This window comes from Apodemus sylvaticus, chromosome 1 (genome assembly GCF_947179515.1).
Source record: "Apodemus sylvaticus chromosome 1, mApoSyl1.1, whole genome shotgun sequence".
NCBI lineage: Eukaryota > Metazoa > Chordata > Mammalia > Rodentia > Muridae > Apodemus > Apodemus sylvaticus.
Window position 1 is genome coordinate 64,269,432 of NC_067472.1, and position 282,973 is coordinate 64,552,404.

Sequence of the window (282,973 nt, forward strand, 5' to 3'; positions counted from 1 at the left end):
CGGTGGTGGCGCATGCCTTTAATCCCAGTATTTGGGAGGCAGAAGCAGGCAGATTTCTGAGTTCGAGGCCAGCCTGGTCTACAAAGTGAGTTCCAGGACAGCCAGGGCTACACAGAGAAACCCTGTCTCGAAAAACCAACAAAACAAAACAAGATAAAACAAAACAAACAAACAAAAACAAACAAACAAAAAAAAACCAAAAAAAAACCCTAAAAATCTTCTTCTCCATTTAAAATAATTGGGGTTGAAAATATTGATTTGCTCTTGGTGACATAATAATAGAGTTTTTTGCTAAGCCTGTCAGAAGTTGAATTACTTGTGAAACTGAGTAATAATCAAAACCAGAACTTGCTTAAAAAGTTGTGTTATTATCTAAGCTTTGTCTGTTACATAAACATTAAAACTAAGATTTATTACGTCCTCCTTATGACTACGAAAACCATTTTTCTGAGCATTCGACCAACAAAACATATAGGCCAAAGCCAATGAGGATATAGGAACAAAATGGACCATCAAAGGTCAACCAGGACCAAGGGGGACAATGGGACCCCTGTAAAGGGGCCCTGCTACTCTGGTAAGTCACCTGTGGTCTCATTCAGAAAGGCCATGGGGCTCCAGGGGTTTCACTTTCCCATGTACCTGCTTTGAAGTCATTGGAGGGGGAAAGGTCTTCTTTGTATTGGAGGAAACTCACACAGTCAGCAAGACCCTGACCCACGATCACAGATGGCACATTGGGAGATGGGGAATGAAGGCTGAAAAGGGATTCTCTTAAGTCCCTAGCATAACTCCACAGAGTCTCAATGGACTATAATATGAGGTTGATTTTTGGCCCCCCTTTTTGACTTTCTTTTTTTAGATTTTTTTTTTTGAGACAGGGTCTCTTTATGTCAGTGGTTCTCATCTTGTGGATTGTGACCTCTGACCTCTTGGGGGTCAAATGAACCCTTCACCTAAGGTCATCTTCATATCAGATATTTACATTACGATTCACAAATAGGAAAATTATTGTTATGAAATAGCAATAAAAATAACTTTATGGTTGGGTATTACCACAACATGAGAAACTATATAAAGAGTTGTAGCATTTGAGAATCACTATTTTATGTAGACCTGGCTGTCCTGGCATTCGATATGTAGAGCAGGCTGGCTTCAAACTCATAGACATTTGTCTTCCTCTGCCTCCTCAGGTGGCACACAGAGGCAGAGGCAGAGGCAGAGGCAGGCAGATTTCTGAGTTCGAGGCCAGCCAGGTCTACAGAGTGAGTTTCAGGACAGCCAGGGCTACACAAAGAAACCCTGTCTTGAAAAACCAAAAACCAAAAAAAAAAAAAAAAAAGTATGTGCCACCATACCTAGCCCCTACTTGACTTTTAAAGCCTTAGATTGGGAGTAATAAAAATCAAAAAAAATGATAATATTGTATAAAAATTTATCAGTTATTGTCCAGATGTCTTATCATGACCTGGTTTAGATAGGAACCTCATTCAGATGAACTCTCTAGCCAATCTGAAAAACTTGCAGGTGTTCTTAAGTGTCCCAACAACTGTTAAACTGGAGGGAATTACTAAATGTAGTCACCTATTGGGACAAGATCCAACTTTCCAACAAGCATTCAAAGTAAAAGACAAGAGAACCCTCAGAAACAGCAAACCAATGAAAGACTTAACATATCTTTTCCCAAAGGCCACCAAGCACTAGGGAATCCAACAGCTATGAGTGCTGAGTGTGCAGTCGTGAGGCCACAGTTGGTAACCCAGCACCCATTTAACAAGTTGGGCACTCCTACAAATGCCTGTAACCTCATTACTATGTGGAGGGGGTTGAGGCAGGAGGATTGCTGTGGCTTTCTGGTTTCCAACCTAGCTGAGACACAAGCTCTACAATCGCAAGAGGCATTTCTTCAGAGGAACAGGCAGAATGATGGAGGAGGATGCCCACTGCTGTCTTCTGGTGTCTATACACACATCCATCGACACATGAGTACACATACTCACACAGATGTACACAAATGAAAAGAATGAAAACAAGTCTTTAAAAAATCAACATCAAGAGCCAACTTCAAATAAATAAATCTATAAACTCAAGACTTTAGGCACTTGTGCCTTTCCAGGTACATCCTCTGAGTGTCATAACAACCCTTTAAGATGCTGCATTTCAGGGCTCAGTGGGTAGGAAGACTCGCTGCACAATTGTAGAGAAATGAGTTCAGATCCCCAACACTCATATAAAAAGCTAGGTATGGGAGAGGCCAGAGAGATGGCTTAGAAGGCAAAAAAGTTCAACTTCCTGGAACCCATGTATACTAATTACTTTTAATTTTTTTTGGTTTTTGTTTTTATTTGGTTTTGTTTTGTTTTTTGAGACAGGGTTTCTCTGTGTAGCCCTGGCTATCCTGGAACTCACTCTGTAGACCAGGCTGGCTTCGAACTCAGAAATCCGCCTGCCTCTGCCTCCCAGAGTGCTGGGATTACAGGCGTGCGCCACCACTGCCCAGCTACTAATTACTTTTAATTGTTCACTTGACATAATATAGATTCATATGGAATGCGAGTTATTTAATTTTTAGATATATTTTATTTTGTATATCTGAGTGTCTACCTGCAAGAAGGTATTAATACCTATGTCTGTTTCCCACAGAGGCCAGAACAAAGTGATGGATCTCTTAGAACTGGAGTTATAGATGGTTGTGAGCCACCCTGGGGATGCTGGGAATGGAGCCCTATTCCTCTGCAAAACAGCAACTTCTCTTAAGCACTAAGTCATCTCTCCAGATCCTAGGGGAAAAAAAAGGAATTTTAATGAGGAATTATCTAAATTAAGTTGGTGTATGTCGAATGTCTTGACTGTTAACTGATGTAGAAAAACCCAACCTACTGTGTGCAACACTCTAAGCTGGGTCATATACGAGCAAGGAAAGCTAGCAAACAATCAAGGAAGCAGCCTGGGCACCCTTGTTTCTCTTTGTTCTTGACTGTGGATGTGGAATGATTATTTGTTTAAGTTCTTGCTTTGCTTTCTGCTCAATGAGGACTGTAACTTGGAATTTAAGCCAAATAAACCCTTGCTACCCTAACTTGCTTTGGATCAGGGGATTTAATCACAGCAAAAAAGATAAAACTAGAACACCATATAAAAGCCAGATGCAGCAGCACATATCTGAAATCTCAGTCCTCCTACAGAAAGATAGGAGTAGAGATAGGAGAATGACCTGGAAGGTCATGGAACCGGCTATCCTGAGGCACACAGCACACACAGCAGCAAACAATAAGAAACTGTCTCAAGCAAAGTGGAAAGTGAAGACTGACACCAGAGGTTGACCTCTGACCTCACTAGGAGGTCATGGTGCATGCTTATCCTCATATACAACCCCCATCACACACATACACACACACACACACACACACACAAACATACAAATATACACACATACACACATACAAACACATATAAATATACACACATATACACACATACATACACACACATACACTACACATGCACACACATTCACACACACACACACACACACACACACACACATAAAGGAAATATTTCTTTTAAGTCAGACATGGTGTGGTTGTCTGAATGACAAATGACCTCCACAGCATGGTTACCAGTTGGTGGCACTGTTTGGATAGGATTAGGAGGTGTGGCCTTGATGGAATTTGTCACTTGGGGCAGGATTTAGGTTTCAAAAGCCACGAGCCACTCACAAACAGTTCCCTCTGTTTCCTGTGAGCTGTTTTAAAGGTGAACTCTGACCACAAGCCCTAAATAAACCCTTCCTTCCATAATGCCTTGGTCACTGCGTTTCATCACAGCAATAGAAAAGCAACCAAAGAACCGGGCCATGCACACCTGCAGTCTCAGCATTGGGGGAAGGTGCAGAAACAGGAGGATTATTGGGGCTTGCTGGCTAGCCAGACTCGCTGGAAAATGGCAGACTGCAAGTTTAGTAAGAGGTCCTGTCCTGGCTGGTTTCATGTGTCAACTTGACACAGGCTGGAGTTATCACAGAGAAAAGAGCTTCAGTTGAGGAAATGCCTCCATTAGATCCAGTTGTAAGGCATTTGCTCAATTAGTGATCTAGAGGGGAGGGCCCCTTGTGGGTGGTGCCATCCCTGGGCTGGTAGTTTTGGGTTCTATAAGAAAACAAGCTGAAGCTGGGAGGTGGTGGCGCACGCCTGTAATCCCAGCACTCTGGGAGGCAGAGGCAGGCGGATTTCTTGAGTTCGAGGCCAGCCTGGTCTACAGAGTGAATTCCAGGACAGCCAGGGCTACACAGAGAAACTCTGTCTCGGGGGAAAAAAAACCAAATCCAAAAAAAATAAAATAAAAAAATGCTGAGCAAGGCAGGGGAAGTAAGCCAGTAAGTAACATCCCTCCATGGCCTCTGCATCAGCTTCTGCTTCCTGACCTGCTTGAGTTCCAGTCCTGATTTCCTTTGGTGATCAACAGCACTGTGGAAGTAAAAGCTGAATAAACCCTTTCCTCCCCATGTTGCTTCTTGGTCATGATGTTTTGTGCAGGAATAGAAACCCTGACTAAGACAGACCCTATCTCACATATGTAAGGGAGAGAGTGACAGGGGCACCCAACATTCTCTCTTGTCCTCTATACACATGTATTTGTGTGCACATATCTGTACATGTACCAATATACATAACATATACACACTAATATTTGCAAACTAATTTTTGGCTCTGAGTACATAAATGCAATCTGTCCAACATCTCCATCCATTATTGCTAAAGCTCTCCTTCACAGTGGACTCAGTCGTACTCATCCTGAGGCTTAGCCTACCTTTACTCAGTTTCAGTCCCATGCTTCAAGTCCTCCAGCTGAGTGCCCATTAATCCATTATAAAAACCACTGTGTTCTAGTGGCCACCTTCACTGGACCGATAGAGGTATTTCCTGCAAAAACAGGAAGGACATCAGAGGTAACCACCATTTTTTTTTCTAGAATACACCATTCCTCTCTTTGGGCTTTCCTGTTTCTTATAGTCTGAGAGTGCCTGACTTTCATTTCTACTATCTCTTAGTGAATGGGTGAACTTCTCAAAATTGAGCTATATCTCCATGCTACTTAAAATCCTCAGTCTTCTCCCAAGCTAAGGAGGACTAACATACTGTTAGAAAGAAAATCTAACATTTCCAAAGGTGCCTAGGGCCATCTTAGGTCCAGCTACAAATGAACAGAAAACATTCAATCCTTTCTAAGGCTTGCTAGTTTAGTTATTCTTGCCCCATGACCCAATATATCCAAACCCTACTAAGCTAGCCCATTCTTACCATCTAGGAGTTTAGAGAATGCAAACTACTAGCAGCCGAGCTTCCCTGCAAAGTCATGCAGCTGATATGTCTTAATTAACAGGCTAGGGGTGGAAGAAACAGTGTGGTAATTTGAATATGCTTGGCCCATAGGCTCATAAAGGAGAGGCACAGCTACAGTGTACTTACATATAATAAATAAATAAATCTTTTTTTTTTTAAAAAAGGAGGTGTGGCCTTGTTGGAGGAGGTGTGATCTTGTTAGAAGAAGTGTGTCACTGTGGAGGCAGGCTTTGAGGTCTCACAGATGCTCAAGCCACACCTAGTGTCACAGTCTCCTTCTGCTGCCTGTGGATCCAGATGTAGAACTCTCAGCTCCTCCTCCAGCACCATGTCTGCCTGCATGCTGCCATGTTTCCCACCGTGATGATAATGGACTGAACCTCTGAACCTGTAAGCCAGCCCCAATGAAATGTTTGCCTTTGTAAGTGTTTCCTTGGCCGTGGTGTCCCTTCACAAATAAAAGCCTAATTAAGATAGATGTCTCAGGTATTTGTTTGCTTTTTAAGATTGTTTTATTCATTACATGTGAGTACACTGTAGCTGTCTTCAGACACTCCAGAAGAGGGAGTCAGATCTCATTACAGATGGTTGTGAGCCCACCATGCGGTTGCTGGGATTTGAACTCAGTACCTTTGGAAGATCAGTCAATGCTTGTAACCACTGAGTCATCTCTGAGCCATCTCTCCAGCCCCTACTTTGCATCTTTTTTTTATTCGATATATTTTTATTTACATTTCAAATGATTTCCCCTTTTCTAGCCCCCCACTCCCCGAAAGTCCCGTAAGCCCCCTTCTCTCCCCGTCCTCCCACCCACCCCTTCCCACGTCCCCGTTCTGGTTTTGCCGAATACTGCTTCACTGAGTCTTTCCAGACCTACTTTGCATCTTTAAGACAGATTCTCTCAGCCTGGTTTGGCGGTACACTCATTTAATCCCAGTACTCAGGAGGCAGAGGCAGGCAGATCTCTGTGAATTTTAGGCCAGTCTGATCTACAAATTGAGTTTCAGGACAGCCAAGGCTTCACATAGAGAAACTATGTCTCAAACAAACAAACAAGACAGGATCTCTCTATAGTCCTTACTGTTCCAGAACACACTATGTAGATCAGGATGACCTTGAACTCGCAGAGCTCGGCCTGCCTCTGCCTCCACCATGCCCAGCTTCAGTACTATTATGAAGCGAGGGCCATTGCTTCTCACAATAACTTCTAAGAGATCTTGAAGCTCATACAAGAGGCTCGACAGCATTCCACTTCCCCTACAGGAAATGTGGGCGGTGCTACTGTGCTCATTGTTAGGTGTAGCAGCCTGCAGCCACAGCAAACTGGGTCCCTGGAAGAGAAGCTGGGGATAGATGGGGAGGGCGAGGGGGGGAAGAACGGAGGCCAGGACAACCCAATTGCTAATCGAGGCCCCAAGTTTAATGGAGGTCTGACAATTTAAGAGTTTGGGCGAGTCCCTCCCCCCCAGACTCCCTTGTGTGTTCCGGGAAGTGGTCTGGCTGTTCATTGGGCATTGGCTCTACTCAGGCAGCTGGGCGGGTCACCTGCTTAATTCAGGAATTCATAGACCTGGAGGAACAATGAACTTCACCTTCACTCTGAGCACTCCACCCTAGGTGGAGCAGGATCCTGACTAGCACAAGAATCCCCACTCAACAAAGGCTGGGAGAGGAAGTTCACCTTCATCAAAGTTCCTACTATGTGGCATGACACCCCTATATGGATCTATACAGTTAGGTCCCTTGTGTTCCTTTGTCTTAAGATTCCCCAGAAAAAATGCTTCCCTTACCTGTGCAGGGTTGAAGACCCTCACAATTTCACCCTGAGATAATTATTTTTCTTAATGATCAAGATTCCTTATAAATTACTTTGTAATATTGTCTTAGTTAGAGTTTCTATTGCTACAGTCAAACACCATGCCCAAAAGCAAGTTGGTGAGGAAAGGGTTTATTTTACTTGTAGCATGTGGTCTACCATCCAGGAGTCAGGACAGGAACTCAAGGCAGGAGCTGATGCAGAGGCCATGGAGGAGTGCTGCTTACTGGCTTGCTCCCCATGGCTTGCTCAGCCTGGTATCTTATACCACCATCTAGGCCCACCTTCTCAGGGATGACAGAACCAAATGAGCTAAGCCCTCCCATATTAATCATCAACCAAGAAAAGGCCTCACAGACTTGCCTACCAGCTAATCATTTTTAAAATTTATTTTTTCCTTTTTCGCAGATAACCCTAGCTAGTTTCAAACTGATGTTAAAAACTAGTCAGCACAGAGAGATAGAGAAAAAGTCTTTCTTAAACCAGAGTAAACATCAAAACCCTGGAGTACCTTAACCAAAATAGAGTACGGACCTGATTAGAACAATTCCTAGGTAGCTTCTGTAAGAAGATTTAAACTCTTTTAGCGGCTATAAACTCTTTTTTGTTACTTTAATTATGCTCTGTCTTTGTCCCCTGCTTAATCAACATTCTGTGATTGGTTTCTTTTCTTTTCTTTTCTTTTCTTTTCTTTTCTTTTCCTTTCCTTTCCTTTCTTTCTTTCTTTCTTTCTTTCTTTCTTTTTTTCTTTCTTTCTTTTTGTTTTTTTTTGGGGGGGGGTTGTTTGTTTGTTAGTTTGTTGTTGTTTTTTCGAGACAGAGTTTCTCTGTGTAGCCCTGGCTGTCCTGGAACTCACACTGTAGATCAGGCTGGCCTTGAACTCAGAAATCCACCTGCCTCTGCCTCCCAAGTGCTGGGATTAAAGGCATGTGCCACCACCGCCCGGCGATTGGTTTCTTTCATAAGCAGAGCCTCTCCAGATATTGGGAGGAGTCAGGGAACAGTAGCTTTTTTGGGGATACTTGGGCTGATTGAAAGTCCTACCTAGTCTAAGGCCTGTTAGGTTTCCTGGATGTGGGTCAGTGGGGTTAGAAGGTAAGCTGCCTGTTCAATCCATTAATCTTTTTTCATTACCACGAAAACTGCCAGGATATTCCTGGTTTTATTTTAAAATGGGTCTTGCATATGTAATAGTCAAAGTTAGCGTATATAATAGACTATGTTGGAGTCAAGACGATGAATATTAAGGCCAGCATCCTAGGGGCATCTTTTCCTCAGTTCCTTTCTCTCTAGATTGCTGCAAGGTCACTTGGAAAGTCCAGGCTGACTCTGTGTAAAGTTTAAGTCACTCCTGCCCCCAGCTGGAGAACTCCGAACAATGAAACAACGAATTCGCTTTGACCTTGGTGAGTCTCACTATAGCATACCCCGAAAGCTTGTCCTGATCAAACTGCTACCATCTGGGGGCCATGCAGCCCGCTGGGAGGCTGGGAACGTGCAGAATCTTCTAGGTGCGGCTCAGCAGGTAAAGCTTAGTGCTTTTTACACAAGAGTGTCGAGGAGAAGCCTCAGGGTTGGCATCTGGCAGAGGGAGCAGAATTAAAAGTTCGGTAAAGCTTATAGTTCTGAAGTTTGTTGAGAGCCTGGCACGTAGCAGACTTTTAGTAGAACTGTCATATCTAGGCTCCGAAGTAGTCTTTTGTCTGCGATTGTTATCTGAGATTATTATGAGGTTTTTCCTTTGAAGGATTCTCAGAGCCTTTGCATAACTTGTATCCAGACATGCCAGGCAAACCAGGAAGTCTCATATGGCCAAGAACTGCTTTAGGTAATTGTTCTTTCAAGACAACCCCTAGATCAGATGAGAAATTTTAGTGTGCAGGAACTGACTTGCTAAAGGTGTCTTTTGTGTAACAATAAAGAGGCTCTGCAAAAAGGGTCTAAATTTCAGTCCCTGAGAGGCTGATCCCCCTGCCACTGGAAGCCTAAATTCATCCTGCACTTCCCTTTCTTTGACCAATCTTCTCTTGTAATCCAGAACACCAACTCTGGTACTTGTTGATTCTGTTTTCTGAGTGTTAGTATTCTGTCTAAGCTCCACCCCACAATTACCTGGCAACAGCCAGGTATGCCCCTCCCCATAGACCTGGCCCACTATAAAAGGGGCTGTTTGCCTCTCTCTCTCTCTCTCTCTCTCTCTCTCTCTCTCTCTCTCTCTCTCTCTCTCTCTCTCTCCCTCCCTCCCTCCCTCTCTCTCTCTCTCTCCCTCTCTCTCCCTCCCTCCCTCTCTCCCCCTCCCTCCCTCCCTCCCTCCCTCCCTTCCTCCCTCTCTCTCTCTCTCTCCCTCCCTCCCTCTCTCTCTCCCTCTCTCCCTCCCCCCCCCCCCTCTCTCTCTCTCTCTCTCTCTCTCCTCTCTGCCCCTCTTGGGCTCTCCTCCCCTCCCCCTCTCTCCACATGGTCATGGCCAGCCTCTACTTCTCTACTCTCTCTCTCTCTCTCTCTCTCTCTCTCTCTCCCCGCCTTTCTCTGCCTCCACTACCTCATTAACTACCATCCTCTGCCCTGAATAAACTCTATTCTATAACATGTGTGTGTTTGTCTGCTCTCTCAGGGGGAAAGAGTGCCTGGGCATGGGCCCGCCTAGGCACCCCCTTGCCCCCACACTGCCATGTACCGTTCTCTAAATCTCTCTCTCTTTTTATGAACCTATCACTGAGTCCGAGCAGTGGAAGGCCTGAGACCTTAAAGTGCAAAATGTCACCAGAGGCTCTTGGTCTGTTTTTGTCCAATAGCTGGAGAGGCTTGTCTTATAAAATGCACATCGGGGCTGGAGAGATGGCTGAGTGGTTAAGAGCATTGAATGCTCTTCCGAAGAGTTCAAATCCCAGCAACCACATGGTGGCTCACAACCATCTGTAATGGGGTCTGATGCCCTCTTCTGGTGTGTCTGAAGACAGCTACAGTGTACTTATAACAATAAATACATCTTTAAAAAAATGTACAACCAGGATGGCTTGGCCTTTCTGACTCTCAGTGTCAGATTATCATACTTGTCCATGGTTTCAGCTCAAAAGAGATCAGGTTCTCAGAAGCCTTTCATATTCATGGGCGTTTTATCCCTCCTAGATGATTACTTCACTGTTAGAGGCACCAACTCTAATAAAAAGGTTATCATATAGTGTACCTAGTTACATAGTTACCAGCAGGTCTTTCTCCTGCTCTTTCCTGTAAGTGTCCTGATACAACCTGCAAAGCTCTCATCTAGCCCTGCCATGGAACCTGTCCTGGGTATAACAGAGTTCTGAGGGTAAACCTCATTAGTTCATGGATGGTGCTAAACTCAGATGTGAGACTTTTCCTAATGGTTAGAATGATATGGATACTTTTCTAGGTCAGGTCAAATGCCACAGTGAGTCTTTTGAATTCTTTTTTTTTTTTTTCCAAGACAGGGTATAGTCTTGCTGGAACTCACTCTGTAGACCAGGCTGGCATTGAACTCAGAAATCTGCCTGCCTCGGCCTCCCAAATGCTCAGATTATAGGCATGTGCCACCACTGCCCACCGTCTTTTGAATTTTTTAATGAAGGAGGAAGAGAGCCTAGATAAATTAGCCTATTTGGATTGCCTTTGGGAAAGACCAGTGTCTTAGTTACTGTTCTGTTGCTGTGAAAAGACACCATAATCAAGGCAACTCTCATAAAACATTTAATCGGAGGCTTGCTTACAGTTTAGAGGGTTAGCCTATGGTCATCATGGCGGAAGCAGGCAGACATGGAGACATGGTACTGGACCAGTAGCTGGAGAGCTTTATATTGTGATCCACACATAGTAGACACACACACAGCATAGACATACACACACACACACACACACACACACACACACACACACACGCGTGTGTGTGTGTGTGTGTGTGTGTGTGTGTGTGTGAAGCCATTAGAGACCCTCACCTTGACTGACAGGGCAAAGGCCCTGAGAAAAGCAAACAAGAGCCTCTCCCATGGGCATTGGTTTAGCCATTGTTTCGAGATAACTGCAGTATGGTCCTGCCTGCATCAATACCGGCCGACTCCGGGTATCTTCATCAGATAACATCCTCATCTCCTGCCGTAAATGCCAGGAATACCTCTGCCCCTCTTTGTCCTTGCCTTGGGGTACGCCCCTCCTGAAAGCCTTAAAACCTGTGTACCCCAGAACATTAAACGAGGCTTTGACATAACCCAGACTGACTAGTCTTTCTTGGTGCTTGGCCTCCTTCTCTCTCTCCCCCTCTTTGACCCTCAGGTAGCACCCCTTCGGAACCCTGGAATAACTGACCCGCGGACGGGTTACAGTGGCGCCCGAACCAGGGACCCAAAGTACGGTCAACTACCGGACGACGGAGGAGAAATCCCGGGAAAAGGAATGAAGGACCCCACAGACCGCATAGCTCGTGTGTTGTCCGATTGTCATTGGGGAAAAAAAGAGGCTAAAGAGGCTTGATTCATAGGAGAAATCAAGCAATCATTCAGGGAGAGAGGAGTAAGAGTTAAGAAAAAAGATTTAATTAAGTTCTTTTGTTTTGTCATGAAAAATGCCCTTGGTTAATTTTAAGTAGACCTGATATTCACCCGCTAACTTGAGATAAGGTTGGTAAAGAAATTAATAAGATTTTGAAAATAGGTACAGGTGAACCAATGTCTGATACATTCGTTAGTTACTGGGGGCTCATTCAGAGTGCGAACAAGGACCCTGCTGAATATTGCCTCCGCCCTTTGTCTTGGGCAGCTTCTGTGACCTCGCTTTCCCCTAAAAAGAATTCCCCAAAACCTTCCTTGGTCGTTATAGACAGGTCTGAGTCCCCGCAATTCGCTCCTGTAACTTCTCTTTATCCTCAGCTCCTGAGGGACCCATCCCTTGCTGATATGCCATTAAGTTTAGAGAACCCCTGGGGAGAAAGCCAACTTGGAGGAGAAAAGCTGCAGAAAGCAAGTAGCCCTCTTAAAGGAGCTACGAGGGACAAATGGTCACTCTAACTTCAAGATTTATTTCAAAGTCAAATGCCTAGAAAAAGCCAGAGCCAAAACAAGCCCCTCCACAGGGCCTGCCACCCTATACCCGGCGATAGGCATGCAGCGCGGCTCCTCTCAGCCAGGTTCCTCAGACCTTTACTGGGTCCAGGCAATCACCAGAGACCGTCCTATACTTAGCCTTAAAATAAATGGTAAAAGCTTTGAGGGCATCTTAGACTCAGGTGCTGATTCTACTGTGATCTCGCAATGTGCTTGGCCCCCTGCTTGGCCTTTGCAAGCCTCTCTGACCCATCTGCAGGGGATTGGACAATCAAAAAATACTCTCCAGAGCTCACAGTTGCTGACTTGGGAGGACAGTGAGGGAAATACTGGCTCTACTCTTCATGGTCCCTGGTCTGCCTGTTAACCTCTGGGGAAGAGACATTCTCTCTCAAATGAAAGTCCTTATGTTTGGTCCCAATGAGGTTATTGCTCAACAAATGCTCTCCCAGGGCTATCTCCCTCTCTCTCCCAGGGACTAGGCAAAAATGGACAGGGGAGACCCATGCAGGTAGAAGTCAGAGACTGCTGCTGAGGTGGCCGGAGAAAAACTGCTCATGGGCAGCATGTAAGACCTGGACTCTCCTCCCACCCCTCTCCACAGGTGTGTGTGTTCGACTAGGCATCCTCCTTCCCCCTTGTTAAATTTTAAACAAGAGAAAAAGCAGGTTGCAGAAAAGCAGTTTTTCCATGTATAGGACACGGTATCAAAAAAAAAAAAATAATGGTTAGAAGCTATTTCAAAACTCTCCTAGAAAGGAGAAGAAAATGGGAGACGTCCTGTTTTCTCTCTGAAACCTTCTGGAGATCTCCTTAGTTCAGGTTAAGATATTTGGATCTTTTGGGGACATCAAGTTCCCTTGCTGTCTATTGTATGTCTTTGGTGCACCAAAACTTGTCTATATGTGTGTCAATTCATGTTGTCTATTGTTTTGTTTGGCTGAATGATTGGTTGTTTTTATGTTTTATGTAAAAAAAAAAAATGGTAAAAAGGCGTTATCTTGCTGGCAGTCCTGCCAATTGTGGTTTACACAGAGGAGGCTAATTTGAGGTGCCTCACATTCTAAGGTAGGAGTCAAAGACAGCTGGGAAAAAAAAAGCTGCTTCTTAAAGGGCCAGGTGCCGGACAAGTGGAAATGGTTAATTCTCCAAAAAAATTTCTATCATGATGCTGATTGGGTTCAAAGTGCTTTATTCCTCTGAAGTTACAGCTAGAAAAAAATATATATTTGGTTTAAATTTATGAGATTTGTATGATCGCTTCATTTTTATTTCTAATTAGTCTTAAAGGTATAAATGTTTTACATATCTTGACGATATAGTTATAAATTAATTGGTTATGATTTAAAAGGTATAATGTTATTAAAAAAAGGTTAGTTTAAAACTGGTGATTCAGTGTTGGGACCATCTTAACTAGCTACACATGGCATGATGCAACCCAGGAAATACAGGCCTCTAAGATGCTTTTAAATTGACATGGTATTTTGTGTAAATCTTGGCCTGGAGATTAGATTTATAAGAAATACGATTTAAAATAATGTCTCTTCAATAAGTTACAAAGTCATACATTCAAACACAAGATGATGGACAAACTTTACAATATAAAATGTGTTTACCATTAATTTTAAAGAGAAAAGATTATTTAAAACTGGGTTTTGCTTTCAACAAATTGTAGTTATGCTTTGATATTACAGGTTCCTTTTGTTATTTGACCTCCATACAGTAGGGTCTGATTACAGGCTACTCCTTGCAGGACCGGTGGGTGTAGGTCTGGCCTTAGAGATAACAAACTCAGATCACGAGATTTACATTTGAGTTAATACAAAGCTCAGAGCTGCCTCAAAGCTGCAGAGGCTTGAGAGATGCAGCTTTGTCTTGCAGGCCTCACTTAGAGAGTTTCTGGCCAAAAGAACATTTTTAACAGATCCATACAGATGTGGTTCAAAATGAAGTTCAAACTTAGATCTAAAATTTTGGCCTGCCTACTACATACAAAACTATTATAGATTTAAGATTTTCATTAGAAGGTTATTCCTCAAGAAATGGCTTGCTCTTAACATTGGGCTTTTAAAATTTTTAAGAAAATGATTTTCAAAAGGTGTTAAGGTAAATTTTTTGGCTAAGACACTGCTCTAAGTTTGTCATTTAAGCCTCTGATATTCTCAAGATAGATGCAAAACAAATACTGAGAGACACAGCTTGGAGAAAGCTACCATAAGTATTTGTCAACAGTTTATAATATATGTTCACTTCCATTCCTTAACAAAGAGAACATTAATATAAAATCTCTCCAAATAAGGTTTTGACATCCTCCAATAAATATTTGATATAATAATAAAATGTTACAAAATAAAATCATAAAAATATTTTTAAAAGCATGACTGTTTTAAGAGCATGATAAAATGTTTGTTCCTTATTTTAAACAACAATCAAATTGATTATTATTAATTGTTAATCTATTACATGACAAGCCTTTTTGACAAAATTAATAATTGTTATCTAAAAGATAAATTGTTAAAAAATTTGCCTCTATACATGTTTTTATATTGTTATAGATTTATACATACATCCTATAAAAATGCATCTACTATGGGAGTAAAGCTCATATAATTAGATCACATGTTTATTCTTTTGAGTGTCCCCTTGCTTCAGCACAGATAATTGAATTGGGTGCTGTAGCTGTTCTTTTAAAATGTTAAAAATCAAACTTTTGATTTTTATATTAATAATATACATATATAGCTCATGGCTTGCAATTGCTTAAAGTTGTTTCTTTTTAATGATACTAATTCTTAACTTTTACAATTATTTATACAAATACAATTCAAAAAATTAATCAAAAATATACATACGACTATTGACAGCTTTTCAAGCTTTCTAGTTATAACTGCTTTAACATAAGAAACAAATGATAAAATTAGTCATTACATATGTTATTTTTTAATACTAAATGTTCCAAATCAGATTAAGACAAATATTATAACTGATTATTATAATCAGTCATTTGAGATGTCTTATTAACAATTTGATATTAGTCATATTACTGAGATTCCTTATAATTCGCAAAGACAAGATATAAAACAGGCCCATAAAACTTTACAACAATATTTTTATAATAAAAGAGGGGAGAATCACATCTCTATATACCATAAAATTTTTAAATTTTAATGCTAGGGATCTCTCTGAGTGTAGAGAAGAGGCCATGTTTGTGTTTTTTCTACAGGATGCCGAAGGAACATGCTAGCTGCCAGAGTATGCTGAGACAAAGAACGATGCTGATTATAATCATGGCCATAGCCCTCAACACCTTTGGATGCTTCTTACTAATGCTGACACCACAGACAACTACGACAACTACGGACTCAACATCACTCTTTGCATGGCAATTTTATTTAGCTAAAGATTAAACAAATTATAAACAGATCAAGGGGAGATATTGGCTACTGCTGATTGCCCCCTTCAGGGTGTCAAAAGGCCATATATTTAAATTTTACAGATTTCAAGTGTAGACCAGATAGAATGTGGCCTGCCATTTACTTTCTTTAAGACATCCACAGTCGTTGCCTCCCTTGTTACCTTTCAACAGAATCAACAACAATACTATTTACTTAGTGCTGCCATTGATAAGGACCTGGCTGAACTCAGAGATGGTTTAGTTAATTTAAAAGACTCTGTCACCTCCTTATCAGAAGTAGTATTCAGAACTGGAGAGGTCTTGATTTACTCTTCCTGAAGGAGGGAGGACTCTGTAGCCTTAAGGGAAGAATGCTGTGTTTATGTAGACAAGGCAGGACTGGTAGATGACAGCCTGAGGAGAGTAAAAGAAAGTTTAGAGAAACGCAAAAGAGAACAACAGGAGTCTTGGTATAAAAATTGGTTCTCCACGTCCCTGTGGCTTTCCACCCTACTACCTTCTACCCTAGGACCCTTCATGGGGTTATTGTTGTTAATCTCCTTTGGTCCCTGGGCTTTTCAACGATTAACCTGCTTTGTTAAATCACAAATAGACTCCACCCTACCCAAGAATTATATCTCGGTACAGTATCATCGTTTGGACGCAGCAGAAGTGGTAGGACCCGGTAGACAAGAAGGCTCAGCAGAAACAACTGCTCGATTTCCATAAGCTCTGCCTGGCTCCCACCTACTCATCCCTGGGCTTATCTGAAGGTGAAGGTCAGTCACCTAGAGGTGAACAGGGGCTCTGAAGTTAGACTTAACAATCTCCTCCTTGGTTCTTTCTGCCCTCTAGGATGAAATTTGGGTGTTGGGGGTGGGGATGTGAGATTACTGAATGGGTTAAAGTGTCAACTGATTTGTGTGTCCTTCACCATGAGGGAAATTCCCTAGTTTCTGATGGTCGCTCAGTTCCCTCACTGCTTCTGCCAGGAAAGACATGGCATTTCCTGTGTTGCCGTTCTCCCCACTGTGTTGCTGTTCTCCTACAGGCTTCGTGTTAGCAATGGCTGTTTCGCAACTGGCAGGAAAACATCTGCCTTCCCTAAGTTCTCAGGCTGCAGCCAAGTGACTGGAATTTTCCTTCTTTAGCCAGCCAGGAGCATCCAGGCCTGGGCTGCAAGACTCCTCCCTCCCCAACTGACAGCCAACGAAACATTGGATTGCAGATCTCCCAACCCCCACCTGCAACAGATTAGTGTGTGTGTGTGTGTGTGTGTGTGTGTGTGTGTGTGTGTGCATGGGTTTCTTTAGAGGAGGCCCTCACAGTGAGGCTGAGTTTAGGGATGTACAAAGGGGTGTGAGAGCAGGAGCCTGGGGAGGCTGTAGATCTGGGGAAGTCCCAGTCTGCCTACCCTAAGCAGGAGGTGGAGACCTTGAGACAAGTTTTAGCCCTGAGACAAGTCTTGACCCCTGGAAGTTTATACAGAGGTACCTTAACAGTCAACTAGCCCTGAAGTAATTTGATCCTCAAGGCTTAAGTACCGCCCACTTCAGTATTCAGCCAATTCCCCACTGTAAGGCCCTCTGGAGACTAATCCACCAACAGGAAAAGGAAACAGCTAGAGAAAGGGCGGGCTTACAGAACCTGGGTAGCAGCAGCCATCCTCCAGACGGTGTGTTTGTTTCAGAGTCAATACCATGAGCCACAATTCTCAAGCCTTCTTGTCCACCAATGCCGGACTTCCTCCAAGCTATGAGACAATCAAAGAGGAGTACGGGGTGACTGAGCTGGGGGAACCCAACAACTCAGCTGTTGTGAGGACCACAGTGATCAACATGCCCAGAGAGGTCTCCGTGCCGGACCATGTGGTCTGGTCCCTGTTCAATACCCTCTTCTTCAACGCCTGCTGCCTGGGCTTCATTGCTTATGCCTACTCTGTGAAGGTGAGTGTGCTAGAGGGGGCGTGATGGTGTAAGAAGGTGTGTGTGAGCCTGAAGCTCCATCTACCCAGATGGCACCGAGGTGTGAGTGTGGGGTCCTTTGTATAAGAGAGTAAGAGTGTGTGCACCCTTCCTGTGGGTGTGTGTGTTTGTGTTTGTATTCTCGTGCGCGCGCATTTGCGCGCCCAGCTGTCTGTCTCTGGTGTTGGAGACTTTCTGATAGTCACAGGATGAAGCTGCCGGGGGACTCTGGGGTCAGACTCTCCCCACCCCATTTCTGAAATGTCCCTTTATCCTTTAGACCGGGGCCCTAATCTGTGTGGAAAGTGGCATATGCAGCCAATGCAGGGGCTTACTGTATAGTTCGAGTTTGTGTGTGTGTGTGTGTGTGTGTGTGTGTGTGTGAGAGAGGGAGAGAGGGGGGGAGGGTTTCCAGAGAGAGAGAGAGAGAGAGAGAGAGAGAGAGAGAAGGGGAGGGTTTCCAGAGACAGAGAGAGAGAGAGAGAGAGAGAGAGAGAGAGAGAGAGAGAGAAGAGAGAGAGGGTTTCCAGGCCTGAGGGTATGGCAGTGGGCAGGGAAGGGAAATGGGGCCAGAGCACCTGGCTCTCACAGCACCAGCTCCAGGGCCCCTTACCATCTGATCTCCTTCAGTCCAGGGACAGGAAGATGGTGGGCGATGTGATTGGAGCCCAGGCCTACGCCTCCACTGCCAAGTGCCTGAACATCAGCTCCCTGATCTTCAGCGTCCTCATGGTCATTATCTGCATCATTATCTTCTCCACCACCTCCGTGGTAGTCTTTCAATCGTTTTCACAAAGAATGCCACATTCTGGATTCTAGCTGCCCTGCGTACTGCGGTCCACATCTGCACCCCCCACCCCTAGGCTGAGGCCTTGACCCTTTACCCTAAGCGTATGCAACTGTTACCTTCGCACATCTGTCCACAGTGGATTGAATAAAGTACACATGGCGGCAACTCTGACTGTGTCTCACTGTTCTCTGGCTCTGCACCAAGAGCTCATCCTGCATCCTTTTTGTCTGAGGCGAGCGAGAGTCCTTGTCAGGCTTCTGGTCTCCTGATACAGGCAGCAGCCAACCTGTGGGTTTTTGGCTGAGTATTGTCTACCACTGACGCCATGCTCCCAGGGTGCCCAGGAAGGGTGCAGAACTTTGAGCAAAGGAGGCTTTGGTCTAGGAGTGAAGGACACCCAGAGTCCTTTACTTTGAGGAAAAAGAGATCCCTAGCCAAGATAAGATGTGTCCTCATTTTGTGGTGGCCTCTTGGATAGGACTTCGGCTCCTGGGCTGGCCTGTACACAGAAGTTAGGTGCTGTGAAGTTTGCTGCCTCGCTGTTTCCTTCTCCCCACCCCCACAGCTCTCAGACTTCTGTAGGGACCTGGAGTGGGTGGGGATTCCAGAATGCCTCTGTCAGTCTCCTAGCAGTAAGGGGGACCAAATGACAGTGAGTTCTGCTGGGCTCACAGCTTGAAGGTTCCACCCCACCTGAAGGTGAGGCTGTCTGCCTTGGCATACTACTAACATGCAGTGGCACCCCAGGAGTTCCTTCTAAAGGGTACTTCTTTTCTGCTTACCCAAGCCTGGCACCAAAAAATCAGACTGGGCTTCCAATATCTGCAGGACCTGGGTCCTGTGCAATACTTCCTTGCTTCCATAACCACCACGATGATTTAAATGCATCCAAAATTCCAGGAGCAGCACCGCAAGCCCTAGCGGAGAGGTGCGAGTGAGAAGACCCTGTGCGGCGGTTTTCTTTTTTTTAAGAATGGTTTTTAACAGGAAGTAAGAGCAGCTGCCGCTGCTGTCATGGAATGGGTCAGCTCCCTGCTGTGACATGCCAGTCTGGGGAATTCCTTTAATCTTTTAGAAATCTCAACGTGACTTTGACATAAGAGAATTTCCCAAGACAGTAGGTAGAAGTTGGAGGTTATTCAAAATAGTGCCCGTGGTAAAATATAAAGCACACGCAGGAGTAGGAGTGTGGGCTTCTGAAGGGTCACTGCGAAGTGTTTTAGGGGTGACTGTCTGCAGGATTTGGGGGAGCTTTTGGAATGTCATTGCTAACAGGGTTCTAAGAAACTATCCTCTCCTCTCTCCGCCTTCCATAACTGAGGCTGTCCAGTGGCTCTGCAGGGGCTCTGGATGGGGACCACACTGATGGAGGAAGTCAGGAGCTGCTCGGGCTTTACAGGGAGTCTCTGGTGAAATCTCTGGAAAACGGCAGGTTTATAGTTCGGAAAGGAGAGGGCCTTCAGAAAATGTTAATTATGATGGAATTCTTGACTCCAAGTTGGGGAAAGTTTCCGGGATGATGAATGCTTTTCCTTCCCGTGGATAGATGGCAAAAGGGGACCAGGGACGTTGGGCGGTAGATCAGCAGGAAGACTTAGGACAGGTTGTGAGTTCAGACTGAGGGTTCCTGTCCACAGGAAGGAACTAAACAGAACATGACCTCAAGACCGTCCTGAATCCGCATGAACCTCATCTGCTTAGTTCATAGACATTAGGGAAAACGAACTATACCCAATGCCCTGGGTACCCAAAGGGCTAGGAACTTTCTTGGGCCCAGAGCAGTTCCTCCACCATGAGGAAGAGAAACTACTCAGGTTCAGGGATTTGGTTCTGAGATTTCGGGGTCTGTCCTATCTATCACTAGGAGGTCACAAGTCTGATATTTGGCTTCTGCAGTGGACCTAGAGCTGAGGACATTGCCCTGCCAACCTACTACTGGATGTCTATACACCCAGCCCCATAGGACAGTGGGCAATGCTCAGTGGACAGAAAGCATTGTGGAAGGTGATCTTCGAAGTCATATCAAAGGCCAGCAAATGGGCATGGACCTGGATGTCATTGACTGCTTCTGAAGGTGCCAGGGCCCATCGACTCTCAGGGCCAGCCCTGTTCTCATTTCCCAAGAGGCAGACAAGGTGCTCTAGAGCCTAGAAATTTATGCAGTGTATTCTTAAAGTAGGCTTCAGTGCTCTAGGAACTCTCACTGTGGTTCCTTTTGCCCCAAAGCAGGAGGCCAGAAAATGGGTCCTTCTCCCCTCAGTCAAGGAGGGTGAGGATGGGTCCTGACCCCCCTTAGATAGCAGGGGTGAGGGGGGGCCCTGGACCAGGGGCGGGGGCAACAGTAGAAGTATCATACCACACTTAGAGCCAGATGTATTTTATGACGTCCCACTGGACAGATGTGTAAGTGTAATATCTGTGATGTAGTAAGGGTCTAGGTGTCAGGGTGTGGTGCAGCTATGCAGCATGTATTGCTGGTGATTGAAGACTGGGGCACTCTCAGAGATGCATGGCTGAGACCTCAGGGTTTCTAGGTTCTTGACACTGTCAGGAACCAGAGGAACACTGGGAAAAAGTTTTACTTTGGGTAGAGAGATGTACTCAGAGGCTGGGAGCATGCTTCTGGATAGTTTCACCACTGGGTTTTGGAGAATTCATTCTCTCCCCTACCCCTTCTCTTTTAAGGCGGCGGTCTGGTCTAGAACTCTGTAGGCCAGGCTGGCCAGGAACTCACAGATCCACCTGCTCTGCCTCTGGGTGCTGGGATTAAAGGTGTGCACCACTGTTCCTGGCCTATGGCTAAACTTTTATTGGGGAATGAATTGATTAGTCACCAGTTAAGGTGGGGTCAAAAGAGGGAAATCCCTGGGATGTCAGGGTTTTTTCCTCCAATACAGTCCCCTCCCTCTTTTGTCCCCATGCATAGTGGGAGCGAGAGATTTTATAATTCTGATGATATCAAGATATTGTTATAGTGAAGCAAGGGACAGGTGGAGCTCATTGCTCAGTTTGGGATGGTGTCATATGTCCCAGGGGACTCCGGGTTGAGTTCATGTCAGCTCCGCCACTGCAGCTTGCTTCTTGTGTTCCTTGTACCTTCTCTAGCTCACTCATGAGGAAGACAGGGCAGGACAGAAGGCAGACCTGTCTTCTGGAACGAGGGCTGTGAGGGCTGGGCAGATGGCTCAGCAGTTGGGAGCACATCCTGCTCTTACGGAGGACCCAGGTTGATCCTAGCATCCACATCAGGGGGCTCACCTGTAACTGCAGCTCTAGAAAGTCAACACTACTGGCCTCTGTGGACACTCTCGCTCACATGTGCATACATACCCCCTCTCAGATATATAATTAGAAATAATAAAAGTATTTTTAAAAAGAGGTCTCTGAGATTAATAGAAACAGTACCTACACGGATGGTGAAGTCCAAGACGCTGAGGTACAGGCACTTGGCAGGGCGGGCATAGGCCTGGGCTCCAAACATTACCCATCATTCTCCCGTGCCCAGACTGAAGGAGACTAAATGACAAGGGACCTTGGAGAAAGTCATCTGGGAGCCAGATGCTCCCTGTCATTTCCCTGCCCACTGCAGCCTCTTTACATCAGGTCAGAGACCCTCTCTCCATTTCCACAGACTCATCCTGAGGGCCCTGCGCCGCTTGCGTGTTGAGTGATCCGAGCAGCTGAGAGCAATGGTGGTGTGAAGGAGGATTTAGTTCTAACTAAGGATTTGAGCTGGGAAGACTGTGAGGCCCCCTTTACTGAGGGGGCTCTTGGAGTGTGAGCCTGGAGTCAGACTTCCTGCTAGACATGCATTGAGTTCTTGGCACACACAAGTTATCTGAACCCTCAAGGAAACTATTCCACTCACGTTTTTTAGGATTGGGAAGAGCAGGACTAACAGCTAAGGAGATTGAAAAGGATCTACCTGCCCAGGAGCTGGCGAGAATGCCTACCCCAGGGAGTGGGGAGGAACCTGTACAGTGTGCAGTGGGAAGGGGCAGTCTCCTTTATTATTCCTTTCTGCTGGCTGTCCTCTTTGCCTTCCTCTCTAGCAGGTACGCATTTGCTGTCCATTTGTGGTGTCAGCAGGCGCCAGGATCAAAGCCTGAATTCTGAGCTCTGGAGAGCTCTGGAATACCCAGCTCTGGCCTTGAGGAGAGAGCTCTGGCTGTTCCCTGAAACTGACACAGCCCGATGTTTACTCAGCCCTAGGGTCCGCCATGGAACTGTTTGCAGCCAGCGTCCTTGGGGTAGCCTTTTGTGAAGTCAAGACAGCAGGGGGGACTCTGGTGGGTGGTCTACAGCCACTGCCCATGTGGCGCAGTGGCCTTTGATGGGGTCTTTTGGGAGGGGTGGGGGATGCTGGGGTACAAGGGCGGGCCACTCTATTTGGCAGGCTGAGGCTGTAATTTGTGATATATATAGCGGGTGGAGCTGGTCAGCCAGGGAGGGTAGTGCGGGGCTATAAGCAGGCCTGGTGCTTAGAGAACACAAGTCCCAGCTAGGAAGACACGGCGCTGGAACCCATGGACACTTCATATCCCCGTGAGGACCCCCGGGCCCCATCATCCCGGAAGGCTGATGCTGCAGCCCACACGGCCCTCTCCATGGGAACACCGGGCCCTACACCACGAGACCATATGCTCTGGTCTGTTTTCAGTACGCTGTACCTGAATCTGTGCTGCCTTGGATTCCTGGCGCTGGTCCACTCTGTCAAGGTTGGCTTCAAGGCTTGTGGGAAGGGAGAATGAGTGTGGGGTGGGAGGTGATGTGGATGGGGGTGGGGGCGGTGATCAAAAGAAAAGTATATGAGGGTGTCTGTTGGCATAGACACAGTACCTCACCAAGTTTGGGGACCATTAAGGGGTGTATGCACTGTTCACAGAAAGGGAAGGCCTGGCTATATAGTCTCCCTCAAAAGGCCAAGTCCTTAAAGGTTGCCCATAGAGGAATTCCCACTGTAGCTCCTGAGTAGCACCGAGTTGTTGGTTTCCTGTAGGATTCCTCTCCCACAGGAGGCTCTCAGAGGGTACTGCTGACCCAGAATGGCCACTGAATCTCTATCTGCAGCCTTTATTTAGGCTGAGACTATCTGGTTCAGGATCCTGCCAAGAGCCAAACCGTGCCATGTTGGAGACTGTGGAGGAACTGAGCCCAGCCCAGGGGAATGGCTCCTCAAGCCAGAGCCCTCCGTCAAGATTTAGAGTTCAGCCTGTGCCCTACAGTTGCTCTGGGTGGGCCCCTAGACACCATGAACATGTTAACATCTTGGTTCTGGTGTTGCCCTGCAGGCCCGAGACCAGAAGATAGCTGGGGACCTGGAGGCTGCAAGGCAGTATGGCTCCAAGGCCAAGTGCTACAACATCCTGGCTGCAATGTGGACGCTGGTGCCCCCACTGTTGCTCCTGGGACTGGTGGTGACTGGTGCCTTGCACCTGTCCCGGCTAGCCAAAGACTCTGCGGCTTTCTTCAGCACCAAGTTTGATGATGAGGACTATAACTGAGAGTTCTGAGCCTGTCCTGAACCAAGGACAACCATGCCAGGTCAGCTGTGCCCAACACCAGCTCCTGGAGATATAGCCTGCTATAGCATCTCGATCCCTGCCCAACCTTGACCTTAGCGGTCACCCTCTTGTCCACGATGTGTATTTGATGCTGACCCACTCAGATCCCTCAGAGTTAACCTCTAACTTAGAGGGTCCTCAGTGCCTGGCTTTGCCCCCTTTCCCCACTTACCAGGCTGAGCCTCCATTCACGATTAAAAGCGGCAGATTCCAGAAATGTGTGGGCTCCTCCTTTCCTGGTGGTAGTTGTGTGTAGGGAGCCCCAGCACCAAATTATCTGGCTAATCCACAGTCATCTTATTCTGTTAGCTCCGCTGCCCGACTACTACTGCTTTTGCCTAGCGGCCTGTGGCTTCTGGGGTGGAGGAGCCTAAGTATTTTAGGATGAAGTTCTGGAACTCAGGCCTTTGATTCCTGCTGCCCTGTGGTTTGATGGGCTGTGTCCCAGAACATGTGAGGGCGTACCCTGACTGCTCAAATGCCACAGTGGTGTTCTTCCTTCCTGGGTCAGTAAGGACTGTGGGGAAGGTAGACGGGGTCCATTTCCTATGCGGGACTGGATCCTGGACTCAGAGGACAGCAACGCCATCCACACAGACACCGACAGGCTGCTTCCCTCATTTCCTCTCACTCACACATGGTCGGAGGCAGACGGGCAGTGACACTGAGTGAATGTTCTCCCATCACTTCTCCTCTCTGTGTGCCACATGCCCCTGGCTTCCAGGGAGGTCTCTGCCTAGCTGCCCGACATGGAGACTCTAGGCAGTTCTGCATCCTGTTCCATGTCTGCAGCCAACAGCTGACCTTGAGGAGCTCCAAGCTCCTGACAGTTCCAAGCCAACCCTAGGAGATAAGGCCTTTTGCTGAGCTCTGTGTGTTTGGGGCTGGGGAGGAAGCAAGCGCGGGTCACTAGTCCTGTTATGAACCAGACAGTGTGCTGACCATGAGCCCCTGGTCTAGTTCCTGAGAAGCTCAACTCCTGCTGACTACAGGGACTTGTGTGTTCCTGAGTAGATGTCCCTAAACATGGGCTATTTTGCCAGCCAACATATATAATGAGGGACTGCCTGGTTTGTGCCCCAGCACTAAGAACAGAGAGTGTGTGGTCAAATCAGTGAGGCGGAAGCAGCAGCTTCCCCTACCTCAGGCTGCTAGGTTAGATCAGATCAGCTGTGCCTGCCTACAAGCTCCATCACCCTCCACAGCTCCAGAAGCTCACCATACTACACGCACAGAAGGGAGAACACACACCCAGGTACTGGGCTACTTCCACCCAGCAACCTGCCAATGCTCATGTCCAGGCCTGTCTTTGAGGCAACAGATGAGCATCCACTTCTGCCAGGGTAGCTCCTGGCCCACCACAAAGAAGGTGGAGGGCGACACACAGGCCCCATGCTGCCCCTAAGCTTTGAAATCACATCAGCAGTCAGCCCCCCAGTGCAAAGGGACAGGAATCCACCACACACTCTGATTTCAGCCTTGGCCAGCACTGACTTTAATTAGCCACGTTTTACCAGGACCACGGGCCTACGCAATAGATGTTGTTCTGGAGAAACGCTACGAACAAAGTGAAGACTGCGCAGCTTCTCAGCACTGGTGGCCTGGAGCCCTGTCCATTGGACTCCACTTCCTCTGGTCGCCAGTCTGATTCATCTACCCTGTCCCGTGATAACACTGCCTTCCTTCTCACAGGCTGCAGGGTGAAGGACAGTTCTCACCCTAGCCCAGTACGCTAGATACCATCTGACGTCAAAAGGAATCAAAGACTAGGAAGTTCAAAGCCACAAACCCTTGAGCACTTGGCTAGTCCTACCTGGTGTCAACTGTCTGCCACGGGAAGCTCTTGTTTAGTGTGGCTAGGCCCCTGACTCCATGACTCACTTCTCGGCAGAGCTGCTGGCCACTTCCCACCCAGCCTGGTGACCAGAGTACTCCAGAGACCAGAAGTGTGAACAGGAAGTTAAGGCCTAGAGAGACAGGGAGATGGGGAGCTAAGGGGTAGGGTGCTGGGGTCAGCCTAAAGCAAAGGATATATGAGGCGCTAGATAGCCCAGGACTGGAGAGGGTGAGGAGAGGAAGGAGGGAGGGGGAGGGGCAGAAGGAACACCCTGTAACCTTACTGGTTCAGGGCAGAATCCAGACTGAGAGATGGTGGGGTTGGGGGTGCAGAGGAGGGCAAAAGACTGTCCCAGAGGTACTGAAAGGGACTTCTTCTTCTTCTTCTTCTTCTTCTTCTTCTTCTTCTTCTTCTTCTTCTTCTTCTTCTTCTTCTTCTTCTTCTTCTTCTTCTTCTTCTCCTCCTCCTCCTCCTCCTCCTCCTCCTCCTCCTCCTCCTCCTCCTCCCTCCTCCTCCTCCTCCTCCTCTTCTTCTTCTCACTCTGTAGACCAAGCTTGCCCCAAACTCAGAAATCCACCTGCCTCTGCTTCCCAAGTGCTGGGATTAAAGGCATGCGCCACCATCGCCCGGCTCTGAAAGGGACTTCTAATGTCAAAACTCCCATCAAGAAACACTGAAGAATTTCTGGGCAGCTATGGGGATGACCTTTGTATTCGGCCAGCCGAGTGGGGAAAGGAGACCTTCTGTCCTGCAAGAGAGAGGGTTAATCCTTAAGGGCATGGACCAAGACACCTGGGTCACATGCCCAAAGGCTTTTCCCTACCTGGTGTCAGGGGAAGCCGGGTCATTGATGGCCACAGCTCAGCTTCTAGCAGGGGTGCCCAGGGCTCTGCATGGGCTGTGGCCTCAAGTGTCACTGAGTCCTTGGAAAAGGTGAAGTTGAGCTTGTTCCCCAGGAAGGAGATCCCAGAGACAGATACTCTGGAGACCAGGTCTGGACACAGGGGGTCAAAGGTCACACCTGCCGCAGTGATCCTGCAGGGAGAGCCGTGTGAAGAGGGTTGGGACAAGTGGGAATCCACAGCTGGTTGCTGCACTCACCTGAATCCTGTGCACCCGAAGAGTGCCGCCTGCAGGAAGCCCCCCATGCCTGTCAAGAAGTTCACTGCACCAGACCCATCTGCATTCTCTGTCCACACCTGCAGGCAGCAAGCGTGGCTGTCACCTGAGGATATTATCCTAGGGTGAAGCAGGACCCTTACCCCGCTGAGACTTCCACAGTGGGAGAAGATGGAAGCAGTGGGTGGTGGTAGGAGCTAGGCTGACCTTGAAGGGCTCAGTGACATTGGCAAAACTCCTGCTCAGGTGGACCTGAGCCCTCGAGGGGTCCTTCAGTTCCATCCAGCCCACAGCGAACATGCTCTGAGGTCAGAATTTAAACAGGAAGCAGTTAGATCCACCATGTGGGAAAGCATGTGAGGACCGTGGGGCAAGATTACCCCCCAGGCTGCTCACCCAGGTCATAGCAGGGCCCTGGGGGGATGTCACGGCCTCATAAGTCTCCAAGTTTTTCCTTCGGATGTCAGGTCTCAGGGGAAAGGGGACTGGATATCCCAGGAGCACAACATCGGCCTGTTTCACTTCTTCTCCTGATTTGGGGGAAGGGGTAGCAGGCTAGGAATTGGTTATTGGTCAAAGAGATGAGAGTGTGCCAGGGTGAGTGTGGGATTTTGACCAAGCAGAGGGCCACTCACCACGCTCATAGCCATCAAACTCAGGGTGGAAGTTCTGCTCAGAATCAAATGGTATCTTGATGTTATCAGCCACCTCCAGCCACTGTTTGGGGACAGGCAAACCCAAGTCCTTGGCCAAAGCAGCAGCGAAGTGCAGGCTGGAGAGAGGACAAGCCACAATTACCTGACTTCTGCCTGGGCCCTGTCTGCCGTGCTTCGGCCAAGGGTAGGTGAAGGCGCCAGTATTATGTCTGACCTGTTCTGGACCAGGACATTGGTGTACACCGAGTTGTTGACTCCTGAGTGATACTCATCAGGGGGCATGACTCCTGGTCACACAGGGCCACATGAGAGTTAGTGTAGGGGCTCAGGACACGTCCTTCCATGATAAGCCCAGGGTGAGCTGGCCACCACGCCCCCTGGTCCGCCCTCACCTTTCAGGTGGTACATCTTGTCCTGGGAGCTCCATTCTACGCGGCTGCACCAAAACTCAGCCACGGAACTGACCACATCCCAGCCGCCAGCCTCTTGGAAGAGCTGCAGGTCCTGGAGCGTGAGAACAGGACATAAGACCCGGCACAGAAGAGGGCCAGGCGCCTGGCTTCCCAAGTCCCTCTTCACACAGCTTCCTAGGGTCCTGGGGTGGGGTGGGGCCTCAGGAAGTCTGTGGTACCTCACCTGGGTGTAATAGTAGTACAGCTGAAAGGCCAAGGCCACAGCCCCGTTGATGTGGATCTCCTGGGTCCCATAAATATCCTCAGGGCAGACCTCTAGGCCAGTGCTTGCACTCTCCCAAGCAAACTTGGCTCCCTGTGAGGAAAGAAGACAGGATGGTCAGGTCTTGATCTGGGGAGGGGGCGGGGCAGTCCAGCCCTACCACAGGGGCAATCCTTCGTGGAGGAAAGGAAAGAGGAGGTATGGGGCTCTCGTGGCCACTGAATGGCACTGGGGAGACCTTGGGGCAGGGGCTTGTGGAGTGGTACCCAGTTCCCATTCATTACCTGGTAGCCCAGGTGCTGGGCATTCTTCAGGGCTCCTCCCAGTGTACGGACTCGGTAGTCTAGGATGGCCCTGGCAGCTTCCGGGTGGAACATCAAAATATTTGGGAACATCCAGAGGTCCTGAGAGACGAACCGTTTGGGGGTAAACAGGAGTAGCCCTGGCTGTCCTCGAACTCAGAAATCTGCCTGCCTCTCCCTCCTAAGTGCTGGGACTAAAGGCGTGCGCCACCACAGCCCTGCCCTCGTCTACTTTTATGTACTGCCCACATTCTAGCCTGCTCAGGCTTCCGACCAACACACAGCCAAGCAGGCAGCTGGGGGCTTCCTCTGTCCCTCCCCGAGTCTCTCCCTGAGTCCCTCATTTCATGCTCACCCACACACACCTGGGGCCTCCCCAGCTTGCCCACTCTTTCCAGCCTAGACAGCCCAGAGTTCTGGTCCTCAGTCCAGGCAGTATCAGGAGAGGCTCATGGGCACTAGTTTGCAGCAGGCCTCTAGGGAGAGTTCTCTAGCTGCCTGACCTCAGCTTTCTTTGGCTTCATCTGTCGAATGGGCCACCGCAGACTTTACAGTGTGCCAGATGTGGGAGTGGCCTTGGCCTTCCCTCTCACAACTCCCTCACACAGTGGCCACTGTTCTCCATATGCTACAGCCTACAGCAAGGCCTTCTCCAGCCCTTGCTCGCCTGCACCCGCTGCTCCTGGCAGTCACAGACCTTCCCAGCCTGTATCTCTCCTTGCATCTCCTCTACAGTCTCTATGGCTCTCTAGTCCTTTAGTAAGCTCCAGGCTTGCACCCGGCTCACTCTGAGGCTCTGGTGGTCTTAGCCGGCTGTGAGGCTCCTTCTCTGCCTTCTAATGTTGCACACCCTCGGCCTTTGTGCCTTCTGTTGCTCTAACCTGGACCACTCTTTTCTACCACATTCCCCCACACCGTCCTTCTGAGAGACCATCTCTTCCAGGAAGCCCTCCTATCTAGAGCTCCCATGTTTGGTCTTGATCTCAGGTAGTGCAAAGGCGATGCCCGAAATCTTTGCATGCTGCTCCCCCTGTGTAACCAGTGCAGGATAGGATGTACCTGATCCCAGAAGATATGGCCCCAGTAGCATTCCTCTCGACTCCCATTGGAGAGGCCTCCGGGGCTAAGCCCATGGCTGATGGATCCTTGAGTGCCAGGCTGGGGAAGCTCACTGAACAGGTAGTAGAGAGAGCCACGAAGGGCCTGGCGCAGGGCCAGGGGCCCAGCCACATCCAGGCCACAACCTTTCCAGAGCCGGCCCCAGGAGTCTGCATGGATTGTATACAGAAGGCCCCTGGTCTGCAGCTGTTGGGCCTCAGCAAAGCAGTCCCGGACTTCAGCCTGACTGGAACCCACAACAGTCAGAAACTCCCAGGTCCTGTGCTTCTCCTCTTCCCCAAGGGTCAAGGCTGGCGGAGCCGGCATCCATAGCATATGCACTTCCTGCTGTGGCTCTCCAGGCTGCTCAGGGGTGAGTGTGTGGCCGTGCAGGTACCTGCAAGGGGGATAGCTCAGTCTTAAGAAAGGTCTCCCCCTTAAAAGCTGGGTGGTGGTGGTACATGCCTGTAATCCTAGCACTCTGGGAGGCAGAGGCAGGTAGATTTCTGAGTTTGAGGCCAGCCTGGTCTACAGAGTAAGTTCCAGGACAGCCAGGGCTATACAGAGAAACCCTGTCTCAAAAAAAACCCTAAAAAAACAAAAAAAACAAACAAACAAAGAAAGAAAGAAAGAAAGAAAGAAAGAAAAGAAAGAAAGAAAGAAAGAAAGAAAGAAGGAAAGAAAGGTCTCCCCCACTACACCCACTGCATAGATTTACCCAGTGTATTCCTTACCGGAGTCCCTGGAAGTCAGGCCCCACGCGCAGGTCCAGGTCTGGGCTTTCTGGGGAGAAGTCTGTCTGTAGCAGCACTGTGATGGGTTCATTCCCTGTGGTCAAGCGTTCAATGGACACGCTGAAGGCTAGTACATGGGCTAACACACGGTGAGCATAGATGCATTGGGAAGCCCGGAAGCTGGGGCCTTCCAGGGTGCGGAGGAAGGAACCTGGGAAGGGTTGAGGGAAAGTCAGACTGTCAATACCACAGAGCACCACAACCTTCCTGGGCTGGGAGCGGGGTCCTTCAGACCTCAGGCTGCCTCTCTGCAGCCCACTGGGTGTAGTGGGCCCACCCAGATGAAGAGAAAGCCAGTCCGACCACAGGGCCTCATCTTGGGAGGCGGCTTCTTCATGCCTTTTTTTTTCTTTCTTAAATTAAAGGCCATTTGTTTACTTATTTTTGAGATGTGTCTTAGTGCGTACTGGAGGCTGAGCTGAATTCTCCGTCTTCCGGCCCCAGCCTTCCCAGTACCAGAGCCAAGGTTACAGGCCTGAGCCATATACTGGCGTCTGTGGTCCCTTTTCCTTGCTTCATGGGCAAGTGAGGAGTCCCTCTCACCCAGAGCAATAGCTTGGCACGGATTGGTGGCAGCTAACCTGTGTTGGTGTCCAGGGTAAAGGTCTCTGTCAGCCGCTCTGTTCCTGCAGGGGCTTCCAGCTGGACATTGAGGGGGCTGGGCAGAACTGCCCGGTGAGTGTCGCCCCCAGCTCCATTGTACACACCGTTATGTGGATGGTGTCACGATATACACGTGTACCTAGGTATGAGTTCGTTACAGTGGCCCAGAGCCTGGGGTCACTGGGCAGGCAGTGAGCACTGAATATGGTCGGGTCATCTTCAGAGCTGGCCATGGACCGCTGTCTCCGTCGGGGTGGCCTGGAGAAGACGGTTAGCAGTGACTAGCTGAACTTCCCTCTGCAGGCTGACAGAAAACCCTTAAACTTGGCCAGTCCCCACAGACCAGACGGTGAGGGGAGTGAGGGGTTAGCTGGGTAGCTAGCTACCCTAAGGGTTGTGCCAAGAACATTCTTAAATCAAGAAGACTGCCAGGAACTCAACTGTAAACGTAAACAAGTTCCCTCAGCACCGGCGGCGGACTTCCCTCTTGGGAGGTCCTGTGCCATCTCAGAGAGTCCTGCGCTGGCCCTAAATCCTCAGGGAGGTTGAGGCTGGACGGTGGAGGGAGAGGAGCCCGGAGAGTTGGAGAGGGACAGCAAGGAGAGGTGTTGGGATTGGGGAGGAGGAACCAGATTGGGTGGATGACGGGGTGGGTGGGTGGTGGCCAGGGACCTTAACTGGGAAGGAGCAGGACTTGCTCGGAAAATGAAAGAGGAAGCCTGTGTGTGGGGCGGGGTGGGGGGTGGGGGTGGGGGTGGGGTGGGGGGGAGCGAGTGGCGGGTGGCGGAGAGGAGGGTCCTGGGTTACCAGGATGAGAGACTAGGGAATAAAGAGGCGAACAAGAGTTTCAGAGTACTTGGTGAAAGAGGGTGAGGACGGGTTGGGGAAGAGGTTTTCAGGCTGTTATTGTAACTCACCGCTGCCCTCTCCAGACAGTGCGGGGCGGGTGTAAGTAGGCTCCGTGGGTGAGAGCTGCCCCTGGCGGGAGGAAGAAGCAGCAGCGGGTCCTGCCGCGTGGCAGGTGGGCGGGGCTGAGTCTAGGCGGAACCTGAGAATTGTCAAGGTCCCTGGGGAAGAAGCCATGCTACAGGAATAGGGGTAGTTGAGATGTATGCAAGAGTGGGATAGACCTGAGGTCACATTCTACAGTTACGTTTAGTGACTAGAAAGGACACTGGCCATGTAAGGACCAGAACACGTGTAAGAAAAGCTACCTCATACAAACACGAGAGAAGTGGGTGCTATGAAAAGGCCCTACAGTCGATTACTTTTTAGACTTAAAGGTCTCCTAGCTCATGGGGACCTTTCCTATTTAGGGAAATGATTTAATTTTTATGTTTTAACTCATTTTTGAGTGGTTGGCCTGGAACTTGCTATGCAAACCAAGCTGGCCTCAAACTCACAGAGATCCAACCTATTTCTGCCTCCTCAGTGTTAGGGTTAAAGATGTGCATAGTACACCGAACAGTATTTACTTATTTTGATTTAATTAAAATATGATTAAATCATTTCCTCCCGCTCCCCCATGTATGCCCCGCCCACATTCACAGGACCTCTTTTTTTGTTGTTGTTTTGTTTTGTTTTTTGAGACAGGGTTTCTCTGTGTAGGCCTGGCTGTCCTGGAACTCACTCTGTAGACCAGGCTGGCCTCGAACTCAGAAGTCCACCTGCCTCTGCCTCCCAAGTGCTGGGATTAAAGGCATGCGCCACCACTGCCCTGGTGGACCTTTTTTTGAAGAGGGTTTGTTTTTTGTTTTTTTATGTGTTTTTATATGTTTTTTATGTGTTTAATGCATACAAGTGCTCTATCTCCATGTTAGAAGAGAGCATCAGAACTGATTGTAGATGGTTGTGAGCCACCATGTGGTTGCTGGGAATAGAAGAACAGTGACCTCTTAACTGTTGAGCCAACTCTCTAGCCCCTGGCCTCTTCTTCAGCCATTGTTGTTACATATCCATATAAATGAATAAATAGATAAACACAGCCTGAGAGTCTGTTCCGTGTTGCATTTGAGTATATGTTTGTGGGGCTGACCACTTGGTATTGGAACACCAATAGGACCTGTAAAAACCAAAACAGGTGCCGCATTGATGTCAAAGAGCCACGTTGTTACACAGTGTTATTAAGTCTCCCACAAGAATACGTTTCTGTTTCTTAAGCCCAATGCATCCGGCAAACCATGATGATTTTCAACCTGTGCTGAAATTGTGACTCCACCATGTGTGTCCACCCCTTGCCGAGCTAAACTCCTGAACCTGCGATATGATTGTCCTTTTGCCTCACGAAATGTCTTCCTAGATACCTCTGACTCTCTTTCCAAATGATGTTTTCTTGCACTTATTTTTCCTGCCTCCTTTCTAACAGCCAATTATCCCGACATCTGTTTTCTATCAGCCCTAACCTTTCCCCATAAAAGGAACCTCAACAGCCAGCCAGCGAGGGGCTGCTCTCTGAAATCCCTGCTCTGGGAGAGCCAGCCAGCTGGCCAGTTGTAAATAGGGCTTGCTTTAATCAGACACTCAGGAATTGTTTGTTTCCACCCCTCCCCCAGGTCTAAAAAGAGGCTCATCCCGGGGATTCTCCCTCCTTCTGCAGTAGTTAATTGATCATAGCTCTTCATCTAGGGGAGGGGCCCCACGAGATTTCCCTAGCGACATTTAGATGTAAACTGTGTTAGCTTCCACTGGGCTCCTCCCTGGGACCTAGCAGAGGCCAGCGCTGCCCAGAGATGAGAGACTGTTCCTGCTCTCTCTCTTTCTCTCCCTCTCTCTTTCTCTCCCTCTCTCTCTCCCTCCCTCTCTCTCCCTCTCTTTCTCCCTCTCTCTCCCTCTCTTTCTCTCCCTCTCTCTCTCTCTTTCTCTCCCTCTCTCTCTTCCTCTCTCTCTCCCTCTCTCTCTTTCTCTCCCTCTCTCTCCCTTTCTCTTTCCCTCCCTCTCTCTCCCTCTCTCTTTCTCTCTCTTTCCCTCTCTCTCTCCCTCTCTCTTTCTCTCCCTCTCTCTTTCCCTCTCTTTCCCTCTCTCTTTCTCTCCCTCTCTCTCCCTTTCTCTTTCTCTCCCTCTCTCTCTCCCTCTCTCTTTCTCTCCCTCTCTCTCCCTCCCCCCTCTCTCCCTCCCTCCCTCTCTCCCTCCCCAGCCTCTGTTCCCATGTGTTCCTTGGCATTCTCTCTCCACCTCTGTCCGGCTCTGCCTGCACCCCTCCCCCATGGCTCGGCCTGGTCTGTCTGTCTGCCTCTACCCCTGCTTCAGGCCCTCACCCCTCTCCCTTTCCCCAGTAAACCTCCTCTATACTGGATCTGTTGCATGGCATAATCACGCAGGGGCATACCTTGGCGCGGGCCTACTATGTACCACCTCCTGGCATTATACTTCATCACAAACTGTGGTTGAAATTGTGCAGTTCTTCAGGCAGCTGTATTGTTGGGCTTTCCTGGGTGTAGCTTCCCCAGCACAGCAAGAATGCATAACTTCACAGCAGATGCCTTGGGTCATCCTCTCACAAGCCCCTCCCTGTCCCCGTCCCTTAATGTATCCTGAGCCTTAAAAGCAGGCCTTATGCTATAAATATAGGGATTGGGGCTGGGCACCCAGCAGTTATCTTCTGCATTTTGACTAGTTGTGGCTTTCTGCAATGTCTTCCTCCTGTCAGATGCCAAGAATTTCCTTTTCCCAAAGTCTGGCCCTTAGACAAAAAAGCCAATATTCTCTCAGGGACTTGAGAAGATAGTTCTTGCTTGCTCGCAGGACTCCTTACTTGGATAAAAAGGACCTAGGACTCTTCCATTAACATATACTTGGGGTCCCTATTAGCATATTAAGGTCTATGCTAGCTTCTAGGGTCCCTCAGTTCCTACTCACCAAGTGCTTGTTATACACTTCAAAGCCCCCTGGTGACTTCAAAGTCACCTCAGCTCACATGCTCCCTTCTAGAGCATATCCACACCACCCTAGAGATATATGCCTCCCTCCACCCCTTTCTCTCTGCTTTCCTAAGAGGTAGCCTTGGTGGTGTGGATAAACTTTCTCCTTTCAACCGAGGCGCCACACTTAGTCGCTTTGCTGTGTCCTCACATTTGATGAGGGATGAGGTCTGTTCTGACGTGGGTCTGTGCTACTTGTGGTGGTTATGGGTCCTGGTAGGAATATAGAGAGCCTTATTGGGAGCCTGACATCGGCCAAGGAGCTTGACATTGGCCAAGGACAAGGAAATGGGCTGCTTGGCAGGAATCTGACATTAGGGTGGGTCAAAGAGGCAGCCTTCAGTCAGGATTATGACTTTAGGTTAGGACAAAGAAGTAGACTCAGACATCTTGATCATCCTTTAGAAACAGTGATTACTGAAGTGATCACCGGGGCTTTGTGTTTATTGTCTTGCTTGATTCCTCATTGTACTATACTCCCATAACACCAGCATGTAATTAAAATGGTATAAAAGTGGATTAGAAAGAAATTAAGCCTGCCTTGCGTCTCAGAACTGACTGGGGTCATGCTGCAATGTTGTCCAGCCTTGCATCTCAGAACTGACTGGGGTCATGCTGCAATGTTGTCCAGTTGTCTTTCTTTTCCATCCTCACTCCTGCGCTGGAGACCCTGTTGACTGATTGAGCTGCCTTGGTCGTAGGAAGAGATTTCTATTTTTTTCCTAAGATTTTACTTTATGGGTATGAATGTTTTGACTGCATGCACGTCTGTTCCCTATGTGTGTTCAGTGTCCCTGGGGGTCAGAAGAGGGCACTGGATCCTCTGGGACTGGAGAAACAGATGCTTGTTAACCACTGAAGATGCTGGGAATCAAGCCCAAGCCAGAGCTTCTGGAAGAGCAGCAAGTGTCCTGGCCTCCTAGGTCAGTCACGGCTCCTGCTGGATCTTATTTTTATTGTGTGTATGTACCACAGTGCTTCAGTAGAGGTCAGAGTGACACAGGGGAAATCAGGGTTCCTTTGGGAGGTTTATTTTAACATTTTTTTTAAGTTTATTTCTATTATACTTTATGTGTCTGAGTGTTTTGCCTGCATGTGCGTCTGTGCACCACTTTCACACCTGGAGCCTGCAGAGGCCAGAAGAGGGCATGGAATCCTCTGGAAACAGGCTTGTGAGGCATCAGGTGGCTTCTGGGAACTGAACCTAGTGCCTCTGCCAGAGTACCATGGACCTTTAACCCTGAGCCAACTCTTCAGCCTTTGTGTTTCTTGGTCTCAGTAATAAAAGAATCTAGGATAGGCAGAAATGGAAGCTCAAAGATGACTTTACTAGAATTTAAAAGAAAACTCCAGGTCAGGCCAGCTGCAAACCTCAGCAACTCTGCAAAGGAGAAGGCTGGGAGAGAGAAGGGGGAAAGCCATGCTGACAAGCAGCTGTGAGGCAGGGGAGGGGCTAGGAAGGTCCAAAATGCTGCGTGTAGTTTGAAGCCCAAAGTAATAAGGAAAACATGCTTAGAAAAGAGAAGAAGCCGGGCAGTGGTGGCTCAGCCTTTAATCCCGGCACTTGGGAGGCAGAGGCAGGCGACTCTTTAAGTTTAAGACTACCCTAATCTACAGAGTGAATTCTAGGACAGCCAGGACTACACAGAGACACCCTGTCTCAAACAAAACAAAAAACAAAAATAGAGATAGAAGAAAAAGAAAAGTCACTAAGTTTTTCTCAATAATTTAGAAGACTGGCCTGACATGGCTCTAAGCTATGGCACTGGGGACAGGGATTCTGTGGAGGAAAAGTATAGTATCCCATTACATGACTTATTTGTCCAGTCTCTTAGCTTAAGATGAACCTGCTGTTCCCAGGCCTGGCAGAAGAATGACACACCCAACCAGAATGCTTGTCTCCACCACAGCTGTAGATTCTGTTCTCTTGACCAGGAGGTTATTATTCTAACAAGAGGACAACGTTCATGAGTCAGTTCTCTCCTTCCACTATGTGTATCCCAGGCATCACACTCTGAGCACCAGTCTTGGTGGCAAGCTTCTTTACCCACTGAGCCATTTTGCTGGTCCCATGTTTATTAAAAATCTGTATACTAACTTGTTGAGGTTTTGTCTTTTACCGTCTATTATAATGCTAAGTGTGGTCCCCCAAAACCTGGAATTTGCACGTAGCCCCTGGGGACCCTGTCCCCAAGTTAATTCTGACTGGTGAATAAAGATGCTAACAGCCCATAGGTGGGTTTGAGGTTTTCTCAGGCTTAGAGAGAGTAGATCATAAGGAGGGGAGAAGAGAGAAAAGAAGGAAGCGGCCATGGAAGAAGAAGGCACAGGAGGGAGAACCTGAGCTGCCATGGGCTAAAGGCCAAGAGACCATAGCCATGTGGAGCTAAGAGCTGCCCAAATGGAACTATGAAACATAGTAAGTGATAATTCGGGGTTATCCCTAGGAAGGCAGATTACAACAGCATGAAGGTAGGCGGCTGCCTAGCTATTGTGTTGCCTAAGGAATATTTAAAAAATATAAAGGCTGTGTGTGTGTTTCATCTGGGAATATAAATGGTCAACAGTGGGTAGAAACCCCTCGTTCAATTTTTTAATATTTTTACTACAGTTATTTATTTGTTGGCACTGGGTTTGGCTGCTTTATTGGGTTCTCATATCCACCACCCTTTCAACCTCTGTTCTGCACTAATCCTTCCAACCCCCAACACCAGGAAGGAGAAAGAGTTACAGGGGAAAGGGGCCTTGACCGCTTTAGATTTCTCCCTGCTGACTAGGAGTCAAGTTCCTTAGGGCATGCCCAGTCAGCTCTGCAGGGGTATCTCCAACTTCTTTTCTTCTCTTTGATCAAGATCACTTGCTAAACAGCAACAACAGGAACCAGCTTCTGCAGCCTCCTCAGAGCCCCTGGCTCAGGCATTTATACCCTCTCAAAAGTTCCCAGAATCTCAAACATAAACTCTCTGCAGCTGGGAAAAAAATCATGCTCCTCTTAATGCATGAAACAAATCATAGTCACCTGCTTACTGTGACGCCTCCTATTGTCCCATGCCTGGGTTTAAAACAGCACCATAGTCACATAACATAACTGGGGCTTTTGTTTGTTTGTTTGTTTTGTTTTTGTTTGTTTGTTTTTTTTCCGAGACAGGGTTTCTCTGTATAGCCATGGCTGTCCTAGAACTCACTCTGTAGACCAGACTGGCCTCGAACTCAGAAATCCGCCTGCCTCTGCCTCCCAGAGTGCTGGGATTATAGGCATGCGCCACCACCACCCGGTAATAACTGGGTTTTTAAAGAAACCAAAATTCTTACTACATTTATTTAGTGTGTGTTGGGGTGGGGTATGCACTTATGTGCTTTCACTTAGCCCAAAGACAACCTGTGGGAGTTGGCCAAATCCTTGCACCATGTGGGTTCCAGGGATCTAACTCAGCCGCATCAAGTGCTTCCCACCAAGTGGTCTCACTGGCCTTCCTTTTAAATAAACTCTCTTCTTCCTGCCCCTCTGGGTATGCTCACTCTTTTTTTTTTTTAATGTTTCTTTTTCTATATTCTTTGTTTATATTCCATATGATTTTCCCTTTCCCAGTTCCCTCCTCCCTATAAGTCCCATAAGCCCTCCTCCCTCCGTTCCCCAATCAACCCCCTCCCACTTCTCTGTCCTGGTATTCCCCTACAATGCTGCATCAAGCCGGTCCAGGACCAGGGCCCTCTCCTTCCTTCTTCTTGGGAATGATTTGATGTGAGTGTGCTCACTTTTGCTGAGTCATCCACCTTGCACCTTCCCCATTCGAATCTCCATTGCTTTCTGGTGCTTGCTGATCTCCACTACTGAACCTGCCAGCTTTCATAGACCCTAAAAAATGATTACTCTCTTTTCTCCATCTCCCTTTTCCTGTAAGATTTATGGCTTGCCCACTGTGATAGCTAATCTTGGTTGTCAACTTGATTAATCTGGAATCAACTAAAACCCAAGCAGTTGGGTATGACTGTGAAGGGTTCTCTTGACTGAATCCTTTGATGTGGGAGACCCATCCTGAATCTGGGATATTTGATGAAGAAGGCCCACCTTAAATCTGAACCATACCTTCTGGTGGCAGCCTACATAAAAGGCCCTGGCAATTAGTTGGTATTAGATCCTCCTTCTTTGAGAGCCCAACAGTGGATGAAAGCCAGCTGAGACATGCAGCCTCAAGGACTGAACAATTACCAGATTCTTGGCCTCTCCACTAGGAGAGAGCCATTGTTGAACTAGCTGGACCACGGTCATGATACATAATACATGGTAAATACCTATATGATACAGGGTTACACAGCACATGGTAAATACCCATATGATACAGGCACCTGTATTATTCTTAAATATCATATATATGTACATACTATATATTTATGTATCACATATTTACTGGATTATATTTATGTATCATCTGTATACTTATTGTCTGTCTCTTTCCTAGGTCCAGAACATCAGCTCCAGGAAGGAAGGTGTGGTGGTTTTAATGAGGAATGTATGCCTCATAGACTTGGGTATTTGAACACTTGGATCCAAGTCGGTGTGACTGTTTGGGAACGTGTAGATAGGTGACTGCTCCAATACATAAATAAATAAAGAAAGAAATACACAATAATTATAATTAATGCATATAATATATTCTATCTAGCATATATAATGGATATATATTCATTCTAATATTCATTCTATAAGTTCTGTTCCTCTGAAGAACCCTAATATACTTTGCCCTGTTGATTTTCTCTCAAATTACTAGCCAAATTGTACTCTAGCTCCTTTCAGAGTCTATTTTTTTAAAGATGTATTTATTATTATATGTAAGTAAACTGTAGCTGTCTTCAGATACACCAGAAGAAGGCATCCATTCTCATTACAGATGGCTGTGAGCCATGGTGTGGTTGTTGGGATTTGAACTCAGGACCTCCAGAAGAGCAATCAGTGCTCTTAACGGCTGAGCCATCATCTCTCCAGTCCCAGCCCTGCTTGCTCAGGTCCCGCTCTTTGTAGCTGTCTTCAGACACTCCAGAAGAGGGTATCAGATCTTATTATGGGTGGTTGTGAGCCACCATGTGGTTGCTGGGATTTGAACTCAGGACCTTTGGAATAGCAGTCAGTGCTCTTAACTGCTGAGCCATCTCTCCAACCCCAGAGTCTATTTTTAAGGAGACTAAAAACCCAGGGACAGGAACTCCAAATTCTCAGTTAACACTAGCTATGGCTATGTATGATTTTATATCTTTTGAAATTACATTGCTCAAAGGATACAGCCAGCCTGAAAAAGTAAGTTAAAGATTAAGTTAAGAGTTAAACAAAATGGTCTGAGCTGGTTTATTCATTCTCTCAAAGAATTTCCTTTTGTAAATGAGTTTCTAAGTTGGTTTATGAGGTGCATTGTTAAGATTTATGAATGAGAGATGAATGCTGACACCATTAAATTCTAAGTCACCGACAGGAGCCTGGCATAACGTCCCAGGCCAGGCCTTTACTCCCAGCACGAGGGAGGCAGAAGTAGCTAGATCTATGTAAGTTTCAGGCCAGCCTGGTCTACAGAGCGAGTTCCAGGACAACCAGAGCCACACAGTGAGTGTCTTCAAAACCAAACAAAGCAAGGGGTCACAAACGGGCTGGTGACACAGCACGTGGAAATCCATGGGTACTGCACAAACCACACCATGACACTTGGTAATCACAGTGGTGAAGAGGAAGATCAGAAGTTCAAGGTCATCTTCTACAAAGTGAATCAGAAGTCAACCTGGGTTACATGATACTCTGCCTTAAAAACAAAAAGCAAAGCCAGGTAGGGGTGGCTTACCCTTTTTATCTCAGCACTTGGGAGGCAGAAGCAGGTGAATCTCTGTGACTGGAGGTGGGCTCTGAGAGTTTGAAGGCTTGCCCATTTCCAGTTCATTCTTTGCTCTGAGCCCACGATCCAAGATGTGAACCCTCAGCTTCTGCTCCAGATGCCCTGTTGCCTTACGTCTCAGCCATGCTGGCCCCTTAGCCCTCTGCACTGTAAGCTAAAGTAGACTCTGTATTCTGTGAGTTACTTCTGGTCACAGTATTTTATCACAGTAATGAGAAAGTAACTAAAGCAGCAGGTTTGGGGGGATGAAGAGATGAATTTATGAAGGGATTGTGGAGGGACCTCCCCCTGGGAAGGAAAGGGGCTCAGTGCAGAGTGCTCTGAGCCCAGCACTGCTGGGCAGAGAAGACTCAGTTCTGGGGCATCCATAGCTCTCCCCGGCTCTGAAGGCCAAGCCTTTCTTGCAGACTTTCTGTAGTCAGGCCAGCAAGCCAAGCCTGTTTCTTCAGTGGTGACTGTGGGTTAAACCTTGGCCTGTATTTGTGTTTATAGGGAAGATCACGTTAACACCTACTTTGATACCTGGACAAGTGTTGCAGAGATCAACGAAAGGTAATCCAAACGAACATTTATTATGTTGGGAGCAGTCTGCTCTGTTGTGCCAGCTCCCACCATCAGTGGAAGCTGTCACTCTTCTGGCTGCTTTCCTGTGTCTGTCAGGCAGCAAGCGGATCCCTCTGGGATAAAGCTTTAAGGTTTCATAGATGGCATCCTTCCAAAAGCCAACACCCAACATTCCACACTGGAATGGTGACCCACCTGTGTTCTGCGTACAGAGGGCAGAACTCTGGGAACCTATATCCACCCATATGACAGCTGGGGGCCAGATCACAGATGAGGGACATCATTCAACAACATGCTCAGTTACTGAATGCTTCTATTACTGTTGGGATTATTGTCAAGGGACAGAAAGGAAGGCATTGCTGGTTGTGGGGCTGAGGGAAGACTAACCTCAGAGTGTCCAGGGCAGGGCATGTGCCAGGCCTACCCAGGAGCTACAAGGACCTATAACTACCTGGGTTTTTTGCTTGCCCTTCTGTGGCCTCTTGGCTTGAGAGACTTGCCTGGAGGGAGAAACTGGCATATTCTTGTTTTTTAATGGGGAGGACATATTCAGAAGGACTTTGGCTATAGCATCTTCCTTCCTGTTCGGGACTCCGGGGCCTCAGAAGACCTGGCTTCACCCTTCAGAGGCTGAGGATGTGTCCCTTACTTCGAATGTATGATGGCCAGATCTGGCTTTAATTTCTTCACAGCTTGAAGTTCCCTCAGTGAGTTCTCACTCAGTTCCACAGAGGTCAGACTGCAGCCACATGAATAAGACAGAAGGGACAAGGGTCAACAGGAACAAAGGTCAACAGGGGCAAAGGTCAATCAGCTGGGGGAAAAACCTGGGGCTTGAAGTGAGTTGAGAGTGGAGTGGTTGGAGCTGCCTGCTTAGGATTTAACAAGTATGACAAGGCAGTCAGTTGGAATCTATTAAAAGTGGAGGCTCTGCAGGGTGGTGGTGGTGCACACCTTTAATCCCAGCACTTAGGAGGCAGAGGCAGGTGGATTTCTGAGTTCATCAAGGCTAGCCTGGTCTACAAAGTGTGTTCCAGGACAGCCAGGGCTACACAGAGAAACCCTGTTTTGAAAAAATGGGGGGTGGGGGGGAGGAAGAGGCTCTTTGAGGGAATATAGGAGAGGGCTCTGCTCAGACGGTCTCTAGAGCTTAGGGCTATTTGTTTGGGACCCAGAGCTTCGAATAGGCCTGTAGAAGGTAAGTCTTTATAGGCTGGGCACCCAGATTTGTGTGTGAGTTCGATCATGTTTGAGGTCTCAGAGAGGACTTCTAAGTACCTACTTCTACCTGGGGGTCACAGGCTGTGTCCTCAGTACCAGGCCTCCCCTTACCTGAGGGTCTTTAGGCAGCATCTAGGGTGCTTCAGGGCTGAACACAGAGGTTCCACCATGGGGCCAGGCAGCTGACAGCCACTGAGGTCTAGAGTGGTCAGGACTGGGCTCTGCTGGAGCACAATGGCCAGGTAATGGATCACCTCTTGGAGGCCAGGCAGCTGCATCCTGTGGGGAGAGCCAACCTCAGGGGTTGCTGGAGGTATGGTTCCCTACCCCACTCCCTTCATAACCAGGCCTCACCTGAGTGTCTGCACCTGGCACTTGGGCCAAGCCAGGCCTTCGCTCAGTAACCGCAGGCCTGTCACAGTGAGCCGGCTCTGGAGGAGGCCCAGCTCCCTCAGGGCAGGAGCTACCTTCAGGGCCTCAGAAAGGTCTCGACAAACTGCATCAGGGAGTTTGCAGTGTGACAAGCTGTGGTCAAGAGACATGTAAATTGGTCTGTAAGACTGGCCTCTTCTCTACCTCCAGCTGAACAAACTACCTTCTCTCGTAGCCCGATGTTCAGTCAAGAAATCTACAGTTCTTTATAATTTGGTTTAGATGGGCTGTCATTCCCAGTGGCTGAGCAGTCATCCCCAGTGGCTGATCAGTCATTCCTAGTGGCTGAGCAGTCATCCCCATGGCTAATCAGTCATCACCAATAGCTGATCAGTCATCCCCCATAGCTGAGCAGTCATCCCCAGTGGCTGAACAGTTCTGCTGTCTCTGATTTATTTATTTATTTTTTCCTATTACAAACCATGATGTGAGCCCCTCTGTGTACTTGGTTTTCTGGTAGAACTCCTGGGCCAAATGTGACTGTCCTTTTGGCTACGTTTGTTTTATTTTCAGGTTTCTGGACACTGAGCCCACAAAGCCAGTTTTCCTCCTCATCCTCTATTGATGTCTGCCTGACTGTCTGCCTCACCACGGCCTGCCTCTATCGGTTCCTATAACGTTCCCTACTCTCTGCTCACTGGTGAAAGCTAGCAGTAACAGAAAATCTAGCATATCCTAAGAGTTCTACCCGCGAAGCCTCAGTAAACCTTATACCAATCCTCTGAGCTAGGAGATCTTACAGGGAAGAAAGCAGCGCATGGGCAGACTGATTTGCTGAAAGGCAGAGAGGCAGGATGCACCAGCTTCTGGCTCCCTGGACACTTTCCTGCAGAGGCATGGCCAGGCAATGTCCACCAGCACTTGGGAGCTTCAGAAAAACACTGTTGCTTTCCCAAAGGCTGTGCTTCACTCTGACTCCCAGGAGGTCGAGCACCAGCCCTTCCCTGGCAGCCCCTAAGAGCGGTGGAGCCCAGGTAGGCCTATGTCCTTAGCCTTCCCTAGAAGGCAAATTCTGTCTCTCTCTGTCCAGGCCACCCAGGTTTAAATCCCCTGCACTGCTGGAACATGGTGACTCACATCAGAATACTCAGACGACACTGCGGGGAAGTCATTGTCTCACAGAGTGGGCGCAGCAAGGAGACTGGGGGTTGTTTCGTGGAGCTTTGAGAACTGTAGGGAGAGAAAGGACAAGGTTGATGTCCCTAGTGCTCCTTCCAGGCCTTTCTAGAAAGGCCTCAGTCCTTCCTACCTAAGGTCCCGAGGGTCCAGAACTATTATTTATCCCACATCCCTCGCATCCCCTCTCCCAACAAATTTGAACAAAACACAAGCTTGGGCTGTGGGTCCCTAGGACCAGGCCGTGCCGTTATTCTGGCATATACTCTCAACAGCTCCTGAGCCTTGGGACAAGTACTGAGTAGAGCTGAGTTCGTAGAAAGCAAATGCCCTTGTCAGCTAGGAACCTAGGATCAGGTGGGGGATGGGCAGGGAGAGGATATGGACTAGTGTGCTCAGGGAGGGTACCTGGGGGCCAGTCGTTGGACCCAAGTGGTGGAGCCAGAGTAGGCTTTGAAGACAGACAGCAAATAGTGTTGGGATGGAGGGAACAGCAGGTACAAGGCTCAGCACACAGAGGACATGGCATATTCCAGGATGTATGACAAAGTGTACCAGAGAGGGGCTAGGCTACTTAGTGGACCTATGTTGGCTGAGCTCGGAGGGTTGCCTTGATCTGGATGATTAAAAGTGGTCATGGTGAGGTCGCTTGATGAGGAGTAGAGACAGCTGCCTTGCAAGGGACGGACAAAGCAATCCTGAGGTCCGCTCTGCCCTTTGGGTTATCAGGTGTGGACTGCTTCCCAGCATGGGCACAGGTGTGTGAGCACAAACAGCACTGGTGAGGACAACCATACCCTCAAGACTCACCCCTTCAGCCGCTTCACCAGGCTCTTCTTCTTCTTCTTCTTCTCCTTTGCCTCCACCAGCCCACAGCTCACCAGTCTCAGAGCCTGACCATCTGGGCAGCACTGCACGCAGTAGTTCAGAACCTCAAGGTCCATGCGGGTCAACCTAACTCGCTCCAGTACCATCTCTGGAAGGCTGCTGAGAGCCTGGCGAACAAAATCACGTTCCTGGGTCTCATACAGGCAGTACAACAGCTCCAGTCCGAAATTGAGGTCCTCCTCTTCCTCCTCCTCCTCCTCTGCTTCCTCAGTGTCCTCCAGCTCAGCATCCCTTTTTGCCCCTACTGGTGTCCCCTTGGGTTGGCTCTGTCCTTGTACCCACTTCAGGGTATCCTTTTTCACATGCTCTGGCACCACACAGCCAAAATGCTCTCCAATGTCACGAATCCTCTCTGTACTCAGCAGGCCAAAGAGGAATCGAGTGGTCAGTGCAAGATGCCCACGCAGCTCCGCATCAGAGCTCAGGAGCTTCTGCACACCTCCTGCGGGGGTCCCCGGAGTTCGCTCAGCTTCTAGAAGGTACGACAATGCAGCCAAGAACTCCTGGAAGCTCTGGTCAATGAACTGGTAGGTGACCTGAGTTTCTAGCACCCCTGGCAGCTCCTTCTTGCTGAGAAATATTGTCTGAACTTGGGAACCCTGAAGCTTCAATCTCTCCAGTTCCTTTTCTGAGAACTGTGCTTGATGGTTCAAGATACCCTCCCGGGCCAGGCGGCACAGCATGCGCAGCTCTCCCTGAACGCGGGGTCCATCGGTGCCTGCAGACTTCAGCATGCTGGTGATGAAGAGCAGGTACACAGAAGTAGTGGTCTTGGAGGTCCGAGACAGATCCTGGCCCCGCTCCAGCTGCTGCTGCAGCACTGTGCACACGATCCAGCACACGAAGGGCACAAAGCACAGTGCAAATAGTGTCTCGTTCTCTTTCACGAAGCGGTAAGCTCGCTCTGCCTTCCTCTCATCCCGGAAGAACTTGAAGAAATACTTTTTCTTGTCTTTGTCTGAGAAGCCGCGCACTTCGGCGCACTGTGGCGAGTACAGTCTGCCCTGCAGCCTCCCGGGGACGGCATTGCGCGTAGTCACCAGCAAGCGAGACGATGGTAACAGCTCCTTTCTCAGCAGCCCGCTCAGCACTCTCAAGCCACTCGTAGCCTCGAAAGGGTCTCTGCAGGGAGTGGCCTCTGAGGCTGCTAAAGTAGGCAGCTCGTCCGCACCGTCCAGGATGAACAGCAGGCGATGGGGTTGCGCCAGAATCGGCCGCACCGGTGCAGTGCGGTCCGGGCACTGGTCCAGTATCAGGTCCGCCAAGCTGCACGGACCCGGCCGCTCCATCAGCTCGCCGCACGGCATGAAGAAGGCAAAGTCCACCTGGCTGTGGTATAGCTTGCCTCCTGCCCAGTCGTAGAGGATTTTCTTGGCGGCCATGGTTTTGCCGATGCCTGCCGGGCCCTGCAGCACCACGGTCAGCGGCCGCGAGCCCTCGTCCTCATTTCCCCGGAAGAGTCGATTAAAAGTGTGCGTGTCCGAGCGCCGAGCGCGCTCCGGCTCCGGCTCCCCCGACGGCCCCAGCAGCTCGTCCTCCACAGCGCCGCTCCCCGGCGCGATGAGGAGCTTGGTGAAGCGCTTGTTGATCTTCACCGAGCGAGCATTCCTCTCCTTCACCTTAGCATGCTGTCGTAGCACGTACTCGCGGTACTTCTTCTTGTACTCTGTAAAGCATAAGATCGTAGACAGGGATGGGCTTGCCGCCACTCTGAAACCAACGCTCTGCCTGTCTAAATCTGGGCCCCCTTTCCTCTAGTGTGCCATACTTTCCTCCTCCAGCCATCTCACACCCAAGGATCCCCAAGCAGCGCCCAGGAAACTTGGGCTCTATGAGAAGCCCAATAGGACCTTTCACTTGTGTGCCCCATCAAACTCACCCGACACGGAGAGAAGAGCGGAGGTGGAGCCGAGCCCTGGAAGGCAAACCCGACATGAGGCTCTCTGAGCATGAGGGATGGGGCAAGGCATTTCAATGGGAGCTTCTGGAACTACCGCCCCCCTTCCCGCACTCCCGCAACTTTCCCCCCACCCCCCTCCCCACCCCGTGCATGAAACTTTAGGCTGGTTTCCGGGAAGGGGAGGGGAGTGGCACAGTCTCAAGCGGTGGTAGAGTGGACAAAATTGATCTTCCCAAGGAGAGCAGGGTGGATCAAGGCCAAGTCCCGGATTCGACCCCATCCTACTCGGCCCAGCTTACTCTGCCGCTGCTGCTCCTTGAGTCGCAACGCCACATCTCGAATATCTGACCTCTTCAGGGTCTTTCGGGTCACTTCTACGGCTGGTTCTGGCGCATAGAACTCGATCAGCTTGTCGACGAGGTCCACAGCGTCTGAGCGCTCTAGCCGCCCCCACGGGATGCTGCGGCCTTCCAGGGGCGCATCCCGTAGCTTGTGGCGGAAGCGCTTCAACTGCTCCTGGCTCAGATCCTGCAGTGCAGCCAGAAGCAACTCCCTTGCCACGGCCTCCGAGCTGGGGAAGGACAGGGTTATCACTGATGCGACCTGAATAGGACCTGTCCCCTAATCTCCAAAGCACCCCACTCATCGCACATCCTCCACACGGAGCCTCAGGACAATACATTGTAGAGACCCACCGGGGTGTTCCAAGGCTTCACCTCAAATTACTAACTGTGGTGAAGCGGATGACTCCATGGCTAGTCTTCCTGCCAGTTAGGGTCCCTACTCTCCCTGGTCATATCCTCTGATAGGGCTCTAGCAAGGCTCGACTCAGACAGGCCAGACCCGGGAGGGTTCCTGAATTCTCCGCTGCAACCTCATACACAGCACACTTTGGTGAGTCCTTTCTGGTCCACCTCCATCAGGGGCTGAGTCTGAAACCCTTGTGGGGAGCAGACTCATAGATGTCCTGGTTTGCAGGGTGGGCATAGAAGACGGGCTTGGAATCTAGCATAAGGCAGGCTCTAGAGGTGAGCCCACTTAACTTGGAAGTTCTCTCTGGAAACCACACTCACCTGGAGCAGGAGGCTCCAGCGGCGTCCATGGAGTCTTAGCTCAGGATCTAACTCTTAGATGCAGAGGCTGGGAGCAGAGGTGATCCTTCCTGGGCTAACCTGGTCTCATCCTGGGAGTGGGGAGGGGGTGCCTCTCCGTCTTGTTCATTCTAGCTTCGCTGGACTCTTTCTGACAGTCAAGAGGCTCCCACACTTAAGCACGGTTTGTAACATCATATATGTGCTGGACTAGTGACCTTTGGTTTTCTTCTATTTTATTCTATCAGTACCCCTCCTCCTGGGTGTGGCGTCCTGTGCAGCTGTGAGGTGATTCAGATTAAGTGGCTGGCTCGCAACCAGGTCTTCAGAAATGGCCCTAAGGTGCCTTAAATTTTGCAGTCAGGGTGTGAAAGCCAAGAGGGCAGGTGCGTGTGGGCAAGGATAAGGGTGGACAGAGAAGGGGAACCAGGCCCTCAGCTCTGCAGCCAATTAATCTTCCCACACCCAGCTAAAGGGCAGAGATTGAATGGTTCTGACCCTAGGACCTGCAAGTGACTACAGAAATATGGAGTTCCACTGTGTGGGTGGCACGGACGTGTGTACAGGCACGTGTGTATACCTCCACATGGCTAAGTTAACGTTGTATTTAAGTGACTGTTTGTAGTAGACTAAATAAAGCCCATGAAGATACAGGCACGACTGTGTTGCTCTGCAATGCATTTATTTATTTATTTATTTATTTATTTATTTATTTATTTATTTATTTATTTGAATTCTTGAAAACAAGTCTGCTTTGTCTCCGTGTCATCATTATTGAGGGTAGAAAATGCGAAGCCAGGTCAGTGAGACGGCTTATAGGGTAAAGGTGCTTGCCCGACAACTCGGGTTCCATCTCTGGAACCCACATAAAGGTGGAAGGAGAACCAGCTCCACAGAATTGTCCTCTGACCTCCACACCCAGACTATGGAATGCACGCCACCACCCTCCCTCCACCAACAAATGTCTCCAGGTGATGGAGGGAGGCAGGAGAGATGGAGAACACTTAGGGTCATCTGTCTCTCCTGCAGAGACTAGACTCTGGTTTCCAGAACCCACATTAAGCAGCTATCAACCATCTGTGACTTCAGCTTTAGATTATTCAGCTCCCTCTGCAGGTACTCACATACAAGTGTGTGTGTGTGTGTGTGTGTAACACACACGTCTAAATAAAAAGGAAGAAGGGAAGAAATAGCAAGCCAAGCTGGTCTCGAATATACTACTCAACAGCTATGTGACCTTGTACAGTTTGTTTAGCTTCTATGCCTCTATTTCTTGTTCTGTGAAGTGAAACACTCACAGGGGGTTGGAGAAATGGCTCAGCAGTTAAAACACCGACTGTTCTTCTAGGAGACCCAGGTTCAGTTCCTAGTACCAGCATGGCAGTGCAAAACTATCTGTGAGTCCCGTTCCAGAAGATCTGACACCCTCTTCTGAGCTCTGTAGGCACCAGGAATGCACTTGGTGCACAGACAGACATGATGGCAAAATACACACACAAATAAACTTAAAAAAAGAAGACACAGTGCTAGCTTCGGCAGCACATATACTAAAACTGGATTGATACATGGCCCCTGTGAGAGGATGACACACAAATTTGTAAAACGTTCTATAGTTTTAAGGAGAAGGAAGACCAAAGTCTGGATACTTTGGACCTTCTTAGAAGGGGGATCAAAATACCCATGGCTCACAGTCAACCAATGGACTGAGCACAGGGTCCCCAATGGAGCAGCTAGAGAGAGGACCCAAGGAGCTGAAGAGGTTTACAGCCCCGCAGGAGGAACAATCATATGTTCTAATTAGTATCCCCAGAGCTCCCAGGGACTAAACCACCAACCAGAGAGTGAGTACACATGGAGAGACCTGTGGCTCCAGCTACATATATAGCAGAGGATGGCCTTTTCAGACATCAAGGAGAGGAGAGGTCATTGGTCCTGTGAATGCTCAATGCCCCAGAGTAGGGGAATGCCAGGGCAGGAAAGTGTGTGTGTGGGTGTTAGTAAGCAGGGGAAGGGGAGATGGGATAGGGGGTTTTTGGAGGGGTAACGAGGAAATGGGATAACATTTGAAATGTAAGTAAAACAAATATCTAATAAAAAATTAAAAAATATACATATGCTTCCAGGCTGGAGAGATGGTTCAGTGGTTAAGAACACCGACTACTCTTTCAGAGGTCCTGAGTTCAATTCCCAACAACCACATGGTGGCTCACAATCATCTGTAACAATGCCCTCTTCTGGTGTGTCTGAAGAGATCAATGATGGACTCATATACATAAAATAAATAAATAAATAAATACATCTAAAGCTATTAAAAAAAAAAGAAGAGACACTTATGGCATTCCTATTACATGGTTTGAAGTATAAGGTCTGGGGAGATGGCTCAGCCTATAAAGCAGTTTCATTGTAAGTCTAACATAAGCTTTAGACCAGAGTTTGAATCCCCAGAACTTACTTTGTTTTTTTAAAGGCATGACAACCCACAAGATATGAGGTGTAATAGTGACAGCTGCTGGGTGGCTCTCCCACACTGTTCCCTTAGAAGCTGTGTTCTCTGCTCTACCGAGAATGCTGGGTTTCTAAACCTGACTCAGGTCTGATTCTATTTCACCCTCACCAGCCCTTAGCACAGTCTTTCAAATGTTCTTTCCTGTTGTCACAGAGACTGAGACTACAGTGTCTGAGACTGAAGACCAGCACCGCTTTAGCTCTTGGGCATCTGTCACAGAATGTCTGGGACCTGAGATCCCAAGGTTGTGGCTCGACGCCTCATCTGCTTTAGAGGAACCCTCTGAATTTTGTGTGCCCCATGCATGCTTTTTTTGTTTTGTTTTGTTTTTTGTTTTTGTTTGTTTGTTTGTTTTTTCGAGTCAGGGTTTCTCTGTGTAGCCCTGGCTGTCCTGGAACTCAGTCTGTAGTCCAGGCTGGCCTTGAACTCAGAAATCCGCCTGCCTCTGCCTCCTAAATGCTGGGATTACAGGCGTGTGCCACCACGCCCGGCCCCATGCATGTTCAGGATTGCTGATAATAGCTGTGGAAAGACTGTAGTTCAGTTCCAGGGGGCACAACCAACCTTCTCCTGATCTCTGTGGGCACCAGGCACAGACATACATATATGACTATACACATAAAATAATAACGATTTTAAAAAAGAAACTAGAAAAGCAAAGGCAAAATTAAGTTCAAAGTAATTAGGGAAAAAAGAAAATAAAAATCAGAAGAGAAATCAATGAAAGTGACAGTAAGAAAGTAATAAAAATCAAGCTGGATCTTTGGGAAGAATATCATAAAATCCTAGCCAAACAGAGGAAGAAGAAGGAGGTAAGGTATAAGTAACTAGTATTAGAACTGGAGAGCGTTAATCACAACTGATTCCATGAATTAGAGACTACCCAGGAAGCACTCTGAGCAACCCCTGTCTATAAATTAATCAAAATGTGCCGGTCTTCTCCTTCTTCTTGTTTTGAGACAGGGTTCACTATGAGCCCCGGTCAGCCTGGAACTTGCTATGTAGGCCAGGATGGTGTTAAACACAAGAGATCTGCCTGTCTCTGCCTCCCAAGGGCCAGAATTAAAGGCATGTACCAGTTTTTGAAGAATAAAACCTTCCAAACCCATACAAGTGGTGGTTTGAATAAGGTGTCCTCCACAGGTTTTAGCTTGGCTGCTTAGCCCCATTCAGCAGCCATGTTTAGGCAGGGCACCTGAGGGAGGAAGCGTGTTGCTGGGAGTGGGCTTTAAGAACTGCTTTGAGTCGGTTCTCTCTGCTTGGTACTTGCTGTTTAAAATGTGAGCTTAGTTTCCAGTTTCCGCTGCCATATCTGCTACCTGCTGTCCCCAACATTGTGGCTTCATTATGGATTCTCTGGAATCATAAGCCCCTAAGAAACCCTTTCTTCTGTAAGTTGCCTTGGTCTTGGTATTTTAGCACAGCAATGGAAAAGTTACTAATATAGCTTTTATCCATTGTTAAACAAAATTGGTCAATACCTTGTAACATTCCAAACATAAGCATGGGCTCCTATTATTTCTCATGAATTCTGTGAAACATTTGAAGAAGTGAATAAGAATCTTCTAAATTCTCTGTGTGTGGAGGTGTGTGCCTTTAGTCCCAGCACTCAGAAGGCAGAGGCAGGTACATCTCTGTGACTTTGAGGGCAACTTGGTCTACAGAGCAAGTTTCAAGACAGCTAGAGCTGTTACACAGAGAAATCCTATCTCCAAAAACCAAACCAAACCAAACCAAAAACCTAGACCATCACCACCACCACCAACAAAAGAATTCTCTACGTATTAGAGAGGAAACATTTCCTAAAGCACCCAACGAAGCCACTAATGCCTTAATATGCAAACCTAACAGAGCTCTCAAAGACAAGCAAACTGTAGATCACTATTTTGTGGGAACACAGACACAGGTGCAGGTCTTCCGTTAAGTACTAGTAAGTCTGACCCACCTTGTGTAAATAAAGTATATATTACAATCAAGTGGGATTTTCCCCCCTAGCAACAAAGTTTGGTTTAACATTCAGATATCCATTAAGTCCATTGCATCACATGGTGGTATCAACAGAGGCAGGGAAGAATCTGAAGCTGATGTGTAATCTCAGTTTTCAGAAAGCAGAAGGATAAAAATGGAAAGTTTGAGGCTAGCCTTGGCTACATAGTGAAACTCTGTCCAAAACAAAGTGAAAACTTAAGAACTGTTCTTGATTTAAAAACAATTTTTTTCAGTACAGTAAGAATGAAATGGAACTTCCTCAACTTGGTAAAGAATATCTGCGAGACACCTACAGTTAACATCATGATTAATGTCGACAAACTGGAATATTCCCCTGTAAAACTAAAAATAAGGCAAGATTTGTCTTGTAGCTTCATACCACATAGTAAAACCATGTCTTGAAAAAGGAGAGGAAAAGGAAGAAGGGACAGAATAGGAGGTGGAGGAGGAGGAAGAGGAGAAGAAGAAGGACAGATTTGTAGACAGTAAGACATGGTGGGGAGGAGGGGGGCTGTGAGGAAATCCATGTTCTCGCACATTACTGGTTGTTGTGGAAAATGGCACAGCCATCTTAGAAAACAATTTCTAAAACATTTCTTAAAATGTCAAAATGTTGTTGGTGTGGTGGTGCGTGCCTTTAATCTTAGCACTTAGGAGGTAGTTCGAGGTAAGGGTATCTCTATGGGTTCAAAGTCAGACTGACCTAGAGAGTCCCAGGCCAGCCAGGGCTCCGCACGGAGGTGCTCAGCTCTCAGAAAGCACGAAAGCAAACAAGCCCACACTGAGTCACTCACAGAAAGCAGTATGTTTATAGTTTGTAAGTTACATATTTGGAAAGATGTTTTAAACACTGAACCAGCTTTATATTGTGTTAACAAAAGAGATTTAGTCAAAAAGCCTCAGACCCATTTTGTCACCCGGACTCCTCAGCTTCTCCTTCCCTTCCCTCTGTGTTCTTCCCCTCAGCTGAGGTAGCCTTGGTGGAGAGGGCAGGGCTGGCTTCCGCTGAGGCTCCAGCGCCAGAGCTGCTCCACCTGCTCTCCTGGTGCACGCGAGGCTCCCATATTGACCCTGGCCAGGGCTTTTGTGAACAAGCCAAGCCAAAGTGGCTGAACCTTGGCCCCAGCTGTTACGGTTTCATTGTGAGTCCTCCTCTGAGTTCTGATGAGGGAACCCAGGGCCTTGTGTATGCTATCTCAGTGTGCTACTGCAGACTGTATTTTGACCTCTTTTGTTTTTAAAAAATTACTTATTTGAGTAATTTAAAATTTAAATTACTTTAAATTTTAAAGTAGGCTTTAAGGAGGGCACTGTGGCTCATTGTTGCACTGCAAGAAGACGGTGGAGTAGATGCAAGCAAGCATGCTTGGAAAAGGAGGCCGGGGTGAGGCCCTCTGGCTGTGGTGCTGGTGTCTGGATGCAGGGAGGGCCTCACCTCAGGGTGGTCTTAGCTTCCTTGAAAGGATGAAGCACCTTGGCAGCAGCTGAGGAAAACTCTCAAGATGTTCTAAAAAGACTGCTTCTGGTCTGCAGTTACACGAGGGTCTCCACGGATGAAATCCAGTGATCACAGAAGGCCTGGGAAGACTCTGTCACCATGCAGCTGACATACAGATCTACAGCTGGACTGTCAGCTCAGCTCAGGTGACAACTTGGTCACCTGACATTAAGCCAAACAATTGGGCCTGAGCAGCATAAGGTCAGGTACTATCTGTATCCATCTGGGGCAGCTCCCTTTTCTGGGGACCAAGCCTCAAGCCAGTAGGGAAGAAGAGAGGAGAGGGGCATGGCCACCCTTCCCTGCAGGGCACAACCAAGATTCACACAGGTTGCTCCTGCTTGTGTAGGCCAGAATCACTCCTGGCCTACCAGACACATGCCAGCCTAAATGTCACGAGTCTAGTTCCACCACTAACCTGTCTCTCAAAATGTCACAGTTCTGACTCCTCCCAGCCTCTCGGCTCTTGAGTATGCTCGATGACTCCATGGCTCTCCTCTGGGGCGTGGTGCAGGAGATGTGCTCCCCAGCTCAGGTGGGCAGTGCCAGGTCCAGTTCCAGAGGCAGCCAAGATAATGGAGGATGCTCCAGGGAGACCCACGTATTCTGAATAGTCTCATGGAAAAGGATACGGCCTCCTCTAGAACCCATGGTCCAGCTTTCAGCCGCAGGGCACCATGGGACCTGCATCCGAGCATCTTTCAAGGCCAGAGAATGTCCCCCAAGAAAACCCTTGTCCTCAGAGTTCACTTTCATGTCTCCTCAGATGACTGTCCCCTTTGTCCTCTCTCCCACTCCCCAAGGGCTGCCAAGTAGCCTCAATGGGAGGAACTAAAGTCTTCAGACAACCTTGGTCTGAGCTATACCTCTGTGGTAAAGCACTTGCCTAGCACATGCCTGGATTTGATCCCGTGAAACCTAGCATGGCTAAATAAGTAAATTAGTAAAAATGGAATAAAGTTAAGGACAATGTTAGAAAGAAGGAATCTGTGCTTCAACCCTGACGAACCCTGAGGTAGGTACACTGCGGACACAAACCAGACTGTAGAGTCTACAGGGACAAGTACTGTAGAGTTATTCTACAAGTTTCCTGGAATCTTCAGAGCTATAGAAACAGAAAGTGAGACTGGGTGCCGGGGGCTGGGTGGTGGAGGGAGGTTAAGTATTTAACGAGGGCAGAGTTCAGCTTTTGAGATGGTGAGTTCTTCAGTGGCCACAGGGCACTGTGAGCGCGCTTCATGACACTGAGCTGTGCGCTTAGATGTGGGCAAGAGGGAAAAAGAGTGTTTTAATTTTATTTATATTTGTTTGTGTGGGTGTTTGTGTGTCCCTGTGAGTGTTATGTGGGCACACATCCCACAGTGTGTATGTGGAGGTCAGAGGATGACTTGCAGGAGTCAGTGTTCTCTGTGAACTGTGTGAACTCTGGGATTGGGGTCAGGGAATCAGGCCACAGCAGCCTTTACTCATGGAGACATCTTGCTGGCTCAGAAACTTTCTATGTTTTGCTAGTTTTTTTAAAAAAAAATATGTAAGAGGGGCGTGAAGAGATGGCTCAGGGGTTAAGAAAGGGCAATGGCTGCTCTTGCAGAGGACCCAGGTTCAGTGCCCAGAACCCATATGGTGGCTTGCAACTGCCTATAACTCCAGCTGATGCCCTTCCCCCCCTCCCATCCTCCAGGCATGGGTACGCACACATACCATACACCGATAGGATTCCTTTGCTTTGTTGGTAATTGTCCCTGACTCCCCGTTTCTGCTGCCCCATCTCCATTCAGTGACTCCGCTTTTGTGTCACACGGTTTATTATTTTATTTTTATCCCCCCACACACATTCTTCTCTTCCTTAAGATTGCTTTTCTCCCTCTCATGATCCCCTTTCTAGTATTTTGGCCTCTGCTCTAGATTCCCTCATCACACACACACACACACACACACACACACACACACACACACAAGCATACAAACACATGCTGCATACACACATGTACCACACAGACATGCACACATGCACACACACAGACATGCACACATGCACACACACAGACATGCACACATGCACACACACAGACATGCACACACACATTAGAATCAGGATCCACAGAAGAGAAAACATGTAGTATTTGCTTTTTAAATCTGGGATACTTCATATAATAATAATTTCCAGTTATACCCATTTTCCTGTAAGAGATATGATTTTATTTTTCTTTAAGACTGGGAGAACTCCTGCTATGTTATTTATTATAATCAAATGTAGCTCCTTGGTAGATTGCATGCTTTCCATGCCCAACACCCTGGATCCTGTCCCAAGCACCACCAATGAATAAAGAATACAAAAAGAAGCTGGGCAGTGGTGGTGCACGCCTTTAATCCCAGCACTTGGGAGGCAGAGGCAGACAGATTTCTGAGTTCAAGGCCAGCCTGGTCTACAGAGTGAGTTCCAGGACAGCCAGGGCTACACAGAGAAACCCTGTCTCAAAGAAACAAAAAAAAAAAAAAAAAAAAGAAAGAAAGAAAGAAAGAAAAGAAAAGAAAAAAAAAGACAAAAAAGGAAGAATACAAAAGGAGTCATTACACACACAGTCTGGTTAATTATTAGCTTGAGTGTTCTCCCCAGGGCCCCTGTTACATGTCTAACTGAAGGCTGAAACCAAGATGTAATTGTGCTGTCCCACTGGGAGAACAGGGCCATAAAGTCAACGGTTATCACCCTCAGAGGGCAGGAACAAGTCCATGCCTACCTTTGACTTACTGTAGGCTGGCAAGGACCATGAACCCTCCTCAAGGCTGAATTAATAATCACCATTGCCAGCAAAGCACCTGCCTCAATTGGCAGTTCCTGTGGGTGGGGGTCATGGGGAGGTGTTTGTTTTTAAGGGAGCCAAACTTGAAACTTCTGAGAACAGACATCCCATGTTTGCCTTAGTAGGCGAAAAGAAGAGAGCTTCGTTTAAAGTGCCCTTGTATGACTTAGGACAAAGGGTGAGAATAAGTAGCCTGGTAGCACCTGGGTAGAATGCCCTCAGGGTGCACGGAGCCTTTCCCTAGAGTGAGGAAACCAACCCCCTACTCCCCACCCCATGTTGTATAGCAGGACTGAGGATCTCCAAGCTGCTAAAATCCTGGGGACTCTTCCTATTATACTGGGAAACCACCCCAAGGATCAAACTTCAGCCTCCCCTTCCTCACGGAGCTCAGGGCTTCCACCCCTTGGGGTCTTGTGGGCATAGTGGTTCCCATCTCATCCCAGGATGGCACTGACAGCAGGATGAAGGGTGACAGGCATCCAGCCTTGCATACTTGTCCTTTGAGTGTCCCCACCTTAGAGCTCTGACTCTTGCCAGGCAGTGGTGGTGCACGCCTTTAATTCCAGCACTTGGGAGGCAGAGGCAGGCGGATTTCTGAGTTCGAGGCCAGCCTGGTCTACAGAGTGAGTTCCAGGACAGCCAGGGCTACACAGAGAAACCCTGTCTTGAAAAAAACCAAAACCAAAACCAAAACCAAAAAAAAAAAAAGTTCTGCCTCCTGTGTCTTCCCATGCTTACCAAGGATGGGAAGCATCCTGTTCCTTTCTCTCTGCTCGTACATGCCTCATCCGTAGATGCCCCACACCCACGCCCCCTTCCAGTACTGCTGAGCAGGCGGCTGGAGATGACTTGGAGTTCCGATGCTCACTGGCTGATCTGTGACTTGTGAAGTTCTGATCTGCCTGGGCAGGAGTCATGACATTTCCTGTCTTCGGTTGTGAATTTGAAAGAAGGAACCCTGAAGCAGCTGAGACCTGTCCCTGAGTGAAAGTGTCCTTCACCCCACACCATATAAATCAATAGACCAATGCCCTATAATCGATATTTACAACCACAAAATCCTTAGTAAAGAACACAGGAAAATCGTGTCTGGATTTGACAGTAAATTCTCAGATCCAGTATTAAAAACATCAGTACATGGCTCATAAGAACCCCAGTAGATAAAAGAGGTAGTTACACAACCTGAGCTGGATCCCCCTAAGACACATAAACTTGTTTTTCTCAGTCTCCCACATGTGAGTATGGCATGAGAATGCACATTCATGTACACATAAATAATGATAATAATCAAATACATTTAAAAGTATGTTATTGGGACTGAAGGTATTGCTTGATAGTAAAGGGTGTTTGTGCTGATAAGAATTTTATAAATGTTTTTACAATATTTTAGATGTAATTAATGCCCACTGAACTATATATCTCCTCAGTGGGAGAATGCAATAAAGGAACGAGAGGTCAAGGTCACCCTCAGGTACATACCCAGTTCGAGGCTAAATCTGACTTCGGGAGACCCCGTCTCAAGATAAATAAAGAAATAGTGATAGTTAGAATGAGAATGTCCCCCATAGGCTCAACTGTTCGAATGCTTGGCCCCCAGTTGGTAGAACTGTTTGGAAATGATTAGGAGGTGTGGTCTCACTGGAGGAGGTGTGTCACAGACAGTGTGCTCTGGGGTTCCACAAGTCCACATCATTTCCAGTCAGTGCTCTTTCTTCTCTCCTCTCCCTGTCTGTTCCTCCCCTGGCCCCACCTTGTCTCTAGCCTGTAGATCAGATGTAAGGTCTTAGCTACTGCCCCAGAGCCATTCCTGCCTGCCTGATGCCACACTCCCTGCCAAGATGGTCATGGGATCTAATCCTCTGAACTCCAAGCAAGCCCTCCGCTAAATGCTTTCTTTTATAAGCTGCCTTGGTCATGGTGTTTTAACAGCAACAGAAAAGTAAGACATAGTATTTCATCAGAATAAAAACCATTGTGCATAAAAGGATACTGGAAAGACAAGAAGGTATGGAGAAAAAGAAAGCTTTGAATTTATGCACCTGCCGTGAGCTTGATATCCAGATGACACAAATAATGTCTCCCAATCAGTATCCCCTTCATCCACACACACACAACCCAATTTAAAGATGAATGAAAGGGGATCAGAGAGATGGCTTGGGAGTTAATAGCACTTGTTCCTCTTGGAGAGGACCCACGGCTGTTCCCCACACCCACATGGTGGCTTACAACCATCTGTAACTTCGGTTCTAGAGGAGTTGATGCCCTCTTTGGCCTCCAAGGGCACCAGGCACTCAGCGAGGTATGCTTGCGCACATCTGGACAAAGCTCTTATACACTGCCTTTGTTAGGGTTTCTATTCCTAGGATAAAACACTGTGACCAAAAGCAACTTGGAGAAAGGAATTTATTTCATCTTACAACTCTCAGGTCATATTCTGTAACTGGGGAAATCAGCACAGGAGCTCAAAGCAGTGACCTGGAAGTGGGTCCTAAAGCAGAAGCCAGACAGGGATGCTTCTTACTGGCCTGCTTCCCACAGCCTGCTTACCTGCTGTTACAGCTGAGGACTATCTGTCTAGGGTTGGCATGATCCACAAAGGGCTGAGCCTTTCATCAATCAACAATCAAAAACGGTCCCATAGATTTGCCCACAGGCCAATCTAGATGGGGAACATTTTCTCAATTGAGGTTCCCTCATCACAAATGACTCTAGTGGTGTCAAGTTGACAAAACACTAGCCGGCACATACACATAAAACAAACAATAAAAATAAACAAAAATTCTGAACAGTGTGCTCTTTAAAATATCATCATCATCATTATATGTTTTGATTGTTTTGCCTGCATGTAAATCTGTGTACCATGTATGTTCCTGGTTCCGGAAAAATCCAGGAGAGGGCTTTTGAACCTCTGGAACTGGAGTTATAGACATTTTTGAGCTGTGAAGTGGGTGCTGGAAATCAAAGCCAGGTCCTTTGGAGGAGTAGCCAGTACTCTTAACTGCTGAGCCATCTCTTTTGGCCCTAATAAAGTATTTTTAAATGGGGAGCAACAAACTGGAATGGATATATCTACTGGGGGAAGACTATCATTAAAAAAATAAAACACCAGGACATGGAGGTGTATGCCATTAATCCCATCACTTGGGGGGCAGGGGAAGGGGCAGGGGGCAGGGGGCAGGGGGCAGAGGGCAGGAAAAGTGGGCAGGGGGCAGAGGCAGAGAGGCAGAGGCAGAGGCAGAGGCAGAGGCAGATCCCTGTAAAGTTGAATCCAGACTGATCTATATAGTAAGTTTGAGAACATCCAAGGATACATAGAGAGACTTGGTCTCAAAATAATATAATATAATATAAAATAAAGCACAAATAGGAAAAAAAAAAGATGCCAAACTCACAGAAATCAGATGCAGCCTCTGAGGGTAAGTTTGTGATTGTTGAAAAGAAATGAAAATAAAAATTCATATCCTTGTAGTTTCTGAGTGAGAAACCATCACTCATTGGATCCAAACTGTCTATCACAAACGCACAGGTTGTCTAATATGGTCAGGACCAACAACATGGGCAAACCTTGAGCAGGTCAAGGGCGAAGGAGCAAGTGTGGAAATCCACCACTCCACATACGTGACACACACAATAGACACAGTCGGAGATAGAAAGCAGTGAGAGGTTGAGACCAGAGGATCACTTAGATTTAGAGGCTAGCCTGGACTAAAGAGTGCATCTGAGGCCAGCCTAGGATACATAGCAAGACCTCGTCTCAAGCAAACAAACACCAAACAACCAAACAGCGACAACAAAAATCCACAAACAACACAGCAACAACTAAAGCAAAACAACGAAAATCGGAAGTGAGAGAAAGCAGGAAGAACCTGGAGTTATTGCTTCACGGGTAAGGGGCTACTGTTTGGGTTATAAGAGTTTGATAAGCCGGGCGGTGGTGGCACATGCCTGTAATCCCAGCACTCTGGGAGGCAGAGGCAGGCGGATTTTTTAGTTCCGAGGCCAGCCTGGTCTACAGAGTAAGCTCCAGGACAGCCAGGGCTACACAGAGAAACCCTGTCTCAAAAAACAAACAAACAAACAAACAAACAAACAAAAAGTTTGATAAATAGTAGCAATGACTGCACAGTATTTGGGGTGCAGTTAACACCATTGAACTTAAACACCATTGAACACTTAAAATGGTAAAAGCAAGCTTTGTGCTTTCACCCTAACACTCCCCCCACAACCCCCCTCCCGCAAGAGCACTGGCGACCTCCACTGTTTGGAACAGAATCTCTGTTTCTGCACATCTAGTTTATCAAACCCTCTCAAACCGCTCTCCTGCAAGTTCCTCTGTCCACAGAGAGCCTTGTTTCCGTCACTGACACTGCAAGGACCTGCAGCTGTTGGTCACAGGATATGCCATCAGCGGAACTTTGCTGAGCGCTCTTAGCCCCTGCACCCGCACCCTTATCCTGCAGCATGCTGTGTGCCCTGTGGTTCCTGACACTTTGGCATACATACTCCAACCTCTGAACTGGGACTTCTCTGAGCCCTGCCCACACCCAGGTTTTGCTGGTGACCTCCAAGGTCAGACAACAGTTCGACAGCTCCACCTGCAGGCTGCAAAGGAGAATTCCTGGGTTGCAGGCAGATCTCATTTTATGATGCCAGTATTCCTAGATATTTGGGGCCAAAAGTTGGATTTCTCCTCCCTCCATAGCATTCTATTATTTCTGTTCCCAAAACAGTCAGTTCTTGACTCTTCCTTGGGTCATGTCTCAGCTAACACTTAGGAGAACAAGGTTGTAAATGTGGTTGTCCTGACACACACCTTTTCTCCTCAACCCTTTCCCTAAGCAAACCCCCCAGGTCCTGCGACTCTCACTTCTCCACTGTGCCTCCTGTTTTGTTTTTCTCACAGGCACAGTCCCTGAGAGGCAGTAGAAACACAGGCTGTGTTGCTACACAAGTGAGATTAGTGGTTCCAACAGTCTGGGGATGATGGATTTGTCCTGTGACATTTAATTTTGTTGTTGTTTGAGTTTATTTGGCCCTGTGGCTGGGAGCAGGGACAAGACTGGCTGGCCGGGTGGCGGGGGCAGGAAGCTGGCCGTTTACATCTTGAATCCCAAGCATGAAGCTGAGACTGGCATTTTAAATTAAAAGACATTTTTAAAAGATGGCTTTATGTGTTTGATTGTTCAGCCTGCATGTATATATGTGTACTGCATGTATGCAGGGTACCCATCAGAGGTTAGAAAAGGACGCGGAACTGGAGTTGCAGATGGTTGTGAGTCATCCTAAGGCTGTTGGGTAGACAACCTGGGTCCTCTGCCAAAGCAAAGAAGCGCGTTACCGGCTTAGCCGTCTCTGCAGCCCCAAATGCAGACATTTCGAATCTTATAAGCAGTGGCCGTATGTATCTGTTTTAAGTATTCATATGAAATAAGAAATTATCTTAATATGAAAAACTAACATAAGAAACCCATACCTTCGTTGGTCTGATTCTGTCCATGTCCAAGCGTGCCTCAGTCCTCCGTGTCCTCCGCATGTTTGTCTTAAAATCCACTTTTAAACTCCTGCAGATTGAAAAGTCTTTTGGAACTGTCTTAGAATTGCACCCACTAACGCCATGGTATCATCTGTGGGAACTGGCGTTGGGAAAATAAATCACATTTTTTTTAAAGTTCACGAATGCAACTATTTATGGCTTCATTAACTTTTCTCCAGAATACTTTGTGCGTTTGTCACATGTCTTAAAGCTGATAGTTCTGATGCTTCAGAAGCTGCCATCGTTTTGCTGATTTGGATATTAATCTTATCCAAAAATACCCTCAAGGACATACTTAGGACAATAACGTTTGGAAGAATGTCTGCCACACAAGATGAGTCATCCACCCCACCATCGAATGTTTCTTCTTGCATTGGGCACTGCTGGGCATTCAGGATGGGGCTCTGCTGTGTGCAGAGTGAGGTGCCAATGGGAATGGAGCCAACGGCAAGAAAACCCTGTCCTAACTGATGGCTTAATCTGCGTACCTAAAACTGTCTTAAAAAACAAAACAAAACAAGTCAGGTGGTGGAGGCACGTTCCTTTTGATTCCAGCACTTGGGAGGCAGAGGCAGGTGGATCTTTGTGAGTTCGAGGCCAGTCTGGTCTACAGAGCAAGTTCCAGGACAGCCAAAGCTACACAGAGAAACCCTATCTCAAATAAAACCAAAAGAACAAAAACACCAAACCAACCAACCAATCAACCAACCAACCCCCAACCTTTTCAAGAGCGCAGAGAGAGCTGGAGCTGAGACATCTGCTCGCTCAGCTTGATCTAGCAGTATCAGCTGGAGCCACATACAGCCTGTCCTTTCACTGAGTCTTGGACAGCCTTAGCAGTAAGGATGTCTGTCAATATCCCGCCAGGAAATGGGGCTCAGACTAGTGTGTCAATAGTGAGGGCTCTGCTGGGAAGTGGACCTCAGGCTTAGAAGGAACACAGTCTGGTAGACACTGTGAATCACTTGGTGGGCCCAAGGAGGGACCCAGGTCCTGGATTTGGCACTGGCCTGCAGAAACACAGATTTAGATAAGCACACTATGTCTAGTCACTGGGTTGGTGGCCACTTGCTGCATAGGAATTGCTGTGCCCTGATACCTCAGGTGTGCACGACTGTGGAAGATGGGATGCTCGGTGTTTGCAGCGCATGGTGCATCTGTGCTACAGCTGATGCCATTTTCCATGGCAAGCAGAAAAGGAAGACGGATAGGCTTCAGTGCAAAGTGAAAGGACAGAGAAGCTACCTTTATTACGGCTCACTCTCCCCAACTCTGTCACTTCAGTCAGGAGTCTGCAGAGCCACAGAACTAGTGGGAAGAGCAGGAGGAGGAAGAGGGGGGAGGAAGGAGAGGTAGGTTAATTTTAGGAACCATATTCCTTGATTATGGGGTTTGGGGAACCCGGAGCCTGATGGGGAAGCTGGCAGCTAGAGACCCAGGATGGCCCTAACTTTGCACCTCCATAGTTGTCTGGAGGTAGAATTCTCTCTTGCTCAAGGTTACCTCAGACTTTGTTTTACTCATGGCTTCAACTGATCATTAGGGTCATTCATGTTATGTAAGGTCGTTTGCTTCACCAAAGCTCACCAACTTGCCTGTTAATCTCACTCCTAAAACAGTCTTGCAGAGACATCTAGAATAATGCTTGACCAAATGACTTCAGAGTCCAGTCAAATGGACACATAAAGCTAACCATTACATTAACAAAACTGATGGGGTTTTGAAGCTCTGTGGCAGGTCCATAGGGCACATCCCTGTGAAGAGAGCTTGAGTCAGTTTGTCCTTTATGAAAGGAAACCATAGCATACACGTACAAGGGTTGGAAGTGCTGTGCTGAAAACCGCACTAACAGGCTAATGACAGGCTGGGAATACGGCTACCAGAGACAGAAGGCCCAGCGGCTTATTAGATACACTGTAGCAGAATAAGATTACCAGAGACAGACCAGCAGTTTATTAGATACACTGTAGCAAAATAAGATTACCAGAGACAGAAGGGCAGCTTATTAGATACACTGCGGCTTATTAGATACACTGCCGCAGAGCAAGCCAGGAAGCAGAGGAAAACCACGCAGAGGATAAGAGCTGCTTTAATTTCTTTTGTTGTTGTTTTTTTCTTTTTTTGAGACAGGAACTCACTCTGTAGACCAGGCTAGCCTAGAACTCAGAGATCCACCTGCTTCTGCTCTTGAGTCCTGGGATTAAATGCGTTTGTCACCCAACACCCAAATTTTAAATATTTTTTAATGTTTGATTTTATCTTTTAAATTTTATTTACTTACTTAGTTGGGGGGGGTGCATACACAAGTCTGAGAATAATTGTGGGAGTCTTTTTTCTCCATGTATCAAGTCACTTCTTAGTAGGGACTGAAATCATCATAGGCGGATCCATCTTGCTAACTGCTGTTTGATAGTTTTGGGCACAGGATCTGTCACATCCTAGGTTGGCCTCATGCTCTCTATGTAACTGAGGATGATCTTGAACCTGTGATCCTCCCAGTGCTGGGATAAGTTCCTATCACTACACCAGCTTTATATAGTGCTGGGGATGCAACTCAGGGGTTTCCACATGAAATCCCTCAACCAACAGATCCCGCATTCCTCCCTGGAAGGGTTCATCTTATTGTGGGCATCTCTGTATGTGCTCTCAGATGCTGTTTCAATGTCACAGTGCCTCCGTGTTTAGGCTGTATCAAGTAGGGCTCTTACCTGGATGACTGGAGGGTATCTTCATTTGCTGAGTGCGTGTTACTCTTCCGGTTGATTTGACAAACTCTGACAACAATAGCTTAGAAAGGAAGCTCTTATTTTGGCTCAGAGTTGGACGGTACAGTCTATCATGGTGGACAGGCATAGTGAGGAGAACAGGAGGCAGCTTGTTATGTTAATCCAGTCAGAAAGGACAGAGAGATGAAGGCTGACTCTTGGCCTCCTTCATTCAGCTGAGGGTCTAGTCCATAGAAAGGCTCAGTCCACATTCAGAACAGATACATCTTCCTCTTCACTTAAACCATTCTAGAAACATCCACACAGACAAACCCAGAAGGATGTTTCTGTGGTGGGTCCAAATCCAGTCAATAATTAAGATTAACCTTCACAACGAGGAATAACTTTTTACACTGTGGGTTGTGTAAATTGGAAAGTAGCTGAATGTGAATCCATGGGAATTACCATGTTTTAAATTAATTATGTACCATTTGTATACATCCACATGTGTGGGCACAATACTGTATGTCACTGTGCACACACCAAGGCCAGAAGAAGGTTTCAGACTGCTCTGAGGTGGAGTTATAGGCACTCATGAGATACCAGGCTTGTTACTTGGGTGCTGGGCTCTGAAGTCCAACCTCACTATTATGCCTCCTGTTCTCCTCACTATTGATTGAGTGGCAAGTGTTTCTAACCAGGGAGCCATCTGTCTAGCCCAACCATCACATCTCTATGTAAATGAAAATGGTGATGTTACACATGTAACAAGCCTCAGGCCTGTAAATCCAGTTGCCTCCAGGAGAGCCTGCTGCGCCCGCCCGAGGCTGATCTGCACAGCCTCTGCACAGAGCATAAGTGTCCCCTCCCCTCCAGCTGACTTTCTTCAGATCCTACATTCTGGAAATCTATTTACAGGATATAGATAGAAGCCCAGTATAAAGTGCACGGCAGGAGATGACAAGTGCTTCTAGGCACCCAACAGGTAAAGCATCCCTGTGGAGTCTCGAAGACTCTCCCCAGCAGCTAGCTCCTGTACTTCCAAATCTGGGCACAGGGTGGTGCCCCGCGTCCACGATTGTCCACTCAGATCTCCAGGGGTCCTGCAAGCAGAGGCGAGTTTCATTTTTACAGGAAGGGTGTTCAGACTAGAGGCCAGGCTGGTACCTCATGCCTAAGTTGTGTGTTTGAATGCTGACTAAAGACTTGAGCATAAGGACACCATGTCCACCATACACCCAGAGAGGCACTTGTGGGCAGGCCAAGCTAAGGCCGGCTGGCCTGTACTTAGACTTCTCCATGGCTCTGTCTTCTTGGCTGCTCCTTGGGGCCTTCCTCTCTAGTCTTTACTGCATTGCGCTGTTTTCTCCTTCTCCTGACAATATAGTTTCCTCTAAGTATCAGGCAGACCATGGAGGAGAGGCAACCACTTCTCTACTCTGAGTAGTAGGATAGAGACTGCCTCAGTGGAGGAAGGAAGCGTTGGGGTGTATCTGGAGAGTTCTGGAAGGTCAGAAAGTCTAGCGAGGGTATGGGAAGGGAGCAGAGGGCTCTCACTGGTGTGACTACCTGGGTTCTAGGGGAACCTGTGGGTTCTCCGTGCACTGTCTACCCACTCTTCACTGTGGCCTCATCCACCATGGCTGGGCTAAGAGAGGTCGGGAAGCCGGAAGCAGTGGAGGGTGGTGGGTCTCTCTACCCCAGGTCCCATTTGAAGTGCTTTTGCAGTGTTGCACATCATGACCTGGCCTTGCTGCTACTGTATTAGTAATGGGGAGCAGTGCTGGTCACACAGAAACACTTCACCCTGTCTTCACAACCTTTCTGTAAGCCTAAACCTTCTCTTAAAAAACAAAGTACCAGATGGTTCAGAAACGGGAGCGATTCAGCTGCCTTGACACTGCTCACAGAACGTGGAGCCATTCTTAGAGGGCGGCAGGATCCGGGTCTAGGGCAGTCTTGCAGTCTGGGAATGGTCTTGCTGACAGCCAGTCAGAAAATGGCCCAAGCTCAGAAAGGCAGAGACGGAGACCTCCGCCAGAAGCAGGCTTGGACGGGTTACAGACATGTCTTATTTATGAAAGAAGAAACATCAGTGGAAGATTGAGCCTCTGAACAAATTGCTCAGGTCCACAGCCTTATCCAAGACTGGACCCCAAGGCTATAATTAAAGGTTTAGGCGGAAGGGATTACACAGAGGAGAGGAAGAGGTCCCCCACAGCCTGAGGCTGGAATCTGGAGCCCAGTGCTGGGAGAAAGAATATTCAATTAACCTCCCCATCAGAGCCCTTCCTCTGACCTCCTTGGACTTGTCTCCTTGCTGGACTGGACTGGGACTGGACTGGGACTACTGGGTAGGTGGAGCTTAAGGAGTCTCATGTACACAGCCAACTCTTCGGAAGAATAAAAGTGAAGTTCCTAGTGAAACAGATTCACATTATCATCATTTCTAAACAAATAAGGGCATAGTGGTCTCCAGCAAGGGCTGTGACCTGGCTAACCTCAGGGGCGTAGACAATGGCTAAGGACGAGGCTGAATAGCTCATGACCACATTTCCCATCTTGGGCTCACACCAATATCATCTGAAAGCAACTACGGGGCACACTGGGCTTCTGATGATGGAACATTCTCCCCAAAGATAACCCAGCTTTTATTACCCAGTCTAGGCCAGGGCCTGGTGTATGAGGGGAACACCATGCATCCTTCCGTCTTACCAGCTGACCACCCATGTACCTACTCATCCATACACCCTGCCTGCCTGCCTGGATGAACATTCTGCTAAGCCAGAAACGGCTCTAGGTCCTAAAGACTCAGTGGAGAACATGGAGTTCCTACCGCTCACAAAACTTCTACTCTAGTCAAGGGAACACATGGTGGAGCAGGATACACTTCAGATGTCCTTTGTGACCTGAACAGATGTGAGAGAATAGAAGGGGGTGTCCAGTAAAAAGCACTAGTGTGCGGCGACAGTGCGATATGTACCCAGGTCCGGCTTCAGAGGCTGTCGGGGAGACAGTGCATGCAGCCTGTCGGAGAATGCAGCGCATAGACAGCAATGACGGCTGCTTTGCAAGAATTGTCTGAGACAATGTGTAGAGAGGCCAAAGGAGAAATGTTTGAGGTTAGAGTTTGGGAAGACAGGGAGCTAATCTCTGGGGTGTGGTGCTACTGGTGGGTTAGGGTGTAAATTCCAGAGCAAATAGAGGCTGCTGCTGGAGAAGGAACACTTCAGGGCCCTGAGGCGGGCAGAGCCATGAGTGGTTAGTCTGTCCCCATCACAGTCATTCTCAGATGACTGAGAAGCTGGCAATGCTAAAGCACAGTGGTCCAGGGCCAGGAGGTCTGGAAAGACCAGATGGAGACCCAAGGGCTTGGGGCTGACCGGAGCTCAGGAAGAGACTGAATGAGACGGAAGGAAAAGCGGCAACTGGGCAAGGCTGACCCAGGGTTAGACACCATCCTCTGCATTGGTAGGAGTCAGCTGGGTCAGAGGAGAGGAGCACATGGGAGGGAGAGTGGGGTCTGCAGGGTGACAGCCTTCCAGGGCCTGGGGAGGATGGTCGGTCGGCACTCTCTGTAGAGAGGACTGCGTGCTGAGCTCACCCAGCCTGGTGCCTTGACTGGGAACAAGGGTCTGGGGTCAGACAGAACTCCTGCCCACAGCTGGCACTCAGAAAGTGCCTGGTCTAGACTCTATTTTTGTTCCTTTGCTGCACAAGTGTGAGGCCATTCACCATGCAGAGATATGGCTCCCTGGAGAATCTCCTCAGCTATGCCCAGACCTATGAAGAACAGAACATGGCTACTGGTTCACTGTCTACCATTTGAGAATGGGAGCACTCATCCAGGAACCAGGTCGCAGGACTTCAATGCAGACTCTGTAGGTACTGTTTGCTTGATACCCCAAGATTTAAGGTTTATTTTATTTTTTCTTAAGGTTTATTTTTTGAAGTATGCCACATCTCTTGCATTCTAGAGTCTGACTTTCCTGGGCTTATCCCACTGAAGTCACTTTCTGCAAAGAAGTGAATCTTGTATGGAAGGTCCCACAGCATCTACCGAGGGGCTCACAGCAGGCTCACAGGGCAGACTGGCTCTCTCCCAGTTCCCAGCGGCCATCCTTTCTGCCAAGTCTTGTGACAGGAGACAGCTGCAGCCCTCTGACCCAGCTATAAAAAGCCCTAGCTGCCCAAGAGAGCAGAGGACGAGCAGCGGACATTCAGAGAGCCTCCGGGGCCAAGGAAGGAGTGCGACCCTGAGAATCATGCCAAGGCTCCCCCCGATCCTGCGGCTGCTCCAAGCGCCTGTCAAGTACACAGTGGTTCCTAAAGCCCATGTCTCTGCCAAGCCAGCCAAAACTCCCACTTCCGGCATGGTAAGTAACTTCTAAGGTAGCACTCCCTGGGCTTCAGGGCAACAGGGAAGATTAAAGTGATAAAGGAGGGGGGTGGATGTGGTGCTGGGTATCAGTGTTTTATGCAAGATGGTGTGAGTGCCAGGAGAGGGTTCTGGCACCACTGCCTGTGGGCCAGGCTCTCAAAGGGCTACAAATGGTGGCGTGGGGACTGTCCTCAGGCCTCACATACCTCTGGCCAAGGTTAACAGTGACAGAAGTAGGGGGCAGAGTTCAAGTAGGATACGGGACTCAGATCAGGATGTCTTTATTTCACTGTTATGGGGAAAGGTGGGCTGCTCTGAGGGGAACTAACATAGCAGCAAACCTGATGATATCTGACATATAAAGTGTCTGTCTTACATATGGAAAAGACCCAGGTCATCTGTTCACACACATAGAGCTACGGCTCAGCCCAGACTAAGATTCCTATTCTATGTCAAATTTGCTTAAACTCAGGAGTAAGGTCAACAGGAACGACTGGTTTCCAAACGAGGTACTGATTCAGCTTCAAGAAGACCTGGACTCAGGTCTCGTTTAGAAGGAATTGAGGGTGTAACTGCAGTTGATACCTCACAGTCTGCTTCCCTACCTAATGCTACTGAGAACACAGAGCTGATGGGGGTCACCACTGCACACGAGACAAACAAGGCAGGTGTCTGACCTCAGCCAGCTTGGCTTCTGAATGGGCCTTTCTCAGAAAGGCCCAGTGTTTGTAACAGTGGAAATCTTAGCTGTTCTGCGAGTCTGCACAGCACTGGACTGTAAGACTGGACAGAGGCGAGTGAGCCTCTGTGTCACTGGGAGCTGCTCCAGCTAGGCAGGATTTTGGGTTTTGAAGCCTAGGGCTGCTTCTCCCGATTTCTGAGGTCATTCTCTCTGCCAAGGGCTCCAGGCTGCCAAACTCTGCCACAGCAGAGCCTGCTTGCTCACAAGACCGCCTAGAGAGGCAGAAGACAAATGGGGGCCGCGGCTGGTCAGCAGAGAGGAAGAGCAAGGGCGGCCATCTCCAGCTGCTGGGGGCAGAAGCCCCACATGGCAGGATTCTAAGGACGGGGAAGTTACCCTGGCCTGTGGCCAGGCCCAAGCCTAGCGGCCAGTGGACTCATGTTTGCTCTTCTTTCCACAGGAGCAGGCTGTGGGGATCTCGGCCATATTTGCTGGCTTATTGGTTCCAGCAGGATGGGTCTTAGCCCACTTGGAGAGCTATAAAAAAAGCTCCACAGCATGAAGTGGCTCATCCCCGAGAAATGACATTAAACACTGCCACCCACCTCCTGTGTGTGCGGATTCTTGAGCTTGTCTCTCCTCTAATATCCGGTGCCTTAGTGATGCTAGGTGCTGAGTCTGAGAACGCTCTGAAGATGACTGCAAAAAGGAACCAATGCCTCCCTGTCTGACAATACAGAACTCACTTCACCTGTGGTAGGGGAGGGGTAAGGCAAGTCCCCACCAACCCCGAGTCCCAGCTTACACGCTCATTTTTTTCCCCAGGCACAGGATTGGCTAAGAAGCTAAGTCCAAGAACAGAAGCATCAACAGAATAAGCAAAGGCATTTATTAGAGAAGCACTCTCAGACCTCAGTGGAGAAGGGTGGAGACTACTGTCCATTCCCATTTGGGCCCTTCCTCCTCATCTAGGCCTGGAGCCCCCCTCCTACCCCTTGCAGGCTACAAAGACCCTACACAGGAGCCTTCTTCAAGTAGTCACACCCCCACCAGTGACAGATCTCTGCGTTTATAGCAAGAACAGTTCTCACTCCTAGCAGGGTCCCAGACTCCATCCCAAATGAATACAGATCTCTGCTGATGGTTTCAGGAGTCACAGAATTGCCTTGCAAGGTGAGGCAGAGTCTGCAGGATACAGGGGCACTAGGTGAGGATGTCCTGAGCCTGGTGTTCCACCAGCATCTCCATGCTCTTCACATCAGTGCACCAAAGCTCCAAACGGTCCTTCATCCCCTTGATCTAAAGGCAAATCAGGGTCACATGGGTATCAGCTGCAAGGGAGACTGGGGGCGGGGCTGAGTCTCTAGTTCTTTTTTGGGGAAATGCTAAGGGCAACAGAGCTGAAGATGGAGGTGTGTGATGGAATCACCATGCCAATTCTGATCACGAGGACATTCGAAAAACTCACATGAAAGAAAAAAAATGGAGGAAATCACAGGATTAAATGTCCAGGAAATATGATAGGGCATGGGATCAAGTCACAAAAGCAGGAACATGTCTGATAGGAGTACCAATTTTAGGATTAGGAGGCATCAGCAACACAGCCAGCACTGTTGTCACAGTAAGCCTATAAATGCAGGGTTCAGACCTCAGGCCTGCTTTCCTAGGCCTTCACAGCAGTAATCCCATCTGCAACACCTCGTGTGGAACAGTGTCCGCTTTCTAAATGGCTTCCATCCACATAAAACTAGGACAGCACTGGTAAACCCCACACCCACAAAGGGCAGGGGCTCAGCCCCCTTACCTGCTGCAAATCCAGCACTCGGGGCTGCACCCACGTCATGTGAACCCGCTTGTCCACCTCGTCTATGCTGCCTCTCACCAGCCCCACCGAGAGTGCCTTCATCACCAGCAACTCCACCTGTACAAGGGGCTTCATGAGACACACTGGGAGCACAGTGCTCGCTGAGGCCAGATCACTGCCAAGGGTGTGATAGCACTGCTGCTGTGACCCAAGTCTAAGAACTATACCTTGTTGACAGTGATTTTGGCACTTTTGGCAATTTCTTCAAAAGTGAGTTGTCTGTGGTTGGCAGGCCGCGTGAAAGTCATCTGAAAAACAAAACTATTTTTCTAAGCAAAAGTGGTCACAGAATTGTTTTTTTTTAAGAAAAAAAAATACTTTTTTGGGGGGGCGGTTAGAGCTGGAGATACGGCTCAGTGGTTAAGAGCACTGGCTGTTCTTCCAAAGGATCCAGGTTCAATTCCAGCAGCCACAAGGCAGCTCACATGTCTGTAACTCCAGTTCCAGATGATCTGACACTCTCATACAGACATACATGCCACACATGCATACAAAACATCCATGTACGTGAAATAAAAATAAGTCATTAAAAAAAGGTTCCAGTTTCTGGCTGTTCTGAACATAGCTGAGCAAGTGTCCTTGTGGTGTGGTGATGGGTGTGGTGTGGTGGGTGGGTGTGGAGAGTGGTGCGGTGTGGTGGGTGGGTGTGGAGAGTGGTGCGGTGTGGTGGGTGGGTGTGGAGAGTGGTGCGGTGTGGTGGGTGGGTGTGGAGAGTGGTGCGGTGTGATGGGTGGGTGTGGAGAGTGGTGCGGTGTGGTGGGTGGGTGTGGAGAGTGGTGCGGTGTGGTGGGTGGGTGTGGAGAGTGGTGCGGTGTGGTGGGTGGGTGTGGAGAGTGGTGCGGTGTGATGGGTGGGTGTGGAGAGTGGTGCGGTGTGGTGGGTGGGTGTGGAGAGTGGTGCGGTGTGGTGGGTGGGTGTGGAGAGTGGGGATGGGAACAGGAAGGCTCAGGTGTGGGGAGGGGGATGGAGTGAGAGAGTACTGGGAGAGACAACTGGAATCAGGGCATCTCTGGGATGAGCTAGAAACCCAAGGCAATGGAAACTTCCATTAATTGATGAGGTGACCCTAGGGACTCCTAGCACTGGGAGATATGGAGCCTGAACCCACCATGTCCTGTAACCAGACAAGACTTCCAGTGGAGGGACTAGGATACCAACTCAGCCACAAAATCTTTGACATATAATTTGCCCTGCCTACCAGATGTGCAGGGGCAAAGGTGGCAGAAATTATGGGAGCAGGATTCCTAATGATATTCTGCTATACTCATAGATTGGCATTTAGCCCAACTGTCAAGAGAGGCTGCACCCAGCAACTGATGGAACAGATGCAGAGACCCACAGTCAAACATTAGGTGGAGCTTGGGGACATCCCAAGGAAAAGGGTGAGGAAAACCCACAAATCACGCAACCTGATCCCATAGGGGCTGACAGAGACGCAACTGCCAACCAGGCAACCTGCACGGGAGGCCTTGGGCCTTCTGCATGGTGCAGTTGTGCAGCTGGGTCTTCCCGTGGAACTCCTAACAGTGAGAGCAGGAGCTGTCTCCGACTGCTGCCTGCCTTTGGGACCCCTTCCCCCCTTCTGTGTTACCCTGTCCAGCCGTAAAAGAGGAGGAAGTGCCTAGTCTTATCATAACCTGATATGCCATGGCTGGCTGACAGCCACTGAGGCCGGCCCTTTCTGAAGAAGTGGGGAGGAGTGGATGGGGATGGGGTGGGGATGGAAGGTAAGGTAAGGGCTGGGAGGGGCAACTGCAGTTGAGATAGAAAATAAACAAAATTAATTTTTTTTTTTTTGGTCAGAGGTTGCAGTTGTTCTGTAGGGACTTGGCTGCGCATGTCTTTAATCCCAGGACTGAGAAGGCAGAGACAGGCAGCTCTCTGTGAGCTGGAGACCAGCCTAATTCATAGCAAATTCCAGGCTACGATTAGGATGAAATAGTGAGAGGCTGTCTTGTTTAAAAAATACTCCAAAAATACAGATTGTCTTATTAGTACCATATTCAAATACTCCAATCTTCTTAAGCTAGTGTCCACCACACACAAGGTTTCAATGCTCAGAGAAGGTTAAAAGACAAAAGCAACTTTAAAGGGACTTTTGACAAGAACAAATACTCATTCTTTGATGGCAGTTGAGGCTCCCGAGCCCTTGTCCAGGGACCACTGTGGACAAAAGGAAGGAAACTGGAATTGCACATGGCAAATTTCCCACACGCTCATATTCTACAGGAGAACACACAAAAAAGGCCAGGGACAGAAAAGAAAGGGTGTGTCATGAGGTCAGTGGCAGGAAGAGACAGTCAGCGGCTTTAGGGTCAAATAGGCAAGGCCAATTACAAAGTGTCTCCTGGAGCCTGCCTAAGAGTCAAACCCACGGGCCAGCAAGATGGTTCAGTGGGTAAAGGCGCTTGCGGCCAAGCCTGGCAACCAGAATTTGGTCCTTAGAACCCATCTGGCAAAAGGAGATAACTGAGTCCCACGAGTTGTTCTCTGATTTCTACATGTGTGTACTCTTCACTCACAAAAGAATGTTAAAAAAAAAGTGTAAGATCCAAATTCAAACCTAATGAGCAGAGGAAAAAAAAAGCCGGGCAGTGGTGGCACACACCTTTAATCCCAGCACTTGTGAGGCAGAGGCAGGCAGATTTCTGAGTTCGCGGCCAGCCTGGACTACAGAGTGAGTTCCAGGACAGCCAGGATTACACAGAGAAACCCTGTCTCGAACAAAAACAAAACAATAAATAAATTAATAAATAAATAAATGGAGGAAACAGCTAAGACTGGGGCCCTGAGGCGCAGGAAAGAGCAGGCTAGCTAGCTCTAAGCACGCCCAGCACTACGGACAGGGATTCCTGAGAGCTTCTTACCTCCATCAGGCACAACAGCTGGATCTTCCTCAGAAGCTGGGCTTCGTTGGCTGCTAAGTCAGGCTGCAAAGTCAGAAAGACAGAAACATGGGTTCTGAAACTCTACTATGTGTCAAAGAAAAAGAAACCGGGAAAGCACAAGCACTATATTGTGGGGTAGCTGAGGCTCACACTGATAGCTCCAAGTGACACTAAACCCCTTTGTCTCAGAGAATTTAGAGAAGAAACTGACAATCTGTCTCTCAAGACAGCAGTGTAAGAAACAGGATTTACTGCTGTTCCAAACACCACCTACGGACACCTCATGACTCTTGGCGGAGGCACCAGCAGCCAAGAACAAGCCTGTGTCTGAGGCGGTCGGCTGAACCTGCTGAAGGCCTGATGGCCTGCGCTGAGTCTAAAGAGCCCGTGATTAATCTGCAACAATCTCACCATGGTGAGAATGAAAACTCATCTTTTTGCAAGTCTGCAAGCTTGTGTGATGTCACACCTGTGTTCCAGCACTGTGGGGCGAAGGCAAGAGGATCACATGAGTCTAGGAATTCAAGACAAACCAGAACACAGAGAGACCATGTTTCAGAATAAAAACAAAAACAGGTTAAATTCTGCTACGGAAAGTCCCAGTAGGGACATTTCTGCAGATATCCCAGCATCTTTTTTTTTCTTATAAATTGTTACAGCAAGCTAGTTTGTCTGTATTGTCTTCTTTCTTTTGTTTTAAAGTAGGGCCCTCAACTCCTAGTCTCTAGTGATCCTTTGACCTCAGCTGGGACTAGAGGCATGAATCCCAGTACCTGGCCCCACCTTCCTTTGAGGTGGCATACTTTGCTGACAGATCAATCCACAATGAGACTACAGTTAAGGCTTGCTGGAGCTGGTATTTTCTGTCTTCTCAAAGCCCCTTCCCTCTTCACTCATTCCCATCCCATTCTATTACACCCCCCCCCCACCACTCACAAATTACAAGTTTTTATTAAACAATAAGAAAACCCAAAGTTTCAGGAGACATAAGAACATAACCATATTTCCTACTGCACTTAAATTTTTGAAATATTTACTTCTAATAATTTCATTTTAAAGGAGATGCTACTGAGGTGGGGAGAAGGCTCAGAGACTAGAGTGTCATGCAAGCGAGAAGAGCAGACTTTAGATCCTTAAGAGTCAAGTAAACGCCATGTGGGCTGGGTGGCGTGGCCACTCACTTGTAACCTCAGCCCAAAAGGCAGAGGCAGGAGCTCCCCAGAACAAGACCAGGCACACAGGCAAGGTCGGGCTTAAGTGACAGAGCCTATCTCAATGAGTAAAGTGGAATGTGACAACAAAGATTCCTGGTATCAACTTTGTGTTTCACATGCATTTGGACAAACATGTGAACATGCACAAACACATACATGAACGCACACTATACATATATACATGAATAAGAAAAATGCAAAATAAAGAAACAAAATAAGGAAGGCTTACCTTACTGTTAAGCACCTTTGGCTAACTGCTACCTTAACTTAGTGTTAAGTACCTTTGGCTAACTGCTGCTACTTCTCTTGGCGGGCTTCCTGTTCTGCTCTCCCTGATGCGCTGTGGCCCTGGGGACCGCCTACTCATGTTGGCCACACTTTTCAGTTCAGCAAATGGGCTAAGTTTCCTTGTCCTCTGTCCTCCTGTGTCTTCACTCACTCACGGTTACACAGACGCTCTTCCTTTGGGAGGTCTATGATGCACCTCACCCAGCACAGACAGAGAAGCATGCGGTGCCTTTCATGAACAGCACTGCAGTGACCCAGACCTCTACTGTCCTGTTTCTGGGAGAGCAAGCCTGGCCTACCAAAGTCCAGTCTATGCCTAGACCCTCTTGGCTATCTGGGGTGTGTGTAGGGAAGAGGCTTAGTGAATCTGTGTTGTAAGAGTAGACACGGGAGGGGAGGTTGGGAGGGGGGCGGCCCAGGAGTGATATTATTAGATGTGGCCTTGCTGGAGAAGGTGTGGCACTGTGAGTGTGGGCTTTAAGACCCTCATCCTAGCTGCCTGGAAGCCAGTATTCTACTAGCAGCCTTCAGATGGAGATGTAGAACCCTCAGCTTTTCCTGCACCATGCCTGCCTGGATGCTGCCATGTTCCCACCTTGATGATAATAGACTGAACCTGTAAGCCAGCCCCAGTTAAATCCTGTCTCTATAAGACTTGCCTTGGTCATGGTGTCTGTTCACAGCTGTAACCCTAACTAAGATGCAGGGGTACATGAAACCTACCTGCTGGCCCCAAGCAGACTTCAGTGTCTGGAACCTGTCTACATCACCACTATTGAAAGCATACAGGGTGTCAATCAGCCACTGCCGGTCAGTGTTCCTCAGTGACTCCAGCACAGGGTGCATGAGCTGTGGGGACAAACAGTTAACTGGTACACAGTCGCACTTTCCTCCTCCCCACTGTCAAGGGCCAGGCCAACTTACAAGTTCTCCGAAGTTAAAAACTCCCTCTCCAAGAAGTCCAGCAAGCCCCAGTGTGAAGGCTCTCTCTTGTTGTTCTGACACTACAAAATGATACAGCCAGTCAGAGCCCAGTCTTGGCTGGCTTTATAAACCCCACACAATGAAGCACAGAAGCCATTCTTGGAGTGGTACTAGTACCAAACTTCTTGAGCTACCTCTACAAACGCACTGGAGTTCAGGTTACACCAGGAGCTGTGTGTATTGGAATTTTGTGGGAATCCACTTGTATAAAATTTTCTCCATAAAGACATGCGACCTCTTCACTGTTCAGTTTGTATTACTGCCCGGGACAACAGATTCTTTCCTCCCACCCCGGCCCCTGCCACTCAGCTCTCTCACGGTTCTAACAGTCTGCAGCTCTTCAGACTGGAATGAGTCTGCTTTCTCCTCTCTTGGCTGCAGCTGTTGCTTTTATATGTATTTCTGTTTGTTAACAGAGAGTAATCAAAGCTTTCCTGGCATTCTTAGGAGCTGCCAGTCTCTTTACCACCAACGGCACATTCAATAAAGTGGTCAACTTTTTCGTTCAAACACACTCTCCTTGTATTTTCACCCAAACTCTCAGGCTACTTTCCTTCATCCTCAGATTCTCAGAAGATTATAAGTTATTCCCACAGGTATGAACATTTTTTAGAGGAGAGGTCTCAGCTATGGGGCTTTTTACATGCCCTTCACCCTGTGGAGGGCTGGAGAGGCACATCACGGCAAGCTGGCTTAGCTACTAATGTGGGTCTACAGAGGAGTAAAGGGACGAGAAAGATGAGCTTGCATGGGATTTGACTTGGTGCTGGAGACAAGTATGAAACCTAAAATACACAAAACTTTCCACCATCCATCATTAGAAGTGATGAACACCTGACAGAGCTAAGATCTCCTCTCTTCAGCACTCCATAGCAGCTGTGCTCAGCCAGGGCCTCCCCGAGAGCTGACAACTGTGAGGGCCCTGGGTTACCTGGTAGATCCTTGATGTCCACACAGCCCAGAAAGCGTAGGGCATCTTTATAGTAGGACGCGTGGTTCCCGATTGTTTGATAGTATTTACTGGAGAGATCATAGAAACGACTGTGCACTGATGTCACGCCAGGGAGATTATTGAGCATCTCTTCAACGTCCTCGATGGTTTCCTACACGAGAAGTAAAATTGTCTCCCAACTTAAAACATCTTTAAAGTAATAAAAGATGGAAAAATCTGAGCTATCAGGGCAAGATTGATAACATTAGTTAAACTGACTATATTAAAATAGAAAACTTTGGTTAATCCAAAACACAGAAGAAAATGCAAAGACAAGCTATAGACTGGCAAAAGATGTAACTCAGTATCCTATAGGGGTAATGAGCAAGGAAATATGAAGGACACAGTAGAAAAAGATAGTAACAGGCAGTTAACGAAGTAGAGATGTGAGTGGAGTTGCTAGTAACCCACCACCAACTGAGAAATAAAAAATTAAACCACTACTACTTGGCCACCACCGGGTCATGAAAAATTAAATAGTGTGAAAATATCAAAGGCTGCCAAAAGGCTGCCAATGGGGCACTTCAGAGGTACTTGTGAAGTTTTGTAGAACAACTCACACTCGCACCTTTACACACACACACACACACACACACACACACACACACACACACACACACGAGGGGACTGCTCATGCACAAGGAGACCAGCCACTGAAATGCTAACACAAAGAGCACCTGGATACAATAAATGGCCTCAATCCTTTTGTAGGAGAACAGATACATATGCTGTAAAACAGTGTATACCACACAGGGGAAAAATGATTGGTCTACACATATCAACTCACAAATCTGGCTAGGGAAGACTAAGATATCCATCCTAGCTAATTTATCAATTTGAGAGGATCTAGAATCCCGTAGGAGACAACCTCTGGGAATGTCTGTGAAGGACTTTCTAGACTGAGGTAACTGAGGCAGGGAGACCTACCCTGGATGTGGGCGCTACCCCAAGAGCGGGTGCTGGAGTAGTAAAATGGAGCCAGTGCTGAGCGCCAGCATTTCTCTACTCTGCTTCCTGTCTGCAGACCCGTGGTAACCAACCACTTCTTGCTCCAGGTGCCACACCTTCCCTGCCACAGTGGACTGTATCCCTCACACTATAAGACAAAATAAACCATCCCCTAAGTCCCCTCTCAGGTCTGAGGTCACAGCAACAAGAACAGTAGCTAGTGCATGGGGGCTGAGATTGGATCTATGGAGACGAGCAGAGCCTGGGGACACATGGTCTGGTTATTGCCCATCACAGTCCTCCTCAGTGTCATAGCTAATACCTCCAAACAAAATGTAATCAGAATAGACGTGACCTTGGACTAGGAAGCAATAAGTAAGACCTTTTTAGGGCAATGAAAACAAACTGTCAACTACCAGTAATGGTATTTTTGTTAACATTATGGTTACCAAATTAAGCCAAAACAAAAGTACACGCAGTCTTTCAATAAACCAGGTGGACTGACAATATTATGTTGGTTTCCCTGCTACCACTGTTTATGTCTGTCTCCCAAACTGGACAACAATGCAAAGGGGCACAGAGGGGCTGGAGAGACAGCCTAGCCACTGAGAATATGTGTTGCTATTGCAAAGGACCTAGGCTCAGTTCCTGGTCCCACATGGCAGCTCATCTGGCTGTAATTCCAGTTCCTGAGGATGCGATGTTGTCTTCAGGCCTCCATTGGCACTGCATGCATGCGGTGCAGACAAACATGCAGGTACACACCGAAACACATAAATATAGACAGAAGAACAACAATTCAAGAAGAAGAAAGAGAACAGTAAAACACACTGCCTGGCATGATGAGAGCCCATAGCCTTTGCATACTGAGACCACATGGAGTCCTACCTGGACAGACAGCTGTGGTCACACAGGGAATGCTCTTTGTTTAAGAGTAAATGTCTTATCAGCAGTTTATCCTTAAATGGGAAAACAAAACAAGACCCCAAACCACCCAAACCAAGCAACCAACCAGGCAGAGGTGGGATACACAGACCAAGGCGGCAGTACGTAATCAATAGCAACATCTCAGTTAGAATACCAGAGTTCTTAGGCTTTTTTTTCTCCCTGTAACTTAAAATATCTTCAAGAAACAGTCAAAGAGGAAGAATGTCCGCACTACTCCTCACCTTCGTGGCCTGCAGATCCCCGATGTTTAATTTCAGAGCCCCGATTGCTGTCTTACACAAGATCACGGCTTCATCACTACTTTTTACCTGGAAAGATTAAGAAAACAAGGGAGGTTCTGCATTGGACGACCCCCACTTCCGGTCACCCTTCCTCAGTATCCCTCACTGTCTGACTCCACCTTTGCTCTGGCTCTCTGGTCCCTGAGTTCTCTCTGGTCCCTGAGTTCGAGTGGGCACTGTTTCCTGGGTGCTTAGCCCACCTGCGACACCCAGGCGTCCCCACTTCCGGTCACCCTCCCCGAGTGTTCCATCTCACTCCGACCCCATCCTTGTTCCTGCGCTCTGAATTCCCAATTTCCTGTGTCTCCTTCCTAGGTGTTCAGCTTACCTGCAACCCCCTCCCACGGTTCTCTCCGTGTCCTCGATGTTCCTTTCTCGTCCCCAGATTCCCCTATACACCTGGTCTCCAGGCCTCCTGCCATCTGGACTCGTCTCCTTGTCCTTCTATACTCCCAGCCCTTCTTTCTGATGTTCATTCTTTACTACTTGTGACTCTGATGGTTTGTTGAGGGAGAAGAACTGGGGTGGGGGGTCTTAAAAACAGGGAGAGAGGGTCCTGTCTGGGTCCAGGAGGACCTGCTGCAGAGAGCTGCTTGTAACTCTAGGCCCAGCTGCCTGCGCCCTCCCCCTTCAGCTCTGGCCACCACTTTGTTTTCTGGAAACACAGGGCTCAAGGCGGGAGGGGTGAGATGTCTGAGCAGGCTGCTGGATCCCCTGCCGGTCCCCCTCTGCCTCAACTTTGTGCACTAGTGACTTTTTCAATAAGAGATGGGATTAGAAAGAATGAAGAAAGAAAAAAAAAAAAGAAAAAGAAAAAGAAAACAAGGGAAGCTCAGAAATTTAGGAACCAAACTTGAAAGGCAGGTGCTCCTGGGCACTGACTTGACTGAGACCAGGAACATGACTTCCAAGAGTGTAGACATAAATCTAAGAAATCACATAAGTACTAGAAAATGCTTCTCAAACTCCATACTCACCTTCTCACGAGTCTTTTCCAGAAAAGTAAGAGCCACATTAGGATCTAGAATAGAAACAAGAACAAAGTCAGACCACCACCAGCAGCTTCTTACCAGTTAAGACATCTTCAGGCAAGACAAATAGTAACATTTCTCTCTCCGATTATCACAAACATATCTCAATGTACCCCAGTGGCCTACATAGCTCAGGTTGTGCTTACTGCCTCACCCCAGTGTTGGGAGTACAGAGGTGCATTACTAAACCTGGCCAATTTGGTATTTTCTATTATGAAACAGAGGCTTACCAGTCATTTGTCTAACCACATGAAGAATTATTTCTACCAGGGACAAAGGGTTTACCCTGAAATAAAAACAACCGTTTTTTAGTGTTAAAAAGCAGTAATGTATTTATTCTCAAAGTAAAAAAATGACAAAGGGGGATTACCTGTGCTCAAACTCACTGATGAAGTTTTCATAAAGCTGCAAAACCAAAGATGGAGAATTAGTACAGAATGAACGTCACTCTGAGAAACCAGAGCACAAAAGCTGCGTCCAGGTACAGGCGCAGCACTAAGACTGGCGAGTGAGAGTGTGAAAAGCACGAGGCCGATCACACGGGCAGCACTGCCTAACCTCTGTTGAGTGATGGACTTCTGTGAGTCCACATAACGCACATCAACGGATAGTGAAGAGACCAGAGCTCCCAGCCTTTAGAATCAGAGCACTGTCTATAGGAATCTTAAGAGCTGGGTGTGGTGGCTTTCACCTTCAGTCCCAGCACGTGGGAGACAGAATTTCAGGCCAGTCTGTCCTACAGAGCTGGTTCCAAGTCACCTAGGGTTACACAGAGAGACTCTGTCTCGAAAACCAAAAAATTAAAAAAACCCTGCCTAAATATTAATTCCTACATTCTTTCTCTAAGGTACTTTAAGAACAACTGGGCCAATGTGAAGTGTTCCAAATCAAACAAAACAGAGTTCCTTCAGATTTCAGAAGGCTAAAGGCCTTCTAAAGGCTCATAGCACTAAGTTTCTTAGCCATTCAGCATACAGGAATATGTCTTCAGACACTAGGCTAGCACTATGGACACACCACGTGTGTCAAATACTGAGCTTCCAAGCTGCTCCTCCACTACTAAAGAAGACAGAACAAATGAATGACGATATTCTTAACTTATGAAAGACAGAAATGGGCTGGAGAGATGGTTCAATGGTTACAAGCACCTGTTGCTATTGCAGAGTTCTCATCACCCACATGATGGTTCACAACCCTCTGCAACACCTATTCCAGGGGATCTAATGTCCTCTTCTGATCTCTGAGAGCACCAAGTATGCCTATGGTGCACATACACATGAAGGCAAAACATTCTTATACATAAAATAAAAACCATCACAAAAAGAAACAAAGTTGGGGAGGGGGCATATCAATTGAAGATTAGAAAGCAAAGAATATAAACATATATCACTAAGATATAGAACATGTAGTGTGTCATTTATCATTCCCACATAATTCTGAATATCCAGCAAAATCTTTAGGCTTACAAACAACTGCATATTCTCAAGGGTAGTAAACTGTCAAACTGATAAGTAAAAGCCATAAAAAAAAAAAAAAAAAAAAAAAACAACTCACAACCCCAGGAGGTAAGGTAGTAAGGGGCAAGCTTCACTGTGAGCATTAGAAGATCTTCAGCAGAACCTAACTCAGGCTACAATTACAGACTAACTATCTAAAGTCAGACGGTGACAAGAAAGGCTCTAGAGAGAAGGCTTCTGGTGAGAAAATTCCTGGGTATTCCTCAGGGAATCTGATGAAGCATGGGAAGGAGTGTGTTATTTTTTTCTGCTGATAAAATTTAAAAAATGCTCCAATAGAGAGATAGCATAGTACAAAGTCCCTCTCAACTCTCTCACCTCCAAAAGATGAGGCATTCTGTTTTCTATACTACTCTAGCCAGAAATCTCTGGGCAAGTGGAACCTTTGTGCATGGATGGGCTGGGAGATCTGGGAAGTGAGGGGAGCCCTTTAAATCGTCCCTCTCCCTAGCAGTCTTGCTTCGTAACCCAAACTAATCTTAAACTAATGCTCTTCCAGATTCAAGTTTCTAAGTGCTGGGATTACAGGTGTGCCACTGGTCCTGTTTCTTTCCTTTTTTTTCCCTTTTGGTGCTGTGTGTGAGGTGCACAGGGCCCCGTGGATGGAAGCACATACTTCCATTGAGCCATTTACCCAACTCTAGTCTAAATTTTTAAAAATCAGAAAGTTTGTTTCAATGTGATTTATTAGCTGTAACCTACAGTGATTTATCTATGTCTATTACATATGAGAAAGAGAGAGGCTTTCTCAGTGCTATCGAGAAGGGACCAGTGCTTACAGCAGCCCTTAGCACAAAGTGATTGTTGAAAGACATAGCTCAGTGCGACTGCCATAACGCTCACCCCTTCCCCCGCTCTTGTCTTTAAAAGTTCGTGAGCAGAGTTGGGCATTGCACTGCATGTGTTTAATGACAGCATTTGGGAGGCCAAGGCTGGTGGACTGTGACTCCAATCCCAGTCTGGTCTCCAGAGAAAGTTCCAGGTCAGTCAGAGCTACACATAGAGACCTTATCTCAAACAAACAAACCAAGCAAGCAAGCAAGCAAAAATTATGAGCAGGGGCTGGAGAGATGGCTCAGTGATAGTTAAGAGCATGTTGAAAACTGAAATTGGGTCCCTAACACCTACACCAGTTGGCTTACAACTGCCTGCAACTCCAGATCCAGGAGATCTCTTCTGGCATGCGTGTGTATACACACACACACACACACACACACTCTGATGTGCACATACACATTAAAAGTAAATAAAAATTAATAATAATAGTTTGTAAGTATACTCAACATGTGACCTGTATGGTAAGTCATTACCTTAATGAGACCATCTCCTTGGGCAAAGCACGGGTCCTGCACAAAGTCAAGCACCTGAAGTGTCAGCTGATGCCACAACCTACAAAACAAAAAGCCCTTCAGTCCCATACACTAATGTGAAGTAACAGATGCCTTCAGCCCTGATGGTCCCATCAAACACTAAGTACTACCCAGCTCCCACTGCACAGTAGAGTAGTTAAAGCCAGTGCCAGCTAACTCAAGCTTATGTCTTAACTGACTCTGCTACCACTTGGTCACTTATTCTTTCCAAGACTCAGTTTTCTTAGGTAACAATGGAGAACCCTTTTTGAGACAGCTTCCACACCCACTCTGAGTGTCAACGGAAAGAACTTTGGAATTCTACAGCTATATTTTGAACTCCATACTCTCTTACTTATTAGCTGAATACCTCACAGAAGAATAGAAAACTGATATTCAATCTCATCTGTCAATGGGAAGGATGAAATATGCCAATAACTTAAAAAGGACAAATATATGAACCTTTAGGACACTGAAATACCACATTTCACACCAAGACTAAAGGATAATATTTAATAATAAAGTGTTCTGAAAAACACAATGTTACACCATATATGCAGCTACATACTAAACACTGAACAATTTCTCTTGAAATCACTAAGAGTTTTAACTGCTGAACATTGTCATGTGGAAAGGTTCTGAAGAAGAGGTGTTTCTTCAGAGGAAAGCTCTTTATCAATGTCAGCAATTCGTAACTGTTCTGAAGTTCATCCTGTTTTCAAACAAACTCAAACGCTAAGATCCCTTTAGTGGCAAAAAGGCCAATGTGAAACATATCTGAAAATAGGGGCAGGGGGAGATGAATCGATGGTTGTAGACAATCACACAACGGCTTAGTACAGGCTACCAGGGCTGTGTCTCAGACCTTGTGACACCCTAGCTTTAGAACTATTTGCTTGTCTGAATTAAGAGCTAGCATCACAGGCCAGCCCGGGCCTCCTTTAGTTAATTAAGAACATACAGAAGACAAAGCTTAGCAACTTATCAAAGCCGGCAAGGCTGGGACGCAGGGAGTCTAGATTCAGAACCCTGGCAACAGCTCTGCTCCTTAGGCTCTCGACCCTTTTTCTCCATAACCCTGACCCTCCGGACTGATCGGAGCCTCTGGCTCTCCCAGAGCCCTCTCCCTCCCGCCCCAGCCTCGGAGCTCACTTCTTCGTGTACAGCTCTTCCAAACGGTGCCAAATGGCAGCCTGGCCCGGCCCGGAGCTCTGACTCTGCTGTAAGAAGGCCGGCACATCCTTCATGCTTGCAGAGAGCTGGGAACACAAACACCAAGCAGTCGGAACCGGCAGGGATGGCGGACGGAAGTGCTCGCTCACTTCCGGCACCGCGCCGCGCGGTGCATGCTGGGAGCGTCCCACAAGCCCGGCCGGTTGCGGTCGTCAAGGTAACCGCGTTCTTGGCTGCCGCCAAGCTTCTCCCGGGTTTCTGGCCCCGTTCTTGAGGCGTTAAAGAGTAGGGTTGCCTAGGGACAGCTAACCACCGACTGGTCACGTAGCTTCAAGCCTTCAGACGTGGGTCCTCTGAAACCGGATGGTGTCTGGCGAGGACTAGGTGTGATGCAATTCCTGACCGCAGTAAGCGCTCAGAGAGCATTAGTTATCACCCGCCTGCTCAAGGAGGTCGAGAGCGGGGTAAAACGAAGAAATCTCCCGATTTGGCTTCCCAACCAATAAGTCAGAGTCCCACAGTGGGGGAAGCTGCCAGCACCAGGCATAAACACACCCTTCGACACATCGGGTTAACGTGCCGGGGGTTGTGCTGGGCACAGTGGAGGGAAGGCGCATGAAGGCGGGACTTGACCAGAAGGGGGCGGGAGTAAGAGTGCCGAGAGGGCGGGGCTTGGCGCACGGGGGCGGGGATTAGGATGGCTCTTGACCCTCTAGGCGCCGTCGTCCTGCAGAGCATCATGGCGCTGAGCGGTCGACTAGCATTGGCAGCGCTCAGACTGTGGGGTCCGGGAGGTGAGCCACGGCAGGGGAGACACGGGGTCCCGCAGATAGACTTTCGGCGGTGTTTTAGGGGCGGGTAGCTGGAAGCAATTGCGGGAGTAAGGACCCGGCAGGTGCGCCCTTCCACAAGGTTCTGCTGACCCGCCATCTGTACCTCGTCTCCTTAAAGATGTTTTTCTATCTATGTAGCTATGCAGCACAGTCTTTGAACTATTTTATAGAAGTTCATTGTCTGGATGTCTTATAATTTATATTACCATTTCCTTATTGAATATTTTCTAATCATGAATTGTTACATGAATAGCTTTGTTTGTACCCCATTTTGAACTTAAATTCCCAGTAGACTCCTTTGTGTAAAGTAACTCGGTTTGTATTGTTTTGTGACTGGTCTCTTGTTCAAACTGGCCTTCCGCTGGCTGTGTGAAGAAGGATGACCTTGAACTCCTGATCCTCTTTGTTTGCACCTCCAAGCCGCTGAGGTTGCAGTCACGTGACCCCACGTCCAGTTGTTACTTATGTTTTAATTGTCCCCCATAAAGGTTGTGAAATTAAAAATTTCACTTAACATTCGTACTGTCTGCAAAATAATATGTTTTGTATAGTCCTGAGAGTGATCAATAGTAGTGATATCTTTTTCAATTTGAAATGAGTGAGTTTATTAAGTTAGAGAGAAATCCAGCAGAAATCTATTGAGGAAGCTCCTTTAAGGAAACCAGGTGGAACTTCCAGGAAAGAGAGTCCCTGGCAGAACAGAGTGACCCCTTCAGCGAGGTTATTTAGTAAAGCAACAGATAGGGGTAACATCAAATTGAACACTTGTTATATCCAACAGAAACTGACAGAGAAAGTTGAGATAGTCGGAATTCCCAGGTGAGCTTTTTCTCTCTCTGAGTTTCCCTGTCTGCGCTTCTGGTTTTTCTTTCCACTGTGGGCACTTTCCTATACGGGGATAAACAATAGTAGCCTCCCCTGGAGGCTCTTCTCTCTCTGTCCTATCACACACTTAGGGGAGCCAGCTCTCCAGACTTTGGACTTTAAGACAAACATGGGTCAGACATGGGGGATGGGGTTGTCGGCCTTATCTCCAGTCTCCAAAGCCATCTTCTCAGTGAGCTCAAATGACACAGGACAATTTATCAATATAATGTACAATTTGGGACTTTTTCTTGTCAGTGCTGGGTATCAAACTCAGGCTTTGCACTTGTCTGGTAGGCGAGCATGGTACCACTGAACTCCACACCCAGCCTGGAGTCCTTACATTCTTAGGACCACAGTTGTTGGCAAAGAAATGTTAGTACCCTATAATGGATGAATATTTGTGTAGATAATGGTATATTTACTTGATGTGGGGAAGACTTTAATAAATAGTTGTTCATTTAGGCTACTGCTACAGAGCTTTTTCTCTGTACCAGACTTCTGGGTGCTGAGGATAAAGCAGGGATCAGAAAAGACACTCATTTGTGGAAGCATTTCTAGTATGAGATCATCTGTGAGACTGCCTGGCTGTCATCAACCCTGACACAGGAGCCCTGAGATGTCTGAGGAGGGCACCTTTACAGCACAGTTGTTCTGCTCTTGAGTTTAGATTTTGGGACCCTTTTGTGATTTCATCTTCTGTCTCTCTGCAATGTCTTGGGCAGTACTCAATACGAGCCTCTGGGTCTCTTCATCTCAGGGTCTTCTATAACATGTAGATGTACTTTAGGTTAATCTTAAGTGTGTGGTAGATAGTTGGTAAAATTTTGTCTACATGTATGTCAGTGACTTGCAAACATTTTTGTTGCTGTTGTTGTTTTTGGGTACAGGTGACTAAGAAATGTCTTTCATGTTCCCTGAGTGATGTCTAGTGGTTGGCAGACACTCAGCAATGCTCACAACTTTTCTATTGTTCCTTTTGTTTCTCATATGGTTTGTATTTAAGGAGTTCAGAAAATATTAGGGGAAGAACTCTGAGTGGACTGCCCTGGGTGCCCTGTGCGATGGGGTATTTGATGAGGGAGAGATGTGTTGGAGCCAGGGCTTGCTTCTTCTCAGTCTTGTTTTCATTAGGAGACCCCTAGGAGGGTTTCACTGACTTAGCTCAGAAGAGGGATCTTCGTAAAGTGCTTTTATGCCCAACTCTGATACAGAGGACCTTCTTCAGAAGCATCGGCCCATTAGCGTGGGAGGAGGAGATCTTTCTCTTATTGGGTTTTGTTATTGTTGTTCTCCTGTGTATTTCCTGTACTGTCTGCTGAGAGGTTTATAAACACAGGTTCCTCCAAATAAGACTTTAAGAGTTAGGAGTGGGCTGTAATTCAGGGCTGAAGCTCTTGCCCCTTCACCTCTAGCACAACAAAGCAATACCAGCAATAGCAACAAAATACTCCAGACATCTTTGGCCTCCTTGTTGATAGCTTTGGCAGCTGAGGCTCAGGGTGGTGGGGGAATTACTCCTGACTTGCTGGTGGCACACAAGTCGTTGTATAACTGACCACCAACCACTTCTGTGTGAATATAGTGGATCCACACAGTAGCATGAGGGGTGGGGCTGACAGCTACTTGTAGCTCAGAATTTTAAAATAAAATTTTGGCATTTTATTAAAAATCCCCACAGAAATATTATAAGAATGCTTTTGTTTTAACTCCAGGTGTGGGGTATGCAGTTGCTTCAGATTGTCCACAGCAGCTGACTATGATTTACCTCCTGCAGTGCTGTCTGTGTGTGTGTGTGTGTGTGTGTGTGTGTGTGTGTGTGTGTGTGTGTGTGTGAGTGAGGGGGCAGGTTTCATGGTCTATTTCTTATTATTTAACATATTAATTAAGAATTTTTGCTCATTTATTTCATAGAAATTAGCAATTTTAATAATTTCTTCCGGAGATGCTTTGTAATTCTAATTAGTTTGCTTATTTTTGTCTTTTATTCCCCAGGATATCTGGTTGTGCACAGAAAGCAAAACCAATTTAGGAATATCAAGTGTTCCCCATTGTTAAATACTTCCAAGTTGAACTGTTGTAATTATCAAACCTGTAACAGCTGGAGTACTGACTGGCAGGTGTTCTCCAAAGTCGCTCTCCTTCCTTGGAGCTGTGTCCGTGCTAGGCATCTGTCCCTGGGACCTGGCGCCTGCTTTGCTTGCTGGTGGGGTTTTCATTCTGGCTAAGTTTTAAGTGTCCCTTCTGGAGGTAGCCCCCTCGCTTCTCACTGAGTAGTTCCTCCCACTGTATTTTGGGTTTATAGTGTGTGCTTGCAGGAAAGTAAGGGTACCCAGGAAATGGGGTGATTTCCTCTTTTGTGTGTCTTCCCAGCTGGGAACAAATTCTCTTGTCTGAGGCTTCTCTGTGAGGCTGTTATGCTTCTTGGGGAGTTCTCTTTGATTCCTCTGCCCTGATGGACTAGAGAGAGCAAGTGCCTCTTACCTCCACCATCATTATGATTAGGCCCCAGAGGAGGGCTAAACTAAAAGGGCCAGGTTGCAGTGAGGAAGAGACAGAGACAAACAAACAAACAAAAAAAAACCCAAAACAAACTGCAGGAGTGCCGAGAGAAAGGCATGAATGCTAGGAAACAGATTCTGATGAACATTCTATTGCAGATGTTCTAACAGTTGCTCTGCAACAGCAGGAGGCCTCCTAGTGCAGCACTCAGATGAGCCAGTGCACCATCAGCCAAACAAAAGCAGGTGCAGACTCTGGACCCCAGGGAAGACTCTCGTGCATCTATCCCAGGAGGCGACACAGACAATTGGACACAAAGGCCTGTTCTGGGCCTTGGCACTGATCCTGATGGGACAGGATGGGACACAGCCATCTATGGGCATCTCACACTGAGTGCCTAGACCATGGACACAAAGCTCAGCTCTTGCTTCAAAGCAAATAAGGCCTAGCTTATTGTGAGCCCGGTATGAGACCATGTAACCATGCCCTGGTTACACGAAATACAATCTCACTTACGGAAGGAGTTATGCAAACCTTCAGTCACAGAACAAAAGACAGTCAGAAATTCACATATTTACTGAATATCAGTGGGAACATCAGGCAGGTGGGTTAAAGTCAAGTAGTAAAATCTGCTCTATAGGTTTCAGATACTATCTAATGAGAGTCTTAGCTCCTGAGCTAGTGGAAGCATGTGTTCTTTGAAGTCAAGACATTCCAAACATCTTACTTCATAGTCAGAAGGGTGTTAGGTATCCTATCCAGGGGACTAAAGATAACTCAAGATTTGCAACATTTCTACTCTAAAGTTCCAACTGATCAGTCTCCAAATAAATTTTTGCCCCCAAAGAAATTTCAATTCCTGATGCAAGATGGTTCTGTGCTTTAGTTGATGGTCATGCATGGTGGGGAAGTGGTTGTTTGGACTTTGGACGGCACTGGAGAGGCCATGTCCGCCTCTGATGGTGGGGAGAGTCCAGCAGCACTCACTGCTAGCCTAAGACTGACTGCTGCCTGCTGCCTGCCTTCTGTGCTCTTGCTGTCAGTGTTACAGGTGGGAGAAGGCCCATATCCCTCTCTGTGGGAGCCTCAGGCGGCTTTGGATGTGGAGGAAGCAGTGAGAAGAAGCTTTCTCTGCAGGATGTAGCTGAGATGCTTCGGACCAGAGCCTGCAGTAGGGTCGTGGTCATGGTGGGGGCTGGCATCAGCACACCCAGTGGCATCCCGGACTTCAGGTATGCTGCAGTTCCCTTGGATGTCATTCCCTCACTGTCTTCTGCAGGGCTTAGCCTTTCCCTTCTCTCCACAGATCCCCAGGGAGTGGCCTCTACAGCAACCTTCAGCAGTACGACATCCCGTACCCTGAGGCCATCTTTGAACTTGGCTTTTTCTTTCACAACCCCAAGCCCTTTTTCACGTTGGCCAAGGAGCTGTACCCTGGGCACTATCGGCCCAATATCACTCACTACTTCCTTCGACTGCTCCACGACAAGGAGCTGCTTCTGCGGCTCTACACGCAGAACATCGACGGGCTTGAGAGAGGTGAGCCTTTGACCCCTTGTGTGTCTGTGCCTGTCTATGGCCTAGTGTTTATGTCAGCCCTGGGACTGTTGCTAGGCAGCGGGTTATGCCTTTACCACTTCTGTGTTTGAGGCCACATGGAAACCTTTTTGTAGCCCTGTCTCCCACACATCATCTGGAGTTTTAAATGGAACTAAAATTCATATTATTTTGAATCTAGTATGGATCTCTCTTTCCCTCTTCCCCCTCTCCATCTCTCCCTTCCTCATTCCCCTTTTCCTCCCTTCCCTTTCTCCCACTTTCCCTCCATTTCTGGCTCCCTCCTAAGGAACCCTGACACGTGACACATGGCCAGGCCTTGTTCTCTGTCTCCACCTCCTCTTTCACCCTCAGATTATTTTCAGGCAGATTCCTCACAGCATGGTATAAATATAGAAACAATGTCTAGGTGTTTGTGGACCTCTTTGGAAGATACAGCCATGTTGCTTCAGCATGGCTCTGATGCCATTATTCTGAAGAGCCACCAGCATTTCAGTGTCGTCCAAGTCAGTCAGTGACGTCTTGGCTCTGCTTCACACGAGACAGCCATGGTTAGAGCCTAAGTACCCTGAGGGAGGTGCTGCTGCTTCCCAAGGTGTGACATGCAGGCCCATGGCAGATGCAGCCACTCTGCCATTCTGTGGGGTGCTGTGGTCTGAAGTAAGACAGCTGCTGCTGGACCAAGATTCCTGTGAGAAGGAGTCTACAGGCCAGAACCAGAGACAGTAGTGACCACTCCAAGTTTCCCCCTAAGCAGAAGGAAAAGTTTTCAGCACTGCAGTTACCAAAGAGCAGCAGTGAACTTCCTGAGAACCCATTTGTTGTTGTTGTTGAGGAGCTTCTGCTATAGCCCACACTCACCTCAACTCCGTAGCTCAGACTGTCCTGGGGCTCTCAGCTCTTTAGCCTCAGCCTTCCCAGTGCTAGGATTATGTGCTTATGCCATAATCTGTTTGCTTAATCAGCCACACAGTTTTTTGAGATCAGTTTTTGTCAAGCCCAGAAGGTGTGCTTGTGTGCTTACATAGCCATTCCCGAGGCTGCAACATGAGATTTGGTTTGAATTTCAGCATCTGGTATCCCTGCTGCAAAGCTGGTTGAAGCTCATGGGTCCTTTGTATCAGCCACATGCACGGTCTGTCGAAGGTCCTTCCCTGGGGAAGATATATGGGTGAGTCACTGCCAGGAGCCTCCCGGCCCGGAGAAGGTAGTGGTGGAGTCACAGAGTAGGACTCTGGTGATGGCTTTAAAGTCTGAGGGTCTCAGGGCTTTCTAGTTCTCTAACTGTACTGAAGTGCTGATGATAACTTGTAAAAAGACCTAAAAACTTTCTTGCTTTTCCTGAGGATGAACGATTGCTTAGGTGATTAATACCTGTAGCCTAACCACGGAGGATTAAGCAATGTGGCCTTTGTTCTATCTCAGGAACTGTTGGATTCTAACTTCCAGCCTGCTAGTCAGAAGTCACAGGAAGAAAATGGAACACTTAGAGAAGTGGTTATAGAGTTTATTACTAAGTTGTAAAAAATTTCCTATGAAAGCCATCTAAGAGGGAAAAGTGGAAAGATCCTGAGTGGAGAAAGGGAAAAATTCTTCTAAAAGGGGAAACACAAAAAGTCTACTACTGGGGAAAGGGGAAAAATTTCTACTTTAATTCCTCTTCATCTCTTTGTCCTGAGTACTTATACATCTTTCAGAATACATGATCACATGTTACAAAGTTCATCACAAATTCACACAAAAATCAAATCATAAATTGAAATAGAAGTTACAACAGAGAATGTTTACATGCATATCCATTAGGAGGAATTATCTAGCTAAACAGCCATCACCTGTCTCAGCTTCCGCAGGTTCACTTAAGGTTTAAAGCTATTAGTGAAGTTTTGTATAGAGAAACCGAGTTGATATTTTATCTTCTGTCCTAGCACCTATAATATATCCTAGTTCCCTTTTGATGACCTTTGGTTAATTGTTTTACAACCTCTTGGGGTATGCTCCGAATAGAAGAAAGTCTGGTTACCATCTAAGAGCAATTAACTTGTGACACTTGGGAGACTGGCAGAGTTCTCATTGCAGTTTTGACTATCAGAAAAGGACCTAATAGCAGTCCCGCTATATAAAAGAGCTTAATAATCACATATATAATTTTAGGAATTCTTATAGGATCATCATTAAAACTTAAATCATCTGTTTGTCTACATAGCGTCACTGTTAGACAGTACATCTTCGTGGATCTGCAGAGATCTGTACCAAAGAGGTGTGCTGTTACTTATTGATTATTATATATGTTTAATAATAACAGGAAAAACATATTAATAGCAGGAATCTTTCCTAAAATGAGTCCCTCACGGCCGTGCTTAATGAGGGCTCACCTGTCGCAGATTATATAATAATCCAAAGCAGGCATTTCAGGATGATCACTTGCTAGTACATTAGCTTGTTCCATTATGGCTCCTGACAAGTCACCTCATGAAATAGTCTCTGCCTTCTGAAGTTCTTGGGAGTAGAGATCTTTTTTTTTAAAGGTTTATTTATTATTATATGTAAGTACACTGTAGCTGTCTTCAGACACACTAGAAGAGGGCATCAGATCTCATTATAGATGGTTATGAGCTACCATGTGGCTGCTGAGATTTGAACTTAGGACCTTTGGAAGAGTAGTTAAGTGTTCTTAGCTACTGAGCCATCTCTCCAGCTCTGGTAGAGGATCTTATAATAGTTTGTTATGTGCTTGTTTGTTTCAAAACAGGATGCTCACAGAGATCTGAAACTTACCAAAATAGCTTGGCTGGTTGGCTAGGCAACCCTAAAAAAACCACCCTAAGGATCTCTGCCTCCCCAGTGCTGGAAATATAAGTATACTTCACTATACTTGGCTTTGTTTGTTTCAGAAAAGGTCTCACTATTTAGACCAGGTTGACCTGTAACACAAAGAGATCCCATCAGTTTTTGTTGGAATTAAGAATGTGTTCCACCATGCCTGGATCCCGAATTTTTGATTTAGAAAAATAATATATCCTTGTACTAGAGCTAAGGCTGGGCTGAGGATGTACGCAGCCCAGTGGTGGAGCTGTTGCCTAGTATAGTATACAGGCCTTGGGCTCGATGGCCAGTGCTCCTTCCACCCCAGAAGTGCAGGTCAGAAATATATAGAGAAAATGAATTCCTTATGGCACGCCTTTAATCCCAGCACTTGGGAGCAAGAGGCAGGCAGATCTCTGTGAGTTCCAGGCCAGCCAGAGTTACATAGTGAGACACTGTCTGAAAAAACAAAGAGAAAAGAAGAGAAAAGAAAAGAGAAATAAAATGAATCTCTCCTTAACCAATCCCTTTGTCTGCCATTCATGATTGGGGGGTTAATGTAATGGTCTGGTTTTTTTTGTTGTTTTTGCTTTTGTTTTTTTTAAACAAAAGATATAAGTACATATAAAACATGAGGTATCTATATAGACATACCTCCAAATAGTGAAATTAGTTCATTGATTCCTATTAAATTTCTCTTATAAATTCTCTACATTTCTGTTCAGTTTAATGGTTATCTTATGTTGTCATCTGAGACATGTTTACTCCTTTTGTTACTTATATGAGGCATTTTTAATGTTTATAATTTTTCCTATTAAAAACAATGCAGGAGGGGATCGGAAGATGGCCGAGTAGATAAGGGGTTGCCATATAAGTGCTAGGCAGGTATGGCAGCCCACCTGCAATCTCAGATTCTTAGAACAAGCTAGCACAGAGACCAGTGTTCAGATCCCCAACACCCTTGTAAAAGCTGGGCATAGTAGTAGACATGCCTATAACCCTGGGGCTGAGTGGTTGGAGACAGGCATACCGTAGAGCTCACTGGCAAACCAGCCTAAGCCTAACAGATGAACTGCAGGTAGTGGGACACACTAAACGCAAAAACTAAGGTGGAGTCAAGTGTGGTGGTGCACGCCTTTACTCCCAGCACTTGAGGCAGATCTTGGTGAGTTCAAGGCCAGTTTGGTCTACATATTAAACTCAAGGAGGACCAGGACTACATAGAGACCCTGTACACACACACACACACACACACACGTACACATGCACACGGTGGCAAGTAACTTAAGGTGCTCAGCATCTCCCTCTGTCCTCCACATGCATGTGTTCATAAGTGGGTCCAGATTCACGCATACCATTCTGTAAGGTCCAGAGAACATGGAGCCAACCACATTGGCTACTTGCAGGGATGGTGGATGGTTCCATGCTGGGAAGAGGTGAAATATATGGGCTCCAGGCCCAAGGGTTTCAGGTGATCCAGTGGTCCTCAGGAGAAGAGGATGGACAAAGGTTGGCATCCTTCAGTTAGCACCATTTGAAGCCTGGAAGCCAGAAGACATTAATCATAAATGAGGACCAAGAACACGAGGCAAGATGGAAACAGTGAGGACCAGTGGAGCGCATGACTATTCAGAGACAGCCAGTTAGTGCTCATCTGCATTCATCTACTCTCCGTCTTCCCTGTTCTTTTATAGATTACTTTTATAGTTTGCATTTGTTTGCTATTTATTTGTGTGAGTGTGGGGGATACATTGCCACAGTGCACAAGTGGAGGCTGGTGTAATTGTTGAAATCCTTGGATTCAGATCAACCATCTTACTTTGTGCTTTGTGTTTTTCCCACTGGGTATCATTTCTTTCTTCTGTCCCTTCCTCCGTCTCTTCCTTCCTTTCTCTATATTCTTCCATTTCTTTCTAGTTTGTCAGCTTGGAAGTTATTATAGTTTGAAGTAAAATGTCTCCCACAGTGTTGTGTGTTTGACCACCCCATCTGTAGTCCTGGGCTGTGTTAGGAAGTTGTAGACCCTTTGGGATATGAGGCCTAGCTGACAGAAGTAAATGCCTTGGGTGGGCCTTGAAGGCTACCACAGCTTCTGGTTCTGCCCTTTGCTTGCTGCTTCCTGGTTGAACATAGTATGAACAGCAGCAGCCATACATTCCCATGTCCATGAATGGAGCCATGCCTGGCACCATGATGAACTGAGTCAAAGTAATGCTTCCTCCCTGAAGTTGTTTCTGCAAGGCATTGTCATAGCACCGCCGAGTGCCTGGTCATAACTGCACAATCTCCTGTGTTCTTAGTAACAACTTGCACACGTATGCTCATTGTTTACATTTCAAATAGCTATTATGGTGTATACCTGTGATTCCAGCATTTAAGGAAGCTGAAGGATTGTGAGCTCAGAGCTAACCTAGACTACATAGTGAAACTCTCAGAAAATCCTCATAAAAATCATTACGATGTTTCATTGTGGTATATATAGATACACACACACACACACACACACACATACATACACATATATGTCACAAAATTCATCATTCAAATAATTTAAAAATATTTATTTCATATATATGTGTGTGTGTGTGTGTGTGTGTGTGTGTGTATGTGCCTGAGTGTAAATATTTGTGCCTGCATGGGTGCAGGAGCCCATAGCAGTGCGAAGGCATCAGGTGCCCTGAAACTAGACACCTGATTCATTTATGAATTTGGTCCATTTTGAATTAATTTTTTTGCATACAATTGATACGCAGTTCCAACTTACCAGTTGAGATGAAGAAGTCAATCCAGTCTAAAACAAAGAATTACATTTATTTGGAGATTTTCCCCCACCCTCAAGTCAGGGTTCCATTGTGTAGCACCAGCTGTTCTGGTACTCAGTCTGTAGAGCACGCTGACCTTGAACTTCTTTGGATTTTATTAGCATTGTGGCTCAAAAACGATTCAGGAAGTAGAGAATGTGTTGTCTGAATCTGATGGTTTTCACAGCTTAACCTCAGAGGGTTTATTTTGGGGTTGTGACAGGTGTGTGAGGGGTCAACTGTCTCATGGTGAAGCCCTTTTGGCTTGGTTCATGAGGTCTGCATATGCTGGTGAGTCCCTAGTTCATCTGCAGGCTCGCCTGCCACCTACCTGCCTTTTCAAAGCCACACGTTCCATTTAAGGGCTCACAACCAGTGCTTCTCAACTGTGGCTTTCTCTCTTAACAAAATTCATCTTTTCAATGCACCCATCCACTATTCTTAGTACTTTACAATTTGATATTATTTATTTTATGCGTATGGGTGTTTAGCTGGATGCATGTCTGTGCCCTGTATGTGTGTATAGTGCCCAAGGAGGCTAAAAGAGAGTGTCAGATCCCCTGGCATTGGAATATGGACAGGTTATGAGCCACCATGTGTGTGCTAGGAATTGAACTCAGGTCTTTGGGAAGAGCAGCCAGTACTTTTAACTTCTCTGTTTCTCTAGCTTTCCTCATAGGCTCTTCTAACCCACTTTGTGACAGGGTCTCACTATGTAGCCCTGGCTAGCTTGGAACTTGCTATGTAGACCAGGCTGGCCTTGAACTTCCAGAGATCTATTTACCCCCGTGTTTTAAATTCTGGGATTGAAGGTATGTGCCACCGTGCCCAGCTTCCATAGTGGATGAAACTATACTCCACCCCCAACCCCCAACAATAGGCTTGATATCCTTTAAAAAAAAAACCTATTGATTATGTTTGTAGGCATTTGTGTGGGAGCTCTCTGCTCTGTTTTATTGAGCTGTCCATCTTTGTGTGTGTGTGTGTGTGTGCCAGTATCACATTGCTTTGGTTATTGTAGCTTGTAGCAAGTTTTAAAGTCAGGAAATATGAATTAAAGTTCTTTATTTCACACATATATACAGAGGTCAGAAGAAGGCACTGGATTCTCTGGACTGTAGTTCCCAATAGTGAGAGCCACCATGTGGGTGCTGAGGCTCCAACCCAGGTCCTCTGCAAGAGCAGCAGTGCTCTAAACCACTAAGGCATTTCTCCAGCCCATGCAGTATGAATTTTAACAAGTTTTAGAATGGCCATATCAGCTTTCTGTAACTACAGCAAATACCTCAGATAATAAACTTAGAAGACAAAAGATTTATCTTGGCTCCAGTGTCAGAGATTCTGGCTCATGTTTTGGGCTTGTGACAAGGTAGCTCATTATGATGGGAGAGTGTGTTACAAAAGTGCTCATCCCATGGTTAGGGAGGAAAAGGGAAAAAGGAAGAGGAAGGAGTCCACTACCCTTTGAGAGCATGCTCCACACGTCCTGATTCTCCAGCCAGACCTGTCTTCTACAGGCTCTACCTCCCTCCCCCAACAGTAAGTCCTCAACACATGGCCTTTGGAGATAAGCTTTTTTGTTTTGTTTTAAAATCTTCATTTTTTTTAGAGTTTTAGCAAAATTAAGGAGAAAGTCCAGATAGTTACCACGCACCCATACTTTTACATGCACAGCTTCCATCACTGCCAGCCTGCCCTCCAAAGTCAGACACCGTGCAGCTGATGGACTCACACGGACAACACTCTTCCTAGAGCCCACAGTAACCTTAGCGTGGTGTACTCTGTGGGTTTGAAATACTGTCCGTCTCCTTAAGCTCCTTTGGGTTCTTCGTGTTCATCTTTCATCTACCCCAACCCTTAGCAACTCTGATCCTATTTTCTTTCTGATCTGTCTTGTCTAGAATGTGATAACATTGGGATTGTACAGTGTGGAGCCTTTTTGTACTGTTTTTTTTTTCGCTTAGCAGTGTGTATTAGCAGACGAGCCAGTGCTCACCCCACACACCTCTCACAATCCCTCTGAGATTAGCCTATGGAAATGGCCACCAATAGATAGCACATTCTCTATGGGTTTTCCAGCCCCAGTAGCTGACTTCTTATTAGTACTTGGTAATGTACAAGATATGCCATGGTTCATCTACTCTGCTAGCAACATGAATGCTTCAGTTCAAGAACACAAATTGCTTTATGCAGGTTTTTGCATGAATGTAAGCTTTTAAGTTCTTTGGGTAAATACTAAACATGATTTTTGGATCACAGTAGAAATGAGATTAGTTTTGTAAGAAGCAAAGAACTAGGACTAGATATAGCTTAGTAATATATGTATGGCTATAGCTTAATACTATATATATAGTGGATATAGCTTAGTAATATATGTAATGGATAGAGCTTAGTAATATATGTAGTGGATAGAGCTTAGTAATATATGTAGTGGATAGAGCTTAGTAATATATGTAGTGGATAGAGCTTAGTAGTATATGTAGTGGATAGAGCTTAGTAATATATGTACCAGATATAGTTTAGTAATATATGTAGTGGATAGAGCTTAGAGAGCTTGACTAGCTCATGTGAGGCCCTGGGTTCAGTTCTCAGCAACACACACACACACACACACACACACACACACACACACACACACACACACACTGGTGAGCATCTTCTCAGTTGGTTGTTATCTTTTGTTCTCTGGGAAGGTGTCCATGGTTTTTGCTAGTTCTTTCTCTGTCTGTCTCTCTCTCCCTCTCTTCTTTTTCATCTTCCCTCTCCTCTCCTCTTCTTTTTCTTTTTCTATTTATTTAATTTTTTTTTTTTTTTGAGACAGGGTCTCTCTGTGTATCCCTGGCTGTCCTGGAACTCACTCTGTAGACCAGGCTGGCCTCAAACTCAGAGATCCGCCTGCCTCTGCCTCCCATGTGCTGGGATTAAAGGTTGCTTCACCACCACCTGGCTGTATTTTGCTATTTTCAAAACTGATTGTAGAGCTAGCAGGATGGCTGCACAGGCATATTTATTTACTTTTCTTTTGCTCTGTGATAAGACACTGTGACCAAGGCAGTTTTAAAAAAGACTTTGTTTTTGCTTGTGGTTCCAGAGGGATGAGAGTCCATCCTGGTTGGGACACATGGCAACAAGTGACAGGCATGGCCGCAGGACTAGGAATCTGAGAGCTCACGTCTCCAAAGGCAAGCAGGAAGCAGAGAGAGCAAAGTGGACGTAGGGTGAGGATAAAGCTCTCAAAGGCAACAACCACTGCCTCAGCTCCTCCAGCCAGCCAGCACCTCCTGAACTTTCCCCAAAGCACCAACAGCTGAGAGCAGGTGTTCCACTGCCTGGTCCTGTGGGGACATTGCTTATTCGGAGGACCCCAGGGGAAGGTGCATGCTGCCAGGCCTGGCACTCTGAGTTCTGTCCTTGGGATTCACATGCTGAGGGAGAGAAACAATCCCTTTGTGCCAGCTTGCACGTGGGCATCATGCCCTAAATATACAAATAGTTAAAAGTGTAATAAAACATTTTTGTATGTTTTAGTTAATAGTTAATTATGAGATATGTCTTCCGTAAATATTTTTCCAAGTCTGTGGCTTTTCTCCTCACTCTTTGTGCAGTGTCTTTCTCAGACTAGAAGATCTTTTTTTTTTTTTTCAAGACAGGGTTTCTCTGTGTACTCTGGCTGGTCCTGGAACTCACTCTGTAGACCAGGCTGGCCTCAAACTCAGAAATCTGCCTGCTTCTGCCTCCCAAGTGCTGGGATTAAAGGCATGCACCACCACCGCCTGGCTAGAAGATCTTAATATTACACCATCCTGATTTCTTTCAAGGATTTGCTTTGGTGTTGAATCCAAAAATTCATTACTATACCAGAGTTCACCTAGGTTTCCTCCCATGCCATCTTCTGGAAGTTTTTGTCTTTGTATGTAGGTCTCAGATCTACTTTGAGTTAATTTTATGAAGCATGGAAGACTTTCTAGGTCCGTTCTGTTGCATGTGGATGTAGTTCCAGCACATTTGTTGGAAATGCCATTTCACTATTGATCTGCCTCTATTTTTCAGTCAGAAACCAGTTGCTGGTGCCGGTGTCAGTTTGGAGCCCCTTCTCTGTTGTGGTCTCTTTCTTCTCTTGCCAGTTTGTGTCTGATAGCTTTGGCTCTAGAGTCTAAGACCTGGGAGCCCTCTCACTTTGCCTCCCGTCCTCCATGCTGGATTGGCTTTTCTAAATCCATTAGCTAATCATGTTTTCTGCATATTTTTCAGACTTTTTCCTCAAGGATTTGCAGTTTCCCTGTGTTGTGTTTCCATATGGGTCCCTTTGATTCTTTCTGCTTGAAATGCACAGGGCTTTCTCTCTGTCACTGCAGGGGAATCCCCAGTCAGGCTCACCTCAGCTGCTGGTCACTTCCGCCCCTTCCTCCTGCTCTCTGTTGTCTGAGCAGATGAGCATCCCACCTTCTCTCAGGCAGTCATGGCTACTCTGCAGTGGATGCCGTTGCTATCGCTTGTGTTGCATTCTGGGTGATGTCTTCTGATCTGTTTCAAGCTCATCAATACCTTGTTCTGTTGTAGATTTTTACCTTTGCTTTTTACTTTTAGGAATTCTTATTTGGTTCTTTTTAAAAAGAATCCATAACATTTAAACATTTTATTTTCCTAGATATCTTAAGCTGGTCACTTTCCCCCTTTTAATTTAAACACAATATAGTTTATTATCTATAGCTAATACTTTCAGCATCTGTTGGCAGTTGATTCTACTCATTCTTGCTGAATTTATTCTACTAAAATCTACTTAGCTATAAATCTTTATTTTACGAGGATGTTTCTGTGGCCTTGTTAGAAAGTATTCTGTCTCCTCTGTTTGGCATGAGACATAGTCTAGGGTCAGTTATTAGTAATTGTCATCTACTTTCCCTGTAAGGAGCTGTCTGTGGCAGCTATGGTCACTCCTGGCGGTGTCATCAGTGAGTTACAGCTGACCTCTAGGGTAGAAGCAGCACACTGGTCACTTCAGCTCCAACTGGGGACAGGCCTGTGCTGCCTTTCTCCCTGCGTTCAGGATGCCTGCAGAACCACTCCAGGTGGAACCTACTAGGTGATGCCTAGGGCTTGATTTGAAATATTTGCAGCCCCCTCTCCCAACCCCTGCATTTAAGAAACAGTGACAAGAAATGCTAAAGCCACACAGATTTCATTACAAAGTGAAGAGTTTTGCACGAGTTTAAAATTTTCTTGAGAAGCTATTGCGTTTTCATTTTTTAAAAGTCATCTTCCTCCCCCTCCCTCTCTGATCCCACAGGCTGATGTGATGGCAGACAGGGTGCCCCGCTGCCCCGTCTGTACTGGCGTTGTGAAACCTGATATTGTGTTCTTTGGGGAGCAGCTGCCTGCACGGTTCTTACTACATGTTGCTGACTTCGCCTTGGCAGATCTGCTGCTCATTCTTGGGACCTCCCTGGAGGTTTGTTGGAAGGCACGTGGGGTGGGTGGTAGGGCAGGATGGAGGGCTAGGGCCTGGTTGACGGTGCCACCTTTTCAGGGGAGTAGAGTCACTGGTGGTGACACTTGGGGCTTGGGAGCGGTGGCTGTGTAGGAGGGTGTAAGGGTACAGTGAAAGGTTAGCCGTGAGGCAGGGCGGGAAGGACTGATCTAGGCACAGAGCTGTACTATGGGATGAAGAGCAGATGGCCTTTGAAGTGACCTTTGGGAGAATATTGGCCGCAGCATCAGCAGTTAGCTGGTAGGGGGCAGTCAGAGGCCCAGTGGGGTTGGGGTCTGCATGCGGGTATGTTTGTGGCTCTGTACTGAGGTGACGCCTGGAGGGGTACAAGCTGTTGATCTGTATCTGAGTCTGAATGCCAGCGAGTTTCCAAAGGTGTGAAGAGCATGACTCATTTACAACAGCAGAGGCAAAGTGAAGAATCAACTTTATTTCCTTTTATTTTTATTATCTTCTTCTATGTATGTGAGTGTTATGTCTGCATGTATTTTTTTGGTGCCTGTGGAGACCAGAAGAGGGCATCTGGTCCCCAGGAACTAGACTGAGAAGTAGCTGTGAGCTGCCCTGTAGGTGCTGGGATTCAAACCCAGCTTCTCTGGAGGAGCAGCTAGTACCCTCTCTCTCCAGACCCAAGGGTCAGCTTTAAAGATCAGTGGCTACTAATGTTTTGACCTATGTCCTCATGGATGTCTTTTCTTGGGGACAAATGGCCAGAAGCTGCGTGCTGGGTGATGTGGGTGATGTGGGCATCCACCTGGGGCAGCCTTGCTAGTGCCCTGCTATTGCGAGGGCACAGACAGGCCAGGCCTCAATCTGCAACCAGTGCACGGTGACAAATCTGCAGTGTCCTGCATCCCATGTTTGTGGAAAAAATAGTAACGTGCTAGATTGTGGAGTACTCAGGATCTCATCTGTGTCTGTAATGTATACCCATATGATCTTTTTAAAAACCAGAAATATCCAGAAGTCTGCAGCATTTCCAGTCATAGGTTCTAAGTCAAGAATTGTGGACCTATAAGAAAATGTCTGTAGGCTGTTCCTTATTGGTAGACAGTAGACAGTCTTTGCCTATTGTGTGCCGTGGCAACTGCCCTTGTATTTACACCCATGCAGGTCCTCCTGTGGGATGAATGCTGGTAGTGGTGTATGAGGGTCTGCTGCTCACATTCTCACCAATATGAAAATGACCTGTTTTAGCTTCCTGCCAGTCTGAACAGCTACAGATAGGCATGGTGGGGCTTGGTGGGTTGCTTGCCTAGCAGGTAGTAAACCTGCGTTAGCTCCTCACCAGACGCTGGGAGACCTCGTATTTCTGCTCATGTTTATGCTGCCTTTTGTTTTCTTTGCAGAGTCATATTACTCGCCCATTTTTCTCTGGGTTGTAAATTTGTAAATTAGCAACGTAACTAATGTGTATAAAGCAACGCACCGTGCACTTTCCCATAGCAGTTTTATGTAGACGCCAGTGCGAAAGTGTTGATGTCACCTCTCTCCTCTCACTTAAGGTTCATGTCTAGAATACCTTTCCCTCCTCACACCTACACACCCTAGTTTGTCTTTAAGAACTTTTGTGTGACACTTGTTTATATCTATGTATAGGCCAGAGGACAATTTTGGGAGTCATTCTCTCCTTCCACTAGGTGGATCCTGGGGATCAAACTCAAGGTGTCAGGTTTGGTGGTAAAGCCCCTGAGCCACTGAACTGTCTTGGCCTTCCCTTATTTTTTAAGAGCTGTCAAGATCTTTTGACTGTTTTGCTTTTTATTTAAAAAAAAATATGTATGAACGTTTGTATATATGTATGTACGTACGTACATATGTGTGGCACCCTGTGTGTCTGGTACCTATGGATAGGATATTGAGTACCCTGGCACTAGAGTTACAGTTGTGAACTGCCATGTGGGTGCTGGGAACCCAGCCCAGCATCAAGTACTCCTAACTCTGAGACATCTTTCTAGCCTGAGTTTGATATTTTTGAGGCGAGGGTCTTATGTCGCCCGAGATGACTTTAAACATGCTATGTAGCTGACTATGACCTTGAACATCTGGCCTTCTGTCTCCATCTTGGACTGCTGGAATTATAGCCATACTTCTATAGTGCTGGCTCTACAGCTGTTTTCCTCACATTTCAATCTATAATCCATTTTAAAGTTCTGTAGAGAAGGGTGAGGAGAGCCAGGCTTGATATCACCTCTTAATGGCCTCATTTCCCACCGTTATTCTTGGTGCAGAAATAGGACACTGATGGGGGGACCCAGGCGGTGGGACAGTAGCAGGGTGGTAAAGGGTGCTTGCTCCTCTATGTCGGGCAAGTATAGGGGAGGCTCAGAGCAGGGCCCAGGCTGTGAGTGGACAGAGCAGGTAGAAGGATGATGCTTGCAGGCAGAACACAGACAGGGGCGAGGATGGAGTGGGGAAAAATCAGGGCTTGTGTTGGCCCAGTGAGCAGAAGAAAGTCTAGAGATGGGAAAGAAATCTCCCAGACCAGGGGGTAAAAGCCTTCAGAAACTAACTGGTGGGCGCTGTGTGTCAGTGTCAGCCTTGTCTTCTGCTCCAAGGTGTCAGTGACTGTAGTGTTCAATGTCTTGATGTGCATGGACACCCTGCCTTTCACACGGGTTATCTTTCAGGTGGAGCCTTTTGCCAGCTTGTCTGAAGCAGTACAGAAATCAGTGCCCCGACTGCTCATCAATCGAGACTTGGTGGGGCCGTTTGCTCTGAGTCCTCGAAGGAAAGATGTGGTCCAGCTAGGGGATGTTGTTAATGGTGTGGAAAGGCTGGTGGACCTCCTGGGGTGGACACAAGAGCTGCAGGATCTCATCCAGCGGGAACATGGAAAGGTACAAATGCTAAGCTCTGGACCCAGTCCAATGGAGTGCATCATCTTCTGGTCACTGCCCTCAGAGTCTTGCTGTCATTTAGGAGGACGGTGCTCCTACAGACCATTGCTTTCTGTGTCCTACTCTACAATCTTTGCTGGGACATGGTTCTGTGACCTAGGGATGGGGGAGGGCCGAGAAGCTGACATTGTCTGCACCCTGCATGGGATAGAGCTAACCAGGGATGGTTTGCTAATCAGTGTCATTATCCACATCAGTCACTGGGAACAGGAAGCTAGGGAACACTGTTCTGGCTTTACAGTACCTGCGATTCACAGAAAATGATTCCCTGTGAGAACCATGTTATATGTGATTATTATAAAAAGGTGCAGCACTGCCCAGAGGATCTCACCAGAATATATCACAGTTGGTGATATATGTCTCTGGGCCTATGGTCTCCTCACTTCCACTGGCAAAAGCTCCCAGCCTCTTGTGCTTAGCCTGAGCTCTTCAAGGAGCCTTGGCATTTACTGCTTCCTCAGATGAGAAGTCACCACCAGTATTACATTTTTTTTGTTGCTGTTGTTCCAATGTTTGGCTCTTAGGGCTGAATGTACGCAGTTGCCATTTATTAGAAAACAGAATTTAGCTGCCTATGTTGTGCTAGACCTTCTGGGATCCCTTTTCTTGTTCATTTCAAAGACAAAAGTTTGTTCCATAAGATATTTTTGACTTAAATGACAGATCCGTGTCTGGGATATGCTAGCCTGTGTGTGTGATGTTAACTGAGCTCCTGTCTGTTCTAGCTGGACAGAAAGGACACATAAACTATGGCTTCTTCACCTGGGAAACTCACACAGGAGATCATCCTATGTCCAGGGAGACCTCGTGCCTGAAGACGGCTCCAACAGATTTGCAGACATGGGCCAGACCACAACATGTGGCCTGGGCAGCGGTCCTGAGGCTGCCTTTGGAGAGGCTGCCCAGGGATGTTTACCCTTGGGGCTGCCCCATGTGTGTGTGCCATCCACCTCACTGCTGAAGCTTGATGCAGATGCTACTAGTGGCCCTCAGTTATCTAGAGGGCAGTATAGCATGCCCGTCACGAGACAGGCGAGACACTTGGTAATCTAGCATGCTGATCGATAAAGTGGCATCTTTAACTAAAACATCATTTCTCGCATGAAATAAATTTAGTATAAAAACTTGGCATCCTTTCGTTTGTCTGTTTGGATAGTAAGTGTTGACATTTTTCAGGTTATGTGGGTGCTATCCTCCTGGATGACAGGACTGAGCCCATTTGTCCCTTGACTCACTCTGGTGATAACTCAGGCCCCTCTTCTACAGTCCCTCAAGAGGACCCACGTCCTTTAGAATCTCCATCTGCCCAGCCTTCCCTGAGCCATAGCTTTCTCCAGTAACGATGCTAAAACCAATGGCGGGCATTACTCTGGGAAGCCCCATTGGCTCTCCTGCTTCCTGTCCTGTGTGCTGTTCTAAGCACAGGCTGCTGCTTCTTCCTTGGCTACTACTCAGGAATGGTTTAGGCTGTTTGCCAGGTAGAAGCACCCCAGTACCAACCCATCTTGACTGCGGCTGACAGTATATAGCTGAACCAACAAGATTCCGGACTGGGGGTCTTGTCTTCTATCCTTGTTCTTCAATGACAGCTGATGTGAGGTGATCTAGGAAATCTTGAATGTTAAATAGAATGAAATCAGTTTCTATTTAATATCCTTTCACCCGATTACTTCACAGATATACAGTCTTGTCCCAAACTCTTCTTTATTCTGCGCCTCAGAAATCTCAGATTTTACCTTGTCTTACGACGTTTGCCTTCACATAATTACTAAACCAGTGGAAGTGGCTGAGTTAGTTGTCACAACCAGTGAGGCTTGGATATGTGGATACTGCAGTGGGCAGCTGTGCCAGGACCAAGAAGAATTTAGAAGTGGCCACCGGCCCTGTGCTCAGTGGGGCCATTAGCAGGAACCGTGATGCCTGGTGTGGTTTCTGACATACCATAACATAACATACATAAACAATTCCAATAGATTCTAAAATGTTTGAAACACAGCATATGCCCCACATACAGGCTCCGGGCTTACACCATGTGCACCTGCTCCATTACCACCTTCATACATGCACGTTCATTTATGTGCCAGGGCAACTCTGCCCATAGCTGCAGCCACATCCAAGAAACAACTTCACTCATGGACATGAAAGGTGGGTTCCCAGTCTTCACAGAGGGTACGACTACCATAGTCCTAAACACAAGAAACTGGACCAAAGGCAGATGACAGAAATGTGAGTAGAGAGACGGGCTCCCCAGCTGGAGGGGGTGTGGCTTCTCGAGGCAGCACCCCAGGACATGTCTAGAAGCAGCACCAGTTCTGAAGGGGAGCAAGGCCGCTGCCATCTTCAGTCAGGGTCTGAGTCGGGGTCTGAGGAGAGCTGTCCCTCCATAGTCTCACACATTGCATCTTGCAGAGAAGTGAGGTGACCCCTGGGACTCATCCCCATGGGTTGGATGACTCTATTCCTGCAGGGAAAGCACAGCGTAGTTGGGGAAGCGACCTAGTGTGCAGGTTGGGGGCTCTTGCTCATTTCTTGGCTGCACCTTGGACTAGGTTACCTATTAACTAGGCCCCGATCCTAACTCCCACCTAACTAGCCTTGGAATGTTAGACAGCCCTTCACATTCTTGCCCTTGTTTTTATCATCTAGAAACAGGGTTCAATGCTGACCGCACCCTCTTTTTGCCAGACCTCTAGAGCAAGTTATCTTAAATGTCTAACATGGCCTCTCTGGGATCCTCGTCTCTAAGCCAGTCTTCCTGGGCTCACAAAACAGAATCATTCCCACGTCTTCCTCATAACATACCTGGAGAGCTTGTCAAACATGTTCACTAGCTTCATGGCCTCATGTTCCTTCTGCTCCTCCGTCATGCCTTCCATAGGATTAGGTGCCTTCTCCTCCACCCTTCCGGTCACAGGGTTGATGCTGCTTCCCAGGAACAGTGCATGGGCAACGGTTAGTGATGCTATAGGAGAAGTGGCGCCCGCTCGGTGGGCAGCTAGTCTCCATCTTTATGCTTAGGGCTGGGTTAGCAAGACCCCACCTTCTTGGTTTTGCTGGTGAGGGGACTTCAGAAGGGAGATCCCCCCTTCAAACACCAGCCTGACAGCCCTTGCCCAGGACCTTCTGGATCCCCACATAGCTCACTTGCTGGGCCTCAGTACACCCAGGACATAACTTGTCATCAGAACAGTTCCTGAATTCTGGTCTTATCTATTCCTTACCCTGTCCTATATACTACTGGTTCTGGTTGTGGAGGGGGTGGGGAAGGGAATGGGGGAACCCAAGTATCCACTAGGGGTGCATACCTGGCCTTAGCTTCCCTGTACTCCTCTGTGTCTGTGTCCTCATCCTCTGAGTACTGGCCCTCGGGTCGGCCCCCGGCCATGAGGCCCCTGGCAGCCAGGAGGCCAGCAGCATTCCCGTAGCCTGTGTACTTGATGAATCGGGGCACTGAAGACCAGGGCAGAGGTCAATGTGTGAATAGCTGAGGCAGGGGAGGCCTGGGGCGTGGGCTCCCCCAACTCACCACTCTCCGAGCACAAGACAAAGAGGAACTCGGCAGCTACTCTCTTCACATCTGTATCCAGGTGGGTCATGAGGCGGACAAGCTTGTTTCGAAGCAGGTCCCCGACCTCAGGCCGAGTCCTCACATCCCTCAGAGGGGGCAGGACCTAGGGAGGCGGCTGTTTCTCAGTGTTGGCTTGGAGCAGCCAGGAGCCTACAAAAAGGACCCAGGCCAGAGTCCCCAGCTCCGCCTCGTTTTCCAAGTACCTGGGCCTTCAGGAACTTCCTGGCGGGACGGTGCAGGCGGGCACATTCTGTCAACACGTTCAGCACAGGTGCCACACACTCCTTCAGCCTGTGGATCTGTAGAAGGGCTTCTGTCACTGACATATGCTCCCCAGGTAAAATGGAGTTACATTGCACACTTCCCCAGATGGTTCTAACAACCTCTTAGAAAGAGGCCATGCTGCAGTAAGTTAGCTAAGGGTCAAAGATAGTGCTGGGTGTTGATTAGCTTAAAAAGGAATAGAAACATTGAAGCCAGGCATGGTGTACAAGCCTGTTAACTTCAGCACTGGGGAGGCAGGCAAATCACAAGTTCAAGCTCATCCTTGCCTGTACAGGGCCTATGAGACCCTTAAGAAGAGGAAGTGATGGAAACCAGATGCACTTCTCTGTGACTCGGGTAAAACCAACGGTGACAACTATGAACCAGGACCATGAACAAAACAAAAAGCACTTGAAAGTCGTCTGCACACCTGAGGCACACACTACCCTCAGGAAACAGCAAAAACAAATAACAGATTTCCTATTCAAAGTGCCTCTCGGACAGCAGGGTACCTATCCCCTTCCCCGCCTTCCTGTTATCTCCCTGGAGCCTAAGGCCAGCAGCCACAGCAACAGGAGCAGGCGCCACATCTCCTCACCAAGCTCACGGGTGCTGAGCACCTTGTGTCCAGCAACATGGCTCCTCAGATCTAACGAATCCCAGTCTATGGCTTTCAGCTGTGGGGGCTCCACAAGGACAGGCTAGACTACCAGCTCTCTGGATGCCCGATGGACACCCATAGGAGTCTGATAACTTTTGGTTATGCCCCTTTACAATGCAGAGGGACAGCTGGGGGTGATGGTGGTGTCGGTTCACATCTTTAATTCCAGCACTCAGCGGGGCAGAGGCTGACAGATCTCTGTGAATCTGAGGCCAGCCTGGTCTACAGAGTGAGTTCCAGGACAGCCAGAGTTACACAGAGAAACCCTGTAACAAACAAAATAGAAAAAAAACAAAATAGAAAAAAAAAATGCAGAGGGTCAACTGATGTCACCTCTCGCTGCCCATGTATAGAAACATTGGGAGCCTGATGGTCACAAGCAGGAACCAAAGGCTTCTGAGAACCACTTAACAGAGCCACAGAGACCTCAAAGATAACTTTCACCTTAGTAGAACCTTGGGAGCTCACTTTTCTTTAGTAATCAGCAGCAGGAGGGCTCACACATACAGTGTATCTGCAAGCTTCTGAGAGGGCCTGACTGAGTGGCCACCATCTATCTGCACCACAGAGCCATCGGAGGAATTGCCCATGATATACCATCAAGATGAGCTCTACTTCCCAGTAACAATGGTACAGAAACAGTCGCCACAACTGGTGCCCATGCCCCTGGGTATCCACATAGCAGGGTCCCCTCCTACCTGGTGCAGACGCTTCTCTAGGAAGGCGAGGAGGGCACTGATCACGTCCATATTAACTCCCATAAACTCTAAGGATCCTTCGTGTAGCTCCAGGGCGAGAAGAACATCCAAACATTTGAGGGGCAAGTTCCCCAGGAGATTCACTGTGTGGCTGGGGACAGACAGACAGAGGCCTTGACACAGTAACTATATTTAGATACAATCCCTGGCCCTTCTCCTGGGGTACACATGGTATGTGGGCCTGAAGGATGGCACTGAAGACTATAAGCACGGGTAGGTGGTACCCCAACTTAAGTTTGGTGGGGAGACTGTAGACTCCATCTGTGCCATTCTGTCTGAGCTGAGATGCCAAGCAATCTCTGTAATCTGAGATGAGCTGAAGTATCAGCAAGCGACCATACTTACAACGCCATGACCACCACTGCCTCCACCTGAAGCCTTGTCTTTACATTCATAGCTCTTCTCTTAGTCATTCCTGAGTTCCCTAGGTGCTCCGGAAACACACTGGTGTCCCATTCCCCTGATGAAATTGTATTCAAAGGTGGGGCCTGGGCTCCCAGATGCTTCTGATTCACAGCTAGGGTTAAGGACCTCTGTCCCCATACCTAGGCACTCTTGACATCCCCAACACAGTAAGCCCTGCCCCTTACCCATGGAACTCCTCTGTGCGGTCTCCAGCAGCACCGATCATCACACAGTGCCGCAGAAGGGTCCCCAGGTACCGGTAAAGGGCAGCATCTTCCTAACCAAAGAGAGAAAGGGGCTCCTGTGAGAATGAGCCTCTGTTCTTACGGCCCAAGGCCAACATGGAGCTGATCCCTAGGCTCTGTCCACAGAACATGTGGTGCTTTTTGGCCACCTGAAGAATTGTGGAGAATACCCACACCCAACCCCATGCACAACACAGCTCCGAAACCTTCCTTGAGTTCCCATCTGGACTGCCACATCTGACACCCTGCAACTTGAGGTTCAAAGGGAAGCAAAATGTCCCAGCTGAGTCCCAGCCATGACTTCAGACTACAACCTACCTCATCAACCTCACTCTTGACAGAGTCAAAGGTGATATTAAAGAGCACTTTGAGGATCTCCATGGCCCTCTCCGTCTCTTGGGCTGGAAGCGTCGCCGGAGGGTTTTCTTTGGGGGCCACGCCCAGTGTTAGTTCCAATGCATCAGTCAGCAGGCGCACCCCGTGCAGCTCCTGAAACAGTTGCTGGCGCACATCAGTGCGAAGGGCAGTTAGCAGGAAAAGAAGCCTCAAGTCAAAGAACTGGACCTCGTGGGGATAGCTCCTTTTGCGGTACAGTCCCACGCGGTCCGCTAGCCGCACCACCAGGCGAGCCTCTGCTGCTAGCATCTGTGCTGTAGGACTGCTGAGCACAAGATTGCACAGGCATTTGAGAGACTCGAGGAGGACATCCATGTCTGGGGACTGTAGGAGGGGCGCCTCCGAGTCGGCAATGTCGGCATAGCAGGCTAGTGCATGTAAGCTCTGGCGGCTGGCAAATAAGTCCAGGCAGCTGCGGTCTCGGGATAGGATTCGGATAGTCTGCAGCCAGGTGACACGGTGCTTTGGTGACAAACCCTGCTCCAGGACGGAGACCAGCAGCTTGGCGAGTCTCTGTGGGGATGAACAAAAGTGGTTCCACTAGGCCCTCTTCTTGGGGGCCTGCCCTAGGAGCCCCTTGGGCTGACACTTACCTTCCTGTCCTCCTGCTGGGCATCATCGAAGGTGAAGCTCTGGGAATGCTGCAGGGAGACCCACGAGGCTCAGATCCACAGGCGGGTAGGACCTGTGCCCCTCGAGTCAGAGCAGCAGGTCTGCTTTCTACCTCTGAAGCAGCAGCCATCGCTCTGAACGTAAGACAAGGCCCACCCTCGCCTCCCAGACACCTGCCCCACGACAGACACACCCGAGGCCCAGCCCACCACCCACCGCCGTGCTCCCTGCCACACTCCACGCACACCCCAGCCGAGCTGCGTGCACATCGCTGCTTCCTCTCTTCCTGAAATTTCCTCGGAAGCCAGATGTCTCTCACCTCTCGGTTGAACGACTGCAGGGCTTCTGTCACTGCATCTTCTTCTCCGGTCTCCAAGGCATCCGCAACTGCCCGGGGCTCCATGGCCCCTGGCACGGGGTACTGGGAAGCTAGGGCTGGGAAAGACGCAGTCGGCCAAACCTGGGGGCTCCGCCCAGGTCCGGAAGCTCGGCGTCCACGCGTGAGGGATGCTGGGAGAGCAGCCGAGCCCAAGGGTGTGTACAGGCGCCGGGGCTGGCCTCCGGCTTAAGGTGGAGCAACCCGGCTGTGGTCGCTGAAGGGCTTGTCTTGGAGCGGCGATGCTAGCTAACCAAGCAGTGTCCTCCTTTTGAGCCCTCCTCTCTAGCCCGAGTTCCTGGCAGGCGGGGGGTGGGGAGTAGGGTGTGGCTTGGCCCGCGCGTGGACCGTCCTCCTTACGCTCCTGACCCGGTACTGTGATAAAAAAGAGAGCGCCGGCTCCGGGCCGCTTAAGTCAGTTGGGGAAGACGATTCTCGCGACCCAGACCTTGGAGCTCATCTTCCAATGGGACTAGGGAACGAGAAGTACAACGACTCGGATGGTCAAAATAATGCACGTGGCTAGCGGGGCATCGTGACGCACGCTTTTTAAAATCCCAGCTCTCGAGAGGCAGAAACGGGCAGAGCTCTTTAAAAAACAATCGAAAGACTAAAGCACCAAAATAATGTGGTTATCAAAAGACAATTGTAGAGTGTATGGGGAAGGATCGGAGAGAGGGAAGTGAAGAACACCGGTGAAAAAATCCACTCCCGCGGGAGGAGCAACGGAGGGGCGGCCAGCCGCGGCGTGTCTGAGGTTAGAAGCGTGGGAGCGCTGTGTAGTGGGAAGCCAGTCCGCACGCCACTTAGCTGAAAGCAGGGTCGGTGCACGCCACGGTGACACACACGAGCAATGCTCCAGTGGGTGATGTCACCCGCTGTGCTAACGGCGCTCGCCCCTACTCAGTGCCAGGCCCCGGCCGTCTCCTTCACCAGCTTCTTTCGGTTCTGCCTGCCCTCCCCATCCTGTTGGACTTAGCAGCGCCCGAGGCATCAGACTGATTTACTGAGCTGGTTCTTAGCCTCAGCTCCAGATTCGGGTCTGAGCTCCTGCTCCGAGTAACACCCACAGCGCGGGACTAAAGTTGCTGACCAATCCGTGGGCCCGAATGCTGGTGGCCCGCCCTTCCCTTATTTACATTCCGGAGAAGAACTGCCCTTCTCCCGGAAGTTATTACATCTGAGACGGAACCGGAAGACCGGGATACAGGTGCCACGTCCGTCGCCGTGCTGCGGGACCCCGGAGGGCGCGATGGCAGATTGGACTCGAGGTGAGGGCACCTGAGAGGTTAGGTAGGGATAGGAGGCAAGGTCTAAGTCTGGAGCTGGCGACATCGCTCGTTTCTCGGAGGAGGGACCTGCGTGGGGGTGGCGCTTACGTATTCCAGGAACAACAAGGCCAGATCGACGGGCGCTACCTTGAAACCCAAGCCTGCCGGCATGACATCAGTTTTGTGTGTGGTTGATGCCAAGAGCTGAAAGCAGAGGGCTCAAGCAGGGTTTTACTAATGAGGGGCCCGAGTACCTCGGTTCACACACATTCCCCGCCCCCGTGCCTGCGTTCAGTGTGACAGTTGTGTTACTAATGCTTCGATCATACCAATGACCATGCAGTGGTTGGTAGGATACAGCCATCTGTCTTTTAGAGTCTGGTCGTACCTGTTTGCTCATGCTGCTGGCCTTCCCCTTAGGTGGGTCACATTGAGGCTGCCTTGTTTTTATGCTTCGGACCGGTGTCAGCCACACTTAGTGGGGCGGGGGTGGTTCTCAATTACATATCGGGACAGAAATTCTTGTTTAGTCTCTGTCTACCGGAATCAGATTTCCACGGGCACTGTGCTCTGCGGTTTCCAGAGACCCTGTGTGAGTTGCAGACGTAGAGTGAGGTAGTTTCCACAGTAGAAGACCTTTCTTACACTAACCTTGAGCCTGATTCCCAAGTCATTCCTACACAGCCTTCCTGTCAACTGCTTTGCTGGCTGTTCTGTTTTCCCTATGGTCCCTATCAGAATTTACTGTTTTCCTTAGAGACCGGTTCCAAACCCCCAGATTGTGATTTCAGCTAAGGCAGTATTGGTTTCGGTTCAGGAACAGTATAAAGCAGGGTAGTGTAGATTGATTGGACCTGCTGGTTCCCCTGCCTATCCTTGCCAGGGCATGCACACAGGTACGCCATGACCTCCCCACCCCCACCCCATGCTACATGTCTGATGTGTAGGTGGTCTACCTGTTGGAACCGAGGGTGGGGCATACGAAGTTAGCGGAAGTATATGGTGGAATGTCCTTGGATGTCTCACTGGGCCATACTCCACTGGAGTGAGGACGCAGGGAGCACATTTATGAGTGAATGCTATCCTTCAGTCTCTTTCTCTTGCAGCTCAGAGCTCTGGTGCTGTGGAGGAGATTCTAGACAGAGAGAACAAGCGCATGGCTGACAGCCTCGCCTCCAAGGTTACCAGGCTTAAATCGGTCAGTGGTGGCTTCTTCCCTTCCATGAGATATTTTGGTGAGTGGGGCTGAGAGGGTAGGTAGGAGGCCGTGTGCCGGCCGTGGGCATGCTGACTGGAGGAATACTTCAGGTAATACCTTGACCTTTTTAACTTTTTCTGGTAATAGGTACCTAGCAGAGTTGTGGGTAAGTCTAGCTGGTCTGAAAGGAAGGCGGGCACTGTACTCTGTGGCTTTGCTTGACTGTGCCTTCTGTATCCCAACCAGCTGGCTTTGGACATCGACAGGGACACAGAAGACCAGAACCGATACCTAGATGGCATGGTAAGTGCCCGGAGTACAAATTACAGACGGCTTTGCTCACGTGCCATCTGCTCTGCTGCTTCTTCAGCGCTAGGGTGGCTGGGTAGTCAGGGGCCCCAACTCTATGTGATCCTGTTGGGTCTCTCCCACCAGGACTCAGATTTCATGAGTGTGACTGGCCTACTCACAGGAAGTGTGAAGCGCTTTTCCACGGTGGCACGGTCTGGCCGAGACAACCGGAAGCTTCTATGTGGTATGGCTGTGGTCTTAATCGTGGCCTTCTTCATCCTCTCCTACCTCTTGTCGAAGTCACGGACGTGAGCCAGTGGGAGCCATGGGCAGCCAGGCTCTTGTGCACCTGCTATCCTGGTTTCCTAAGGACCCGACTACAAAAAAAAAATATTCCTTTGAAATTATCATCATGGGTCATTCATCTTCCTAAGTCAGGACGACCGCAGCTGCCTCTGTCGTAATGAGCTCATCTTGACTTGTCCTGTGTATGAAGGAAGAAGAAGAAAAAGGCAAAACCCAGTGCTATTCCCTGGTGCTAAAGACACTGGCAGAGCCAGAGCCGTGTTGTATGAGAATGAGCCAGGTCTATGCAAAGCGTCTGTGAGTCCCGAATGCATCCACTGTGGCCAATGACCACACTCCTCAGAAGCCAGCATCTTAAGGGTCTTCTGGTTTGCCCTAACCTGTTTGTGTCTGGCTTAAACCGTGCCTGTGTTCTTGAAGAGTCTGCAACTGACACCAGAAAGGAATATGGCTATGAGCCCTCCAGATGATGGTCGTCAGGATGGGGCTGGCAGTGACTTCAGGCTGAGGCTGCCGATGAGGAGCGCACCTGTGCAAGCTGTACCCAGCAGTCGCTGGCTCAAGTCAGACCCCAGGGAAGAGGCAAAGCTGTGACTAGAGGAGTGGACTGCAGTCCAGAGCCCCTGGACTAAGATCCTTCTGGGCTGCAAGACCACATGTCCAGGAGCACAGATGTGTGTGTCCCTGGGACTGAGAATCTTTCCAGAGCTAAAGATGTCTCCGTCCCCAGGCTCACAGACTGAGAACAGTACAAGGTGGGCTTTCAGAGCCAGGCAGGGCTGGAGTGCTCTCTCTCTCTGTGGGGATCCTTATGGAGCTGGAGGCCACCTATGAAAGCATTTGCGTAGTGGGAACTTTTGACCTTGTACCGAACCTTGCCCTGCCCTGTCCAGCCAGTCTCCCTCAGTGTGAGGGAGATTGAGCCATCCCCTTGTTGCATAACTCTACAGAGTTGCCTGCTCTGCCGGCCCTCCCTGCTGCCTTGGCCAGCCCCATTTGCACACAAACTGACCTGTGGAGCTGACAGGGCCAACAATTAGTTTCTGAGGACCTAGCACTTTTTGTCTTCACATAAAATACCTTTAAGAAATGAGCTATGAAGTTCTGTGCCCTTCTCTCTGAGTTCTTACCTTTCCCTACACTGACTCACTCTTTACCCACGAAGCCATGCCCATCATAGACATCAGAACTGTCTGAGTTCTAAATTAAGCCAGATTTGCCATACCCTGGCCTCTTAATGCCGGTAGCCATGCCTTGCTGTGGCACTCCGTACCCACCCCCCCTTCCTCTTTGAACATGTTGACCTTAGACTTCTTTGGCATTGCATTGTGTCTGCCTGAGCCCCAAACCTTCTGGAGGAGGGGGGCCCATCCTTTCCCTGCCCACGCCCCAGGGTACAGCTCGCTCCACACTGCTGCTCCGGAGCTTTGCTGTTTGCCGCACACCCTTCCAGCTGGGGTCTTCTGGCTCGTCCCTCACTCTCTGGCCTCCCTCCGTAGCCACTTCATCCTTGTCCCGTCTCCCAGGGCCTGTGGACCAGGGCTTCGGCTTTGCCGTCTGCTTATAGCCAGGCAGCATGGCGCCTGCATCGTTCTTCAATCTAGACCCACAGCACGCGTGTTCATGCCTCAGCCTGGACTCCCCGGAACCGGGGCCTGCCAGCTTCTATTTTCTGGGAATGTTGCTAGACCTCCGGGTTTGCTGTTTTGTTTCTGTGAGGTAGTGGCTTGCCGTGCATCCCAGGCTGCTCTTGAACTGTGTGACCCAGGCCGGTCTCCAGCTGACGGTCCTCTGGCCTCAGGCTCCTGAGTGATGGCGTTACAGGCACGTGCATCCATACCTGGCTTTCTAAGGCACTTGGAACAGCCAGCACCTTCTCATCTTGCTGGTGCAAACCAGATCTAACTCTCTGCTTTTGGGGGGTAACTTTCTGGAGACCATTGTCCTTGCCATCCTTCTCTGAGACATCCCCACCGCAACCCCAAACATGGCTAGTTTTCCTCTCCGGTCTCCACCCTGCCCCACCATCAGTCTCCAGCTACTTTGAGAATCAGGTTGTAGTTCCTGTCACATTCAGGTATTGTTCTTTCTTGCATGAGTCATGTGAAGGGGCATACGGGCTCCACAGCCACTGGGTCAGACCAGCTTCCTGAAGGTCATAACCTTACCCTCCAACTCCGGCCTTCTCCCTGGCACTTCCTCCCATGCATGGGTGGGACCTGAACTCCAGCGAACTGTAGGATTAGAGGGTACCCGGTGTGAGGGACTGAGTGCAAGCGACCAGGTCCATCCTGGAGTTCAAGGCCTTGGTAATGAATAAAGACTTGGGCTCAGTGTCTTCCTTGCCCTCACTTCCCAGGAATTTGAGTTATTTTTGAGCCAACCCTAATCTGTGGCTGGCCTCGGGCACTGAAGTCTACCCCTGCTCATCTTCCAGACATGCCGTATCTCCCTGGCTTTGGGCAGGGCAGCCACAGACCTACCAGCTTCCTTCTGTGTGGCCCTTCTCTGCCAACCTGAGGGTAGGGTGGTGGTGATAGCATCACCTCCTAAGGGCTGAGGGACTAAGGGCTGGTTGACTGGGACACGCAGGTTCGTGCAAATAAAGGCCCCACCAGGAGTGTGGGGGAAGAGCACTTGTTTTACGCTGACCTGCTGCAACGTTGTGGTCACACTGCATCCCTCTTCCTGAAGCTGGGCCTGAGAACCTCTGTAGAGTCTGTCCTCAGGCCCAGCTGAGATGCCAGCTTTCCTGCACACGTCCTCCTACTGGCTGTGGACGGAAACAAGCTCCCCTGAGGTTCGTACGTAATAGCAGTAAAGAGATCATGGCCTAGTACTGCTCAGGTGGTCAGAACTTGAGGAAACTTGGTGGACCTGGCTGTGTTTTGCCGTGCCCAGGCCTTCCTGGCAGGTAGGCTGGAATTGTATCCCACTTGAAAACCTGGAGGCCTGGATTGACATGAGCTGTTGTGAAGTGGTTGCAAAACCTCGCACATTTGGAGCTTCTTCACAATAACACACACACACACACAAACACACGCAGGTGGAACTCCGAGCTTCCCAGCCCTTCCCATTTCTCTATAGGACCTCTAGGCCAGGAAGGCAAGACAGGGTCTGCCTGGACAGGCTTTGTCCTTTTCCCAAGATATACCCTTGCAAGTGCAATCTGTGGTTTATTTAATAATTTGGACATGGCAAGAAACAAGATTAACAAACAAGAGATAGCATAGAAAAAAATAACTTGTCAAAACCGTCCAAACTAGCGTGCTCTGTGGTGCGGGGCCAGGCTGGCAGCGGACCCCATGGGTGAAGTGCCCAATCTGTTGCCAGCCCAGCACATTTCTGTGGGAGGATCGAAGTCACAGAGAGCAGGGGCTATTCCACATCGACAACCAAGGGTGTCATGTAGTCAGAATGCTTGATGCCAAAGGTGACGGTTGGAGCACAGGGCTTGTTCAGGGTCACCTAGAAGAGGAAGAGGACTGTGAGGAGCTTTCCCAGCCTGGGGCTGGGGTGAAGGGCTCAGTCCCTCCTGCACTTGCACCCAAGGGTGCCAGTGTAATGGCCAAGCTGTGTTCGGTAACCCTGTTAACTGGGGACAGTGGGCTAGCCCCTGGGGATGAGGCTACAGCTCAGGGTTTTCTGTAACTGAAAGGTTACCATCAGAGTCACTGCTGCAAATGCACAAGATCCTAAAGGTGCGTCCTCCCTTCCCCAAGCCCACTGCACACACCTGCAGAGTGTAGGCCCTCCCTATACATACGGGATCATTTCCCCTGATCCCTATCTGACCCCTCTAGTTCCTGGACCTTCTCAGGGCTGTGGGCTCCTGGTCCTGGCTTCAGGGTCTTATCCCCTGGAGGCTCCACCCGGGCAGCCATGGTGTACTGTGGAGCCTTGAACTTGGTCACTTGAACCTCAGTCTGACGGTATGCCGCAGGACCTGGAGTCTGGAAAATGGAGAGGGCTAAGACAGGCTTGGCTTTCCAAGGCCATAAGGCCCCAGAGGATAGGATTAGGATTGGGACCTTGAGTCCCCAAAGGCCATCTTAAGCTGCCTGACAGCCACGGGAACAATTTCAGCCTCAGTGAAGTGGCATTCCCAGTGTGCCAATCTTGTGTCTATTCCTCATGGGCTATGTGCAAGGCCCCTTTCCCTGTTGGGACACTATCATCTTGGTCTTGAGGGTGGAGGCCAGGGGCTGGTGAGGTCAACATACTCCTGTAGTACTACTGGGCATTAGGTGCCCGGTTCAGGGGCTTTGCCCCAACTGTTAGCATGGGCAGACATTTCCTCCCCAAGTATCTCAAGGCTTTTGCCTCCCCCTTGCTCTCCAGGCAGTACCCCACAAACACCTTGGCTTGTTCTCTGTATTAACACATCTTCCAAGTCGGTCTCCTAGCCCCTCCCCACTGTTTGTGGCCTGAGCATGTGGAAGTCACCCAGAGGTGAATCAACAGGGCAGTTATTGGCTGGGGCTTCGTGGGTCTTGGGGAAGAGGGTCAGAAAGGTCATTGGGGCCAAGCTTTGTACTCAGCCAGGGTGACCCTTGCCTTGTGCAGGTCATCGCTGAAGCTGCCCAGCTTGCTGCGGCCCTTGATGGAGAAGGAGGGCTGGGAGACCTTGCCCACCGTGTGGGGCCCCATCACCACAGGTAACATGTATGCGGCAGGGCCTGTGGGTGATGGGAGCCTCAGGCTGGGGCAGGCCCACTACCTCCTATCTGGGATACCCTCTTCCTTTGGAAGTTCTATCTTGGGCTACCCTTCCTCCACCCCTGCCGAGAGACTCCCCAACTCCACTCCATCAGTTAGTTGACTGGGCTGCAGCCGACCTGGAGTGCTGTCCACTCGGAAGGTCTTAGTCCGGGCAGAAATGGAATGGCTGGGTGCTGAGTCGAACACATGCTTGGTAGATTTCTCTGGAAAGTAATCACCTGGAGAGGAGGGAGGGTGTGCAGGAACAGCAAGCATCTGGGGTTCCGCACCCCACCCTCCAGCACTTGGGTGCCCATGAAGGATGTCACAACAGTTAAGACACAAGGCCTCTAGACCCCAACATTGTGGTCGAACAGATTTGGTCAGGGATATCCACAGTAGAAATACGGGCTCCAGGGCTGTTTTCAAGCAGTGAGCGTGAGATCTGGTGTGGGCCTTGTCCCTGGACTTCAGGTAGAGTAGGGTTGGTGGGCTTCAGGCTCTGCTGTTCAGGCCTGACAGTGTCTGTTCCCAGAAGCAGGAGAAATGAGGCCGTCTGGCCTGGACGTGCATGTTAGGGCCTGGGGCAGAAGGGAGGGGTTACTCACCCGGGCCGGGGGTCAGCAAGGTCTTGGTATGATAGCGCCCCAGGATGGAGTAGGCAGGGCCAAGGTCCTTGCCAGTCCTCAGGATCTTGGGGTTCACACTGTAGCGGGGCCCTGGGGAGCAATTCTCCGCCAAGAGCATGGGGGCCCCACGGAAGCTGTAGGCCGGTGCTCGAAGTTTGGTGGGTGTGTGCTTCACAAAGCCTGTGGGCACACGGGCTCAGGGCTGCTGGAGCCAGACATCCTTCTCTCCGATGGGAGTCAAGGATTAAGCCCAGATCCATCCCAGGCCACACCAATCCTGGCTTCTTCCCCTGTCCCCAACAAGTCCCCAGGCCTTAGGCGATCTTACCCGTGGTGGGTGGTATCAGGTACTTGGGTCCAGGACTGCTGTAGAGGGCCATGATGGGCCCCCGGGGGCGATGGGGCCGCCAGGTGCCCACCCATACCTCCTCTGCCATGGTTGGCTCTGTCCATGGACAAGAGGGTGACCAGGTGCTGGGATGCCCTCCTTGTTGCATCTCATTCCTGGCCCTCATGTTCCCATCCCTGGTACTGCTGATACTGCATCTTGCAGACCCAAGCCTTGCCCCGTGGAGACATGGGAGTCTCAAGTAGTTATAAGCAGAGAGAGCTCCCCATTTGGTATGGTGAGGTTACCCCTACCCAGCTCCAAGATCTGGGTGGGAGTCATGCCTTCAGGACAGGCCCAGAGGAGCTGCTCGCTCTGGCCCTGCACTGACTGTTCTTTTGGCTCTGAAGGAGCTTGGGCTGGTCAAAGGACCCTGGGTGCAACTTTCCAAAGAGCTTGCTGGCAAGGGTCCAGAGCTTCTTGGCTGAGCTGTGTCATGGGCGGGAGGGGAGCAAATCGGGAGGCCTCACCTCCTCTGTGCAGGAATGGGCTTAGAGCAGCTTAGGACCCAGCCTCCTCACCGGTGGCCTGTCCCCCTGGCGTCTGTGCCAGGCAATTCCCTAAAAAGGAGCATGGAGAGAAAGCTTCCCTTTCTCCCCCAGTTTTGAGAACTGGGGAGGGGTCCCTGCCCCTGAGCTCTAGAATGTGGCTCTGTCCCACAAAGAGTTCTAGATCATAGTGTGTGTGACGGAGACAATAGCCTCTGGCCAAGGCCTCTCTTCAGACCTTACCCCTTCCAGAGTCCTTGTTATTGGGGAGCTAACCCTCTCCAGGAAGCCCCATCCTCTCTGTGGACCTCTCCTTTAGGGACTCTGCACATCTCCAGCGACCACACGACTCTCCAGGAACGCCTACCTCCTCAGGTAGTCCCCAACTCTCCAAGAAGCTCCCACTCTCTCCAGGGAACTCCTCTTCCAGAGACCACCGCCCCCCCCCCCCCGCCCGACCTCTCCAGGGAACCCCCCTTACTCTCCAGGTTCTTTAACTCTTTGTGGTGCCTGGGACAGATGGTAGATATAGTGAGGTTGCAGGTTGCTCCTTAGCTTGGCCCAGTATAAGCCACTTATTTGGGGAAACTGGGGGCAGGGGTTTCTGACTACTGGGGATCTTGGAGTGCAGGCTTGTGTTGGAGACTGGGTTGATTGTGGTGGGCATACCCAGAGTGGGTGTTTTCCCCCTACAGCTCCCCAGAGCTCACGGTCCTTTCAGTTTCCGTCCTGGCAAAAGCCACCTCTCAGGATCCCCTGTGTCCTTGTGAGCAGTCAGGGTTTCCCTACTCGACCTCAGTAAGGCTCTAAGGGTTCTGGCTCGGGCTGGACTCTCTTTCCTAGGGTGATTTTGGGAAGAGAGGTTGTTTTTCAAGGCTCCCAGAACCTGTGTGTATCAGCTGACTGTGCTCTTGCCTTATTTTATGCACAGGCCCTGCCAGCCTGCCTTTCTGTGTTAGACTCCTTTATCCCCACCCGCCCTAGCTAGCTAGCCTTGTGTTCCTGTGATATCCTGAGGCCACTCTCACACATTGCTTCTGGAGAGTGACCCTGCATATGAGTTTGTATCTTTCGGCGTATCTCTCAGGGTGCCCTTGATAGGACTTTTTATGTGTCCCTGTGTTGCAGGGAGAGAGAGAAAAACCAGTGCAGGGGCTGCAGTAGGCTTTATTGATTTAACAGTTCGAGGATGAATTTATTCGTGAAAAAGCAGTGATCTTAGCACATCCAAGGCCGCTGTACGGCTGCTGGTCCTGTCGCTCATGGAAGTCAAGCTGTGTTTCCGGCCTGCTTATGTGTCCTCTTGAGCATCTAGCACTTGCACCTGAAAGAGAAATGTATAGGGACCAGGAGAGCTGGTAACCCGCAACCAGAGCCTCCAGTCCCAGAGGTGGACAGGGCTGTGCACATCAGTGGAGTAGACAGGCTCCTGGGCACTGTGGCCTTCTGCCCTTCCTAGCATCTTGGGGAGGGGTTGTGTGCACATGTACTGCCTAGGTGGGGCATACTTCTTTTGGGGGTTAGGGAAGCAGTTCTAAGAGACTTTGGAAACATCTCTGTAAGCTCTCCATCTCTGCTTGATGATGGAGCTCTAGGGATCGAGGACTAGTGATCAGGTACCATGCGTGGGTGGGTCTTGGAAGAACTGCAGACACTTGGGGGTAGGAGTCCCAGCTCATTACCAGTAGCTTGACTAGTTGCTCCTTATGCACAGGCTGCAATCCATCGATGCAAGACTTGAGCTCTGTCAGTGCTGACTTGGCCATGTCATTGACGTTGTATTTGCCCAGGGGCCCTTCCGGTGCATAGAGTTCTTCCGGGGTTCCCACCAGGAGCGTTTGCAGGAATTCCATGAAAAACTCATTGTTATCCTCTGCTCTAGTCAGCCCTGTGTTGCAAAGGAGATACAGTGCCAAGGGAGCGACTTGATCTCTGGCCTTTTTTCCTGTCACTCCCAGGGCAACCTGCAGATCCCTTCCCCATCACCACTAGTGGGAGCTGCTGCGGTTTCCCCTCTGACTTCCTGACCTCACCAGGGAAGAAAGGGGGGATTTCTTTCCCTGGGCTAACTGGATCCAGAGAGCCAGGTCATCCAGATTGCGTCAGTGTGGGCCGCATTGGCCTTGGTGGTTGGTTAGTGTTAGGTCAGGGTGGGTTGGGATAGGACTGGCAATGACAGATTTCCTGCACTTTGGGGTGGGGTCTGTGAACACAAGTAGGTATTGTCTACTTGATCCCAGGATTTCAGCCTCTTGGATCCCCTTACCTACCAAAAGTGCTAGAAACAAGGCCCAGACTTACCACAGATGGAGAGCAGGGTTAGAGCCACCAGCAGAAGAGCGCTGCTCCCTTTCATGATGACAGTCACAAGAACTGCTCGGGGGATATCAGGCTTTTATGCTGTAGAAGGGTGGCACCTTGCCCAGGGGCGGGGCATACCTCTCAGGACCTGGCAGGACAACTGGGCCAGGCATGTCACTGTGCTCCACCAGGTGCCAAGAAGTGCCAAACTTGAGTGGATCATAAGGGGGCTGTTGGCAAACATGTTAGGGTAAGTGGAATAAATCCCGATCTGGGTAAACCTAGTGCTGGTTAACAAGGAGGAGTGCCAAAGGCCTCCATGGCGCTCTGACAGCTTCTGGGTGGGTCTAGATCTTTGTGGTTGGGACCCCTTCTGTGTAATGAGCTGCCTGTCCTAGTCTGTGCTCAGGCTGACGCCACCCTACTATGACTGGCAGGAGAGGAGCCTGGGGACATGAGGTAAGAGGGGTGGGGGCCTCGTAGGGTGGAGGACGCAGAGCCACAGGAGGTCTGAAGTCTGGGTGAGGCTGGGCGGCCTGAGTCGCACCTGCCTGTTGTCCCACCTCTCTCCTATCCTCTGCTGCCACCTGGTGGCTTCATGGCCTTTCTTACATGGTGCTGGTTGCGGATCGGAGCAGAATTCTGCAAAGCAGAATTCCTGTATATCTTGTATCACCATGACAGTTATTCCTTGGCCTATGCCACCCACCTCTGATACTGTCTTGCTCTGGTTGGCCTCTGTCAACTTGACACAAGCCTAGATGTATTTGAGAAGAGGGTATCCCAGTTGAAGAAATGCCTCTATCAGATTGGCCTGCGGGGGTATTTTCTTGATCACTGATTGATGGGAGAAGTCTCAGCCCTCTGTGGGCAGTGTCACCCCTAGCCAACAGGTCCTGGGTGGTATAAGAAAGCAGGCTGAGCAAGCCACAAGAAGCAAGGAGTAGCATTTCTCCATGGCCTCTGCTTCAGACATGGTGCTTGCCTGCTTGCAAAGCAGAATTCTCCGTCTAACCCACTGTCAGAGTAGGCCTCACCTTCCCATGTCTGAGCAGGGCATCATGGTGCCTTCATTACACCACCCTTTCTTAGCCTTGGGTATGCTCTGCCTGGCATAACCTCCCAGAGCCTTGCTGTATGCCCTTTAAGTACTGTTCCAATGTCTGGAGTTCTTGTCTTCTTAGACTCCTGCCTATAATGAAAAACTAATCAATAGTGATGGAACCTGTTTATGTGCATAAGTCTACGAATGTGGGAATGGTCGTGCAGTGCAGCATCTGTCACCACAGTCAGTGGGAGAGCAGATTGGCCTCTAAGTGTGGTGGCGCACACCTTGGGTCATCTTTAGATTCTGGCTCTGGGGGTTACGTAGTGGCTTTGTGAATAACGGCGCTTGAGGCCAATCATGGCAACTTGAGTTTGATCTTCAGAACTCACATGATGGATAAAGAGAACCTGCAAGTAGCATCTCCAGGGACTTGGACTGGACATCTGTTTTGACCCCTTGTCTCCTCCCCCAGAAAATTCTGTCACAGAACTGTTCCTTTAAAGACTCTCTGGCTCAGCTTCTGTCTCCTTACATTGTCTGCCACTGGGGTTCCATGCGGAACAAGTGACCCCCTGGCCTCCCTTTGTGGTATCCAGTTAGCGGGTGTTCCTCTTGCATTCCTTAGATACTTAGCAGCATAGGCTGGCCCGCACTGCTCTGCAGGTTAGCCTGGGATAAGCGGTTGGGACTCTCCATGCTGCTTGCCTGTTTACTCCTCCTGTCTCATTAGAGCAACTTCATAGCCTGAGAACTTGTCGCTTGTCCTCTCCCCTCTGTGGTCTTGTTCTCTATGTCTTCTGATGCCACTTCAAGGTTGTCTTCTAGTCCTGGGCGATGTTTTCAGCAGTAGTCCTTCACATTCCATCTGATACACCCTCTGACCCCCCAGTCTCCCTCCCTCGAGTACCTGAGCTCTGCAGTCATCTGGGACCACACTTTCTGGCCCACATCATGTCCAGAGTCCTGTATATCTTGTATCACCATGACAGTTATTCCTTGGCCTATGCCACCCGCCTCTGATACTGTCTTGCTCTGGTTGGCCTCTGTCAACTTGACACAAGCCTGGATGTATTTGAGAAGAAGGTATCCCAGTTGAAGAAATGCCTCTATCAGATTGGCCTGCGGGGGTATTTTCTTGATCACTGATTGATGGGAGAAGTCTCAGCCCTCTGTGGGCAGTGCCACCCCTAGCCAACAGGTCCTGGGTGGTATAAGAAAGCAGGCTGAGCAAGCCACAAGAAGCAAGGAGTAGCATTTCTCCGTGGCCTCTGCTTCAGTTCCTGCCCCAACTTGCCTCAGTGATAGACTGTGATGTGGAAATGTAAGCCAAAGGGGCTTTCTTCTCCACGCGGCTTCTGGCCATGTGTTTTAGAACAGCTATAGAAAGCTAATTAGAACACACGTTCTGAAAAGGCCCAAACACAGGCTGAATTAACCCCACGAGGTGGAATGCGGCTAGGAAACTACCTAACGGCCTCACAGGACCACAGCCTTGTTCTAGGTGCTGACAACTTCAGAAGATTGCTTCACAGGTGTGTTCTCACACCCTGGTGGTAGCTTGTGTCATGCTCCTTGTCTCCTCTTAGTCTCAGTACCTCAGCTCTTACTTCACAGACATTGAGGTAATCAGAAACAACAACACCACAACCCAGGCAAACCACAAGTCCCTGCAAACCAATCACCTAACCTACTGCTCTGTCTTTGTAAAGAATCTACTACTTCATGTTCGCTCCTGCTTTATACAGATCTACGGCCACGTGGATCTCTGTGAAGACCCTCCACAGCTACATTTGATCCCTTCTCCCTAAGTAAAGCCCTTTGCCACAGCTTTCTGCAGCATCAGTGGCATTGTCCTGTGAGCCCCTATGATCAGCATACGTCTTTGCTTCTGTACATCCATATTCAGGCAGAACCTGGGCTGGGTGTCCATCCACCCTTGCTCGTTCTGGAGCATGTGGAGCTCTGTGGGTTGGATTTGTCTCCTGAGCACCAGTAGGCCGGAAACAAGGCACATAGATTTGGGATCTAAGTTTAGTTTTTTTTTTTTTTAAGGTTTATTTATTTATTTTTTATTATATGTAAGTACACTGTAGCTGTTTTTAGACACACCAGAAGAGGGCATCCAATCTCATTACAGATGGCCGTGAGCCACTGTGTGGTTGCTGGGAATTGAACTTAGGACCTCTGGAAGAGCATTCAGTGTTCTTAACCGCTGAGCCATCTCTCCAGCCCTAGTTTTTAGTATTTATTTATTTGTGTGTGTGTGTGTGTGTGTGTGTATTTTTGTGAATGTCGTGTGAGTAGGTATACACACACACATTCATGTCCGCAGAGACCATAAGAAGGTAGTTGGTCCCTTGGAGTTGGAGTTACAGGTGGTTTGATGAGTGGTGAGCCACTTGATCTGGGTGTTAAGACCCCGATTCTGATCCCCATGTTTGAGCAATAAGTGCGTCTGACCACTAAGCAATCTCTCCACACCTAGGTCTAAGTGTTTATGCTCGATTTTCTCTTTTTTGAGACGGACTTCTTTGTGTAACAGCTTTGGCTGTCCTGGAACTAACATTATGGACCAGGCCTGCCTCTGTCTCCCAAGTTTTGGAACTAAAGGTGTATGCACTATGTCTGGTTTTGAGTCATCTTTGATTGTAAGAAAAGCAATGTGCTTCATGTTGATCTGTGATGTATCCAATTACAATTTTTTTGCAAATGTGTAAGTATGCTATATTTGTTAAATTATAGAATTCAATGTAGCAATCTGCACAAATTCTTATGTTTTCTAACATTTATTTATGTATTTGATCTGCCTGGATGAAAACCATGTTGCACTGAAAACTCTTGTGGAAACTTGTTTGTTTTGAGACAGGGTCTCTCTATGAAGTCCTGGCTATCCCAGAACTTGCTTTGAAGACCAGCTGGCCTCAAACTCTCAGAGATCCTCCTACCTCTCCCTCCTGAGTGCTGAGATCAAAGGCATGCACCACCATGCCCAGCCTCTTGTGGAAAATTTTAACATCATTAAAATACTGAGGATATAAACCAAGTCTGTTTCTCTATGCTGTTAATAAGTTGGGACCAAACTGGCTTTGTTCACAGAAATACTCATTCTACAGGTCGTCTTGTAGAAGGCGAGCCCCACTGAGCCCCACTGGCCATTACCACCTTAATGGAAAACAACTGTGACTCTTCATGAATGATCCTCAAAATTGTTCCAGCTGGGCGGTGGTGGCACACGCCTGTAATCCCAGCACTTGGGAGGCAGAGGCAGGCAGATTTCTGAATTTAAGGCCAGCCTGGTCTATAGAGTGAGTTCCAGGACAGCCAGAATTGCAGAATACATAGATTGTGGAAGAGTAACCAGAGGGGGAACTCTATCTATTCAGCTCTGGGATGTCAGGATCCATGCTGGGGAGTGCCTTGTTGGTCAAACAGCTGTTTGAGTCAACCATACTCTTGTAAGTAACTCCTCACCCATGCCCTGTATGTAAGCCCAGTTTACTCCCTGGATTGCCAAGTTGAACTTGTGTGGAGCTGTACTTTGGTCTGCCATTGGCACCCCATCTGGGGTGTGTAGGCGTAGGAAAAGTTCATGTAACAAGTCTCAACAGAACTTCTCTGGTAACCAGCACACCTAAAGCTGCACTGGCAGTTGTTTTCCTGCTAGCTTCCACAGGATCATAACGGCTCGTCTCTGATGGCGAGGCGTTGTTTTCTGTGGCAGTCACAGTTCTGTACACTTACAGGTGCATGGTTCTGACAAGCTGGTGCCACATTTATAATAGAGCACTGTTAAGATGAAGGAGACAGAGAGTTCCCTGACTTAGAGGTCAAGGAACACACAGTGGCTGTGCCAAAAGAAAACACAGCATGAGGCTGAACTTCAAATCACACCTTTTGGGAATGGAATTCTGCACAGGATCACACACCTCAGAGCTACTCATCTCAGTGGCAATGAAACTGAAGGCAAATTTATTTCAAGTCAACATTATATTCAAGTAACGTACATGATAGGAACTGACATGTTATCAAGAACTGACATTCTTTCTCTCTCTCTCTTTTGATTTTATGTATATGAGTACACTGTAGCTATCTTCAGACACACCAGAAGAGGGCATCGGATCCCATTACAGATGGTTGTGAGCCACCATGTGGTTGCTGGGAATTGAACTCAGGACCTCTGGAAGAGCAATCAGTGCTCTTAACCGCTGAGCCATCTCTCCAGCCCTAAAAATGGTATTCTAAAGATAAACTTGACTTCTGTCCCTAGTCTCTCTGTCCCAACTGATTTCAAATCCTCTTTAGTCTGCTCCAGTAACTCCTGGTCTAGCCGTACAGACTAGTCCCGTGGTACACAACTGAAACAGCCTGTTCTTCCTGGCTGTGACCAGCAACCCAGCTTCCTTGGGAGGGGACCTGCTTGCCAGTCAGACACAGCTCAGTGGGCCTGCTGCGAGGGGAGCCAACTAGAGCAGCCTGGTAGAAAATAAAGACGCCAATCATCTTGGGCCAGACTGACAGCCGAGCACTTATTTCTCCTCTCTATTCTTAATAGCTGTGAACTTGAGCTCTTCCACAGAGAGAGGCTGAGCTAATAGGACTGAGGTAAAGCCTGAGACTCACTGTCAGTGGAGAACTTCCTGCTCTGCTTTTTGAAGGACCTCATGGGTAGCTGTTTTTCCTCTCTGTACCATGCCCGCCTCTGCGCGCCCCGCTGTGACCTCAGCGGCTTCTCCTCAGAGGTCTCCTCGATCACCGGGTGTGATGGTTAGTATTGCCAACTTGACAGAATTTAGAATTACTTGAGAGAAGGGCCTCTGGGCATGCCTGTGGCATGCTAGCTTATGTTCATAGATGTGGAAAGACACATTAATTTTGGGAAGGACCATTGCCTGGGCCGGGGATCCTGAACTGTATAAAAGAGGAAGCTATTGAGTACTAGTAGTGCATTACTTTCTCCTCCTCCTCCTTTTCTTCCTCCTCCCCTCTTCCTCCTCCTTCTCTCTCTCTCTCTCTCTCTCTCTCTCTCTCTCATCTTTGGCTTTTTGAGACAGGGTTTCTCTGTGTAGCTCTGGCTGTCCTGAAATACTATATAGACAGCTCTGTAGACCAGGTTGGCCTTAAACTCAGAGATCTGCCTGCCTTTGTCTCCCAAGTGCTGGGATTAAAGGCACGCACTACCAACTGCCTGGCCTTGCTCTCTGCTTCCTGACTGCAGCCACAATGTGCCCAGCTCCCTCCGCCTTCCTTTACTGTGACTTCCCGACCACGAAGAACTGTAACTTGAACTAATCCAGAATCAAACCCTTTCTCAAATTGCTTCTGCCAAGAGTATCTCATCACAGCCACAGGAAAAGAAACTAAGAGACTTGGAGCAGAAGCAAAGCCCTGGCTTATTGTCCCTGTCCCAGTGATAGGGTCAGAGCTTCAGGCGTTGGAACTCTCTTTATTGACACCCAAGTCACACCTTCTCATTATAAAACTCCAGGGCAGCTAGAATCTGTTCAGCAAGCCGCAACTTCATGTCCTTTGATGAGCCCATGATTTGTGTGGGTGGCTAAGTCTGGGAAGGAAACAGGCACATAGATGGCTTTCTTCAGGTAACACATGGCTTTAGCTCCCCCGGTAGGTGGTGTAGGACCATGGGCTCAGCAGCAGAGGTACGTGGAATTTCTGGGTCTCCTTTGTAATAGTGAAAACAACCTGTGAGAAGCAGAGAAGGCACTTGAAGACACTGAAGATGGTGAGAGTCCTTCTGCAGCAGCCCCTGGGCCTTCTAGACAGCAGGAGGTCAGGTGCTTAGGTGGGTTACCTAGAAGTGGGAGGCGCTTAGATAAGATCTGATGTTACGGTTTGAACAGTGTCTCCAACAAGAGGTGTCTTGTTGCTAGTTAGTGGGCTTTGGGAGGAAGTGATCTGACCGTGAGGGCTCTGATCTGATCGAATCAACTGGTTAAACTCTCGGGATTAACTGGACCCACCAAGCGCTGACATTATTAGTAGGTACTGAATCCTGGAGGCGGGTCCTGCTGGAGGAAGGCCCCTGAGCAGAGTCCTAGGGGACTGTGTCTTTCCGTGTGTTCCTTTCTGCTGTTTGTCCACCAGGAGGTGACAGCTCTCCTCTTTCCCATGCCCCCACCGCCACAGTGAGTGCAGGGAGCCAAGCAATCGTGGGCTGAAATAATGAAACCAAATAAATAATTCACCCTTAAGCTGCATCAGGGCAGCTGAGAGCCTTACGCTGCACTGGGCAGTTAACACACCCAGTGTTCCTGGGTCTGCACTCAGATGAGAATCTGTCTACAAAGGAAGATGAGACGCCCTCAGCCTGGACCCTCCCTTCCACCCACCTGATCCAGGGGCAGCTCAGTGTGTCATCGTGAAGTGGGGCCTCAGGTCCCTGGACACCTTCTGAGAGCGCGAAAGAGGTGAGCTCACTCCCTTGCTACCACTCTGGGAGAGGTGGAGCCAGTCTGTCTCTGGTCTGGAGGAGGCCTGGCTGCAGGTTGTGGTCAAAGTGAATCAGGGTCCAGCTGCTTCCTTCACCCACCTATGGCGCTCACCTCAACATATGGGTAAAAGCTCTCTTGACCCCGCTCTTTCCAGTAGCGCTCTGTGTCGAAGTACAGCTTATAGGTGCCTGGCTTTATCTGGCTTGGTGTCAGGAGCCCAGGACAGCGACCGTCCAGGTTTGTGTAGCTGTGAAGAGACAAGTGGAGAGTTGAGAAGCCTCCCTCCTTAGCCTTTCTGATCTGTATGCCAACATCTGCAGATGACCCCCACAGTCTCACAGAAGGAGCGTGCGCAGATGGGGCAGGGGGACCGTTCCTAAGGATATCACCACACTGCCTATTTAGGAAATCATAAAGCAGAGAAACAAAAGATAAAACATCCCAGGTATGTGAAAGACTGAGCTAGGAGGGGGGCAAGCCACACCCTGCTCTCACAGGTGGGTCAGAGGGAGGAGATGCGTGAGCATGTCTCCCTTAAACAGAACCTGCTCTCAAGGCTACAAACCCACCAGCGTTGGCTGGCTAAACCTGCAACAGGCCTCCAACAATGCATGTACCAGGGGCATGGCCAGGGCCAGAGCCTGGCTCAGTGAGGTTGAGAGGCCCCAGTACTGGACCTGAGTGGAGTCTTAGCTTTTACCTCAGTCCTATTATCTCAGCCTCTCTCTGTAGAGGAGGTTAATTACAAGTTCACAGCTATTAAGAATAGAGAGGAGAAATAAGTGCTCGGCTGTCAGTCTCGCCCACGGCGATTGGCGTCTTTATTTTCTACCACGCCGCTCTGGCTGGCTTCCCCTCGCAGCAGGCCCACTAGGGTCTGACAGGCAAGGACCCAACAAAGCTGTCCCATGACATTGTCCCAGGAATGTACATCTGGTGAACAAGCTAGTTTGTCACCAGCCCTGTTATCTCAGATGAGGAAAACAAGGTTCAGGGATCAACAGGATGATGTGCAGTCCCGCCTTCCAGCCCCCAGTGGTTACACAGACTCAACCCTACTCAGTGCTGTCCTGGCCTTACCACTCCATCAGTACCCCTGCCTAAGACCTTCCATAGGTGGGAAGGCCACTGCGCTGCCGGAGCTGACACTAATGGATCCCGGCCCAGAAACTGTCTCCTACCTTGTCCTTAGCTCCATCCACTGCTGGCTGGGGGCCTCCAGACGGGACAGACGGAGGCAGAGGCCCTGGGCAGGGAGCCCCGAGGCAGTGTCTAATACATGAGTAGTCAGGGGACTGCTCTCCGTAGCCATGTTGCCAGCCTGAGCAGAGAGAGTGTGCGTGATCACCTTGGCGCCGGTATGTACAGGCCCGACTGTGTCTTCGATCCAGTTGTGAGGAAAGTAAACAAAGAGGCGGGGGGTGGGGTGGAGGTGGATTGCTGAGTTGCAGGATGGGGTGCCAAGTGCTAAACAAAGCTGACCTGTGCCCTCCTTTGCCCCTGCCTGGGCACTACCCTTTCTCTCCCTTGTATAAGCACTTCAGTTTCAGCGGGTCAGTGGCTTTAGTGTGGCAGAACCCAGCTCTTCCGTCCTCTGGCTTATAGGTCTCCTAGAAACAATCCTGCTCCCAAGCTCCCACGCCTGCCTCCGCCACACAAGCCAACTCCTTACCTGCGGCCAGCCTAGGTGTCTCTGGAGCGTCAGCAGCCGCGGGGCGGTCCTGGAACTCATGCCCTGCCCCAGAGCTCTGGTCTGTGCAACTCCCACCGGCAGTCACCCTGCCAGCCTCAACAAGTTCTCTGGTCAGCCTGGACCTGCTCCACCCAAGGCCCCGCCCCAACTCCTGGGGCCCCCTATTTGAACAGTTTTGGGAAAGTCACCTTTCCTTCCTCCAGATGAGCCCTGGCAGCCTACTCGGTTTTGGGGCCCGAGGGGTGTTGATTTAAAGGAAAAGAATGGACCTGGTTGGGAGCATGCTGTTGGGAGGAGCAAGGGCTTGTCGGTGATTGGGAAAGGAGCTGAGAGGCGGGGTAGTTCTGAGAGAGGCGGGGCCAGTGGGGCCTAAGGCAAAGACCGGTAGGAAATTGTGGCTGGGTGAGGGAGGGGAAGTAGTTCAGTGGTTAAAGCACTGAGGATGCGCAGTTTGATTTGTGTTCTTGGTGACTAAGGAGGTTTAACATTTCTGGAGACAGCCTAGAAGTCCCTCAACAGAAGAATGGATAAAGAAAATGTGGTACATTTACACAATGGGATACTACTTAGCTATTAAGAACGAGGACATCAGTTTTGCAGGCAAATGGATGGAACTAGAAAATATCATCCTAGTGAGGTAACCCAGACCCAGAAAGTGAGTACACACATGCTATGTACTCACTTAGAAGTGGATATTAGCCGTAAAGTACCCACTGTAATCCACAGACCCAAAGAACCTCACTCAGAAGAGGGAATACAAGAGACATCAGAGGCTGATGGAGGGAGGGAACTGGGCGGGATGGGGGCGGGGAGGGGAACAGGAGGGATGACTTATGAGGAGGACTGAGGGAGAGAGAACTGCGAGAAAACAAAAATTGGTGGTGGGTGTGGGCTGCTCCGGGGTGAGCCACCCCGCCCCACCGCATGCTCCTCATGGGTCCCACTCTTTCCCCACAAGTCAATACCCCTCGGGTCCCAAAACTGAGCAGGTTTCCAGGGTTCATCTGGCAGAGGACAGCATTCCCAGACCTGTTCAAATAGAGCCAAGGGAAACTCCCAGGAGTCTATGAGGGTGACCTTAGCTGAGACTCTCAGCAACAGCGGACTTGGGCCCTGATATGGCCGCCACCTGTAACCAGGCAAGACTTCCAATGGAGGGATGGGGACACCAACCCACCCACAAAACTTTCAACCCAAAATTTGTCCTGCCTACAAGATGTGCAGGCATAAAGATGGAGCAGAGCTTGAGGGACTGGTCAACCATTGAATGGCCCACCCTGAGACCCGTCCCGTGAGAGAGAGCCCACCCCTGACACTGTTAATGATACTTTGCTATGCTTGTAGACAGGAGCCTAGCTAGCACAACAGTCCTCTGAAAGGCTTCACCCAGCAGCAGGTGGAAACAGATGCAGAGACCCACGGCCAAACATTAGATGGATTGTGGGGAATCTTGTGGAAGAAGGGGAAGAAGGACTGAAGGAACCAGAGAGATCAATGGCACCACAAGAAAACCTACAGAATCAACTCCTCTGGGCCCATAGGGGTGCACAGAGACCAAACTGCCACCAAAGAGCAAGCTTGGCCGAACCTGGGCCTCCTACACATATGTAACTGATGCGGAGCCCACCTTCATGTGGGTCTCTGAACAACTGAGGAGGGGCTGTCTCTGACTCTGCTAACCCTTTCTCCTAACTGGGCTACCTTGTCTAGCATCAATAGGAGAAGATGCACCTACTCCTACTGCAACTTGATATGCCAAGGTGGGTTGCTATCCACAGGAGGCCTTCCCTTCACTGAGGAGGAGGGCAGGAGAGACTGAGAGGAGAAGAGGGAGGGGAAGCTGTGATCAGGATGTAAAGTAAATTAATTAATTAATTAATTAATGGGGGTGGGGGAAGCACTGAGGAGGAGAGTTCAAATTCTGGAACCCAGGAATATATATATGTATATTATATACATATATACATATATAATTATATAACACATTCTCAAGGTATGCGATCTATAAAAAAAAAAAAAAAACAAAGGTGGGTTTCTGAGATAACTCAGCAGGCAGAGCTGTTGCTGGCAGGTCTGATGACTAGAGTTTGATTCCAGGATCCTGCAAGGTGGCAGAAAAGAACCGATTCCCCAAAGCTGTCATCCTATCTCCCCGATCCCTGCTGTCCAGAGAAGAAGCTGATAGGCCATCCTTAGAATATTCCCCAGAAGGGTCAATGACCACCTTAGACATGACAAGGTAAACTGAAGTAGAGTGTAGAGTTGGTGATTGATCACTCAGCAGACTTTTCTCTGAGGGAACAAAGCTTGATTCTCTGGGGCTATCAGAAAATTTGATGGGGTAGATGGCAAACTCCCTGGGGCTGGTGGTAAACCCTTGGGGACCAGGGAAAGGGTGAGGGAAAAATCGCACACACATGTACACTTGGTGGATGAAGCAAGCACCAACAAATGCCAACAATTTTACATCCATACACATCCATACATTTGGTGGGTGGAGCAAAGCTCTTACCATCTTACACGTATACATACATACACACACATTTGATAGATGCAGCAAAGCACTAACAACTATTTTTTCTCCTATAGTTTATATATCCCAGCAGAATCTTTTAGGTGGAACAAAAGTCACAAAGTGGTTACATTCTATTTTTTTTTAAGTGAGCGATTACAATGAGTACACATAAGAAAAACACATGTTCCCCAATACCCTACATGGCCAAATAGTTTACTTACTATGGATAAAAAACCAAATTATTCTCAAGAACTCACATACATTTGTAACTAAGCAATTTGTTATAGATTAACAAAGTATCAGCAAGGTCATTTTCTCAGTCAGTTTCTTTTACTGGCAGGCTGCAATTTTAAAAGTAACCTTATAAAAGTCTTAAAAGAATCATAAATCCAAACTTTTATATAAAAAACAAACAGCCATTTTTATTTTAAGTCCTCAGGGTTCACACTGACTCATTAACAACTTTTTATTGAACCATATCAGGAAGCTGAGGGTAAAAATGGGTTCAAGAAATTAATCATCACCTTGATCAGCAGCCCAGCTTCAGCAAGAGAGGAAGGTCAGGTAGAACTGGCTGGGCTGCCATTGTTCTTGTTCCCTAACCTCAAAAAAATCCCTAGCTCAGCTATTTCTGAACTTCAAATTGTTCCCTAAGATTTTCTATGTCAAAACATCTTAACCTAACTTTGTTAGCAATCTACTTCTCCAAATTCTAAGGGTGGCAGGTGAATCATTAATCTGCTCCAGTAGTAATATTTGAAAAAGGTCAATCACTATTATTGTGAGTACTAATAATACTGCTCAGTGAGGGGCTGGAAACCCCTTAGAATTTTCATACAATTTATAGATTAGGAGGGAGCCAAAGGCAAGCAGCAGAGCACAATTCCACAGCATGAAGTCCTCAGGGCATGTAGTCCTTGGGGCTCTGTCTCTCTGAGGCACACCCATCATGACTGTGTAAATGGTGGGCCACATTACATGACTTCTAAAGCTGATTTGCACATGATCATTTCTTTAGATGCTGAGAAAGCATTTGACAAGATCCAACACCCCTTCATGATAAAAATCTTGGAAAGATAAGGAATTCAAGGCCCATACCTAAACATAGTAAAAGCAATATACAGTAAACCAGTAGGGACTAGACAAGGCTGTTCACTCTCTCCAAACCTATTCAAATTAGTAGTCAAAGTCCTAGCCAGAGCAATTAGCAAAAAGAGGTCGAAGAGATACAAATTGGAAAGGAAGAAGTAAAAATATCACTATTTGCAGATGATATGATAGTATACTTTTTTCTTTTATTTATTATTTATTTATTTATTTATTTATTTATTTTTTTTTTAATTAATTTTTTTTTATTATTCGATATAATTTATTTACATTTCAAATGATTTCCCCTTTTCTAGCCCCCCCACTCCCCGAAAGTCCCGCAAGCCCCCTTCTCTTCCCCTGTCCTCCCACCCACCCCTTCCCACTTCCCCGTTCTGGTTTTGCTGAATACTGTTTCACTGAGTCTTTCCAGAACCAGGGGCCACTCCTCCTTTCTTCTTGTACCTCATTTGATGTGTGGATTATGTTTTGGGTATTCCAGTTTTCTAGGTTAATATCCACTTATTAGTGAGTGCATACCATGATTCACCTTTTGAGTCTGGGTTACCTCACTTAGTATGATATTCTCTAGCTCCATCCATTTGCCTAAGAATTTCATGAATTCATTGTTTCTAATGGCTGAATAGTACTCCATTGTGTAGATATACCACATTTTTTGCATCCACTCTTCTGTTGAGGGATACCTGGGTTCTTTCCAGCATCTGGCAATTACAAATAGGGCTGCTATGAACATAGTAGAACATGTATCCTTATTACATGGTGGGGAGTCTTCTGGGTATATGCCCAGGAGTGGTATAGCAGGATCTTCTGGAAGTAAGGTGCCCAGTTTTCGGAGGAACCGCCAGACTGATTTCCAGAGTGGTTGTACCAATTTGCAACCCCACCAGCAGTGGAGGAGTGTTCCTCTTTCTCCACACCCTCTCCAACACCTGCTGTCTCCTGAATTTTTAATCTTAGCCATTCTGACTGGTGTAAGATGAAATCTTAGGGTTGTTTTGATTTGCATTTCCCTAATGACTAATGAAGTTGAGCATTTTTTAAGATGCTTCTCCGCCATCCGAAGTTCTTCAGGTGAGAATTCTTTGTTTAACTCTGTACCCCATTTTTTAATAGGGTTGTTTGGTTTTCTGGAGTCTAACTTCTTGAGTTCTTTATATATATTGGATATTAGCCCTCTATCTGATGTAGGATTGGTGAAGATCTTTTCCCAATTTGTTGGTTGCCGATTTGTCCTCTTGATGGTGTCCTTTGCCTTACAGAAACTTTGTAATTTTATGAGGTCCCATTTGTCAATTCTTGCTCTTAGAGCATACGCTATTGGTGTTCTGTTCAGAAACTTTCTCCCTGTACCAATGTCCTCAAGGGTCTTCCCCAGTTTTTTTTCTATTAGCTTCAGAGTGTCTGGCTTTATGTGGAGGTCCTTGATCCATTTGGATTTGAGCTTGGTACAAGGAGACAAGGATGGATCAATTCGCATTCTTCTGCATGCTAACCTCCAGTTGAACCAGCACCATTTGTTGAAAAGGCTATCTTTTTTCCATTGGATGTTTTCAGCCTCTTTGTCGAGGATCAAGTGGCCATAGGTGTGTGGGTTCATTTCTGGATCTTCAATCCTGTTCCATTGATCCTCCTGCCTGTCACTGTACCAATACCATGCAGTTTTTAACACTATTGCTCTGTAGTATTGCTTGAGGTCAGGGATACTGATTCCCCCAGATTTCCTTTTGTTGCTGAGAATAGTTTTAGCTATCCTGGGTTTTTTATTGTTCCAGATGAATTTGATAATTGCTCTTTCTAGCTCTGTGAAGAATTGAGTTGGGATTTTGATGGGTATTGCATTGAATCTGTATAGTGCTTTAGGCAAAATGGCCATTTTAACTATATTGATTCTGCCGATCCATGAGCATGGGAGGTTTTCCCATTTTTTGAGGTCTTCTTCCATTTCCTTCTTCAGAGTCTTGAAGTTCTTGTCATACAGATCTTTCACATGTTTGGTAAGAGTCACCCCAAGATACTTTATACTGTTTGTGGCTATTGTGAAGGGGGTCATTTCCCTAATTTCTTTCTCAGCCTGCTTATCCTTTGAGTATAGGAAGGCCACTGATTTGCTTGAGTTGACTTTATAACCTGCCACTTTGCTGAAGTTGTTTATCAGCTGTAGGAGCTCTCTAGTGGAGTTCTTTGGGTCACTTAGGTAGACGATCATGTCGTCTGCAAATAATGATAGTTTGACTTCTTCCTTTCCAATTTGTATCCCTTTGACCTCCTTATGTTGTCGAATTGCCCGAGCTAGTACCTCAAGTACAATATTGAAAAGATAAGGAGAAAGGGGGCAGCCTTGTCTGGTCCCTGATTTCAGTGGGATTGCTTCAAGTTTCTCTCCATTTAGTTTGATGCTGGCTACCGGTTTGCTGTATATTGCTTTTACTATGTTTAGGTATGGGCCTTGAATTCCTGTTCTCTCCAAGACTTTAAGCATGAAGGGATGCTGAATTTTGTCAAATGCTTTTTCAGCATCCAATGAAATGACCATGTGGTTTTGTTCTTTGAGTTTGTTTATGTAGTGGATTGTATTGATGGATTTCCGTATATTGAACCAACCCTGCATTCCTGGGATAAAGCCTACTTGATCATGGTGGATGATCGTTTTGATGTGTTCTTGGATTCGGTTGGCAAGAATTTTATTGAGTATTTTTGCATCGATGTTCATAAGGGAAATTGGTCTGAAGTTCTCTTTCTTTGTTGGATCTTTGTGTGGCTTTGGTATCAGCGTAATTGTGGCTTCGTAGAAGGAATTGGGTAGTGTTCCTTCTGTTTCTATTTTGTGGAATAGTTTGAAGAGTATTGGTGTTAACTCTTCTTTGAAGGTCTGGTAGAATTCTGCACTGAAGCCATCTGGTCCTGTGCTTTTTTTGGTTGGAAGACTTTCTATGACTCCTTCTATTTCTTTAGGCATTATGGGACTGTTTAGGTGGTCTAGTTGGTCCTGATTTAATTTTGGTATTTGGTATCTGTCAAGGAAATTGTCCATTTCCTCCAGATTCTCCAGTTGTGTTGAGTATAGGCTCTTGTAGTAGGATCTGATGATTTTTTGGATTTCCTCAGTTTCCGTTGTTATATCTCCCTTTTCATTTCTAAGTTTGTTAATTTGGATACTTTCTCTGTGCCCTTTGGTCATTCTGGCTAAGGGTTTATCTATCTTGTTGATTTTCTCAAAGAACCAGCTCCTGGTATTGTTGATTTTTTGTATGGTTCTCTTTGTTTCTACTTGATTGATTTCGGCCCTGAGTTTGATGATTTCCTGCCTTCTACTCCTCCTGGGCGAAATAGCTTCTTTTTGTTCCAGGGCTTTCAGGTGTGTCATTAAGCTGGTAATGTATGCTCTCTCCATTTTCTTTTTGGAGGCACTCAGGGCTATGAGTTTTCCTCTTAGCACTGCTTTCATTGTGTCCCATAGATTTGGGTATGTTGTGTTTTCATTTTCATTGTGTTCTAAAAAGTCTTTAATTTCTTTCTTTATTTCTTCCTTGACCAAGGTATCATTGAGTAGAGTATTGTTCAGTTTCCACGTGTATGTAGGCTTTCTGTTGTTTCTGTTGCTATTGAAGACCACTTTTACTCCATAGTGATCAGATAGGAGGCATGGGATTAGTTCGATCTTCTTATATTTGTTGAGGTCTGTCTTGTGACCAATTATATGGTCGATTTTGGAGAAGGTACCATGAGGTGCTGAGAAAAAGGTATATTCTTTTGTTTTAGGATAGAATGTTCTATATATATCTGTTAAATCTAATTGGTCCAAAGCTTCAATTAGTTTCATTGTGTCCCTGTTTAGTTTCTGTTTTCCTGATTGGTCCATTGAGGAAAGTGCAGTGTTGAAGTCACCCACAATTATTGTGTTAGGTGCAATGTGTGCTTTTAGTTTTAATAAAGTTTCTTTTACAAAAGAGGGTGCCCTTACATTTGGGGCATAGATGTTCAGGATTGTCAGTTCTTCTTTTTGTATTTTTCCTTTGACCAGCAAGAAGTGTCCCTCAGGGTCTCTTTTGATGACTTTGGGTTGAAAGTCAATTTTATCTGATATTAAAATGGCTACTCCAGCTTGTTTCCTGAGACCATTTGCTTGTAAAATTGTCTTCCAGCCTTTTACTCTAAGGTAGTGTTTGTCTTTGACCCTGAGGTGTGTTTCCTGTAAGCAGCAAAATGTAGGGTCCTGTTTACGTATCCATTCAGTTAGTCTGTGTCTTTTTATTGGGGCATTAAGTCCATTGATGTTAAGAGATATTAAGGAATAGTGATTGTTACTTCCTATCATTTTTGACGTTATTTTTTAAATTTGAATGCTTAACTTCTTTTGGGTTTGATGAAAGGTTACTATCTTGCTTTTTCCAGGGTGAAGTTTCCCTCCTTGTATTGGTGTTGTCCTCCTATTATCCTTTTTAGGGCCGGGTTTGTGGATAGATATTGGGTAAACTTGGTTTTGTCATGAAATATCTTAGTTTCTCCATCTATGGTGATTGAGAGTTTTGCTGGATATAGTAGTTTTGGTTGGCATTTGTGTTCTCTTAGAGTCTGCATGAGATCTGCCCAGGACCTTCTAGCCTTCATAGTCTCAGGTGAAAAGTCTGCTGTGATTCTGATAGGTCTTCCTTTATATGTTACTTGGCCTTTTTCTCTTACTGCCTTTAGTATTCTTTCTTTGTTTAGAACATTTGGTGTTTTGATTATTATGTGACGGGAAGTATTTCTGTTCTGGTCCAGTCTGTTTGGAGTTCTGTAGGCTTCTTGTATATTCATGGGCATCTCTCTCTTTAGGTTAGGGAAGTTTTCTTCCATAATTTTATTGAAGATATTTGCTGGCCCTTTAAGTTGTAAATCTTCACTCTCCTCTATGCCTATAATCCTTAGGTTTGGTCTTCTCATTGTGTCCTGGATTTCCTGGATATTTTGGGTTACAAGCTTTTTGCATTTTGCATTTTCTTTAACTGTTGAGTCCATGGTTTCTATGGAATCTTCAGCATCTGAGATTCTTTCTTCTATCTCTTGTATTCTGTTGTTGATATTTGTATCTCTGTCCCCTGATTTCTTCCCAAGGCTTTCTATCTCCAAAGTTGTCTCCCTTTGAGTTTTCTTAGTTGTTTCTACTTCTGATTTTAGATCCTGGATGGTTTTGCTTAGCTCCTTCACTTGCATGTTTGTGTTTTCCTGTAATTCTTTAAGAGATTTTTGTGTTTTCTCTTTCATGAGCTCAGCCTGTTGACCAAAGTTCTCCTGTATTTCTTTAAGAGATTTTTGTGTTTCGTCTTTCATGACCTCAGCCTGTTGAGCAAAGTTCTCCTGTATTTCTTTAAGTGTTTTTTGCATTTCCTCCTTGTTGGCTTTTGTATTCTCCTGGATTTCTTTCAATGATTTTTGTGTTTCCCTTGCAAGGGCTTCTAACTTTTGATCCATTGTCTCCTGAATTTCTTTATGTATGACCTTCATGTGTTCCTGTACCAGCATCATGACCAGTGATTTTAAATCCAAATCTTGTTTTACTGGTGTGATGGGGTATCCAGGACATGTTGGTAGAGGAGAATTGGGTTCAGATGTTGCCATATTGTCTTGATTTCTGTTAGTGACGTTCCTGCGTTTGCCTTTTGCCATCTAGATCTCACTGGTGTTAGTTTATCTTGTCAGTGCTGGACTCACCAGTGCAAGCTGCCCCTTCCCAGTTGGCCTCTGGTGCACAGCTTACCTCCTGCACTGCTTGTAGACAATGTGCTGCTGCCCAGGCTGTTCAGATCCCAAAGCAGGCACCCGAAGGCTCCCGCTGGGGCCCGCTGGATTCACTGGAGCACACTGACTTCTCCCAGCTGGCCGCCCGGAAGCCCAGCTAGCCACTTGCAGGACTTGGAGATGTAATGCTGCCGCCCAGACTGATCTGGATCCGGAAGCGGAGAGAGTAGAGCTAAGGGCTTCTGCCTGAGGCCTTGCCCCAGATTGTGTCTGTGGAGCAGATGGAGCCCGTGTGCACTCCCAGGGAGTGCCGACGGTGTATGCTACTGTGACCTCCCCTGAGTTCCGCTCACTCTGCTGGGCAGCTGATCTGCCAACCGGGCTGTCGCACACAAGGTTAGCCTGGCCGCCCAGTCCCTGAGTCCAGGCAAAAACCTGGGAGGCCAAGGTCCGAGCAAAGTTCCCCTACGGCTTTGACTGTTAATTGGGTTTGCCAGGTGACTAGGATGGCGGGCGTGTGCGCCCGCGCTCCCTGAAAGCGCCGGGAGAGTCTGCTTTGCTAACAATCACCTGGGCGGGTTGACTCACAGATGGCCCACCAAGCCGCCCAGTTCTTGGGGTCAGTCCTGTGCCTTTTGGGGCCTGGACCCCCGCTTTGTTAGCCTTAGGCTATGCCTGTTACAGGTCTGCCCGCCTGAGCTCTCTGTCGTCCTGCAGGCAAAATGGCGGCGGCGCGCTCGCAGGCCTGGGCAAAAAACCTCCTGGTTGGGTTGGCACCCCGATGGCCCCCTGACCCGACCAGGGCCTGGGTGCAGGCCAACGCCCGTCGGGCTCAGACCACCGCGGTGTTGGCCTCGGATTATGTTTGTGTACCTCAGTCTGTCCGATTCCTGGAGTACGGAACCAAGATGGATCCTCCTCTCCTGACTGGTGGGAGGCCGAGTTCTGAAGTGGCCTCCGTGCAGGAAAGGCGCCGCACAACTGCAGCTGCTTGCTGTCCGGCTGGTCAGCGAAGGTCAGTGGTCGTGGGCGCAGGACCTAACTGGTCCCTGTGACGCCTTGGTTCCACTGCTGATGGCCCTTCAGCTGGAGCAGCCACTGCTGCCGCTGCTGCCGCCGCCGCCGCCCTACATAGAGTTTTTCTATTTATTTATTTTTTTATTCTTTTTTTTTTTTTATTCGATATAATTTATTTACATTTCAAATGATTTCCCCTTTTCTAGCCCCCCCCTCCCCGAAAGTCCCGTAAGCCCCCTTCTCTTCCCCTGTCCTCCCTCCCACCCCTTCCCAGTTCCCCGTTCTGGTTTTGCCAAATACTGTTTCACTGAGTCTTTCCAGCACCAGGGATCACTCCTGCTTTCTTGTATCTCATTTGATGTGTGGATTATGTTTTGGGTATTCCAGTTTTCTAGGTTAATAACCACTTATTAGTGAGTGCATACCATGATTCACCTTTTGAGTCTGGGTTACCTCACTTAGTATGATGTTCTCTAGCTCCATCCATTTGCCTAAGAATTTCATGAATTCATTGTTTCTAATGGCTGAATAGTACTCCATTGTGTAGATATACCACATTTTTTGTATCCACTCTTCTGTTGAGGGATACCTGGGTTCTTTCCAGCATCTGGCAATTATAAATAGGGCTGCTATGAACATAGTAGAGCATGTATCCTTATTACATGGTGGGGAATCCTCTGGGTATATGCCCAGGAGTGGTATAGCAGGATCTTCTGGAAGTGAGGTGCCCAGTTTTCGGAGGAACCACCAGACTGCTTTCCAGAGTGGTTGTACCAATTTGCAACCCCACCAGCAGTGGAGGAGTGTTCCTCTTTCTCCACACCCTCTCCAACACCTGCTGTCTCCTGAATTTTTAATCTTAGCCATTCTGACTGGTGTAAGATGAAATCTTAGGGTTGTTTTGATTTGCATTTCCCTAATGACTAATGAAGTTGAGCATTTTTTAAGATGCTTCTCCGCCATCCGAAGTTCTTCAGGTGAGAATTCTTTGTTTAACTCTGTACCCCATTTTTTAATAGGGTTGTTCGGTTTTCTGGAGTCTAACTTCTTGAGTTCTTTATATATATTGGATATTAGCCCTCTATCTGATGTAGGATTGGTGAAGATCTTTTCCCAATTTGTTGGTTGCCGATCTGTCCTCTTGATGGTGTCCTTTGCCTTACAGAAACTCTGTAACCTTATGAGGTCCCATTTGTCAATTCTTGCTCTTAGAGCATACGCTATTGGTGTTCTGTTCAGAAACTTTCTCCCTGTACCGATGTCCTCAAGGGTCTTCCCCAGTTTCTTTTCTATTAGCTTCAGAGTGTCTGGCTTTATGTGGAGGTCCTTGATCCATTTGGATTTGAGCTTAGTACAAGGAGACAAGGATGGATCAATTCGCATTCTTCTGCATGCTGACCTCCAGTTGAACCAGCACCATTTGTTGAAAAGGCTATCTTTTTTCCATTGGATGTTTTCAGCCTCTTTGTCGAGGATCAAGTGGCCATAGGTGTGTGGGTTCATTTCTGGATCTTCAATCCTGTTCAATTGATCCTCCTGCCTGTCACTGTACCAATACCATGCAGTTTTTAACACTATTGCTCTGTAGTATTGCTTGAGGTCAGGGATACTGATTCCCCCAGATTTTCTTTTGTTGCTGAGAATAGTTTTAGCTATCCTGGGTTTTTTGTTGTTCCAGATGAATTTGATAATTGCTCTTTCTAACTCTGTGAAGAATTGAGTTGGGATTTTGATGGGTATTGCATTGAATCTGTATAGTGCTTTAGGCAAAATGGCCATTTTAACTATATTGATTCTACTGATCCATGAGCATGGGAGGTTTTCCCATTTTTTGAGGTCTTCTTCCATTTCCTTCTTCAGAGTCTTGAAGTTCTTGTCATACAGATCTTTCGCATGTTTGGTAAGAGTCACCCCAAGATACTTTATACTGTTTGTGGCTATTGTGAAGGGGGTCATTTCCCTAATTTCTTTCTCAGCCTGCTTAGATATGATAGAATACTTAAGTGACCTGAAAAATTTCACCAGAGAACTACTTAACTTGATAAACAACTTCAGCAATGTGGCTAGATATAAAATTAACTCAAACAAATCAGTGGCCTTCCTCTACTAAAAGGATAAACAGGCCTAGAAACATTAGAGAAACAACTCCCTTCACAAGAGTCACAAATAATATAATATACCTTGGTGTGACTAACTAAAGTGAAAGATCTGTATGACAAGAACTTCAAGTCTCTGAAGAAAGAAATGGAAGTTCTCAGAAGATGAAAAGATATCCCATGCTCATGGATTAGCAGGGTTAATATAGTAAAAAGGTCCATCTTGCCTAAAGCAATCTAAAGATTCAATGCAATTCCCGTCAAAATTCCAACTCAATTCTTCATAGAGTTAGAGCAATTTCCAAATTTATCTGGAATAGCAAAAAACCCAGGATAGCTAAAACTATTCTCAACAATAAAAGAACTTCTAGCAGAATCACCATCTCTGACCTCAAGCTCTACTACAAAGCAATAGTGATTAAAAACTGCATGGTATTGGTACAGACACAGGCAGGAAGATCAATGGAATAGAATTGAAGACCCAGAAATGAACCTACACACCTATGGTCACTTGATCTTTGACAAAAGATCTAAAACCATCCAGTGGAAAAAAGACAGTATTTTCAACAAATGGTGCTGGTTCAACTGGCTGTTAGCATGTAGAAGAATGCAAATCAATCCATTCTTATCCCCTTATACAAAGCTCAAGTCCAAGTGTATCAAGGACCTCTACATAAAACCAGATACACCGAAATGAATAGAAAAGAAAGTGGGGCAAGACCCTCGAGCACATGGGCACAGGGGAAAATTTCCTGAACAGAACACCAATAGCTTATGCTCTAAGATCAAGAATTGACAAATGGGACCTCATAAAATTGCAAAGCTTCTGTAAGGCTAATGACATTGTCAATAGGACAAAACGGCAACCAACAGATTGAGAAAAGATCTTTACCAATCCTACATCCAATAGAGCACTAATATCCAATATATACAAACAACTCAAGAAATTAGACTCCAGAGAACCTAATAACCCTATTAAAAATGGGGTACAGAGTTAAAGAATTATCAACTGAGGAATACCAGATGGCTGAGAAACACCTAAAGAAATGTCCAACATCCTTAGTCATCAGGGAAATGCAAATCAAAACAACCCTGAGATTCCACTTCACTCCAGTCAGAATGCCTAAGATCAAAAATTCAGGTGACAGCAGATACAGGTGACGATGTGGAGAAAGAGGAACACTCCTCCATTGCTGGTGGGATTGCAAGCTGGTAAAACCACTCTGGAAAAAGTTTGGCAGTTCCTCAGAAAATTGGACATAGTACTACCTGAGGACCCAGTTATACCACTCCTGCGCATATACACAGAGGATTCTCCAACATGTAATAAGGACACATGCTCCTCTATGTTCATAGCAGCCCTATTTATAATAGCCAGAAGCTGGAAAGAACCCAGATGTCCCTCAACAGAGGAATGGATACAGAAAATGTGGTACATTTGTGCAATGGAGTACTACTGGGATATTAAAAAATAATGAATTCATGAAATTCTTAGGCAAATGGATGGAACTAGAAAATATCATCCTGAGTGATGTAACCCAATCTCAAGAGAACACACATGGTATTTATTCACTCTTAAGTGGATATTAGCCCAGGTGCTCAGAATACCCAAGCTATAATTCACAGACACATGAAGCTCAAGAAGAAGGAAGACCAAAGTGTGGATACTTTGGTCCTTTTTAGAAGGGGGAACAAAATATCCATGGGAAGAGATAGACAAAGTGTGGATCAGAGCCTCAAGGAAAGGCACTCCAGAGACTGCCCCACCTGGAGATCCATCCCATATGCAGGCACCAAACCCAGACACTATTGTGGATGCCAACAAGTGCTTGCTGACAGGAGCCTGACATAGCTGTCTCTGTAGAGGCTCTGCCAGTGCCTGACAAATACAGAGGTGGATGCTCTCAGCCAACAATTGAAATGAGCACAGAGTCCCCAATGGAGGAACTAGAGAAAGAACCCAAGGAGGGTTTTCAGCCCCACAGGAGGAACACCAATATGAACCAACCAGTACTCCCAGAGCTCCCAGGGACTTTAATCACCAACCAAAGAGTACACATGGAGGGACCTATGGCTCTAGCTGCATGTGTATCAGAGGATGGCCTTGTCAGACATCAATGAGAGGAGAGGCCCTTGGACCTGTGAAGGTTCATTGCCCTAGTGTAGGGGAATGCCAGGACAGGGAATTGGGAGTGGATGGGTTAGTGAGCAGAGGGTGGAGGGATGGGATGGGGGTTTTCAGAGGGGAAACAAGGAAAGGGGATATTTGAAATGTAAATAAAATATCTAATAACAAAAAAAAAAAAAGAAAAGAAAAAAAAAGCTGTTTTGCTGTTCCTCTTGCAGGGATCCCAGCATAGAAGGATGTGTAAAAAGTTGGAGCGGTGGCCACTGCCCACAATGAGCCTTTGTGGACTATGACCCTTAGTTTTTCTCTTTACTTTTTGCTCTTTGCCCTTTTTCTTTTAGATTCATTATGGTTTTTGCCTGTATGTTATGCTTGTGTGCCACATGTTTACAGAAGCCAGAGGAGGGTGACTGATCAATTATCAGTAATGGTTTTCTATTACTGCAGAACAAGTTTCTCTACACTTATCCATAAAACAATATGTCTATCTGCATTTCAGGAAGCCAGAAGCCCAGGTTGCCTAGATCTCTGCTCCAGGGGCTTACAAAAACACATTCTCATACAGAGACTTCCAGGGAAGGTCTGCCTCCAAGTTTGCTCAGTTGTTGCAGGAATCTTTCTGGATAAGCACTCTGACACCAAGGAGAGTGGAATCAAGGGGACATTATCAACACAGCGAAGCTAGGACAGCTCTGGAAAAGCTTTGACAGGTCTAGTCTGTATTATTGTTTTATACTCTAAGACCACAGGTGGGGTGGGCAAGCAAGCAAGCAAGATTTTACAGAAGCCCACGCGGCAGTCAGCCAGCTGTTCTCAGCAGAGACTCAGTGTTTTATCTACTTCTCCAGGTCATTTTGTTCCAGGTAACAAGCGAAATCATGCTTGGCAAATAGGCAGTATATACAGTGCTTTAAATACATCATCACACAATGCAACAAGCAGTATCTATACTTTGGTGTTTTCTACCTTATTCTACTTCCCAGTTTGTTGGCAGGATTCATTTCCTGTGGGGGTCAGATGGAGGCTCTATTATCTGGTTGGCTGATGGCGGGAGAGTGTCCTTGGCTCTTGCCCATGGCTCCCTTCACAGGCTCTTGATGATACTGGTGCTTGATTCTCCTGGCAGGAGGATCTTTGGCTTCAGATAAGACAATCTTGTATAACATCACCCCACAAGTAACATCATGCCGTCTGTGCTGTGTCCTTTTGGTTAGAAGCACACCCACTCTCAAGGAAGAGATTATGCAAGGGCTTGCCTCACTGGATCACACACTCTCTGCCTATCCATCCTCTTCCCAGTCACACCCCCTTCCACCATCCATCCTTTTGACAACTTATGACAACAGGTGAATTATTAACACTTGAAAATGGCCAATGTCAGGACTCTGCTCTTCTATATCCATATGCATTTCCCAAAGAACCTTCTCATATTCCATTATGGTAGCATTTCCTCACATGGGCAACTGGACAGCAATTTCTAATATATCCCAAATGCCTCTTAAATAGATATCGCATTATCTAAAACTCTTATTGGTATTTGTTTTTGCTTTTAACAATTTTGAGATTATAATATATTTCCCCCCTCTCTCTCTGTCTCTCTGTCTCTCTCTGTCTCTCTCTGTCTCTCTCTCCAAACCCTCCCATACACTCCTCCCAACTCTTTAAATTCATGGCTTCTATTAATTGTTGCCGCATGCACAGATGTATATACATATATATTTCTAAGTGTAACATGCTCCGTCTGTCTAATGTTACGTGTGTGTTTTCAGGGCTCACCATTTGGCACTGAGCAACCCGTTGGCGCGCTATTCCCTGGGGAAGACCACCTCCCCCACTTCTGACTTTCCTCAGTTGCCAGTAGTTCTTTGTGTAGGGTTGGGGAGAATAGAGGGAGGGAACTGAGTGGGAGAGCAGGTGAGGAGGGAAATGGGGATAGCGATGAGGTGTGGGGAGGAGCGGGAGGGCTGGGGGCGAGCGTGGGAACCATAAAGGCTGTTTGAAAGTCGTTCTCTGTGCTTCAGCTGCGTTGGAATATTCAGGGGCTGCTGAGGCGGGAGAGCTGGCCTTCGGTGTGACACATAGCCATGGGTGTTGTTGATTGTGTTTTTTCGATGGGTTTGCGATGATTCAAGAGCTAGGTGTCGATCTCGGCACTTATCTTTTTGCGTGGGTGTTTTGTTCCTCGGTTTCTGTTTCCTCTCTGGAGTTTTAGAGAGTGTGATAGCTACGTGTTGCTGTTTTCCTGGCCTGTTCAGATGGTGTTGGAGTCTGGGTAACTGTACTCCTGGTGGAAAATTTGCCTTAACATAGTTGCTGCCAGAAGTTCTGGGCTCAATCCACCCAAACCAAAATGAAATTGAAACCCAAACCCAACGCAAACCAGATCAACAGCAATCATTTATTGTCATCCTAAATTAGAGGAATTGGGCCAGGAGCTCTGTCCAATCAGAAGTGTCGTTTGATAACTGTCCAATTAGGAACGTGGCCAGAGCGGTGGGCGTGCTCTCAAAACCTCGCCGGCATTCGCTGGAGCTGGCCCTCTTTAGCACCTTTGGGAGCTCCTGTTGTTCTGCTGCAGAGGCATTGAGGTTGTTGGGTGCCTTGTCACCCCGTGACCTGGTCCCGGAGGCACTCGTAGAGGCCCGGGAGACTTCGGAAGCGAGGAGATGATAAGTGTCTGTTTGGCGTCCTTGCGGGATTCGGCTTTCACAGGTCTCCCTCGAGTCTGCCCCAGGGTAGCGGGGTTCAAGTCTGCTCTGTTTTGGGGGCGGGATTGTGCAGACAGTGGGGACTCTGGGTATCTACTTGTCCCTTTGCGGGGTGGTGCTAGGCGGACAGTAAGGTCCCTGGTAAAGCTGTGTTAGTTGCCCACCCTGCGTGCGTTGTATGCTCAGATCCTGCTGAGCGAGCCATCTCTGGGCAGCTGTGTTCCTGCAACTCACTTCATATGTGGGTTGATCACCATGATCTTAGGAATGGATCCATATTGGCCTGTGTGGTTTCCATCAGCAGCTGGGCAGGAGCCAGATAGTGGCTGCTTTCTGCCAATTTGTTCTACATAGCTAATTAAAACTTCATACACTTGGTTAAGGTGCCCTTGGCCAGATTTTCCATTATACTGTTAAATGCTTTTCTCTTTATCTTGTGGAATTAACATTTTTATTGTTATTTTTTTGTATACACATGCACATAAATGTGCAAATGTGGAGTGCTTTGGAGGCCAGATGAGGTCATAGGATCTCCTGGATCAGGAGCGACAATTGTGAGTCACCTGACATGGGCAATGGGAACCAAACTCTGGTCCTCCATAAGAACAGCAAGGGATTTTAACCACTGAGCCATCTCTCAATATATTTGAAGTTCTGTGCTTGTTTTGCTTTCGGGAATGAAGTCTCACATTTATGGAAGGTACCGGCTGTATTAGTGAAGGCCCTGAAGCAGACCTTAGTGTGCAGGTTTTCATTGTAGCACATTTTCATGCCATGGTTATACACACTTTTCTTGTATTTTCAGGAAAAAAATCATATTTTCTAGTGTTTTAAAAATCTGAAATATAGCTCAAAACAAATAGTTAATAAAGAATAGGAAGAAATTGTAAGGTTCAAATGTTGCTCTTATTTTGTATTGTTAGGTGTGTGCATATTAATAGTGTCTGAAAAGAAAGCAAAACACAATTTCAAAGAGTAAGTTTCTTTTTTGACAGTATATTTCTTACTTTTATCAAAGTAAAAATGTCTGGTCTTTCTCCTCCCAATTCCAAGACAGGGTCTCAGGGTGTTGTCCTGGGTAGCTTAGAATTCACAGAGATCCACCTGCCTCTGCCTCTTGAGTGTTGAGATTAAGGGCATGCACCACCATGCCTGGCTAGTCTTTGGGTTTTGGTGTGTAGTTATTTCATATGGGTACATAAAATAAAAGTTTTATTTATCAGTTTTGTTTTGTTTTCCTTATCTTTAAAATGTATAATAGTTTCACATAAATTGCGCAGATCAGCAGGTTTTATAGAGGCGCTTTCTTACACGCCTGCCACGCTTGGGCCCCCTCATGCCACTTTCCCACGCCCTCCCTTCTCTCCCTGGCTCCCTTCCCTGCCAGGTTCAGCAGCTTCAGGTCCGTCTGTTCTCTGTTCCTCTTTCTCGCTGTAGTTTCTGCATGTGAGATGAAGGATGAGATGAGTTTAAGTATGGCTTATTTTGCTTAAACGTTTTCTGGTTTCATTTATTCTCTTGTATATAGCTTGATTTCCTTCTTTTTTATGGTTGAATAAAGTTTTAGAGTGATTATTATTTTGAGGGGAAGGGCCACCCTCTCCAGGACCACCTAGTTACCGCTCTTTAGAAATGATTATTAATCATTATTAATTATTTTGAGACAAGGGCTCACTGTGTAGCTTTAGCTGCTTTGGAACTTTCTATACAGGTCAAGGTGCCCTGAGCTCACAGAGATCCACTTGCTTCTGACTTCTGAGTGCTGGGATTAAAGGCGTGTATCACCATGCCCATCCTAAATTATTTTTTACATAAGCCTATAGTTTTTTTAAAAAAATTTTTGGTTTTATTTTAGTTTTTGTTTTGAGATAGGGTTTCTCTGCATAGCCCCGGCTATCCTGGAACTTGATCAGGCTGGCCTTGAACTCACAGAGATCCACCTGCTTCTGCCTCCTGGGTGCTAGGATTAAAGGTCTATATCACCACCACCACCTGGCATAGATTTTAAGATTTAATTTAAAAATTTTGACTCTGTGTGTTTGTGGATTTGTGCATGTGAGTGAAGTGTCTGTGGAGGCCAGAAAAAGATATCAGATTCCCCAGAGCTGGAGGTGTGCAGGTTGTGAACTGGCTAATGTGTGTGCCAGGAACTGAACTCAAGGCCCTTTCAAGAACAGTGCATGCTCTTAAGCACTACTGGGCCACATATCTCTCCAGCCTCAAGTATATAGTTTTATCATATTCTTATTATCTTTAGTATACAATCTTATTTTATTATATAACTTTGTTTTATTACACCAAGGCTTTTTTTTCATAATCTTTCTTTTCCAAAATATAATTTTACACTTAAAACCTTTTACTTTTTTCTTTCTCTTTTTTTTAAAAACAGGATTTCATTGTGTAACTGTTGCTTTCTGGGACTTACTATGTAGACCAGGCCTACCTCTGCCTCCCAAGTGCTGGGATTAAAAGCATTGCCACCATGCCCAACCCAATTTTTTTAATTTATTTTTCTGTTATTTATTGTCTCCTATTTGTGTTGTTTTGACTTGTTTTAATTTTTGTGGGTTTTTTTTTTTGAGGCAGCTTCTCACTGTGTAGCCCTGCCTTGTGTGGCACTCACTATGTTGACCAGGTTGGCCTTGAACTAATAGAGCTCCTCCTGCCTTTACCTCTCAAGATGAGATTAAAAGTGAGCGCCACAATGCCCAGCTTAATTTTGAAAAAGTTCTTTAAGAAATCTTTAAATTAGACAGAAAATTTATTTCCCAATAAGAAAGGACCTTAATTGAGGCTCTGTGCTCTGATCCATGGCTTTAGTCCCAGGCAGAGGCAGCAGTCTCTGTGAACTGGAGGCCAGCTAAGCTGTATAGACCCTATTTCAAAAAACCACCTAACCAACAATACAAATTATTTTAATGAATAATTAAGGCGACTGCCACAATCAGTTCTAACTCTCTTCATCTTTGACCAGATTAGGAACTCTGTCAGTGTTAACAGTTAATATATTATTTCTGTTTCTTTTAGGACCTGATGACATTTGATGATGTGGCCGTTAATTTTTCCCCAGAGGAGTGGGAATGTCTGGACTCAGCTCAGCAGGACTTTTACAGGGATGTAATGTGGAGAATTACAGAAACCTGCTGTCTGTGGGTGAGGACAGCTTCCCTCAGAGGCGTGTGGCCAACACTAGTTAACTTCCTCTGGGGAGTATCCCTGCATATCTTTACACTGCTTGAGTATATTCTAGATTCCTGCCTTTCAGGAAGAAATGAGCTATTGCTTGGTATAAATAAAATAATCATGATGTGCTTATAATCCTCTCTATTTCTTGGGGTAATACATTCATTTGTGGTAGTTATTAGGAACTCACTAGTTTAAAATACCGTGGCCTACATCCAAAAATACACTGTTTTCCCTTTACCTTTGATTTGTTAGTAGCTGGAAGTAGATTCCAGGATTTTCAAATTGGAATCTGAAGAATCAATGTTTGGAGAAACAGATTTCTAGACTCTTATTATATCTTTTAAAAAATAATATTTATTTTCTGTGTATGAATGTGTCTGAGTGAGTGTCTGTGCACCCATATGTGTGGGAGCCCATGCAGGTCAGACAAGGCACGGATCTCCTGGAACTGGAGTTAGATGTGGTTGTGAGCTTCCGTGTGGAGGCTGGGAACCGAACCCAGGTCTGCTGCAGGAGCAGTAAGCACTCTTAACTGCCGAGCCACCTCTCTGTCCTGTTTAGTCTTTCTTGTATCAATCACACTGGAATAGGGATGTCTTCACTTACATTGAGAATTCTAAGAATCATCTTCCGTTTTCCTATGAACAAATCTTGCTGTCTGTAAGCTGGACACAGTCACCTTTGCAGAGCAAAGGAAAAAGCCTTGAGTGTTAAGATCCACGAGACTGTAGCTGCATGCCCAGGTGACCTGGACCAGACTGGGTCCTTCTTCAGTGACAGGCTCCCGAGAGAGGATGGACCAGGGGATGAGAGGATGGGGAGGATGAAAGCTGGGCTCGGGAGGTCTTGCATAAGCTGACTTATATCAGGCAAGTTTATCAAGAAGCATGGCATCTTCTGTGCTTTTTGTAGGGGAGAAATGGGCCAAGGTCAGCAGAGAGCTGAATCAGATGTTGGCAAAGAGAACACAGGATAGCTCAGACACAGGTGCCTTACAACTGATAGCCACAGCCCTTCAGGGAAAAAACAAGGTTCCCAGGAGCTGAAACCTTGACTCCAGCCTCAGACAGGACCTTGCCAAGTTTGTTCCTGGACAAAGACACAGAACTAGTGTTCTCTTTATCCTTTCAGGACCTGTGAGAAAGTCTGAGTCTCAACACCCAGGTGGGTAGAATTAACGAAGCGGGTGAGTGGTCGGAGCTAAAGAGGAGGCTGGGTTTGCAGTGTGGTTGAGAGACTGTTTCAGTGGCAAGACCCTTGCTTTGGCCCTCCTGCAATACAGAAAGGCATCTCTGTACCTATCATGCTCCGAAACCTCTTAAGTCTCCTCCTTTCTATCTAGCGATCACCCTACATCAAACCTCATCATCTCCATGTTAAGCTATCTTGATTACTATAGCTTACTATGCTTTATAATGATGCTGGGATATAGTATGACAGAGCAGGATGGTGCTCCCACGCTGTTCTTGAGTTCTTCAGGAATCTTTGAGGTTGCTTATGGGTTCTACAATTGCCTTTCCTAGTATTGTTAAAAGAAAAAAAAAGTGATCCTGGGATTTTGATAGCTGTTGCATAGAATCTCTTGATCAGTTTTGGTAGTATACATATTTTTATTAAAGCTTTCCAGTTTTTGAGCAAGACAATTTTCTATTTAATTGCTGAAAATGTGTTGATTTTCTGATTTTTTTCTTTCATGATTGATTTCTTCTCTTTAGTTTTTATTTTTTCCTTTGTGGTTAGAAAAGAATTTCATCATGTTAATATCCACCCAGGCCATTTTGAGCATCGCACTTGGTGTGTCTGGGAAACTTTTGATTGGTTGTGTATTTTGATTGGTTGTGTATTTGATTGGTTGTGTATTTTGATTGGTTGTGTATTTTGATTGGTTGTGTATGTTGAAGGGCCTGCTGTTTCCCAACTTCCTTGCTATCTGACTTTATTTTTGCTTCAAGTGAGAAATCAAGTCTGATTATTAACGTGTTGCTTTTCATTTTTTTCAGTTCAGTCAGTGTCTGTTGCCTATATTTAGAGTGTGTGACATGACAGACTGTATATGTGTGTATATATAACATATATATGTATATATAAACAGCATCCTAGAAAATGATCCTTCTTATTATTTATAGTTTGTTTTGTTTAACTTTAGTTGTAGCTTAATTTAGTTTAATTTTATTTAATAGGATCTCCTTCTGTAGCCTGGGTGTCCTTGGAACGTGTGACAAGTGTTTTGCTTCAACCTCCCCAGTCCTGGAATCACAGGCACGAGCTACCAGGCCCAGTTTTTTCCCCCTTATATATGAGTCTTCTCTTGTCTTATTAGAGCTTTAGTCTTGAAGCATATTACATCTTGCATAAGAAGTTTAAAATGTAACTTAAGCCGGGCAGTGGTGGTGCACACCTGTAATCCCAGCACTCTGGGAGGCAGAGGCAGGTGGATTTCTGAATTCGAGACCAGCCTGGTCTACAGAGTGAGTTCCAGGAAGCCAGGGCTATACAGAGAAACCCTGTCTTGAAAAAAACAAAAATAACCAAAAAAATGTAATTTATACAATATAATTATAGCTACCTCTACTTTCATGTCATCACTTATTACAGACAGTTCCTTTTTTATCCATTTGCTTTTGGCCTTTTTTTGGTCTTAGGTCTAAAGAGATTATTGGTGGCTCCTACTTAATCTTTATTGTACTAAATATAGACCAAAAGCCATCAACAAAGAAGTTTACTGTAGACAGCATATTAGACATTATTATTTTTGTTTTATGAGTATGGGTACTTTACCTGCGTGTAAGTCTGTGTGTTTGGTGCTCATGCCAAAAGAGGGTTTTAGATCCCCTGGAACTAGTTACAGAGGCTGTGAGCTATCATGTGGGTGCTGGGAATTGAATTCAGGACCTCTGGAAGAGGAGCAGTGCTCTGAACTGCTGAGTCATTTCTCCAGCTGCAAGATTAGATTTTTTTTTTTAGAGGTTTAATTCTTTTAGTGAATTTGTGTATTTTGATTTGGGATTAAATATAAAACAATTTTTATTTAACAAACTTACTGAAAAAATTATTATTTTTTATTTCTTATAATTATTTTTCTTACCTTTCTTACTTTTTTTTTTTTTTTTGAGACAGGGTTTCTCTGTGTAGCCCTGGCTGTACTGGAACTCACTCTGTAGACCAGGCTGGCTTCGAACTCAGAAACCTTCCAGCTTCAGCCTTCCAAGTGTTGGTATTAAAGGCGTGCGCCACCACTGCCCTGTTTTCTTACAGTTTTTGGTCACTGATTTTTTTATTATGCTTTTTCTATTTCCTTTATCTTCTATAAGTATTTTGCAATTTATAAGGGGAATATAAAAAGTCATTTTAAATGTATAACACTATTTCAAATTGGTAATAAATTGGCTTTAATTCCATATAAAATCCTTAGCTTTTACTAATAAGACAGCTACTTTATATTTCATAGCTACTTATCAGTTTTTATGGTGGTTATATTTTTTCTTTCAGATTCTGTAAAGGACTTAAAAATGCTTTATGTATCATCATGAGAGACCTAGAGGATTCCATATTTATATAAGTATTTGTTCTTCTCAGAGAGCTTTACATTTCATATGATTCTTGCAACCTTCCAGCATTAATTTAGTCTTTGGTGGTCAGGACTCCCTGGAATAGTCAAGTGTAGGGCATCCCCTTCGCTGTTGACGCGCGTTTGCTGGGTACAGGGCTCTTGGTTGTTTTGTTCTTTTCACTCTATATCCCCATTTTCTGCCTGAGTATCAACATAATCATACCGCTGCATCCTTGCGGAGGGTTATCACTTCCAGTGCCTCTCGGGATTTTTTTTTTTTTTTTTTTTTGGTGACTTTTGAAACTCTGGTTAGAATGTGCTTCATTTTGAATCTTTTCCTGATAATCCCAGTTGGAGATGTTGAGGTTCTTAAATTTTGATAGCATCCTAGTTCTCAAACTTACAATTTTGTAGTAGCCATTGTTATTTATAGAAATCTTTCTATTACACTTACGTGTGTGCATATGTTTGTATGTATGCTTGTGTATACACGTCTGTGTGGGCATGCATGTGTGCTGTGTGGATGTGGAGGTTGGAGGACAGCATCTCTCCTTCCGTTCTGTTGGTTTCTAGTATCAACACAGGTCTTTGACCTCTACCAGCGTGTCACTGGCTCAGCCATTAGTTTTTATTGAATTCTTTAGGTATATAATTTCTACTTCAATTCACACTTGTTACCTTTCTGTTCATGTTCTCATTTTCTTCCTTTTGTTGCTTTCTTTATTCTAATTTAGGTCATTTCACTTCTTTAAAGGTAGAGTTCTTTAGCTAATTTATACATCGGAGTTTTCTTGACTCTTATTTGGCTTTCAGTTGAGCTGAGTCTCCCTGTCTCTTTGTATGCTGTTAATTTTCACTGAAATTTGTTCATTTTAAACTAGTGGACAGTAGATTAGTGAAGTTGTAGGAAATAGTAGTTACCATACACACACACACACACACACACACACTCACACATATACACACACTCACACTCACACACATACACACACTCACACATACACACACTCACACATACATACACACTCGCACACTCACACACACACTCACACACATACACACACTCACACATACATACACACTCGCACACTCACATACACACTCACACACATACACACACTCACACATACATACACACTCGCACACTCACACACACACTCACACACTCACACACATATACACACACACACTCACACACATATACACACACACTCACACACATACACTCACACACACATATACACACACACTCACACACACATACACTCACACACACATACCCACATACACACACACACACACACATACACTCACACACACATACCCACATACACACACACACACACATACACGCGCGCGCGCGCACGCACTGACCACACGATCCAGCAATTTCACTCCTGAATGTTTAGGTAAGGAATGCTACATCGTTATGTATAATAAATAGCTTTACTCCGGTGTTCAGTATGGCATAAATCAGTCAAGTGGCTTTCCATGGATGAATGAATGAAGGCATGTTAGATTATAGGAGATTGCTGTTCAGTCACTCATAGCAACATGGTAGCACACAGGGTTTTACATGAAGAGAAATAAGCCAAAGAGAGAATCAGTTCCTGTATGATCTCACCAATGTGGAATTTGGAAAAGTTAACCTTAGTGACTTTGCTCATTGGGAGTTTAGATTAATTTAAAGGCTACAGAACATCAATAGGTTTAATGGTGTCAGGGGTGCTCCTGTGCTGCTTGGTGAGTAATTAAATAGTAAATACTTAAGTGTTTTACCTCTCTCTCTCTTTTTAATTTTCATTTCAAGACAGTGTGTTTCTGTATAGCCCTGGCTGTCCTGGAACACCATTTGGTAGACCTGACTGGCCTCAAATTCAGAGGTCTGCCTGCCTCTGCCTCCCAAGTGCTAGGATGCAAGGTGTGCATCTGCACTGCCTAGCTGTATTTTGCCTTCTTGATAAGTGTTAATAGAATGGATAGACAGTTTTCTAATCTCAAAATGATAGCTGTGTGATGAGGAAGAGAGATGGAGATTGTTTCCCTAAGTCCACAGTGTTGTTTGGGGATTGGAAAGCTGTGGTTACCAAAGTAACAGTCCTGGCTGCATGCCCTCCCTCAGTGCTGTGTTCACCTGGGCTGTTCTGGAAGGCTTACAGGCCGATTAGGTTAGCATGTTGTTAGCTGTGGTGATGAATGCCTTGGGCTTCAGTGGGCTTCTCTGTCTGCTGTGCTCTCGCATATTGTATGTGCAGTGTTTTCACCCGCCCCCAGGCATTTGTTCTTATTTCTTGCAGAGGCATCCTCTCATGGTACCCAAGACTTTTCATCAAAGCGGGACATGAAGCATTCTGTCCATGAAGAGGGGAGCAGAAGACCCAACAGTGTGGCAACGACAGTGTCCATCTATGGAGACAGTGGGAGCGTGTGAGGAAGAGTGAAAGTCAGGAAGTACTTTACAGTGGACCATGTGTGACAGCTAACAAAAGTACAGAGAAAAGTGTCTCTGCCAACAGAGGTCAAGAACAGAAAATATCTCAGAAAAGACCTCGTGTTGTGGCAGTGACCCACAAAGAGCCCTACCTTTCAATAAGCAAACCTTCTCAGCCGCATTTGAAACATGCCTTTCCTCCGAAAGGAAACTGGGAATGTCTGAAAGGGGGCCTGAGCTGCGACATGACCAGTAAGCTGAATGGTTTAAACTGGAGCACTGGACTGCACTCTTATTCAGACATTTCTGGAGCTAGATTAGAAAATGAACACATTTCTAAATGTGATTGGTTTGAGAGCTCTTTTATAAAAATTCCAGTGTTTTGTAGTCAACAAACAACTCCTTGTGCCAAAAGAACCAGGGTCAATGAATGTGGGCAGGAATTTTCTCATCTCTAATTGTTAAATCAAACCACAGACATGATTTGGGAAGCAGAGAGCACGTGCAATGAGACTGCCCAGACTGTTAGCCTGAGCTGTATCCTGAAAAACTACCAGGATTTCTATACTGGAGAGAAAACTTATGAATGTACTGAGACACATAAAAACTTCAGTCATGGTTCAGATCATGGTAAGTGTATTCCTTTTCCAGAGAGTGTTTATGGAGGTAACAAATATGGGAAGTCTTTCATCAGAGCTTAAGAAACTTCTGTGTTCCCACCTTCAAGATGAGTCTTACAACTGTAAAGGATGTATCCTGACTTTAGTCAAAACTCAGATCTCAGAGGACACCAGAAAACTCATAGGAGAGCCAAACCCTACAAATGTAAGGAATGTGGCAAAGCAGTTGTTCACACAACTTAATGCACACTGGAGAATTCATGCTGGAGAGAGCCCGCTTGAGTGTAAAGAGTGTGGCAAGCCTTTACTGATGGTAGAGCTTCAGCTAACCACCAAAGAACTCTTACAGTAGAGAAACCTTATGACAGTAAAGGGTGTGCTAAAACCTTTAACAAGAGTTCAAACTTCAGACAATATCAAATAATTCACACCAGAGAGAAACCTTACAAATGTCAGGATTGTGGCCTAGCTTTTAAGCAAATCTCGAATCTTATTAAACACTAGAGAGTTTACGTTGGAGAATGTGGCAGATCCTTTGCCAAGTGTTCCACTAGCAGCTGGTGTCAAGGCGCTCATCCTGGAGTGAAGCCCCACATGTGCAAGGAGTATGGTAAAACCTTTGTTCATGTTTTGAATCTTAACACCAAAATATTCACACTGGAGAGAAACCATTCAAATGTAGAGTGTGGCAAAGCCTTTAACAGTGGTTTAAGCCTGAAACAACATCACATGGTTCATACTGGAGAGAAGCCCTACAAGTGTCAAGAGTGCGAAAAAGTCAATCACTCAAAACTGCAAAACTTACAGAGCACCAGGGAGTTCATACTGGAGAGAAGCCCTGTGAGTGTAAGGGATGTGGCAAAGCCTTTACCAAAGGTTCTGATCTCAAAAGACATCACAGAGTACAAATGTAGCCAGTGTGGCAAATGTAACTAGTGTGGCAAAGCCTTTGCCATGAACTCAAGTCTTGGAGAAAAGCCTTTACCAAAGGTTCTGATCTCAAAAGACATCACAGAGTGCACAATGGAGAGAAACCTTACAAATGTAACCAGTGTGGCAAAGCCTTTGCCAGGAACTCAAGTGTTGGAGAGCATCACAGAGTTCACACTGGAGAGAAACCCTATAAATGTGAACAGTGCAGCAAAGCCTTCAACCATTGTTCACACCTCACTTTACACCAGAGAGTTCACACTGGAATACACACACACACACACACACACACACACACACACACACACACTCACACATGTGACTATGTGGAAGTCTGAGGTCAATATTGGATGGTTTCCTCCATTGCTCTACCTTTTTGATTTTTTTAAAATTACATTAAGCATTTTGTTTTGTGTGTTCATGTGTCTGTATGTGCATACATGTGACATAGTTGGAGGGTTGGTTATGTCCTTCCATGTTGTCTTGGGGATCTAACTCATGAGGTCACACCAGGTCATAGTGCCTTTATCTGCTGAGCCATCTTACTGACCTCACCTTATTTTTTGATACAAAGCTTATTTTTTTTTAAAGGATGTATTTTTATGTGTATAATGTGTGAATGTCTGTGCATCACATGCACTGCACACAGAGGCCAAAAGAGGGCATCAGATTCCCTGGCAGTGGAGTTACAGGCAGTTCTTAGAGCTATTTGGATGCTCGGAAGCAAACCCGGGTCTTCTGCAAGAGCTTAGTGCTCTTAACCACTAAGCCAACTCTCCAGCCCTGTCTTCAAACATTTTAAAATACATAACTTATTTATATACTTATTTATTTTCGTGAGCACACACTTCTATGTTCAGAGCTAGAGGACAACTTGCAGGAGTCAGTTTTTTCTACCTTGTTGATCCCAGGGATTAGACTTAGTCATTTGGCATGATGGCAGATGCCCACATCCTGAGCTGTCTCACAAGTTCTGAGATAAGCTTTCTCAGTGAACCTGGAGTTCACTGATTGGGACCAGCAAGCCTTCATAATACTAATTGTTTATACCTCCAGAGCTGGAATTATACAAGTTGTGCTGCCACGCCCAGCTTGTTTTTATTTATAATTTTTTCTCGAGACAGTTTCTCTGTAGTTCTGGGTGTCCTAGGACTCACCATGTAGACCAGGTTGGCCTTGAATCACAGAGATCCACATGCCTCTGCTTCCTTAGTTCTAGGATTAAAGACATATGCCACCATGCCTAGCCTATGCCCAGTTTTAGGTGTGGGTGGAGGGATCTGGATTTGGGTCCTCATGTTTGAATAGCATCTGCTGTCTCCTTGAGCCATATCCTCAGTCTGCATGGTAAAGTTTTTTGCTTTTTAAATTAATTTTATTTATGTGTATGGGTGTTTTGTTTGTATGCATGTCTGTACATTACATGTATGCCTGATAGATAGCCTGTGGAGGCCAGAAGAGTGTGTCAGATCTCCTGGGACTGGATTACACACAGCTATCAGCTGCTATTTTGTTTCTGGCTACCATCTGTTTAGTCATTTCTCCTGTCCTGTGGCAACAGTTTTAGTCAAATATCAAACATTGTTTAATAATTCATGCTGAATATATTATACATGTAATGAATATGGGAGACCCTTGTTCAAAATATATACCTTAGAAAACAGTAAAAACGTTTAAATTGGAGAAACTTTTTTTTACAAATGTAATTACCTGTATGTGTGTATGTACATATGTATGTGTGTTTGTATGTATGTGTATATATGTATTTGTATGTATGTGTGTATGCATATATGTATCCATGTGTGTATATGTGTATGCATGTATCTATGTGTGCACATGTAGTATGTGTATGTATGTGTATGTGTATTTGTATGTATGTGTGTATGTATGTGTATGTGTGTATGTATATGTGTATGCATGTATATGTGTATGTATGTGTATGTGTGAATGTATGTATATGTGTATGTATGTATGCATATGTGTATGTATGTGTATGTGTGTATGTATGTATATGTGTATGTGTGTGTGTATGCATGTATGTATGTATGAGAGAACAACTTGGAGGAGTCAATTATTCTCCATTCATGTGGGTCCCAGGGATCAAACTTGAGTTATCAAGTTGGTGGCAGGTGCCTTTACCAACTAGCCAGTTCACGTCAGCTCACTAATGTAGAGCAACACCTTTTTGAATATCAGGTCTCGGTGAGTGTAAAAGAATTTTTGGGAAGATCCAGTATAGAGAGGACATGTGATAGTCTTTAACTTTCTAGAGTTGTATATCATTAGTGGCAGTCAGGAGGTGCTCACAGGTATAAATAGTGAAGATAACTCCTATCTGAAAAAGATGCTTTTTCTTTTCTTTTTTTCCAGCAGAGGTTTCTCTGTATAGCCCTAGCTGTCTTGGAACTCACTCTGTAGATCAGGCTGGCCTTGAACTCACAGAGATCTGTCTGCCTCTACCTCCCAAGTACTGGAATTAAAGATGTGCACCACCACCAACCAGCAAAAGGTGCATTTTTTTCTTTTTTATTCTGTCAAGATAATTTTTTTAAAGTTCAAACTTCCACTTTATTGAAACAAAAACCTATAAGTTGTACTTAAATTAATGTATCTTATTTGACTAATTCTGTAGAGCTTTTAGCCTCAGTTTATTTCCAAGATTTTAAAATACTCTATTTAGATTGTGTGTGTGTGTGGGGGGGGAGGGTAGGGGTGGGGTGAGGTGGGTGCAGACAGAGGAGAAGGAGAGAGGTATAAAATTATGCATTGTGTGAATGAATTGTTCTGGAACAGGCATTAGTCTACTGGAGGTCCCAGGCAGCATGTTAACAGCGTTGTACTGGGTAAGCAGATATCTCTAGTAATCATTTTCATTAAGGCTTAAAATTATTGCTGAAATGTTAATTATGGGAGAGATAGAGTATATAAATTTGATTTCTGAGTCTTCAGTGATTATAAAATTTTAACCTATAATATTTTTTATATATTATGCTTTGGATCCTATGAAGTACACAAATTTTGGGTTTGTGTTACGTTGAGATATATAATTATTACAATATAATGATCAATTTTAGGACTAAGAGACCCATGGAAGAAATAAATAGAATGTGCGTGTCTTTGAGTGGATGGGTTTTGTGCTTACCTATCTCGATTACTGACATGACAGACAGCTCAGATGACTTCCTTCTATGGCTGCTGTCCTGTGTTACTGTCTTTCCCTTCAAGTCTCCTGTAATCTGAGGAAATGAAAGAAGTCCTCTTCTTCCGGAAGTCTGTGTGGGATAACTGGGCATAACCCAGAGGCTTAACCCTAGCTTTCCTAAGGTCCTACATTCCACAAGAATGAAAAGATCCTCTCCATTCTTCACAGTGTCGTTTTGATCCTGTGAAGTCCTCATCTTTAGTCCCACGGGCAGTGAAATTTTCCACTTTTAACAACTCAGTCTAACACTCTTTTCTAAAGGGATTGGAGTTTGTTCTAATAACAGGTGATTCATATATCTAATTTAATTGCTAAAAGGACCGAATGGACTGCCCTTAGCCATCAGTATAATTTCCCAGTGCTCAGTTCTGTGAGTCCAGAAGGCAGCGCCTATGTTGGCTTCTTCTGTCTCCTGATACTTAAGATGAAAGCATTCTGGGCAAGTGGGCGGGGCAGCAGAAGGGCACTTTAAGGGAGCGGGCACAGATATTCGAGGCACTGGGGCCTTGGACCTTCCAGAGATCAGGCTAGCACTTCGGGGACTTTTTACTGATTGGTAATTTCTGCTAATTTCTTTTTGACATTTCACACTTCTTCCTAGGCTAGAGCACACTACAGCTCTGGCTGTTGTCTTTGAGTCCATCCTGGATTTTCTCCCGAGTTCTGGGTGATCTTGAAGGAAAATAAAAGAATTGGACAGGGGATTTCAGGCAGCTTTCTTACTTACAGAACAAGCAATTGAAAGATGGTATAATTCAGAGTTTGCCCTGGGCTGGGTGTGGTAGTGCATGCCTTTAATCCCAGCACGTGGGAGGCAGCGGTACTTGGATGTCTGAGTTTGAGGCCAGCCTAGTCTATGTCGTACCAGAACAGTTAGGGCTGTGTAGAAAAATCCTGTCTCAAAAAAAGCAAAAAACCCATTTTTTATTATCTCATTCCCCCCACCCCCACCCCCGCTCTCCCGTCCCCAATGATATTCAGGCCCTGCATGTGTTGAAAAAGATTTTTTTCCTAAGCCCTGGATCTGGGCCTGGGTCATAGTTGAGTTAGTTCTTCAGCCTGCCAGCTCTCCTGTGCCACTATGGCCAGGTCTCCTGTTTTGCCCAGGCAAAGGATGGGACCAACTCTCTCATGCTTACACGCCAGGGCCAGCTCTACTATATCGCCCAGTGTAGGTGCCTGGAAGGCAGCAGCCATTAAGGGGCTATTCTGAGTTTAGGCCAGTAGGGGCAGTAGGGGGAGCTAGTTAACCTCATGGTCTTAGCTTCTTAGCATTGTGTTGCATTTCTCTCTCCTCTCTGTCTCTCTGTCTCTCTGTCTCTCTGTCACTCTGTCTCTCTCTCCCCTTCTTTTCTTTCTTTCTTTCTTTCTTTCTTTCTTTCTTTCTTTCTTTCTTTCTTTCTTTCTTTCTTTCTTTCTTTCTTTCTTTCTTTCTTTCTTCCTTCCTTCCTTTCTTCCTTTCCTTCCTTCCTTCCCTTCCTTCCTTCCTTCCTTCCTTCCTTCCTTCCTTCCTTCCTTCCTTCCTTCCTTCCTTCCTTCCTTCCTTCCTTCCTTTCTTTCTTTCTTTCTTTCTTTCTTTCTTTCTTTCTTTCTTTCTTTCTTTCTTTCTTTCTTTCTTTCTTTCTTTCTTTCTTTCTTTCATCCTTCCTTCCTTTCCTTTTATTTAGATTTTTAGATTTAGAGATGAGATAAGTACAAAGAGAAAAGATTATTCTATCAGAATCCTGCCACTAATGAGAAAAAAAGAGTAACAGAACAAAGATGAAAAATTCAATGTTAGCGGTAACGCTCATGAAGTTTTCCTGGAATCAGCTGAAGACCTCTTTGCCACTCCAGGGGTAGTTTCAGAGTTCAGAGCTATCTGAAAAAATTCTCTTTCTCTCTGAAACACCTTGAAGTGTTTCAGGGGTGAGTTTCAGATCTATTCTTGAAATAAGGTAGGGATAAATCAGCTTGGGATTTCTACCACGCCCAGACACACCCCCATCCCAGGACTGAGGCAGGCTTGGAAGCTCAGCAATGCTCCCTATCCTTTCACAGCGTCAGTGGCTCTTAGAAGAAACCCTTGACTCCGAGACCCCAAATGTTACTATCTAGGGGTCTAGATTGGGTTCCTTTTCTCTTCCAATTAAAGAATTAAAGGCAGGAACAATTGAGCATAGCAGATAACAGCAGTGAGAATTTCAGACAACACTAGCTATTAGCGAAAGGTTAAAAAGCGTTATTAAAGGTGAGGAAGCCCACAGCAGTGCATATAGTGACCCCTTGCAGAACACAATGCGGTTTTTAGAAGCTTAAGTTCACTGTCTTCTGAGTGCCAGGAGTAGGGTGTCTTAAGAGTCTTTTGTGGCCAGGGATGGGTCCTATTTCCTTAATTTCAGATTGGTCAGTTTAAACAAAGAAAGGGAAGTTGGTAGACCCACAGCTTTGGATAAACACATCCAGGTTCAACCTTGAGCTTATCTGCCAAGCCTAGACAGTCAACTGGAATGGGGATAGTGATGGGAGAAAGAGGCCTGCCAGGCCTTTGTCTCAGATCAAGAGGATGAAGGAGATGGATGTATACCAGCATTTTCTGTTTCCTTCTCTGTCTGTCTACCCATCAGTGATATAACTCCCAGTCCCCAGTTTTAGGGTGAGGGTTAGAATTAGATTTGGGTAATTAAGGGCTACATTTATGGTTACTTAGGTTTAGCCTTGAAGGTTAGGAGGGTTAGTGATAGACGGTTAGGGTTAAGGTGCTAGGGTATGGGGTCAGGACTTGTGGCAGAATTAGTTTCCTATTGCTGTGACAAAATATGATGACCCAGGCAACTCACAGAAGACTGTATATTGCTTACAGTTTTAGAGGGTGGGTCTATAGCACCATGGCAGGAAGATGGCTGTTGGTCAGTATGGTGTGGGAGCAGTAGCTGAAGCTACTTCCACATTCACAAAGGTAGAGGGGAGGAGGATGGGCTTGGGAATGACAAGGGCTTCTGAAACCTCAAAGACCACTCCTAGTGACACTTTCTCCAACAAGGAGAAATCCTTCCCAAACAATCCCACCAACCGGGGAGCAAGCATTCAAACCTGAGCCTTTGGGACCTGTGCTCATTCAGGTCATCACAGGGAGGGGTGGGGTTAGGTTAGGGGGTGGGGTTAGGGGGAGGGTTAGCTCGGCACAGTTCTGGTATAAAGAGATGTATATGTTTTCTAACCTGCCCCAGTGCTGTTGCCCTCCTCCCTGTGCTGAGAGCCATGGAGCAATTAGTGGAACAGAAGCAGGGCTCCAGATAATAAAGTTAAACAAAAACAAACCCGAGGATTTCAAGATCTTTCCTTTCCTTTCCTTTCCTTTCCTTTCCTTTCCTTTCCTTTCCTTTCCTTTCCTTTCCTTTCCTTTCCTTTCCTTTCCTTTCCTTCTTTTCTTCTTCTTCTCTCTCTTGGTGGGGGCGTGTTTAAGACAGGCTTTCTTTGTGTAGCTTTGGTTTTTCTGGAACTTGCTCTGTAGACCATGATGGCCTCAAACTCAGAGATCCACATGCCTCTGCCTTCTGAGTTCTGGGATTCAGGACATGCACCACCACCTCTAGCTCAAGATTTTTTTTTTTTAAAGCCATGATGACTTTTTGTCAGAATCTAAAATTTTTAATTCAAGTTAATAGTTGTTATGAAGAAAAAGGAGGAAGAGGTGGCGGCCTTCTCAGATCTCTCTCTGTTTTCAGGAGGAAAGCAACACAATTCTTTTGTCTGTCTGCCTGCCTGTCTGCCCGTCTGTCTGTTTGCCTGTATTTGGTAGGGTGTCACTTAGCAACCTCTAATTCAGGCAAGCAGAAAAACAAGTAGTCAATTTTAACCTCAGTAAGATGTTTATACACATATACACACTCCACTGGGACTAATTTCTACAAGGTTACTGAAGATCACCACCCTTACTCCCAGGAGACCTGTAACACTAATAGTAATGCTTCCATTGAGATATTGGAAGTTAATTAGTATTAGAGTCAATACTAGTCCTTATTCCTTGGTATTGGCTGACACGCATCTCTTCCGCCAGTTTAAGAAAACATTCTTACAGGGTCAAGATGCGAGAAGATGCATGCCACGTTCATCCTTCTATACTCACAGTGCTAGGATATGTAAAAAACTGTGCACAAAGCTGGCACGACATAGAAGATGTTGAATGGGGTGAAGTGCATGTATGTATGTATATGTATATATTTACACAATGAACTGTGAAATTTTTTTAACTTCTAATCTTTTTAAGATGGAAGATAATATATACTTTAATGTCATAGACATAGTTATCTTTTTTTTTTTTCCAAGACAGGGTTTCTCTGGATCAGAGATCTGCTTGCCTCTGCCTCCTGAGTGCTGGATTAAAGGTGTTTGCCACCACTGCCCAGCTCATAGTTATCATCTTTCAGTAACCAATTTATGGTCCAATTTCCTCATCCAAAGTATAAAAGTTTGTGACCCAAACTTTTCAAAGGATTAAATTATAATGCCTGTTTAGGTTAGTGATTGGCTCATTGCCCATATTACTTAAGGGTTAACTACAGATACTGAAATATCATGAAAGTACGGGCTGTCCAGCAGTGTATAGGAGGCTGGAGCAAACAAGGACCGAGTCCAGGGAACATGAGACCACAGGGTTGATAAACCCTTCTGCAAAGGGCCATGTAAAACAGTAAATATCTTAGGCTTAGCCCTGTGAATAACTTAATTACCCCCAAAGCTAATAGTTTGTATTTGTTCATACTTTACATGTTAAAGTTGAACAACCAACTATTCCTAGTTCATGGGCCTACCTCAAACCAGTGAACCTAGTTAGCTAAGCTGGCAAAGTGAGTGCTTGGGAAGGCCACACAAGGAAATGTGAGGTATGTAAAATGAACTGAAAACGTGCTGCCCCATACTTAAACATCTTGACAGGATGGCTTGGTGGGGTCGTCATAGCTTGAATTATTGTCACCCACTTGGCACACATCCAGCTGCAGGTGTGCAGCAAATCACAACATCCCCAGGTGCAATTGGCGTCATAAAACTAGCAACTTGAATCTCACAGACATGCATTAAGACTCAGTCCCTTGTTCCAGAGGCACCTGCACATAGGGTTAGGGCTAGAGGGCTAGGGGACTAGGTTTAGGATTAGGATTAGGATTATGGTTAGGGGGTAGGTTTAGAGTCACAGGGTCAGGATATTAGGATGTTAAAGGGTTAGCATTAGTATGATTCAGGGTTAGGGTTATGTTCAGGTTCTTGCCCCTATGTGGACCTGCCTAGTATGTGTCTGTGGGATGCAGATGCAGAGTGTCTCTCAACCAATGCCCAGTTAGTGTGCTGCTTGGCTAGATTTGAATATCAGAAACTGTGCTGTGTCTGGATGTGCCAGGACCTTTAAGGTTGTGCGGTGTTTAGAATAAGAATGGCTCATCTAAGCTTTGATTTGAACACTGGTTGTATGGGTCCAGAACCTAAGAATAGTTAGTTAGTTTTAAACTGTAAAGGGTAAATGAACAAACAAACAAGCAAACAAACAAAAAACCATTAGCTTTCATGGCAAGCAGTTAGGGTTATGGACTTGGCTCACAAACTCTAACATATTTACTGTAGTATACAGAAAGTTGGTCTACCTCTCCTCTAGGCTATTTTATTCTTAAAACCTTTTTATTGATTCTCTGTGGATTTCACATCACATACCCTAATATCATTCATTTCCCCATCCCTCCATATCTTTCCTCTGCCCTTGAAACATTTTCCACCAAAAAAATAAATAAATAAAAATAAAAATAAGATAAAATCTTGTTGTGGAAGCTGCAGCGTGTTACAGTGTGTCATATAGTATATACCCCTTTGCCTAAACAACTTTTCAAGGCCCTGGTTCAAGGCCTCTGGCTTCTGTATGCTATCAATATTAGATCCTCACTGGAACTCCTCTTGAATATCCTGTTGTTGCCCTGTGTCATGGAGCAGCTTTGGTTCTGCAGGTCCAGCCCCTTCATGCATTCTAGCAGGTCATAGATGGGGCTGAAAGCTCTGGATCTGGGCCTGAGTGGTAGCTGAGTTGTTCAGCCTACCAGCTCTCCTGTGCCCAAGCCTTTGGGGCCAGCTCTCCCATTTTGTCCAGGCAAGGAAGGGGCAGGGCCAGCTCTCCCAAGCTCACACCTTTGGGGTCACTTCTTCCTCACTGCCCAGGTCGGGGGCAGGGCCAGCCCTCTAGTACTCATGCTCCTGCCTCAGGGGGTGGCTCTCCTGTGGTTACACCACCATGGCCAACTTCAGTATGCTCCCTGGGTGAGGTGCTGGGGTGGATGACTCTCCTGAGTGCTGTAGCTAGTGAGGGGCAGGGCCAGCTCTCCTGCTCTAAGGGCCAGCTCTCCCATGCTGCTCAAGTGAGGGGCAGGGCCAGTTCTCCTGCTCTAAGGGCCAGCTCTCCCATGCTGCTCAAGTGAGGGGCAGGGCCAGCTCTGTGCAGTCCTCAGATATCAACATGGCCGCAGGTGGCAGACCAGGGACACCTGCATGGCCTTTGATGGTGACATGGGCCATGGACTTCAATACATAGCCCTGTTATGGCAGAGTCATAGCCCCAGACATAACCTTCAGCAGCAGGATGGGTCAGGACATCACCATGCCCTCAGGTGTCAGGGCAGGCTACTCACGACAGGCTGTTCCTCCTCACTCTCTCATCTCCAGTTCCAGCTCTCTTCTAGGTCACAAGCCTTTCTGCTTCTTCTTTCCCATCTCTCCACCACACACTTTTTCATCAGAGTGGCACCCATCTGCCCACACTATGTGACTGAGGGCCTCGGGATACCTTCTGCCTACCTTCGTGCTATTTTATCTTATTATTATATTTAACTGGAATTTAACATATGTTTAGCTGATGATTGTGAAATTGTGTTGCTTAAGAGAAAACTCTGTTATTCCCAAATTCTGTTTGCTTTTGACTTACTGGGAGACCTGTCTTTGTTCCACTAATTGCTTCACAGTTCTTGCCATGGGGAGGGGTAGTGGCACTGGTGTATCTTACAATATACACATATCTCTGCACCAAGGTTTGCCTGCAGAAGCCATTTCTCATCCTCCTTAACCTTAGGAGCAACTGTATGATTATCACTTTCTCCCTGGGGAAACCAAGTTAAGAGTTTAAGGACTTGCATCACCATCTCCATGGTGATAAAAATGGATAGGGATGCTCTTCTCACTATACTCTAAAGTGGCTTTTATATGGAAGCAAAACATTTGGTGTGAAATATGTTTTGTGTGAAATATGAACTTCAGTGCAAAAATGCTATTTTCATTGCTAACTTCTTACTAAAAATTGTTATTGTTATTAATTAAATTGTTATTAAAGGACTCCATTACTTTACAAGGAGTAGCAAAATTTTTAAGGCCTCTAAGGTTCATGTGGAAATTTCATTCTGCAGTCCACAGCCTGGATGGGGGTTTTTGGTGTTTTGATAGCATACTTTATAAATAATTAAATCAAAAGGTAGATACACAAATGAATCATGACATTAGTGATATAAATTGTTAAAATCCAAGTTGTTTACTAAAAGTGTACATCCATTTTATAAATATTATTATTATTATTATTATTATTTTTAGCTTACTCAGGTAGCTCTGAACTGAGCTTGACAGTGGGAAGCAAAATTTCCTGTTGGCTTGTCAGAGAAGACTGACTGTTTGCTTCCAAATTCTGCCAGCTTTGAACAAAAGGTGGCAGATGTTCTTTTGTTGAGATTTGCTGGGATTGGAGGCAAGGAACTTGCTGGTAGCACTGAGAGCTATAGCAATTAAACTAACTAAATCAAGGTATGATATGAGGTAGAGAACCAGGGAGAGGGTGCAGTCAGTGAAGTGCCTGTGCAAGCAAGAGCACTTGAGTTAAAACAGGCAGAGATATTATTTGAAATGTAAATAAAAAATATATCGAATAAAAAAAAGAAAACAAGATGAGCAGAAATAACAATAAAAAAATAGGAAGCGATAGAACACTGGAGCTTACTGGCTAGCTGAGTGAGCACTAAGGTCAGGAAGAGATTCTGTCTCTGAAAATAAGATGAGAGCAACCTGAGGATACGGCGCCAAAGCCTCCTAGGCAGTTCTAGATCCTTTCAAGTTGGCAACACAACTTCACAAAGCCTTTGCTATACTTCAATATATTTAATATTTTTACAATAATAATTTATTTTTTAAAATAATATTTTATTTAACTTAAACAATAATATATTAAGATATTATTTAAATAATAGCTATTAACTTAATAAATCCATGTTTAATATAAAATGCTAACTCAACTGGTTGGAGACACTTAATACTCTCAGTTTTCGTAGTGTGAAATATTGTTTGTGGGGAGTCTAGAAAGTGGAGCTTAAGGTAGTGGTGCCCCAATTGACTTCCCTTTAGAAGATTTAACCCAGACCTTTGTGAGATCATGAAAATATTGAATCTTTCCAATCATGAAGTTTAGGTTCAAATGAGGTAGAAGTAGTTTTGTGTAAAGAGACCTAATTAATGAGAACACATAATACTACTATCCTTATTTGTTTAGTTTCAGAAAAATAAAGAACATTACTAGTTTTATAAATATACTAGCTTCAGTGGGAGGACACAGCTTGCTCTGGTGGGTCTGGCCCCACAGAGCTTAGGTTCCAGTCCTGAGGCTTCTGGCGGGAGCCTTTAGATCTCCGTTCCGGGATCCAGAACAGCCTGGGCTACAACACCACATCAAACTAAATGGAGAGAAACTTGAAGCAATCCCACTAAAATCAGGGACTAGACAGGCTGTCCTCTCTCTCCATATCTTTTCAATATAGTACTTGAGGTTCTAGCTAGAGCAATTAGACAACATAAGGAGGTCAAAGGGATACAAATTGGAAAGGAAGAAGTCAAATTATCACTATTTGCAGATGACATGATAGTCTACTTAAGTGACCCGAAAACCTCCACCAAAGAACTCCTACAGCTGATAAACAACTTCAGCAAAGTGGAGGGTTATAAAATCAACTCAAGCAAATCAGTTGCCTTCCTATACTCAAAGGATAAGAAGACTGAGAAAGAAGTTAGGGAAATGACACCCTTCACAAAAGCCACAAACAATATAAAGTATCTTGGTATGACTCTAACCAAACAAATAAAAGATCTATATGAAAAGAACTTTAGGTCTCTGAAGAAGGAAATCGAAGAAGACCTCAGAAAATGGAAATATCTGCCGTGCTCATGCATTGGCAGGATTAATATAGTTAAAATGGCCACCTTGCCAAAAGCGATCCTCAGATTCAACGCAATCCCCATCAAAATCCCAATTCATTTCTTCACAGAGTTAGAAAAAGCAATTCTCAAATTCATCTGGAATAACAAAAAACCCAGGATAGCTAAAACTATTCTCAACAACAAAAGAAATTCTGGGGGAATCAGTATCTCTGGCTTCAAGCAATACTACAGAGCAATAGTGTTAAAAACTGCATGGTATTGGCACAGTGACAGACAAGTGGACCAATGGAATAGAATTGAAGACCCAGAAATGAATCCACACACCTATGGTCACTTGATCTTCGACAAAGGAGCTAAAAACATCCAGTAGAAAAAAAGATAGCCTTTTCAACAAATGGTGCTGGTTCAATTGGAGGTCAGCATGCAGAAGAATGTGAATTGATCCATTCTTATCTCCATGTACTAAACTTCACTCCAAGTGGATCAAGGACCTCCATGTAAAACCAGACACACTGAAACTAATAGAAAAGACACTGGGGAAGACCCTTGAGGACATGGGCACAGGGGAAACGTTCCTGAACAGAACACCAATAGCTTATGCTCTAAGATCAAGAATTGACAAATGGGACCTCATAAAATTACAAAGTTTCTGTAAGGCAAAGGACATTGTTAAAAGGACAAAACGGCAACCATCAAATTGGGAAAGGATATTCACCAACCCTACATCTGATAGAGGGCTAATATCCAATATATACAAAGAACTCAAGAAGTTAGACCCCAGGGAACCAAATAACCCTATTAAAAATGGGGTACAGATCTAAACAAAGAATTTTCACCTGAAGAAATTCGGATGGCCAAGAGGCACCTTAAGAAGTGCTCAACATCATTAGTCATTAGGGAAATGCAAATCAAAACAACCCTGAGATTTCACCTTACACCAGTCAGAATGGCTAAGGTCAAAAACTCAGGAGACAGCAGGTGTTGGTGGGGATGTGGAGAAAGAGGAACACTCCTCCACTGCTGGTGGGGCTGTAAGATGGCACAACCACTTTGGAAATCAGTCTGGTGGTTCCTCAGAAAACTCGACATGACACTTCCAGAGAACCCTGCTATACCTCTCTTGGGCATATACCCAAAGGATTCCCTGGCATGCAATAAAGACACATGCTCCATTATGTTCATAGCAGCCTTGTTTATAATAGCCAGAAGCTGGAAAGAACCCAGATGTCCCTCAAAGGAGGAATGGATACAGAAAATGTGGTATATTTACACAATGGAATATTACTCAGCAATTAGAAACAATGAATTCACAAAATTTTTAGGCAAATGGTTTGATCTGGAAAATATCATCCTAAGTGAGGTAATCCAATCACAAAAGAATGCACATGGAATGCATTCTCTGATAAGTGGATATTAATTAGCCCAGAAGCTCTGTATACCCAAGGCACAAATTGCATAACAAATGACTCCCATGAAGAAGTATGGAAAGGGTCTTGATCCTGGAAAGGATTGATCTAGCATTGGAGGGGAATATAAGGACAGAGAAAAAGGAGGGACGTGATTGGAGAATGGATGGAGAGAAGAAAATTTATGGGACATATGGGGAGGGGGGATCTGGGAAAGGGGAAATCATTTGGAATGTAAACAAAGAATATAGAAAATAAACATATTAAAAATATACTAGCTTCAGAAACATACTTTAATATACTATGAGAAATTCTAAATAGCAGAGGAAAAATTTAAAATACCTAAATGAAAAGTGATTTAAGGAATATGTTTAAAAGAGTAAGAATCAAAGAGTTTCCATGGGAAAGAACTTATGTACCAGGACACTAATTGGTATCACTGAAAATGAGCATAGTTGGGCAGTGGTGGTGCATGCCTTTAATCCCAGCACTTGGGAGTAAAGGCAGGTGGATTTCCGAGTTTGACTACAGAGTGAGTTCCAGGACAGCCAGCCAGGGGGTATACAGAGAAACCTTGTCTTGAAAAAAACAAAAAAAAAAAAGCATAATCTCACTTTCCTGATGTCTCTATGGGTAATTTTGAAGCTAGATATTAATCTGAGAGGTTTAAAATTTAAGGTTTTATAGTTCAAGGTCAACACAATCTTAAAAGATTTAAACACCTAGCTTCTAAAATAAATCCTAAGATGACTACTCTAAGGCCAGTTCTTTTTGTTTTTTTGAGACAGGGTTTCTCTGTATAGCTTTGTATTCACTTTGTAGACCAGGCTGGCCTCGAACTCAGAAATCTACCTGCCTCTGCCTCCCAAGTGCTGGGATTAAAGGAGTGTGCCACCACCGCCGGCTTCTAAGGCCAGTTCTTACAAATGCAAATCTTCTGCATGTTTTCAGGAACACAACAAAGTTCACAGTCAATCTGATGTGTTTGTCTTCCCAGCAGAATCACTAGGATTCCTTCAAACACAAGATCAAGGTGGAATGCTGTGCTTTCCCTCTAAGGATGGAGCATGCCGTTTATTCTTCCGTTCCTGTCGCTGAGACAGAAACTCCCATGAAAGTTACTTAAGGAGGGAAGCATATGTTGTAGTTCACAATGCAGTGTGCCATCTATCATGTATGATGCCAAGGTAGCAGGAGCTGGAGGCAGCTGATCATATTATGTGGGAGTCAAGAGGAAAGAGAAATGAACGCATGTATGCCGGCGCTAGCTCATGTTGTCTATTTTATACAGACCACGATCCTTTGCCCAGGAAGTAGTCATGCCTACAAGTAAAATGGGTCTTCCCATATAAATTTGACAGAATTGAGAAAATTCTTATGGGAATGCCCCAAGGCCCATCACCTGGGTGATTCTGCCAAGTTGATAATCACCTCCACCATGTTTGGCTGTAGGTAACAATGACAGTGAACTTTGGGATCTTTGTGGTCAGACACTCATAGAACTTCTAAACCAAAAAGAACGACATTACAATTAGCAGGAGAGGAAATAGAAAAGCAGGAAAAAGTGGCTGGGGAAATGCTGAGTGCTGACAAATATCTGAAGAATCTGAACCCATGCTGTGAGAACAGGCCAAAATAAACACCCTGTCCAAATGCCCTGCAAAGAAAATAGGAGGCAATCCAACAGAATAAACAGCTAGCACGAATATTAGCTAAACCATACAAAGATCTGGCTCTAGACCAAATTTACTAGCATTAGCCCAAAAGCAACAGGGACAATCGGGCACAAAAGTGACACTAATCCATATTCTTTTCTCAATTGAAAAGAACTTTTTCATCATAGTTTCTCCTTTGTTTCCTCTCAGATTCCCCCTACTCCTCAAGCCTTTCAACTCCATGCCTTCTTGTTCTTTGTAGAAAACAAACAAGTGGGCCATGGTGGCCCAGGGAGGGCAGAAGAAAGACATCCGAGTGCCTGCCCTACTCCTGCCCAGGGAGGCTTGAAGAAAGACCCCCAGGCACCTGCCATGGGTGCCACTATGAGGGGTTAATGTGTGATGGAGAGATGGCAGAGATGGAGTATTCAGTGGGGAGATGGAAGACAAAGTGAAGCCAAGGGGTTAATATACTGTGGAGAAAGGTGGAGATGAAGTCAACTCGACAGTGGTGAGGAACAGGCAGATATGAGGGGGCCATGGTGAGGTCCTGGCCTGGGCTGCTGCCAAGGGCCATGCCTGGGTCTGTGGTCCTGCTGCAGCCGAGGTCCATGTTGATGTCAGTGGTCTCAGTTACCACCAAAGGCCAATCGGATGCCTGTGGTCCGGGCTGCCACCGGAGACCATGTGGATGTCTGAGGGCTGGGCTGCCAAGCAGGACATGCTGATCTAAGTGGCCTTTGCTGCCACCTGAGGCCAGGAGGATATCAAGGCCCATTCTACTGCTGGGCCATTGTTTGGGTCCTGGTTGTATGGCATCTGGGGACTGTGTTGCTATCCCAGACCTATGTTACTACCAAAGACCATGCAGATGTCCCTGTCTAGCACTGTGTTGAACTGCCCCCACCCCTAACCAGCCACCCCACTCAGGACAAATGGCTATGACCCTCACCTGGGCAGCAGTATAGAGCTGACCCTGGTGGCAGGGGTGTAGGTGAGATGACCCAAGGGCATGAGGATGCCCCAAGGGCGTGACTGAGGGGAAGCTGGCTCTGCCCCTCACCTGCCATGTGGTGGTGTGAATGAGGGAAACATGAGCCTCTCCCTCCTTGACCCTTGCTGCCTATGGCAGGTTAGTGAGCTAGCCCTGAGGCCATAAGAGTGGGAGAGCTGCTCCCTTCCCCCACATCATTGCTGCAGCACTTAGGAGAGCAGGCCCTGAACAGTAGAGCTGGCCCTGGTGTTAGAGGCACAGATGAGCTTGCCCAGAGGGCAGGAGAGCAGAAGAGCTGACCTGTCCTTTGTAGGTGCAGCATTGGGTGAGCTACCCAGGGCAGTGCTGGAGAGCTTTCCTTGGTGGTAGAGGCCAAGAAAAGTTGGCAGACTGACCAACTCAGCTCCCTTCCAGGCCCAGATCCAGGACTTTGACAAAGCTGGCTCAGCACAACATCTATTTCATCTGGAATCTGCTGGAGCCTGTGAAAGGGCTAGGCAGGCAGATCCTAAGCTGTAGGATCTCCATGACACAGGGCAACAACAGAATATTTGAGAAGAGTTCCAGAAAGTGATAGTGTAGCAGAAGCCAGAAGCCTTGAACCAGACCAATGACTTGTAACAATGAACATTTGCAAGTAAAGATGTGTGGATAAAAGGATATACATACATTGTGTGACACACTACAGCTTCCATGATGAGATTTTTGTTTGATTTTTGTTTTTCTTTTGCAGAGGAGGTTGCAAGGGCAGAGGGTGGATGTGAAGGGACAGGGAGGTGAGTGGGATTGGGGTGTATGATGTGAAATTCACAAAGAATCAATAAAAAGCTAAAAATAACACCATCAAAAGAAAACAAAACCAGAATAAGCCAACATACACACATATACACACTCAACATGCACACACACACACATACACAAAACAAAAATCACTAGAAACACATACTAATGCAGTCAGCCCCCAAGACAAATACCCCCCCAAATAGGAACCTATTATATACAAGCAAAAATCCATAAAAAGGAAAAAAATGGTCAAAGAGCAATATGAGATGAAAATTCCTCAAAAATACATTGAGATTGTGTGTGTGTGTGTGTGTGTGTGTGTGTGTGTGTGTTGGGTATCTACTGCTAGGCTTGGGGCTGGCCCTTAAGTGTGGTTTATATACCAGAAAGACTCCATTGGAGAAACTAAGGTTTCCTTTACAAGTGGTTGTCAGCTGGAGAGAACTTCTTGGTTAGAGATAGGAGCTCATGCCCACTTTTCTCAGTGCCAGGATGCAGTCTGGCACGGGTCCAGTCTGGCATAGGTCATACTGTGACACTGCCACAATCTCTGGGAGTTTATATGTATTTCCTTGGTATCACCCACCCCCTCTGGCTCTTAATATTTCTGTCCCTTCTCCCTGAGCCCTGAGAGGACAGGTATGATGAAGATGTACCATTTAAGGCTGTGTGTTATAAGTCTCTCTCTGCACACCGTCCAGTTGTAGGTCTCTGTATTAATTTTCATTTCTTGCTAGAGACAGCTTCTTTGATGATGGCTGATTGAGATACTAATTTGTGGGTACCTAGAATGTCATTAGGAGTCATCTTATTCCTATGTTCCTTTAGCAGAACAATAGTATTTGGTTTTCCCCTAGGTCCACTGCCTATATCATCTCAGGTTTGTGGGCATCCAGGCAGTGTCAGGCATGGGGTTAAAGTCCAGTCAGTTAGTGGTTGGTTGCTCCTACAACATTTGTGTCACCATTGCTCCAGGACATCATGCAGATAGGTTACCACTGTACACTGAAGGGTTTGTAGCTGGATTATATTTACCGTTCTCCTCTGTAACATGAAGAATACTTTCTAATACCATGAATATTATTCAGTAGAGATGAAGGTTCTAGTAAGGCACCAGCTTAACTTCACTGTGTTCAACGAGATATACAAGTATTGTTGGGCAGTGGTGGTGCACACCTTTAATCCCAGAATTTGGGAGGCAGAGGCAGGTGGATTTCTGAGTTCGAGGCCAGCCTGGTCTACACAGAGAGAGATCCAGGACAGCCAGGGCTACACAGAGAAACCCTGTCTTGAAAACCCAAAAAATTAAAAATTAAAAAGAAAGAATTGTCTTCAGCAATAGAGCCTTAGCATCAGTTTGTGGAGAGAGACCAATATCCATGGCAACAGCTTAGTCATTTGTGAATTTCCATGGGACTCCTTTAACCAATGATTCAATAGAGCTCACATATTCCTGATGCTGGAGGTTTCAGTGGGTCTCTTCGGGACTTTGTTTCCACCATCATTTGATGACTCCATTTAGACTTCTTTCACACACACACACACACACACACACACACACACACACACACACACACACACATATATTAATATATATATTAAGAAGCTTCTACTGTAGTAGGTTTTTATATTGTATCTCAAAAGGCCCTTAGTGTTAGTTCTTCCTGGTGTTCCCTCTCTTCCCTACCTCTCTCCATTAAATTCTTCCATTTTATCCCTATCCCAATCCTTTCTCTCCATAACTATATATCCTATTTCTCCCTCCTGGGGAGATCCTCCCTTCTCCTCTTCCCAAGTCTTGTAGGAGGCACAGAGGTCCTTGTGCTCACACATAGGCACTAGGGGAACTGGAAGTGTTAAACACACACAGTTGTATCTTCAAAGAAAGGGATACATAATCTCTTATCATCATCCCAGAAGGCTGGAAGGGGACATAGTTAATATGTTGGTGACCTTTGCACTATCTGTGTGGCCAAGACCAAACTGGATCCTCACTATTATTGTGAGCTTGTCAATTTTTAGAACCTATCTTTATAGAAGATGTCACATGTAGTCAGTCTATAGAAACCATATTTATGGAAGACATTACAGTACTTTACAATGAGTTTCAATGTAGTGGTATCTTTTTTTTTTCTTTTTTCTTTTTCTTTTTCTTTTTTTTTTTTTCTTTTTTGAGACGGGGTTTATCTGTATAGCCCTGGCTGTATTGGAACTCATTATCTTGACCAGGCTGGCCTCTATTTCATAGAGCTCTGCCTGCTTCTGCCTCCAAATCCTCTGCTTGGATTAAAGGCATGCACCACTATTCCCAGCTTACCTGGAAACAGTATGACTTTGCCTTTTTTAAACAGGTGAACAATATTCCATGTGTGTAAATATACCAAAATTTCACTATACCTTCATCTGCTGATGGACATATAGGCTGTTTCCAATTTCTGGAAGTTATGAATGCAGCAGTAATGGACACGGATGAGCAAGTGTCTCTGCAGTAAGTGGAGTCCTTTGGGTATATGCTCAAGAGTAGCATAGTTGGATTTGACTATATCTATTCTCAGCTTTCTGAGGAATCACCAGATTGCTTTCCATAATGACAGTACAAGTTTGCAGTCCCACCAGGCATGGATGCAGGCTCCCAACCCTACATTCTTCTTGTTCTTGCTCTTCTTCTTCTTGTTCTTCTTGTTCTTCTTGTTCTTGTTCTTGTTCTTGTTCTTGTTCTTCTTCTTCTTCTTGTTCTTGTTCTTCTTCTTCTTCTTCTTCTTCTTGTTCTTCTTCTTCTTCTTCTTCTTCTTCTTCTTCTTCTTCTTCTTCTTCTTCTTCTTCTTCTTCTTCTTCTTCTTCTTCTTCTTCTTCTTCTTCTTCTTCTTCTTCTTGTTCTTCTTCTTCTTGTTCTTCTTCTTCTTGTTCTTGTTCTTCTTCTTCTTCTTCTTCTTCTTCTTCTTCTTCTTCTTCTTCTTCTTCTTCTTCTTCTTCTTCTTCTTCTTCTTCTTCTTCTTCTTCTTCTTCTTCTTCTTCTTCTTCTTGTTCTTCTTCTTCTTGTTCTTCTTCTTCTTGTTCTTCTTCTTCTTGTTCTTCTTCTTCTTGTTCTTCTTCTTCTTGTTCTTCTTCTTCTTGTTCTTCTTCTTCTTGTTCTTCTTCTTCTTGTTCTTCTTCTTCTTGTTCTTCTTCTTCTTGTTCTTCTTCTTCTTGTTCTTCTTCTTCTTGTTCTTCTTGTTCTTCTTGTTCTTCTTCTTCTTGTTCTTCTTGTTCTTCTTGTTCTTCTTCTTGTTCTTGTTCTTCTTCTTGTTCTTGTTCTTCTTCTTGTTCTTGTTCTTGTTCTTCTTGTTCTTGTTCTTGTTCTTCTTGTTCTTGTTCTTGTTCTTCTTGTTCTTCTTCTTGCTCTTCTTCTTCTTCTTCTTCTTCTTCTTCTTCTTCTTCTTCTTCTTCTTCTTCTTCTTCTTCTTCTTCTTTTTTCTTCTTCTTCCATAAACCATTAACACAGTCATTTATTGTCATTATCAAATGCTATGTATGTTATAAAGTACAGAATGGAGTGATATACAAGCTCTTAACCTGGGGATTATTCCTCAGCTCCTCCACATGACCCCATCATCTATGTGAGTGCATTATGTAGGGGAAGGAGTGAGACTGAGATTATAAGGGGCTTGCTTCTGTGGTTATGATGCTGATAGTGTACCAATGCAAGATGGAGACCCAGGACAGTTGATGGTAGAATGTCACTCTATAAGACAGCTGATGTTTCAGTTCAAGTCTGTGCTGGCAACTTTTACACCAACCTGACACTAGATAGTCATTTGGGAAAAGCAAATCTCAATTGAGAAAATGCCCCCACTAGATTGTCCAAACAGCAAGCTCCTGGTGGATTTTTTGGAAGATAATTTTGTAATTATATTTATGTATAGAAAACTTAGTGAACATTTAACCCATTTTAGTGTCAAGTTTTTAGCCTTTGCCTTTTCCAGATTTGCAATGTGAGCCACAGTCTTATGACCCAGGGCGTTGCCTCCCTAGTGGTGGTGGATCTTGTCACATCTGTCATTATAATTGGTCCTAATAGCTTCCACCAGCTTAGCCAGAGCACCCATGTCTTCCAAGTTAACCTGTGTGAAGGCAACAGTGGTGCATGTCTTCCTGTGGACCAGGAACCCCAGCCTGGCCTTTCCCTTGATGATGTAGTAGGATACCCCCATCTTTCGACACAGGGTGGGCAGAAAAACCACCAGCACATTGGGGTCTACACCATGGGCAATCACCACCAGCTGAGCCTTTTTGTTCCCCACCAAGGTGGTGACTGTCCAACCCTACATTCTTACCACCATGAACTGTAATTTCTCTTATTGACCTTGGCCAATCTGACTGGTGTAGGATGGGATTTCAAAGAAATTTTGATTTGTATTTCTATCATTAAGTGTTTCTCAGCCCTTTGTATTTCATCTTTTGAGAACTCTCATTTACTGCTATACCTTATTTGTTTTTTTCTTTTTTTATTCGATATATTTTTATTTACATTTCAAATGATTTCCCCTTTTCTAGCTGTACCTTATTTGGTGGTTTTTTGGGTTTTTTTTTTTTTTTTTTGGTTTTTTCGAGACAGGGTTTCTCTGTATAGCCCTGGCTGTCCTGGAACTCACTCTGTAGACCAGGCTCGCCTCGAACTCAGAAATCCGCCTGACTCTGCCTCCCAGAGTGCTGGGATTACAGGCATGTGCCACCACCGCCCGGCAAATGTGTAGCCCAGGCTGGCCTCGAACTCGTGATCCTCCTGCCTCTGCCTCCTTCAGCAAATCCTACCGGCGTGCGCAACCACAACTGGCTGTACCTTATTTGTTAATTGGGTTGTTTTCATTTTGGTTTCTGGAGACAGAGTTTCGCTGTGTAACCTTGGTTGTCCCGGAACTCACTCTGTAGACCAGGCTGACTTCAACTCAGAGACTTACCTGTCTCTGTCTCCCAAGTTCTGGAATTAAAGGTATATGCCACCATGCCAGGCTTTATTTTTTGATGTCTAGTTTTTTTTAAATGTCCATATAGTTTATATAGTAACCATCTATTGCCATACAGAAACCTTTTAGTTTCATGACGTCTCATTTATTAATTGCTGTTCTTAGCACCTATGCTATCAGTGTCCTTTTGAGGAATTCTTTTCCTGTGTCAATGGGTTCAAGACCATCCCCCAGTTTTCTTCTGTCAGGTCCAGTGTATCTGGACTTATGTTGAGGTCCTCGTTCCACTTGGAGTTGAGTTTTGTGCAGAGGATAAGTTTGTATTCTTCTACATGCACTTATCTAGCTTGACCAGCAACATTTGAGGAAGATGCTGTCTTTCTTTCTAGTGTGTATTTCTGACTTTGTCAAAAGCTATGGTCATGTGGACTTATGTCTTGCCTTTAATTCGATTCCATGGATCAACATGTCTGTTTTTATACCAATACTATGCTGTCTGTGATGTTTTTGTTACTATAGCTTTGTAGTACAACATGAGATCAGGAATGGAATTGCCTCCAGCAGTTCTTTTATTGTTCAGGATTGTTTTAGTTATCTTGATTTTTGTGTATGTGTGTGTTTCCATATGAAGCTGAAAATTTCCTTTCAAGGTCCATGTAGAGTCGTGTGGAAATTTTGATGGGAATTGCATTGAACCTGTAGATTGCTTTCGGTGGGAAGGCCATTTTCACAATATTAATCCTATTATGATCATGAGCATATGAGATATTTCTATCTTCTGATATTGTCTTCAGTTCCTTTCTTAGATGTCTTACGGTTTTTGTTAGATAACTCTTTTACTTGTTTGGTTAGAGTTACTGTGAGATTATGTATGTATGTATGTATGTATGTATGTATGTATGTTTCTATCTATCTATCTATCTATCTATCTATCTATCTATCTATCTATCTATGTACGTATATATGTATGTATGTATCTGTCTATCTATCTATCTATCTATCTATCTATCTATCTATCTATCTATCTATCTATCTATCTATCTATAAAAGAACTGCAGGAGGCACTACCATTCCTGATCTCATGATATACTACAATACATGTAGTACTAATATTGTCTTTTAGTCTGGTTTATATGATGGATTACATCATCTATCTATCTACCTATCATCTACCTACCTACCTTCCTACCTACCTACCTATTTACCTACATATCTATTTATCTATAGTTATTGTGAAAGGTATTGTTTCCTTGATTTCTTTCTCAGTTTGTCATTTGCATATAGAAAGACTTAATTTTTTTTGTGTGTTAATTTTATATCTTGATACTTTGCTGAAAGTGTTTTTCAGCTATAGAAAATTTCTGGTGGAGTTTATAGGGTCATTTATGCTTACAACGATATCATCTGAAAAATAAATATACTCTGAGTTCTTCCTTTTTTATTTGTATTTCCTGATCTCCTTCAGTTATTTTTTTTTGTTTTAGTTAAGACTTCAGGAACTTTACTGAATAGGTATGGAGAGAGGAGCCATCTTTATTTTGTATCTTGATTTTAGTGGAAATGCTTTGAATTTCTCTCAGTTTATGTTGATGTTAGCTGTAGCTTTTCTGTAACTTATCCCCCCCCTTTTATTTTGAGGTGTGTGCTTTGTTCTCCTGTCTCCTTATGACTTTTTAAAAAAAAAGATTTATTTATCTATTTTATGCATATAAGTACACTGTAGCTGTCTTCAGACACCTCAGAAGAGGGCATCGGATCCCATGACAGATGGTTGTGAGCCACCATATGGTTGCTGGGATTTGAACTCAGGACCTCCAGAAGAGCACTCAGTGCTCTTAATCGCTGAGCCATCTCTCCAGCCTCCTTAAGACTTTTATCATAAAGACATGTTGGCTTTTGTCAAGTTCTTTTCGAGTCCAATGAGACGTCCAAAAAGGCTTTGTCTTTTAGTTGAGTTTGTACGATGATTACATATGGTGATTTACATATGTTGAACTCTTCTTGCATCTTTGAGATGAAGCCTGATTGATCATAGTAGGTGATCTTTTAGATATGTTCTTGGATATCTATTTGGTTTGCAAATACTTTACTGAGTAATTTTTCATCTAAGTTCATATGGAAAATAAGGCTGTCATATTCTTTCTTGGTTGGGTCTTTGGATAAAAAAGGTTTAGGCAATGTTCCTTCTGCTCATATTTTGCAGAATGATTTGGATTGTGTTTGAGTTAATTCTTCTTTGAAAATCTGGTAAAATTCCATGTTCAATCTGTCTGGATTTGTCTGTTTTTGGTTGGGAAACTTTTAATTATTGCTTCTACTTCACTAGTGGTTATGGGTCTTTTAAAGTGCTTATCTAGTTTTGGTTTAACTTTGGTAGGTTGTATATATCCAGAAATTTATTCATTTCATTTAGGTTTTCTAATTTGGTGGAGTACAGACTTTTAAAGTATATCAGGAAGATCATTCACCATGATCAAGTAGGGTTTATCTCAGAGATGCAGGGATAGTTCAATATATAAAAATCAGTACATTTAATCTACTATAGAAACGGAATGACAAAAACCACATAGTCCTCTAATTAGATGCAGAAAAGGCCTTTGACAAAATCCAATATGCCCCATAATAAAATTCCTGTAGAGATTATGGACACAAAGGATATATCCAAACATAATAAAGGCAATTTATGGCAACATCAAAATAAATGGAAAGAAACTCAAAGCAATTCCACTAAAATTAGGAATAAGACAAAGTTGTCTACTTTCTTCATATCTATTCAATACATTACTCAAAGTTTTAGCTAGAGCAAGAAGACAACTGAAGGAGACCAAGGGGATATAAATTGGAAGGGAAAAAGTTAAAGTATTGTTATTTGTAAATGATATTATGGTATACATAACTGACCCCAAAAATTCTACCAGGAAACTTTTACAGCTGGTAAAACACTTTTTAGCAAACTGTATGGATACAGGATTAACTAAAAAAAATTAGTAGCCCCCCTATATATAAATGACAAATGGACTAAGAAAGAAATCAGGGAACAACACCTCACACAATATCTTGGTGTAACTGTATAATGGCAAGTGAAAGACTTGTAAAATAAAAATTTCAAGTCTTTGATGAAAGAAATTTCAGAAGCTATCAGAAGATGGAAAGATCTCCTATGTTCATGGATTGGTAGGATTAAAAGAATAAAAATGGCCATCATATGAAAAGCGATCTATACATTCAATGCAATTCCCATCAAAATTCCAACACAAGTCTTTACAGACTCTGAAAGGACAGTTCTCAACTTCACATGGAAAAATTCAAGATATCTAAAACAATCCTGAGCAATAAAATAATTACTAGAGGTCTCACTATCTTTGATTTCATTTTGTACTACAGAGCTATAGTAACAAAACCTGGACTGTAGTAACTAAAAACAGGCAGGTTGATCAATAGAATTGAAGACCCAGACATAAACTCAAACACCTTATTTTTGATACATATGCCAGAAATATACATCGGAGAAAAGACAGCATCTTCAACAAATGATGCTCATCAAACTGGATGTCTGCTTGTAGAGGAATGCAAATAAATCCAATGCATATTAATCATCCTGCACAAAACTCAAGTCCATTTGGATCAAAGACCTCAACATAAAACCCGATACACTGAACTGGAATGAAGGGAGAACACCCTTGTATGCATTGGCACAAGAGATGACTTTCTGAACTTAACACTGATAATGCAGGCACTAAGATTAATAATTAATAAATGGGACCTCATGAAACTGAAAAGCTTTTGTAAAGCAAGCTATAAAAAGGCAGCATATAGACTGGGCAAAGATTTCTAGCAACTCCACATCTGATAGAGAACTAATAACCAAAATAAAAAAAACCCTCAAGAAACTAGATATCAAACCCCCAAATTATCCAAGTTTAAAAATGGTTTATAGATCTAAACAGAGAATTCTCAATTGAGGAATCTCTAATGGCCCAGAAACATTTAAAGAGAGGTTCAATACCCTTAGCCATCAGGGGAATGCAAATTAAAACTACTTTGAGATTCCATCTTACAGAATGGGTAAGATCAATAACAAGTGACAACTCATTCTGGTGAGGTTATGAAGAAAGGGGAACACTCCTCCATTGCTAGTGGGATTGCACACTTGTATGGCCATTGCTGAAATCAATATGGAGGTTCCTCAGGAAGTTGGAAATCAATCTCCCTCAAACTGAGCTGTACCACTCTTGAGCATATATCCAAATGATTCACTACCCTACTGCAAGGATTCTTTCTTTCTTTCTTTCTCTTTCTTTCTTTCTCTTTTCTCTCTCTCTCTCTCTCTCTCTCTCTCTCTCTTTCTTTCCTTCCTTCTTTCTTTTTTTAATTAATGAATTAATTTATATTTATTAGATATATTCTTTATTTTCATTTCAAATGTTGTCCCCTTTCCTGATTTTCCTCCCTCAAACACCCTAACCCATTCCCCCTCCCCCTGTTCACCAGTCCACCCACTCCCGCATCCCTGTCCTGGCATTCCCCTATACTGGGGCATCTAGCCTTCTCAGGAGCAAGGATGCTTTCTAAACCATGTTCATTGCAGCTTTATTCATAATAGCCAGAAACTGGAAACAACCAGGATGTCCCTCAACTGAAGAATGGACAAACAAATGTGGAACATTTACACAATGGAATATTACTCAGCTATTAAAAGTGTCATTATGAAATTCACAGGCAAATGTTTGAAACTAGAAAAAAAAATCATCCTGAGTGAGGTAACTCAGACCCAGAAAGACAGATATGGTATGTATTCACTTATAATTTGATGTTAGCTGTTAAGTAAATGATAATTAAAAGGGGGAACAAAATATCCACAGAAGGGGATACAGAGACAAAGTGTGGAGCAGAGTCTGAGGGAAAGACCATCCAGAGACTGCTCCACCTAGGAACCCATCCCAGATACAGCTACAAAACCCAGACACTATCTTGGATGCCCACAAGTGCTTGCTGAATGGAGCCAGATATAGCTATCACCTGGGAGACCCTGCTAGTTCATGACAAATACAGAGCAGGGGCACTCTCAGCCAGCCATTGAACTGAGCACAGGGTGCCCAATGGAGGAGCTAGAGAGAGGACCCAAGGAGCTGAAGGGGTTTGCAGTGCCATAGGAGGAACAACAATATGACACCTAGTACTTCCAGAGCTCCCAGGGACAAAACAACCAACCAAAGAGTACACATGGAGTTACCCATGGCTCCAGACACGTAGGCAGCAGAGGATGACCTTGTTGGACATCAAAGGGAGGAGAGGCCCCTGGTCTTGGGAAGGCTCAATGCCGTAGTGTAGGGGAATACCAGGACTGGGAAGTGGGAGAGGATTGATTGGGGAACAGGGGGAGGGGAGATGGGTTATGAGACTTTGGGGGGGGGACCAGGAAAGGGGAAATAATTTGAAATGTAAATAAAGTTATCTAATAAAAAATGAAACAAAGAAAACAATAGAAAGAATCAATGAATCTGAGCTGGTATTTTGAGAAGATAAATAAGAGCCAAAGACCATCGGCTCAACTAATAAAAAGAAATAAAGAGGACCCAAGGTAAGCAGGGAAATATTACAGTAGACACCAAGGGAATTCAGAGTATTATAAGGTAATGCTTTAAAACCAATACTCCATTAATCTAAAAACCAAGAAGGAGCCATCAACCTAGACAGACTTGTAACAAATGAGATTGAAACAGTAATGCAAAAGCCTTTAAGCTGAAAAATACAGTCCAGGCTCACATGGATTCACAGTAGAATTCTTTCAGTAATGATTTACACCCAATTTTTCTTAAACTATTCAAAAACCAGAAATAGAAAAGAGCACTCCCAAATTCTAACAAAGCCTGTATCACTTAAATACCCAAACTAGGAAAAGGTAAAAGAAAAGAAGAAAACAACAGGCCAATATCCTTGATGAATATAGACTCAAAAATGCTTACTAAAACATTACAAATAAAATATAGGCATATATTAAAAAGATTTTACACTATGACCAAGTTGGCTTTATTCCTGAAATTCATGGATATGCAACATACACAAGTCAATAAATGTAATAAATCCCATAAATGGATTTAAAGACAAAAATCACATGTACATCTTAATAGATGCAGAAAAAGCCTTTGACAAAGCCCCAAATACCTTCATACAGAGGTCATAGGAAATGCAGAGCTAGAGGGAACATACCTCAACATAATAAAAGCTATGGATGAGACACTCACAGACAACATCATGCTAAATGAAGAAAACCTTGAAGCAATGCTCTCTGCTCCACTGAGGTCAGAAGGAGACAGGGGGTCCACTTCCCCCCTTCTTTTCTTTCTTTTCCAGTTTTATCGATCTACTACTTGATTAGCATTTCTTTTTTTGAATTATTTATTTATTTTCTATATTATTTGCTTACATTCTAAAAGCTTTCCCCTTTCCCAGTCCACCCCATATGTCCCATAAGTCCTATTCTCTCCATCCATTCTCCTATCTTCCCCCGTCCCTTTTCTCTGTCCCCCCTTCTTTTCAACATTGGGCTTGAGGTCCCAGCTGAAGCAATAAGGCAAGAGAAGGAAATTAAAGGCAGACGAATAGAGAAAGAAGTTAAACTATCCCTATCGGCAGATGACATGATACTATGCATTAGCAAACCCAAGAATTCTACCAGAAAACCTCTAAAAACAATAAACAAATTTAATAGTTGCAGAAACCTAAAACCTACAAACAGATACCTATACCTATAAGAAAGGTTAATTTGTAAATTAGGCCCAGTAAGAGACCCACGGTGTGTTAGTTGCTTTTCTAAAATACAAAGTGTCTGACAAGAAGTTATCTAAGTGTGGAAGACTTGATTTCGGTTTATAAGGAGATACAGTCCATCAGGAAGAGTGTTGGCAGGAGCATGACATTGTTGGTCACAGTACTTCCAGGGCCAGGAAGCAGAGGATGCTGGGTATGTGTGCTCAGATCCTTTTCTTTTTGTTCAGTCCAGGACTTCATTACCAACAGTACTTTTCACATTCACATTAAGTTGCTTTGCAGTTAAACCTCTCTCAGAGCTATAACCAGGAATGTGTTTCCATGCTAATTCTTAAACCAATCAAGTTGACAATGAAGATTAACCATCATAAGTAGAAAAGAAGTGTATGTCTACTTGCTGCCATTTAAAACATACAAACATGTAACTATTACATTCTCACATTTCTAATCATGAAATTATATATATATATATATATATATATATATATATATACAATCATCTTCAAACACACACACACATACACACACACATATAAAATTGTGCTCTGATAATCCTATCAATATATCAGATAAGCAAATCACAAGGAGTGATTTCATTCCTTCTGAATTTGTAAGGATTTATTTTGTGTCCCAGGGTAGGATCTATTTTAGAAAAAAAAAATATATATATGTCCTCATGAAGCAGAATGAAGAATTCTTAATATATATATGTGTATATATATATATATATATATATATATATATATATATATATGTAGTATTTAATACATATTTTAGTCTTGGTCCTCAATAAAACAGAAAATATAATTCTTGATTTATTACGCTATTTATTTCCCTATGGCCACCTAATGCTGGGTTATTATTAACAAAATGTATATACAGCATCTCTAAGCCATCAGGAACAATCTGAGAACCAGGCATTCATTCGCATTTCTAGAGTGGCTTCTGAGTGGAACCCAGTGAGCCTTACTTAGCATCTGTTCAGGGTAGAAGTCCACAGGACGCGCCCCCCAACCCCCTCTCCATTAACTATTCTGAGAACCCAGCTATTCTGAGACCTTAGACTGGAACTGGGGCTAGCAAACTACCAGACACATGGATTGTGGTATAAGAAATTCTGTAGCCGAGTTATAGATGAGCAAGGTGCGATCCCCCAGGTCGGTGTAGAACGTGTCACAAGTGCTCAGACCTGGACTGTCTCAGCAGGATGGCTTAGGCAGAGCGTGGATGGAGACACCCACAGGCTATTTTGAAGTAGTGAATGGTCTCATGGGAACTGGGAACTGGCATGTTTAGCACGTTCACTGAAGGTCCTCAGGGTTCTTTCAGCAGGCATCATGGGTCTGCTCAGTATCACCGTTCTGTCTGAGAGTAGAAAATTTCCAATCCTAACTTTGACGACCTTAATTCTACTCCTAACAACCATAACTCTAACCTTTGTAGAAGATGAGGCCTTCAAGCTTGTTCATGCCTCCAAACCCGGCTAAACACTGCTTGGAAGTCTTCACGCTGACTATCACACTTAAATAGGATTTGTATTTGGTGGTGGTGGTGGTAGTGGGGGCTGGGCATGTTTACACCCACGCATGCGCGGCAGCTGGCCACGTGGTCCTCTTAAGAATTTACCCGCGCAGCAGCGTACTGCGCAGGCGCAGTGTGTAACAGCCTGGACGCTGCTGTGGCAGCTGAGGAAGTGGCGCGGTATGGCCACCAGACCGCAGCCGTTGGGTGTGGAGCCCGAGGGACCAGCAGACCTGCTCCACGGGCCTGAGGGGACCAGAGGTAATGGCTGAAGGGTGCCTGGGTTGGCCTGGTGAGCTGGCGGGTGTGAGTAGGCCGCCCATCGCGGTCTGAGGAGATCGGCACGGGAGGGCGCGAACCCTGGGCAGGGGCTGCCTGGGGTCTTCGCTGAGGAGAAGCCAGTTTGCTGTCTCCCTGTGATGCCAGGCCTAGGGTGGGGTTGTAGGTCACACACCTGTCACCCTCAGAGCTGGCCTGCTCCAGGGCTTGTGACAGGCACCAGGCCTGAAGTCCCGTGGCCCTGCTGAGCTGGAGTCACCCTTTGGCTGTCCAGAACCTGATGCCATCTTATTTAAGTTTAAACCAAAGTGTAGAGCAAGGTGGGCTTACGCTGTGACTCCACTGCCCAGGTTGATGCTTTTGGTTATCAGACAGTCCGCCCCGCCCCCATCACTCAGTCCTCTGTTTTATGACCCACCACCTCAGACAGCAGCGCCACCCATAAATGTCCCATATGTATCTAGAGGACAAGTACTCCAGAAAAAGAACAGTCGCCGCAGCTATACAATGGCACCAACAATTCCGCAATTACATAAAGTATCTACTTGCTTTAAAATAATCTATTATTTTTTTTTAGTATTTATTTATTTATTCTTATAAAAGAAAGCATTTAATTGGGAACTTGCTTATAGTTTCTACAGGGTTAGTCCATTTGTATCATGACAGGAATCATGGAAGCAGGCAGGCCATTAGGCAGGCCTAGTGCTGGATCAGTAGCTGAGAGCTTACATCTTTTTTTTCTCTATATTCTTTGTTTCCATTCCAAATGCTTACCCCTTTCCTGGTTCCCCCCTCCGCATATGTCCCATAAACCCTCTTCTCACCACCCATTCTCCAATCACCCCTCCCTTTTCTCTGGCCTGGTATTCCCCTACAAAGCTTCATCAAGCCTTTCCAGGACCAGGGCCCTCTCCTTCCTTCTTCATGGGAATCATTTGATATGCTAATTGTGTCTTGAATATTCAGAGCTTCTGGGTTAATTAATATCCACTTATCAGTGATTGCATTCCATGTATATTCTTTTGTGATTGTGTTACCTCACTTAGGATGATATTTTCCACTTCCAACCATTTGCCTAAGAATTTCATGAATTCATTGTTTTTAATTGCTGAGTAGTATTCCATTGTGTAAATATACCACATTTTCAGTATCCATTCCTCCAATGAGGGACATCTGGGTTCTTTCCAGCTTCTGGCTATTATAAATAAGGCTGCCATGAACATAGTGGAACATCTGCCCTTATTGCACGCTGGGGAATCCTCTGGATATATGACCAGGAGTGATATAGCTGGGTCCTCCGGAAGTGTCATGCCCAGTTTTCTGAGAAACCACCAGATTGATTTCCATAGTGGTTGTACCATCTTGCAATCCCACCAGCAGTGGAGGACTGTTCCTCTTTCTCCACTTCCTCGCCAACACCTGCTATCTCAGTTTTTAACTTTAGCCATTCTGACTGGTGTGAGGTGAAATCTCAGGGTTGTTTTGATTTGCATTTCCCTGATGACTAATGATGTTGAACATTTCTTAAAGTGCTTCTTGGCCAACCGAATTTCTTCAGGTGAAATTCTTTGTTTAGCTTTGTACCCCATTTTTTAGTAGGGTTATTTGGTTCCCTGGGGTCTAACTTCTTGAGTTCTTTGTATATATTGGATATTAGCTCTCTGTCGGATGTAGGTTGGTGAAAATCTTTTCCCAATTTGTTAGTTGCCTTTTTGTCCTTTTGACAGTGTCCTTTGCCTTACAGAAACTTTATAATTTTATAAGTGCCCATTTGTCAATTCTTGATCTTAGAGCATAAGCTATTGGTGTTCTGTTCAGGAACTTTTCCCCTGTGCCCATGTCCTCAAGGGTCTTGCCCAGTTTCTTTTCTATTAGTTTCAGTGTGTCTGGTTTTATGTGGAGGTCTTTGATCCACTTGGAGTTGAGCTTAGTACAAAGAGATAAGAATGGATCAATTCGCATTCTTCTGCATGCTGACCCCCAGTTGAACCAGCATCATTTGTTGAAAAGGCTATCTTTTTTCCATTGGATATTTTCAGCTCCTTTGTGGAGGATCAAGTGACCATAGGTGTGTGGGTTCATTTCTAGGTCTTCAATCCTATTCCATTGATCCACCTGCCTGTCACTGTACCAATACCATGCAGTTTTTAACACTATTGCTCTGTGGTATTGCTTGAGGTCTGGAATACTGATTCCCCCAGACATTCTTTTACTGTTGAGAATAGTTTTAGCTATCCTGGGTTTTTTTGTTATTCCAGATGAATTTGAGTATTGCTTTTTCTAACAATGAAGAACTGAGTTGGGATTTTGATGGGGATTGCACTGAATCTGTATATTGCTTTTGGCAAGATGGCCATTTTAACTATATTAATCCTGCCAATCCACGATCATGGAAAAATTTTCCATTTTCTGAGGTCTTCTTTGATTTCCTTCTTCAGAGACCTGAAGTTCTTCTCATACAGATCTTTTATTTCTTTGGTTAGAGTCATACCAAGATACTTTATATTGTTTGTGGTTTTTGTGAAGGGTGTAATTTCCCTAACTTCTTTCTCAAGAAGTCTTCTTATCCTTTGAGTATAGGAAGGCAACTGATTTGCTTCAGTTGATTTTATAACCCTCCACTTTGCTGAAGTTGTTTATCAGCTGTAGGAGTTCTCTGGTGGAGTTTTTTGGGTGACTTAAGTAGACTATCATATCATCTGCAAATAGTGATAGTTTGACTTCTTCCTTTCCAATTTGTATCCCTTTGACCTCCTTATGTTGTCTAATTGCTCTAGCTAGAACTTCAAGTACTATATTGAAAAGATGTGGAAAGAGAGGGCAGCCTTGTCTAGTCCCTGATTTTAGTGGGATTGCTTCAAGTTTCTCTTCATTTAGTTTGATGTTGGCTACCGGTTTGCTGTATATTGCTTTAACTATGTTTAGGTATGGGCCTTGAATTCCTGTTCTTTCCAAGACTTTTAGCATGAAAGGATGCTGAATTTTGTCAAATGCCTTTTCAGCATCTAATGAAATGATCATGTGGTTTTTTTTTCTTTGAGTTTGTTTCTGTAGTGGATTGCATTGATGGATTTCCTTATATTGAACCATTCCTGCATCCATGGGATGAAGCCTACTTGACCATGGTGGATGATCGTTTTGATGTGTTCTTGGATTCGTTTGGCAAAAATTTTTTTTATTCGATATATTTTTTATTTACATTTCAAATGATTTCCCCTTGCCTAGCCCCCCCCCCACTCCCAGAAAGTCCCGTAAGTCCCCTTCTCTCCCCCTGTCCTCCCACCCACCCCTTCCCACTTCCCCGTTCTGGTTTTGCTGAATACTGATTCATTGAGTCTTTCCAGAACAAGGGGCCACTCTTCCTTTCTTCTTGTACCTCGTTTGATGTGTAGATTATGTTTTGGGTATTCCAGGTTTCTAGGTTAATATCCACTTATTAGTGAGTGCATACCATGATTCACCTTTTGAGTCTGGGTTACCTCACTTAGTATGATGTTCTCTAGCTCCATCCATTTGCCTAAGAATTTCATGAATTCATTGTTTCTAATGGCTGAATAGTACTCCATTGTGTAGATATACCACATTTTTTGCATCCACTCTTCTGTTGAGGGATACCTGGGTTCTTTCCAGCATCTGGCGATTATAAATAGGGCTGCTATGAACATAGTAGAGCATGTATCCTTATTACATGGTGGGGAATCCTCTGGGTATATGCCCAGGAGTGGTATAACAGGATCTTCTGGAAGTGAGGTGCCCAGTTTTCGGAGGAACCGCCAGACTGATTTCCAGAGTGGTTGTACCAATTTGCAACCCCACCAGCAGTGGAGGAGTGTTCCTCTTTCTCCACACCCTCTCCAACACCTGCTATCTCCTGAATTTTTAATCTTAGCCATTCTGACTGGTGTAAGGTGAAATCTCAGGGTTGTTTTGATTTGCATTTCCCTAATGACTAATGAAGTTGAGCATTTTTTTTTGTTTTTGTTTTTTATTTTATTTTATTTATTTATTTATTTATTTTATTTATTTATTTATTTATTTATTTATTTATTTATTTATTTATTTTAGAGACAGGGTTTCTCTGTGTAGCCCTGGCTGTCCTGGAACTCACTCTGTAGACCAGGCTGGCCTTGAACTCAGAAATCCACCTGCCTCTGCCTCCCAGAGTGCTGGGATTACAGGCGTGCGCCACCACCGCCCGGCCTAAGTTGAGCATTTTTTAAGATGCTTCTCTGCCATCCGAAGTTCTTCAGGTGAGAATTCTTTGTTTAACTCTGTACCCCATTTTTTAATAGGGTTGTTTGGTTTTCTGGAGTCTAACTTCTTGAGTTCTTTATATATATTGGATATTAGCCCTCTATCTGATGTAGGATTGGTGAAGATCTTTTCCCAATTTGTTGGTTCGTTTGGCAAAAATTTTATTGAGTATTTTTGAATCCATATTCATAAGGGAAATTGGCCTGAAGTTCTATTTCTTTCTTGGATCTTTGTGTGGTTTTGGTATCAGTGTAATTGTGGCTTCATAGAATGAGTTGGGTAGTGTTCCTTCTGTTTCTGTTTTGTGGAATAGTTTGAAGAGTATTGGTGTTAGGTCTTCTTTGAGTGGCTGATAGAATTCTGCATTAAAGCCTTCTGGTCCCTTGCTTTTTTTGGTTGGGAGACTTTCTATGATCCCTTTTATTTCTTTAGGTGTTATGGGACTGTTTAGATGATCTATTTGATCCTGATTTAATTTTGGTGTTTGGTATCTGTCTAGGAAATTGTCCATTTCTTCCAGATTCTCCAGTTGTGATGAGTATAGGCTTTTGTAGTAGGATCTGATGGTTCTTTGAATTTCCTCAGTTTCTGTTGTTATATCTCCCCTTTCATTTCTAATTTTGTTAATTTGGATACTGTCTCTGTGCCCTTTGGTTAGTCTGGCTAAAGGTTTATTTATCTTGTTGATGCTTTCAAAGAACTAGCTCATGGTTTTGTTGATTCTTTGTATGGTTCTCCTTTTTTCTACTTGATTGATTTCAGCCCTGAGTTTGATGATTTCCTGTCTTCTTCTCCTGGGTGAATTAGTTTCTTTTTGTTCCAGGGCTTTCGGTTGTGCTGTTAAGCTCCTAGTGTATGCTCTCTCCAATTTCTTTTTGGAGGCACTCAGGACTATGAGTTTTACTCTTAGCATTGCTTTGTGTCCCAAAGATTTGGGTATGTTATGCCTTCATTTTTGTTAAATTCTAAAGTCTTTGATTTCTTCCTTGACCAAGGTAACATTGAGTACACTGTTCAGTTTCCATTTGTATGTGGCTTTCTGTTGTTTTTATTGCTATTAAAGACCACTTTTACTCCATAGTGATCTGATAGGAGGCATGGGATTATTTCGATCTTATATTTGTTGGTTCTGTCTTGTGACAGATCGATTTTTAGAGAAGGTACCATGAGGTGCTGAGAAAAAGGTATATTCTTTTGCTTTAGGATGAAATGTTCTATATATATCTGTTAAATCCAATTGGTCCAAAGCTTCAATTAGTTTCACTGTGTCCCTGTTTAGTTCTGTTTTCCTTATCAGTCCATTGAGGAGAGTGGAGTGTTGAAGTCACCCACAATTATTGTGTTAGGTGCAATGTGTGCTTTGAGCTTTAGTAAAGTTTCTTTTACAAATGAGGGTGCCCTTGCATTTGGAGCATAGATGTTTAGAATTGAGAGTTCTTCTTGGTGGATTTTTCCTTTGACCAGCAAGAAGTGTCCTTCTGTGTCTCTTTTGATGACTTTAGGTTGAAAGTCAATTTTATCTGATATTAGAATGGCTACTCCGGCTCGTTTCCTGAGACCATTTGCTTGTAAAATTGTCTTCCAGCCTTTTACTCTAAGGTAGTTTTTGTCTTTGACACTGAGTTGTGTTTCCTGTATGCAGTAAAGTGTAGGGTCCTGTTTCCTTAGACAGTCTGTTAGTCCATGTCTTTTTATCGGGGAATTGAGTCCATTGGTGTTAAGAGATATTCATGAATAGTGATTATTACTTCCTGTCATTTTTGATGTTATTTTTCTATTTGAGTGGTTATCTTCTTTTGGGTTTGATGAAAGAAGGTTACTACTATCTTGCTTTTTCTAGGGTGTAGTTTCCTTCCTTGTATTGGAGTTTTCCTCCTGTTATTCTTTTAAGGGCTGGGTTTGTAGAAAGATATTGTGTAAATTTGGTTTTGTCATAGAATATCTTGGTTTCTCTATCTATTGTGATTGAGAGTTTTGCTGGGTATAGTAGTCTTGGCTGACATTTGTGTTCTCTTAGAGTCTGCATGAGCTCAGCCCAGGATCTTCTAGCTTTCATGGTCTCTGGTGAGAAGTCTGGTGTGATTCTGATAGGTCTTCCTTTATGTGTTACTTTGCCTTTTTCTCTTACTGCCTTTAAAATTCTTTCTTTGTTTAGTACATTTGGGGTTTTGATTATTATGTGATGGGAGGTAATTCTGTTCTGGTCCAGTCTGTTTGGAGTTCTGTAGGCTTCTTGTATATTCATGGGCATTTCTCTCTTTAGGTTAGGGAAGTTTTCTTCCATAATTTTGTTGAAGATATTTGCTGGCCCTTTAAGTTGTGAATCTTCACTCTCATCAATGCCTATAATCCTTAGGTTTGGTCTTCTCATTGTGTCCTGGATTTCCTGGATGTTTTGGGTTACAAGCTTTTTGTATTTTTCATTTTCTTTGACTTTTGAGTCCATGGTTTCTATGGTATCTTCGGCATCTGAGATTCTTCTATCTCTTGTATTTTGTTGTTGATATTTGCATCTATGCCCCCTGATTTCTTCCCAAGGTTTTTTATCTTCAAAGTTGTCTCTCTTTGTGATTTCTTAGTTGTTTCTACTTCTGTTTTTTAGACCCAGGATGATTTTGCTCAGTTCATTTGTTTGTTTGTGTTTTCCTTTAATTCTTTAAGAGATTTTTGTGTTTCCCGTCTCATGACTTCTCCCTGTTGACTCAATTTCTCCTGCATTCCTTTAAGTGATTTTTTTTGTTTCCTCTTTATTGGCTTCTATCTGTTGACCCATATTCTTCTGAATTTCTTTATGTGTTTTTTGTGTTTCTATTGTAATGGCTTCTAACTTATTCATGTTTCCTCTGTATTTTTTAAAGGGATTTATTTATGTCCTTTTTATGTTCCTCTAGCAGAATCATGACCGGTGATTTTAAATCCAAATCTTGTTTTTCTGGTGTGTTTGGGTATCCAGGACTTACTGTTGTTGGAGAGGTGGGTTCAGATGCTGCCATATTGCCTTGATTTCTGATGGTAATGTTCCTACGTTTGCCTTTTGCCATGTGGTTATCTCTGGCGTTAGTCAGTCTTGCTGTCGCTGGCTGGTGCTTGAACCTCCTATGAGCCTGTAAGGCTATTTCCACACTACTGGATGGCTGGGTTTCCCCTGGAACAGATTGCTGATGTGCTGCTCTCCTCTTGGTTGCTGTTGGAGCTCTGGTGTGTCCTGCCCTAAGCAATGTTATACTTGGGTTTTCTGTGTGAACCGAACCTGGTGCTGCCATCTGCTCTGTCAGGGAGCGAAGATAGTGGCAGCGATCCCACAGGCACCCTGCAGGGCACAGAACCCACACCTCGCTGGCACACAGATGAACCACCAATCTGCCCAGGTCCTGGGTGCAGGTGGCAGCCTGTAGCTCAGCGGTCTGTGTCCCCAGAGATCTTAGACTCGGGATATCTTGGTACCTGGGGTCACCCGTCTTATCCAACTGGGAGTGAAGATGGCGGCTGCCGACCACCCCACAGGGCACAGGACCCACACCTGGCTGGCACACAGACACACCGCCCGATCTGCCCAGGTACCAGGCGCTGGCGGCAGCCTGTAGCTCGATGGCCTGCACCCCCAGAGATCCTAGTCTAGGGATATCTCAGTACCTGGAGTCGCCTGTCTCGCCTGACTGGGAGCGAAGATGGTGGCTGCTGACCACCCTGCAGGGCACAGGGCCCACGCCTGCCTGACGCACAGATGAACCCCCAATCTGCCCAGGTCCTGGGCACAGGCGGCAGCCCCCAGTTCAGTGGCCTGCATCCCCAGAGATCTTAGACTTGGGATATCGTGGTACCTGGGGTCGCCTGTCCTATCTGACTGGGAGCAAAGATGGCGGGTGCCGACCACCCCGCAGGGCACAGGACCCAAGCCTTGTCTTTTTAAAAAAATGTTTACATACACACATACCACATTTATAACCCAGCTGTTGCCTGCCTGTCCCATCCCATAGTTCCTTATCCGGTCCTCCTCCCCACTGTCTCCGAGAAGTTGCTCCCTGCTTACCAGGGCTCACTTCTCCCTATGGCCTCAAGTCTCTCTTGAGGATTAGGCACATCTTCTCCCACTGAGGCCATACCAGGCCTTCTTCTGCTATATATGTACCAGGGGCCTCGGACCAGGCCCTCTATGTTGCCTGGTTGTTGACTCAGTGTCTGGGAGCTCTCTGGGATCTGGGTGAGATGAGGCTACTGGTCTTTTTTTTTTCTGATGAAATATATTTATTTTTATTGGATATATTCTTCATTTACATTTCAAATGATATACCCTTTCCTGGTTTCCCTCATCCTCCCAACCCCCCAAGCCATCCTTCTACCCCCTGCCTCCAAGAATATGTCCTTCCACCCAACCCACTCCCACTTATCCCCCCTCTATTTCTCCATGCTGGGGCATCTATTGAGCCTTCATAGGGACCTCTCCTCCCACTGATGCTCAACAAGGCACTCCTCTGCCACTCTTTTGGCTGGAACCGTGTGTACCCCTTGGTTGATGGCTTAGTCCCTGGGAGCCCTGGGATGTCTGGTTGGCCGACATAGTTTTTCTTCTTATGGGGCTGTAAACCCCTTCAACTCCTCCAGTCCATCTTCCAAGTCCTCCATTGGGGACCCTGCACTCAGTCCAGTGGTTGACTGCTAGCATCTGCCGCTGTATCTGTAAGGCTTTGGCAGGGCCCCTCCAGAGACAACCATAACAGGCTCCTGGTCTTCCTGTGGGGTTGCCCTCCACTTCAGCTTCTTCATTCAGTCCTTCCCCTAAATCAACCATAGAAGTCCCCAACTTCAGTCCAGTGGTTGGGTGTAAGTATCTGTGTCAGTCTTAGTCAGCTGCTTGTAGGGCCTCTCAGATGTAAGCGCATCATAGCATCGTTAATAGTGTCAGGCCTTGGTTACTCCCCAACCCCCTATGAGATGGATCCCAAGTTGGGCTGGTCATTGGACTACCTTTCCTTCAGTTTCTTCTCTATTTTTGTCCCTTCAGTTCTTTTAGATAGGAACAATTCTGGGTCAGAAATTTTGACTATGCGTTGGTGTTGGTAACCTATCCCCCTACTTGAGGCTTGGCCTATCTACTGGAGGTGGATTCTTCATGTTTCAAGATTTTTCCTATTGACAGTGTCTTCTGCCTTACAGAGGCTTTTCAGTTTCATAAGGTCTCATTTATCCATTCTTGATCTTAGAGCCTGAGCCATTAGTGTTCTGTTTAGGAAATAGTTCCTGCCCTTGTGAGTTTGAGGCTCTTTTCCTACTTTCTTCTCTGTTAGATTCAGTGTATCTGGTTTTATGTTGAAGTCCTTGATCCACTTTGACTTGAGCTTTGTGTAAGGTGACAGATATGAATCTATTTCATTTTTCTACTTACTGACTGCCAGTTTGACCAGCACCATTTATTGAAGTTGCTTTCTCTTTTCCACTGTGTGGTTTTGACTTCTTTGTCAAAGATCAAATGTCCATAAGTGTGTGGATTTGTAGTAGGTTCTGATGAATTCCTAGTCATCTGCCTTTCTGAGTCAGGATTTCTGTGTAGCTCAAGATGGACTTGGCCTTGTGATGTAGGCTAGATTAGACACAAACTGTTGATCTTCCTGACACTTTCTCTATGTTCTAAGATGATAGGTAGGCATCATTACACCTAGTACCCCAGTCTCTTACTTACGAGACCTAGCTTTGATGATATCCATAGCACAAGAGAACTTAAGTATAGCACTGCCCGCACCTTGAGGTTTATGAAGAGAATATGTGTGGTGCTACTGTACCCTGGAGGAAAAGGCTAACCATGGAAGGGCCCAGGTCACTTTTTTGTACTGTCCATTTGGGACAAGGGTCAGTAACACTGCTCTGGTTAGAGCTCTGTCCTCAGTCTCAGCCTAGGTACTGGATCCTTCTCCTGACTGCTTATACTGCTAAATTTGAAATGTTTGGTTTTATTTCCACAGGGCAGCGTGGGTCAACACAGAAAATTGAAGATTTAATGGACATGGTGAAAAAGTTGCAGAAAGGTCATGTGTCTCTTACCCTGATGTTTGAAGTCATGCAGATGTAGATTCATATCCTAGCACTGCTATTCACATATACAAAAAATTATTTTACTTACATTAACTTTAAATTTACTTAAAGTAACTTTAAACTTACATTAACTTTTACTTACATTACATTAAATTACATTACATGTATGTGTAGAGAGATAGCCCAGAAGTTAAGAGCACTAACGACTCTTACAAAGGACAGATTTGTTTCCCAGCATTCATATGGTGTCTCACAACTATTAGTAAGTTCAGCTCTAGGAGATCTGATGCCATGTAGGTATCAGGCACATGTGTGGTACATATACATATATGCACGCAAAACACTCATACACATAAAATAAAAATAGGTGATTCTGAACATAAGTTTTAACTTTAAAGAAATTTAGTGTGTGTGTATGTATGTATATATGTATGTATGTATGTTTATATGCATGTGTGCAATGTGCATGTTCACACATACCATGTAATGAAGTCAGAGGCTAGCTTAAGTTCTTTCCTTCTCCTATATGAGTTCCAGGGATCAAAGTCAGATTGTCAGACTTGGTAGAAAGTGCCTTTACCCACTGAACCATTTCACTGGCCCCTTAAATTTTAGTTTTTGAACTAAAAAGGGAGACCTGATGATTCAAAATTATTGCAGCATGAGAGTGAACAAAAGGCAAAATGTTTTCCCAAAACCCTGTCCCAGGTCTCCTTTGAGTCTCAGCAGTCTGTTAGATTCAGAGGTTTTACCCATAACCCTCTTCCACTTCATATCCTGCCCCCTCTACTTGATCATATGTATCCTGTTTCCTTCTCACTTCCCCCTCAGGGCACCCTCCTCTTTACCCAGAGAGCTTGAGGGCCTTCCTCCCTTTATGGAAGGCCCCTAAGACACCTTCCCGTATCTGAGAAGCACTTCCTGACCTTTGACTATAGACCTCTCTCCTTGCTTCATTTCTCTTGACTGAAATTCCTACAGCTTGTCTCAATATCTCTATTGGTCTGTTCCTTGCCTCCACAACCCTAGATTGAGACCATAATGTAGCACCTGTACATGTGAGATGCTTAGGAGAATTTTTTGTGAGGTAAAAGCTGCAGAATCCCAGGCAGACATATTCTATCAACAATGAGCTTCCTTTTTGCTTTGCAGTGGGAAGTCTAGAGCCCCGGATTGAGGTCCTGATTAACCGTATTAATGAGGTTCAGCAAGGTAAGCTCAGTGATTGGCTGCTCTCCAGGACCAGCTACATGTTTTAACAGGCCAGGCCCAGTAAAAGTGGAAATACAGGAGTCCTTGTTAAAATTTCTGTAGTTATTTTATGAGAGCATAAGTGCAGGGCCCTTCGGCATGTAACTGCTGTAGTCATTTGCCTATGAACATGGCTCTGCTGCCACCTGAGCCTAGCAAGAAGGACCAGGATTTAGAAAGTCTTGTTTCCTGCTTTGTAAAATCTGGGCCCCCTCTAGGTTTTCTTGGGGAAGAATATGAAATCTCATCATTTGTGCTTGAGTTCGTACTTACCAAATGTTTGTCCCACTCTTTGGTAAAGCCAAAAAGAAAGCCAGTGAGGAGCTTGGAGAGGCTCAGACTGTTTGGGATAACCTGCAGAAGGAACTGGATTCATGTAAGTTAACTGAGAGCACTAGAGGTTTCTATGATGTCTTAGACTTCTCCTAATGCAGTCCCGCAGGCACTTTATAGCTTCACCAGGGCCATGACTCTTGTCTTTCTCCAACCTCATTTCTTCTAGCACTCCCATCTTGTTGTGAAGACACTTCTGCTCTGAGTCCTTTGCAGAGATGATACTCCATGTATTTCCCCAGATAACACAAGTTATTGCCTCACACAAGCAGCTGTGTGTTATTGGAGAGGTCTTAGTCATCTTGCATTATCTGATCACATAGCCCTTTTGATTGATGTTGTCTTCCCCAGTCCTAATGGTTGTTTTACATGGTCATGGATATCTTTTGTGAAAATTAGGGCACATTGGGTTTACAGGAATGTAGATACCCATAGGGGTATGAACTTACCTCCAGGAAACTTCATCTGGGTTAGGGTCACAGTGATACTTTGTCTCTCATATGACTGCCCTTGTCATTTCTGTGTGTGGTCTCTAATGCCTGAACCTTCATCATCTTTTCTAGTACATGAAGAGAAAGTACGTCTAAAGGATATCTTGAACAGAAAGGAAGGTATGCCCATATTCCTCATTTCTAGACTTTGTGATACCCCGTCTAAGCCCACTGTCTCTAGTAGGTAGAGACTTAAGAACACCCAACTTTGTGACATTCTTATGGCTTTTTCCAGACCCAGAAAATGTCAAAGTCCACTCAAGTGTCCACAGACTTGATGTGATCTGTTTTGTGTCATCTGCCAAATTAGATGCCTTACCAAGCACTCAGAGGGCCTGTTGTTGTACTTACAGAGGCCCTGAGGATTATGCAGCTGCACTGCCAGGAGAAGGAAAGTGAGGCACAGAGGTAAGATGGTATGCCTGTAGTGCTCCTGTTACCTTCCCCCACCATCTGCTATGTTAGACACAGGCTTGAATGCAGAGGAACAGAATAGAAGCCCCCAGACCTTCCTCCAGGTGAGTCAGTCAAAGAACATGGTTGAGTGTTGGTCTCCTTCTCAGGAAGCACAGCATGTTGGAGGAGTGTAAAGAGAGAATTTCTTTTCTGAACTCCCAGATCAACAATGAGAAGGCCAAACTAAGAAAACTGAGGTAAACCTCAAGGCATGAGGCTTGGGCTGGGGATGTGCTATAGGTATAGTAATGCCCTGGAAGGTCAGGCATAGTTCTGGATGTCAAGGGGGTGAAGATATTCCTTGTGGAAGAGTGGACACAAAGTTCCTGGGTGCTATTCAGACTTAGACCTTGGCCAAGCTTTGTGGTAACTCATGGCCATCAAGGCTCTGTGGTTGACTCCTAGGTTGGATTTTGAAGAACATCTGGAGAGTTTGATGAGTCAACATAAGGACACCTTGGAATTTCATGTGAGTCACACAACACTATGCCACCTATTATACTTTGTCCTTATGCAAGCCTTGGTGGTCCTGCTGTCACTGTAAATCCAGTCAGTGAGGAGGCCAGGAAGAGAGAAGAGAGAAGAGAGGAAGGAACTCTAAAAACTAAATCCCCAGAGAGTATCTCAGGATTGTAGGTTTGCAGATGTTAAGGTTTCGAATACTTTCCCTTGAACCTCTTCACAGGGTTAAAAGGTCCAAGGAGAGGCAAGATCGGTGTCCCCGAGGTTATGCCATGGCTGGCATACATCAAGGGGCAAGGTACTAGGAAGTGAGACTTACTGAGAGGAGAAATGATTAGATCTATATAGGCTTCTCTGAAGCTCGAGGGAGCCAGGAGATCTGGACATATCTTCTTGTTTGTGTCCCCCACCCCAGAAGCCTGAACATCTGACAGAGGAGATGTATGCTTTGGACAGCAGCAAGGAGCAGCTGCTCCAGGAAGGTGAGGTCAGGGCAGAAGGGTGGCTCTCACCCGCACCATCCTGCCCTTACCTGCTTACTACTCGTTCTCTCTGTAGAGAAACTGATCAAGGCAAAGCTGGAGGATGTGAAACGTCGGCTGTGTGCCCTGGGTGGGCCTGAGGGCTCTTCCACCCTCTCTGAAGGACTCTTCCTCCGAAGCCAGGAGGCAGCTGCAGCAATGTAAGATGCAGGGTGGGGCAGGAGAGGGAAATGCCCAGCACTGACTCCTTTCCACACTATCAGGCAGATGTTCACGGATGAGAACCAGAAAGCTCAGGAGCTCCTAGAGGCTGCAGCTCAGCAGCACCATCAGCTGCAGCAGAGGTGCTACCAGCTACAGCAGAAACGGCAGAGGTAGGTGCCTGTGCCCTCATTTCTCCCGGGAAATTGAATGGCAGCTGTTTCCCCTGTTCTGCCTGTGTGTCTCTTCATACTTTCCTGATTTTCCTGCTTTCATTCTCTTTGTTCACTCTTCCTGAACAGACTGAAAGAAGAACTGGAAAAGCATGGGGTACAGATCCTTGCTCAAGTTCAGAGTACGCAAAATGAAGAGGACAGCTCATGGAGGATGGTAAATCCAGGAGCAGAAGGGAAAGGAAAAAAAAGTGATATTTTCCAGAGTATAGTCTGTGGCAAGGGCATTCTTATTGCAGGAGGCACAGCTGAGGCAGAAGTGTAAACTTATGGTAGCATGGGTGCAGAAAAGTGGAAGGGGGGGTGGTAGGAGCAGGGAAAAATGCCTGGGCCTTTACCTCCTACAGGCCAGTTCTAAACCCTTAGAAGTGCACGAGGAGACAGTCCAAGAGCGCCCATCAAGCAGGACCTAAAACGCTCCTCAGCCTGGAGGACGTACTAACTCCAGACATGGGGATGTTATGTGTGGCTTGCTTCATCTGAGTATGTGCTGAGTGGAAGAATGGGTGTCGGGGCCAAGCCCCTCAAGTCTTTGAACCAGGAGATGTCTTGGCTCAATTTTGATTCTCAACTAGCTTAGGGTTCACACTGCAGGCCCTTAGTAAATACTTTCCCTGTCTCTTGCTCACCACTAGTATTTAACACAGTCTTCTGCTCTTGGACAGAAGGATACAGATCTGGACCTTCTCACAGGATCTTTGTAATTTAGTTCCCTCATGTAGGCCCAGAATAGCATGGACTTTGAAGCAAAAGGAAGATAGATCACCTACTCTAAATTCTTGCTATAAACCACCTCATTCTTCAAGCAAAATAAATGAAATTTGAGTCTGCATGTGGTCTGTATTGTTTGTGTGCAATCCCAAACTGTTGCCAGAAATATCCTAAACTAAAAATGCTCTTTTGTCTGGGGAGGACATAAATGGGCAGACCTTCCCCATTCATCTTTGGTTCTATTGGGTCCTTGTTTGGTTGCCATGTGCTTTGTGGTTTTCCTGGTAAGATGCAAATGCATGTACATTTACCCCAAATATGGGAGGGAACAAAAAGGAAAGATTCTGTCAAAGCCAGCTTTGTGAATAAATGAGTTAGCAGGTGATTTACAGGAGCTATACCTTTTAAAATTCTGCCTCAGTGAGGTTTTTTTTCTTCGTCTTACAGAATGCAACATTTGGGAGTTTACTGGAATCCTAAAAGAGGATTTTGTAAGGGTCTCCTGAGGGTCTTCTGGTCCTTCCCTTCCATGCAGAAGTGAATGCTAACAGCCCTATTCTCATAGACTTTTTTTTTTATTGATATGTTTATTTACATTTCAAATGATTTCCCCTTTTCTGGCCCCCCACTCCCCGAAAGTCCCATCAGTCCCCTTCCCTCCCTGTTTTCCCACCCAACCCTTCCCACTTCCCTGTTCTGATTTTGTTCTATACTGCTTCACTGAGTCTTTCCAGAACAAGGGGCCACTCCTCCATTCTTCTTGTACCTCATTTGATGTGTGGATTATGTTTTGGGTATTCCAGTTTTCTAGGTTAATATCCACTTATTAGTGAGTGCATACCATGATTGATCTTTTGAGACTGGGTTACCTCACTTAGTATGATGTTCTCCAGCTCCATCCATTTGCCTAAGAATTTCATGAATTCATTGTTTCTAATGGCTGAATAGTACTCCATTGTGTATATATACCACATTTTTTGCATCCACTCTTCTGTTGAGGGATACCTGGGTTCTTTCCAACTTCTGGCAATTATAAATAGGGCTGCTATGAACATAGTGGGGAATCTTTTGGGTATATGCCCAGGAGTGGTATAGCAGGATCTTCTGGAAGTGAGGTGCCCAGTTTTCGGAGGAACTGCCAGACTGATTTCCAGAGTGGTTGTACCAATTTGCAACCCCACCAGCAGTGGAGGAGTGTTCCTCTTTCTCCACATCCTCGCCAACACCTGCTGTCTCCTGAATTTTTTTTTTTTTTATTTGATATAATTTATTTACATTTCAAATGATTTCCCCTTTTCTAGCCCCCCCCCACTCCCCGAAAGTCCCGTAAGCCCCCTTCTCTTCCCCTGTCCTCCCTCCCACCCCTTCCCAGTTCCCCGTTCTGGTTTTGCCAAATACTGTTTCACTGAGTCTTTCCAGAACCAGGGACCACTCCTGCTTTCTTCTTGTATCTCATTTGATGTGTGGATTATGTTTTGGGTATTCCAGTTTTCTAGGTTAATAACCACTTATTAGTGAGTGCATACCATGATTCACCTTTTGAGTCTGGGTTACCTCACTTAGTATGATGTTCTCTAGCTCCATCCATTTGCCTAAGAATTTCATGAATTCATTGTTTCTAATGGCTGAATAGTACTCCATTGTGTAGATATACCACATTTTTTGTATCCACTCTTCTGTTGAGGGATACCTGGGTTCTTTCCAGCATCTGGCAATTATAAATAGGGCTGCTATGAACATAGTAGAGCATGTATCCTTATTACATGGTGGGGAATCCTCTGGGTATATGCCCAGGAGTGGTATAGCAGGATCTTCTGGAAGTGAGGTGCCCAGTTTTCGGAGGAACCGCCAGACTGCTTTCCAGAGTGGTTGTACCAATTTGCAACCCCACCAGCAGTGGAGGAGTGTTCCTCTTTCTCCGCACCCTCTCCAACACCTGCTGTCTCCTGAATTTTTAATCTTAGCCATTCTGACTGGTGTAAGATGAAATCTTAGGGTTGTTTTGATTTGCATTTCCCTAATGACTAATGAAGTGGAGCATTTTTTAAGATGCTTCTCCGCCATCCGAAGTTCTTCAGGTGAGAATTCTTTGTTTAACTCTGTACCCCATTTTTTAATAGGGTTGTTCGGTTTTCTGGAGTCTAACTTCTTGAGTTCTTTATATATATTGGATATTAGCCCTCTATCTGATGTAGGATTGGTGAAGATCTTTTCCCAATTTGTTGGTTGCCGATCTGTCCTCTTGATGGTGTCCTTTGCCTTACAGAAACTCTGTAACCTTATGAGGTCCCATTTGTCAATTCTTGCTCTTAGAGCATACGCTATTGGTGTTCTGTTCAGAAACTTTCTCCCTGTACCGATGTCCTCAAGGGTCTTCCCCAGTTTCTTTTCTATTAGCTTCAGAGTGTCTGGCTTTATGTGGAGGTCCTTGATCCATTTGGATTTGAGCTTAGTACAAGGAGACAAGGATGGATCAATTCGCATTCTTCTGCATGCTGACCTCCAGTTGAACCAGCACCATTTGTTGAAAAGGCTATCTTTTTTCCATTGGATGTTTTCAGCCTCTTTGTCGAGGATCAAGTGGCCATAGGTGTGTGGGTTCATTTCTGGATCTTCAATCCTGTTCCATTGATCCTCCTGCCTGTCACTGTACCAATACCATGCAGTTTTTAACACTATTGCTCTGTAGTATTGCTTGAGGTCAGGGATACTGATTCCCCCAGATTTTCTTTTGTTGCTGAGAATAGTTTTAGCTATCCTGGGTTTTTTGTTGTTCCAGATGAATTTGATAATTGCTCTTTCTAACTCTGTGAAGAATTGAGTTGGGATTTTGATGGGTATTGCATTGAATCTGTATAGTGCTTTAGGCAAAATGGCCATTTTAACTATATTGATTCTACCGATCCATGAGCATGGGAGGTTTTCCCATTTTTTGAGGTCTTCTTCCATTTCCTTCTTCAGAGTCTTGAAGTTCTTGCCATACAGATCTTTCGCATGTTTGGTAAGAGTCACCCCAAGATACTTTATACTGTTTGTGGCTATTGTGAAGGGGGTCATTTCCCTAATTTCTTTCTCAGCCTGTTTATCCTTTGAGTATAGGAATGCCACTGATTTGCTTGAGTTGATTTTGTAACCTGCCACTTTGCTGAAGTTGTTTATCAGCTGTAGGAGCTCTCTAGTGGAGTTCTTTGGGTCACTTAGGTAGACGATCATGTCGTCTGCAAATAATGATAGTTTGACTTCCTCCTTTCCAATTTGTATCCCTTTGACCTCCTTATGTTGTCGAATTGCCCGAGCTAGTACCTCAAGTACAATATTGAAAAGATAAGGAGAAAGGGGGCAGCCTTGTCTGGTCCCTGATTTCAGTGGGATTGCTTCAAGTTTCTCTCCGTTTAGTTTGATGCTGGCTACCGGTTTGCTGTATATTGCTTTTACTATGTTTAGGTATGGGCCTTGAATTCCTGTTCTCTCCAAGACTTTAAGCATGAAAGGATGCTGAATTTTGTCAAATGCTTTTTCAGCATCCAATGAAATGACCATGTGGTTTTGTTCTTTGAGTTTGTTTATGTAGTGGATTGTATTGATGGATTTCCGTATATTGAACCAACCCTGCATTCCCGGGATAAAGCCTACTTGATCATGGTGGATGATCGTTTTGATGTGTTCTTGGATTCGGTTGGCAAGAATTTTGTTGAGTATTTTTGCATCGATGTTCATAAGGGAAATTGGTCTGAAGTTCTCTTTCTTTGTTGGATCTTTGTGTGGCTTTGGTATCAGCGTAATTGTGGCTTCGTAGAAGGAATTGGGTAGTGTTCCTTCTGTTTCTATTTTGTGGAATAGTTTGAAGAGTATTGGTGTTAACTCTTCTTTGAAGGTCTGGTAGAATTCTGCACTGAAACCATCTGGTCCTGTGCTTTTTTTGGTTGGAAGACTTTCTATGACTCCTTCTATTTCTTTAGGCTTTATGGGACTGTTTAGATGGTCTAGTTGGTCCTGATTTAATTTTGGTATTTGGTATCTGTCAAGGAAATTGTCCATTTCCTCCAGATTCTCCAGTTGTGTTGAGTACAGGCTCTTGTAGTAGGATCTGATGATTTCTTGGATTTCCTCAGTTTCCGTTGTTATGTCTCCCTTTTCATTTCTAAGTTTGTTAATTTGGATACTTTCTCTGTGCCCTTTGGTCAGTCTGGCTAAGGGTTTATCTATCTTGTTGATTTTCTCAAAGAACCAGCTCCGAGTTTTGTTGATTTTTTGTATGGTTCTCTTTGTTTCTACTTGATTGATTTCGGCCCTGAGTTTGATGATTTCCTGCCTTCTACTCCTCCTGGGTGAAATAGCTTCTTTTTGTTCTAGGGCTTTCAGGTGTGTCATTAAGTTGGTAATGTATGCTCTCTCCATTTTCTTTTTGGAGGCACTCAGGGCTATGAGTTTTCCTCTTAGCACTGCTTTCATTGTGTCCCATAGATTTGGGTATGTTGTGTTTTCATTTTCATTGTGTTCTAAAAAGTCTTTAATTTCTTTCTTTATTTCTTCCTTGACCAAGGTGTCATTGAGTAGAATATTGTTCAATTTCCACGTGTATGTGGGTTTTCTGTTGTTTCTGTTGCTATTGAAGACCACTTTTATTCCATAGTGATCAGATAGGAGGCATGGGATTAGTTCTATCTTTTTATATTTGTTGAGGTCTGTCTTGTGACCAATTATATGGTCGATTTTGGAGAAGGTACCATGAGGTGCTGAAAAAAAGGTATATTCTTTTGTTTTAGGATAGAATGTTCTATATATATCAGTTAAATCTAATTGGTCCAAAGCTTCAATTAGTTTCATTGTGTCCTTGTTTAGTTTCTGTTTTCCTGATCGGTCCATTGAGGAAAGTGCAGTGTTGAAGTCACCCACAATTATTGTGTTAGGTGTAATGTGTGCTTTGAGTTTTAATAGAGTTTCTTTTATGAAAGAGGGTGCCCTTGCATTTGGAGCATAGATGTTCAGGATTGAGAGTTCTTCTTGTTGTATTTTTCCTTTGACCAGCAAGAAGTGTCCCTCAGAGTCTCTTTTGATGACTTTGGGTTGAAAGTCAATTTTATCTGATATTAAAATGGCTACTCCAGCTTGTTTCCTGAGACCATTTGCTTGTAAAATTGTCTTCCAGCCTTTTACTCTAAGGTAGTGTTTGTCTTTGACCCTGAGGTGTGTTTCCTGTAAGCAGCAAAATGTAGGGTCCTGTTTACGTATCCAGTCAGTTAGTCTGTGTCTTTTTATTGGGGCATTGAGTCCATTGATGTTAAGAGATATTAAGGAATAGTGATTGTTACTTCCTATCATTTTTGACGTTATTTTTTAAATTTGATTGCTTAACTTCTTTTGGGTTTGATGAAAGGTTACTATCTTGCTTTTTTCAGGGTGGAGTTTCCCTCCTTGTATTGGTGTTGTCCTCCTATTATCCTTTTTAGGGCTGGGTTTGTGGATAGATATTGGGTGAACTTGGTTTTGTCGTGAAATATCTTAGTTTCTCCATCTATGGTGATTGAGAGTTTTGCTGGATATAGTAGTTTTGGTTGGCATTTGTGTTCTCTTAGAGTCTGCATGAGATCTGCCCAGGACCTTCTAGCCTTCATAGTCTCAGGTGAAAAGTCTGCTGTGATTCTGATAGGTCTTCCTTTATATGTTACTTGGCCTTTTTCTCTTACTGCCTTTAGTATTCTTTCTTTGTTTAGAACATTTGGTGTTTTGATTATTATGTGACGGGAAGTATTTCTGTTCTGGTCCAGTCTGTTTGGAGTTCTGTAGGCTTCTTGTATATTCATGGGCATCTCTCTCTTTAGGTTAGGGAAGTTTTCTTCCATAATTTTATTGAAGATATTTGCTGGCCCTTTAAGTTGTAAATCTTCACTCTCATCTATGCCTATAATCCTTAGGTTTGGTCTTCTCATTGTGTCCTGGATTTCCTGGATATTTTGGGTTACAAGCTTTTTGCACTTTGCATTTTCTTTAACTGTTGAGTCCATGGTTTCTATGGAATCTTCAGCATCTGAGATTCTTTCTTCTATCTCTTGTATTCTGTTGTTGATATTTGCATCTCTGTCCCCTGATTTCTTCCCAAGGCTTTCTATCTCCAAAGTTGTCTCCCTTTGAGTTTTCTTAGTTGTTTCTACTTCTGATTTTAGATCCTGGATGGTTTTGCTTAGCTCCTTCCCTTGCATGTTTGTGTTTTCCTGTAATTCTTTAAGAGATTTTTGTGTTCCCTCTTTCATGAGCTCAGCCTGTTGACCAAAGTTCTCCTGTATTTCTTTAAGAGATTTTTGTGTTTCGTCTTTCATGACCTCAGCCTGTTGAGCAAAGTTCTCCTGTATTTCTTTAAGTGTTTTTTGCATTTCCTCCTTGTTGGCTTTTGTATTCTCCTGGATTTCTTTCAATGATTTTTGTGTTTCCCTTGCAAGGGCTTCTAACTTTTGATCCATTTTCTCCTCAATGGCCTTCATGTGTTCCTGTACCAGCATCATGACCAGTGATTTTAAATCCAAATCTTGTTTTACTGGTGTGATGGGGTATCCAGGACTTGCTGGTAGAGGAGAATTTGGTTCAGATGTTGCCATATTGCCTTGATTTCTGTTAGTGACGTTTCTGCGTTTGCCTTTTGCCATCTAGCTCTCACTGGTGTTACTTGGTCTTGTCAGTGCTGGACTCACCAGTGCAAGCTGCCCCTTCCCCGTTGGCCTCTGGTGCACAGCTTACACTCTGCACTGCCTATAGACAGGGTGCTGTTGTCCAGGCTGTTCAGATCCCGAAGCAGGCACCTGAAGGCTCCCGCTGGGGCCCGCAGGATTTATTGGAGCACACCGACTTCTCCCAGCTGGCCGCCCGGAAGCCCCCACTAGCCTCTTGAGGGACCTGGAGATGTGGCGGCCACCCAGGCTGATCTGAAGCGGAGAGAGTTGGGCTGGGGGCTTCTGCCTGAGGCCTTGCCCCAGATTGTGTCTGTGGACCAGGTGGAACCCGTGTGCACCCCCAGGGAGCTCCGAAGGTGAATGTTGCTGTGACCTCCCCTGTGCTCCGCTCACTCCGCTGGGCAGCCGATTTCCCCAACCGGGCTGGCGCACACTAGGTTAGCCTTGTCGCCTGGGCCCTGAGTCCAGGCAAACGCCTGGGAGGCCAAGGTCCGAGCAAAGTTCCCCTAGGGCTATGTCTGTTATTTGGGTCCGCCAGGTGACCCGGATGGCGGGCGTGCGCGTCCGCGCTCCGCGAAAGCACCGGGAGAGTCTGTTGTGCTAATAACCTCCTGGGCTGGTTGACACACAGATGGCCCACCAAGCCGCCCAGTTCTTGGGGTCAGTCCTGTGCCTTTTGGGGCCTAGACCCCCGTTTTGTTAGCCTCAGGCTACGCTTGTTAGCAGTCTCTGCCCTCCCGAGCACTCTGGCTCCTGTAGGCAAAATGGCGGCGCGTGCACCGGCCGGGGCAAAAAAAAAAAAAAAAAAAAAAAAAAACTCCTGGCTGGGTTGGCGCCCCGATGGCCACTCGAACAGCCCAGGGCCTGGGTGCAGGCCAACGCCCGTCTGTCTCCGACCCCAGCGGTGTTGGGCCTAGGATTATGTTTGTGTACCTCGGTCTGACCGATCTCTGGAGCCCGGGATCAAGATGGCGGTGAGTCTCTCCTGACTGGCGGGCAGCCGAGTTCTGAAGTGGCTTCCGTGCAGCGAAAGGCTCCGCAGAACCGCAGTTGCTTGCCGCCCGGCTGGTCAGCGAAGGTCAGTGGTCGTGGGCGCAGGGCCTAACTGGACCCTGTGTCGCCTTGGTTCCACCGCTGATGGCCCTTCAGCTGGAGCAGCCACTGCTACCGCCTGTCTCCTGAATTTTTAATCTTAGCCATTCTGACTGGTGTAAGGTGAAATCTCAAACAGGGACACAGTAAAACTAATTGAAGCTTTAGACCAATTGGATTTGACTGATATTTATAGAACATTTCACCCTAAAGCAAAAGAATATACCTTTTTCTCAGCACCTCATGGTACCTTCTCCAAAATCGACCATATAATTGGTCACAAGACAGACCTCAACAAATACAAGAAGATCGAACTAATCCCATGCCTCCTATCAGATCACTATGGTGTAAGAGTGGTTTTCAGTAGCAACAAAAACAACAGAAACCCCACATACACATGGAGGCTGAACAATACTCTACTCAATGACACCTTGGCCAAAGAAGAAATAAAGAAAGAAATCAGAGACTTTTTAGAATTTAATGAAAATGAAGGCACAACATACCCAAATCTTTGGGACACAATGAAAGCAGTGCTAAGAGGAAAACTCATAGCCCTGAGTGCCTCCAAAAAGAAAATGGAGAGAGCATATACTAGCAGCTTAATGACACACCTGAAAGCCCTGGAACAAAAAGAAGCTATTTCACCCAGGAGGAGTAGAAGACAGGAAATCATCAAACTCAGGGCTGAAATCAATCAAGTGGAAACAAAGAGAACCATACAAAGAATCAACAAGTCCAGGAGCTGGTTCTTTGAGAAAATCAACAAGATAGATAAACCCTTAGCCAGACTGACCAAAGGGCACAGAGAAAGTATCCAAATTAACAAAATTAGAAATGAAAAGGGAGATATTACAACAGAAACTGAGGAAATCCAAAAAATCATCAGATCCTATTACAAAAGCCTATACTCAACACAACTGGAGAATCTGGAGGAAATGGACAATTTCCTAGACAGATACCAAATACCAAAATTAAGTCAGGACCAAATAGATCATCAAAACAGTCCCATAACCCCTAAAGAAATAGAAGGGGTCATAGAAAGTCTTCCAACCAAAAAAAGCACAGGACCAGATGGTTTCAGTGCAGAATTCTATCAGACTTTCAAAGAAAACCTAACACCAATACTCTCCAAACTATTCCACAAAATAGAAACAGAAGGAACCCTACCCAATTCCTTCTACGAAGCCACAATTATGCTGATACCAAAACCACACAAAGATCCAACAAAGAAAGAAAACCTCATAGATCTTAATGTCTGTTGTGTAGCTTACTTCATTGCCATGATTCAGGGACAAAGTTTCCTTTAGGCTGCCACAGTTACTGTATTTTCAAGATGGGAATGGGCATGCCAAGCTTGGAAGAAATAATAAATACTAAAAGCAATAGTAAATTCCTTAAGACCAGACTAATTCTTCTAAAGAACTGTACTCTTGTTTTATTTGTTTCTTTGTTTTGAGACAGAGTCTCATTTTTAGTCCTGGCTGGTTTTGGAATTTGCTATGTAGACCAGTCTGGCTTCAGGCTCATAGAGATCGATCTGCCTGCCTTTTGCCTCCTGAGTGCTGGGTTTAAAGATGTGTGATACCATGTATTTTTGCAACTGCATTTGTTTAAGTTAATGCTCCTTCTTTGAAAAGACAACCAGGCTTGGACCATCTCAAGCTTTACCACTGAGGGAAGATAGTTGGTGACTCTGCTGACCGGTGTTAACCTTAGGAAGTGTCCAGATAATGCTACAATTAGTTAATGTCCCCTAGAGCTACATAATCCTATCTTTCCCTTGTCTCTTGAGAATTTCTCTAATGGTAATCTATGAAGTTGAAACATCTCTGTCACAAAGCAAATTTTAAAATTACACCCTTTTTCCTGAAAGCAATCTTGCCATTGTGGAGCTATGATGACCCAAACACCGTCAATGGGGCCACTGTTGTGGTGTCTGCTAACTTTGGATTTCGTTAGTACCTCAGATAAGCTGGAAAGTAGGGTCAGCATAAAGCTGCTCACATTATAATCCCAAGAACCTATGAATATGATACCTATATGGTAAAAGAACTTTGAATATATTGTTAATTCAGTGTCTTGTGATGAGCAGATAATCAGGATCATCCATGCATATGCAAACAATTTATGAGAAGTCAGGGACAGATAGATTGGAAGATGTTATATTACTGGCTGTGAAATGCTATTCAGTCACTGGGGAACTTTCACATGTGCAAGGGGACACGGCTCTCATTAAATCCACAACTAACATAGTTCACCAATATTTATTCTTTTCTGTTTCATTTTATGATAGGAACTTCATAGGCTTGGAGCTTTTGAAAACAAACATATTTTAAGGGATAATGATGGGAAACAGTGTCAGGCAGTTTCCGGGTCTCATGAACGAGGAATGACACAGAGTTTAAATTCAGGTGGGATACTGCCAAAGCCAACTGTAACAGGCTTGAGGTCAATATCCTTCGGGTCAACCAGAGACTTCAGATTAAAATGCTGCAGAATAGCAGATAAGAGCAGAAACAATTCCATTCGGGCCAGGCCTTCTCCAACACACACACGCTTTCCTAGAAGGGAAAATAGTGCTGATGAGGTACTGAGGGACCTGAGAAGAGCTAACACTAATAACATTGAGGGCTTGGTGGTGTGGGAGGAGGCTTCAGGCACACCACCTAAAGCAAGATTCACCATCCCTGTCCATTGGTCCCTGAACACCAGTGCTCATATGTCAGAGAACATGAGTGCCAGCGACACTGACTCAGACCAGCAACTGACACCGTTCATTGAGAACTCCACTGCATAAACAAGTGGTAGTTTAGGGAAATGGACCCAAAATGTATCGGCCATAACTTCAGGAAGCTGGGGCAGGCAAAGCCTATGTAAACATAGGGTGTTAAAATTATCGAATTGGCTGGTGAGGCTCTGCAATGGGATCATCTGGGAGGTTTGGATGCTTCCTAAGATGAGTCCAGGTAGCTAAAGAATAGAGTTTAATAATTTTTGTTGAAACTTACTAAGAATTAGGTAATACAGTTTTGAGATCTTTTTACTGAGTCTGTTTAGAGTAGAAATAGCTAAACAATTAATTAGAAAACCATGTCCTGTGATAATCCACCCAAAACTTGTATTTTCTGGACTCCTTGTGAAATATGCTATTTGACTTCTTTGAAAGGGGAGGAATGTACTTGGGTTGTATATTACAGGGGAATAATGGAGTTGGGATGGTAGTCCTCATCTAGGATGGGGGAAGAGCATATGGGAAGTAAGTTTAGGATTGAAGGAGACAATTTCCCAGGGAATACAGGACTCCTGAACTCTGCTTACCTGCAGAAAATGCCTTGAAATAGTCACTGTACTTGAACTTCCCATTTTCATTCAGAAAATGCTCAGGTTTAAACTTCTCTGGGTCTGGAAACTCATAGTTGTCATATAAGAGGGAGTCCAGAGTTGGAATCACAACTGTACCCTGGAAGAAGTAGAAGTTCTATCAGTTAAGTTAACAAAACATAGACTTTCATCTGGAAGACCCTAGTGAAGAGGGCTGTTGGAATTTTACATATGTAGGCTAGCATATTTTTAATTTGCTGTGTTGTTTATTTAAGGACTACATAGAAAAAGAGACAGGAATCAGATCAGGTCTAAATGAAAAGGAAGGCCCTATATCTTTCATAGGATGTGTCCCAGGCTGGGTTGTGCTGCCATGGGATCGCAGTGGTTCACAAGTCCTCTGAACCAGTTGTGGTGACATTTTCCATTTCTTTCATTTCTTCGGCCATGAGGTTATTGGAGTGACTATGGGTGAAGCATTCTGTAGGGCAGGCATGAATGCTGGCTTGATTGCCATATCCAGCCATATATGCTGATCAAAGGTGCTCTTGAGACTCTATCTGAACGGCAACTTAAGTGATAAACTAACAGGACAATGCCCACGGAGTGCTTCCCAACTCATGCCTGACCTTGGGGATAACATATCCTTGGAACACTGTGTCTCGGGTTGCTTCATGGGGCAGGTTGGAAGGGACAAGATTGATGAATCTCTGGATCTCATGCACCACAGCATCCATGTAGGGCATATTCATTCTGTCTCTGACAGCAGGGACACGGCTTGGCCCAATAACCCTGTCAATTTCTTCATGAAGTTTCTCTGCCAAGATATGAATAAGGTCAAGCTCGAGGGTTAAATCTAGAATTGATATCTATGTACTATCTACCCATATATGTGATCATTTCCATCTACCTGTTCTATGTATCCTTGTAGCCCACCACTTTTCCATCCACTTACAAATGTCAGTGAAAGCTAAGACCTATGAGATTATTTACAGTTGACAGGAAGTTTGAGCATCTATTGTCATAGCTGGTGATAGTTTTTCCAATCCCTTTATATCAGGACTACTCCTGATAAAAGGGTCTTGGAAATTTCTTCTTAGAGGGAAATCTTTGCATTATTACTCTAGGACAGTTTACTATTGTTAAAAATAGGAAAAGGGTGACAGACTAGTCTATAGTTAGTGAAATTTAAAAGTCCCTGTGATTATGATGGGGCAACAGTAACCTTTGTCAAGTTCCTTGGTCTTTCTGAGTTTGGAATTTATTATGGAACTTTATAATATGTAGAGTGAAAAAAAACAAGTTGCAATAAGTTGTATATGGTATGGTATAATACTAACACATACATAAAATAAAATATTAGTTATGTGTTGATATTTAGTTAACATTAAATGTCCAAGTCACATGGGCATGCTACCTAGTGGACCTGAAGCATTACTGTATCTGGGGAGTGAGGCAGGGAAATGTGAGTTAGTGGGGCTCTAGCTAGCTGTATAATGCTTTATTTTTTAAATAGCTCCAAAGCAAACATCACAAACTGTCAATAAATGTTCAATTTGGTAATCAATGGCTGTCACATTTACTTACTCCTTGACTATATTAGACATTCATTATATTAATAATTTAAAACATTTTAAAATTTATGTTTCCCTAGCTCAGCAATAAAAGTCCCAACTACTGTAATCTGTACATTTCCCTCCTTGGACTTTAGTCACATTCCATTTTTTTCTGTGTGGTGTGGAAAGTCAAAGGCATTGCTAACAGGAAGGCCAGAGCTCAGATCTTGGTCCTGGCCCAGACAGACACTCAATAATGTTCTTGGGAAACATTACTTTGTATGCAGTACCTGCCAAAATTTAACATAAATAAACATCTATTGACATTTTGTGATGTTTGCTTTGGAGCTATTTAAAAAATGCCGAGCTCAGAGAGTGTCAGGGTTTCTGTCCTTCGGGCACCTTCACCTTAGTTTGTCAGCCCCCTCAGTTTCTCTACTAAAGGTGAGCCCCAGTGACCTACATTTAGGGGTCATCATACTTCCTCTATCTGGCAAATGTACGTATGACTTTGCACACCGTGTTAAGGCCCCTGTGACTGCTTCAGGCACAGAATTCTTCCTGCCCAGATTTTGCTTTCTAAGCCTTGAAGAGGAAGTGAAATGGATTTAGGACAGCCTCAGTTGCTTCTCTTTAAATTTCCACTTCAGAGCTTCCTGGGGTAAGATGCTCTGGGATCACTCCAACCTGGCTGGTATTCCCATCTCAGCCTATAAATCCAGGAAATGTTTCTCAGGGGAAATTGGATCATTATTTTCTTCATCAGAAATTATTTACAGAGCAGATCACAGACTCATTCCCCTTTCCACTTCAGCACTGGGCCATATACATCCCAGCAGAGTGTCTTGGGGACTAGCCAGTCTTCAGGATACTAGGTCCTGGCACATACAAGGTCATGTGCTTTTAAAGAAATTCATTTAGTGACTGGGGCACTGAATGTTGGTAAGTGGCCACAGAATGACAGCTGAGGCCTAAATTGCACAGGGTGACCCTGATAGGTCTCAGCTGTGACACATGGGAGTTTGGCTTCTCATTTGTGTACCTTCGATTTCTGGGTATTTCATGAGAATCAGGAGCCCATATCTCAGGGTTGTGCTGGTGGTCTCTGTTCCTGCAAAGAACAGGTCGGCCAAAGTCACAGAAATATTTTCCATTGTGTACATGGGTTCTTGGCTGTGTTTTTCCTGTGAAGTTGGAGACAGACAGGGATCTGGTAAGCTCTCTTTAGGTGTAGGAAGGTGATGCCTATTGCTCTTTATCAGGGAGCGACCAGGTTTTGTCAGATTCCTTGTGCTATCAGGAAACAGCTCTTTCTGCCTCACAACAAGGGAAACTGAGGCTTCCAGGAAATAGGCAAAGCACAGGAAAGGGTTTCTTAACAAGGCCATAGTTTTGCCTCAGTCAGTAGTGCCAGGATTGTCTAATAATGATAACGACCTTCTAAGCTGTAGGGGTCAGGCTCAGCCTCTTTTTAGGCTCAAGACCGTGCGTGCTTTTTGGATCGGGCAGGAAGAGGCTGAGTTGATGGCAATTTCTCAAATGGAAATTATCCAGAGGAAATCAGTGTGGGATTTTACATGTTTTCAAGCCGTTACAGCAAGAAAATAAGGGACAGGCATGCAGGAGGCTTAGAGGCTGCAGGGAAATGAAGGTGGGGAGCTAGAACTCGGGAAGTTAAGCAAAACTGATTAATAAACACCAAAGGGTATGCTGACATTTCTCAAAGGGTTGAGGTTCATCTTGGCCCGGAGGGTGCTGAACAGAGGGCCTCTGCCATCCAAATGTGACCAGAGAAGAGAATGGTGGTCAGGCTGAAGCCAAGTGTGTCTATGAAAAACCATGGCCATCGAGATGCAACCGTGGTGCTCCGTGTGAACCCTGGACAGCGGGTCATAATGTCACACCTGGGTGCACTCTGCACATCCCAGCAAGCCCATCTTGTTCTGTACCTTCTCCATCTCGATGAGGAGACAGTCAGTTACATCCCTGGCGCAGTTGATGTCCAGTGACTGAAGGTGTTCCTTGGCTCTTTCAAGTGTGTACTGTTTTATTTCAGACACATTTTTCATGATTTTTCTGTGGCTTCCAGGTAGGTATTGTAGATAATCCGAAAAGTAATTGTAAGCCTAAGGAGAACAAAACTGTGTAACTGATAGGAGCGGCCAAACAACGAGCTTATGGTTTTCTTTATCATACTATTTAAAAGATAGGGTCCAATGGCATCTTTTGGGAGTGTTGTTCTGCAAGTCATGTTGATAGGAATGTGTATGTACATTCAAGTGTACACAGGTCCTGAAGTGAGGATACTGAGCCCAGCTAGTCAAATGCCCTCCTGTATGGTCCTGTAGTTTGATTTTTTAGGCCTGTCCCTCTCACACAACCTGAATTTTTCTTCCCCTTCTAATGGAAACCGTGCAACTGAAGGTTTATGGAAAAGGAGGAGCATGGTCACCTGAAGCCAGGGAGTGCTCAGCAGGTAGAAATTTTCATTGAACATACTCATGAGCCTCAGACACTTCTTGTCATTGTAATCAAAACGTTTGTTGAAGAGGATATCCGCAATGACATTGCAGGGCGCGCAGCCAATCAGAAAGGTGGGATCAAAAGGCTGGCCTGGAAAACAGGTAGAGTGTGAGCACCTCACCATGGCCTTCCCTAGCCATCTCAGCCTTCCATGAGTTCTCACTAGGACAATGAATGTGTGAGCCTCCAAGAGTCTTTACTTTGTAGTGCTTCTTAGGGGACAACAGTCATGCCTGACAGCATTTGCTCTCCTGGAAAGAGCTGGGACTCAAATTGAGAAGGCAGTACCAGGGGACTGACTTGACTTCTTCTTTTCCCAGAGTTCCTTTAGCTGCCAATTGCCTCCAGGTTGTTCAGTGTCCTTGGGAGCCTACCCACAACCCTCCCTGCCTGCTGAGATACTAACCTTTGGTCTTTTTGAGCTCTTCCACCAAGAAGTGTGCCTCCCTTTGGATGCGGGCCTCATTACCCTGTTTCCCCATTCCCCAGTCTCGGAGGATGCTTAGGGAAAACCTCCGCACGTCCTTCCATGTGGGTCCATTATTGAAAATAATCCCTAAGAAAAAGGGACCAACAAGGGTTACTATAAATACACAGTTCTGGAGAAGTAAGGAAAGGGGAGAAATGGTCGTGGGTGTGATTTACGTTGTGTGCCTGGCCCTTTAAAGGATCTCCAGTTGCTAGTCAACATGTCCTTTAAGAGAACTGCTTGATCCTATGACTCTCAGTGTCCGGTTGCCTCTTGGACTTCTGGGAAGAGGAGAGCATATAACATGCCAGCAGAAGGTGAGAGAAGGGGATTAGGGGCCAAGTGGCAGAAGAATATGGTCAGAGACCATAAGGGTTAGAGAAGACAGTTGATGCAGGAAGGAAGAAGATGCAGTAGAGGCTAAAGAAGAGAAGACAGTGCAGAAAAGAGATTGAGCAGAGAGAAACAAGAGATGGTTGAGTCAGGAGAAGCTGAGCCAAGCCAGAGAAGATATTGTTAGTGGGCCCTTGAAAGGGAATTGGGCAGCAGAGTGAGAAGAGAAGACAGTTGGTGGCCGCTGAGCCAGAAGCTGAGCTGAGCAGTTAGACCTGAACAGTTATAGTTTGGAGCAGCTAGAACTGGGAAAACTGGGAGAAGGGACTGTTTATGCAGACTGTTGGGGAACTGAGGGAGGAATGGTTGGGAGAAATCTTTGAAATGGCTGGGCTGGAAACTGGGAGGAGGGCTGGCTGGGAGTTAAGAGAACTGGTTGCTATTTGTAGGAAAAGGAGACATTAAAAGAAACAGTATTAGTTTGGCAATTCCTCAGAAAATTAGACATAGTACTACCTCTGGACCCAGCTATACCACTCCTGGTATACCCAGAAGATGCTCCTACATATAATAAGGACACATGCTCCATTATATTCATAGCTGCCTTATTTATAATAGTCAGAAGCTCGAAAGAACCCAGATGTCCCTCAACAGAGGAATGGATACAGAAACTGTGGTATATATACACAGTGGAGTACTATTCAGCTATTAAACACAACGAATTCATGAAATTCTTAGGCAAATGGATGGAACTAGAAAGTATCATCCTGAGCGAGGCAACCCAATCACAAAAGAACGCACATGGTATGCACTCACTAATAAGCAGATGTTAGTCCAAACGCTCAAAATAAACAAGTTACATAAAATAAAAAAACCCAGCACAGGAAGCTCAAGAAGAAGGAGGACTTAAGTGAGGGTGCTTTGGTTCCTCTTAGGGGACAAAATACTCAGAGGAGCAATAAGGGAGACAATGTGTGGAGCAGAGTCTGAAGTAAAGGCCACCCAGAGACTGCCCTACCTGGGGATTCATCCTATAAAGAGTCACCAAACCCCAACACTACAAGAAGCATATACCAAAAGGAGCATGCCATGGTTGACTCCTGAGACTGCCAGAGCCTTACAAATACAGAGGCAGAAGCTAGCAACCAACTATTGGACTGGGCGTGGGGTCCCCAATGATGGAGCTGGAGGGTGGTCCGGAGGAGCTGAAGGGGTTTACAGTCCCATGTGAAGAACAATGATTCTGGCCACCCAGACGCCCCAGGACTCGCAGGGACTAAACCATCAACCAAGGGGTACACACAGTTCCAGTAAAAAATGTGACAGAGGAATGCCTTGTTGGGCATCAGGGGAAGCAGTGGTCCTTGCTCAGGTAAAGGCTCAATAGAGGCCCCAACAAAGGGAAACCAAGTGGGGGGAGGTGGGAGTGTGTCGGGTGGAGGGGCTTATACATAGAGGCAGGGGGTGGGAGGAGGGGTTGGGGGTCTTTGGGGAGGGGGAAATCGGGAAAGGTTTTACCATTGGCAATGTAAATGAAGACGATATTCAATAAAACAAAAACAAAAACAAAAACAAAAGCAAACTAGTAACAAAGAACCCACTAAGTAGAGAAAGGCTACACTCGGTCCCGGGTGGGATATACAGGTGAGGAGGAAGCACAAGGAAAGGGAAGGGCAAGCTCTGTTACAGTGTTTCTTCTGAGCACCTGCTTTCTTTGGTTTCATACTTTGCTCTGAACCTCTACCATGCTAAATAAACTGCAGGGAGCCACTCTAAAAATGGACTCTCCTTTTTCTGCCTCCCGATAGAATTTCTAAGCAGCGTATCTGAGCTCATGGATTTTAACCTTCACAACATAAGCCCTTCAACTCAAGGCTTTTGGTTGCAAAGCAACATCCTTTACTAAAATCTAAAGGTCAGAAGACTTCCCCATTTGGAGACATTAAGATAGAAAGGCTGAGCACTATTTACTCTCGATGAAATGTTATAGTGTACTTCCCTTCAAAGAAAATGTTTCGTTCTTCCATCTAGAACATGACCTGGTGACCACCCCCACTTAGACACTGGGAATCAACAACTCTGAAAAGAATTTTTCTTTCCTTCTTTCTCTAGCTCAGCTAATTCTATGGGCATTTTTTTCATTTCTCAAAACTGAATCTAAGCCAAGCTGACAGATGACTTGCTAGTTGTCTCTCGGAGCTCTTGGATCCCCTCGGAACCAGTTCAAGGTCTCCAGGGACAGCCCCGCCCAGCCCCGCCCCACCCTGCCCAGCTCTTGCCTAGCAAAACCCTCTGGTCTCTCTACACTCCAGTAGTCCTTCTTTTTCTTTATCCCCTCCCACCCCTTCTCTTACTTTCCTACCATCATTTCTTCAATAAATAATGTTTTGTATCTTCTGTGTCTAAGGATCTGAGCATTCTGAGACAAACTAAAATGAGTTATAACCACATGGGGTGCAGAGCTTGCTTGCATTTTATACTTTCATAATCTCTTCCATGTTAACAGTCTAGTCACATGTGAGATGCCTAGTAGAACACGCAGCAGAACATTTGGGAGTTCTCAGGGGACATATGCTTACTATGGTCTAAAGAACTTTCTAGAACAGGAGATGGCCAGCCTGAGACGGGAAAAGGACGTATGTGACATGAGCTAAGAGTTGTGGGTCAGTTTTATCCTGAATGTTAAAGGAGTGACCCAGTGACTGAGAGTGTGGCAGAGCTACAGCCACTCTCAGCACTGCAGCCAGGGGGCCTTTCACTAGGCTGACTATCCAGGTCAGGACCACACTTTCTCAGCATTTACTCAGATGATGTATGCACTTATCCTGGTACCTTGCCACACACCCGTGCTTAATGTTATATTATCAGAACAATCAATCATTCACAGAGAAACACTGGAGACCCAAAGTCATCCTTACCCAAGACTCAGCTGAGTTTCTAAGAGCCCTCTGCTGTGTGGGACATGTGACAATAGGACTTTGAAGCCCCCAGGCAGGGGCGGCAAATGCCTCTTGAATCTATCCCGTGGAGAGGCAGACCCTAATTGTACTGGCCCATTGGCCTGAGCTGGGCTAGAGGACACATAAAGGTTTGTGCCTTTCCTAGCAGGTTCTTGTCATCCTGTTTAGTCCCTCTTCAATCAGTAATTCCTATATTGAGGACAAGGACTGAGATAGTTACTTCTGGTTTTTTTTTTCCCTCTGAGACAGTACAGAAACCCACAGTATTGATTAGGGAACATCATATAGTTGAGGTAAAATAGTTTTGGAAACACAGACTGGGAACCAAGCTAGACACTGAGGATAAGACATAAAGCTGGCCATGCTTTGATCTAAAGTCTCAAAAGGAAAAAGTTTCATAGAAATTTATCGCCAGTGCTGACCCAGGCGGAATCTGGGCACCTCATCTCTCATCTGCTTTGGGATACCTGGAGTGGAAAAGAGAAACTGAGAAGGTACAGCTAAGATGGAGGCTGGGCAGACAGGGAGCATCAGTGAGCTGGGCGTAGCTCTGGCTCTGGGTGCCCACACTCAGCAGAAGATGGAGCTGTGAAAACACAGAAAAATTAGTCTGCATTCCCATTTGCAGGGAAGATCTTCGGCTACAATAGAGGAAAGCAAATAACTAAAACCTGGTCTATCTATCCCGGCAAGCAGGGTGCCAGGCAAGGGTAGGTGAATGGAAGGACTTGGGTGCATGCAACCAGCTAGAGCTCAGAGACAGTGAGGCTCAGTGGAAGGAGTCCCAAGAAATAGAAAAGCACAAGAGCCTGAGCAGCAATCCCCTGGGGGAGACTTCCTGGGTTTAGAAACAACCAGTCTGCCATTCTCTGTAAGTGGACCGGGAGAGGGTGGGGGTCTGGAGGTGTCATGGGTTCACAGTGCCTGCTCAGCACAAGCCTCGAAGCAGCTTCCATGCAGGCACATGACATCCTTTGAGCCTTTGCCTCTTTCTTTATCCTGTTGCTGTCACTAAGGTTCAGAGGATCAAATGGCACTCACATTACTTTCTGTTAATTTGCCCTCCCCAAGGCCCAAGAAGCCATCTTACCCTTGTTCTTGTATTCCTGGAACACAGGAATGTCCCCTCGGCCGGAGAATTCATTCTTGTGGTTCAGTAGCACCTCCTTAACAGCCTTGTAGCCATGCAGGACCACGATGCGCCTCCGACCCAGGTGCAGGGTGAACACTGGCCCGAAGCGCTTTGCCAACTACAGGGAGCAATGCACAGAAGATAGACAGGACTCAGCCTGCTTTAGACAGCCCACATCTCCTGTTATTGTTCCTGTTCTTCACAGAGAGCTAGAGAGCTGAGGGGAGGGGCATTTTGTCTCATCTGACATGGGGTTACTCTTCTCACCTTAAGTTTCTGGGTTTGCAGGGACCTTCCTTCTATCTAGACATAATTCTCTTCTCTGTGCCTGTTTAATCAATGCCAAACCACCCTCTTGTTTGCCTTTAAAGTTAAGCTCTGCCTTACCTGGTAGTACAAGCTAACTTGGAGTCAATGCTCCTGAAGCCTGTAGTTACCCTGCCATGTGCAAAGACAACCCTTAAGAGACATCAAGCATTAATTCTACGCCTGGTAGTGTTTTGAGGGGTTGGGTAGTCCATGCAATGTTCACAGCGTTAGCAAAAGGCAGATGCTGTTATGCTGGTGAATCACAGTTGGCTCACTATTTTCCTTTTCAGTCTGTTCTTTGACACAGGTTGATACCAGCCAGGATACACCTGCTGTTGTCAGTTGGCACAGAATGATACCAGTGACATCAGTATCTCATAATCAGTTCAACTGCTCAGGGCCTCTGGGTCTGCTTGGCACTACTCACTGTGAGTGTTCCATGCCTAAGATGGACCATTAGTTCAGTTATGGTAGTCTGTCATTGGATAACAGCTGACAAAGAGTTTAATATATACACATTATGTCTAATCTCTAACTTATTTTCTTAATGCAGCAAAGTTTCTCTTACCTTGGTGAAAGACTTTGGGATATCCTTCAAATCCAGTTGAAAAATGTTTCCAAAGATAGGAAGTGGGAAAGGTCCTGGGGGCAGGTTCCAACTCTTATAGATCTGCTTCCAGATGGATACGATGAGGAGGGTGGCCACCCACACCAGCAAGGCAATGGTGATGCCAAGAACCGCCATGGTGCCGCTGCGGGCTCCACTGTAAATTTGTAGGAATTTCCTGAGGAGAAACAAGGATTTTATAATGTGTCATTGAGAAGGAGGGTGGCTCGTTAGCCAATAGCCACTCTTCTCCCTTGGCCTAAGGCACTGGTTTATTATTAGCTGCAGTTGGCCATTATTTCAAAGGCTGAACCTTGGAGTCATTGCCTCTTAGAAGTTGCATCTACTGATCTGACAAGGATGAGGCTGGGCTCTGTCAATACTCTGGTTGCTGGCACCTGTCAGGGTGCTGCTGAGTACATGCAGGGTACCTCAACAACTCATAGGTCAGTCCTGGGGGTGGGAGGCTGTCCTCCCCCATGGCACCGGACAACACAGTGGGCATGCATTCAGATAATGTTTGCCTGTGTTTGTTTGCTGGGGAAAGGTTTTTTTTTTGCAAGGCAGTACCAACCATTTACTGCTCATTCCAGGACAAAGACAGCACAAGGCTGCAAACACTTAACTTCTGATCTGGCACCACAGCCCTAATGGCCCGTCTGGAAGTTGAGGGCAGAATGGGAAAACTCTACTTCTGGATCTTCTGAGATTTCACATTGTCAAATCACTAGAAAATTCTGTAGAGGTAAAAAAGTAGTGGTAAATAAAGTCAAACAACTTTGAGATATTCTGAGTGTATGTGTAAGCTAATATTTGTAGTGCCAAGGACCACACCCAGGGCCTCGCACATACTAGGCAAGTGCACCCGAAAGGCACTGCTTGTTCTCTGACAGTCACACTAATTTAGGAAAAAGTAAGTTTTTTCAAACCAGCTTGTCAAATTCTGAAGAAAACAAAGATTAGGATTTTTATTGGATTTGTTTCATGTATTTGTTCCTCCAGGAGTGCAGTGCTGGCTCACACTCTGCTTTATAAGATTATAAGATACATGTAAGAATGATGATTATTTTTCATACAGTCTCACATCCACTTTTTTGCTATGGTTCTAGATATATTGTGGATCTTCGTGTGTTTTAAAAAATGATTTTTTTGTTGTATTGTCTTCTTACTGACAATACAAAAAAGACATTAATTTAAGCTTTATAATTTTATATTTTTGTGTAACTATGCATTTTTGGATGCAGTGGAAAACATGACAGTGGATCTAAATGACAGACTTTTGAGTTATTTATGGCTCATGATTTTCTGTACACCATACACAATATTCTAACCTGAATGTTCTCTGAATAAACTATTAGTATCGACAACTCTGTCCTTCAAACGTCAGTTGTGGTTTTGCACTCTGCTCATTAGTTAAGTCTCCTAGACTACCAGGGACAGCTGTCATCTTATTTAAATTTATTTTTCTCTCATATAACACATCACAACCAACATTTGCTTTTCCTCCACTCCTCTCTCCCCTAGATCACTCCTCTGTTTCTCTTTGGAAAAGAGCAGGGCCTCCCAGGGATATACAGTAAGACTAGGCAGCAAACCTCACACAAAGGTCAGATGAGACAATCCAATAGGAGGAAAAGGGTCCCAAGAGCAGGCAAAAGTGTCAAAGACACCCCCACTTCCACTGTTGAAGTCCCACAAAGACACCAAGCTAACATCCCTGGCCTGCATGCAGGGGACCTAGCAGAGAGCCATGCAGGCTCTACGATTGCTGCTTAGGTCTCTGCGAGCCCCTATGAATCCTGCTAGTTGATTCTGCGGGCCATGCTGTAAGATTCTACCTTAGACCTGTCAGAATGTCTAAGATCAATTACACACGTGACAACTCATGCTGGTGAGTACAGGGAGCAAGGATAACATTTTTTTTATTGCTGGTGGAAGTGCAAACTTCTATAGCCCTTTGAAAATCAATATGATGGTTCTTTAGAAAACTGGGAGTAAATCCTCCTCAAGGCACAATAATTCCACTCTTGGGCATATGCCCACAGAGACCCTTGTTCAACTATGTTCAAAGTGACTTTATTCATAGTAGCCTGAAACTGGAAACAACCTAGATGTCCTTCAACCAAACAATGGATAAAGAAAATGTGGTGCATTTACACAATGGAGTAGTAGTACTCATCTGTTCAAAAATGACATAATGAAATTCACAGGCAATTGGATGGAACTAGAAAAGATCATCCTGAGTGAAGTAACCCAGACCAGAATGACAGACATTATCAGTGCCTACCCCAATCATCTACAGAGAGGCTTCCCCTGGTAGCCGATGGGAGCAGATCCACAGGCAAACATTGGGAGGAGTGAGGACCCAAATTGAAGATCTTAATCGCATCCTCCTCTTGCTAACCCTAACCCTGTGGAAGAGAGGGAAGATGAATTATAGGAGCCAGTGGGCTTACAGGTGTCATCTTTATCTGGGGCTTCAGGACCAATTGTTCCTGAGATGAGACCTAATGGTGTGACTTGAAGATGAATGGGTCACTGTGTCCTTGGGTCCTCCTGATTCTCCTGTGCTTTCTGGGTGGCATAATCCTGTTCCAAGCATATAAAGTAGGCTGTCTTCACTATTAGTACACACTCTCCTGTCTTGAGCCCATACTGGCCCTTGTGGTGGTGTTGGAGCAGTGCTCTCTGCTCAGGCTGAGTCAATCTTGTGATCTTGTGGACTGAGTGGGATCATGAGGGTGGTGTAGGTACAGCAATCCTCTGGAATCTGTCACCAAGAATGCCTGAATCTGCATAGCTTACCGGAACACAAACACATTGAGGATTAGAGTGTCACCAAACGCAAGCATAGTCTGCAGCCAAGTTGAGTAACTCAGAGATTTTCTGTCTATAATGTTGCTGAATTCCCAGACAATATTATGTAATAAAAACAGATGCCACAGACCACCCCAGCCAGGTATGGGGTCCCTAAGATGAGGGTTCTTAAAGTCCAGGTGGGTAAGGATTTGGTGGTGACAAACAGAAACAAACACAGAGGCAGTTTGAATCTGAGTGTATTTTGCAGCTCTCAAGCAGAGGATTTTATACATTAAACCAAACATGACACATCTCTTGGAAACCATATCCAGCAAAACAATTGTGAATACCAAGAATCACTTGGTACAGTAAAATACAAAAATCATTCAAGCATTACAACTCTGAAACTATGTATTTAGTGAATCACAAACAGAACTGGTAACGTCATTATCAAAACATAACACTTCTAAAAGAATATGTTCAATAAGGTGATTGATTATTCAAGGCTAGTGGCATAGTCCCAAGAACAGGTTAATAAATCTTTATGGTCATTGCTCTTAACCGCTGAGCTAACCTTCCAGCCCCTATGACTAATTATTGCATAACATCTAATGCCTGATTTTTTTTATAAATATTCAAAGTATAAATTTAAACTATTTTAATTCTTTCTAATTAAGGCTTTCTTTACCATATACCAAACCCCACTTCCGATGACACATGTGTAGCCATATGAAATTTTATTGTTGGGAAAGTTTTTATCATAATAATTTTGTAAATGATTTGAAAAGTAAAGCATTGATTTCCCTGGATATAAGGTCATGTTAGTGACCCGTCTCATCTGTACCCATTATTCTTGCTTAAGATCATTGTCTGGGCTATCAGGAACTGATAGGTAAGGAAAGGAATGAAAGAAAACAAAAAGGAAAAATTGTCATGAGAACTCTGGATCAATTGTTTTCTCCTGCTGAGAGTTAGTTCCACATCCAGTTCCAGGAGACCTCCTTCTTTTGAAGTCTAATGCCTCAGTCTGTGGAACTTGTCACACAGATTCTAGTGGGGTTCAGCCTTTCCTTCCTTCCTTCCTTCCTTCCTTCCTTCCTTCCTTCCTTCCTTCCTTCCTTCCTTCCTTCCTTCCTTCCTTCCTTCCTCCCTCCCTCCCTCCCTCCCCCCTCTCTCTTTCTCTTTCTTTCTTTCTTTCTTTCTTTCTTTCTTTCTTTCTTTCTTTCTTTCTTTCTTTCTTTCTTTCTTTCTTTCTTTCTTTCTTTCTTTCTTTCTTTCTTTCTTTCTTTCTTTCATATATTCTTTATTTACATTTCAAATGATTTCCCCCTTTTCTGGATTACCCCCTCCCTGAAAGTCCCATAAGCCCTCTTCCCTCCCCCTGCTCCTCAATCAACCCCTTCCTGATTCCCTGTCCTGGTATTTCCCTACACTGCTGCACTGAGCCTTTCCAGGACTAGGGGCCTCTCCTTCCTTCTTCTTGGGCATCATTTGATATGTGAATTGTTTCTTGGGCATTCCGAACTTCTGGGTTAATATCCACTTATCTATGAGTGCATACCATGTGTGTAGTTTTGTGATTGGGTCACCTCACTCAGGATGACATTCTTCTGTTCCACCTATTTGCCTAAGAATTTTATGAATTAATTGTTTTTAATGAATTCACAGTGTAAATATACCACATTTTCTGTATTCATTACTCCACTGAGGGACATCTGAGTTCTTTCCAGCTTCTGGCTATTACAAATAGGGCTGCTATGAACATAGTGGAGCATATTTCCTTATTACATGCTGGGGAATCCTCTGGGTATATGCCCAGGAGTGGTGTAATGGGGTTCTCTGGTAGTAACATGACCAGTTTTCTGAGGAACCTCAAGACTGATTTCCAGAGTGGTTGTAACAGCTTGTAACCCCACCAGCAGTGGAGGAGTGTTCCTCTTTCTGCACATCCTCTCCAGCACCTGTTTTCTCCTGAATTTTTGATCTTAGCCATTCTGAGTAGTGTGAGGTGAAATCTCAGGGTGGTTTTGATTTGCATTTCCCTGATGACTGAGGATGTTGAATATTTCTTTAGGTGCTTCTCAGCCATTTGATATTCCTCAGGTGAAAATTCTTTGTTTAGCTCTGTACCCCATTTTTAAATAGGGTTATTTGGTTCTCTGGAGTCTAACTTCTTGAGTTCTTTGTATATCTTGGATATTAGCCCTCTGTTGGATGTAGGGTTGGTAAAGATCTTTTCCCAATTTGTTGGTTGCTGTTTTGTTCTTTTGATAGTGTCCTTTGCCTTACAGAAATGTAATTTTATGAGGTCCCATTTGTCAATTCTTGATCTTAGCGCATAAGCTATTGGTGTTCTGTTCAGGAAATTTTCCAGTGTCCATGTGCTCAAGGCTCTTCCCCAGTTCTTTTTTTATTAGTTTCAGTATGTCTGGTTTAATGTGGAGGTCTTTGATCCACTTGGACTTTAGCTTAGTACAAGGAGATAAGAATGGATTGATTTGCCTTCTTCTGCATGCTGACCTCCAGTTGAACCAGCACCATTTGTTGAAAAGGCTATCTTTTTTCCACTGGATGGTTGTACCTCCTTTGTCAAATATCAAGTGACCACAGGTGTATGGGTTCATTTCTGGGTCTTCAGTTCTATTCCATTGATCTACCTGCCTGTCACTGTACCAATAGCATGCAGTTTTTAACACTATTGCTCTGTAGTATTGCTTGAGGTTGGGGATACTGATTTCCCCAGAAGTTCTTTTACTGTTGAGAATAGTATTAGCTTCCCTGGGTTTTTGTTATTCCAGATGAATTTGAGAATTGCTCTTCCTAATTCTATGAAGACCTGAGTTGGGATTTTGATGGGGATTGCATTGAATCTGTGTATTGCTTTTGGCAAGATGTCCATTTTTACTAGAATAATCCTGCAAATCCAAGAGCATGGAATATTTTTCCATCTTCTGAGGTCTTCTTTGATTTCTTTCTTCAAAGACTTGAAGTTCCTGTCAAACAGATCTTCCAGTTGTTTGGTTAGAGTCACACCGAGATACTTTATATTGTTTGTGGCTATTGTGAAGGGTGTCATTTCCTTAATTTTATTTCTCAGCCTGCTTATCCTTTGAGTATAGGAAGGCTACTGATTTGCTTGAGTTGATTTTATAGCCATCCACTTTGCTGAAGTTGTTTATCAGCTGTAGGAGTTCTCTGGTGGAGTTTTTTTTTTGGTGACTTAAGTAGACTATCATATCATCTGCAAATAGTGATAGTTTGACTTCTTTCTTTCCAATTTGTATCCCTTTGACCTCCTTTTGTTGGTTGTCTAAGTGCTCTAGCTAGAACTTCAAGTACCATATTAAAAAGATATGAATCATGCCAATCTATGAGCAAGGGAGATCTTTCCATTTTCTGAGATTGCAAGCTTGTACAACTACTCTGAAAATCAGTCTGGCAGTTCCTCAGAAAATTGGACATAGTATTACCTGAGGACCCAGCTATACCACTCCTGGGAATCTACTCAATAGATGCTCCAACATATAACAATGACACATACTCCATTATGTTCATAGCATCCTTATTTATTTATAATAGTCAGAGGCTGGAAAAACCCAAATGTCCTTCATCAGAGGAATGGATACAGAAAATGTGGTACAATGGAGTACTACTCAGCTATTAAAAACAATGAATTCATGAATTCTTCATGGCAAACAGATGGAACTAGAAAATGTCATCCTGAGTGTGGTGACTCAATCACAAAAGAATACACATGGTATGTTCTCACTGATAAATGGATATTAGCTCAAAATCTCAGAATACCCAAGATACAATTCACAGATCACATGAAGCTCAAGAAGAAGGAAAATTAAAGTGTGGGTGCTTTGGTCATTCTTTTTTTTAAATTTTTTTTATTCGATATGCTTTGGTCATTCTTAGAAGGGGGAACAAAATACCCATTGAGGAGATATGAAGACAAAGTATGGAGCAGAGATTGAAGGAAAGGTCATGCAGAGACTGCCCTACCTGGGGATCCATCCCATATACAGTTACCAAACCCAGTCACTATTGTGGATGCCAAAAAGTGCTTGCTGACAGGAACCTGACACAGCTGTCTCCTGAGAGGCTCTTCCAGAGCCTGACAAATATAGAGGTGGGTGCTCACAACCAACCAATGGACTGAGTACAGGGTCTCCAATGGAGGGTTTAGAGAAAGGACTTAAGGAACTGGAGGGATTTGCAGCCCCATAGGAGGAACAACAATATGAACGAACCAGTACCCCCTAGAGCTCCCAGGGACTAAACCACCAACCAAAGAGTACACATGGAGGGATCCAAGGCTCCATGTAGCAGAGGATGGCCTTGTTGGACATCAGTGGGAGGAGAGGTCCTGTGAAGGCTTCTTGCCCCAGTGTAGGGGAATGCCAGGACAGGGAAGAGGGAGTGGGTGGGTGGGTGGGTAGGGGACCACTCTCATAGAAGCAGGGGAGGGGGTAGACTAGAGGCTTTTTGGAGGAGAAACCAGGAAAGGAAATAACATTTGAAATGTAAATAAAAATATATCTATTAAAAAAAAGATATGGAGAGAGAGGGCAGCCTTGTATAGTCCCTGATTTTAGTGGGATTGCTTCAAAGTTCTCTCCATTTAGTTTGATGTTGGCTACTGGTTTGCTGTATATTGCTTTTACAATGTTTATATATGGGCCTTGAATTCCTGTTCTTTCCAAGACCTTTAACATGAAAGGATGTTGAATTTTGTCAAATGCTTTTTCAGCGTCTAATGAAATGAACCTGTGGTTTTTTTCCTTTGAGTTTGTTTGTGTAGTGGATTACATTGATGGATTTCCAAATATTGAACCATCCCTGCAACCCTGGGACGAAGCCTACTTGATCATGGTGAATAATCGTTTTGATGTGTTCTTGTATTCAGTTGGCAAGAATTTTATTGAGTATTTTTGTATCGATATTCATAAGGGAAATTGGTCTGAAGTTCTCTTTCTTTGTTGGATCTTAGTGTGATTTTGGTATCAGTGAAATTGTGGCTTCACTTTGAAGGTCTGATAGAATTCTGCACTAAAACTATCTGGTCCTGTGCTTTATTTGGTTGGGAGACTGTCAATGACCACTTCTATTTCTTTAGTGATTATGGGACTGTTTAGATGGTCTATCTGATCCTGATTCAACTTTGGTAGTTGGTAACTGTCTAGGAAATTGTCCATTTCATCCAGATTTTCCAGTTGTGTTGAATATAAGCTTTTGTAGTAGGATCTGATATTTTTTGAATTTCATCAGTTTCTGTTGTTATTTCTCCCTTTTCATTTCTGATTTTGGTAATTTGGACACTCTCTGTGCCCTCTGGTTAGTCTGGCTAAAGGTTTATTTATCTTGTTGATTTTCTCAAAGAACTAACTCATGGTTTTGTTGATTCTTTGTATAGTTTTTTTGTTTCAACTTGGTTGATTTCAGCCCTGAGTTTGATGATTTCCTGCCTTCTACTCCTCCTGGGTGTATTAGCTTCTTTCTGCTCTAAAGCTGTCAGGTGTGCTGTTAAGCTGCTAGTGTATGCTCTCTCCAGCTTCTTTTTGGAGGCAGAGCTATGAGTTTTCCTCTTAGCACTGCTTTTATTATATCCAATAAATTTGGGTATATTGTGCCTTCATTTTTATTAAATTCTCAAAAGGTTTTGATTTTTCCTTCCTTATTTCTTCCTTGACCAAGGTATCATTGAGTAGAGCATTGTTCAGCTTCCATTTGTATGTGGGCTTTCTTTCTTTCTTTCTTTCTTTCTTTCTTTCTTTCTTTCTTTCTTTCTTTCTTTCTTTCTTTCTTTCTTTCTTTCCTTCCTTCCTTCCTTCCTTCCTTCCTTCCTTCCTTCCTTCCTTCTTTCTTTCTTTCTTTCTTTCTTTCTTTCTTTCTTTCTTTCTTTCTTTCTTTCTTTCTTTCTTTCTTTCTTTCTTTCTTTCTTTCTTTCTTTCTTTCTTTCTTTCTTTCTTTCTTTCTTTCTTTCTTTCTTTCTTTGCTATTGAAGACCACCCTTACTCCATAGTGATCTGATAGGAGGCATGGGATTAATTCAATCTTCTTATATCTGTTGAGGTCTGTTTTGTGACCAATTATATGGTCAGTTTTGGAGAAGGTACCATGAGGTGCTGAGAAGAAGGTATAGTCTTTTGATTTAGGATGAAATGTTCTATAGATACCTATTAAATCCATTTGGTCCAAAAGTTATGTTAGTTTAACTGTGTCTCTGTTTAGTTTGTGTTTCCCTTATCTGTCCATTGAGGAGAGTGGATTGTTGAGGTCACCCACAATTATTGAGTGGAGTATGATGTGTGCTTTAAGTTTTATTGAAGTTTTTTTTTTTTTTTTAATGAATGAGGTTGTCCTTGTATTTGGAGCATAGATATTCACAATTGAGAGTTCTTCTTCATAGATTTTTCCTTTGATAAGTAAAAAGTGTTCTGTGTCTTTTTTAAAATATTTTTTTATTCGATATATTTTTTATTTACATTTCAAATGATTTCCCCTTTTCTGGCCCCCCACTCCCCGAAAGTCCCATAAGCCCTCTTCCTTCCCCCTGTTCTGGTTTTGCCCTATACTGCTACACTGAGTCTTTCCAGAACCAGGGGCCACTCCTCCATTCTTCTTCTGCTTCTTTTTTTTTTCTGATTTCTTTTTTTTAAAATTTTTTTATTTTTTTATTTGATATAATTTTTTATTCACATTTCACATGATTTCCCCTTTTCTAGCCCCCCACTCCCCTAAAGTCCCGTAAGCCCCCTTCTCTTCCCCTGTCCTCCCACCCACCCCTTCCCACTTCCCTGTTCTGGTTTTGCCGAATACTGCTTCACTGAGTCTTTCCAGAACAAGGGGCCACTCCTCCTTTCTTCTTGTACTTCATTTGATGTGTGGATTATGTTTTGGGTATTCCAGTTTTCTAGGTTAATATCCACTTATTAGTGAGTGCATACCATGATTCACCTTTTGAGTCTGGGTTACCTCACTTAGTATGATGTTCTCTAGCTCCATCCATTTGCCTAAGAATTTCATGAATTCATTGTTTCTAATGGCTGAATAGTACTCCATTGTGTATATATACCACAGTTTTTTTGCATCCATTCTTCCGTTGAGGGATACCTGGGTTCTTTCCAGGTTCCGGCTATTATCAATAGGGCTGCTATGAACATAGTGGAGCACGTATCTTTATTATCTGCTGGGGAATCCTCTAGGTATATGCCTAGGAGTGGTATAGCAGGATCCTCCAGAAATGACATGCCCAGTTTTCTGAGAAACCTCCAGGACTGTTCCTCTTTCTCCACATCCTCGCCAACACCCGCTGTCTCCTGAGTTTTTAATATTAGCAATTCTGACTGGTGTAAAGTGAAATCTCAGGGTTGTTTTGATTTGCATTTCCCTAATGACTAATGAAGTTGAGAATTTTTTAAGATGCTTCTCTGCCATCCAAAGTTCTTCAGGTGAAAATTCTTTGTTTAGCTCTGTACCCCATTTTTTAATAGGGTTATTTGGTTTTTTGAGGTCTACCTTCTTGAGTTCTTTGTATATATTGGATATTAGCCCTCTATCTGATGTAGGGTTGGTGAAGATCTTTCCCCAATTTGTTGCTTGCTGATTTGTCCTTTTGATGGTGTCCTTTGCCTTACAGAAACTTTGTAATTTAATGAGGTCCCATTTGTCAATTCTTGATTTTAGAGCCTAAGCTATTGGTGTTCTGTTCAGGAACATTCCCCCAGTACCGATGTCCTCAAGGGTCTTCCCCTGTTTCTTTTCTATTAGCTTCAGAGTGTCTGGCTTTATGTGGAGGTCCTTGATCCATTTGGAGTTGAGCTTAGTACAAGGAGACAAGGATGGATCAATTCCCATTCTTCTGCATGCTGACCTCCAGTTGAACCAGCACCATTTGTTGAAAAGGCTATTTTTTTCCACTGGATGTTTTCAGCCCCTTTGTCGAGGATCAAGTGGCCATAGGTGTGTGAGTTCATTTCTGGATCTTCAATCCTGTTCCATTGATCTGCCTGCCTGTCCCTGTACCAATATCATGCAGTTTTTAACACCATTGCTCTGTAGTATTGCTTGAGGTCAGGGATACTGATACCCCCAGAATTTCTTTTATTGTTGAGAATAGTTTTTGCTATCCTGGGTTTTTTGTTATTCCAGATGAATTTGAGGATTGCTCTTTTTAACTCTGAAGAATTGAGTTGGGATTTTGATGGGTATTGCATTGAATCTGTATATTGCTTTTGGCAAAATGGCCATTTTAACTATATTAATCCTGCCGATCCATGAGCATGGGAGGTTTTTCCATTTTTTGAAGTCTTCTTCCATTTCCTTCTTCATAGACTTGAAGTTCTTGTCATACAGATCTTTCACATGTTTGGTAAGAGTCACCCCAAGGTACTTTATACTGTTGGTGGCTATTGTGAAGAGGGTCATTTCCCTAATTTCTTTCTCAGCCTGCTTAACCTTTGAGTATAGGAAGGCTACTGATTTGCTTGAGTTGATTTTATAACCTGCCACTTTGCTGAAGTTGTTTATCAGCTGTAGGAGTTCTCTAATGGAGTTTTTGGGTCACTTAGGTAGACGATCATATCATCTGCAAATAATGATAATTTGACTTCTTCCTTTCCAATTTGTATCCCTTTGACCTCCTTATGTTGTCTAATTGCCTGAGCAGTACCTCAAGTACAATATTGAAAAGATAAGGAGAAAGGGGGCAGCCCTGTCTAGTCCCTGATTTTAGTGGGATTGCTTCAAGTTTCTCTCCATTTAGTTTGATGCTGGCTACCGGTTTTCTGTATATTGCTTTAACGGTGTTTAGGTATGGGCCTTGAATTCCTGTTCTTTCCAAGACTTTAAGCATGAAAGGATGCTGAATTTTGTCAAATGCTTTTTCAGCATCCAATGAAATGACCATGTGGTTTTTTTCTTTGAGTTTGTTTATGTAGTGGATTGCATTGATGGATTTCTGTATATTGAACCAACCCTGCATTCCCGGGATAAAGCCTACTTGATCATGGTGGATGATCATTTTGATGTGTTCTTGGATTCGGTTGGCAAGAATTTTATTAAGTATTTTTGCATCGATGTTCATAAGGGAAATTGATCTGAAGTTTTCTTTCTTTGTTGGGTCTTTGTGTGGTTTTTGGTATCAGCGTAATTGTGGCTTCGTAGAAGGAATTGGGTAGTGTTCCTTATGTTTCTATTTTGTGGAATAGTTTGAAGAGTATTGGTGTAAGGTCTTCTTTGAAGGTCTGATAGAATTCTGCACTGAAACCATCTGGTCCTGTGCTTTTTTTGGTTGGAAGACTTTCTATGACCCGTTCTATTTCTTTAGGGGTTATGGGACTGTTTAGATGATCTATTTGGTCCTGATTTAATTTTGGTATTTGGTATCTGTCTAGGAAATTGTCCATTTCCTCCAGATTCTCCAGTTGTGTTGAGTATAGGCTTTTGTAGTAGGATCTGATGATGTTTTGGATTTCCTCAGTTTCTGTTGTAATATCTCCCTTTTCATTTCTAATTTTGTTAATTTGGATACTTTCTCTGCGACCTTTGGTCAGTCAGGCTAAGGGTTTTTCTATCTTGTTGATTTTTTCAAAGAACCAGCCCCTGGACTCGTTGATTCTTTGTATGGTTCTCTTTGTTTCCACTTGATTGATTTCAGCCCTGAGTTTGATGATTTCCTGTCTTCTACTCCTCCTGGGTGAAATAGCTTCTTTTTGTTCCAGGGCTCTCAGGTGTGTCGTTAAGCTGCTAGTGTATGCTCTTTCCGTTTTCTTTTTGGAGGCACTCAGTGCTATGAGTTTTCCTCTTAGCACTGCTTTCATTGTGTCCCAAAGATTTGGGTATGTTGTGCCTTCATTTTCATTAAATTCTAAAAAGTCTCTGATTTCTTTCTTTATTTCTTCTTTGGCCAAGTTGTCATTGAGTAGAGTATTGTTCAGCCTCCATGTGTATGTGGGCTTTCTGTTGTTTTTGTTGCTATTGAAAACCACTCTTACACCATAGTGATCTGATAGGTGGCATGGGATTAGTTCGATCTTCTTGTATTTGTTGAGCTCTGTCTTGTGACCAATTATATTGTCGATTTTGGAGAAGGTACCGTGAGGTGCTGAGAAAAAGGTATATTCTTTTGCTTTAGGGTGAAATGTTCTATAAATATCAGTCAAATCCAATTGGTCCAAAGCTTCAATTAGTTTTACTGTGTCCCTGTTTAGTTTCTGTTTTCCTGATCTGGTCCATTGAGGAGAGTGGAGTGTTGAAGTCCCCCGCAATTATTGTGTTAGGTGCAGTGTGTGCTTTGAGCTTTAGTAAAGTTTCTTTTACGAATGAGGGTGCCCTTGCATTTGGAGCATAGATGTTCAGAATTGAAAGTTCTTCTTGGTGGATTTTTCCTTTGACCAGCAAGAAGTGTCCTTCTGTGTCTCTTTTGATGACATTAGGTTGAAAGTCAATTTTATCTGATATTAGAATGGCTACTCCGGCTCGTTTCCTGAGACCATTGGCTTGTAAAATTGTCTTCCAGCCTTTTACTCTAAGGTAGTTTTTGTCTTTGACATTTAGGTGTGTTTCCTGTATGCAGCAAAATGTAGGGTCCTGTTTCCTTATCCAGTCTGTTAGTCTATGTCTTTTTATTGGGGAATTTAGTCCATTAATGTTGAGAGATATTAAGGAATAGTGATTATTACTTCCTGTCATTTTGATGGTATTTTTATATTTGAGTGATTATCTTCATTTGGGTTTGATGAAGGAAGGTTACTATCTTAGTTTTTCCAGGGTGTAGTTTCCCTCCTTGTTTTGAAGTTTTCCTCCTATTATTCTTTGTAGAGCTGGGTTTGTGGAAAGATATTGTGTAAATTTGGTTTTGTCATGGAATGTCTTGGTTTCTCCATCTATTGTGATTGAGAGTTTTTCTGGGTATAGTAGTCTTGGCTGACATTTGTGTTCTCTTAGAATCTGCATGAGATCTGCCCAGGATCTTCTAGCTTTCATGGTCTCTGGTGAGAAGTCTGGTGTGATTCTGATAGGTCTTCCTTTATATGTTACTTGGACTTTTTCTCTTACTGCCTTTAATATTCTTTCTTTGTTTAGTACATTTGGGGTTTTAATTATTATGTGGTGAGAGGTATTTCTGCTCAGGTCTAGTCTGTTTGGAGTTCTGTAGGCTTCTTGTATATTCATAGGCATCTCTCTCTTTAAGTTGGGAAAGTTTTCTTCCATAATTTTGTTGAAGATATTTGCTGGCCCTTTCAGTTGTAAATCTTCACTCTCATCTATACCTATAATCCTTAGGTTTGGTCTTCTCATTGTATCCTGGATTTCCTGGATGTTCTGGGATACAAGCTTTTTTGCATTTTGCATTTTCTTTGACTGTTGAGTCAATGGTTTCTATGGTATCTTCGGCATCTGAGATTTTTTCTTCCATCTCTTGTATTCTGTTGTTTATATTTGCATCTATGTCCCCTGATTTCTTCTCAAGGTTTTCTATCTCCAAAGTTGTCTCCCTTTGTGATTTCTTAGTTGTTTCTACTTCTGTTTTTAGATCCAGGATGGTTTTGCTCAGTTCCATCATTTGTTTGTTTGTGTTTTCCTGTAATTCTTTAAGAGATTTTTGTGTTTCCTCTTTCATGACTTCTCCCTCTTGACTCAAGTTCTCCTGCATTTCTTTAAGTTTTTTTGCGTTTCTTCTTTATTGGTTTCTATCTCTTGAGCCTTATTCTCCTGCATTTCTTTAAGTGATTTTTGTGTTTCCATTATACGGGTTTCTAGCTTATTCATGTTCCCCTGTATTTCTTTAAGAGATTGATTTATGTCCTTTTTGTGTTCTTCTAGCAGCATCATGAACAGTGATTTTAAATCCAAATCTTGTTTCTCTGGTGTGTTGGCATAACCAGGACTTGCTGATGTTGGAGAGTTTGGTTCAGATGCTGCCATATTGCCTAGATTTCTGTTAGTAGCGTTCCTGCATTTGCCCTTTGCCATCTTGTTCTCTGGAGTTATTTGGTCTTGTCCCTGGCTGGTGTTTGGGCCTCCTGAGGGGCTCTGGGGCTATTACTGCAACACTATATGGCTGGGTTTCCCATGTAGCAGATTTCTGATGTGCTGTCCTCCTCTTGGGTGCCCTTGCAGCCCTAGTGTGCTTTTTCCCAGATTGTGTCTGTGAACCAGATGGAGCCCGTTTGCTCCTTCAGGGAGTGCTGAGGGTGTATGCTGCTGGGACCTTTTCTGCGTGATGATCACTCTGCTGGGCAGCCAATCTCCCAACTGGTTTGGTGCACACAAGGCTAGCCTGGCTACTCAGGCCCTGAGTCTAGGCAAAAGCCTGGGAGGCCAAGGTCTGAGCAAAGTTCCCCTTAGGCTATGACTGTTAATTGGGTCTGTCAGGTGGCCAGGATAGTGGGCGTGTGCGCTTGCGCTCCCTGAAAGTGCTGGGAGAGTCTGCTGGGCTAACAACCTCCTGGGTGGGTTGACACACAGATGGCCCTTCAAGCCGGCCAGTTTTTGGGGTCAGTCCAGGGCCTGTTGGGGCCTAGACCCCTGCTTTGTTAGCCTCAGGCTATGCCTGTTACCAGCTTTGCCTGCTAGAGCTCTCTGGCATCCTGTAGGCAAAATGGCGTTGCGCGCGCTGGCACGGGCAAAAAAACCTCCTGGCTGGGTTGGTACCCCGATGGCCCCCCGAACAGCCCAGGGCCTGGGTGCAGGCCAACGCCCATCGGGCTTAGACCCCAGCGATGTTGGCCTCGGGTTATGTTTGTGTACCTCAGTCTGTCCGAACTCTTGGAGTCTGAAACCAAGATGGAGGCGAGTCTCTTGTGACTGGCGGGAGGCAGAGTTCTGATGTGACTTCTCTGCGGTGAAAGGCACTGTAAATCCGCAGGTGCTTGCAGCCCGGCTGGCCTGCATATGTCAGTGGTCGTGGGCGCAGGGCCTAACTGGACCCTGTGTCGCCTTGGTTCCACTGCTGATGGCCCTTCGGCTGGACCAGCCACTGCTGCCGCTGCTTTAATATTTTCTACATCTTGTCTTAATGCCAAAACTACATCCTCTAAAGCGTCAAGTTAATTCTAACTTTTTATCCTTAATTCGTTGTCTTGCAAATATTAAAGACATACTTTCGGACACTGAGTGCATCTCTCTACCATTCTCAGACTCCCCGGGCAAGTTTTCTGAGACTCACGCTCTAAGAGCTATGTGGCACAATGGAAAGTCCCTTGCATTTGTAACAGGAAGGTGAGCAGTCAGTCTTCTTTCTGACCTTCTGAAAGGCTACTGACACACAGTGGCACTTTAGGAAGGCTTCCCATGAGTCTTCCCACCATCATTTGCATCAGGGAGCCGGGAAACTCCACAGCCTCCTGTGCACAGCCTGCCAGGAGAGTGATCTCCCAGCAGTGCTTTCACTTCTGAGTGCAGAGGTGAGATCTCCACCTTCTCTCTGGAGGGGACCAGCTAGGATCACACAGGACATAAGATCAGTGGAGCAGTTGTGATGGAAATCTTCCTGTCACCATTAGCACCAGGGAGCCAGGAGACTCCACAGCCTTCTGTGCACAGTCTGCCAGGAGAGAGTTAGTTCCCAGCAGTGCTTTCACTTCTGAGCACAGAGATGAGATCTCCACCTTCTCTCTGGAGGAAACAGCTAGGAGTATACAGGGCATAAGATCAGTGGAGCAGCTAGGACAGAAATCTTCCCGCCACCATTTGCACCAGGGATCTGGGAAACTCCACAGCCTTCTGGGTATAGCCCACCAGGAGAGAGTGATCACCCAGCAGTGCTTTCACTTCTGAGCTCAGAGGAGTAACGACACAGGCTTACAGGCCCACAGGAGGAACAAATTCCAGTCAGAGACAACAATACCAACTGGCACCAGAGATAACCAGATGGGGAAAGGCAAGCACAATAGCCCTACCAACAGAAACCAAGGCCACATGGCAACATCAGAACCCAGTTCTCCCACCACAGCAAGTCCCAGATACCCCAACATACCGGAAAAGCAAGAGTTGGATTTAAAATAATATCTCATGATGCTGATAGAGGACTTCAAGAAAGACTTAAGTAATTCCCTTAAAGAAATACAGGAGAATATTGGTCAACAGGTAAAAGCCCTTAAAGAGGAAACACAAAAATCCCTTAAAGAAATACAGGAGATCATGGGTCAACAGGCAGAAGCCATTAAAGAAGAAACACAAAAATCCCTTAAAGAATTACAGGAAAACACAAACAATCAATTGAAGGAACTGAACAAAACCATCCAGGATCTAAAAGTGGAAGTAGAAACAATAAAGAAATTACAAAGTGAGACATCTCTGGGGATAGAAAACCTTGGAAAGAATTCAGGAGTCATAGATGCAAGCGTCAACAACAGAATACAAGAGATAGAAGAAAGAACCTCAGGTGCTGAAGATACCATAGAGAACATTGGCTCAACAGTCAAAAAAATGCAAAATGCATAAATCTGGTATCCCAAAACATCCAGGAACTCCAGGACACATTGAGAAGACCAAACCTAAGGATTTATAGATGAGAGCAAGGATTTACATCTTAAAGGCCCAGTAAATATGTTCAACAAAATTGTAGAAGAAAACTTCCCTAACCTAGAGAAAGAGATACCCATGAACATACAAAAAGCCTACAGAACTCCAAACAGACTAGACCAGAACAGAAAGTCCTCCCAGCACATAATAATCAAAACACCAAATTCACTAAACAAAGAATATTAAAAGCAGTAAGGGAAAAAGGGCAAGTAACTTATAAAGGCAGACCATCAGAATCACACCAGACTTCTCACTAGAGATGATGAAAGCCAGAAGATCCTGGGCAGACCTCATACAGACTTTAAGAGAACACATTTTTAATGGATGATATGCATCAGGAGATGTTTATAGTCCTTTACAATTTGCCTAGCCTGTTCTCATGTCAAATTGAACATCCTCCTCAAAGCCAATGTTTTCTGATGACGTAAAGCATGACTTTCTAATGCTTGTTCTATCACACTAGCAATCAAGTGTTCTTTTGTTAATAAATCTGCTATAGCATTTCCTAAAGCCAATGAACCTGACAGGCCAGCATGTCCTCTGATATGTCCTATAAAATTTTTCTTTTTCTTGATTGAATTATATTTTGCAACTGAAACAAGAGTGATATAATTTTGGAATTTCCAGATATAAGAGCTGTTTCTATATCTGGGAATAAACAAACTGCATATCTTGAGTCTGTATAAAGATTAAACTCTTCAGGTTTGTGTTCAAGGGCAGTAATAGCTGCAATAATTTCTGCCTGCTGTGCAGAAATTTCTTTTGCCTTTTTTTAATGGTTACATGTCTATCTTTTATATAGACAGCCGAAATTCCATTGGATGACCCATCTGTAAAAACTAAGAGGGCATCAGAAATAGGTTCTGATGCTATTTTAGAAGGAAAGATTATTTCTGTTTCTTCTACAAACTTTAATATAGGGTGTTTAGGTACATGATATTTAATTTGTTCCATATAATGAGTTAATGCAATTCCCCAATCATCTGCAGTTTAAGAAAATACTCCAATCGTTCCTTATTATAGGGAATAACAATTTCATGCATTTCTTTGCCAAACAGTTCTCTGGATCTTAACCTCCCTTTAATAATTAATTGACTACACATAAAAGGATAAGACCATATTTTTACTTGACTATGAGGGAGATAAATCCATCCAATACACCTTCTTGCCATAAACATGCAGCAGGGGTGTAAGTTGTTTTAAGTATAATAAGGGACCATGTTTTTAGATAGTTTATCTGTTTTACTTTAGCATCTTGCATTTTTTTGTTCTATCAATTCTAATTGTTTTAAGGCTTCTTTTGTAAGCTGCCTTTTAGATTTGGGATCAGGATCTCCTTTAAGAATTTCAAATAAATGATGCAATTGTCCTGTGGTAATTTTTAAACAAGGTCTAATCCAATTAATATTTCCCAATAATTTTTGAAAATCATTAAGTGTCTTTAATTTATCAACCCTAAGCTGCAATTTTTGAGATATAATATATTCATTATGAATTATTTTTCCCAAATAATTTATTGACTTGTTATGTTGAATTTTATCGGGGCAATAATTAGTCCATGCTTGGTCAATGCCTCAATCAAATTTTTCAAAATTAATTCAGTTAAATCCTTAGTTTTTCTGCTATAAGAATATCATCCATAAAATGTAATATGAAAGCCTTTTTATACTTAGCCCTGATGGCTCTTAAAGCTTGATCTACAAATTTCTGTCAAAGAGTTGGTCTATTTTTCATACCTTGAGGGAGAACCTTCCATCGATATCTTTGAAATGGCTTTGGAAAATTAACAGAAAGAATGCTGAAAGAAAATCTTTTTGTATCTTCTGGTAGTAACTTTATATTGAAAAAACAATCCTTTAAATCTATAACTATAATATAATAATTCTCTGGAACAGCTACTGGGGGTAGAAAGTCCTGACTGTAAAGCTTCCATATCATGCATTGTCTTATTTACAGCCCTAAGATCTTGTAAGTCTCCATTTGCCTGATTTTTTCTTTATGACAAAAACAGGAGTATTCCATGTACTGTTAGATTCTTCGATATGTCCTAATTGCAGTTGTTCTTTTACCAGTTGTTCTCGAGCCTGCATTTTTCCTGAATTAGGGGCTTCTGATTCTTCCTCACAGGCTCATCATTAACCCATGACATTTTACCTGCATATAACTCATCAGCAGACCCTATAAAAATTGCTGATCTGTGGTTTTCATCTGTGGTTAATTTAATTTTCATTTCCCCTATGATATATCTTCCCTATAAGGTGAATGGCAAAGAGGAAATAATGTAAGGTTGAAAAGTACCCACTTTGCCTTCACATTCCCCTGTCAGGATTTTTGAACTTTGAGCTATTTTGGAAGCTAGTCCCAATCACACCAGAGTAGAGGTAGTATGAACTACAGGTCATGTCCCAAGCCAGGCCTTTCCTGCAGTGCAAGACCTATCTGCTCCTGTGTCCAATAATCCTTGGATATTTTTTCCTTTTACTTTTATAATTTTTAAGGGTTTTTGTCTAGTGATCTCCTGAGCCCAGGCTTCCACTTCTGTGCAGCCACACCCTTCTTCCCCTCTAGTCTGTTTTAATATTTGGTTGGGGAGGGGTATATAAGGGAGTAGCATTGTTTGAGCTACCCGTTGGTTTTTATGTAGCTGTATTCTTTCTTTTAATGGCCTAATCAAAATTTTTACTGCTCCCTGGGAGTCTGAATCAATTATTCCAGGAAGTGCTTCAAATTTTTCTCTTATAATTTGAACTTCTCTTTATCTAGCAATAAAGTCTTCTAAAGACAGGTTTTCTTCTTCTGGGAACCACTGACTTACACTCAATATAAAGTCATAAAATGCTGCCAAACTCTTCTCTGAGGTTTTAACACCTCTACTTTCCTATCATATGTCTCAATACTGCCAAGAACAAGCCTCTGTTTTTGGACTGTGAATGCTCCATGATTCTTACCTTCTCGTTGTCTTTACTTGATTTGTCTCTATCAAGGAGTCTGCACCACTCTTGTCGAGGTCCTATTCTTTACCTGAAAAAGGTTTTTAGAAAAATAAAGGAGAAAGCTTACCTGCTTCGAGCCCAACGTTGAAGCACCAGCTGCCACAGACCATCCCAGCTGGGTATGGGGGTCCCTGGGATGAGGGATCTCCAAGTCCAGGTGGGTAAGGATTTGGTGGTGACATACAGAAACACAGAGGCAGTTTGAATCTGAGTGTATTTTGCAGCTTTCAAGCAGGGGATTTTATACATTAAGTGAAACATGACACATCTCTTAGAAACCTTGAACTTCTTAAGCAAATGGATGGAACTAGAAAGTGTCATCCTGAGTGCGGCAACCCAAGCAGAAAAGAACACACATGGTATGCACTCACTAATAAGTGGATGTTAGCCCAAAAGCTCAAAATAAACAAGTTACAGTTCACCAAGCTCAAGAAGAAGGAGGACTTAAGTGAGGATACTTCGGTTCCTCTAAGAAAGGGAACAAAATACTCACAGGAGCAATAAAGGAGACAATGTGTGGAGCAGAGACTGAAGTAAAAGACTCCCAGAGACTGCCCTACCTGGGGATTCATCCTATAAACAGTAACCAAACTCCGACACTACGACAAAAAGAGCATACTAAAAGGAGCATGCCATGGTTGTCTCTGGAGGGGCCCTGCCAGAGCCTTACAAATACAGAGGCAGATGCTAGCAACCAACTATTAGACTGGGCATGGGGTTCCCAATGGAGGAGCTGGAGGATGGTCCAGAGGAGCTGCAGGGTTTTACAGCCCCATGGGAAGAACAATGATTTCAGCCACCCAGACGCCCCAAGACTCCCAGGGACTGAACCATCAACCAAGGGGCACACATGGTTCCAGCTAAAAATGTGGCAGAGGATGGCTTTGTTGGGCATCAGTGGGAGGAATGGTCCTTGGTCAGGTAAAGGCTCAACAGAGGCCCCAACAAAGGGAAACTGAGGGATGGGGGAGGAGGGAGTGTGCTGGGTGGAGAGGCATATAGGTGGAGGCAGGGGGAAGAAAGAAGGGGAGGGGTTGGGGGTCTTAGGGCAGGGGGGATATCAGGAAAGGTTTTACTATTGGTAATGTAAATGAAGACGATATTCAATAAAAAGAAATACATTAAACAAAAAAAAAGAAAGAAAAAAAAGGGGTACAGAGCTAAACAAAGAATTTTCACCTGAGGAATATTGAATGGTGGAGAATCACCTAAAGAAATGTTCAACATCCTTAGTCATCAGGGAAATACAAATCAAAACAACCCTGAGATTTCACCTCACACCAGTCAGAATGGCTAAGATCAAAAACTCTGGAGAAAACAGGTGTTGGTGATGATGTGGAGAAAGAGGAACACTCCTCCACTGGGTGGGGTTGCAAGCTGGTACAACCACTCTGGAAATCAGTCTGGCAGTTCCTCATAAAACTGGGCATGATACTACTGGAGGACCCTGCTATACCACTCCTGGGCATGTACCCAGAGAGTTCCCCGGCATGGTCATTGCTCTTAACCACTGAACTAACCTTTCAGCCCCTATGACTAATTATTGTTTAACATCTAATGCCTGATTTTTTTTTTTTTGGTCTCAACTTTTTTTTTCTTTTTTCATTTTTTATTTTCTATATTCTTTGTTTACATTCCAAGTGATTTCCCCTTTCCCAGCTTTCCCCTCCCCATAAGTCCCATAAGACCTCTTCCCTCTGCCTGTTCCCCAATCACCCCCCCTCCCCATTCACCAATCCCCCCCCCCCCCCTGTCCTGGTAATCCTCTACTTTGCTGCATCAAGCCTTTCCAGGACCAGGGCCCTCTCCTCCCTTCTTCTTGGGAATCATTTGATATGTTAATTGTGTCTTGAGTATTCAGAGCTTCTGGGTTAATATCCACTTATCAGTGACTGCATTGCATATGTGTTCTTTTGTGAATGGGTTATCTCACTTAGGATGATATTTTCCAGTTCCAACCATTTGAATTTCATGAATTCATTGTTTTCAATTGCTGAGTAGTATTCCATTGTGTAAATATACCACATTTTTTGTGTCAATTCCGCCACTGAGGAACATCTGGGTTCTTTCCAGCTCTTGGTTATTATAAATAAGGCTGCTATGAACATAGTGGAGCATGTGTCCTTATTGCATGCCAGGGAATCCTCTGGGTATATGCCCAGGAGTGGTATGATGCCTGATTTTTTTAATAAATATTCAAAGCATAAATTTAAACTATTTTAATTCTTTCTAATTAAGGCTTTCTTTACCATAAGGAGTTCTTTACCAAAACTCACTTCCGATGACACATTTGTAGCCATATGAAATTTTATTGTTGGGAAAGTTTTTATCATGATAATTTTGTAAACAATTTGAAAAGTAAAGCGTTAGTTTCCCTGGAGATAAGGTCATGTTAGTGACCCGTCTCAAGGGTTGGTTTTGTACCCATTATTCTTGCTTAAGATCATTGTTTGGGCTACCAGGAACCTGTAGTAAGGAATGGAATGAAAGAAAACAAAAAAGAAAAATTTCCATGAGAACTACGACTCAATTGTTTTCTCCTGCTGAGAGTTCAAAAACCAGTTCCAGGAGACCTCCTCCTTTTGAGGTCTAATGTCTCAGTATGTGGAACTTACACAAATTCACAAATTCTACTGGGGTCGGTGTGGCAAACAGATATTCATGTCTTGAAAACAACAGCATTTATGTGTATCTGATTTTTGAAGCAATGATCTCTCTTTTATTTGTATATTACTCAATTGTCTGGACCTTGTAGGTTGGGTCAGATAATCAGTTGGACAGACTGTGCTTAGTGCCACAGAAGTGGTTGTTTCTTCATGTTTTTTTTTCTTTTTTTTTTTAATCACATTTGTAGTGCCAAGTGTGCAAAGAGGAGATGATGTTGGAAGATGTTTCCTCTGTACCTAGTTAACTAACAGTATTGAGAGTTGAGAAGATGACATTTTTTGATTAACACAATTCTTCAATTTTTGTTTTTTGTTTCTCTTCTCTTCTCTTCTCTTCTCTTCTCTTCTCTTCTCTTCTCTTCTCTTCTCTTCTCTTCTCTTCCTTACAAATTCTTTTTTTAGACAGGATTCCCCCTGCTGTCCTGGAACTCACTCTATAGACCAGATTGGCCTTGAACTTATAGATCTGTCTGCCTCTGCCTCTCAAGTGCTGGGATTAAAGGTGTGTGCCATCATTTCCCGGCTCAGTTTTTGTTCTTAGATCTTGTTTGAGTCTGGAAATATTGTCTTATGAAAATGCCCTTTTATGCTTACCTTAGAGAATGCTACTTTTAGTTGGTGAATAGGCCCAACATGTTAATAGTATTGTTGATCTTACATTTGTACTGTAAACAAAAATAAGACATCATTTTTTTTTGTTCTGTTATGTTCTTGGTTTAAATTTTGCTAACTCTAGAAACCATGGAAATATATTCTTTCTCTCTCTGTGCTTTCAAATGCTTTAACCTGTAGGGAATTTTCTGAACTTGATAGAACTCGCTGATAAAACAATAGAGAGAAGATTTGCTGGTTAAAGTATTTTTTATTAATTTATTTATTCACTTTACATCATGATTGCAAAAGTCCCTTGCTCCTTCTGGTACCCCCTCACATGGCCCCTCCCTATCCTTCCCTTTCTTTTACCTCTCTGAAGGAGGGGGTCCCTCCTGGGGAACCAACCCACCCTGGCACATGCAGTCACTGTAGGACTAGGTAAATTCTCTCCCATGGAGTCTAGACACAGCCCAGTTAGAGGAGTAGGATCTATAGGCAAGCAACAGAGTCAGAGTAAGCTCCTGCTCCAGTTGTTGCGGGACCTGCATGAAGCCCAAGTAAAGTATTATTCATAAATATTAGCAAGATACTCTGAGGGAGTTAAGAAACAGATTTACTATATATAAGGTGGCCTTAAATTTGAGATTTAGAAAAATATATGCTTTACATTGAGAAGATACGTTTGGGATGCTTAGGCAAGAAGATGCATGAGTTCAAGGCCAGCTTAGGCTACATAGAGAGATACTATCTGAAAATAACAATGAACTCCCACAAAACAACAACAACAACAACAACAACAACAATGACAAAAACCTTCTACAAAAACATAGATAAAAAACAAGATCCTTTTAACTGGGAAAGAAAAACACCTCCAATAACATCTAGACTATAAGAAGTGGATGAAACCCAAGGAAAGAGATCCAAAATACCCCAGAAAATATTTTCAACAAAATCGTAGAAGAAAAATGTCCTAACCTAAGGAAGGTGATGCCTATAAAACTACAAGAAGCATACAGAACACAAAACAAATTAAACCAGAAAAGAAAGTCCCCTTATCACATAATAATCAAAACATAAAGCATACAGAACACAGAAAGAATACTAAAAGCTGCAAAGTAAAAAGAGCAAGTAACAACATATAAAGGCAGATATATTAGAATTACATCTGACTTCTCAGTAGAGACTAAAAGCCAGAAGGTCCTGGACAGATGCCAGCCCAGGCTAATAGACCCAGCAAAAGTTTCAATCATCATCAATGAAGAAAACAAGATATTGCATAATAAAATCAAATGTAAGAAACATCTACCAACAAATCAAGCCCTGCAAAAGATACTAGAAGCAAAACTTCAACCCAAGGATGTTAACTACATTCATAAAAACATTGGAAATAAATAATCTTATGGCAGCAAAACCAAAAGAAGGAACACACACACACACACACACACCACCACCACCTCTACCATCACCACTACCACCACCACCACCACCACTATAAACAAAATAACAGAAATTAACAATTATCAGTCATTGATATCTCTTAATATCAATGGCCTCAGTTTCCCAATAAAAAGACAGGCTAACAAAATGTATGTGAAAAGACCCTTCTGCTGCATACAAGAAACATACCTCATTATCAAAGATAGACATTACTTCAGAGTAAAGGATTGGAAAAAGATTTTCTTTTTTTTTATTGAATATATTCTTCATTTACATTTCAAAGGTTATACCCCTTCCTGGTTTCCTCCCTCTCTGAAAACCCCCAACCCATCCTCCCACACACTGCCTCCAGGAATATGCTCCTCCACCCAACTCACTCCCATGAACCCCGTTTGATTTCCCCACACTGGGGCCTCTATTGAGCCTTCACAGTGGGACCTCTCTCCCACTGATGCCAGACAAGGCATTACTCTGCCACTCTTTTGGCTGAAACTATGTGTACCCCTTGGTTGATGGCTTAGTCCCTGAAAGCCCTGGGGTATCTGGTTGGCCAACATTGTCGTTCTTTCCATGGGGCTGCAACTGTCCCCCACCCCGCACTCCTTTAGTCTGCCCTCCAACTCCTACATTGTGATCCCTGCACTCAGTCCAATGGTTGGCTGCTAGTATTTGCCTCTATATCTGTAAGGCTCTGGCAGGGCCCCTTCAAAAGGCAACCATAACAGGCTCCTTTCGGTTCACACTTCTTGTCATCCATAGTAGTTTTGGAGTTTGGTGACTGTTTATAGGATGAATCAAAGGACAGTCTCTGAGTGGCCTTTCATTCAGTCTCTGCTCCACACTTTGTCTCCATAGTTGTTCCTGTGAATATTTTGTTCCCTTTCTCAGACGAATCAAAGCACCCCCACTTTGGTATTCATTCTTCTTGAGCTTTCTGTGGTCTGTGAATTCTAACATGTTTATTTTGAGCTTTTGGGCTAATATCCACTTATCAGTGAGTGCATACCATGTGTGTTCTTTTGTGATTGGGTTACTTCACTCAGGATGACACTTTCTAGTTCCATTTGCCTAAGAATCTCATGAATTCATTGTTTTTAATAGCTAAATAGTACTCCATTGTGTATATTTACCACAATTTCTGTATCCATTCCTCTTTTGATGGGCATCTGGGTTCTTTCCATCTTCTGGCTATTATAAATAAGGCAGCTATGAACATAGTGGAGCATGTGTCCTTATTACATGTTGGAGCATCTTCTGGTTATATGCCCAGGAGTGGTATAGTTGGGTCCTCAGGTCCTATGTCCAATTTTCTGAGGAACTACTGAACTGATTTCCAGAGTGGTTTTATCAGTTTGCAATCCCACCATCAATGGAGAAGTGTTCCTCTTTCTCCACATCCTCTCCAGCATCTGCTGTCCCCTGAATTTTTCATCTTAGTCATTCTGACTGGTGTGAGGTGGAATCTCAGGGTTGTTTTGATTTACATTTCCCTCATAACTAAGGATGCTGAACATTTCTTTAGGCGCTTCAGAGCCATTTAAGTTTCCTCAGTTGAAAATTCTCTCTTTAGATCTGTAGGAAAAAGATTTTCCAAGCAAATGGACCTAAGAAGCAAACTGGTATAGCCATTCTAATAGCTAATAAAATGACTCCAAACCAAAATTAAGAGATGAGAAAGGACAATTCATATTCACCAAAGGAAAAATCTACTAAGATAATATTTCAATTCTTAACATTTTTGCTTCAAACAAAAGGGCACCTCCATTTGTAAAAGAAACATTACTAATGTTTAGACCACACATTGAAAGTGGGATACTTCAATTCCCCACACTCATCAATAGATAGGTCATTAAAAACCAACCAAGCAAAATACCAATTAACCAACCAAATAAACTAAATAGAGAAAAACTAGAGCTAACAGACATTATAAATCAAATGGACCTAACATTTGATTTATAATTAAATCAGATTTTTACAGAACATTTTACTCAAACACAAAAGGATATATTTTCTTCTTAGTACCTCAAAGAATGTTTTCCAAAAATCAATTGAATACTTGGTCACAAAGCAAGTATTAACAGATATGAGAAAATTGAAATGAACCTCTGCATCCTATCAGAACACCATAGTTTAAAGCTGAATTTCAATAACAACAGAAACAACAAAGCACCCACAAACTCATGAAAACTGAACAACACTCTGCTGAATGACTACTGTGTCAAGACAGAGCAAAGAATGAAATTAAAAACTTCTTAGAATGCAATAAATGTACAACATACCCAAACTTCCAGGACACAATGAAAGCAGTGCTATGAGAAAAGTTCATAGCACTAAGTGCCTACATAATAGATTGGAGAGATCTCATACTAGCAATTTAACACCATATCAGAAAGACCTAGAACAAAAAGAAACAAGTACACCAAAAAGGAGTAGAGGGCAGGAAATAATCAAACTGATTAAAATAAATAAAATAGAAACAGAGAGAACACTACAAAGAGAAAATGAAGTGACGAGTTGGTTCTTTGGGAAAAATAAAAAGACAAACCCTTATCCAAATTAACTAAAATTCAGAAGATCCAATTTAACAAAAATTAAAAACGAAAATGGGGACATGACAACAGGTATGGAGGAAATCCAGAGAATCATAATGACACACTTTAAAAACTTGTGCTCCACCAAATGGGAAAATCTAAAAGAAATGGATAATTTTCTTGATAGTTTCTACTTACCAAAGTTAAGTCTAGATCAAGGAGACAGTTTAAATAGACCTATAAGTCCTAAGGAAATAGAAGCAGTCATTAAAATTCTCCCAACTAAATATAGCTCAGGTTCAAGCCAGCTTTAGTGCAAAATTCTACCAGACTTTCAAAGAAGAGTTAACAGCAATATTTGCCATATTATTCCACAAATAGAACCAGAAGGAACACTGCCAAATTCATTTTATGAGGCTATAGTCACCCTGATACCCAAACCACATAAAGATTCAATAAAGAAAAAGAATTACAGATCACTTTCCCTCATGAACATTGATGCAAAAATACTAAACAAAATACTTGCAAACTGAGCCCAAGAACATATTAAAAAGATCACTCAGAGGTGGGAGTGGGTGAGTGGGTAGAGGAATACCCTCACAGAGGCAAAGGGGGGGATGGGATGGGAGTTTGCGGAGGGGAAACGGGGGGGGGGGGGATATAATTTAAAATGTAAATCGGTAAAATGATTAATAAAAATTGAGTAAATTTAAATACATTTTGGCAATAAAATATGGAAAAAAATCATATGATCACTCAGCATGATCAAGTAAGCTTCATCCCAGAGATGAAGAGCTGGTTTAACATACAAAAATGTGCCAAAAAGACATAGACTAACAGACTGGTTAGGTAAACAGGACCCTACATTTTGCTGCATACAGGAAACACACCTCAGTGTCAAAGACAAAAACTACCATAGAGTAAAAGGCTGGAAGACAATTCTACAAGCAAATGGTCCCAGGAAACAAGCTAGAGTTGCCATTCAATTTCAGATAAAATTGACTTTCAAGCTAATGTCATCAAAAGAGACATGGAAGGTCACTACTTGCTGGTCAAAGGAAAAATCCAACAAGAAGAGCTCTCAATCCTGAACATCTATGCCCCAAATACAAGGGTGCCCTCATTCATAAAAGAAACTTTACTAAAGCTCAAAGTACACATTGCACCTAACACAATAATTGTGGGTGACTTCAACACTTCACTCTCACCAGTGGACTGATCAGGAAAACAGAAACTAAACAGGGAGACAGTGAAACTAATTGAAGCTTTGAACCAATTGGAGTTAACAGATATATATATATATATATATATATATATATATATATATATATATATATATATATATATATATAACTTTTCATCCCAAAGCAAAAGAATATACCTTTTTCTCAGCACCTCATGGTGCCTTCTCCAAAAATAGATCATATAGTTGGTCACAAGACAGACCTCAACAAATATAAGAAGATTGAAATAATCCCATGCCTCCTATCAGATCACTATGGAGTAAAAGTGGTCTTTAATAACAGTAAAAACAACAGAAAGTCCACATACACATGGAAACTGAACAATACTCTACTCAATGATACCTTGGTCAAGGAAGAAATAAAGAAATCAAAGATTTCTTAGAATTTAATGAAAATGAAGGCACAACATACACAAATCTATCGGACACAATGAAAGCAGTGCTAAGAGGAAAACTCATAGCTTTGAGTACCTCCAAAAAGCAATTGAGAGAGCATATACTAGAAGATTAACGGAACAACTGAAAGCCCTGGAACAAGAAGAAGCTAATTCACCCAGGAGGAGAAGAAGACAGGGAATCATCAAACTCAGGGCTGAAATCAATCAAGTAGAAACCAAGAGAACCATACAAAGAATCAACAAAACCAAAAGCTGGTTCTTTGAAAAAATCAACAAGATAGATAAACCCTTAGCCAGACTAACCAAAGGGCACAGGGGAAGTATCCAAATTAACAAAATTAGAAATGAAAACGGAGATATTACAACAGAAACCGAGGAAATTCAAAAAGTCATCAGATCCTACTACAATACTCAACACAACTGGAGAATCTGGAGGAAATGGATATTTTCTTAGACAGATAGCAATTACCAAAATTAAATCAGGATCAAATAGACCATCTAAACAGACCCATAACCCCTAAAGAAATAGAAGGGGTCATAGATAGGCTTCCAACCAAAAAAAGCACAGGACCAGATGGTTTCAGTGCAGAATTCTATCAGACATTCAAAGAAGACTTAACACCAATACTCTTTAAACTTTTCCACCAAATAGAAACAGAAGGAACACTACCCAACTCCTTCTTCGAAGCCACTATTACGCTGATACCAAAACTACACAAAGATCCAACTAAGAAAGAGAATTTCAGGCCAATTTCCCTTATGAATATCAATGCAAAAATACTAAGTAATCCACCATATAAACAAACTGAAAGACAAAAATCATGAGGTCATTTCATCAGATGCTAAAAAGGCTTTTGACAAAACCCATGACTCCAAACGTGATAAAATCAATTTATAGCAAGCCAGTAGCCAATATCACATTAAATGGAAATGGAAAGTCAAAACAATTTCACTAATAAGTAACAAGACAAGGCTGCCCACTCTCTCCATATTATTCAATATAGTACCTGAAGTTTTAGCTACAACAATCAGACAACTGAGAGATGGGAAGAAGTTTCAGTATTGCTATTTGGATATGATATGATAGTATACCTAAGAGACCCCAAAACTCTATCAGGGAGCTCCTACATCTGATAAAAGCTTTCTGTGAAGTGCTTGGATACAAGATTAACAAAAACAAAACAAAACAAAACAAAAAACATTAGTTCTCCTATATACAAATGACAAATTGACTGAGAAAGAAATCAGGGAAACAATGCCTTTCACAATATTCATAAACAACATAAAATATTTTGGATTAACCCTAACCAAGCAAGTGAAAGACTTGTATAACAAAAACTTCAAGTATTTAAAGAAAGAAATTGAAGAGATATCAGAAGTTTGAAAGATCTCCCTTGCTCATGGATCAGTAGAATTAGCATAGTTAAAATGACCATCATACCAAAAGCAATCTACAGATTCAATGCAATTCCAATCAAAATTCTATCACAGACTTTGAAAGGAAAAAATTCAATTTCATATGGGAAAACAAAAAGCCCATAGTAGGTAAAATAATCCTGAACAATAAAAGATCTTCTGGAGGTATCACCATCTCTGACTTCAAGTTGTACTACAGGGCTATAGTAATAAAAGCTACATGGCATTGGTATAAAAACAGACATGTTGGTCAATGAAATCAAATCAAAGACCCAGACATAAATTCATATACCTGTGAACACCTGATTTTTGATAAAGAATCTGAAAATGCATATTGGAAAAAAGAAAGCATCTTCAACAAACAGTGCGGGATTAACAAGATGTCTGCACGTAGAAGAAAGCAAATAGTTCTGTATTCATCACCCTACTCCAAAACTCAAGTCCAAGTGGATCAAAGACCTCAACATAAAACCAGACTCATTGAATCTGTTAGAAGAGAAAGTGGGGAATTGCCTTGAATGCATTGGCATTAGAAACAACTTCCTAAAAAGAACATGGATAACACAGGCAGTAAAATCAAAAATTAGTAAATAGTATCTCATGAAACTGAAGAACTTCATAAGGCAAAGGACACCGTCAATAGGACAAAGCAGCCCAAAGAATGGGAAAAGATTTTCAGCAACTTCACATATGACAGACAGCTAACATCCAAAATATATAAAGAACTCAAGAAACTATATATCAACAAACCAAATGAACCAATTTAAAAATGGGGCATAGATCTAAACAGAGAATTCTCTATAGTGAAAACTCAAGTGTCTGAGAAACACCTAAAAGAATTGTTCAGCACCTTCAGCTGTCAGTGAAATGAAATTAGAGCTACTATGAGATTCTGTCTTACACCTGTCAGAATGGCTAACATCAGTAACACAAGTGACAGCTCATGCTGGGGAGGATGTGGAACAAGAGGAACATTCCTTCATTGCTGGTGGGAGTGCACACTTGTACAGCTATTTTGGAAATCAATATGGTGGTTCTTCAGGAAACTGGGAATCCATCTACCTTAAGACCTAGCTATACAACTCTTGGGTGTATACCCAAAGTATGCTCTATCCTACCACAAAATGATCACTTGCTCAACTATGTTCACAGTGGCTCTTTATTCATAATAGTCTCAGACTGGAAACAACATAGATATCTTTTAACCAAAGAATGGGTAAAAGGCAATGTGGTATATTTATACAATAGAGTATTACCCATCTGTTAAAGAATCATAGAATTCATAAGCAAATGGTGGAACTTAAAACAAAGTCATCCAGAGAGAAGTTCCCAAGACCAAGAAAGACAAAAATGCTATGTACTCATAAGTGGATATTAGTTGTTAGGTAAAGGTGAATTACTCTACAACCTACAGATCTAGAGAGGCTAAGGAACAAGGAGGGATCTAGGAGGGGATGAATGGATCTCCCTGGGAAGGAGAATAGAATGGAATGGAAGAGAACAGGAGATGAAAGGAGAGCAGAGGAAAAAAGAGGAGAGGAGAGGAGAGGAGAGGAGAGGAGAGGAGAGGAGAGGAGAGGAGAGGAGAGGAGAGGAGAGGAGAGGAGAGGAGAGGAGAGGAGAGGAGAGGAGAGGAGAGGAGAGAGAATATGACAAGACAGGTTAGGACAGGATGATTTGTGGATGGGTTAGGGGAAGGTGGGGATCCAAAAAGGATTGATCAGGCGGAGGAAGGAGGGGTGGAGGGAGAGATGACTGGAATTGGGGGCATTTGGCAGGTGATGCAGAAACCTAGTGCAGTGGAAGCCTCCTGAAATGTGTGAGGGAGACTCTAGCAATAACTCCTAGCCCTGGAGGATGGGGAGCCTGAAATGGCCATCTCCTGTAACCAGGCAAGGCTTCCAGTAGTGGGAGTGGGACACCACAAAACCTTCAACTACCATGCCTGCAGGATGTGCTGGGGCAATGGTTTTGTGATATGTGTGTTTCCTTTCCGGCTTGCTTGATCATATTCTGTTAGCTCCTTTTCTTCCTTGATACATTGGCATTCTATAGGTTTACTGCTCTTCTATCATGGTCCTTCCATCTGAGGGCATTTAGGCTTTGTGCTCTAATTATTGAGCTTAGTGGAGTTTTCTTCTCTGCTCTCCACACAATGTAGAAACTTAGGAACTTCAGAATATTAGCTTTAAATTTGCTTGGACAGATTTTCTTTTCTTTTATAAATTAATTTTTGTAATGACACTAATATTTACAGTGTTCCTCTCCAGTAATTCTTTGTACCGTACTGACCTCTTCCTGTCTTTTGTGTCATATCTGGTCCATTTTGGAATCTGTCCTGGTGTCCTGCTCCAAGGTATGTGGGCTCTCTGCAGCAGACCAGGTTTTATGAGGAAGAGGTCAAGCTCTGCAAAGGCACCGAAGGCGCATTCTCCTCCTGGATAATGGGCTTCTGCTCTTGGGACAGGTCACATGTCAGGCCTAGAACTCTGACTTTCTGTTCCTTTACACTCAGAAAATAGTACTCAGAAGGCATAAATCCTTAGGCCACAACGGTTTAAAACATAGTCTGCAAATATGCCCTTTTGGATACCTAAAATGCTAGCTAGTAAGGTGAGAGTTGATCCAACGACTTTCCTGTACATTTTCTCTTGTTTTTATATGGTAAAATGCCAGGTCCTTGTTAAACCCTTCTTTCCAATTCAAAGGGGCCTAAACTAGAAATTCTTTGGATAAGTTGCTGTTATTTAGCACTGTTTTTCATTAAATCAACGGCCTTGACTGAAGCCCAAAATTCTCTTCCAAGTAAAACAAACAAACAATAAAGTACACATTCAGTACAAACAAGCTAGCCTGGCCTGGGGACAGAGTTCCCTACATCAAAGGAGTTGAATCACTGTGTTGTCATCTGCCAGATGGCCTCCAAGTCTGAGCTTCCTAACATCCAGGGAGCAAATAATGTTTTCCTACCAACAGTGCACAGAGTTAGACCTGAGGGGTGGAGGAAGTGTCTGTTTCCTGAGTTCCCAGTGGGCTCCAGCACTCTGAGACCACAGTGGGAGTGCTGCACAGCCTATCAGCCATGCACAGCTTGCCCAGGGCAACAGGGAAGGCAAAGCCAGGGGACAGGTGAAAACAGCTAGGCAGCAAACACTTCTTTTGTCTTTAGTCATGTGTCTGATGTCTAGAGGAAGGTGCTGCTGCACTTCCTATAAATGGTCGAGCATGTTAGCTTAATTAGCACTTAGGCCTAATGCAGCACCCCCACTGCAACTGTGCCCTACCCAGAGCTGAAAATCGCCCAGAGCGTCGCTCTTGTCTCTGAGGTTTTCTTGAATCTTTGCTATTGTTCACTTTTTTTGTTTATTTTAATATGTGATTTTATCACATTTTTGTTCCCAGAGGACTGATTTTTCAGCCATTATTACCTCTGTGAGTTGTATTAACAGTGTGGAATGTGCTGGTGACCACTGAGATCAAGATGTCACACTTTTTGGGAATTTTCATAATTTATTTTGCAATGTCAAATTTTCTGAATATGTGAATATATTAAGTTTGTAATTGAGTAAGTTTTAAACTATTACTAAGGAAAACAAATTGCTGACGAAATTTAAATATGTTTTTCAACCAAGAAATCCCAACAGATTCTAAAACAAAGTTTATAAACAACAGAATAAGTGTGGACAGTTTGAAGAAACTTAGTTTTAGAAGTTCTCTTTCTACTCAATGGCCAATTCATCACATAAAATAGTTAACTGAAAGAAAGCAATATTAGCATTTTAGTAATGGTTGAAAGCTACAAGAGTAATGATCAGGAAAATACATCAATATTAGTACACAGACTAAACTTTTTACATTTTCCTACGTTTATATTATTGTGATCATAGCATGGCTCTAGAAAGACCACAGTTCCAAATGAGGTTTATTGAGAGAGAAGGGCAAGATGGTGGCAAAAAGAGAAGGGAGAAAAGAGAAAGAGAGAGGAGGAGAGGAGAGGAGAGGAGAGGAGAGGAGAGAGAGGAGAGGAGAGGAGAGGAGAGGAGAGGAGAGGAGAGGAGAGGAGAGGAGAGGAGAGGAGAGGAGAGGAGAGGAGAGGAGAGGAGAGAGAGGAGAGGAGAGGGGAGGGGAGGGGAGGGGAGGGGAGGGGAGGGGAGGGGAGGGGAGAGGAGAGGAGAGGAGAGAGAGAGAGAGAGAGAGAGAGAGAGAGAGAGAGAGAGGAGGAGAGATCAGAGGAACCTTTCTTTTATAGTGGATAGTGATGTAGCCACTTGTAAAGTTGAGAGATGAGCCAAGTGGATTCTGGGAATGTGGTGGCTGTTGCCCTATATGTGATGTCACAGTTGGACTTTAGAGGTGAGACCCTGCAGCCTCAACTGGAAAGGAAATTTAGAAGAGCAGAGGTGTCAGCTTGGTTAAACTGATACCTGTCCCTATCTCACTCCTGCACTGAAACTTTAGAGGAACTATTATGTCATCCTTCACACATACAGGAGGGCATATCAGAGGCAGAGGGCTACAGAGCAGGACATCGTCTATGTAAAGGTATAATCTTAGATCTAGGGAGAGATAAAGAGAGTGAGTCAGAAGCCTGGACAAATAGGTGTGGGCTGTCTCAGAATCCCTGAGGTAGAACAGTCCAGGTAAGCTGGGTAGAAAAGTGGGTGTCAGGATCTGTCCAGGTAAAGGCAAATATGCTCTGTGACTGGGCGTCAAGAGGAATAGAGAAAAAACACATCCTTGAGATCTAGGACTGAGAAATGAGAATTTCCTGAAGGGATAGGGAAAAGAAGTGTATAAGGGTTAACCACAACAGGATGGAGGGGGACCACTGCAGAATTAATGTGTCTGAAGTCTCGAACCATCTGGCAGATACCACTAGGTTTCTTAACTGCTAGTATAGGGGTGTTAAAGGGGAAGGGAGTTTTTTCCTTAAGACAGAAATGATGGCTTAAGTCCCATGAGGCTCTGGAGAGAGAAAGAGAGAGAGAGAGAGAGGAGAGAGAGAGAGAGAGAGAGAGAGAGAGAGAGAGAGAGAGAGAGAGAGAGAGAGAGAGAGAGAGAGAGAGAGAGAGAGAGAGTATTGAGTTTGGGCAATGTACCTGGTAGAATCCAGTAACTGGATGACAACAGGAGAATGATGATTAGCAACAGAGGGGTTCTGGATGTCTCAACTCAGGGGTCCACCTGAGAAGCTGGTAAAAGAAAGAACATGTTAGTGTTAGTAGCTTGACTGGATAGAAGAAGGAGCAGAGGAACTGCTGGCAAGCTTGTGGTTTAGGCGAATGGGAGGAGAAAGGAAATAGAGGCTCCAAACTTATTTAAAATATCCCTTTCCAGACACCATCAAGAGGACAGATCGGCAACAACAAATTGGGAAAAGATCTTCACCAATCCTACATCAGATAGAGGGCTAATATCCAATATATATAAAGAACTCAAGAAGTTAGACTCCAGAAAACCGAACAACACCTATTAAAAAATGGGGTACAGAGTTAAACAAAGAATTCTCACCTGAAGAACTTCGGATGCGGGAGAAGCATCTTAAAAAATGCTCCACTTCATTAGTCATTAGGGAAATGCAAATCAAAACAACCCTAAGATTTCATCTTACACCAGTCAGAATGGCTAAGATTAAAAATTCAGGAGACAGCAGGTGTTGGAGAGGGTGCAGAGAAAGAGGAACCACTCCTCCACTGCTGGTGGGGTTGCAAATTGGTACAACCACTCTGGAAAGCAGTCTGGCGGTTCCTCCGAAAACTGGGCACCTCACTTCCAGAAGATCCTGCTATACCACTCCTGGGCATATACCCAGAGGATTCCCCACCATGTAATAAGGATACATGCTCTACTATGTTCATAGCAGCCCTATTTATAATTGCCAGATGCTGGAAAGAACCCAGGTATCCCTCAACAGAAGAGTGGATACAAAAAATGTGGTATATCTACACAATGGAGTACTATTCAGCCATTAGAAACAATGAATTCATGAAATTCTTAGGCAAATGGATGGAGCTAGAGAACATCATACTAAGTGAGGTAACCCAGACTCAAAAGGTGAATCATGGTATGCACTCACTAATAAGTGGTTATTAACCTAGAAAACTGGAACACCCAAAACATAATCCACACATCAAATGAGATACAAGAAGAAAGCAGGAGTGGTCCCTGGTTCTGGAAAGACTCAGTGAAACAGTATTTGGCAAAACCAGAACGGGGAACTGGGAAGGGGTGGGAGGGAGGACAGGGGAAGAGAAGGGGGCTTACGGGACTTTCGGGGAGTGGGGGGGGCTAGAAAAGGGGAAATCATTTGAAATGTAAATAAATTATATCAAATAAAAAAAAAAAGAAATGTTCAACATCATTAATCATTAAAAAAAAAATATCCCTTTCCAATAAGGGCATAGGACATGTTGGCACTACCAAAAAAGGAATAGGTGATGGGTACACCCCTAAAAATGCAACAGTGGCAGGGTCTGGTGAGGAATATAAGGTTGATCTCCTACTCCGATGATAGAAAAACTCAGAGGTGAAGTGGGTTCCCAAAACTCCATCAGGACAGAGTAAGTGGCGCTGGTGTCCAAGAGGAAGGAGATGGGACGCCCACATGCCATGCTAGCTACCTGGGGCTCCCTGCTGGTGATGGGCATGGTTGAGTCTAGGGAGCTCCAGCCTAGTCATCTATAGCTAAGTCTAGGAAGTTGGCTAGAGGGTTACCTGGGAGCAATGTCCCTCTGGTCTGTGCAATTTGAGGGCAGTTAACAGCCCAATGTCCCTCCATGGTGCTCTTGGCTTGCCAAGGGTAGGGAAAGCCCTTGCCCAGTGACCTTGCTGACCACATCTATAGCAGGGGCCTGGTGGTTCCTGAGTCTTAGAGGACCAGGGGTCTGGGGTAGTAGCTGGGGCTGGAGCTGGTCAGACAGCCTTTGCCAGCATGTGGTATTTTTGTTTTTGGATTTTCTCATCTCTTTCATGGTACACCTTGAATACCAGCACCAAGACTACTGCCTGTGGACTTAGGGGCCCCCTCTCCAGCTGCTGAAGTTTAGCTTTTATGTCTGGGGAAGCTCTGGGAAAAAGTAGGTCATCAGAAGTTGCTTACCTTCTGGGTTTTCAGGGTCCAGATTAGTGAACTGCAATAAAGCCTTTGTGAGGAATTCTAAAAATTGAGATTGGTTCTCCTGTTTGTCTTGGACAACCTCTTGGAGGTTTTCAAAATTTACTGCCTTTAAGGCTGCCTTTCTTAGGCCAGCCAGAAGTCATGTAATAAACCTGTCTCTGGCTAAGATACCACCTGCAGACATGTTGTAATTCCATTGGGTATCCTGGTCAAATACTGCCTCAGGTCTGATTGTATATGTTCCTTCTCTTTAGCGAATTTCATCTGTGTATATTTTTTGCCATCCCAAACTCACTGGTGTTCACCAGGATGTAAATTGTTAGTAAGAATCACATGACCATCATGGAAAGTCAGGCTATAAGACTGAGTGATATTCTGGAATTCTTTAATAAAGCTGGAGGAGTTAGAAGTATAGGAACCCAGTCTGCTTTCTTTTTGTGAAAATCCACTCAGTGAGAAAGGAACATGAACTCCGACCAGACCATCAACCCCAGCCACTTCCCTTAGAGGAAGGACCTATGCTGGGTCAGGTGTTCCTGGATGAGAAGAAGGACTTGGGAGGTCTGGCTGTGGCCTTAGAATGAGTGATAGGAGGGGTGAAGGTCTGCGCCAATGCAGGCCAATTGGAGCGACCTGCAGCTGTCATAGAAGGAGGGGAGGGGTCTGGAGAGGTGGAGCTAGTAGTTTTTGGAGTATCCTGGTGAGAAGGAGAAACTGAGGCAGCAGTTTGGGTTTTCAGTGGTGTGGAGGCAGGTCTGTGGCAGAGGGGAGGTGGCTTGTTGGCTGGATCAAGCAAGCGTTTGTGGCATCATTTAGTGGAGGGTGTATAGGTTTCATGGCTAAGAGAAGTTGTGTTGGGGAACAGAGGAGAGCAAAGACAGACGAGAGCTTGGATATATGGAACCTCATTCCATTTACCTGACTGCTGGCACGATGTATGGGGATCTCTTAAAATGATTGGGTCTAGTGTACCATTAACTGGCCAATCTAGACCTTATTGTAGAGATGTATCAGTTTTGAGGGCCTCAAATCAGGTGTTAATTTCAGAGATTTGAGATTTTCCAGGAGACATCCCAGTGGGGTGCCTGAAGGTATGCTTGAACACAATTTAGCGCCCATTAGGTGATGGGGATTTTACTGAACTATTCGTACCGGCATCCCAAGAAGAAATCAATGTATGGCCAAGCTAGAAATTTAGATCATCACGTGAATAACTAGGGGCTATGGTGGCAATTTCTCAGAAATCGCCAGAAAGCAGTTTAACCTGGTACCAGGTATTTTTGGGCCGGCTGCAAGAGCTCGGGGGATTTTTGAACTGCTTTCGAGAAGGGAAGTCACCCAAGGGTCTAAGTCTTAATTTGTAGGTCAGCCAGGAGGCTGGTCATAAGGACTGGGGCATTGAAATGTCAACCTCTTAGCCCAAAAGAGGCTGGCCAGATGCTATCTGGGCATGTAGGATCCCTTCTGCCAACTTGAGAAACTGCGCACCAATCAATATGTGGGTGTGTGTTTGTGGACTTCCACAGTCAGGTAGCAGGAAGTGTGAAATCCCGTGGTTGGTGTTGCCAGAGGCTAGCTCCTCATAGGGGGCTGCTGTGGCACAGTTCACATGGTAGAAGTCTCTAAGTCTTGAGGAGGCAGTGGCAGCAGTGGATATCCACGTGGTAGATGTCGGTGGGTGCCAGCAGAGGGAGTCCACGTGGTATAGCAATGGCTGCAGGTGGTGATGGGGGTGATGGCAGTCCACATGGCGTCGGTCCTCCAGCAGCAACAGTGGCTTCACGGCCGCCTAGGCTCCACAGATCCCCTGCGTTGCAATTCCGGAAGCCTTTGGCACCAATGTTGTGATTGATTAGTTGTAAACACCACTACTCTCAGACCAAGACATATAGTTTGTATTAATACCATGTTCTCTTTTAAACATACATTGTTGTCTGCTATCCCCATGCTCCAGTGACCTTGGGGTTGTAGTTTCTATTCCCGCCTCTATCCTACCCCTACCCTATGTGAGGCATGAGGTGGAGCAGGAACCTGGTTCCTGCTGTCTTCAGCCTGGTTTTTCTGTTTCTTCATTCTTTTTATACCCCAGTCACTTCTTTCCCGATTTCCATATGTTTTTTTCTTTTTCTCTCCTTAGAACACAACCTCTCCTTATTCTGACTCTTGTCACTCCCAGGATCTTTGTTTTTGTTTTAATGACAATTTTTTTTGTCTTGGGTTCAATCTCCTTACTCATAATCATTTTGTGCTGATGTCCAACACTTTCATGATTCTGTAACCATGAAGTATCCTGAGTTTCGGGCTGTCCATTTTGTTTGCAATTGTTGGCAGTGGCTGCTTAACTCTTCAGTGGAATCTGTTATACTGTCTCCTCCATTTTACTGGCGTGTTCTGCTTTTTCTTGGATAAGCCAATTCAATCGACTTCTACTCACTGTACTGTTAACATGTAAGGACTCACTAATGCATTTATGTTAACATCTGTCAATATTCTCTTTTCTTTCTTTGGGTTAGATGATATCTATAGTGATTTACTTTAAGTCTTCTCTTCTTAACCTGGGTATATCTATTACAGGCTTCAGCGTTTCAGTCCATTAGTACCAGTGTAAAACATTTGTAATTAGAAAAATTATTTTAAGCTAAAATAAATAGCTTTTATTGCATTAAGAAATGTGCATTTCTTCTCCACCTCTAGAACATTTTTGATGTTCATAACAATATTTTTATAATGTATATCCCTTAACAAAATGTGAGATACATTTTTGTTCATTAACACAATTGGGTTGAGAGATGCCAAGAAAATCAATAAATCATACTTTATTGTGTTTCCAAAGACCTGTGATGTGTGTATGTGTAAGGGAACTGAAATGGGAAGCCTGGACGGCTCTGTCCCACAGGCTCTGAACCCAGACAGAACAAGGTTGAACAAAAAAGGCCTGTGCATGCAAGCAGGTTCGAATCTTGAGCACGTGGCTTTTTTTCTAATTGAAAGACCCAAATTAATTTAATTTAATTTATTTTATTTTACTTATTCTTCTCTCACACATTACATCCTGACCATGATTTCCCTTCCCTCCACTCCTTCTAGCCTTCCCTTTTTCTCCTCTCTCCCAAGATTCTCTCCTTTCCCCCCTTCAGTAAAAAGCAGGGCTCCCAGGGATATTAAGTGAACACAGCATAGCAAGTCACAATAAGACTAGGTACAAACCCTCATCAAGGCTAAACAAGGCAACCCAGTTGAAGAAAAGGGTTCTAAGAACAGGCAAGAGAGTCTGAGACACCCCCACCTCATTCCCACTGTTAGGAGTCCCACAGAACATCAAGCTACACAACCATATTATATATTCTGAGAACCTCGTTCAGATCCATACAGGCCCTGTGACTGTCACTTCAGTCTCTGTGAGCCCCTATGGGCTCTGCTTAGTAGATTCTGTGGGCCTTCTTGTAGATTCTCTTCATGTCCTTGTCCCTTCTTGCTCCTATAATCCTCCTGCAGCCAGTCATTAGGCAGAACTCATGGAACCCTGTAGAAGAAGGTAAGAAAGAACTGTAGGATCATGTGGATTTTGAAGATAATTTTTATTAGTTTCTTGAGAATTTTGTAGAGTTTTGACTTTATTTACTATTCCCCCAGCTCCACCCACATACACCCCTTTCTTTCCCATTCATTTTTCATTCTTTAGAAAAATCCATCAGTTCTAATATGTGCTGCTTATATATTAATGTGTAGCCTTTCATTGAAGTGTGGTCAATCTACCCACCAGTGGCAATGCTTTTAAAGAAAATGCATTCTCTTTTGCAAGCAGCTCTTTGGCTGTGGGTGGGACTTCATATCTACTTCTCTCTGTGCTTGGATTTGGTCTGTTTTGTGCATGCATGGGCTTGGCCATGCTGCATAATCATTGTGAGTTTATATGCGCAACTTCCTGTTGTGTCAGGAGGACATTGTTCTCTTGTATTTATTCATTGCCTCTGGCTCTTACACTCTTTCTGCCTCTTCTTCCCCAGTGATTCACAAACCCTGGAAGGAAGCAGTGTAGAATAGATGGTCCATGTAGGGTTGAACATTCCATAGGCTCTTATTCTTTGTACCTTGTCCATTTGTGGGTCTCTATGTTAATCATCACCTATAGAAAATAAAAGCTTCTTTGATGATGGTTGTGGATATAAAAATAAATCATTAGGAGTCCATTTAATATCACATCCACTCAGTAGAATGACATCAGTAGGGTCTCCTCTGGGGACTATAATGTGTGTAGTCACAAAATGGTGCCAGGTATAGGTTTCATCTTGTGGAGTGGAACTAAGTCTAATAATAAAGTGATTGGTCACTCCCATAATGTTCGTGCACCAGTGGGCATGATTTGCCAGGCAAGTCATTATTGTGGTTTGCTGAGCTCACAGGGAATTGCTTATTTTTTCCAGTAGTGTGGACAGCACCTTCTAGCACTATAAAAGCTGTTCAGTGGGTTTTAAACTTCAAAGTTGGTTCTCCATGATTTATATGGTATCCTCAGCAATAGGGTCTCACTGTCAAGTTTTGGAAGGTAACCAACATCATTGCAATTGCATGTAAGGTTCGGGGATCTGCAAGACTGCACTGGACAGCATCTCCAAAACATGAAGCCCATTCCTGTTTTGCACTGAGCTTTTCATTTCTTTCTTTTTTTGCCTTTTTTTTTTTAACTAGGGTCATTGTTGTTCCATTATAGGGTAACTACATAACTACATATATCTATGTCTATATCTATAATTTTAATTTTAAATTATTTAAATTACATATATTTTAACTATATAATACCAAATATATATACAAAATTTACATATATATAAAATTTCTACAGTAGTGGAAGGTTTTATGTGAAAAGGGGTGTGTGGAGTTATGTACCCTTCTCTATGTTCCCTCTCATGCCTCACCCCAATTTAACCTTCCTCATTCATTAATTCCCTTTAAGATTTTTTCTAAATTCTTTGTTTACATTCCAAAATACTTTCCCCTTTCCCAGTTCCCCCCTCCCCATATGTCCCATAAGCCTTCTCTACACCCATTCTCCAATCACCTCCCTCCTTTTTCTCTGTCCTGGTACTCCCCTACAATGCTGGATCAGGCCTTTCCAGGATCAGGGCCCTCTCCTTACTTCTTCATGGGAGTCATTTGATATGCTACTTGTGTCTTGAGTATTCAGAGCTTCTGGGCTAGTTAATATCCACTTATCAGTGATTGCATTCCATGTATATTCTTTTGTGATTGGGTTACCTCACTTAGGATGAATCTTTCCAGTTCCAACCATTTGCCTACAAATTTCATGAATTCATTGTTTTTAATTGCTGAGTAGTATTCCATTGTGTAAATATACCACATTTTCTGTATCTATTCCTCCATTGAGGGACATCTGGGTTCTTTCCAGCTTCTGGCTATTATAAATAAGGCTGCTATGAACATAGTGGAGCATGTGTCCTTATTGCATGCTGGGGAATCCTCTGGGTATATGCGCAGGATATAGCAGGGTCCTCCAGTAGTGTCACGTTCAGTTTTCTGAGGAACCTCCAGACTGATTTCCAGAGTGGTTGTACCTTCTTGCAATCCCACCAGCAGTGGAAGAGTGTTCCTCTTTCTCCACATCCTCACCAACACTATCATTTTATATCTTCCTTTCCTTGAACTCTACCTCACATGGCTCCTTAATAATAGCTTAACCTCTATGGATATTCCAAATGAGCATACATATCTGAGGATCAAAGAGAACAAAAAATGAGAGATAATATATGACATTTGTCTTTCTTGGTCTGGATTACCTCACAAAGAATGATTGTTTCCATCTTTGTTGTTTTAACTGCAAATTTTTATTGTGTATATATACCACATTTTTATTTTCTGCTCATCAGTTGGTAGACAGGTATGGTATTTTCATTTTCTGGCTATTGTAAATAGAGCATCAATAAAGATGGATAAGTAGGTATCTCTATAGTAGGTATAGTGGTTTGAATAAGAATGGTTCCATACAAATATCTATCTATATATCTATATACATATATACAAATGTATATGTAATTTAAATAATATAAAATTAATACATAAATAATATATACACATATATTAATTTCCATGTAATGGGACAACAATGACCCTATTTGAATAATTGTCACTATTTGAAAGGACTAGAAGGATTTGGAGGTATGGCCTTGTTGGAGGAGGTGGTCACTGAAAGAGGGCTTTGAGGCTTCAGAAGCCCATGCCCAACCTAGTGTTTCTCTCTCTTCCTGTGAATCAGGATTTAACTCTCAGCTACTTCTCCAGCACCACATCTGCCTGCTACCATGTTTTCTGCCATGATGATAATGAATTGAACTTCCCTAACTTCTCTAATAATCAACCCCCCATTTAAGTTCTTCCTTCCTTCCTTCCTTCCTTCCTTCCTTCCTTCCTTCCTTCCTTCCTTCCTTCCTTCCTTCCTTCCTTCCTCTCTCTTTCTTCCTAAGAGTTACCTTTTTCATAGTGTCTTTTCACAGCAACAGAACATTGACTAAAACAGTAAGTTATAGGGTGTATGCTTAAGAGTGCTGCTGTTTGATCACATGGTAGATTTACTTTTAATTTGTATATGTGTGTGTGTGTGTGTGTAAAATTTCCACACTGATTTCTATAATGGACACACAAATTGGCACTCCCACCACCAGTGAGTAAGCATTTACCATTACCACATCCTTGACAGCATTTGTCATCATTTTTTTCATAGCCATTTTGACTTGGGTAAGATGAAATCTCAAAATAGCTTTAATTTGGATTTCCTTAATGGTAAAGGGTGTCATATGTTTTAAAAATGTTTCTTAGACATTTGTCTTTCCTCTCTGGAGAACATTTTATCATTCCATAACACATTTTAAAAATTAGGCTGTTTTCTTGATGGTTAGTTATTTAGGTCTTTTGAATTCTAGATACAAATCCTCTGTCAAATGTATAGCTAACAAATATTTCTTCTCCATTATGTGGTCTGCCTCTTCACTTAAGTGATGATATTCTTTGCTGTATAAGACATTTTAGTTTCATGGGGTCATATTAATTAATTTTTGGTCTTAATGCCTTTCAGAATGTCCTTTCCTATGTCAATGAGCTCAAGTGTATTGACTCATTTATCCTCTATCAAATTCAGGATATTGGGTCTTACATTGTTGTTCTGGAGACATTTGGAGCTGAGTTTTATTCAGGCTGAGAGATAAGGATCAAGTTCCAATCTTTCATGTAGCTATCGAAGTTGACCATTTAACAAGACCATTTCTTGAAGATGCACTCTTTTTTTCTTCAGTGTGTATTATTGATTTCTTTGTCAAAATCTGGTGGCTGTAGCAGTGTGAATTTATGTGTGAATCCTAGATTCTAATCTGAGTTGAGTCTGTTTTAGGCCAGTCTATGCTGTTTTCACTATTATATCTTTGTGGTATATTCTGGGATACGGATTTATTATTTTTATTGCTCAAAATTGTTTTTGCTATCCTGGGTTGTTTGTGTTTTCATATGAAATTTAAGATTATTTTTGACTTTTATGAAAAATTGCATTGGAATGTAAAAGGGATTACATTGCATCTGTAGACTGCTTCTGGCATTGTGGCCATTTTCACAGTATTAATCTTGCTAGTCCACGAGCACAGTAGGACTTTCTATCTTTTGGCATCTTCAATTTCTTTTCAGTTTTTTAAAAGTTTTCTTTGTGTAGGCCTCTCACTTCCTTGGTTAGTTTTACTCCAAGATATTTTAGGTGATTGTTAATGGTATTGCTTCCCTGGTTTCTTTCTCTGTGTGTTTGTTATTTGTATGTAGTAAAATACAAATGTTATTTGTATTTTTATGTGTTAATTTCATATCTTGCTGCTTTGTTGAATGTGTTTATAAAAGGATGTTGAATTTTTTCCAGAGGTCTTTTCTGCATCAAGAGGTGATTATATGGTTTCTGTTCTTGAGTTTATTCATATAGTAGATTAAATGTATTGATTTATGTATGTTTAACCATCCTTACATCTTTGGAAGAAGCCTACTTGATCTTATTGGTTAATCTTTTTGATGTGGAGATATCTTGGCCAATAGAATAGAATGGATCACCCAGGCATAAATGTACACAACTACAGTCACTTATTATTTTTAAACAAGGCTTTAAAAACACTGTGCAAAACAGAAAGTCCTTTTAATAGATGTTGCTGGGAAAGCTGGATTTCCTGGATGGTGAGATGTCCCAGTGAGGAGAAGTCCCTCATGTCTGAGTCAATCTCCAGAATCCACTCCAGAAGAAGTGAGTTCCAAATGCTGTTCTCTGACTTCTACACATGCTGCATCATCAGAACATAGTAAAAAAAAAAATGACGACTGCCTTGGGGAACTGTGAGAGAGACTCCAGGAAAAAAAGGCAGAGGGCCTATTCCTTCATTTTCCTCCTTGGATTGATCTTGGAAGTTATTTTGTGCCTTCTGCATTTAACATTTGTATTCAATTTATAAATATATTTATTCTTGTTGGATGTCAGGACATAGCTATAGAACCCAATCTGGTGAGAGGTATGCTGAGTATTGTCCTCAGTGTATCCGAATTTGGCCATGGCCTTCTGCCTTGATTTTGTGCTTTACTAGATATAATTTATAGTACATGCCAGGGAATTTTGTTTAATTTTTTTTCTGAGAAAGTTCTGGGAAAGAGCTGTTCTGTTAATATTTAGTATGTGCTTACTGGAGTTTATTTACTTGTTTTTTGGATCATTTTTTCCTGAACTCAAATGGCCTCCCATGGATCATTGCTTTGCTACATTCATGTCTAAAAGTACACTGAAACAGAAGTAAGATTGTCTACATTAGACTGTAGTCTGCCCCATTTTTTAAGGTCTTCATTCTCAGCTCTCACAAACAGATATGCATAGGTCAACAAAAGTTAACACCTATGTGCCCACAAGTACACACAGTCAAGATAATTAAAATAAAAAATAAAGGATTTCCTTCTGTAAAAACAAGATTGGTATTACCCTGTGCAAAAAATCAATTCAAAACAAATCAAAGACAAATATATGACCTGAAACTTCTAATTGCTAGAAGAATGCATAGATAAAAATATCTTTTTTTTTTAAAAAATTAATCATTTCATTCATTTTCATCTCAAATGATATCCTATTTCCTGGTTACCCCTCTACAAACCCCCCCATTCCACATCCACCCTTTCCTCCTTCCCCTTTCCTTTTATGAGAGTGTTCCCCCCACCTGTTCACTCACCCTCTCTTGTCCCACAGCTCTAACATTCCCCAAAAGTGGGACATCAAACTTCCACTGTACCAAGGGCCTTTCCTCTCATTGATGTCAGACAAGGCCATCCTCTGCTACCTATGTATCTGGAGCCATGAATTCATCCCTATACATTCCTTGGTTGACTTTAGCTAAAATGCACTGAAAAGGGGAGAGAGAACTTGAAGAGATCCTCCAGTAGATAGACACAGCCCCTGATTGAGGGATGGAGTCACCCACCTATCTCGAAGTTTTTAACCCAAAAATGTTCCTGGCCAAAGGAAGAACAGGGATGAAAAATGTAGCAGAGACTGAAGAAAGGGCCATCCATGGACTGCCCCACCTGGGGATCCATCCTGTCCACAGATACTAAACCCATGATACTGCTGCCATTGTCAGGAGGCACTTGCTGACAGGAACCTGGTGTGGCTGTTCCTTGGGCGGTTTGGCCAGCAACTGACCAATGCCAAGGAGGATGCTTGGAGCCAACCATCAGACTGAGCTCAGGGACCCAAGCGGGGAAGCTGGTGGAAGGACTGAAGGAGCAGAAGGCTATTACCACCCCATAGGAATAACATCGGCAGCTCAGACCACTTAGTGCTCTTGGAGACAAGACCACCAATCAAGGATCTATTTTAAGTAAATACACATGCTCCATTATGTTCATAGCAGCCTTATTTATAATAGCCAGAAGTTGGAAAGAACCCAGATGTCCCTCAAAGGAGGAATGGATACAGAAAATGTGGTATATTTACACAATGGAATACTACTCAGCAATTAGAAACAATGAATTCACAAAATTTTTAGGCAAATGGTTTGATCTGGAAAATATCCTAAGTGAGGTAACCCAATCACAAAAGAATACACATGGAATGCAATCTCTGATAAGTGGATATTAATTAGCCCAGAAGCCCTGAATACCCAAGGCACAAATCACATAACAAATGACTCCCATGAAGAAGTATGGAGAGGGTCCTGATCCTGGAAAGAATTGATCTAGCATTGGAGGGGAATATAAGGACAGAGAAAAAGGAGGGAGGTTATTGGAGAATAGATGGAGAGAAGAAGGTTTATGGGACATATGGGGAGGGGGGATCTGGGAAAGGGGAAATCATTTGGAATGTAAACAAAGAATATAGAAAATAAAAATATTAAAAAAAGAAAAAAATAAAAGACAACATAATAAAAAATAAATAAATAAATTCTGATGAAGTCAGTTCATTTGGATTTTCTTTTTAATATTTTTATTGTTTGAGGAAATTTATCCATGCATATAATGTGTCTGAGTATATCCATATTCCAGTAGATGGTCCTACACTAACTCTAGATATCTCTAAAACTGTTTTGTTGCAATTTGATGATGTTACTATTTCATTTGTCTTTACAACAGAAAAGTACAATCAAAATGTGAAGCCCAGTCCCAATGGATACATCTACAAAACACTCCTGCACCCAAGGCTCAAGGAACATTGTGGAAAAGGGGGTGGACAGATTGTAAGAGTAAGAAGAGCAGGGAGTTTGCTATGAGAGTGTGTCTTTCAGTAATGCCAGAGGCTATATCCTTAAAGTTTCACCAACATGACTACCCAGCTGTGAGATAAACAAGGACAACACCAACGGATGTGCCAAAGTGGACAGAGAAAAGTTCATGAGGCCTCAACCCTACACAAAATACTTCAAGCAATCAAGGAATGCTGGGAGTGGGAGAGACGGTCTTTCCCCAGGGAAGAACACACCAACTGGTTACCCTATACTCAATGTTCAGCCCTGGCATTATGTAGACCAAGTAGGTTCTACTTAGAAATATATATATATTTCTATATACATATGTATATATATGTATATGTGTGTGTATGTGTATATATATGTATATATATGTGTGTATATATATAAAATGTGTGTATACATATACATATGTGAATGGAATAACAACTTATGAAAATTGAGGCCATGAATTTGAAGAGGAGCAAGGAGCAGTATATGGGAGACTTTGAAGGGAGGAAAGGGAAGGGAGAAATGCTATGATTATATTATAATCTCAAAAATAAAAAAAGAATTTTTTTTTTTTGTTTAACATTCCTCTTGTCATCACATACCAGGTACTGGAAGGCTTAAATCACAGAATCCTATTTTTTCATAGTGCTGGGACCACACTACAAAATTCACTGTCAGCAGAACTGTGTTGCATGTGAGGTCTGCAGAAAAGCATCCTTTGTTACCTTTTCTCACTCCTGGTGTTGCTGCCAACACTGGTCTGTAGGCTGTAGCCACGCCACTGCAACCTGAGCCTCGGACTCCAAGAGCATGTTTACTGTGCATCTGTATCTCTTCTGTAGAGCCCACACTAATGATTTTATCGTAACTGGCAAACATCTAGATTCAAAAGATCTGTATTCCCAAACAGGATCACATTCCTCCAGGCACTGGCCATACAACACATATTGGGGAATATACTACGAATCATTACGAATCATACCTGGATAGAAACAGGATTTTAAGTAGACCATGAAGAAACAAGAAGAGCTAAAACTGAGAGTTTGTGTTGGGAATTTGTGGGAAGAAAGCTTAATATGGGCATTTGGATTACTTTGTGTGGAGATCAGAGGGTGAGCTCAGCATTTAAACAAAAGCAGGTGGGAGGAGGCAGAACCTAAGGAGTAGGGCTCAGCAGGAGGCCACTAGGAGGAGCCCTTGGAAGGTAATTCTTTTTTTTTTAATTTTTTTATTCGATATATTTTTTATTTACATTTCAACTTATTTCCCTTTTTCTAGACCCCCCACTCCCCGAAAGTCCCATCAGCCCCCTTCCCTCCCCCTGTTTTCCCACCCAACCCTTCCCACTTCCCTGTTCTGGTTTTGCTCTATACTGCTTGCTATCTTTTTCCAGCTGATTACAAAAGCCTGACTTTAACCCCATCCAGCTTCTTCTCTTCTGCTTGGCTGTAGCTGAGACTCCCTTTCCTGATACACACACCCAAAACCCTGTCATCTGCCAATTGTTCTCTGTGATGTTCTCATCAGAAATAAGTGAACCCAGATGCCATGCTCTTATTAGGCATTCAAAACTGGCAACTTTCTTTCTTTCTTTCTTTCTTTCTTTCTTTCTTTCTTTCTTTCTTTCTTTCTTTCTTTCTTTCTTTCTTTCTTTCTTTCTTTCTTTCTTTCATTTATTTTTCTAAATTCTTTGTTTACATTCCAAACGCTTTCCCCTTTCCCAGTTTCCCCCTCCCCATATGATCCATAAGCCTTCTCTACACCCATACTCCAATCACCTCCCTCCTTTTTCTCTGTCCTGTTACTCCCCTACCATGCTGGATCAGGCCAAAACTGGCAACTTAATACATACTCATTATCAAGTTATCTGTGTCTGGCATTCTGGTATAGTGATGCAAAGCTCACTAATACAGGAACCTTTTAGCACGTCTAAAGTGAGTAAGCTGGTGGCTGATTGTTCTAGGACTGGATGCCCTGAGGGAAGAGTTCAGGTGGGTCCCGCTGAAATGTTGAGGCTGTATTGGAACATATTCCAGTCTGGTGATAAGGATCGCTCATGGTGTATCGACCTTGACATGTGAAAATTAGGAAGAGGAATCCAACAAAGAAGAAAAGAAACAAGTGAGCATGAAAGGGAAAGTCAGTGTGGAATTACAAACTGCTTCATAAATGGTACCCATCCTGGTCCTGTCCTGGACAACAGAAACCCAAGTTACAACCAACTGACACTAGAACGCAGTAGATAAAGCCCGTGATCGACTTAGACATGTAGCTTACAGAATGGCAGAGGATCAAACTCTCTTCCCAGTATGGCCCTGTGGTGCCTCCTCCGCGGCCAAGGGGTCATGCCTGGGATAAACATCCATATCAGAGATACCAGCCTCCATAGCTGCAGCATTACAGTGTAGCCTTTCCTTAAATTTTTTCTGCTTTGTGGGTTCTTCTCCTGTCTCCTTATGGTGATGCCAAGTGTGCTGTTCTGAAGGTACTCTCTGAAGATGACCTGGACTGACTCATCACTGCCCTTGGTGGAAATTGGCTATGCAACTTTTGCTTGTGTTTCTGACATGCTTAATATTTGAATTCCTTGCTGTTAGGAGCCACTCCCTGAAGGCTAGGGCTGGGATAGTGTGACAGTTTTTATAAAAGCTGGTGTTTATAAGAATAAAACTAATGGTAGTTCCCTTGGAGAATCAGCTATGCAAGAAATTGAGTCTTCCACAGGACCTATTACTTTAAAATAATTAATTAATTAATTAATTAATTAATCAATCAACATTCCAAGTGTTGCTCTCCCTCCAAGTTCCTCCCTCCCAGAGTCCCTTCTCCTGTCCCACCTCCTGTTTTCCTCTGATAAGGTGAGGCCCTCTAGGGTATCCCCTCTACCCTGGCACATCAAGTCTTGGCCGGATTTGGTGTATTCTCTCCCGCTTAGGCTAGATAAGGCAGCCATGAAGACTGAGCTGCTTGTTGGCTACGTGTGTGTGTGTGTGTGTGTGTTCTCTGGGGTTCCAATTTACTTGAGGGTCTTTAATCCTTCCCCCAACTGTTCCATAAGTGTCCCAACCTCTATCTAACATTTGTCCATTGGTATCTATGTCTGTTTCAGTTTAATGCTGGGTAGAGTCTCTCAGAGGACAGTTATTTTAGGCTCCTGTCTGCAAGCATAACAGAGTATCACTAATAATGTTAGGTGTGGTGCTTGTTGGTGAGTAATTATCTAGATTACATTAGTTAAGGTGGGAAGACCTGCCCTACCGATGGGGCATCCCCTACCGATGGGGCATCGCTATTCCATGTGCTAGAGTCTCAGACTGTATTAAAAAAGTGGACTGAATGTGAACTTATTGCTCTCTAATGTGGATGCCATGCATCCATGTGGCACTTCTGCCATGACATGTATTCTGCCTTGGTGAACTGTACCATCAACTGTGAGCCAATCCCAAAACCTTCGGGATGTTGCTTCTGTCAGCGACTTTGTCAAAGCAATGAGAAAAGTTATCTAATCCACTCACAGTGTGAGTAATTGGAAAAGAGTGATCTAATCCACTTGCAGTGTGAGTAATTGGAAAAGAGTGATCTAATCCACTCACAGTGTGAGTAATTGGAAAAGAGTGATCTAATCCACTCACAGTGTGAGTAAAAAGGAGTGATGTTGGCCTTTGGAACAATAAAAAGGAATCGTGGCAAATGAGCAAGGGCTGAGAGAAGCCAGGCTGTGTGTGGTGTTGTCCCGGAATGCTAACCTAGATGGGAGAAGAGCACGTCAGGACCCGGAGGTGGTGGTTCTAAAAATGAGATGTTTATTGGTGACACACAAATCCTCGAAGCCCATCCAAAATAGCAGAGCCAACAATACTGTACCATCACCCAAGACTGAAGGCAATTTTCTTTTTTCTTTCTTTCTTTTTTTCTAGAGAACTGAATGCATTTTTAAGTTTTTTTCAAACTTTTTGGGTGTTTTTAATTCCAAATTCTAATGTGATCATCCTTTACCTATAAACTAAGTCTTCAAGTAAGGTAGTTTTTGTTTTGTTTTTCTTAAGAGGAAGGGGAGGCAGGGATGAGGACAGTAGTTGAGTTTGGACAGAGGCAGCAGTTACAGGTGGTCCTGGGAATGCCAGATGGCCACTGCATTTCTCTGAAAGGAGAGTCAAGAACCAAGATGCCAATGCACGGGTTTTCTCTGAGGTGCAAGGCTTTGGCAAGGACAAGTGCAGAGACTTGGGAGCAACAGAATTGAAACACCAAGCATGGAGGGATGGGAGGGATGGGGGATGGGGGATGGGGGATGGGGGATGGGGATGGGGGATGGAGGAAAGGGGATGGGGCTGTGTTTATTTTGATTTGACATCTTTGAGGAAGTAAGGAATTAGCTTCCAGAACACTCAGAAAGTCTGGTTTCTTAGTCCCAGACAGAGAAGCCTACTTAAGGGCCTAGGCCACTGCCCTCAGTCATAACTCAGTCCCAAAAGAAAGAAAAGTTCAGCAAAAGATGGCAAGAGTCAGAAGTGGTCAGGGTGGAGACTGCCTGACAGGCAGGTGCTGAGAGGACAGGGTTTTAAGTTCTAACAGAAAACCAAGAGTTGCTTGAGGGAAGGATAAAGGACTTTCTTCTGCCCCCAAATTGTCCCCGCCAAGTTTCCTTCCTTAGCCATCTCAGGATGATCACACTGGAGCAGTGAAGCTTTGAAACTATCCAGTTACTTAAAAGTATGACTAAACCTAGAAGGGCAATGTGTGATGTTGCCTGAGGAGAGCGTCATGCCTCCCTATCTATACCCTGGGTGCTGGGGAGGGGCATGGGCCAGGGTCTGTGTATGCTATAGGGCCCGCTGGTGGGCCAGAGCCTGGGCCTGTGGGTGGGCAAAAGTGCTGCGTGCCACAGTAGCATAGGGGGTTCATCATGGCCTCAGGGAGTAACCGAGCTCAGGTGCCATCCAAGTCCTTGAGTATGCTTTCGGCTGGCACCTTGACAATGGCAAGCAGGCCTGCCTTGGTGGCAGCCTGAGTCGGGTAGGCACTGTAGCACTGGGCTGATGTGTTGAGGGCCTTATTTCTGCTGGAGAGCCTTCACACTGCTGGGGAAGATTTTTATAGTCAGTGGGTTGTTTGCGACCTTCTTAGCATATGCGCCCAATTCGGCTGGGGTGGGATAGTGAGCAGTTCTCATTTTCTGTGTAGTGTCCCATTTCTGAAGCCCAGCATTCATCTGAGTGTGAGAAAGAAGCTGAAAGGACAAGTCACCTGGCCCTGGGAGACAGGCTAGCGTGGCACACCAGCATCAGCACAGCATGAAGCAGTGGCTCACATGTCGGTGTCTGGACCTGGCTCTCATGGCTGCTCCGTGTCTCTGCCACTGCTGCTCCATGCCCCAGCCTCCCAATGGCTGGTTATTTTCTTTATCATGACAGCTGCCTCTGTACTCTATGGAGCTATTCTCAGTAAGGCAAGTGTGTGAGGAACATAGGCCTGAAGGGCAGACTGTGCATTTTCATCTGTAGTTTGAAAAACTGCACACGTTTCCCATGGCTTATTGGATCTTATTTCCCAGTGTGTAGGTGAGCAGGTTCAAGGAAGGATGTAGGCCTGAGTATAGCTCTGAAGACACTGCAACTTTCTGGGACTGTGGTGCTCACACAAGCACAGAGCACGGACAAGTGCTTCACAGGCTACTGGGTAGTGTGGAGAAGAGACAGAAGGCCCTCTCCTTCGTCTCAGCTGAGCACATGTGCAGAATGAGGTTGAGTCACAGCCACAGGACTGTAGCGTGAGCAAGAAGTTGATACCGCCATAGAAGTCGTTGGCTATGAGAATCATGATTCTGTTCACAGCCACATTATCAGTGTGCACAGATGCATTTAGTGCCAGGATGGATCAGACACCCACAGCCAGGGCCCCCACACAGCCGTGGACTCACCCTAAAGTTATAGTGCAGGGACAGCAGATGGCCATGTAATAATCATAGCATGGACCATGAGCAGCAACAGCCCAGAGGATGCTGACTGGACAAGGAAGAGCTGGGCCGTGCACTCCTTGAAGGAGGTGGTGCTTTCCTCAGACAGCAGACCAACTAGGTCCTTGGGAAGCACAGAGGAGGTACAGACACTGTCCATGGTGGTACAGGAAGAAGTGCATGGGACTGTGGATGCCAGTGCTGGACCCCAGCATCGTCTGCATTGTCTGCGACCGCCATGGCATAGACGAACAGGGTACAGCCAAGCAGGAACATTCACAAACTCAGCTGTTCCGAGAACAGTTGTAACATGAACCCAGTCACTATTGTCTGGTTGGCACTCGACATTAGCATTGAACAGCTCTGGATCCATTCCTGTGTGTACAAGCCTCTGAGACAAGGTCATAGTCCAAAGCCTCGATGTCTGTTTTTCAAACTTAACCATTTTAAAACTTACCCTGTTGACATGAGAGGGCAGAGTGAATGCGTTTCTCTCAGGAAGCTTGTCTGTTCATCACTCACCCTTCTT

At 44.8% G+C, this 282,973-nt stretch overlaps 14 protein-coding genes and 3 pseudogenes across 22 annotated transcripts; 8 read left to right on the forward strand and 9 right to left on the reverse strand.

Annotated features, from left to right (window-relative positions):
* Positions 1–17,192: 17,192 nt before the first annotated feature.
* On the forward strand, positions 17,193–18,525 carry LOC127694444 (interferon-induced transmembrane protein 2). The gene is made up of 2 exons (XM_052195967.1): positions 17,193–17,546; positions 18,195–18,525. The coding sequence occupies exons 1-2, from the start codon at positions 17,301–17,303 to the stop codon at positions 18,381–18,383; spliced, it is 435 nt and encodes a 144-aa protein (XP_052051927.1). The 5' UTR covers positions 17,193–17,300; the 3' UTR covers positions 18,384–18,525.
* Positions 18,526–22,780: 4,255 nt separating this feature from the next.
* Positions 22,781–24,193, forward strand: Ifitm5 (interferon induced transmembrane protein 5). The gene is made up of 2 exons (XM_052173766.1): positions 22,781–23,072; positions 23,646–24,193. Exons 1-2 carry the CDS (start codon positions 22,881–22,883, stop codon positions 23,856–23,858), a joined length of 405 nt encoding a protein of 134 aa, XP_052029726.1. The 5' UTR covers positions 22,781–22,880; the 3' UTR covers positions 23,859–24,193.
* A 2,075-nt stretch (positions 24,194–26,268) lies between these two features.
* On the reverse strand, positions 26,269–32,000 carry Pgghg (protein-glucosylgalactosylhydroxylysine glucosidase). The gene is given in 15 exon segments (XM_052195973.1): positions 26,269–26,503; positions 26,579–26,790; positions 26,857–26,954; positions 27,082–27,177; positions 27,271–27,404; positions 27,510–27,646; positions 27,745–27,817; positions 27,923–28,034; positions 28,167–28,298; positions 28,490–28,609; positions 29,567–30,002; positions 30,340–30,550; positions 30,981–31,112; positions 31,115–31,260; positions 31,920–32,000. Coding segments are annotated over 14 exon segments (2,070 nt in total). The 5' UTR covers positions 31,236–31,260; positions 31,920–32,000; the 3' UTR covers positions 26,269–26,447.
* A 9,347-nt stretch (positions 32,001–41,347) lies between these two features.
* Positions 41,348–48,018, reverse strand: Nlrp6 (NLR family pyrin domain containing 6). Its single transcript, XM_052172940.1, is given in 9 exon segments — positions 41,348–42,007; positions 42,010–42,098; positions 42,692–42,859; positions 42,935–43,105; positions 44,090–44,182; positions 44,939–46,682; positions 46,896–46,931; positions 47,216–47,487; positions 47,990–48,018. Coding segments are annotated over 9 exon segments (2,634 nt in total). The 3' UTR covers positions 41,348–41,975.
* A 1,512-nt stretch (positions 48,019–49,530) lies between these two features.
* LOC127676646 (uncharacterized) lies at positions 49,531–49,624 on the forward strand (annotated as a pseudogene).
* Positions 49,625–69,244: 19,620 nt separating this feature from the next.
* LOC127694547 (cytochrome c oxidase subunit 8B, mitochondrial) lies at positions 69,245–70,773 on the forward strand. The gene is made up of 2 exons (XM_052196040.1): positions 69,245–69,421; positions 70,569–70,773. The coding sequence occupies exons 1-2, from the start codon at positions 69,311–69,313 to the stop codon at positions 70,668–70,670; spliced, it is 213 nt and encodes a 70-aa protein (XP_052052000.1). The 5' UTR covers positions 69,245–69,310; the 3' UTR covers positions 70,671–70,773.
* A 203-nt stretch (positions 70,774–70,976) lies between these two features.
* On the reverse strand, positions 70,977–85,751 carry Psmd13 (proteasome 26S subunit, non-ATPase 13). Its single transcript, XM_052195984.1, has 13 exons — positions 85,564–85,751; positions 84,373–84,451; positions 81,916–81,950; positions 81,776–81,831; positions 81,492–81,535; positions 80,455–80,541; positions 78,278–78,449; positions 77,287–77,366; positions 77,086–77,211; positions 74,840–74,902; positions 72,140–72,220; positions 71,913–72,029; positions 70,977–71,407 (listed from the first exon to the last, which is right to left on the reverse strand). Exons 1-13 carry the CDS (start codon positions 85,656–85,658, stop codon positions 71,312–71,314), a joined length of 1,131 nt encoding a protein of 376 aa, XP_052051944.1. The 5' UTR covers positions 85,659–85,751; the 3' UTR covers positions 70,977–71,311.
* A 32-nt stretch (positions 85,752–85,783) lies between these two features.
* Positions 85,784–106,459, forward strand: Sirt3 (sirtuin 3). Of its 6 annotated transcripts, XM_052195998.1 has the most exons (8): positions 86,284–86,378; positions 87,199–87,236; positions 90,827–91,015; positions 91,090–91,322; positions 92,411–92,511; positions 102,231–102,392; positions 105,062–105,271; positions 106,057–106,459. In XM_052195998.1, exons 3-8 carry the CDS (start codon positions 90,933–90,935, stop codon positions 106,075–106,077), a joined length of 810 nt encoding a protein of 269 aa, XP_052051958.1. In that variant the 5' UTR covers positions 86,284–86,378; positions 87,199–87,236; positions 90,827–90,932; the 3' UTR covers positions 106,078–106,459. The 6 variants fall into 6 exon arrangements, with proteins under 6 accessions (XP_052051978.1, XP_052051952.1, XP_052051958.1 ...); XM_052196018.1 differs by lacking the exons at positions 86,284–86,378; positions 87,199–87,236 and adding an exon at positions 85,784–85,801; XM_052195992.1 differs by lacking the exon at positions 87,199–87,236 and having other exon boundaries at positions 86,282–86,378; positions 90,835–91,015.
* Positions 106,460–107,011: 552 nt separating this feature from the next.
* On the reverse strand, positions 107,012–112,912 carry Ric8a (RIC8 guanine nucleotide exchange factor A). 2 transcript variants are annotated; one of them, XM_052195981.1, is made up of 10 exons: positions 112,560–112,912; positions 112,222–112,269; positions 111,551–112,141; positions 111,173–111,264; positions 110,523–110,673; positions 109,103–109,198; positions 108,858–109,002; positions 108,637–108,781; positions 108,134–108,253; positions 107,012–107,792 (listed from the first exon to the last, which is right to left on the reverse strand). In XM_052195981.1, exons 1-10 carry the CDS (start codon positions 112,641–112,643, stop codon positions 107,672–107,674), a joined length of 1,593 nt encoding a protein of 530 aa, XP_052051941.1. In that variant the 5' UTR covers positions 112,644–112,912; the 3' UTR covers positions 107,012–107,671. The 2 variants fall into 2 exon arrangements, with proteins under 2 accessions (XP_052051941.1, XP_052051937.1); XM_052195977.1 differs by having other exon boundaries at positions 108,134–108,256.
* A 103-nt stretch (positions 112,913–113,015) lies between these two features.
* On the forward strand, positions 113,016–116,775 carry Bet1l (Bet1 golgi vesicular membrane trafficking protein like). The gene is made up of 4 exons (XM_052196029.1): positions 113,016–113,887; positions 114,994–115,085; positions 115,332–115,388; positions 115,521–116,775. The coding sequence occupies exons 1-4, from the start codon at positions 113,869–113,871 to the stop codon at positions 115,686–115,688; spliced, it is 336 nt and encodes a 111-aa protein (XP_052051989.1). The 5' UTR covers positions 113,016–113,868; the 3' UTR covers positions 115,689–116,775.
* Positions 116,776–119,060: 2,285 nt separating this feature from the next.
* Odf3 (outer dense fiber of sperm tails 3) lies at positions 119,061–121,449 on the reverse strand. Of its 2 annotated transcripts, XM_052173778.1 has the most exons (6): positions 121,341–121,449; positions 120,992–121,192; positions 120,521–120,622; positions 120,240–120,361; positions 119,495–119,635; positions 119,061–119,150 (listed from the first exon to the last, which is right to left on the reverse strand). In XM_052173778.1, exons 1-6 carry the CDS (start codon positions 121,447–121,449, stop codon positions 119,061–119,063), a joined length of 765 nt encoding a protein of 254 aa, XP_052029738.1. The 2 variants fall into 2 exon arrangements, with proteins under 2 accessions (XP_052029738.1, XP_052029746.1); XM_052173786.1 differs by lacking the exon at positions 119,495–119,635.
* Positions 121,450–123,179: 1,730 nt separating this feature from the next.
* Positions 123,180–124,244, reverse strand: Scgb1c1 (secretoglobin family 1C member 1). The gene is made up of 3 exons (XM_052173799.1): positions 124,190–124,244; positions 123,571–123,776; positions 123,180–123,212 (listed from the first exon to the last, which is right to left on the reverse strand). Exons 1-3 carry the CDS (start codon positions 124,242–124,244, stop codon positions 123,180–123,182), a joined length of 294 nt encoding a protein of 97 aa, XP_052029759.1.
* Positions 124,245–130,309: 6,065 nt separating this feature from the next.
* Positions 130,310–133,672, reverse strand: LOC127678669 (5-hydroxyisourate hydrolase). Of its 2 annotated transcripts, XM_052173807.1 has the most exons (5): positions 133,568–133,672; positions 133,359–133,465; positions 132,868–133,007; positions 131,798–131,933; positions 130,313–130,937 (listed from the first exon to the last, which is right to left on the reverse strand). In XM_052173807.1, the coding sequence occupies exons 2-5, from the start codon at positions 133,416–133,418 to the stop codon at positions 130,848–130,850; spliced, it is 426 nt and encodes a 141-aa protein (XP_052029767.1). In that variant the 5' UTR covers positions 133,419–133,465; positions 133,568–133,672; the 3' UTR covers positions 130,313–130,847. The 2 variants fall into 2 exon arrangements, with proteins under 2 accessions (XP_052029775.1, XP_052029767.1); XM_052173815.1 differs by lacking the exon at positions 133,568–133,672 and having other exon boundaries at positions 130,310–130,937; positions 132,868–133,066; positions 133,359–133,417.
* A 16,810-nt stretch (positions 133,673–150,482) lies between these two features.
* On the forward strand, positions 150,483–165,258 carry LOC127678218 (zinc finger protein 331-like; annotated as a pseudogene).
* A 26,788-nt stretch (positions 165,259–192,046) lies between these two features.
* Syce1 (synaptonemal complex central element protein 1) lies at positions 192,047–206,746 on the forward strand. Its single transcript, XM_052173825.1, has 13 exons — positions 192,047–192,125; positions 202,355–202,417; positions 203,577–203,636; positions 203,977–204,051; positions 204,572–204,619; positions 204,853–204,907; positions 205,063–205,152; positions 205,361–205,424; positions 205,833–205,899; positions 205,976–206,099; positions 206,163–206,273; positions 206,403–206,490; positions 206,681–206,746. The coding sequence occupies exons 1-13, from the start codon at positions 192,047–192,049 to the stop codon at positions 206,744–206,746; spliced, it is 990 nt and encodes a 329-aa protein (XP_052029785.1).
* A 10,337-nt stretch (positions 206,747–217,083) lies between these two features.
* Positions 217,084–228,163, reverse strand: LOC127678691 (cytochrome P450 2E1). Its single transcript, XM_052173835.1, has 9 exons — positions 227,973–228,163; positions 227,054–227,213; positions 222,608–222,757; positions 222,131–222,291; positions 221,628–221,804; positions 220,721–220,862; positions 218,752–218,939; positions 218,120–218,261; positions 217,084–217,362 (listed from the first exon to the last, which is right to left on the reverse strand). The coding sequence occupies exons 1-9, from the start codon at positions 228,147–228,149 to the stop codon at positions 217,178–217,180; spliced, it is 1,482 nt and encodes a 493-aa protein (XP_052029795.1). The 5' UTR covers positions 228,150–228,163; the 3' UTR covers positions 217,084–217,177.
* Positions 228,164–281,982: 53,819 nt separating this feature from the next.
* Positions 281,983–282,792, reverse strand: LOC127678289 (olfactory receptor 13A1-like; annotated as a pseudogene).
* Between the last annotated feature and the right edge of the window lie 181 nt (positions 282,793–282,973).

Excerpts from the sequence above, each read along its gene's own strand:
- Ric8a (XM_052195977.1), bottom strand. The coding sequence starts at position 112,643 with ATGGAGCCCCGGGCAGTTGCGGATGCCTTGGAGACCGGAGAAGAAGAT. Across the intron at positions 111,265-111,550 it reads TCAAGAGTGAGGTTGATGAG|GAAGATGCTGCCCTTTACCG; the intron begins GTAGGTTGTAGT and ends CTCTTTGGTTAG. Across the intron at positions 108,257-108,636 it reads TACAGGGAAGCTAAGGCCAG|CAGCATCAACCCTGTGACCG; the intron begins GTATGCACCCCT and ends GTTCCTGGGAAG.
- Sirt3 (XM_052195992.1), top strand. The coding sequence starts at position 86,282 with ATGGCTCTTGACCCTCTAGGCGCCGTCGTCCTGCAGAGCATCATGGCG. Across the intron at positions 91,016-91,089 it reads AGTGGCATCCCGGACTTCAG|ATCCCCAGGGAGTGGCCTCT; the intron begins GTATGCTGCAGT and ends TTCTCTCCACAG. Across the intron at positions 92,512-102,230 it reads TCCCTGGGGAAGATATATGG|GCTGATGTGATGGCAGACAG; the intron begins GTGAGTCACTGC and ends CTGATCCCACAG.
- Ifitm5 (XM_052173766.1), top strand. The coding sequence starts at position 22,881 with ATGGACACTTCATATCCCCGTGAGGACCCCCGGGCCCCATCATCCCGG. Across the intron at positions 23,073-23,645 it reads CGCTGGTCCACTCTGTCAAG|GCCCGAGACCAGAAGATAGC; the intron begins GTTGGCTTCAAG and ends GTTGCCCTGCAG.
- Bet1l (XM_052196029.1), top strand. Across the intron at positions 115,086-115,331 it reads AGGTTACCAGGCTTAAATCG|CTGGCTTTGGACATCGACAG; the intron begins GTCAGTGGTGGC and ends TATCCCAACCAG. Across the intron at positions 115,389-115,520 it reads ACCGATACCTAGATGGCATG|GACTCAGATTTCATGAGTGT; the intron begins GTAAGTGCCCGG and ends CTCTCCCACCAG.
- LOC127678669 (XM_052173807.1), bottom strand. The coding sequence starts at position 133,418 with ATGAGTTCCAGGACCGCCCCGCGGCTGCTGACGCTCCAGAGACACCTA. Across the intron at positions 133,008-133,358 it reads GACACCTAGGCTGGCCGCAG|GCTGGCAACATGGCTACGGA; the intron begins GTAAGGAGTTGG and ends CTCTCTGCTCAG. Across the intron at positions 130,938-131,797 it reads GCTTTTACCCATATGTTGAG|GTTGTTTTCACTATTACAAA; the intron begins GTGAGCGCCATA and ends TGCTTCTCACAG.
- Odf3 (XM_052173778.1), bottom strand. The coding sequence starts at position 121,449 with ATGGCAGAGGAGGTATGGGTGGGCACCTGGCGGCCCCATCGCCCCCGG. Across the intron at positions 121,193-121,340 it reads CCTGATACCACCCACCACGG|GCTTTGTGAAGCACACACCC; the intron begins GTAAGATCGCCT and ends GTGTGCCCACAG. Across the intron at positions 120,623-120,991 it reads CTTGCTGACCCCCGGCCCGG|GTGATTACTTTCCAGAGAAA; the intron begins GTGAGTAACCCC and ends CCTCCTCTCCAG.
- Psmd13 (XM_052195984.1), bottom strand. The coding sequence starts at position 85,658 with ATGAAGGATGTGCCGGCCTTCTTACAGCAGAGTCAGAGCTCCGGGCCG. Across the intron at positions 81,951-84,372 it reads AAGGAGATGGTCTCATTAAG|CTTTATGAAAACTTCATCAG; the intron begins GTAATGACTTAC and ends TTGGTTTTGCAG. Across the intron at positions 78,450-80,454 it reads GGGATCTGCAGGCCACGAAG|GAAACCATCGAGGACGTTGA; the intron begins GTGAGGAGTAGT and ends CTTCTCGTGTAG.
- Syce1 (XM_052173825.1), top strand. The coding sequence starts at position 192,047 with ATGGCCACCAGACCGCAGCCGTTGGGTGTGGAGCCCGAGGGACCAGCA. Across the intron at positions 192,126-202,354 it reads CGGGCCTGAGGGGACCAGAG|GGCAGCGTGGGTCAACACAG; the intron begins GTAATGGCTGAA and ends TTATTTCCACAG. Across the intron at positions 204,908-205,062 it reads AAGGAAAGTGAGGCACAGAG|GAAGCACAGCATGTTGGAGG; the intron begins GTAAGATGGTAT and ends TCTCCTTCTCAG.
- Scgb1c1 (XM_052173799.1), bottom strand. The coding sequence starts at position 124,244 with ATGAAAGGGAGCAGCGCTCTTCTGCTGGTGGCTCTAACCCTGCTCTCC. Across the intron at positions 123,777-124,189 it reads AACCCTGCTCTCCATCTGTG|GGCTGACTAGAGCAGAGGAT; the intron begins GTAAGTCTGGGC and ends TTTGCAACACAG. Across the intron at positions 123,213-123,570 it reads AGCAACTAGTCAAGCTACTG|GTGCAAGTGCTAGATGCTCA; the intron begins GTAATGAGCTGG and ends TTTCTCTTTCAG.
- LOC127678691 (XM_052173835.1), bottom strand. The coding sequence starts at position 228,149 with ATGGCGGTTCTTGGCATCACCATTGCCTTGCTGGTGTGGGTGGCCACC. Across the intron at positions 221,805-222,130 it reads TGAGCACTCCCTGGCTTCAG|GCTTACAATTACTTTTCGGA; the intron begins GTGACCATGCTC and ends TGTTCTCCTTAG. Across the intron at positions 217,363-218,119 it reads TTTCAAGGCATTTTCTGCAG|GAAAGCGTGTGTGTGTTGGA; the intron begins GTAAGCAGAGTT and ends TTTCCCTTCTAG.
- LOC127694444 (XM_052195967.1), top strand. The coding sequence starts at position 17,301 with ATGAGCCACAATTCTCAAGCCTTCTTGTCCACCAATGCCGGACTTCCT. Across the intron at positions 17,547-18,194 it reads CTTATGCCTACTCTGTGAAG|TCCAGGGACAGGAAGATGGT; the intron begins GTGAGTGTGCTA and ends GATCTCCTTCAG.
- LOC127694547 (XM_052196040.1), top strand. The coding sequence starts at position 69,311 with ATGCCAAGGCTCCCCCCGATCCTGCGGCTGCTCCAAGCGCCTGTCAAG. Across the intron at positions 69,422-70,568 it reads AAACTCCCACTTCCGGCATG|GAGCAGGCTGTGGGGATCTC; the intron begins GTAAGTAACTTC and ends TTCTTTCCACAG.